The sequence below is a fragment of the Pseudophryne corroboree genome, chromosome 9, assembly GCF_028390025.1.
Source record: "Pseudophryne corroboree isolate aPseCor3 chromosome 9, aPseCor3.hap2, whole genome shotgun sequence".
Taxonomy (NCBI): Eukaryota; Metazoa; Chordata; class Amphibia; order Anura; family Myobatrachidae; genus Pseudophryne; species Pseudophryne corroboree.
Genome location: NC_086452.1, coordinates 231,629,791 through 231,918,148, shown reverse-complemented (window position 1 = coordinate 231,918,148; position 288,358 = coordinate 231,629,791). Strand labels below are relative to the sequence as shown.

Here is a 288,358-nt window from a genome sequence, read left to right as displayed (position 1 = left end):
CGAGCCTGATGGTGTTGTAGATTTTTTACCCTTTCCTCGCCCTCTTCCTGCGAAGAAGGGGGTACCCTTTGCCTTTTTGGACTTGTTGGGCTGAAAGGATTGCATTGTATGAGAATGAAATCTTTTCCTAGGTGGAGCAGCTGCGGAAGGCAGAAATGCTGACTTGCCTGATGTAGTTGTTAAAATCATGGAATCCAGCTTGTCCCCAAAGAGGGCTTCTCCATTGTAAGGAATGTTCCTACAATGTTCTTTGTTGATTCCGCATCAGCATTCCATTGGCGGATCCACAGCGCCCTGCGGGCTGAAATTGCCATAGCGGAGGATCTTGAACTCAGCAACCCAATATCCTTCATAGCTTCAACTAAGTAACCTGCAGCATCTTTGATATGGCAGAGAGTTAGGACTATTTCATCCCTGTCAACTGTGTCTATGTTAACAAGCAAGTTGTCAGACCATTTTTCCACAGCATTACCCACCCACGCACAAGCAATGGTGGGCCTGAGCACTGTTCCGTTAGCCGTATATATGGATTTTAGGGTTGTTTCTAATTTACGGTCAGCTGGATCTTTTAATGAGGCTGAACCAGGGGCAGGCAAAACAATTTCTTAGACAGTCGAGTGTAACAACTGAGGGCTGGTTTTGGTAGCGGGATGCCTCAGTTGTAGGGGCTGATGGGTACCTGAACTTAGGAGGTGAGATGGGACTCCTAGACATGCGCAGGAGCAGCAGTATCAAAGCCTGATAAATCCTTTTCTCGTAGTACGTAGAGGCTGCTGGGGTCCATTTTAGTACCATGGGGTATAGACGGTTCCGCAGGAGCTTTCAGCACTTTAAGACTTTTCAACAGTGTGAACTGGCTCCTCCCTCTATGCCCCTCCTCCAGACCTCAGTATAGGAACTGTGCCCGAGGAGATGGACAACTTTGAGAGAAGAATTTACACTAAACTAGTGGCGAGATTCACACCAGCTCACACCATACAAAACATGCCGCCTAACATGGCTTTCAACATAACCCATACTAACGTGCATGCATAACGTAACAGCAACAGCTGTGAACATCTAAACACGAGAACCTGTGTAAAAAGATAAAACGTAATTCTTCCGGAAAAATGAGCACTGGGCGGGCTCCCAACCATCTTCTACGGACTATGAGAAAAGGATTTACCAGTAGGTAATTAAAATCCTATTTTCTCTTACGTCCTAGAGGATGATGGGGTCCATTTTAGTACCATGGGGATGTACCAAAGCTCCCAGTACGGGCGGGAAGGTGCTAATGTTCCTGTAGGACTGACTGACCAAACTGAAGGTCGTCAGCAGCCAAGGTGTCAAACCTGTAAAACTTAGCAAACGTGTTTGCCCCTGACCAAGTAGCTGCTCTGCAAATTTGCAACGCCGAGACACCATGGGCAGCCGCCCAGGAAGAACCCACTTTCCTTGTAGAGTGGGCCTTTACCGAACTAGGTAACGGCAATCCTGCCGTGGAATAAGCGTGCTGAATGGTACCTCTGATCCAGCGTGCAATAGTCTGCTTAGAAGCAGGACCCACAATCTTGTTGGGGTCATAGAGGACAAACAAAGATTCTATTTTCCTTATCCGAGCCGTTCTTGCAACATAAGTCCTCAACGCTCTGACAACATCCAAGGACTTTTGAAATGGCTGAAGTGTCAGAAGCCACTGGCACCACCACAGGTTGGTTGATATGGAAATAAGACACAACCTTTGGAAGAAAATGCTGACGCGTCCGCAGTTCAGCTCTATCTTCATGAAAAATCAAATAAGGACTCTTGTGTGACAGAGCCCCTAATTCAAACACTCGTCTGCCTGAGGCCAAGGCCAACAGCATAACCACTTTCCAAGTGAGAAACTTCAACTCTACCTCTTGTAGAGGCTCAAACCGGTACGAATTAAGGAACTGCAACACCACATTAAGATCCCATGGCGCCGCAGGAGGCACAAAGGGAGGTTGGATGCGCAGAACCCCCTTCACGAACGTCTGGACCTCAGGAAGGGAAGCCAACTGTTTCTGAAAGAAAATGGACAAGGCCAAAATTTGGACCTTGATAGACCCTATTCTCAAGCCAGCATCCACACCCGCCTGTAGAAATAGGAGAGGATGTCCTAATTTAAACTCCACCGCAGGAGACTTCTTGGATTCACACCAAGATACATATTTTCTCCAAATACGATGCTAATGTTTGGACGTTACCCCTTTCCTGGCCAGAATAAGTATGGGAATGACTTCATTGGGAATACCCTTACAGGCTAGGATCTAGCGCTCAACAGCCATGCCGTCAAATGTAGCCGCGGTAAGTCTTGATAAACAAATGGCCCCTGCTGAAGTAGGTCCTCGCGAAGAGGAAGAGGCTGAGGATCTTCCAGTAATAACTCCTGAAGATCTGGATACCAAGCCCTCCTTGGCCAGTCTGGAGCAATGAGAATTGCTTGAACCCTTGTTCTTCTGATGATCTTGAGAACTTTTGGTATTAGTGGAAGTGGAGGGAACAGATACACCGACTGAAACACCCACTGGTTCACCAGTGCAACCACTGCTATTGCTTGTGGGTCTCTTAACCTGGAACAATATTTCTGAAGCTTCTTGTTGAGATGTGAGGCCATCATATCTACTTGAGGAACGCCCCAACGATCTGCTACCTCTGCAAAGACTTCTGGGTGGAGGCCCCATTCTCCTGGATGGAGATCGTGTCTGCTGAGGAAGTCTGCTTCCCAGTTGTCCACTCCCGGAATGAAAATTGCCGACATAGATTTTGCATGTCTTTCTGCCTAGAGGATTATCTTTGTCACCTCTGCCATTGCGGCTCTGCTTTTTGTTCCGCCCTGGCGGTTTATGTAAGCTACTGCCGTTACATTGTCTGACTGGATCTGTATGGGACGACCTTGAAGAAGGTGTGCCGCTTGATGAAGGTTGTTGTACACAGCTCTCAATTCTAGAATGTTTATGTGAAGGAGTACTTATTGAATTGACCATCGTCCATGGAAGCTTTCCCCTCGCGTAACTGCTCCCTAGCCTCGGATGCTTGCATCTGTGGTCACCAGGATCCAAGTCTGAATCCCAAAACTGCGTCCCTCCAGGAGGTGAGAACTTTGAAGCCACCACAAGAGTGAAATTTTGGCTTTTGTTGACAGGTTTATTCTCCAGTGCATGTGTAGGTGCGATCCGGACCACTTGTCCAGTAGGTCCCATTGGAACACCCTGGCGTGGAATCGGCCAAATTGTAGAGCCTTGTAGGCCGCTACCAACTTCTCCAGCAGGCGGATGCACTGACGAATCGATACATGTGCTGGTTTTAAGACTTGCTTGACCGTCCTCTGAATCTCCAGAGCCTTTTCCACTGGTAGGAATACTTTCTGTGCTTCTGTGACCAATATCATTCCCAGAAATGATGACCTCATTGTGGGTTCCAATTGTGATTTTGAAAGGTTTATGATCCAACCATGCTGTTGGAAGCACCATCAGGGAAAGTGCAATGTTCTGCACTAGTTTCTCCCTGTATCTCGTTTTATGAGGAGATCCTCCAAGTATGGGATGACTTTGACTCCTTTCTTGCGAAGAAGAACCATCATCTCCGCCATCACCTTGGTGAATATTCTCGGAGCCGTCGAGAGCCCGAAAGGCAATGTTTGGAACTTGTAGAGGCAGTTCTGCACCGCAAACCTCACGTATGCCTTATGCGGCGGATAGATTGGAACATGTAAATAAGCATCTTTAATGTCCATCGATACCAGAAATTCCTTTTCCTCCAACCTGGAGATCACCACTCTCAGGGATTCCATCTTGAATTTGAACCTTTTCAAATAAAGGTTCAGAGTCTTTAGATTTAATATTGGTCTGACTGAGCCATCCGGTTTCGGCACTACAAACAGGCTTGAATAAAACCCTTTTCCTGTTGTGACACAGTAACTAAGGAAATGACATTGTCTTGACATAATTTCTGTATTGCGTTCAGCACTTTTGCTTTGTCCTGAACAGAAGCTGGTAAGGCTGATTTGAGAAATTGGCATGGGGGAAGGTCCTGAAATTCTAATTTGTACCCTTGGGATACTATCTGAGTGAACCCAGACCTGGCTGAAAGACAGTAGACGTGCCCCCACCCACCCGATCGTATTCCCACAGAGGAGCCCCAGCGTCATGCTGAGGTTTTAGCAGAAGTAGCTGTTGACTTCTTCTCCTGTGACCCTGATGGTGTTGTAGATTTTTTACCCTTTCCTCACCCTCTTCCTGCGAAGAAAGGAGTACCCATTGCCTTTTTGGACTTGTTGGGCCAAAAGGATTGCATCGTATGAGAATTAAATCCTTTCCTAGGTGGAGCAGCTGCGGAAGGCAGAAATGCTGACTTGCTTGATGTAGTTGTTGAAATCATGATATCCAGCTTGTCTCCAAAGAGGGCTTCTCTATTGTAAGGACGGGCCTCAATGTTCTTTTTTGAATTCCGCATCAGCATTCCATTGGTGGATCCACAGCGCCCTGCGGGCTGAAATCGCCATAGCGAAGGATCTTGAACTCAGCAACCCAATATCCTTCATAGCTTCCACTAAGTAACCTGCAGCATCTTTGATATGGCAGAGAGTTAGGACTATTTCATCCCAGTCAACTGTGTCTATGTTAACAAGCAAGTTGTCAGACAATTTTTCCACAGCGTTACCCACCCACGCAAAGCAATGGTAGGCCTGAGCACTGTTCCGTAAGCCGTATATATGGATTTCAGTGTTGTTTCTAATTTACGGTCAGCTGGATCTTTTAATGAGGCTGAATCAGGGGCAGGCAAAACAATTTTCTTAGACAGCCGAGTGTCACAACTGAGGGCTGGTGTTGGTAGCGGGAAGCCTCAGTTGTAGGGGCTGACAGGTACCTGAACTTAGGAGGTGAGATGGGACTCCTAGACATGCGCAGGAGCTGCAGTACCAAAGCCCGAAGGCGTGACCATGACAACTGGAGGTAACTTTAAGGTTTTTATTAAATAATAAACGTCATAGAAGGTGCAACAAAACAATAACCTTCAAAGGAAGTCTCTGAGTTCCTACTGGTTTGAGACCAGTAACTAGGGGTTGGCTTAAAGTGCTTTATGATGCTAGATATCGTAGGTAAAGCATTTAAGTGATGCTAGGGATCGTAGGTAAAGCATTTAAGTGATGCTAGGGATCGTAGAAATAGCACTTGACTGTAATAGCGGATTCCTGAAAACAGTGAGAGCAAAGTACCGCTGGAGAAAAGCTGCTGGAAGCCGAGGCATACACTCTGCCCACACAGGGTGCAATAGCAAGAGAGTCAGGCTGCACAACAGAGTGTAATCACAGGAGAGTCAGGCTACACCGCAGAGTATAATCACAGGAGAGTCAGGCTGTACCGCAGAGTGTAACCACAGGGAAGTCTCTAGTGAAGCTGAAGACTGGAATCACTTGGAAGACAATTGAAGCACTGACAATTTCCTGGGTGCTGGGACAGGATATTTATACCTGCTGGAGAGCAGGCATTGGCTAATTATTACACACAGGCACCAGCAGCACTTCAGATTGGTGAGAAGAGTGACATGTCATTTCATCCATGACAGAGTTTGAAGAAGAAAGATGATCTGAAGAACCATCTGCCAAACAGCAATGGCGGGGGTGACCGCAGCAGCAGAAGACTCCAGGCTCTCCCACACACGCACAGCGGCCACAGGGATGGCGGCAGCGGCACACAGAGGATGCCACACTCAGCTTCCATGTGGAAAGATCACGGGCACGGCGGTGACGGCCGCGGCGGGACTGAGAGCGCCATTCTAAAGATAAGTGAAAACGCTGAGAAGGCCGCTGAGCCAGCGCTGCAGTTAAAACCAAATTAAATGTGAAACAAAACATAGTTATGACCCGGCCCTGGCACACTGAGCCTATCTCAGGAGACACCTAACTGGTAGAAAATGGCGTCCAGTTACCCAGATTGTGACACCGAGAAACTGAGGTGTCTATCATTGGGGGAGTCTCCCATTTGTGCCTGTCTTCCTCAGGGAAAGGGTACGCTACACGTATCCTTCTGGGATACGCATTCAAATCCTTTGAAGGAGGAAAAGTCACAACCTGCTTTTTATTTAATTTAAAATAATCCTTTTCCTCAGGGACCAGTGTTGTTTCAGGAAACTCCAACACTTCCTTTATAACAACAATCATACATTGTATGCTTTTGGCTAATTTGGGGTCTACCCCTCTCAAATCCCCAGTGTCGACGTCAGAGTCGGAATCTGTGTCTGTGTCCCCTTGCATTATCTGGGCCAGAGACCTTTTCTAGGAACTGGATGGGACCCGAGTGGATGATATGGAGGGGTCAGTAAACAGTGCATCCTCCACAGACTGCCTGCAATATTTAGTCTGTTGTTCAGACTCAGAGAATTTTTTTGCAAGCATTGACACTCTTTTGCAACATTCTCACCCACTCCGGCTCCTTCTGAGAGGGAAGGGCCACCACATTACCCTCTTGTGTTTCTAAAATGGGTTATTCCTGGGAAGAACCCTCCCCAATGTCTGACATGTTACACACTTGTACACACACACACACACACACACGCGCGCACACACACACACACACACACACACACACAGACACACCCCTATCACACAGGGGAGCTATTGGGGACAGACCCACACTAAAGTCTGTCAGAGAGACACAGAGGGATTTGCCAGTCCACACACTGCGCCTTATTGTGAAATGTGGAAATATTACCCACTTACAGCGCATATACCAATAATAGGTCCACAAACCTAATTATAATGAACACTCTCTGCCCCTTCTATAACACCCTGTACTTGTATCAGCATTGTCATGAGGAGAAACAGCGTTCAGGAGCTTCACACTGGAGTTTCTGCAGGAGAAAATGGCACCCAGTGAGTGTTCTGGCAAGTCTGAGGAGAAGCCCCACCCTTCAGCCTCAGCAATGTAATATTTATATTGGCTGGGGATGGCACATCAGCGGCTGTACATGTATGTACCCTTTTGCCAGTGAGAGTAAGGTTTTAAAACATGCCCTCAGAGCGCGCCACCCCGCGCTCTGCACCCTTGTGCTGAGAGACTTGGTGCGCAGCGTGCCCGTGTACCTGTATGCCACCAACGATGACCGGAGGATCCCCTCTCTGCAGGACTCCGGTAATATACTCACCAGCCTTCTGACTTCTGGCTCTGTTAGGGGGTGGTGGCAGTGCTATGGGAGTGAACGCTGGCCAGGCTTGGGCTGTGTTCAGTACCCTTCAGGAGCTAATGGTGTCCTGTCAGCGGAAGCAGAACCATTAACTAATTGAGAAGTTGGTTCCTACTCCCCCTTAAGTCCCACGAAGCAGGGAAGCTGCTGCCAGCAGCTTCCCTGTAAAATAAAAAACCTAAGAAAGTATTTTTCCAGCAAAGCTCTGTAGAGCTCCACTAGTGTGCATCCAGTCTCCTGGGCACATTTTCTAAACTGAGGTCTGGAGGAGGGGCATAGAGGGAGGAGCCAGTTCACACTGTTGAAAAGTCTTAAAGTGCCGAAGGCTCCTGCGGAACCGTCTATACCTAATGGTACTAAAATGGACCCCAGCATCCTCTAGGACGTAAGAGAAACACGCATCTAAATAGATCCTTATACTAGTATAAGTGCCTCGTCGACAGGGCCAGATGTGATTGGACAGTGGATCCAGGGCTGGTCCAATCACCCAGACGCTGAAACGTGAGTGCTCACCTCCCTCTTATCCAGGCGATGTAATCCCGTACCAGAAGCGGCCGGTTCCTGGTCACCCAGACCTGCCGCATGTTCCCCCTCTTGTGTGGTTCTCTCCCCGCGCCGATGCTCAGAAGAGACGCTAGCAGACCTGCTCCCTCCAGCAAGAGAAGGAGCAGCTGTAGGTCGATTGCTGCAGCTTTCTCCGAGGTTCGTGTTCTCTCTCTCTCTCTCTCTCTTTTTCCCCCTCCAGTGGATTACTGTAGAAACAAAGTTTATAAGTTTCATTTTTACAGGGACCCCTATTGGATTCTACGTGGACAAGTGGGCGTGATCGGCTTGGGATGTAGGTAAGTAATCTCTCTCTCATTTTTAGGGTACCCCTATTAGATTCTACATGGACAAGTGGACGTGATCGGTGTGGGATGTAGTTAAGTGTGTGTGTGTGTGTGTGTGTGTGTGTGTGTGTGTGTGTGTGTGTGTAAGTGTGTTTTAATAAATTTTTACTTTCAAGGTGTGTGTGTTGTGTTTTTATTTGGGTATTTTTTTTATTGTAGAACTACAAGTACCAGCGGGCCTGTTTTTTCCATGCATGCTGGTACTTGAGGTTCTCCAAGTACCAGCAAGCGGGGGAGGTTTACTGGTACTTGTAGTTCCACAACAAAAAACAATATTCTGTTTTTTTAACACACTTATGGCTATCAGCCCGGCACCCACTGCCCAGGGGTGCTGGGGACAGCCTTGGGCTTCACCCCTGGCCCTTGGGTGCATGGAGGGGGGGATCCCTTGATTTAACTGGGTCCCCACTCCTCCAGGGAACCCCGGACAGGGGTGACTAGTTGGGGGGGTAATGCCACGGCCGCAGGGACCTACATAAATGTGTGTCCCCCGGCTGTGGCATTATGTCCCTGGCTAGTGGAGTAGTGGCCATTGGCTCGGCGGCGGTAGGGGTTATCGGCAGGATTTGGTGGACATTATCATCGTAGTGCCTCACCAGACACTGACCTCACCACACGCCACTGCTCCAGGGGTGCTGTCATCTGGTTTATCTGACAGCAAGGGGTGATCACATCTGTCCATATACATCCAGGGGCTCTGCCCCAGTGTTAAAAAATTAGATTTATGGTAAGAACTTACCTTTGTTAAATCTCTTTCTGCGAGGTACACTGGGCTCCACAAGGATAGACATAGGGGTGTAGAGTAGGATCTTGATCCGAGGCACCAACAGGCTGAAAAGCTTTGACTGTTCCCAGAATGCATAGCGCCGCCTCCTCCATAACCCCGCCTCTGTGCACAGGAGCTCAGTTTTTAGTTAACCAGCCCAATGCAGTAGCAGGAAAAGAGACGACAACGGTTAGTAGCCACATACACCACACTCTCATGACAGGAGAAGTGTCAGCGGCTAATGCCATACCAACCCAAAGAAGCTAAGTGCATCAGGGTGGGCGCCTTGTGGAGCCCAGTGTACCTCGCAGAAAGAGATTTAACAAAGGTAAGCTCTTACCATAAATCTCATTTTCTGCTGCGGGGTACACTGGGCTCCACAAGGATAGACATAGGGGATGTCCTACAGCAGTTCCTTATGAAACGGGACACACTGTAGCGGGCACAAGAACCCGGCGTCCAAAGGAAGCATCCTGGGAAGCAGCAGTATCGAAGGCATAGAACCTTATGAATGTGTTCACTGAGGACCACGTAGCCGCCTTGCACAATTGTTCAAGGGCCGCACCATGGTGGGCTGCCCATGAAGGTCCAACAGACCGAGTAGAATGGGCCGTAATGTGAGCAGGCGCTGATAGACCAGCCCTCACATAAGCATGTGCAATCACCATTCTAATCCATCTGGCCAAAGTTTGCTTGTGAGCAGTCCAGCCCCGTTTGTGAAATCCAAACAGCACAAAGAGAGAATCAGATTTCCTAATAGAAGCAGTTCTCTTCACATCCAAAGACCGCTCTTTGGGAGACAGATCAGGAGAAACAAGTGCCGAAACCACAATCTCCTGGTTAAGGTGGAACGAAGAAACCACCTTAGGTAAATAACCGGGGCGAGTCCTAAGAACCGCCCGGTCATGGTGAAATATCAGATATGGGGAACTAATAGACAAGGCACCCAAATCCGACACTCTTCAAGCTGAAGCAATAGCCAGCAGAAACACCACCTTAAGGGAAAGCCACTAAAGATCAGCTGAACCAAGAGGTTTAAACAGAGACTCTTGTAATGCCTCCAAAACCACGACAAGTCCCACGGAGCCACAGGCGGGACATAGGGAGGTTGGATACGCAACACACCCTGAGTAAAGGTATGTACATCAGGTAAGGTCACAATCTTTCTCTGAAACCACACCGACAAGGCAGATATTTGAACCTTGAGGGAGGCCAGACGCAGGCCTAAGTCCAGGCCCTGCTGAAGAAAAGCCAACAGCTTGGCTATACTAAACTTGGAAGCGTCATAATCGCTAGATGCGCACCAAACAAAGTAAGAATGCCAGACCCTATAGTAAATCCGAGCCGAAGCCGGTTTCCGGGCCCGCAACACAGATTGAATGACCGCCTCAGAAAACCCTTTAGCCATTAAGACGGAAGCTTCAAGAGCCACGCCGTCAAAGACAGACGTGCTAGGTCCTGGTAGACACAGGGGCCCTGAACGAGGAGGTCTGGGCGTTGTGGAAGTAGAATTGGACACTCTGACAATAGGCCTTGCAGGTCTGAGAACCAATGCCGTCTGGGCCACGCCGGAGCTATGAAAAGCAGATTTCCTTTTTCTTGCTTGAACTTCCGAATTACCCTGGGCAGGAGTGACACCGGAGGAAACACGTACGGCAGCCGAAAACTCCACGGAACCGCCAGCGCATTGTAAAAGTCGAAAAATATTGTAGTACACACATCACGTACAAACTACACACAGATGGCATCCGTGAGTGTACTTGTTCTGCCGTGCGTGCGCATATTAGCAATTTGCGTATGGTCGCTCCCGCGGTCCTGCGCATTAGCACGTGGTATGAGTATTAACAGTAGAGTTCGTGGATGCATGGAAAAGCTATCAAAACACATTACATATTTAATCCAAATAGTGCACAATGTACACATAGTCTCCCTGCACCACACCAGCAAGTTACAACAGTTTAAATGGTATCAGAACAAAGGGATTCACCTTTACAGGATAGGAGTGGACAGAACAAGGTTATAAGGTGGTGTTTGGTATCCAGCTGTAGGGTATTTTAAGGGTAATATTCGGGTGTTGGTTTGCAGCAGATCGCATGTTCCTGCGAATAGTTATGTGCAGGAGCAGAATATAGATATAAACTGTATTTACTGTACATTAGGTATGCAGCGGGAACCCAGAGGAGACCACCCACAAGTGCATCTGGAGCAGACATCGCCCACCTATTCAAACCAACCTATGACCTCTCCTGTACTGTAAATGACCATCCCTGTGTCCAATGGACAAAGAGATTACAGTATCCATTGTGTTAAGTTTTGGAAGATTGTATAAAAGGAGCCAGCTGCAGGCCTGGTCACACAAGACTCTAAAAGTTATCTATCTAGATGACCGAGGACCAGACTGGGTAGCGCGGCGAAAACCAAACACGTATGTACCATTGACTGTAGCCATTATTCTTTTGTATTGTATTGCTTTGTTATTGTAACCCCCTTTCAGTAATAATATGTTGTGGTGCCAGAACCCGGCATTTTAAATACAATCTGGTGTCGTGTTTTCCTTTCCCTGCTAAGGTTTAAAGTGTATTACTGTCGCATGCATAGCTGTTAAGGGTTCACGGTGTATCTTTGGGTGTGTACGCGCTGAGTGTACTTTGTACAGCCAGCGCGGCGTTTGTACGCAAAGTATGTACACGGTACGGGGCTCTGTACGCTAATGGTGTAATAAGTACGTAGGTTGAGGATTAAGTATAGCGGCCGCAGCGGCTCCATTTAAAGTGTATGAAATGTCTTTTTAAAGTGTTGCTTTTAGTCCTGTATGTAAATCAAAATTTACAATTGGGAGCATTTCCATATACTCACAGCCTAACAGGTCATAGCAGACTTAATCTATCAGCAAAGGGCGGAAAGAAGGTATCCTACGTAACCTTTTCTTGGTCGATGGATACACTGAAAACCCTACTTGTGTGCTGATTAGATGGCGTCTGCTCTGTATGGTTTGCAGAGGTGCTGGTAGAACCCGTAAAACACAGGAAAAAAGCTATTTAAAAATCTGTAAAAAATTTTTGGCTCCAAAAAGCGTACACAAAGGACACCCATACTTTGCATACCCTCTCACATTGTTGCCGCAAGATTCAGATTGCTAGATTCATTTAGATCTGTGTGAAACCGGATACATTTGTTGCTATATAGTTAAAACTGAAATAACTGTTTTTTTTTTTTTTTAAATACAATTTTTATTGTTCAAAGATAAAAGGGTATACAGACAAAGGATATATTGTCATATACATGTAGAACAGGTATCCAAGAGTACAAGAATTATGTTACAGAAAACAATTCCAAGCGCTGTGTCTTGATTTGAGAAGAAACAGCGATATAAACAGTGCAGATTGGATTACAAGTTGAGGATCCCGTTATGTTTGTCCATACAATACAATGACGATTACGAAAATAGAACGGAAGAAGACAGTGTAAGAGAGGGGGAGGGATGGAAGGGGTAGGGGAAGAGGGGGGGGGGAAGGTGGATCTAATCTTTAATATCGGGAGAAGTTTGAAACGGTTAATAATCATCTAAACAGTATTAGTTAGTAGACCAATGTTGAGTGGAATTAGGAATTAGCAATAACACGTAAATGATGCCAGTCCATGTTTTCAAAAACTTTCATAATTCTGTCTTGGGTAGATAAGTCTAAAGACTGTATGAATGGGGACCATTTGTCATAAAATCGACCAACATGTTTATCCATATCTGGAAAGGTATTATTTCTATCAAAGTAAAGTAGTTGGAGTTGGAGGAGTTTCAACTTCAATTCTTGCAGGGAAGGAGAGGAGGAGGAGATCCAATGAGTGAGAATAATTTTCTTTGCAAGTGTCACAATGGTGGTTGTCAGCGGAATATGGGGGGAGAGATCTCTGTTGGCAGGCTAATGGGTCAGGGAAAACATGTGTGGAAAACAAAGAGTTCAGGAACACAATTATTTTGTTCCAGAAGCGCCTTATCTTCCCACATTCCCAAAAACAGTGGAAAAAGTTAGCGTGAGAGCAATGACATTTAAGACATGAACCTGATGTATCTGAAATCATGTGACTCCTTAGAGCAGGGGAAATGTAAGCCCTATGTAAAGTTCTCCAGTGAACCTCCTGAAGGTATGAGGATTTCAGATATTTCAGGGTTTTAGCGCTATGTTCAATAAGCTTCGAAGGGGAATCAATGTCAGGGATATCGATTCGCCAGGTTGATGTCAGTGACTGCCATGATTTCATGTTGGAGATCGGTAATAATAGAGTGTAAATAAATTTTATACGGAAGGGGGAAGAATAAGTTAGGCTTAGCAAGGAATTAATGGGATCAATTGAATTTTGATGTCTTCTTTTTGGATCCAGTGAGAGGACGTAGTGTCGTGTTTGTAAATACATGAAGAAGTTAGAGGTGTGTAAAGAGAACTGAGTTTGAAGAGTAGAGAAAGACAGAATTTGACCTCCAGGATCAAAAACCTGGGAGGTAAGCAAAAGACCTTTATCTTTCCTTGTGTGGAAAAGTGGATTGGATAGTGAGGGATAGAATGAGGGATTGCCCCAAAGTGTATTATAGGGAGAGGAAGACGGGTTTCTTGTTAGTTTTTTATTAATAGTGATCCAGGATGAATAATATGGTGTAAAATATTGGATGGAATTTCGGACTTTTTAGAGTGAAGAAGGGCACTGGGAGAGTATGGGCTGAAAAGAGCTGTGTCTAAAGGAGTGGAAGTATAGGTAGATTTATGAAGAAGCCAGTCCGAAATATATCTGAAATGAGTAGCTAGAGTATTCAGTTTTAGATTCGGTAGGGACATACCTCCGTGGGATTTGTGAGTTTGTAATTTGTGGAAGGCAATTCGAGGGCGTTTATTTTGCCATATGAATCGTGAGGTAATCTGATCAAAGCGTTTCATATCAGAAACAGAGAGACCAATTGGGAGCATTTGAAGTAAGTAAAAGATTTTTGGAAAAATTATGCTTTTAACTACCGCTATTCTCCCAATGATAGATAATGGAAGATTCAGCCACGAGTCATATAGTGAGGAAATTTTGGCGAGACACAGTGAAAAGTTTAGTTTATATAAAGAGGATAGATCTGTGGGGATACGTAAGCCTAGATATTTAATGTCTGTTTTGAGTATAGAGGAGAAGAGGGGGTTTGTGAGATTTTGAGTGAGAGTGTTGGGACCTTCTAATTGTAAGATTTCTGATTTAGTCTTGTTTATCTTAAATCCTGCTTGGGCGCCAAAACTAGCTATCAATGAAAATAAATTAGGTAGAGAAGTAGAGGGGTTAGACAGAAAAAGAAGTAGGTCATCTGCATACAAGGCAATTTTGAATGGGATATTTCCTACTTGAATACCACAAATGTTAGGGGAGTTTCTGATAGAGATTGCCAGAGGTTCAATAGCGATAGCGAAGAGTAGTGGAGAAAGGGGACAACCTTGACGGGTACCTCGGGAAACTGTAAAGGAAGTAGATAGGTGACCATTGCAGTAGAGCTGTGAGAACAGAGAGGAGTAAAGGGTCTGAATAATAGAAATGAAGGATGAGGGATAACCAAAGAGTTGCAAGGATCTAAATAGATGTGGCCATTCCAAGAGATCAAATGCCTTTTCTGCGTCTAAGGCTAATACAATATTACATGATGAGGTAGGATGGATTTTTAAATGTTGGATTACAGAAATAACTTTGCGGATATTAGTTACTGAGTGGCGGTCGCAAATAAACCCAGATTGGTCTGGATGAATTATGTGTGGGAGAGAAAATTTTAGGCGATCGGCTAGAATTTTTGCTAAAATTTTATAATCTGTATTTAATAGAGAAATTGGGCGGTAGGAACTTGGGAGGGAGGGGTCTCGACCTGGTTTCAAAAGGACTTTGATTATAGCACTATTAAAATATAGGGGTATGGATTTTGAAAGAATTATTGAGTTAAACAGATCCAAAAGGTGTTTATCGATTTTGTCAATTAATAGTTTGTAAAACTCATTAGAAAAGCCGTCTGGACCCGGAGCTTTATTAGGTTTCAGGTGACTGATAGCTGAACGAACTTCTTCTAGTGTGATGGGATTTTCTAGGGAAACACGAAATTCAGAGGGAATTTGTGGTAAAAGGGGAAAAAACCAAGGTTGGGGTAGCTCTTCAGAGGGGGGGGATGGACCTGAATATAATGTCTCATAAAATGACTTCAAGATAGAAGCAATGGTTTGGGGGTCATTAGTTAAGGATCCATCAGGAAGCTTCAGTGGGTGAACTAACAAGGGAGGAGAAGTGCCTTTCAAAATGTTTGTAAGAAGCTTACCTGTTTTATTTCCAAATTTGTGGAACCGGTAATCAACTTTAAATTTATATTTGTCACCCATCAGGGAGAGAAATTCGTTAAACTGGAGTTTTAGTGTTAGGTATGAAGATTTATTAGACGGGGAGGGGTGGGATTTGAAAACTTGAAAGGCTGTGGAAAGAGCACATTGCAGCTCTAAGTAAGATTTAGCATTTTTTTTTTTAATGCCGAGGAGTATGAAATAATATTGCCCCTAAGGACCGATTTGGCAGATTGCCAAAATATAGAGGGATTTAAGTTAGAGTGTTGTTCATTTGAGAAATAAAAGGAGTCCCAGGACGCCTGCAAGGAGTCACAAAATTTTGTGGAGTTAGAAAGATGAGAAGGAAATCTCCATTGGGGAGTTAGGGAGTGAGCGGGATGTAAAATAAAAGAAAACCAGATTAAGGCGTGATCAGAGATGATAATGGGCTCAATGGCTGAATCTGTAACTGAGGGGAAAAGCTGTTGGGAAATAAACACATAATCGATTCTTGAAAACGAATCGTGGGCGGAGGAATGGCAAGAGAACTCTCTTTCAATTGGGTTGAGTGCACGCCAAATATCAATTAGTTGTAAGGTCTCAGAAAATGCAGGTATACCTAGTTTAGGGAGGTGTTGGGGGTTCCTAGTTGTGTTGGAGCGGTCTAAGTAATTGGATGAAACTAAATTGAAATCGCCACAAACAATGAGATTATCGTTAGAAAATGGAGTTAATTTAGCTAGTAGCATCTGAAAAAAGGATTTATTGTATGTAGTGGGAGCGTAAATATTGCAGAGAACGAATACGCGTGAATCAATAGAGAGATTGACGATTAGATATCGACCGCTGGGGTCTATGTCAGAGGACAGTATTGTGATGTTAAGGTTACGTTTAGCTAAGAGAACAACACCTCTAGATTTAGAGTTGAATGGGGCTGCCGCTATGAGGGACCAGTGTGACATTTGCAATTTCAAGGATTCCTGAAGAGATAAGTGAGTTTCTTGAAGGAATGCAATATTAATATTCATCTTGGATAGATACACGAGGATTTACGACGTTTAGCCGGGGAATTAATTCCACCAACATTCAGAGTGCCAATTTTTAAGTCAGGCATTTAAATAACCATGAGAGGAAGAAAAATACAAAGATCAACCGTATATCAAATGATCGGATCCGAAAGAGGGAATGGGATATGAGGATAGGGGGGGGAGGGACATGGGGAGAATGCGAAAACAAACAAGAAAATTTGGTTAATGTTTGACAAGCAAACAGACTTCCGGGCCAAACATTCAAAATAAGAACTGAGATTATTCTAATCATTACTTCTAATCCGGAGCAGTGCTCCTGATGATTTCCTGACAACGGCATCTGGGGAAAGTTATACTATATAATATAGAGTAGCTAAATTAAGAAATATAACAGTAGATAAAGGACCTAATAAGAAATATGTTAACTTTAAATAAGAAATAACCATATACCGAAATGTTGTGAAAATCGCATATGAGCTATAAGATAGTCTGAAAACAGTAGTCGATTTTGGGAACATCCTCACGTATATATGGTACGTAGGAGAACGGTATGGAACCTGAGTTAAGTATGACAATGACTATCACGCTGAGGATTATCACAAGATTTAGAGCACGTTAAAACATAACTAGTTCACATGAGTTAAACAAGAACAAATGGGGGAGGGGAAACCCTCAACGTTACGGAATTAGGAGGTAGTCCTGAAGATCAGGTGTCAGGGGTAGGGGCGGCATCTGCGATGTCAGCAAGGTCTTCCGTGGGGTCCCCTTGGAGGTAGGACGCTGCATCTTCTGGAGTAGAAAAGTCCAGGTGCTTGTCTCCATTGTAGATTCTAAGTTTCGCTGGATAAAGTAAGGAAAACTTACGCTTGGCAGTCACCAGCCTTGAACAAATTGGGTTAAAGGCCTTCCTAGCTCTCGATAATTCGGCAGAAAAGTCTTGGAATATGAGCAAACGGTTGTTCTCCCATTGAAGGGACCGAATCCTTCTAGACACTGAACATATGGCAACTTTGTGAAGATAATTGAGGCATCTGAATAGAGTGACCCTAGGGCGGCCTTCGACAGAGCGAGGCATAGGACCAACACGGTGCACGCGCTCAATTACTAGGTCCTTGCAAGAGTCAGCAATACCAAGGAGGGAAGGGAGTGTCACCTGGACAAAACGAGAGAGCTCCTCTCCCTTTACCGATTCTGGAAGGCCTACCAGCCTTATATTATTTCTCCTGGACCTGTTTTCTGCGTCGTCTAGCTTCATCCACAACTGGTAGTTCTCTTTTTCAAGACGTTTGACACAGCCTTGAACATCGGCCATATCATGACAAAGACCTCCAATTCTGTTTTCGTTTACAGAGACTTTATGCGAAAGATGTTGCAATTGGAGTGAGATGTCTGAGACTGCTTTTGATAACAGTGGGGATACAGCTTGGGTTATGGCCTCCGTAATGTCCGCATATGTGATAGGTGAATCAGAAGATCGGTTAGTTGGAGTGGAACGTGAGGGGGATTGTGATGCAATTAATTTTTGGGGGGCTGGGGATGAAGGGGGAGTAGTAATGCCAGGAGCCATGGTAGAGTTGGCTCTCCTTTTCTCTTGTCTAACAGGGAGGGAGGAAGGCGATGCTGAAGCTGCAGGATTGGGGGAAAGAAAACGGTCCATTGACGAAGGGAGGAGAAAAAGATACAGTTTATAATACTCCTTGATTGTGTGATGATAGGACGTTAGGTGGCGTTTGGAGAAAGTTTATTTGTAGAAACTAAAATGAAGCGTCTGGAAACATCAGAAACTATACTTGTATCATGGGTTATCTCTAGGTTAGGCTGGAAGTTGGTCAGAGAAGGGGTGTTTTGTCAAGCAGACCGTGCCTTATTCTATCCGTGGTGATGATTGTATATGTCAGTGATATAGTAAAAGCTTGCAGACAGGAGGACTCCAGAATAAGATGCTCAGTCTATGCTGTATAAAGTGTGCACTGATATGGTCAGTTAATTGACTGAGGGAGCCCAGCGGCAGTGAGGAGAGGCAGCATGTAAACAATCGTCTTGCTGTGGTTGCTGTGGATACCGTACCTGTACGTGAGGCGTCTGTATGATGTGTCTGTCCTCGGGGTGAACCACCGGCGCCGTTTAACGAGGGTGTAGGGAGCGCTACAGACCGTGGCGTTCGGCCTGAAACGCTGGGCGCCCTGTGACGAGCACTGCAAAGACGCGCCGACTGACGGGAGCTTCGCGCCGCGGTGTCTTGCGGGACGAGTCCGCTGGGGCTGTGGAGAAGTTATCGGCTCCTGGAGACTGTGGAACAGTCGATATAACGGTGCCGAGGTCGGGAGTCACCGGAGCTCAGCTGTGGAGCGTCCTCACAGCATGAGGCCGGAACCGGAAGTCCTGAAATAACAGTGTTTAAGGAAGTAAATATAAAGCACAACATGCAAGTCTGGCCCGGTCGTTAAAGGTTTATACAGAAAAAACTGGGTGTTGTGTTAAGTGAGCGATTATAGTTAGTATTGCTCACATTTATAGAGACTGTGTGGTTTGTTGAATTGCGGACGTACGGTTTTGTACACATGTCTCGGACAAAGTACAGGACTGCGCACGCAGCGTAAAAGACACGCACGGTCGCGTGTTTATGCAAAGTGCGTAAGAGTGCGGGCGCTAAGTACAAATTACACAACAGTGTCGTTTAGTTAAAAGGTGGTACAGTAGCCATGCTACAATAGCACAAATCTACCCGGTTTCTAAAGCAGATTAGTATAAAACTTTTGTTTAAACTGTATTGCCTCTGGGGGTAAAGCTGCCAATCTGAACGAGTGAAAATTTTCTGTACATAAAAACAAAGCGTATTTTAGTGAGTGAAAGCGGAGTGAGTGGAGCTGAACCCAGGAACTAAGTGTTCTAAGTGGTATAAGTGGCTGGAGTGGTAACACTGGGTTAGTAGAGTCCCGGTGGCGTAGGGTACGCTACCTTGCGTGACTAAGTGGTCATAGCGGACTAAGTGGTCTAAGTGATCCCATACAACTAAGTGGTCTGGAGTGGTCTAGGCTAAGTGGTCTACAGCAATCGTAGGGCATACAGATAACTAGTCTCTAAAGGCTGTGCTACTGCATCGCATGTCCGTGTGTTCTACACAGCACAACATGATACCATTGTGTCATATGCGCTGTGGAAAAGCACACGCAGACGTGATTGTATAGACAAAGGGGTTTTTCTTTGATAACATCAGGAAATCTCCCTGGTGGACTTCACTGGAAAGGGTGAAGGATAGTTATCTAATTTCTCTGTTTTTCACCCTAAAACAATTCCAGTTGAAAGATACCGAAAAGGAATTCTTCGCTGCCTCTCTCAGGAAAATATTCCAACAGAACTTCCACCACAAGAAATTACAGTGCTGTAAGGTCTGAAAGGAGCCCTAAGTTGGGTACTTCGCCTTCGCTATCGACAGTGTATGGTAGTACCGGCCAACGTGGGGCGCTCGGAGATACTTCCACCGTCTGCTTACATTGAGTATTTTGATGTTTGTGGGAATTTCTTTTAGTTATTAAAAAGAAAAAAATGTACTAACGCTAACCCTTGCCAGCTGTATCCCATTTTAAATTTCCCTCAGGATTGTGAGCAGAAAGATGATCCCAGCACGATATCGGCACTCTCTCTAGCAGCCACCATACAGGATACTCAGGTGGGCACGGCCCAACCATCAAGAGTTGTAGCAAGGCCCCCTAGCGGAGGGATATGTGAGGTCGTGTCCACAGGTAAGTACGGTACCATACATTATGCAGAAACTATAGCGCCCCACATTATAGAATCAAACCAGAAGGATGTAACTGAATTAAATCCTGTCAGGGTAATTGCAGTTCCCAACGGAAAAACTGACAATCAGGGAGTGACTCCCATCAGGAACATTGACATGCATTGTCCCTGGTCCCGAGCAGAGTTAAGGTCATTTATGTCTGAATTTCCCGATCCCAGAAAAGATCTAGTCGGATGCCAGAGATTCATTTAAGAGTTAGGTAACGCCCATGAGCCTACAAATAAAGATTGGCGAACAGTGCTACGAGTGTGTTTACCCTCAAATATTGACACCACGAAATTCATAGCAGACAGTAAGTTAGATGCAGAAGTACCTCTCACTGATGAATACAATCAGGAGAACGTAAAGCAAATCAATCTGCAACTAGGAGTGTATTTCCCTACTGTTGTCAAGTGGAATAAAATCTTCTCCATAAGACAAAAGGAAGGTGAAACGGCATCCGAATATTTCCATCGGGCACTGCAGGAAATGTCTAGATACACTGGGATCGAGGACATTAAAGATAATGCACATCACAGGGAGGTAGCTGTTACTGTATTAATGGACGGGTTAAAGGAGGCATTAAGAACAAGGGTACAGACCTCTCTACCTAACTGGTGAGGAATTTCGGTGGCTGCATTGAGAGAGACCGCTGTCGAGCACGATAGGAATATCAGTAAACACAGGGAGTTACAGGGGGATAAGCTGATGACGGTAAGTATACAGGCTCTTACAGCAAAACCCCATTAGCCGAAAACCCAGACCCCTGCTGTTGGGAAAAGACCTAGAACATGCTACATTTGTAAAAAGGAAGGACATTTTGCCCAGGATTGTAGGAATAAAGGTACACATAACGTATACCGACTCCCTAGACCAGAATACGAACCACACTACAATTCACATAATTGGGATCAGGGACCACATAGGAGAAATTACGAGCCACATGCAGGGGAAACAAGGAGGTACCCACCAAGGAGAGATTGGCAGACCTCCAAAAATTCTCAGTTACCCCCCTCACATATTGTAGCTGCCAATGCGCTGCGGGAGGGTCCCAATATACAATAGGGGCTGGGCCACACCTGTAGTCTGCAGCCAGTGAAATTGTTTGCATGCCTTGGTAGCGAACCTGAGGTCACGGTTGATGTAGCTGGTGTACCATTACCATTTCTTGTAGATACAGGGGCGGCCAGGTCAGTGTTGAATTCCACATTAGGTATAGAGACCACGGGAAAAATTATTTCGGCAATGGGAGTAACAGAAACTGTGCGACTATACCCTTTGAGTAGACCTGCAGAGATTACGATAGGGCCCTTGCAAACCAAACATTCTTTTCTGTTGGCTGCATCGGCTCCGACTAATCTACTTGGTAGAGACTTATTGTGCAAAATGCGGTGTGTCATATATTGTACTCCTGAGGGTGTCTTCTTGGATATACCTGAGAACCACGCTCAAGAAGTGTAAGATATATTAGACACCCCTCAAAGGCTAATGTCACATTCTACTGTTATAGACAAGTGTCCATCAAAGGTAGAGGAAATGATCTCACAAATACCGGGTTCCATTTGGACCAAAGATGGACAAGACACTGGATTGATGGCGAATGTAGCTCCAGTTGTAGTACAAGTAAAAGATGGTAAAATAGCTCCAAAAATCCCTCAGTATCCTCTGAAGCCAGAGGTAGAATTAGGAGTGTAACCCATCATAGAGTGGCTGCTGCAGCAGGGCATCCTAGTCAGGACGTCCAGCACCGCCAATAGTCCCATCTTCCCTGTGAAAAAGAGTGGGGAGAGGGGTTACAGGCTAGTGCAGGATCTAAGGGGGATAAACAAGATAGTTGAGAGTCAATTCCCCATAGTGCCCAATCCAGCTGTCATCCTCATGCAAATTCCCTCTACTGCAAAATTCTTCACTGTCATTGACCTCTGTTCTGCTTTCTTTTCTGTCCCTCTTCACCCTGGCAGCCAGTACCTTTTTGCCTTTACAAACAGGGGAGTACAATACACCTGGACTCGTCTTCCCCAAGGTTTCATTGACAGCCCAAGTATTTTCTCCCAGGCTTTGCATGACTGTTTACAATCCTTTCAACCTGAGAGTGGATCGGTACTAATACAGTATGTTGATGACTTATTGTTGTGTTCTGACTCACTCGAATCGTCCTTGAAAGACACAAAACAGCTTCTGTTTCATCTTTCCCAAATGGGACACAAGGTTGCAAAGGATAAGTTGCAGTTGTGCCGGACCAGGGTAAAATATTTGGGACATTGCTTGACTCAAGGACTTAGACACCTCACTGCTGATAGAATACAGGCGATTCGCGACATGACTCTGCCACAAACTCAGCAACAGATCTGCACTTTCCTTGGAATGTGTGGGTACTGTCGAAACTGGATTCCGGGGTTCTCTATACTGGCTTTACCTTTGCAAGAAATGGTCTCTTCGAACAAACTAGAACAGATCTCTCACACAGATGAGTCCGAACTGGCGTTTGAAAGACTCAAACAGTGCCTATCACAGGCACCTGCATTAGGTATGCCAGATTATGACAAGCCCTTTGAATTGTACAGTACAGAAAGTGCGGGGTGCGCGGCAGGGGTTTTAACTCAGAGACATGGTGATGCCAGCAGACTGGTAGCTTACTACAGTGCACAGTTGGACACTGTAGCGCGGTCTCTCCCCACTTGCTTGCGAAGTGTTGCAGCGATAGCTTTACTGGTAAGTAAAAGCGAGGACGTAGTGTTAGGACATGACCTGACCATTCATCCACCTCATGCAGTATCAGCCTTACTAAACTCAGCCCAAACCAGACATGTCTCATCTGCTCGGTTTACAAAGTGGGAATTATCACTGATGGCCCTGGTAAACATCACCATTAATGGATGCAGCTCACTAAATCCTGCAACTTACTTGCCAAGTGTGCCTGGACAGACACAAAGGGTGGAGGATGAGAATGTTGGTGAAGGAGGATTTAGTGCAGACACTGATACGCATGATTGTATGGAATACCTGAATCAGACTTTCACAGCGAGACCTGACATCAGTGACAACCCACTGGAAGGAGTAGACTTTACCTTCTACACTGACGGTAGTTGCCACAGACAGACAGAATCGGGAGACTTGTGCACTGGATATGCAGTTGTAGATGACGAAGGTATCATAGAAGCTGAACCCTTGGGACCACCGCACTCAGCGCAAGTTGCTGAGTTGGTCGCCCTAACCAGAGCGTGTGAATTGGCCAAGGGTAAGTCAGCTAATATATACACAGATTCTAGGTACGCCTTTGGAGTGGTGCATGATTTTGGGGCCCTATGGCGCCTCAGAAATTTCATGACGGCAGCTGGCACACCTGTAGCGCATGCATCCCACATCAAAAGGCTTTTGACAGCAATACAGGAACCAGACAGAGTGGCTGTTATCAAGTGCAAAGCACACACTTACAACCAAGACCCAATTTAACATGGTAACAGCCGGGCAGATGAAGCTGCTAAATCAGCAGCAAGCACCCCCATACAAACGAACATCACATCACTGATGACATTTAACACGATAAACATACAACAATTAATCGAAATGTAAAATTTGGGTTCCCTACAGGAAAAGGCAATCTGGAGTGCAAAGGGGTATGGCCAGGAGTCCTCAGGACTGTGGACAGGTGGACACAGTAAGCCGGTGGCCCCCAGAACATATCTTCCAAGCCTAGCTGAGGCGGCACACAGTCTGACTCATCTGGGCAAAGAGGGTATGTGCAAGTTGGTAAGAGCCTACTGGTGTGCACCAGGATTCTCTTCTCATGCAGGTAAGAGAGCAATGACATGTTTTAATTGCTTGAGGAAGAATATTGGAAAGACAATACCAACAGAGCCATCCCATATCCCTCCTACAGACGGACCTTTTCAGGTAATACAAATCGATTTCATACAGTTACCACCCTGCAGGAATTTGAAATATGTGTTAGTTTGTATTGATGTATTTTCCAACTGGGTAGAAGCGTTCCCTGCTGCCACAAATACTGCTACGTTCACTGCAAAGAAAATTGTGCAGGAATTTGTGTGTAGATATGGTATCCCTAGAATAATTGAAAGTGACAGGGGTACCCATTTTACAGGTGAAGTCTTTCAGGTCATGTGCAAACTGATGGGAATTAATAGCAAGCTGCATACTCCGTACCATCCACAGGCGAGTGCAAAGGTAGAGAGAGTGAACAGCACTATTAAGAACAAGCTGAGCAAATTAATGGCTGAAACTGGATTGTTGTGGGCAGAAGCTTTGCCACTAGAGTTGTACAGCATCAGAACCACTCCCAGGTCTCCACTTAACTTATCACCCTTTGAAATTCTTTTTGGTCGACAACCTCATGTAATGATAGACCCCCATGATGATTTGAAATGTAATAATGAAGTGACTGAAATATTTGGTTGGGATGAGCCAGCAGCTGAGAAATCAACAAAGAAATTTAAAGCTGGTGATTCCTGACCTACCGAACAGTAATTGTCATGACATTGAGCCTGGGGATTATGTGATGATTTGAAATTTCTTACGCTCAGGTTGCCTCATAGACAGGTGGGAAGGACCATACCAAGTCTTGTTAACCAGCACGACAGCATTGAAGGTCGCCAAAAGAGAGACTTGGGTCCACTCGTCCCACTGCAAGAAGGTCGCTGACCCGGAGAGAACTCGTGACAAAGAGCAGAGTATAGAGAATCTCGTATTACTGGAGTGTTTGTTCCGGGAAAGTTGAGAGGCAGGACTGTTGAAGGGCATCTGAGCACAGAGAGCAACAAGATCTAGAACGGTTGTTGCACCATTTTCTTTTTTCACCTACCCCATAATTTTCCTTTCTTTTCTCTTTCTTATTTTCCTCCTTTCCCCTAACGAAATGGATCGATCACAAGAGACTGCGTTTTAGGTTCTGTTAGTAATTCTAGTTTTGATTAGGACAGTTTGTTTTGGTGAGGGTCCCAGAGAGGTCGAGCAGGGATCTGGAATGGGTTCTGATGACGAGTATGAATTTGTAGGATCTTAGGAGCAGCACATCACTCTAGTAAAGGCTGGCATCAATAAGCGCTCTGGTAGTCATGGAGCTCAGAGGCACTGTGAAGGGTTATTGTCTGATGAATATTGTATTTGTAGGAATTGTGAGAATATAGTAGAGGATGGGTGCATCCAGAGATGTCAGTCCAACCTTAATATCGACATGGACCGCCATCCGTTGAGTGATTACCACTCACTAGTGGGTAAGGTCTTAAACCAGACAGAATGCTGGGTGTGCTCACAAGTACCTCAAGGTCAGAGTAAGTCAGGATTAGTACCATACCCTTTAGCAATAGATGAGGTACTCGAATTGCGTGGTGGGAGACCGGTGGACAAGAAATTCAATATCTCTAGGCCCCCTAGTTTGAAGCTCCACCAGTATCATGTAGACAGGTCCTTATTACCGAAAACCGGGAAATTGGGAAGTGACGTGGAATAACCAGACAATGACCTTTTCACACAGAGCTGACAGGATACCCATAGACTCTGAACTTGTACGCCAAATAGCCAACAGTGGGAGGTATTTTCGGTATAGGTATACCCGTGGAAGCAAGACCATGTGGGTTGGAAAAGTATCGTCAGGGTATTGTGCTCATATCATCCAGCCCGATACTTGTGCTGAGCAGATGGGAGAACTAGGGATTGGTTTCTTTACTTGGAAAATTTGTAATATGGTGATGTTATATTTTGTCCCCTATGTTCTCCCAGATGATGCCTATTTCATATGTGGGAGGAAGGCGTACAAGTGGCTTGCCCCGAGCTCAGAGGGATTGTGTTATATTGGGAGAGTACTACCGGAGGTCATGACCATAACCCATGATAAAATGAAAGACGTTCACTGCAGTGCTCAGGCTCCTTATACTCATACTCACTATGAACACGTCATCAAGAGACACCTCATAGCCAGGGCAGAGCACGCAGCCTCTGATTTGATCCACAAATCCACCGGGATTCAGTTCCTTCTCGCATTAGACATTACCCGTACTGCCAGAGGAACTATAAATTATAGGTATATCCATGCGCTAGCGAACTTGATAGATAATATCACTGAGATGTATGACGACACCTTCAGGTATACGGGAAGGGAGTTACAAGCTTACAAGAAGGAACTGATTCAGCACAGGATGGTCCTTAATTATGTCACAGCCGTGAAAGGTGGGTACTGTGTTACTCTGGCAACTCAATATGGTGTGAAGTGCTGTACATATATTACAAACAGCACTGACGACCCAACGGAGATCATCGATCAAAAGATGGACGATATCTTGCAGTTGAAGTGGGAGTTCAGGAGGAAGCAGTACCTTACCTTAGCGACTGTGAGTAATGAACTGACCGGCTGGGTCTCATGGTTGAACCCACGCAAATGGTTCTCAGGTTTAGGAGAGTGGGCTCAAAATGTCATTATGAGTGTGGGGAAGTTTTTCCTTTGTATCCTGGGAGTCGTCATAATTATTGGTTCGATATTTAGGTGTGTTCAAATTCTAATGCGGCGCAAGCACGGCACAAATTTGATGAGTCTAAGGAGCGAGGGTGCTCTTATAGCAGCAGATTTAATTTATGACCCATCCATAGAGACAGTGTTATGATAAGGATTGCAAATGAATTTCATGGCCTGTTTCTTTCACCCGTTTTTCTTTGTCTCCCCCTCTGCCCAGATACATCCAACCGGAAAAGACGTCAGCCCTACCCAAAATGTTTATGTGAATGTATTTTTATATATGTGTCTTATCTTCATCTCTGCAACCTCCAGCTAATGGCACACATAGTCGACAGGTGATATCCAAATATACTAGCACTCACATATGTTTCCCCCTCCATGTATCATCAACTAAATGTGCACCCCATTTGTTGGAACAAGAAGACGAAAAGAGCTTGGTAGTGTTTGTTGGCCCATTTACAGACCCTTAATATGGGATGAGAAGGATTTAATGTATACTTCGCAATACCTCGAAGCTTATTTAGAACATATATGGCATGATGATACATGCCCCTCAGACATGGATTCATACATACATGCTTTTACTATCCCACTAGGTCATACATTTCCCACCTACAACTCTCCCCCGACCATCCAAGCTTATGTAGATATTGTATAGATATTTTTCTGTTTATTGATTAGATAGTGGCAGTTATTGGTGACTGCCAAAGGGTTGACTGTCAAAGTCGAAAAATATTGCAGTACACACATCACATACAAACTACACACAGATGGCCTCCGTGCATGTACTTGTTCTGCCGTGAATGCGCATATTCGCAATTTGCGTATGGTCGCTCCCGCGGTCCTGCGCATTAGCGCGTGGTATGAGTATTTATGGTAGAGTTTGTGGACGCATGGAAAAGCTATCAAAACACATTACATATTTAATCCAAATAGTGCACAATGTACACATAGTCTCCCTGCACCACACCAGCAAGTTACAACAGTTTAAATGGTATCAGAACAAAGGGATTCACCTTTACAGGATAGGAGGGGACAGAACAAGGTTATAATAAGATTTTACTTACCGGTAAATCTATTTCTCGTAGTCCGTAGAGGATGCTGGGACTCCGTAAGGACCATGGGGAATAGACGGGCTCCGCAGGAGATAGGGCACTTTAAGAAAGCTTTGGATTCTGGGTGTGCACTGGCTCCTCCCTCTATGCCCCTCCTCCAGACCTCAGTTAGGGAAACTGTGCCCAGAGAAGATGGATAGTACGAGGAAGGATTTTTGTAAATCTAAGGGCGAGATCCATACCAGCCACACCAATCACACCGTATAACTTGTGATAAACTACCCAGTTAACAGTATGAACAACAACATAGCCTCGGTTCAACCGATAAACTATAACATAACCCTTATGTAAGCAATAACTATATACAAGCCTTGCAGAAGAAGTCTGCACTTGGGACGGGCGCCCAGCATCCTCTACGGACTACGAGAAATAGATTTACCGGTAAGTAAAATCTTATTTTCTCTAACGTCCTTGAGGATGCTGGGACTCCGTAAGGACCATGGGGATTATACCAAAGCTCCCAAACGGGCGGGAGAGTGCGGATAACTCTGCAGCACCGAATTGAGCAAACAGAAGGTCCTCCTCAGTCAGGGTATCAAACTTACAGAACTTTGCAAAGGTATTTGACCCCGAACAAGTAGCAGCTCGGCACCGCTGTAGTGCCGAGACCCCTCGGGCAGCCGCCCAAGAAGAGCCCACCTTCCTAGTGGAATGGGCCTAAACCGATTTAGGTAACGGCAATCCTGCCGTAGAATGCGCCAGCTGAATCGTGTTACAGATCCAGCGATCAATAGTCTACATTGAAGCAGGGCCGCCAACCTTGTTGGCTGTATACAGGACAAACAGTGCTTCTGTTTAGCAGATCCTTGCCGTTCTGGCCACGTAAATTTTCAAAGCCCTGACCACATCAAGGGACTCGGAATCCTCCAAGTCACGCGTAGCCACAGGCACGACAATAGGTTGGTTCATATGAAAGGATGAGACCACCTTTGGCAGGAATTGAGGACGGGTCCGCAATTTCGCTCTATCCATATTGACAATCAGATAGAAAAGCCTCTAATTCCGAAACTCGCCTAGCCGAAGCTAAGGCTAACAACATGACCACCTTCCAGGTGAAATATTTCAACAACACTGACTTAAGTGGTTCAAACCAATGAGACTTAAGGAACCGTAACACCACGTTAAGGTCCCAAGGCACCACCGGCGGTACAAAAGGAGGCAAAAAATGCAGTACTCCCTACACAAACGTTTGTACTTCAGGAAGAGAAGCCAAATCTTTTTGGAAGAAAATGGATAAGGCCGAAATTTGAACCTTTATCGATCCTAATTTTAGGCCCAAGTTCACTCCAGTTTGAAGGAAGTGAAGCAGACGTCCCAAAAGGAATTCCTCCGTAGGAGCATTCCTGGCCTCACATCAGGAAACATATTTTCGCCATATTCGGTGATAATGTTTCAATGTCACTTCCTTCCTAGCCTTAATTAGGGTAGGAATGACCTCCTCCGGAATACCCATTACCGCAAGGATCCTGCGTTGATCCGCCATGCCATCAAACGCAGCCGCGGTAAGTCTGGGAACAGACAGGGCCTCTGCTGCAGCAGGTCCTGTCTTAGACAAAGAGGCCACGGATTCTCTGTGAGCATTTCCTGCAGATCTGGATACCAGGTCCTCCGTGTCCAATCTGGAACAATGAGAATTGGTCTCACTCCTCTTTTTCTTATTATCCTCAACACCATGGGTATGAGAGGAAGAGGAGTAAACACAGAAACTGACTGGAACACCCACGGTGTCACTAAGGCGTCCACAGCTTACTGCCTGAGGGTCTCCTGACCTGGCGCAATAATTCTGCGGCTTTGTGTTGAGGCGGGACGCCATCATGTCTATCAGTGGCAGTCTCCACCGAATTGCAATCTGTGCTAAGACTTCCTGATGAAGTCCCCACTCTCCAGGACGTAGGTCGTGTCCGCTGAGGAAATCTGCTTCCCAGTCGTCCACTCCCGGGATGAACACTGCTGATAGTGCGCTTACATGATTCTCCGACCAGCAAAGATTTCTGGTGGCTTCCGCCATCGCCACTCTGCTCCTTGTGCCGCCTTGTCGGTTTACATAAGCTACTGTGGTGACGTTGTCAGAACCGGTTGGTCGCGAAGTAAGGTCTCCGCCTGATGTAGGGCGTTGTATATGGCCCTTAGTTCCAAGAAGTGAAGCCAAGTCTCTTGACTTTACCAAAGGCCTTGGACATTTTATTTTTCCCTGTGTGACTGCTCCCCAACCTCAGAGGCTTGCGTTCCGTGGTCACCAGGATCCAGTCCTGAATGCCGAACCTGTGGCCCTATAGAAGGTGAGCATCATGCAGCCACCACAGGAGAGATACCCTGGCCTTGGGGGAGAGGGTGATCAACTGATGAATCTGTAGATGTGACCCGGACCACTTGTCCAGTAGGTCCCATTTGAAAGACCTCGCATGAAACCTGCCGAAGGGAATGATTTTCCCCGGACTCGGGTGCAGCGATGCCGACACCTGTCTTGGTTTCAAAAAGTTCCTGACCAGAGTCATGAGTTCCTGGGCCTTCTCTATCTGAAGGTAAACCCCTTTCTGGTCCGTATCCAGAATCACACCCAAGAAGGGCAGACTAGTCATAGGAACCAACTGTGACTTCCAGATATTGAGAAACTAGCAGTGTTGCTGTGACACCTTCAGCGAAAGTGACATGCTGTTTAACAACTGCTCTTTTGATCTCGCCTCATAGGAGATCGTCCAAGTATGGGATAACTGTGACTCCTTGCTTGCGTAGGAGCACCATCATTTCTGCCAATTACCCTGAAATTGGTAATGACAATACTGTACTGCAATTGTCAGGTACGCCTGATGGGGTGGATAAATGGGAACATGAAGGTATGCAGCCTTTATGTCTAGATACACCATCAAATCCCCCCTTTCCAGGCTGGCCATGATTGCTCTGAGCGATTCCACTTTAATTTTGAACCTTTTCTAGTATAGGTTCAGAGGTTTTAATTTTAAATAGGTCTGACCAAACCGTACGTATTCGCAACTACAGCCAAGGTTGAGTAATAGCCCCTTCCTTGTTGCAGGAGGAGAACCTTGAGCACCACCTGTTGGAGATACAATGGGGTATATTTACTAAGGTCCCGATTTTGACCGAGATGCCGTTTTTTCTTCAAAGTGTCATCTCGGTAATTTACTAAGCAAAAATCACGGCAGTGATGAGGGCATTCGTAATATTTTGGAAGTCCTAGGAAAAAAATCACGAATCAATACACCATCGGTCAAATACGCCTGCAATTTGGTAGAAATCGGTCATTTACTAAAAAGTGCAAAACACAAACACTGCCGACAATAGCCAAACACTGCCGTGCTAAAATACAAATCGTGAAAAAGTGCTAAAAAAAACCAGACCTGCTTTTTATCCCGTGTTTGTATAGGCATGCACGGATCCATGAGATCCGTGCATGTTTTTCAGTGGTAAGGGGTGGGAAATGTTATAATTAAAAAAAAAAAACCGCGTGGGGTCCCCCCTCCTAAACCAAACCAGCCTCGGGCTCTTTGAGCCGGCCCTGGTTGCAAAAATATGGGGAAAAAATTGACAGGGTTTCCCCCATATTTAAGCAACCAGCACCGGGCTCTGCGCCTGGTCCTGGTTCCAAAAATACGGGGGGAAAAAGCGTAGGGGTCCCCCGTATTTTTGAAACGAGCACCGGGCTCCACTAGCTGGACAGATAATGCCACAGCCGGGGGTCACTTTTATACAGTGCCTTGCGGCCGTGGCATCAAATATCCAACTAGTCACCCCTGGCCGGGGTACCATGGGGGAGTGGGGACCCCTTCAAACAAGGGGTCCCCCCCCTCCAGCCACCCAAGGGCCAGGGGTGAAGCCCGAGGCTGTCCCCCCCATCCAATGGGCTGCGGATGGGGGGCTGATAGCCTTTGTTGAAAGTAATGAATATTGTTTTTAGTAGCAGTACTACAAGTCCCAGCAAGCCTCCCCCGCAAGCTGGTACTTGGAGAACCACAAGTACCAGCATGCGGCAGAAAACCGGGCCCGCTGGTACCTGTAGTACTACTACTAAAAAAATACCCCAATAAAGACATTACACACACACCTTGAAAGTATAACTTTAATACATACATACACACCACCATATACACATACTTACCTTATGTTCACACGAGGGTCGGTCCCCTTCTCCAGTAGAATCCATGGTGTACCTGTTGAAAAAATCCTACTCACCAAATCCAGTGTAGAGGGCTCCTTGGATAATCCATTTGTAATCCACGTACTTGTAAAAATAAAAAAACGGGACACGGCGAGGGGGAGTCGCCTCGAACTCCAGCCTGTATCCCTGTGATACTATTTGCAGAACCTAGAGATCCACCTGTGGGCAAGCCCACTGGTCCCTGAAGTTCCCGAGACGCGCCCCTACCGCACCTGTCTCCACCTGTGGAGCCCCAGCGTCATGCGGTGGACTCAGAGGAAGCGGGGGAAGATTTTTGATCCTGGTAACTGGCTGCTGGTGCAGCTTTTTTCCTTCTTCCCTTGTCTCTGTGCAGAAAGGAAGCGCCTTTGACCCGCTTGCTTTTCTGAAGCCGAAAGGACTGTACCTGAAAATACGGTGCTTTCTTAGGCTGTGAGGAAACCTGAGGTAAAAAAATTTCTTCCCAGCTGTTGCTGTGGATTCGAGGTCCCAGAGACCATCCCCAAACAATTCCTCACCCTTATAAGGCAGAATCTCCATGTGCCTTTTACAGGCAGCATCACCTGTCCACTGCCGGGTTTCTAATACCCTCCTGGCAGAATGGACATTGCATTAATTCTGGATGCCAGCCGGCAAATATCCCTCTGTGCATCCTTTATATATAAGACAACGTCTTAAATATGCTCAATGTTAGCAAAATATTATCCCTGTCTTAGCGTATCAGACCACGCTGCAGCAGCCCTATTTATGCTGAGGCAATTGCAGGTCTCAGTATATAACCTGAGTGTGTAAATACAGACTTCAGGATCGCCTCCTGCTTTTTATCAGCAGGTTCCTTCAAGGTGGCCGTATCCTAAGACGGCAGTACCACCTTTTGACAAACGTGTGAGCGCCTTATCCACCCTAAGGGATATCTCCCAATCCTCTGGCGGGAAAGGGTACGCCATCAGTAACTTTTTAGAAATTACCAGTTTCTTATCGGGGGAAACCACGCTTCTTTACACACTTCATTCATTCATCTGATGGGGGAACAAAACACTGGCTGCTTTTTCTCTCCAAAAATAAAACCCCTTTTATGTGGTACTTGGGTTCATGTCAGAAAATGCGTAACACATTTTTCATTGCCGAGATCATGTAACGGATGTTCCTAGTGGATTGTGTATATGTCTCAACCTCGTCGCCACTGGAGTCAGACTCCGTGTCGACATCTGTGTCTGCCATCTGAGGTAACGGGCGTTTTTTTTTTGAGCCCCTGATGGCCTTTGAGACGCCTGGGCAGGCGCGGGCTGAGAAGCCGGCTGTCCCACAGCTGTTACGTCATCCAGCCTTTTATGTAAGGAGTTGACACTGTCGGTTAATACCTTCCACCTATCCATCCACTCTGGTGTCGGCCCCACAGGGGGCGACATCACATTTATCGGCCTCTGCTCCGCCTCCGCGTAACCTTCCTCATCCAACATGTCGACACAGCCGTACCGACACACCGCACACACACAGGGAATGCTCTGACTGAGGATAGGACCCCACAAAGTCCATTGGGGAGACAGAGAGAGAGTATGCCAGCACACACCAGAGCGCTATATAATGCAGGGATTAACACTATAACTGAGTGATTTTTCCCCAAATAGCTGCTTGTATACATATATTGCGTCTAAATTTAGTGCCCCCCCTCTCGTTTTAACCCTTTGAGCCTGAAAACTACAGGGGAGAGCCTGGGGAGCTGTCTTCCAGCTGCACTGTGAAGAGAAAATGGCGCCAGTGTGCTGAGGGAGAAGCCCCGCCCCTTTTTCAACTGACTTTCTCCCGCTTTTTCTGGAATACTGGCAGGGGTAATTTTACATCTATATAGCCTCTAGGACTATATATGATGTAGATTTGCCTGCCAAGGTGTCATATATTGCCCTCAGGGCGCCCCCCCCAGCGCCCTGCACCCATCAGTGACCGGAGTGTGAGGTGTACATGAGGAGCAATGGTGCACAGCTGCAGTGCTGTGCGCTACCTTGGTGAAGACCGAAGTCTTCTGCCGCCGATTTTCCGGACTCTTCATGCTTCTGGCTCTGTAAGGGGGACGGCGGCGCGGCTCCGGGAACGAACACCAAGGTCGGGTCCTGCGGTCGATCCCTCTGGAGCTAATGGTGTCCAGTAGCCTAAGAAGCCCAAACTACCACCTGTTAGGTAGGTTCGCTTCTTCTCCCCTTAGTCCCTCGCTGCAGTGAGTCTGTTGCCAGCAGATCTCACTGTAAAATAAAAAACCTAAATATACTTTCTTTCTAGGAGCTCAGGAGAGCCCCTAGTGTGCATCCAGCTCAGCCGGGCACAAGAATCTAACTGAGGTCTGGAGGAGGGTCTTAGTGGGAGGAGCCAGTGCACACCAGGTAGTCCTAAAGCTTTCTTTAGTTGTGCCCAGTCTCCTGCGGAGCCGCTAATCCCCATGGTCCTTACGGAGTCCCATCATCCACTTAGGACGTCAGAGAAATACGGGGGACCCCTACGCTTTTTGTCCCCCGTATTTTTGGAACCAGGACCAGGCGCAGAGCCCGGTGCTGGTTGCTTAAATATGGGGGAACCCCTGTCAATTTTTTTCCCATATTTTTGCAACCAGGGCCGGCTCAAAGAGCCCGAAGCTGGTTTGGCTTAGGAGGGGGGACCCCACGCAATTTTTTTTTTTAAGTTTAAACATTTTTTATTTTTTTTACAAGGTGCACAATGAAGCCCTGCACGGATCTCTCAGATCCGGCCGAGATTCATTGTATTAAAGTCGGCAGTGTTTTACAAGTCACTCACGTAAAACACTGCCTAAAAAAACGAATGACATCGACATCGGAAAAAACGAAAATGCAGAATACGGCAGCTTAGTAAATTAGTCGTAATCAATTCAAAAAGTTGCATATTTACACTTTCGATGTCATTCGTGATTGAACTTTGACCTCAAACGGAAAAATACGATTCTTAGTAAATTTACCCCCATGTGTGAATTGTATTTAATATAACTCCCCTTCTGGGGGAGAAGACGGTAGGTCCGATAAGGAAAAACCGGCGAGGAGGCACCTTTCGAATTCCTTTGTAACCCTGAGAACAATTTTTATTGCCCCGGGATCCACCTGTGAGTGAACTCAGATGTGGCTGAAGAGTCGAAGACGTGCTCCCCCTGGGACGGACTCCCTTAGCGGAGCTCCCGCATCCTGCGGTGGATGTAGTAGAGGCCGGGGAGGACTTCTGTTCCTGGGAACTAGCTGTGCCCTGTGCCCTACCTCTGGTAAGAAAGGACGCTCCTCATACTTTTTTGTTATTCTGCGACCAAAAGGACTGCATTTGATACTGTCGTGTTTTCTTAGTCTGGGAGGGAATATAAGGCAAAAGATCAGAATTACCAGCTGTAGCTGTGGAGACTAGGTCCGAGAGCCCTTCTCCACACCATTCCTCAGCCTTGTGAGGTAAACCCTCCATATGCCTCTTTTAGTCAGCATCACCTGTCCATTGCATGTTCCACAGGACAAGTCTAGCAGAAATCGACATAGCGTTGACTCTTTAACCCAGTAGACTAACGTCTCTTTGGGCATGTCTTTTATATATATATATAAGCCAAAATCTTTTACATATAAATATATATATATATATATATATATATACTAGGGACAATAATATGTCATCCTTATCTAGGGTTTCAACCACCGCTGATAAGGTGTCTGACTACGCTGCTAAAGCGCTATAAACCCATGCCGACACAATCGCCGGACTGAGCAGTGTACCAGAATGTGTGTAAATGGACTTCAAAGTACTTTTACTGAATGCTATCTGCAGGATCCCTGAGGATAGCTGTTAAGTCAGCGCTACCTTTTTGGTTAAACGTGTCAATGTCTTGTACACCCTAGGGGAAGATTCCCATCGTATCCTGGCCCCATTAGGGAAAGGATACTCCCTGCGAATTCTTTTTGGGAAGCTGCAGCTTCTTGTCTGGAGATTCACGCTCTTTTTCTTCATGAGAGGAGGGAAATTTACCTCAGCTTTCTTCCCCTTAAACATGTGTACCCTCATGTCAGGGACAGATGAGTCATCAGTGATATGCAAAACATCTTTTATTACAATAATCATATATTGAATACTTTTCTGCCAGTCTTGGCTGTACTTTGCATTAACGTAGTCGACACTGGAGTCAGACTCCGTGTCGATGTCTATTATTTTGGATAGTGAGCGTTGTGAGACTCTGAAGGTCTCTGTGACATAGGGGCAGACATGGGTAGATTCCCTGTCTGTTCTCTAATCTTTTGTAATAAGTTCATCTTAGCACTTAATTTCACATATCCAATCAGGTGTCGGCGTACACCACGCACCCACACAGATTTGCTCCATCTCTTCCTTAGGAAAGCCTTTTACCGCAGACATGTCGACACACACGTACCGACACACTCCACACACACAGGGAATCTCTTATCTGAAGACAGGTTCCCCCCCAGGCCCTTTGGAGAGACAGAGAGAGAGAATGCCAGCACACACCCCAGCGCTATATAACCCAGGAAAAAACACAGAATGTTTACCCAGTAGCGCTGCTGTAATGTATAATCACCAAATATGTGCCCCCCCTCTACTTTATAACCCTCTTCACCGTGTGTCAAGCAGGGGAGAGTCCGGGGAGCTTCCTCTCAGCGGTGCTGTGGAGAGAAAATGGCGCTGGAGAGTGCTGAGGGAGAAGCCCCGCCCCCTCGGCGGCGGGCTTCTGTCCCGCTCAAACTTACTAAAATATGGCGGGGGCTCTTTTATATACATGTACAGTGCCCACCTGTACATGTATATAAACTTTTTGCCATAAGAGATGTGTTATATTGCTGCCCATGGCGCCCCCCCCTGCGCCCTGCACCCTTACAGTGAACGGAGTATGTGAGGTGTATGGGAGCAATGATGCACAGCTGCGGTGCTGTGCATTAGCTCAGTGAAGCTCTGAAGGCTTCTGCCGCCTGAGACGTCTTCTGACTTCGTTTCTTCTGGCTCTGTGAGGAGAACGGCGGCGCGGCTCTGGGGGTGGACGCCCAGTAAGAACCTGTGTTCACCCCCTCTGGAGCTAATGGTGTCCAGTAGCCGAGGAAGCAGAGCCAATCTTAGACAAGAAGGTCTGCCCCTCTCTCCTCAGTCCCTCGATGCAGGGAGCCTGTTGCCAGCAGTGCTCCCTGTAAAAATGTAGAAATAATCCAAACAAAAATGCTTTCTACGCAGAGAACTCTCGCTCTGGGCACAGTGTAAAAACTGAGGTCTGGAGGAGGGGCATAGAGGGAGGAGCCAGTGCACACCCAGAATCCAAAGCTTTCTTAAAGTGCACTATCTCCTGCGGAGCCCGTCTATTCCCCATGGTCCTTACGGAGTCCCAGCATCCTCAAGGACGTTAGAGAAAAGGTGGTGTTTGGTATCCAGCTGTAGAGTATTTTAAGGGTAATATTCCGGTGTTGGTTTGCAGCAGATCGCACGTTTCTGCGAATAGTTATGTGTAGGAGCAGAATATAGATATAAACTGTATTTACTGTACATTAGGTATGCGGCGGGAACCCAGAGGAGACCACCCACAAGTGCATCTGGAACAGACATCGCCCACCTATTCAAACCAACCTATGACCTCTCCTGTACTGTTATTGACCATCCCTGTGTCCAATGGACAAAGAGATTACAGTATCCATTGTGTTAAGTTTTGGAAGATTGTATAAAAGGAGCCAGCTGCAGGCCTTGTCACACAAGACTCTAAAAGTTATCTACTTAGATGACCGAGGACCAGACTGGGTAGCGTGGCAAAAACCAAACACGTATGTACCATTGACTCTAGCGATTATTCTTTTGTATTGTATTGCTTTGTTATTGTAACCCCCTTTCAGTATTAATATGTTGTGGTGTCGGAACCCGGCATTTTAAATACAATCTGGTGTCGTGTTTTCCTTTCCCTGCTAAGGTTTAAAGTGTATTACTATCGCATGCATAGCTGTTAAGGGTTCACGGTGTATCTTTGGGTGTGTACGCGCTGAGTGTACTTTATACAGCCAGCGCGGCGTTTGTACGCAAAGTACGTACACGGTATGGGGTTCTGTACGCTAATGGTGTAATAAGTACGTAGGTTGAGGATTAAGTATAACGGCCGCAGCGGCTCCATTTAAAGTGTATGAAATGTCTTTTTAAAGTGTTGCTTTTAGTCCTGTATGTAAATCAGCATGTACACATCCACAAATGCTGCTTGAGGATCCCTTGTTCTTGCTCCGAAGACCGGAACCTTGTGATTGTGTCGAGACGCCATCAGATCTACGTCTGGAAGGCCCCACTTTTCCACTAGGAGTTGAAACACTTCTGGATGGAGGCCCCACTCGCCGGCATGTACGTCCTGACGACTGAGAAAGTCCGCTTCCCAATTCAGGACTCCCGGAATGAATATTGCCGATATGGCCGGTAGATGGCGTTCCGCCCAATGTAGTATCCGTGAGACTTCCTTCCTTGCCAAATGGCTTCGAGTGCCGACTTGATGATTTATGTAAGCCACTGTGGTGGCGTTGTCCGACTGTACTTGAACAGGACGGTTCTGAATTAAATGCTGGGCCAGGTTCAATGCATTGAAGACCGCCCGCAATTCCAGAATGTTGATCGAGAGGAGGGATTCCTCCTTGGTCCACCGACCCTGAAGGGAGTGTTGCTCCAGCACCATGCCCAAACTCTTAGACTGGCATCTGTCGTCAACAGGACCCAGTTGCATATCCAGAGGGGACGGCCCCTGCACAATTGTCGGTCCTGGAACCAGCAGAGCCGCGACAGACGGACCTCCGGAGTCAATGAGATCATGTGAGACCTGATCCGGTGAGGCAGGCCGTCCCACTTGGCTAGAATCAGCTTCTAGAGGGGGCGAGAATGGAATTGAGCATACTCCACCATGTCGAAAGCTGATACCATGAGGCTCAGCACCTGCATCGCCGAATGTATCGACACTTGCGGACGAGAAAGGAAGCAACGAATCCTGTCCTGAAGCTTCAGGACTTTCTCCTGAGACAAGTACAACCTCTGGTTGTGAGTGTCCAATACTGCTCCCAGGTGCACCATGCTCTGAGCCGGGACCAGGGAGGATTTCTTCCAGTTGATGAGCCACCCGTGGGCTTGTAGAAACTGGAAAGTCATATCCAGATGACGTAGGAGAAGTTCTGGGGAATTTGCCAGGATTAACAAGTCATCCAGAAAAGGCAGTATCCTGACCCCTTGACGGCGGAGTACCACCGTCATCAACGCCATAACTTTGGTGAAGACTCGCGGAGCCATAGTTAATCCAAAAGGTAATGGCCAAAACTGGTAATGGAGGTTGCCAATCGCAAACCTCAGGTATTGCTGATGTGACGCTGCTATAGGAATATGCAGGTAAGCATCCTGTATGTCCAGGGAGACCATGTAGTCCCCAGGTTCCAAGGCCAGAACTATAGAGCGAAGGGTTTCCATATGGAACTTGGAAACCTTCACAAACCTGTTCAATGCCTTGAGGTTGAGAATGGGCCGGGAGGACCCATTCGGTTTCGGGACTAGAAACAGTGGAGAATAGTACCCCCGGCCCCTCTGCGCAAGAGGCACCTGTACTACGACTCCTGTATCCAGGAGGGTCTGTACCACCGAATGTGGAGAATGTTTGCCTTTGTCTGGTCCAACGGGACGTCTGTCCGGCAAAATCGATGAGGGGGTCGGTTTTTGAAGGCTATGGCGCAACCTCGAGTGACGACTTCCCGTACCCAGGCATCTGAAGTGGTCTTAAACCATTCCTGGGTATATCCTAGAAGCCGGCCCCCCACCCTGGCTTACCAGGTTTGGAAGTGCGGGCCTGCTTGTTGTATGCCTGACCTTTTGCTTTACCTGAAGGACGAAAGGGGCGAAAGGAAGTACCTTTAGCCTTCGACACAGAAGGAGTGGTACTTGGCAGACAGGCAGTTTTTGCAGTAGCCAAGTCAGCCACAATCTTATTTAAGTCCTCCCCAGCTGATGTACAAGAGAGAAAGACAACTCCTTTTTATGGGGCACTCTTATTAGTAATCTAAAACGTAACTTTTATTGAAATCGGACTCACATTGACATACGACATAAAACACTTATTCTGTAAGGATATTTTATGGTATAACTGGCTGGGCCTCTTACCTTAACTCCATATGTTATAATTCTAGTTAATAGATATAATTGTCCCCTTTTGGTAATTTATAACTCCCTTGGTATGACCAACCACACCCTATCGTACCCCTAGTCAGAGTACGTGATGTGGTAATAGTTCAATGTCAAAGGATGGTGTGTGTCTAATATGTAACTGAACTAGATTAGAAATGTATGTAGAACATTTCTTGCATAACTAAGAGGGAGAGTAGGAGAAAAGAAAAAGGTCAGAAGGAAGAAGGGGAGGAATGGGTGGCTAAATGCCTGGTTTCTGCTTTTGGAGATCTGCTTGAAAAGCATCGAATCTCCAATGAGAGAACCAACTGGAGCATATGCACCCCTCCCAAGACCTGTATCTGCTGTTAACTTCACCTGCCCAAACTAGGGCAAAGTTAATGAGAGTGCAGGGGAGAGGTCCCTAGCCAGTATTTTAATACCTGTAATGCTGACTACTTACAAGCCCTTGATTATTTATCAAAAACAACGTTTGCTTGAGATATCACATTGTTGTATACATTCACAATAAATTGTGTGACATTCTGTGAAAAAACACTCAAAAGAGAGAGAAACAAAATTGTTTATATATCTATAACTAACAATACTCTTAAAAATAATTTCTATGAAATACAGCTCTCATATGCAGTGACAACCAGGATGTCTACTGTCCCCAATCTTGTCTATTGACATCGAATTGAGGATGAGAGAGTCCTATTAGGTGTAAGTGCAATATGAAAATAGTGTGCTTCTGCTGTCGTTATCTCAATAAATGAGTTAAGCCGATGAGAGAGCACTGAAATAAAGAAAGGAAAATAAACGAAAATTTATTTTTATGTTTCAAGTGATACTGTTAATGGAATGTATTCTTATGAGTGTGTTCACTGCAAATCCCAGATGTATAGGGATTTAGCTCAATATCTAACAAATTTCTCCTTCCCATATGATTTCCATTTCAAAATAATTGTACAACGGGTAAATATTCTCAATAAGATATGGGTTAATCAATTAGAAACACAAATTATGTGACATAGTGATAATATCAAGGTTGTGTCCAATATAAACGAAATTGCATTATATTTGCATTTATCACAGAATTGCATCTTATTTGCAAAACGGCATTATGCATATGGATGTAACCCAAACAGCACATCTACAGTAAGGAATCAGCCCTACTAATTCATCTAGAATAAATGATATTATGCTGTTTGAAAATTAATTCCTAAATTGATGTGCAAAATATAGCCAGCAGAGGATCAATTAAAGTAAGGAATATTACTTATCTGCTGTGTATTCTTGTCAAACTCTCCCTGCTGCTGACAATGTGCGGCTCATCATGAATCACTTGTCTCTGAAACCGTATTGCCGGGCAGTATGAAAAAATGTTGTTAAGGACGTACGCCTCCCTTCAGGATAACCTAAGTCCAAGACGTCCTCGGGATGTCCAGTCTCAATCAAATGCCTGGCGTCTGAGACCGCTGCGGGCGGCGCGCGGCCCGTCGTTGCCGTCAGTGTAAAATAGCAGCAGAGGTAGTTTGGGTGACATCCATATGCACCGTTAACCCAACGTGCACGTTTCACCTGGGCGGCTTCGTCAGGGGTAGTGAAGCTCTACCTGCTGGTCATCCTATTTACCTGGATCGGTGTAGCTCATTTAGCCAATCATAGTGGACATACGGTCTGTTACAATGTGAATTGAATTAAATTAAATTAACTTAACCAGGCTGCATTATGGGATATGTAGTTTAAACCACCATCCATGTTTTGTAATTCCTATAAGCATAGGTATACTACCTGGTCCAAGCAGCTCAATTAAGCGTAGATTAGAATATAAAGAAGTTTGTGATATGGCAAAATGATAGTAATAAAGGTAACGTGACATAAAGTATATAAATATACTAGCATCTACAATGAATAATATTTGAAAAAAATATATTCTATACATATACACATGAGAGAAATTATAAGAGCACAAAATATAAAATATAAAAAATATAAAAAATATATATATAAAGAACAGAACGAACAATTACAGAGTAAAATTAAATTTAATAAGAAAAACCCGAGTTAACCACAAAAGATTATTAATAATTAATGAATATATGTTTATATTTATTTGGAACTAATTAATTACACACATACGTATACAAACAAGTGCACACGTTTATACACATATTTTTTAAAAGCATTTTTAATGTGTATATATAAATAAATTTGCATGCTAATCACATGTACCTGGGGGACCGGTCTACAGTACTTGAATGAAGGTAACACAATTATCATATGACCAATGATTCGTAATTACATTAAGTATTCCGCTCAAGTACTAGAATCTCTGTTTTCAGTCACCCCATTCAGTATGTAGGTCGCATCTAAGATTGCACATTTTAACATGGTAGCATCATTCATAATTGCAATATATGCACTCCCAGATGGTATTAGTATTTGCAGACCAATTGAACTTAAGTGTTTGATGCATTAGTATTCTGCATACGTATAATATCACGCTATATCCACTTATTAGATAATCGCCCATATAGAGTTAAGGATATTACTTGGTAGGTTGGCGATAAATAAAAAATGAATAAAATAAAAAAACACATACAAGACGGATATGCAGAAGAAATATACATGCATAGTGCACAGAAAAAGCATATACGTATGAATAATTATGAATATATATAAATATCAATAATTACAGATTCTCCCATATAGACGCCCATCTGCATACACATGCATATATAAGCATGTGTATATCCACCTATAAATGAAGGTAATGATTATCATAGAAAGGGGGCGTGGACAGGGAGAAAAGAAAAAGAAAGAGAAAGAAAAAATCCAGTAAATGTATATTTAAATGTATATTTAAAGAAAGGCTCCAAAGTTTTGACTCTCATTGAGCCCATCCGGACTTAAAGTTCCCAGTCTAAATATCCATTTGCTCTCCTGCTGTAGAAGAATCCTATTGAGATTTCCTCCCCTAATACCCAAATGGATTTTTTCTAGACCAAAGACTTTCAGATTTTTGCTACAGTCTCCATGTTTATTATGCATATGTCTCGCTACCGGAGAAAGTTTTTTCATCTTGTTTAGGTCAGAGGTTATGTTCCTTATATTGCCAATATGTTCCAAGACTCTCTGCTTAAGTGCTCTTGATGTCATTCCAACATACTTCATTCCACATTCACATTGTAAGCAGTATATGACTCCCATGGCATTACAATTGATGAAAGATCTAATTTCCACCTTATTCCCTTGCCTGTCATAGGTATACTTCGTCTTGGCCATATATTGGCATGCCTTACAACTTCCACATGGGAAGGACCCATTGATTATAGATGTTTTTCTCGATGTTCTTTCAAAATGGCTATCTACCAAAATATCTCTCAAATTTTGAGACCTCCTCCAGCTCATAACTGGTTTTGAGGCAAGTTTTTTACTCAGGTCTCTATCCGTGTGTAGAACTGACCAATGTTGTTGTGTGATATTCACTATCTCTTGCCATTCGTGGCAAAAGTCACCTACAAATCTAACCTGGTTTGTTATACCAGGTTTAGCTTTATTCTTGGGGAAGATTAGCTCCTCTCTTGGGATTTTAGAAGTTATATATATATTGCCTTTTTTATACTTCTGTTGCTATATCCCCTTTCTCTTAGGCGCATACCCAGTTCTTTGCTCCTACTCTTAAATGTTTCCTTACTAGAACAGTTTCGGCGTAGCCTCAAAAATTCACCTTTCGGTAGATTTTTGATCGTTGGTGGAAAATGACTACTATTCCTATGAAGAACACTATTTGTTGCTGTGGTCTTTCTATAAAGGTCCGTAGTCAATTCTCCTTCTTCATTTCTGTTAATCTTTAAATCCAAAAATGTGATTGAATCCTTGCTAATGTCCGATGTTAATCTCAGGTTCAACTGGTTATTGTTGAGATGTCCAATGAATTCTCTCAACAATACCTCTGTATTATTCCAAATCATCAGGACATCATCAATGTACCTGAGCCAGACTATAATGAATTGCGTGTACTTTTCATTATTTTCTGTGATCACGACCTCACGTTCCCACCATCCTAAATAGATGTTCGCATACGTGGGTGCGCAAGCCGCACCCATCGCAGTTCCACGGGTTTGTAAATAAAAGGCATCTGCGAAGGTAAAGTAGTTTTTTGTAAGGACGAATCTCAGCAGGTCAATCAGAAAAGTATTGAAGTCCTCCGTATCCTTCATCTCCAGAAAATATTGTACTGCCGCCAAACCGTCCTGATGGTTAATACTCGTATATAACGACTCTACGTCAAGGGAAACTAGGAGGTGTCCCTGTTCCACTCTAATGCCTTGTATCTTGCGTAGGACATCCGATGTATCTTGAACATAGGATGGTAGGCTTACCACGTGTTCTCTTAGATGGAGATCCAAAAAGACACTCGCTTGTTCACCCAGTCCGCCTATCCCAGATACTATAGGTCGACCTGATGGAAGGTCCCTGTTCTTATGGATCTTAGGGAGCATATAAAATGTTGGAACTTTTGGGTTTTCAACGGTTAAGAAGATATGTTCTTGTTTAGTAATTGTGCCTTCTTTTAAAGCTTTTTCAATCATTCTCTTGTAGAAATAGAGATAGTTATCAGTGGGATTGAAAGTAAGACGCGTATAGCATGAGGTGTCCTGTAGTTGTCTCAGAGCCTCTTTGATATATTTATCCTTAGACCAGAGAACTACGTTTCCTCCCTTATCAGATTGTTTTATTATCGTATCATCCCAAGTTCGTATGTCCCTGAGCGCTTCTTTCTCTCTTCTAGTAAGATTATCCCCCAGCATGGGTCTTGTTTTCTGTGACAAATCCAAGTCATCCAAATCCTTGGATACCATTTCTCTGAAGATCTTGACGGCTGGGCATAAGGTCTCTTGTGGGTAAAAGGTCGATTTCTTTTTACAGGTCGGGCGACTTTTGCTACCTTCCTGCGCATCATCTGCCAGCATCTGGTCCACAGGATCGGACAATTCCTCCAGATCTGACAATGCCCTTAATTCCAAGTCAGTCCATTCACACAAATCTTCTTCCCCTGTGGCCGGAGACAGCATCTCCTGGTCTGGGTTTTTTCTCTGTTCATGAAACTTAATTAATAAAAGCTTTCTACAGAACAGATTAAGATCCTTTTCCCATTTGAATCTATTCATTCTGGACACAGGGGAGAAGGAGAGTCCTTTACTCAGGACTGACTTGTGATCCTCAGTTAAAATCCTATCAGTCAAATTTATGACTTGGAGAGAGTCACAAGCACTACAGGGACTTATTTCCTGAATCTCGGGGATTGTCTCTGTGGGAGTGATGTTCCCCAGTTGTCTTGGTTTCTTCCTCTTCTTTTTACTTCTCCTCGTCCTCCTCCTTGTTTTTTGTACCGACCCCTTTCCGTCCTTGGAAATTCTAAAAAATGCGCTTCTGAGACATTCATCTGGGAATAGGGGGTTCCTGTTTTCTGATAACGCTCTGAATACTCCTCTGTACCAGAAGAGTCTGCTTCAGATGAAGAGTATTGATAGCTACCTGCCCTCTGATGTTCCTTTGGGTATGGCTTTTTCCATTTAAAGATGTTGCCTGTAGCATAATCCCTCTTATCCCTGATGAATTTGTTCTTTTTTCTATCCATTATCATTTGTTCATAGCTATCAAGATCCTTTTTATTTTTCTCAAAACATTGCTGGAAATGCACATCTTTTTCCCACACTTCCAAGTTCTTACCTAAGGCATCAATTTCCTTATCAATTTCTTCCAGGATTAGAAGGTTGTGTTTTAGTAAAATGTGGAGGAGTTCTGTAGAGCATTTGTGTAATGTTTGTTCCCACTCAGATTTTAAAGTGGGTGTGGCCAGTTCAAAAGTTGGAAAAATCCTTGGTCTAAGTCCTCTAGGGGAAATTTTATGTTTTATATACTGTTCAATTGTCGTTTGATCCCATGTTGTTCTTTTCTGTTTTTGTAACAATTTTTTGAGGCTAGTAAAATCTTTTTCCCAACTAGTTAGCCCCGTTATATCGGAGATTGTATTGGGAAAGATATTACTATAGTCCTCATTTGTCCTCCGTTTATTGACCAGTTCATTCTTTAAGCTAAATGTACTCATTTCTGTAGTATACAAATATTTTTGCTCTCAGAGCACTTAATATAACTCTTACTCGTAAATTGGCTTCCAATCACAAACCCAGCAGGTAAAGATTAATAACACATAAACCATATAGGTAAGAATTAATATTTATTCTAATAATCTACAAGATTGCGTATGAACAAGCCTAAGCCCGAAATCAAACAGAAGAAATAATCAGACTTGTTAAACTAAAAGCCTAAGCGAAGGCTTATATCAGTAATGCTCGTGCTGCCCCCCCAGAAAACTGGGATTCAACCCAGGAACTTACAAGCGAGACTGGATTTGTTGTGGGGGAAATAGCGCACTGAGCTACCTGTCTAGTGGTATATCAAGTACAGGAACCGGAATACAAAAGATTTTTTACTTTTATTAATATTTAATGTTGTCCATTACATATTAAAATTATGACTTATCAAATTAACAAACACCCGGCGGTGCTCCCTTGAGTTGTAAAGAACAAGTCAGCTGATGTACAAGAGAGAAAGACAACTCCTTTTTATGGGGCACTCTTATTAGTAATCTAAAACGTAACTTTTATTGAAATCGGACTCACATTGACATACGACATAAAACACTTATTCTGTAAGGATATTTTATGGTATAACTGGCTGGGCCTCTTACCTTAACTCCATATGTTATAATTCTAGTTAATAGATATAATTGTCCCCTTTTGGTAATTTATTACTCCCTTGGTATGACCAACCACACCCTATCGTACCCCTAGTCAGAGTACGTGATGTGGTAATAGTTCAAGGTCAAAGGATGGTGTGTGTCTAATATGTAACTGAACTAGATTAGAAATGTATGTAGAACATTTCTTGCATAACTAAGAGGGAGAGTAGGAGAAAAGAAAAAGGTCAGAAGGAAGAAGGGGAGGAATGGGTGGCTAAATGCCTGGTTTCTGCTTTTGGAGATCTGCTTGAAAAACATCGAATCTCCAATGAGAGAACCAACTGGAGCATATGCACCCCTCCCAAGACCTGTATCTGCTGTTAACTTCACCTGCCCAAACTAGGGCAAAGTTAATGAGAGTGCAGGGGAGAGGTCCCTAGCCAGTATTTTAATACCTGTAATTCTGACTACTTACAAGCCCTTGATTATTTATCAAAAACAGCGTTTGCTTGAGATATCACATTGTTGTATACATTCACAATAAATTGTGTGACATTCTGTGAAAAAACACTCAAAAGAGAGAGAAACAAAATTGTTTATATATCTATAACTATCAATACTCTTAAAAATAATTTCTATGAAATACAGCTCTCATATGCAGTGACAACCAGGATGTCTACTGTCCCCAATCTTGTCTATTGACATCGAATTGAGGATGAGAGAGTCCTATTAGGTGTAAGTGCAATATGAAAATAGTGTGCTTCTGCTGTCGTTATCTCAATAAATGAGTTAAGCCGATGAGAGAGCACTGAAATAAAGAAAGGAAAATAAAGGAAAATTTCTTTTTATGTTTAAGTGATACTGTTAATGGAATGTATTCTTATGAGTGTGTTCACTGCAAATCCCAGATGTATAGGGATTTAGCTAAATATCTAACAAATTTCTCCTTCCCATATGATTTCCATTTCAAAATAATTGTACAACGGGTAAATATTCTCAATAAGATATGGGTTAATCAATTAGAAACACAAATTATGTGACATAGTGATAATATCAAGGTTGTGTCCAATATAAACGAAATTGCATTATATTTGCATTAATCACAGAATTGCATCTTATTTGCAAAACGGCATTATGCATATGGATGTAACCCAAACAGCACATCTACAGTAAGGAATCAGCCCTACTAATTCATCTAGAATAAATGATATTATGCTGTTTGAAAATTAATTCCTAAATTGATGTGCAAAATATAGCCAGCAGAGGATCAATTAAAGTAAGGAATATTACTTATCTGCTGTGTATTCTTGTCAAACTCTCCCTGCTGCTGACAATGTGCGGCTCATCATGAATCACTTGTCTCTGAAACCGTATTGCCGGGCAGTATGAAAAAATGTTGTTAAGGACGTACGCCTCCCTTCAGGATAACCTAAGTCCAAGACGTCCTCGGGATGTCCAGTCTCAATCAAATGCCTGGCGTCTGAGACCGCTGCGGGCGGCGCGCGGCCCGTCGTTGCCGTCAGTGTAAAATAGCAGCAGAGGTAGTTTGGGTGACATCCATATGCACCGTTAACCCAACGTGCACGTTTCACCTGGGCGGCTTCGTCAGGGGTAGTGAAGCTCTACCTGCTGGTCATCCTATTTACCTGGATCGGTGTAGCTCATTTAGCCAATCATAGTGGACATACGGTCTGTTACAATGTGAATTGAATTAAATTAACTTAACCAGGCTGCATTATGGGATATGTAGTTTAAACCACCATCCATGTTTTGTAATTCCTATAAGCATAGGTATACTACCTGGTCCAAGCAGCTCAATTAAGCGTAGATTAGAATATAAAGAAGTTTGTGATATGGCAAAATGATAGTAATAAAGGTAACGTGACATAAAGTATATAAATATACTAGCATCTACAATGAATAATATTTGAAAAAAATATATTCTATACATATGCACATGAGAGAAATTATAAGAGCACAAAATATAAAATATAAAAAATATAAAAAATATATATATAAAGAACAGAACGAACAATTACAGAGTAAAATTAAATTTAATAAGAAAAACCCGAGTTAACCACAAAAGATTATTAATAATTAATGAATATATGTTTATATTTATTTGGAACTAATTAATTACACACATACGTATACAAACAAGTGCACACGTTTATACACATATTTTTTAAAAGCATTTTTAATGTGTATATATAAATAAATTTGCATGCTAATCACATGTACCTGGGGGACCGGTCTACAGTACTTGAATGAAGGTAACACAATTATCATATGACCAATGATTCGTAATTACATTAAGTATTCCGCTCAACCTTCTGACCTTTTTCTTTTCTCCTACTCTCCCTCTTAGTTATGCAAGAAATGTTCTACATACATTTCTAATCTAGTTCAGTTACATATTAGACACACACCATCCTTTGACCTTGAACTATTACCACATCACGTACTCTGACTAGGGGTACGATAGGGTGTGGTTGGTCATACCAAGGGAGTAATAAATTACCAAAAGGGGACAATTATATCTATTAACTAGAATTATAACATATGGAGTTAAGGTAAGAGGCCCAGCCAGTTATACCATAAAATATCCTTACAGAATAAGTGTTTTATGTCGTATGTCAATGTGAGTCCGATTTCAATAAAAGTTACGTTTTAGATTACTAATAAGAGTGCCCCATAAAAAGGAGTTGTCTTTCTCTCTTGTACATCAGCTGACTTGTTCTTTACAACTCAAGGGAGCACCGCCGGGTGTTTGTTAATTTGATAAGTCATAATTTTAATATGTAATGGACAACATTAAATATTAATAAAAGTAAAAAATCTTTTGTATTCCGGTTCCTGTACTTGATATACCACTAGACAGGTAGCTCAGTGCGCTATTTCCCCCACAACAAATCCAGTCTCGCTTGTAAGTTACTGGGTTGAATCCCAGTTTTCTGGGGGGGCAGCACGAGCATTACTGATATAAGCCTTCGCTTAGGCTTTTAGTTTAACAAGTCTGATTATTTCTTCTGTTTGATTTCGGGCTTAGGCTTGTTCATACGCAATCTTGTAGATTATTAGAATAAATATTAATTCTTACCTATATGGTTTATGTGTTATTAATCTTTACCTGCTGGGTTTGTGATTGGAAGCCAATTTACGAGTAAGAGTTATATTAAGTGCTCTGAGAGCAAAAATATTTGTATACTACAGAAATGAGTACATTTAGCTTAAAGAATGAACTGGTCAATAAACGGAGGACAAATGAGGACTATAGTAATATCTTTCCCAATACAATCTCCGATATAACGGGGCTAACTAGTTGGGAAAAAGATTTTACTAGCCTCAAAAAATTGTTACAAAAACAGAAAAGAACAACATGGGATCAAACGACAATTGAACAGTATATAAAACATAAAATTTCCCCTAGAGGACTTAGACCAAGGATTTTTCCAACTTTTGAACTGGCCACACCCACTTTAAAATCTGAGTGGGAACAAACATTACACAAATGCTCTACAGAACTCCTCCACATTTTACTAAAACACAACCTTCTAATCCTGGAAGAAATTGATAAGGAAATTGATGCCTTAGGTAAGAACTTGGAAGTGTGGGAAAAAGATGTGCATTTCCAGCAATGTTTTGAGAAAAATAAAAAGGATCTTGATAGCTATGAACAAATGATAATGGATAGAAAAAAGAACAAATTAATCAGGGATAAGAGGGATTATGCTACAGGCAACATCTTTAAATGGAAAAAGCCATACCCAAAGGAACATCAGAGGGCAGGTAGCTATCAATACTCTTCATCTGAAGCAGACTCTTCTGGTACAGAGGAGTATTCAGAGCGTTATCAGAAAACAGGAACCCCCTATTCCCAGATGAATGTCTCAGAAGCGCATTTTTTAGAATTTCCAAGGACGGAAAGGGGTCGGTACAAAAAACAAGGAGGAGGACGAGGAGAAGTAAAAAGAAGAGGAAGAAACCAAGACAACTGGGGAACATCACTCCCACAGAGACAATCCCCGAGATTCAGGAAATAAGTCCCTGTAGTGCTTGTGACTCTCTCCAAGTCATAAATTTGACTGATAGGATTTTAACTGAGGATCACAAGTCAGTCCTGAGTAAAGGACTCTCCTTCTCCCCTGTGTCCAGAATGAATAGATTCAAATGGGAAAAGGATCTTAATCTGTTCTGTAGAAAGCTTTTATTAATTAAGTTTCATGAACAGAGAAAAAACCCAGACCAGGAGATGCTGTCTCCGGCCACAGGGGAAGAAGATTTGTGTGAATGGACTGACTTGGAATTAAGGGCATTGTCAGATCTGGAGGAATTGTCAGATCCTGTGGACCAGATGCTGGCAGATGATGCGCAGGAAGGTAGCAAAAGTCGCCCGACCTGTAAAAAGAAATCGACCTTTTACCCACAAGAGACCTTATGCCCAGCCGTCAAGATCTTCAGAGAAATGGTATCCAAGGATTTGGATGACTTGGATTTGTCACAGAAAACAAGACCCATGCTGGGGGATAATCATACTAGAAGAGAGAAAGAAGCGCTCAGGGACATACGAACTTGGGATGATACGATAATAAAACAATCTGATAAGGGAGGAAACGTAGTTCTCTGGTCTAAGGATAAATATATCAAAGAGGCTCTGAGACAACTACAGGACACCTCATGCTATACGCGTCTTACTTTCAATCCCACTGATAACTATCTCTATTTCTACAAGAGAATGATTGAAAAAGCTTTAAAAGAAGGCACTATTACTAAACAAGAACATATCTTCTTAACCGTTGAAAACCCAAAAGTTCCAACATTTTATATGCTCCCTAAGATCCATAAGAACAGGGACCTTCCATCAGGTCGACCTATAGTATCTGGGATAGGCGGACTGGGTGAACAAGCGAGTGTCTTTTTGGATCTCCATCTAAGAGAACACGTGGTAAGCCTACCATCCTATGTTCAAGATACATCGGATGTCCTACGCAAGATACAAGGCATTAGAGTGGAACAGGGACACCTCCTAGTTTCCCTTGACGTAGAGTCGTTATATACGAGTATTAACCATCAGGACGGTTTGGCGGCAGTACAATATTTTCTGGAGATGAAGGATACGGAGGACTTCAATACTTTTCTGATTGACCTGCTGAGATTCGTCCTTACAAAAAACTACTTTACCTTCGCAGATGCCTTTTATTTACAAACCCGTGGAACTGCGATGGGTGCGGCTTGCGCACCCACGTATGCGAACATCTATTTAGGATGGTGGGAACGTGAGGTCGTGTTCACAGAAAATAATGAAAAGTACACGCAATTCATTATAGTCTGGCTCAGGTACATTGATGATGTCCTGATGATTTGGAATAATACAGAGGTATTGTTGAGAGAATTCATTGGACATCTCAACAATAACCAGTTGAACCTGAGATTAACATCGGACATTAGCAAGGATTCAATCACATTTTTGGATTTAAAGATTAACAGAAATGAAGAAGGAGAATTGACTACGGACCTTTATAGAAAGACCACAGCAACAAATAGTGTTCTTCATAGGAATAGTAGTCATTTTCCACCAACGATCAAAAATCTACCGAAAGGTGAATTTTTGAGGCTACGCCGAAACTGTTCTAGTAAGGAAACATTTAAGAGTAGGAGCAAAGAACTGGGTATGCGCCTAAGAGAAAGGGGATATAGCAACAGAAGTATAAAAAAGGCAATATATATATAACTTCTAAAATCCCAAGAGAGGAGCTAATCTTCCCCAAGAATAAAGCTAAACCTGGTATAACAAACCAGGTTAGATTTGTAGGTGACTTTTGCCACGAATGGCAAGAGATAGTGAATATCACACAACAACATTGGTCAGTTCTACACACGGATAGAGACCTGAGTAAAAAACTTGCCTCAAAACCAGTTATGAGCTGGAGGAGGTCTCAAAATTTGAGAGATATTTTGGTAGATAGCCATTTTGAAAGAACATCGAGAAAAACATCTATAATCAATGGGTCCTTCCCATGTGGAAGTTGTAAGGCATGCCAATATATGGCCAAGACGAAGTATACCTATGACAGGCAAGGGAATAAGGTGGAAATTAGATCTTTCATCAATTGTAATGCCATGGGAGTCATATACTGCTTACAATGTGAATGTGGAATGAAGTATGTTGGAATGACATCAAGAGCACTTAAGCAGAGAGTCTTGGAACATATTGGCAATATAAGGAACATAACCTCTGACCTAAACAAGATGAAAAAACTTTCTCCGGTAGTGAGACATATGCATAATAAACATGGAGACTGTAGCAAAAATCTGAAAGTCTTTGGTCTAGAAAAAATCCATTTGGGTATTAGGGGAGGAAATCTCAATAGGATTCTTCTACAGCAGGAGAGCAAATGGATATTTAGACTGGGAACTTTAAGTCCGGATGGGCTCAATGAGAGTCAAAACTTTGGAGCCTTTCTTTAAATATACATTTAAATATACATTTACTGGATTTTTTCTTTCTCTTTCTTTTTCTTTTCTCCCTGTCCACGCCCCCTTTCTATGATAATCATTACCTTCATTTATAGGTGGATATACACATGCTTATATATGCATGTGTATGCAGATGGGCGTCTATATGGGAGAATCTGTAATTATTGATATTTATATATATTCATAATTATTCATACGTATATGCTTTTTCTGTGCACTATGCATGTATATTTCTTCTGCATATCCGTCTTGTATGTGTTTTTTTATTTTATTCATTTTTTATTTATCGCCAACCTACCAAGTAATATCCTTAACTCTATATGGGCGATTATCTAATAAGTGGATATAGCGTGATATTATACGTATGCAGAATACTAATGCATCAAACACTTAAGTTCAATTGGTCTGCAAATACTAATACCATCTGGGAGTGCATATATTGCAATTATGAATGATGCTACCATGTTAAAATGTGCAATCTTAGATGCGACCTACATACTGAATGGGGTGACTGAAAACAGAGATTCTAGTACTTGAGCGGAATACTTAATGTAATTACTAATCATTGGTCATATGATAATTGTGTTACCTTCATTCAAGTACTGTAGACCGGTCCCCCAGGTACATGTGATTAGCATGCAAATTTATTTATATATACACATTAAAAATGCTTTTAAAAAATATGTGTATAAACGTGTGCACTTGTTTGTATACGTATGTGTGTAATTAATTAGTTCCAAATAAATATAAACATATATTCATTAATTATTAATAATCTTTTGTGGTTAACTCGGGATTTTCTTATTAAATTTAATTTTACTCTGTAATTGTTCGTTCTGTTCTTTATATATATATTTTTTATATTTTTTATATTTTATATTTTGTGCTCTTATAATTTCTCTCATGTGTATATGTATAGAATATATTTTTTTCAAATATTATTCATTGTAGATGCTAGTATATTTATATACTTTATGTCACGTTACCTTTATTACTATCATTTTGCCATATCACAAACTTCTTTATATTCTAATCTACGCTTAATTGAGCTGCTTGGACCAGGTAGTATACCTATGCTTATAGGAATTACAAAACATGGATGGTGGTTTAAACTACATATCCCATAATGCAGCCTGGTTAAGTTAATTTAATTTAATTCAATTCACATTGTAACAGACCGTATGTCCACTATGATTGGCTAAATGAGCTACACCGATCCAGGTAAATAGGATGACCAGCAGGTAGAGCTTCACTACCCCTGACGAAGCCGCCCAGGTGAAACGTGCACGTTGGGTTAACGGTGCATATGGATGTCACCCAAACTACCTCTGCTGCTATTTTACACTGACGGCAACGACGGGCCGCGCGCCGCCCGCAGCGGTCTCAGACGCCAGGCATTTGATTGAGACTGGACATCCCGAGGACGTCTTGGACTTAGGTTATCCTGAAGGGAGGCGTACGTCCTTAACAACATTTTTTCATACTGCCCGGCAATACGGTTTCAGAGACAAGTGATTCATGATGAGCCGCACATTGTCAGCAGCAGGGAGAGTTTGACAAGAATACACAGCAGATAAGTAATATTCCTTACTTTAATTGATCCTCTGCTGGCTATATTTTGCACATCAATTTAGGAATTAATTTTCAAACAGCATAATATCATTTATTCTAGATGAATTAGTAGGGCTGATTCCTTACTGTAGATGTGCTGTTTGGGTTACATCCATATGCATAATGCCGTTTTGCAAATAAGATGCAATTCTGTGATAAATGCAAATATAATGCAATTTCGTTTATATTGGACACAACCTTGATATTATCACTATGTCACATAATTTGTGTTTCTAATTGATTAACCCATATCTTATTGAGAATATTTACCCGTTGTACAATTATTTTGAAATGGAAATCATATGGGAAGGAGAAATTTGTTAGATATTGAGCTAAATCCCTATACATCTGGGATTTGCAGTGAACACACTCATAAGAATACATTCCATTAACAGTATCACTTGAAACATAAAAATAAATTTTCGTTTATTTTCCTTTCTTTATTTCAGTGCTCTCTCATCGGCTTAACTCATTTATTGAGATAACGACAGCAGAAGCACACTATTTTCATATTGCACTTACACCTAATAGGACTCTCTCATCCTCAATTCGATGTCAATAGACAAGATTGGGGACAGTAGACATCCTGGTTGTCACTGCATATGAGAGCTGTATTTCATAGAAATTATTTTTAAGAGTATTGTTAGTTATAGATATATAAACAATTTTGTTTCTCTCTCTTTTGAGTGTTTTTTCACAGAATGTCACACAATTTATTGTGAATGTATACAACAATGTGATATCTCAAGCAAACGCTGTTTTTGATAAATAATCAAGGGCTTGTAAGTAGTCAGCATTACAGGTATTAAAATACTGGCTAGGGACCTCTCCCCTGCACTCTCATTAACTTTGCCCTAGTTTGGGCAGGTGAAGTTAACAGCAGATACAGGTCTTGGGAGGGGTGCATATGCTCCAGTTGGTTCTCTCATTGGAGATTCGATGCTTTTCAAGCAGATCTCCAAAAGCAGAAACCAGGCATTTAGCCACCCATTCCTCCCCTTCTTCCTTCTGACCTTTTTCTTTTCTCCTACTCTCCCTCTTAGTTATGCAAGAAATGTTCTACATACATTTCTAATCTAGTTCAGTTACATATTAGACACACACCATCCTTTGACCTTGAACTATTACCACATCACGTACTCTGACTAGGGGTACGATAGGGTGTGGTTGGTCATACCAAGGGAGTAATAAATTACCAAAAGGGGACAATTATATCTATTAACTAGAATTATAACATATGGAGTTAAGGTAAGAGGCCCAGCCAGTTATACCATAAAATATCCTTACAGAATAAGTGTTTTATGTCGTATGTCAATGTGAGTCCGATTTCAATAAAAGTTACGTTTTAGATTACTAATAAGAGTGCCCCATAAAAAGGAGTTGTCTTTCTCTCTTGTACATCAGCTGACTTGTTCTTTACAACTCAAGGGAGCACCGCCGGGTGTTTGTTAATTTGATAAGTCATAATTTTAATATGTAATGGACAACATTAAATATTAATAAAAGTAAAAAATCTTTTGTATTCCGGTTCCTGTACTTGATATACCACTAGACAGGTAGCTCAGTGCTCTATTTCCCCCACAACAAATCCAGTCTCGCTTTTAAGTCCTCCCCAAACAGAATATCTCCCTTGAAAGGGAGTACCTCCGGGGTTTTTCTAGAGTCCAGATCCACTGACCAGGATCTCAGCCACAATATCCGGCGAGCCAGGACTGATGTAGTAGAGGCCTTGGCTGCTAGGATACCGGCATCAGAAGCTGACTCTTTAATATAGTGAGAAGCTGTGACAATATATAACAAACATTGGGGTAAATTTACTAAGGTGGGAGATATTTAGAACTGGTGATGTTGCCCATAGCAACCAATCAGATTATATCTATTATCTGCTAGAAGCAGCTAGATAAATGGTAAGTAGAATCTGATTGGTTGCCATGGGCAACATCACCAGTTCTAAAAATCTCCCACCTTAGTAAATTTACCCCATTGTCTAGCATGGTCAGAAGAGAGTTCCGCTTCAAACTCCAAGGCCCATGCTTCAATAGCCTCTGCAGCCCATGTCGCTGCAATAGTGGGCCTTTGTGCAGCACCCGTGAGGGTGTAAATCGCTTTCAGACAACCCTCCACACGTTTATCCGTAGGCTTTTTTAGAGACGTGACGGTAGTGACAGGTAGAGCTGAGGAAACCACCATCCTAGCCACATGTAAGTCCACTGGAGGAGGCGTTTCCCAATTTTTAGACAGCTCTGGCGTGAGGGGATAGCGAGCCAGCATCTTCTTTTGAGGCACAAACTTCTTACCCGGGTTTTCCCAGGGTTCCTGACGTATATCCACTAGGTGGTCAGAGTGAGGTAAAACTTGTTTAACCACCTTCTGTCGCTTGAACCTATCTGGTTTCTTAGGAGGGACGGATGGCTCGGGATCATCCGTAATCTGTAAAATCAATTTAATAGCCTCCAAAAGATCAGGAACATCCACATGTGAACTACCCTCCCCATCAGCAGTATCTGTATCGGACTCTGTGGGGTCAGTGTAAGTGCCATCTTCATCAGATGAGGTGTCAGTGACAGCAGTGGATTGTGAGGAGATAAGAGCTCGCTTAGAGGACCCCTTGGGCTTGGGCGAGCGAGAGTCAGTCTTTTTAGTAGTCAGGGACTGGTTCAACTTCTTCAGTTGAGCAGATAAATTGTCCGCCCACGTCGGGTTAGCTGCAGGGACCACATACGGTTGCACCGGCATAGGGGGTTCAATAGGGGGTGTTAGTTTATGAACTAGCGTTTGCAGAAGCGTGGAAAAAGCAGCCCACGGTGGGTCATTATGTACCTCCATTGCTACAGTCCCACTGGGGGGGGGGCAAGGAGCCCCCAGAACCAGAACCCACAGCTGCTATATTCTCCTCATATGGATCTGTGGCTTCAGCAACACCTGCAGTGTGTTCCGCCCCAGAACCGTTACCTTCAGACACAGTACAATTGGCAGCAGCACAATACCTCTTACCCAAACCCCTGCGCAGTGTAGTCAGCACAAGTAGAGATATAGGAGAGATATGGTGACTAAAATCACAGAGAAAAATACATATTAAAGTATATCTTGTAAAAATCCTATATAAAATCTGACGCACCAAGCCCCCTCAGGTTAAAGAATATAGGGATAGCAAGTTGAGTGAGAGACACGAAATGGAAACCACTCAGCAAGCTAATGCACACACGTATAGTCACAGTTATACAATGCAGAGGTTATTACCAACAATAATACTGCACTGGACCAGCTTATATAGCTATATAATCAATAGATATAACACTGCACAGTAAGAACTGGATGTATATCACAGGGTAATTGTACTAGAAAACCCTGACTAAATGCACTCTTTCTTAACTAACACTGTCTAAAAGGCAGGTAGAATACTAAAGTGTCATGTAAAGTCACAGCGCTGACAACCAGGCGGCTTTACACAGGAGGATTTGCCCAAGAAGTGCCAGGAACAGTGTAGCTGAGAGAAATGGCGCCCAGACACTGACAGGGAGTTAGGGAGAGACAGATATGCAGCTCCAGGGCGGGAACATTTGCAGGAAATGGTGCCCTGGGGCTGTGGGAGGGGCTCCAGGTCTAAGCCTTAGCCAAGAAATATATGTATATATATAAATTACCCAGTGCCAGCTGATAATATTTAAATACCTGCCGCCTCTCAAGTGGGTAAGCTCTTCCCACTAATGATAGAACGAGAAACAAAATTTTCCCCACAAAGTGGAGAAGGTAGAGGTGCTGATATTAAAATATTATAAATTAATAATTAATATACAACGTATATCAATATAAACAATTAATATTTATTAAATCAATATATAATGAGTTACCGGCCAGTAAGAATAATAAAATATGCCCCACTATTTAAAACAAACACATTAAATACGTTCAAAGAGAACTACAATGTAGGTGTCCTTTATAAGGGTTTTAAAGTGTCCAAATGCTGATAATTTGTTTCACCTGAAAAAAAGCCCAATCATGATTTTATATACAGTCCTCCCGGCCGCTGGTAGCTGTTCCTTTATATGCGGACATATCCAGAGGAAGCTGCCGACTGGACCCTAAGGCGGGGAAATGCGTAAACCAGCATCTATACGTTACTAGCCGGCTTCTATCCATTCCCCCTTATTGGGGAGAGGAACCTGACTCAGTTGCCCTGCAAATAAACGAGGTGTCCGAGGAGGGGATAGTACCTGCTGTGTGGTCTGTGTGCGGCGTGCACTCCGACACGGAGAGCGGTTGAACACTCACCGCTACATTGTGTTTTACCTGGAACATTGCTGCTAAAAAAGCTTCTATACTGCCAACAACTAGCCCGTGATCAGAGAGAGGAGACTGGAGGCTCTTATGTGATATGCCGATTGAGATACATCTAACAGTAGCAGAGTGCAAATTCACACCATCGGTGAGTTATTACTATCCTTTACCATCTCTCATCAGCTATAAATAAAAGACTCTTATTATACCTCTGGATATGTCCGCATATAAAGGAACAGCTACCAGTGGCCGGGAGGACTGTATATAAAATCATGATCGGGCTTTTTTTCAGGAGAAACAAATTATCAGCATTTGGACACTTTAAAACCCTTATAAAGGACACCTACATTGTAGTTCTCTTTGAACGTATTTAATGTGTTTGTTTTAAATAGTGGGGCATATTTTATTCTTCTTACTGGCCGGTAACTCATTATATATTGATTTAATAAATATTAATTGTTTATATTGATATACGTTGTATTTTAATTATTAATTTATAATATTATAATATCAGCGTCTCTACCTTCTCCACTTTGTGGGGAAAATTTTGTTTCTAAGCCTTATCCCCCTGCTGGCAAAACCACTGGGTACTGTGGGCTACTAATAAAATGGTTTTAAGGGAAAACCTGACCTGCACCCATGCCCTGGTGATCTAGTGGGATCGCCTGTACTGCCACAGTGTCCTCCACCAGCGCGCGCGGCCCGCCTCCAACCGACCGTGCCGGATCGCGATAAAGACCGGGTCCCGCAAGCGGGACCCACTCACCACCTCCCGAAGCGCGTCCACGCGATCCCGGAGAGACCCCGTCGTGTGTGCCTGACCAAGGAAGAAAACCGGAGCCTCCTGCTGTAGTTACCCGGCAACCAGGGCTCGGGAGAGTACAGCGCCGCTGGGGAGAGCTGGAGCTGCAGCAGTGAATGTCTCCTGACATTTACACACCGCTGCTGCCCTTGTAGTCTTCACTTTTTCTTCAAAAAAGCTCTTCTTAGGGCTGCCTGGAGCAGCCCCTCTGTTATGTGCCTGCTATCTGCGGCACCAACTACAAAACTGAGCTCCTGTGCAGGGAGGCGGGGCTATGCATTCTGGGAACAGTCAAAGCTTTTCAGCCTGTTGGTGCCTCGGATCAAGATCCTACTCTACACCCCTATGTCTATCCTTGTGGAGCCCAGTGTACCCCGCAGCAGAAAGCCCTGTATACTGTGTGTACATAAAGGGGCTGGTGTGTCTCCAGGGGTGCTGTCGTCTGGTGTATCTGACAACAAGGGGTGATCTCATCGGTCTATATGAGATGTAGATACACTGCCAGCAGTCGGGATCCCAGCGGTCAGGATATCGATGCCAGAATCCCAACCACTGACAATGCCACCAGCCAGAATCCCGGCTAACAGGAGCTATTCCACGACACCCATAGAGTGGATATAGGTGTTGCCAGTGACATAAGCATGATGTAGCTATCCATGCTGTATACAGGCAGGGGCATAGGGAGGAGGAGCGCAAGCGCAAGCTCCAGGCGCCGGAAACTTCAGAGGGCGCCGGGCAGCCACTAGCGCACGCAAGGGGGGTTTCTGAGTACCTAGAAACCCCCCTGCTAACTCGATTTGCTACTGCAACGCTCCGATTCAACCCCCTCTGATACACACATGTTGGCCAGGCACATGTGTTTGGTGCTTGGCTCAGTGAGGAGCGACTGGAGGAGGGTTGAGTGCTTTGGGCCAGCGGAGTGCAACGCAGAGAGAGCGGCTCCCCCCCCCCTCCCCACCCCAAGTTCATGCAGCCCATCAACAGCAGCCGAGCTACCGGAGAAGAAGCAGGAGGTGCAAGTGAGGACAAGTCTCCCCGCCGGCAGTGTCCGGCTCCGCTGCAGCTACTGTCGGGAGATCGGGTGCAGGAGTGGTGCACGAGCCGGTGGCATGGAAGGGGCGTCCAGGGCAGCACGTGCAGTCCGAGTGGTGGGTGAGGGGGGCTGTCAGTCTGTGTGCACGTGCTTGTGTGTGTCTGTAAGGGGGTGGGCAGTCTGTGTGTGTTTCATGTTGGCAATACACCTGTAAAAAGGCATGTGGGTGTTAATTTTATATATATATATATATATATAATATATTGATATATTGCATTATAGGCAGCACGTACACCAATATAGTTTACAGCCCTGGTGCCCTCTCTAGGTAACCCCAGCCTGGGTCCAACAATGTGCAGAAAGTCCGGCGGCACTCAAGTACTCATAAAGCTCTGGTCATATCAACGTTTCACTAGTTTATTGTACCGTCATCAGGGCATCATATGACCTGAGCTTTATGAGAATTGTTTATTACCTGGGTGCCACCGGACTTTCTATATGTACACACACATGTGCGCGTGGAAACCCCCCTCAGAAATCCTGCATTTGCCCCTGAACAGCGACGGCGCTGCAGAGACCTTACCCGCGGCACATGTCCTTTTGTAGCCAGCACCAGCTTTTCCCAGAAGCGGCCCGGGATGGCAGCAGCAGGGGGCATAAGTATGGTAATGGGAGAGGGGGCTGAGTATGGTGATGGGGCAGGGGGCTGAGTATGGTGATGGGGCACAGGGCTGAAGAAGGTGATACGGCTAAAAATGGTGATGGGGGCTCTGGGTGAGGGCGATGTTGAGGGACTGAGGGCGGTGTTGAGGGACTAAGGGTGGTGTGGAGGCTATTGTGGTTTTTCCCTGTTAGGGGTCAATGCTTTTTTCCATGTCAGGAACTATGTGTGTGTATATGAGTGGTGTGGGGGTGGGGATTTGGGGGTGGGGGGGCGCCATGATGTGTGCTTGCTCCGAGTGCCATTGCTCCACGCTACTCCTCTGCATACAGGTGATGCTAGGCTGCTTGTTGTACATGATTTGACTTTCTGAATGAAGCACTTCAATTTGCTGAAAATATTGTAACAGGTAAGAGGTGTCTATATGGTTAATATCTCTACCTCAATGTACTTTGGTCCCACAAAGGCTATAAATGGCTTGAGTGCATTGTCTGGGTTGAGATAAAAATAGTTCCACATGGAAGAGATGTCTACTTTTTGTCCTTTGTACAGACATGACAGTTGGCAACAAGCAACATTACCCTCATATTGTTCAATGGCAGCACAGTTTTCATGATCTTCATTATTGACAGATCCACTATGATCCACCTTTTCCTGGTGCACATTACAAACTTCTACAGCAGCATTTTACAATTGCTGTGTCTAACTCTAGATAATCAGCATGCCTAGTCACCATCACATTTACAAATGGTTTATACATTTTGGAAGTAAGAAGCTGTATTAATACAGTTTCACATTCAGAAATGTCAGGTGTCAGGCTGATGCAGTATATTATATACTTCCAATGGACACCATTATAATCTACTCAGAATTCTGTGGAGGCCCAATTAGTTCTTCTTCAGCCTCTATGTTCTTTTCATGAACTGATTTTGCAGATGAAGCTACACTCAGAGCTTGTGAATTTACCGAAGATGCGTGATCATTCTGGGTACTGGCTGTTGCACTTGTGGGCATTCTTCTAGTACATGTATCAGCAGTAGCAGGACAGTTACTACCAAAACATAGAAATGGGCATTTTTCTTGGACAAAGGATTTGGGGCCTAATTAAGACCTGATCGTAGATGTGCTAAATTTAGCACATCTACGATCAGTCTTCAGAAATGCGTGGGGACGCCCGGCATGGGGCTAGTCTGCCCAGCATGTCAGGCCCAACTCCCCCCCCCCCCCCTCACAAGTACAAAAGCATCGCACAGCGGAGATGCTTTTGTACTGGAACAGTAGCTCCCAGCCAGCGCAGCTCCTGCGCTCTGGCAGGGAGCTACTCGTCGCTGCCTGGGATGCAGCGGCTGCGTGTGACGTCATGCAGCCGCCGCGGACCGCCCCCCACAATGGTCCGAGAATGCCTGCGTTGCCCGTACCATGCCCCCTAAACGGAGGACAAACACCGCCGGCCCACCCCATCCCACCCAGCAGCCACCTCTTTCTGTCAATCAGGCAGAGGCGATCGCAGGGCTGAGAAAGCCATCGGCTATTTGGCATGCACCGGCGCACTGCGGCGCCGGCACATGCCCAGTTCAGACCTGAACGCTGCTGTGTGAACATAAGCCAAGGCCTTAGCCTTTCCTTGCCACGTCATGTCGTGAATGGCATATTGCCAATTTAACGTTTCTCATCAGATAATTTCTTTTTTTTCCTGATTATTAATTTTTGCTTATTGGATTTTACATGCCCTCTATGACATTGGTCATGTGCCTTAGCAGACGACGTTGATGAAATTGCATCGTCAATGTCGTGACTGGTGGCAGCAGCAGCTTCAGCACTAGTACTAGAAACTGGAAGTGGTTCCTCATCTTTCACAATTTTTTCTTCCAAATTCTTGTTCTCCATTTCACAGGACAGCATCCCTTTATTATTACAGCACACAGAACAGCATCCCTTTATTTTCACAGCACCCTGTATTTGAACAACACCCCTGTAATTTTACAGTATACAAGACAGGGCCAGTGTAATTTTATTTTAACAACAGCACCCCTGTATTTGGGCCAGTGTACTTTCATTTTAACAACAGCACCCCTGTATTTTTACAGCATACAGGACAGGGCCAGCACCCCTGTATTTGAACAACACCCCTGTAATTTTACAGTATCCAAGACAGGGCTAGTGTAATTTTATTTTAACAACGGAACCCCTTTATTTGGACCAGTGTACTTTTATTTTAACAACAGCACCCCTGTATTTTTACAGCATACAAGACAGGGCCAGTGTACTTTTATTTTAACAACAGCACCTCTGTATTTTTACAGCATACAGGACAGGGCCAGCACCCCTGTATTTTAACAAAACCCCTGTAATTTTACAGCATACAAGACAGGGCCAGTGTACATTTATTTTCACAGAACCCCAGAACTTTTGCAGCATACAGGACTGGGCCAGCACCCCTGTAATTTTACAGCATAGAAGACAGGGCTAGTGTACATTTATTTTCACAGCACCCCTACATTTTTTATTTGATGGGTGAAGTGGGGCAGGGACTATTCTACAAAACAGGAGTATGTCATCCCCATTTTGTAGGCATGCCTTGGCCGGGATCTGTGTCTTCTGACAGAAATTTCCTGGTCCAGGCAGAGGAAAAACACTGGCTATCCTGCGTAATCTGAGGGTTATTCAGGTGGCTGATCTTTTCACAGATGACCCAACACAACAGTGGATCATAGAAGTACAGATGGTGTAATAGTTACCATTACTGCCTCTCAGCACTGAGGACATGGGTTCGATCCCCACCATGGCCTAATCTGTGTGGAGTTTGTATATCCTTCGCATGCTTGCATGGGTTTCTTCGGGGTACTCTGGTTTCCTCCCACAAACTAAAAATATACTGGTAGGTTAATTGGCTCCCAACAAAAATTAACCCTAGCATGAACGTGTGTGCGCGTACATATGGTAGGGATTAAAGACTGTAAGCTCTACTGGGGCAGGGACTGATGTAAATGGACAAACATTGGGGTCTATTTACTAAGCCTCGGATGGAGGTAAAGTACCAGCCAGTCAGCTCCTAACTGTCATTTTTCAAACCCAGCCTGTAGCATGACAGTTAGGAGCTGATTGGCAAGTAATTTATCTGTCCCTACTTTATCTCCAGCCAAGGCTTAGTAAATAGGTGGTAACAAAACATACTTAAATAATAGAAGTATGCAGTGAGCATCTATTACCACTAGATACCTTCTGCATCATTTGCATATTTACACACAGCAGCTACGTCCAAAGACACAGCTGCTGTGTGTACTGCATCCATCGACCCTGAGATGCTGGCAGACGGCATCTTTTTCCTTAAGATGCCACCATCCAAAGAGACAGCTGCTGTGCAAAAGCATCCATCTTTATCTCATGCTCAATGTCCGCTTATCCATCTAGGTGGCTTTATGTCTATAATACTATGTCTTCCCACTCTGTTTTCCATTCATTCTTTTTCAGTACTTAATTTTTTCGCTCCTCTTTCATTTACTTCACTGTTAAAATAGTTTATGTTAGAAGCACATAAAGTTACTCCACAAATAAGGGCATAAATTCTAGCAATACATCAAATGCTGGTACTATATTACTCTGTAACTGCAATGTGTAACAAATGAAAATTAATCTATAATTTTAAAAATATATTTGGGACCCAACAGAATTTTTACATTTTTGACACTTGAAAAATCATTTTTGCAAAGGTTAAGAAGGTCGCACAGGCACCTAAATCATTTTTATTCAGCTCTAGACCCTTACTGTATGGCTATACTTGTATATGTGGTCCATTGATGTATGTTCCAACTGTACTCTTGCAATACTGGCAACATGATGAATTCTGCTTTTCTTTTCCCTGTGGGAAGTGTACAGTTGGCATAGCAATTCAGTATATTGCATAATCTTACGTTTTTTTATAGTACAAGGAAAATTTGAAAACAGGAAGTCATACTTTCCACATTAGCTCATACAAAGGGTTTACTGTTAACAGTTTAATAGGTTAATCCCAGAAAATAAAAAAAAACATAAAAAACAAGCTTTTAGTTACAGAAAGCAGGAACAACTATGAAACAAAACAAACCCTCTTTATAACCTATTTATTATCCTACATTCAGTATTGCCAAATCAACGAATAAAGAGGAAGTTGTAACAAATATTAAAAGTCAGAATTAGTCATTGGTTTTAGATTTGATAGTGAAGCGACAGAGGAGCAGGGGAAAGGGACCTTTTCAGTTAGAATAGTGTTAAGATGCCTGTGTTGGAGTTTATTTTTGGTATTGTACCATTTGTTTTATGCTGTTATGCTGCACCAGCCAACGATAAAGGTAGGTAATACTGTAATATGTGTTTGCTATGCTTACAAATTCTGCATATTGTTTGTAACAAAATATTGCTTTTGTGGCTATCCATTTGTTTTATTATACTGCTTTATTTAAAAGGCATTGCTCATGTCATGTGATGATAGTATCCACACTTTGTGCATGTATTGTATTTTTAGATACTAAATACAGTAGCTGTGCTCTATTACTTTCTATGTACAATATTCTTTACAATCTTTTGTGTCCATGTCATTGATCTAAGTTTTTTAAGAATTCATTGTGAGGCAAAAGAAAGTGACCACTTCAGTTAATGTTGTGCCGAGATCCCTGTACTAGAGATAATTTTTGGTACTGTATTTAATTTGTATTGTATCAATATATATAGATTTTTTATTTTGTATTTGCAGCTTCATATAAAAGGTATGCTCATGTCATGTGATGAAAGCATAAATATTAGGTGCATGTATGATTAGATACAAAATTATTTGCATGAATGAGTAATTAGTGAAGGAAAATAAATTAACGTAGGAATTAGCAATCACTGTTATGTTAAAGTCAAAAGGATGAATTTTTTATTTATTTATATGTATATTTATGTAGTTCTTTCGCAAAATTAGGTTGTTTTGAAATAAGAGGCTTCAGGATGCTGTCCAAAAACCCAGAAATGGGATGATACAGTGATTGATGGGCAGATATAATGGGTCTGCCAGGAGGGCAGGTCAGGCTCTTGTGGATTTTAGGAGAAAGGAATAATCCAAAGTTCTCGGGCGCTTAGATATGGGGTGCTCTGTCAAGCAGCAACCATAAAAACGGGAAGTCACTCCCAATAGAGATATACAAAAAAAGCAATTAAGGCTGCGCTAGATTGTTTACATATAACAACAATAATATCTGATAATTCAATATTTGGTTAAAAATTAGTATATTTAATATAGGAATATAAACCATCAATGGTAGTTCCAGATAATAACATTAAAAAGTACACATGATAGAATCAATAAAACCAGGGTTACCCATAGGCCAGGAGTTTAGATGGTATTGAATTAGGAAAGTCAGTTCCAAATTTGTTCCCCTAATGGTTAATATGTCCAGCAACTACAGATTTTAGGAGGTGTATATATCCAAAATTATGGCTTTTACCGCTAGAGGATGTGTTGCTCCAAGATGGTAAGTGGTGAGCTCCTCATGCAATGCGGTAGACGAAGTTCGACAGTTCAGCCAAATAGCAGACACCTTCCGGTATGGATCTTTGTGCTGGAATGTGGTAGGGGATGGTCCGGACGTATTAGGCAAAGTTCCTGGCGTGGGTCCCTGTAGCCTGACGCGTTTCGCTGCACTAGGGTGGCAGCTTTTTCAAAGGTGTTCATAGGTAAGACATGTGGGGTTTATATACCCATTTCAATATGGTGGCTAATTAGCACCTGGAACTATTGTGGCAACATTTATCAGATAATGGACAAATAATAAAACATATTTATAAAGAAGACAGACCTACCTACCTCATAGTGGGGAAACACAGGTTTAAGTTGTATTTTTAATCACAGTTTATAAGGTTTTAAAAATTACATCTAATTATAATCACTGAGAAAACCAGGAAGTACAAAGATTGGTAACCAATCAGGGACTTTGTTGAGGCTTAAATTACTATGGAAACCTTTCTTTAGACACTCTGATTGGGTGGGGACAGTATAGGGAACACACATGATTTTCCCTATCAAAGATATGTGTGTCAAAGCCCGGTCATGTGACTAACATCATGTCACATGATCGGAGCTGTAGCCAATGTAATGTCCCGTAATAGGGACCAATATCATATGTGATAAGTGAATGATGAGGAGTCCGGTCACGTGACCTCGATCATATCACGTGATCGACTGTGTCTATCATGAAGAACGGGGCGGGTGCCGGGGCGGGTCACTTCCGCCCTTTAGCGCACGTCACTTCCGCCCTTAGTGTGTACACGAAAACTTAAGGGAATCAGACCGGACCGATCACGTGGAATGCGTCCCGTCACGTGAGCAGCGTTTTTCATCACCAGACTATAGATAAACATAGAAGGAGTCACTTCCGCCCTCAGTACGTTTTTCGTTGTCCATAGATCGATGTTTGCCTCCTAGCCAATATCCTTATCTGTGTTCATTTGTTTGGATGGCGTGTCCCATATATATTTTTTACACATTTGTTATTTGCACACAATAGCACTGCACTTATTGTTGTTTGCCCACACAGCCTTGTCCTACGTCTATCCGACTCCTGGTTACCAGGAAGCACCGGTTGCTATGGCCGCCGAGTGAGTTCCGGTATCCAGGAAGCCACGGCTGATGACGCCTGGACACGCTGACGTCACTGTGGCCAGAGGAGTACGGGGCGGAGATTGCTCCCACCCCCTTCCCCCGGCATGTGTCCCATTCGCGGGTCTTCTTTTACATAAAAGGTATGTCATTTTCACTTTTTACTTGTATCACCTTGACAAAGGCATGCATGCAAGCTACTAATTGACTGAAAAGTCTAACTGGCCAGCGCTGATATTTATTTTAATTTATTTTAATGTGATTTTCACTGTGATGTTCTTTTTGGTAATGTCTATTATGGTACATTGTTCTTAATAAATAAAGGATCATTTTTATTAAACCAGCAGCTTTTATTAAGTAAAAAAAACTATAACTATTTGTGCGCTCACACTTTAAATACAAATTTTCTAGGTGTAGTGTCCCCTTATTCCGGAGGATATCCAGATCCTACTTGTGTGAGCAGCCATTTACCAATATATTATATACTTGATTTATTAACTTTTAGCGCCCACTTTTTATTTAGATCTATTGATTGTAGACCGTTTTAGCTTAGATCTAATAATCCACACCCCTAGCCACAATTTATATATATATATATATATATAACTTCCACACACATGGTTGCAGTTGAAAAATCCTCTGGATACAACTGTGAGTACTTCTGGGAAGTTAAATAACAATTATTGATCTTTTTCCTGGATATACCTTTTGATACATCTTTGTACAATTTAAAAAATCTAATCCAGTACCATCTTTTAGTACAATAAATCATTCTACATGTTCAGGTGGATCTAAAATTAAAGATGGAAAGGCTTCTATCTTTCTAATAAGGTCTGAATAAGAAGCCATTCTTAGGGATTATTCCTTTTTAATACCTGATGAGCCCATTTACATACAAAGGTTGTTCATAAGATCTCTTTTGCAGAATTTCTGATGTAATATTTGTTCCTACTATTTTTGTTACCCCTGATGAAGTCGAATAGACGAAACGCGTTGGGTTTAACAGCCAGGAGTCAGTGATCTAGTCTGTGAAGACACTCCCCTTTTTGAGCTCACACCTAGTTAAGGTGAGGGAGTTTTTATACCAACATCACTTACTGGACACTTTTTCATTGAACTAGCAAAAAATTTTACGTACAACATCATTGTAAGATCTTATGTAAAAGGCTTTTTTATGGATATGTTGCTATTTTGACATTAAATCAATATTTTATTCTAATTGGCCTTGGGCCATTTGTTTGGGTGACTTTTTGGTGAGGGGTTATACATTGCAGGAACCCAGGAAATTCCGTCTTCCATTGTGTAAGACACATCCATTTGGAAGGACTTCTGTTAAATCTATACAATCAATACAGCACACTCAGGAATTGTCTTTTTGTGATATATATATATATATATATATATATACTAGGTGATTCATCGCGCCCTATGGGCACTCTTCACACCGTCGTTTGGGGCTATGCCCCGTTAACCCCTGCACACCTTTGGACATACGCAGGCCGGTAGATAACAGAATCAGAAATGCAGGGCAGTATAGAGGGCATACAGAAATGGTGTCCGGTTGAGAAAAGATAGAGAGGCATAAGGGGGGGGGTGGAATGTACAGAAACGCTGTGCGATCGGTAAAGGATAGGGAGAGGCAGGGTGGTAGGGAGAGGATAAAGAGAGGCAAGGTGTTAGACAGAAAATACCGTTGCAAGAGGCTACGACCCGTTAACCCCTGCACGGGCTTCAGCTGTGCTATAATTGTTATTATATGGAGTTTTACCTGCAAAAAAGTTTATGCTATTGGGTAAATATTGCAAGGGGGAAGGGCATGCGATTGTCAAGGGGGCGTAGCCCTTTGTGAGGGTGTAAAGAGTGGGTGCAGGGCACAATGAATAACATAGTGTAGTATATACTGCTAGTGTATGCAGCGCAGCTGATACACACAGTGGCCCCAGGTATCAGAGCCGCATATACACACAATGGACACAGGTAGCTGAGCTGCTTATACACACAATGGCCACAGGTAACGGAGCCACGTATCCACACAGTGGCCAGAGGTAGCAGGGCAGCTTATACACACAATACCCACAGGTAGCAGAGCCACTTATACACACAATACCCACAGGTAGCAGAGCCGCTTATACACACAGTGGACACAGGAATCAGAGCCACGTATCCACACAGTGGCCAGAGGTAGCAGGGCAGCTTATACACACAATACCCACAGATAGCAGAGCCGCTTATACACACAGTGCCCACAGGTAGCAGAGCCGCTTATACACACAGTGCCCACAGGTAGCAGAGCCGCTGATACACACAGTGCCCACAGGTAGCAGAGACGTTGATACACACAGTGCCCACAGGTAGCAGAGACGTTGATACACACAGTGCCCACAGGTAGCAGAGACGTTGATACACAACGTACCCACAGGTAGCAAAGCAGTTTATACACACAATGACCACAGGTAGCAGTGTTGCTTATACACACAATGGACCCCGGTAGCAGTGCCACTTCTACACACAATTCCCATAGGTAACAGAGGCACTTATACACACAGTGGCCACAGGTAGCTGAGCCGCTTATACACACAATGGCCACAGGTAGCAGCACCACTTATACACACAATGGCCACTTTTAGCAGCACCGCTTATACACACAATGGCCACTGGTAGCAGTGTCACTTATACACACAATGGCAACATGTAGCAGCACCACTTATACACACAATGGGCACAGGTAGCAGTGGCACTTAAACACACAATGGCCACAGGTAGCAGTGTCACTTATACACACAATGGCCACTGGTACCAGAGCCGCGTATACACACAGTGGCCACAGGGAGCTGTGCCACTTATACACAATGGCCACAGGTAGCAATGTCGCTTAGACACATAATGGCCACAGTATTACTTTTTTTTTATTAATCCAATGTCCATTGGTAGCAACTATACTCACAGAAGTTCAGTGTGTGTGGGGGGGTTTGGAAAGAGGGTGGGTTCAGTGAGGTGGAGGTGCCTATCCATGCCGCTGATCACCCCTATTCAGGAAATCACTTGTAGTGGCTGCGGATGGTGTCCGAGGTGCTATGTGTGGTGGAGGGGTGGGTGCGGGAGGGGGTCCAGAGGTGTTGCGGGTGGTGGAGGGGTGGGTGCAGTGGCACGGATGGCGGAAAGTGTGCAGAGGTGCTTTGGGGGCGGGAGGCGTAGGTGTGGAGGGGGCGCAGATGGGGGAGGGGGTCTAGAGGTGCTGCGGGTGGGGGAGGTGTGGGTGCGGAAGGGGAGTGTAGATGCTGTTGGTGGGGGAGGGGTGGGTGCGGGGGGGGGGGTGTCTGGAGGTGGTGTGTATGGGGGAGGGGCGATGTAGTGGGGGGTGTTTGGGGAGGTGGGGTTGCAGGGGGGGTGAGGTTGGGTGATAGGTTCTAGAAGTGCTGCGGGTTGAGGGGTGGCTGCAGGGGAGCCGTGGATAGGGTCCGGAGGTGCTGCGGGTGGGGGAGGTGTGGTAGGTCCACGAATGGGGGAAGGTGTCTATAAATAGTGTGGGTGGGGGAGGGGGCCGGCGGTGCTGTGGTTTGTGGAGTGGTGGCTGCGGTGGTGTGTTGGGGGTCCGGATGCGCTGTGGGCAGGGGACGGGGCGGGGGGTGTTGCGGGTGTGGGTGCTACGGGTGGGAGAGAAAGTGGGAGTGCCGTGGGTGGGAGGGGGATGTGGTGGATGCTGTGGGTGGGAGGGGGGGGCATGTGCAGCGGTTGGGGGGCAGATGTGGTGGATGCTGTTGGTGCGGTGGGTGGAGTGGAGGATGCGTGGGTGTAGCGGGGGGAGAGGTGGGCATGGGGGTGCAGGGGTGCCACAGGTGGGGGAGGGGTGGTGGGTGCTACGGGAGGGGGGAGGGGCGTGTGCCGCGGGTGGGGGCGGATGTGGTGGATGCTGTGTGTGCCGCGGGGGGGAGGTGCGCAGGGGGGAGAGGTGGGTATGGGGGCGGGTTGGGGGAGGGTGAGAGGTGGGGGAGGTGCGGGGGTACTGCGGGTGGGGTGGGGCGGGGGGTTTGCGGGTTGTGGGTGATACGGGTTGGGAAGGGGGCGGGAGTGCCACGGGTGGGGGAGGGGTATGTGCGGCGGACGGATGTGGTGGGTGGCGTGGGTGGAGGAGGGGCGGGGGGTACGGCGGGTGGAGGCGGGTGGAGGCGGGAGTGCCGTGGGTGTGGGAGGGGTGGGGGGTGCTGCGGGTGCTACGGGTGGGGTAGGGGGTGCGGGTGTGGGTGCTACGGGTGGGAGAGAAAGTGGGAGTGCCGTGGGTGGGAGGGGGATGTGGTGGATGCTGTGGGTGGGAGGGGGGCATGTGCAGCGGTTGGGGGGCAGATGTGGTGGATGCTGTTGGTGCGGTGGGTGGAGTGGAGGATGCAAGGGTGTAGCGGGGGGGAGAGGTGGGTATGGGGGTGCGGGGGTGCCGCGGGTGGGGGAGGGGTGGTGGGTGCTACGGGTGGGGGAGGGGCGTGTGCCGCGGGTGGGGGCGGATGTGGTGGATGCTGTGTGTGCCGCGGGGGGAGAGGTGGGTATGGGGGCGGGTTGGGGGAGGGGAGGGTGCGGGGGGAGAGGTGGGGGAGGTGTGGGGGTACTGCGGGTGGGGCGAGGGGGTTTGCAGGTTGAGGGTGATATGGGTTGGGAAGGGGGCGGGAGTGCCGCGGGTGGGGGAGGGATATGTGCGGCGGACGGATGTGGTGGGTGCCGTGGGTGGAGGAGGGGCGGGGGGTGCTGCGGGTGGAGGCGGGAGTGCCGTGGGTGTGGGAGGGGTGGGGGGTGCTGCGGGTGCTACGGGTGGGGTAGGGAGTGCGAGGTGGATGTCGCGGGTAGAGGGCGGATGTGGTGGATACTGTGGGTGCCGTGGGTGGGGGAGGGGCGGGCGGGTTTTATGGTGCGGGGGTGTAGCGGGGGGGAGTGGTGGGAGTGCCGTGGATGGGGGAGGGGCAGGGGGTGCCGCGGGTTGTGGGTGCTGCGGGTGGGGGAGGGGCGTGTGCTGTGGGGGATGGATGTGGTAGGTGCCGCGGGTGGGGTGGAGGTGTGAGGGTGTAGCGGGAGGGGAGAGGTGGGTATGGGGGTGGGGTGGGGGAGGTGCGAAGGTGCTGCGGGTGGGGGAGAGGGCAGGAGTGCAGCACGCGGGGGAGGGGCGTGTGCCGCGGGTGGGGGCGGATGTGGTGGATGCTGTGGGTGCTGCGGGTGGGGGAGGTGCGGGTGGGGTGGAGAGTGCGGGGGAGAGGTGGGTATGGGGGTGGGAGAGGTGCAGCTGCGGGGGTGTGGTGGGGTCTGGATGCGCTGCGGGCAGGGGAGGGGGTGCTGCGGGTGGGGGCAGGAGTACCGCGGGAGGGGGGCGAATTTGGTGGATGCTGTGGGTGCCGCGGGTGGAGGAGGGGCGGGGTAGGAAGGGTGGAGGGAGCGGTGGTGTATGGGGGAGAGGTGGGTATGGGGGTGCCGCAGGTGGTGGAGGGGTGGTATTAGCTACGGGTGGGGGAGAGGCATGTGCCGCGGGTGGGGGGGATGTGGTGGATGCTGTGGGTGCAGCGGGTGGGGGAGGGGCGGGTGGGGTGGTGGGTGCGGGGGTGTAGCGGGGGGGAGAGGTGGGTATTGGGGTGGGATGGGGGAGGTGCGGGGGTGCTGCGGGTGGGGGAGGGGCAGTGACAAATGCAGGATTTCCATGGGGGGGTTTCCAGAACTGGGTGGAGCCAATCACGGGGGTGGGGACTGAGGTGACCCAGTATATTCTGGGTCCATAAAACTAGTGTGTCTGTGTGTGTATATATATATGTGTGTATATATATATATATATATATATATATACACATACATACATATCTACACATATACACATACATATACACATATACATAGCATATTAAACATGCATATATATATATATATATATATATATACATACATACATACATACAGTACACGTATATATACACACATGTATATATATCATACATGTGTGTGTTTGTTTGTATGTATGTATGTATATACCTGTGTATATATGTATGCACATGGATATATATGTACTATAATTAAAATAAAGTAAACTTTTATTAAGCACTTACAAGTGCCACCAGGAAGACAGCAGGCTGCAGAGGATGCTAGACAGCCATTAATAATACTCATGCAGAAAAAAAAAAAAAAAAAATTTTTGGTGGAGGGGGGTTTCTGGGTGCTCGGAAACCCCCCCTGGGTGCGCCACTGAGGGGGTGCTATGGGTGGGGGAGGGAGTGCAGCGGGCAGAGGCGTGTGCCGCGAGTGGGGGGCAGATGTGGTGGATGCTGTGGGTGCCGTGGGTGGGGAAGGTGCGGGGGGGGGAGAGGTGGGTATGGGTATGGGGTGGGGGAGGTGCGGGGGTGTAGGGGGGGAGAGGTGGGTACGGGGGTGGGGGAGGGGCGGGGGTGCCACGGGTGGGAGAGGAGGGGGGCGGCACGGTTTGTGGGTGCTACGGGTGGGGGAGGAGGCGGGAGTGGTGTGGGTGGGGGATGGGCGTGTACCGTGGGTGCGGGACAGATGTGGTGGGTGCTGTGTGTGCCGCAGGGTGGGGGAGGGTGCGGGAGTGCGGCGGGTGGTGCTGTAGGTGTGGGTACTACGGGTGGGGGAGGGGGTGGTAGTGCCGTGGGTGGGGGAGGGGCGTGTGCTGCTGGTGGGGGAGGGGCGGGAATGCCGTGGGTGGGGGAGGGTCATCTGCTGCTGGTGGGGGAGGGGTGGGAGTGCTGCGGGTAGGGGAGGGTGGGGGGTGCTGCAGATGTGGGTGCTATGGGTGGGGGGAGGGGGTGGGAGTGTCGCGGGTGGGGGAGGGGCGGGAGTGCCACGGGTGGGGGATGCTGCAGATGTGGGTGCTATGGGTGGGGGGAGGGGGTGGGAGTGCCGCGGGTGGGGGAGTTGCGGGATTGCCGCAGGTGGGGGAGGGGCGGGGGGGTGTGCTGCTGCCGATGTGGCTGCTATGGGTGGGGGAGGGGGCGGTAGTGCAGCGGGTGGGGGAGGGGCGGTAGTGCCGCGGGTGGGGGAATGGCGGGGGTGCTGCAGATGTGGGTGCTATGGGTGGGGGAGGGGCGGGAGGGCCGCGGGTGGGGGGAGGTCGAGAGTGCCGCGGATGGGGGAGGGGCGGGACTGCCGCGGGTGGGGGAGGGGTGGGGGGTGCTGCAGATGTGGCTGCTATGGGTGGGGGAGGGGGCGGTAGTGCCGCGGGTGGGAGGGGGGCGGGGGCGGTAGTCAGTAGTCGTCCGCGGCATTCTCCTCCGGAGTGTGCGGCAGCTGAGCAGTCACCGGCCGGCTGCAGTGTCACCAGGGTGCAGGGAGTGTATGGGGAGGGGGGAGAGAGGGGAGTGGGCGGAGATTGGGAGGGGACTAGGCGGGGATGGGCGGACCGAGGGAGGGGACTGTTCCTGGCCTGCATCCAGCCACCCAGATCCCAGATCTGTGACTGTGACTCCGCCCAGCGTTAGCAAATGAGTCACAAAGTCACAGCTCTGGGCTATTATATAGGAGATTTATATATATATATATATATATATATATAGGTAGCGGTTGTGGTTCGGCACTCTCTAGTAGGGGTGTAGTTACTTGCTGCGGTGCCCTCTGAGGATCAAAGGCAAGATCCGATATAGTGGAAGGGAAATCAGCGGCACTCAGCAGACTGTTGTAAAGTAAAAAAGTCTTTAATCCGGTCCTACGCCGTTTCGGGGACTGCGCCCCGTCTTCAGGGACAAATGGTACACAAATACATTGCACTTAAAACACACTTATATACCCGCCCAAGTAGGTACTCAGTACCTGGATTAGACTCACCTGTCCCGCGCTGCCGCCCGCGCCCCGTCCGACAGACCGAAAGCACTCGTCTCGGAACGATGACGTCAGTAGGCTGCGTCGGGCAGGGAGCCAATCCAAGGAAGTGTGGTCAGCGTTGCTTGGTAACCGCTGTAATCAAAACAACCCAGGGGTTAGTCACGCACGCTGTGCTGAAAGCTTAAAATCACTGAAGGACATAACACTGATCACACTTAACAAATCTAATACATATATACATCAATTAAAAAACACGGTGCTAACAGTTGAACTGAACGGTTCCCAACATCACAGATAATAACTAGATCCATATATATTAAATTAGGTAGTTAAACATATCTATTGTTAGCTTTTCCTATAGATTATATTGTCATGATATACTACCTAAGATTTTTAGAAATTAATTCACTGCTGTTAGGGAAATATGTCATTCAACTGAAATGCTATATCTAGTCATTAATTATAGGAAACATTGCAAACCTAATGTTTCATTTAGTCCCCTCGGTGACAGGGTACCTAGGACATATATCCACCTACTTTCACGCTGCATGAGAATTTTGTTACGATCCCCACCCCGATGTGAGAGAGGGACGTGGTCGATTATGATCGCTCTCATGCTGGCTATCGTGTGCCTTGCCACCAAGCAATGTCGGGCAATGGGCTGTTCACTCGCACCCTTCTCTAACGCTTGTTTTATGGCACTGCGGTGCAGTGCCATCCTTTCTCTGAACTGTCTCTGTGTCTTGCCTGCATAGGCAAGCCCACAGGGACATTTCAGCATGTAAATTACATGCGTTGTGGTGCAAGTGACTCTGTGGTGAATCTTATATTGTTTCCCTGTGGTAGGGTGACTGAATGTTGAACCTGTCATTAGTGTGTTACAAGTCGAGCACCCCAGACAGCGAAAGCAACCCACTTTAGGGCGCAAAAAATGGGATGATATTTGTTTAGTTAATGGAAATACATCCAATTTAACCACTTTGTCTGAAATGCTTTGTCCCTTGGTGTAACTGGGAAGTAATCGGGTACCGTATAGGGCTGGTAATGTTTGGTCAGTATTAACCAATGGCCACAATCTCTTGGCCTGACTGACTACAGTGGTGGTAGCTGTGGTGTATCTATTGACCCACGGGATTTTAGGGGCCTCATGTGTTGTGGCTGTCAAGGGTGCTGATGCAGAAGTCAATAAAGACTCCCTAGTAAGTCGCATGACTTTGAATTTATTGGCCAAGAGTTCCTCTCGTGGATACCCTCTTATTTGAAATTTATCCACCATCTGTTCTAATGCCTCATCTAATTGCTGTGGATCAGAAATGATGCGTCTGGCCCTCAGCATTTGTGAATATGGCAAACCCTTGCGTGTAGAATATGGATGAAAACTGGCGTGATGTAGTGCCGAATTCCTGTCAGTAGGTTTGACATATAGATTAGTTTGTATTTGCCCTGATACTAACTGGATAGCCACATCTAAGAAATGAATCTGAGTCTCAGACATCTGATACGTAAGTTTAACAGCCACATCAGTGGCATTATGTTTATCTAGTAATGCCGATAAAGATTCAGCACTACCCCTCCAAAAAATCAGTAAATCATCTATGTACCTCTTGTAGAAATACATAGATGATTGTTCAATAGAACCAAACAGGACAATCTCCACAGAATACATATATGCATTTGCATACGATGGGGCCACTGGGGACCCCATCGCACAACCGGCTAGTTGTAAATACATACGCCCATTAAATGTAAAATAATTACGGGTCAATACTAAAGTTAATAACTGCAAAAAGACATCTATTGCTGGACCTGTATATAATGGGTTGTCAGTAATGAGATGCCGTACAGCCTCCACACCCGCATCATGTGGGATGCAGGTGTAGAGGCTGGTGACATCTGCACTACATAACGTCAATTGATCAGCTGGTAACACCATTTGTTGTAGATGAATTAACAAGGTGGTGGTATCCTTCAAGTATGATGGAACCGCTTGAATGCACGGATTTAAATATGCGTCCAGAAAGATCGCCACTGGGTGGTATAGGGAATTTCTGGCCGATACAATCGGACGTCCGGGGGGATTAGTCAATGACTTATGCACTTTTGGGACGGTGTAGAATAATGGCACAGTCGGACAGTTGACAGTCATGGCTTGTGCTTGTTCTGGGCTCAAAGAGCCTATCGACGTTGCTTGTAACAGGAATGTGTCCAATTCCTTTTTGTACTTTGTAGTAGGATCAAAGGCCAATACTTTATATGTGGCCGCATCTGATAGTTGTCGATTGTTTTCTGTCAGATAGTCTGTCAGGTCCTGTATGACAACAGCACCACCTTTATCAGCATCCCTTATTATTAGATCGGTCCTAGTAGACAAGTCCTTCAGGGCATTCCTCTCTTCAGGACTAAGATTTGGATAACTGGAAATATTGGATGCTTGTTGATAAGACTGTTCCATCATACGTGAAAAGGTGCGTATCGATGGATTGTTCGTGCTTGGGTCAAACTTAGAGCGGGGTGCTACTCTCCTTAAATTTTCTGGAATGATGGATGCCTGTATAGGTGCTTTATTCATCCCAAAGTGGTCCTTCAGGCGTAGTGTCCTATTAAATTTATAATTTTCCACCTGTGCCGAAAAGGCGTCCGGTTTGACTGTTGGTACGAATGACAGGCCTCTGGACAATACTTTAAGCTCAGCGGAAGTAAGAGGGGTGGATGACAGGTTAATTACTAATTCTGTCAGCGGCGTGGGGGTCGCCTTGTGCTGTAACCTCTTGTTCTGCCCCGACCGCCTCGTCCTCGTCCGGGAGTGGGGCGATTGCCCGACCGTGTCGCCACCCCTAAAGGGTAGGTCGCTTGATTGGAGGTAGATGGGGTGCTCACTTGTTCTCCATCTGTTACAGAAGTACTGGAATCCGAATAATCATAACGTTGTTGTCGTTGACGGTAACTCCTATGTGATTGTGAGCGGTCATAGGAGGAAGTGGTGTTACTAAGCCATGCATAGACTTTACGTTGTTGGTAATCCTGTTGTACCTTGTGGAGTTTTTCTTTTTTGTATTTGATCAAATTACTCCTGTATTCCTCCATTTGGACCTGTATCTTTTCCACCCAATTAGTGGTCTTATCTGCTGCTAATGTGGCTTTGTGTGCTGCCTCAAAAACTGTTAGTTGCTCTTTAATGAGTGTTAATTCACGTGTGGATTCCTCCACTACCAGGAGCATCAAATCAGTGGAGCACTTGTTTAGAATGGCCACCCAGCGTCGGCAGAAAGGTATACTGTAACGACCAATGGTGGGGGTATTCTTGATCCTAAAGCCCCTGGGTATCTGGTTGTTCCTGTAATAGTCCGACAGGGTAATGCCGTGGTAAGTGAAGTCACATTCTCGCTGTTTTAATTTTTGCCATTGACGGTAAAGCTCTTGTACAGTGGATGTGGGTAAATCATCGTCTAATTTGTGCTTGATTAAAATTGCTTGAGCCTCCACATCCGAGTAGCTGTAGCGTTCTTTAGCATCAAGCTGTGCTAATTCCCATGCGGCCTCGACATCCGAGTCAACCGCCGACATATTTCATGAAAAAAGGTTTCGTCTGTGGTGGTACTACGGTAAGTTGCTGACTGCTCCCGTGTTGATTAAAAACAAAAGTGTAATAACACTGAGTAACTGTCCCGGGAAAATATGTGTAACAACAAGGTATAAGATCCCTGTGGTGCCTTAACCGGAAAGTCCCATACTCCACACCAATCCCTTGGTGGTGAGTGGAACTTCCAATACAGGTAGCGGTTGTGGTTCGGCACTCTCTAGTAGGGGTGTAGTTACTTGCTGCGGTGCCCTCTGAGGATCAAAGGCAAGATCCGATATAGTGGAAGGGAAATCAGCGGCACTCAGCAGACTGTTGTAAAGTAAAAAAGTCTTTAATCCGGTCCTACGCCGTTTCGGGGACTGCGCCCCGTCTTCAGGGACAAATGGTACACAAATACATTGCACTTAAAACACACTTATATACCCGCCCAAGTAGGTACTCAGTACCTGGATTAGACTCACCTGTCCCGCGCTGCCGCCCGCGCCCCGTCCGACAGACCGAATGCACTCGTCTCGGAACGATGACGTCAGTAGGCTGCGTCGGGCAGGGAGCCAATCCAAGGAAGTGTGGTCAGCGTTGCTTGGTAACCGCTGTAATCAAAACAACCCAGGGGTTAGTCACGCACGCTGTGCTGAAAGCTTAAAATCACTGAAGGACATAACACTGATCACACTTAACAAATCAAATACATATATACATCAATTAAAAAACACGGTGCTAACAGTTGAACTGAACGGTTCCCAACATCACAGATAATAACTAGATCCATATATATTAAATTAGGTAGTTAAACATATCTATTGTTAGCTTTTCCTATAGATTATATTGTCATGATATACTACCTAAGATTTTTAGAAATTAATTCACTGCTGTTAGGGAAATATGTCATTCAACTGAAATGCTATATCTAGTCATTAATTATAGGAAACATTGCAAACCTAATGTTTCATTTAGTCCCCTCGGTGACAGGGTACCTAGGACATATATCCACCTACTTTCACGCTGCATGAGAATTTTGTTACGATCCCCACCCCGATGTGAGAGAGGGATGTGGTCGATTATGATCGCTCTCATGCTGGCTATCGTGTGCCTTGCCACCAAGCAATGTCGGGCAATGGGCTGTTCACTCGCACCCTTCTCTAACGCTTGTTTTATGGCACTGCGGTACAGTGCCATCCTTTCTCTGAACTGTCTCTGTGTCTTGCCTGCATAGGCAAGCCCACAGGGACATTTCAGCATGTAAATTACATGCGTTGTGGTGCAAGTGACTCTGTGGTGAATCTTATATTGTTTCCCTGTGGTAGGGTGACTGAATGTTGAACCTGTCATTAGTGTGTTACAAGTCGAGCACCCCAGACAGCGAAAGCAACCCACTTTAGGGCGCAAAAAATGGGATGATATTTGTTTAGTTAATGGAAATACATCCAATTTAACCACTTTGTCTGAAATGCTTTGTCCCTTGGTGTAACTGGGAAGTAATCGGGTACCGTATAGGGCTGGTAATGTTTGGTCAGTATTAACCAATGGCCACAATCTCTTGGCCTGACTGACTACAGTGGTGGTAGCTGTGGTGTATCTATTGACCCACGGGATTTTAGGGGCCTCATGTGTTGTGGCTGTCAAGGGTGCTGATGCAGAAGTCAATAAAGACTCCCTAGTAAGTCGCATGACTTTGAATTTATTGGCCAAGAGTTCCTCTCGTGGATACCCTCTTATTTGAAATTTATCCACCATCTGTTCTAATGCCTCATCTAATTGCTGTGTGATATATATATATATATATATATATATATATATATCACATGTATACTGTATATCAAACATACTTTACACATACATTTACCTGCAGGTTGGGGTTCAGGACCACACTCCCTCATAACAAAATGCATGATTCACATGTCTATCAGGTCAGGCCGGAACAAAATTATGTTACTATAATGGAATCGGTCATACCAGTCTTTCCCATTAACCAGCGGATTGCAGGCATTGGCTGGTACCCATTGTGAAAAAATCATCAGAGGGCTTTCTGGGTAATCAGAACCTCCGCCCCCTATTTGTGACAGAGGAAAACAGGGTTAACCATAAGATCTGGTCAAACATACACGGCTTCCTATGCTAACCTCAGACTCAAAAGCTATTTTTTCAGACAAAAGGTGACTATTTTTGTTTATCGTCATTTTATTTGCAATGCTTATGTATGTAACATGTTTGTACCAATTTCCTTGCAATTTTATGTGTAAAGTATTTCACATATTTTTAGTTAATACTTTTACTTTATTAATTAGACATTTTTAGATATTTATACATTCTCCCTGGCATTTTGCTAACCAAATCAGAGATATAGGGGTATATTTACTATATATAGCAAGGTGACAGCACTCTATGTCTAAAGTCAAAAGATAGTTGGTGCAAGGTCCTAATAATCAATATACACACTCACTTTTCCCATAGCTGAAAAAAGAATTAGACCAGCACTCACGTTTTAGTTGAAGAAAAAAAGGGGTTTTTTAATCCTGAAAAGACATCAAGGATACATCAAGGATACACCCCACTGTTTACAGTACGCCCAACAGCCGTTTCAACACATGGTGGTCTTCATCAGGGGCAGCTGTCACTCTGTCAGGAGCTATCTTAAATAGCGGAGAAGGCGCCAGAATATCCGAACGGGACGGCCGGAAGCAGCGCGTCATAGCTGCTATCTGATTGGCTCCTGCCCGCACGTGATGCGTTGCTAGGGTACACAAACCCGGCTCTCTCCTTAGTGACCGGCTCCAGCAGCGTAACAGTAGTGTAGCGTGGGACGATCTGTATAGTAAGTACAGCGGCATGCAAATAGAAATGCTGCTGCCTGTAATCCCGGACACAGTCACATCTGCAGAGTTTTTAACCCCACAGTGCGCCAGCGGCACGGAACCACAGACAGCTCAATAATGAAATGTAATTACATGTACACATATAGGGCAATTAGACCAAACAATATCAACCTGCGTGGCAATGGTGATAACCAGCTAAGAGCAATATTGATTTAAGCATACCACCACATTAGCATGATATAAAGGACGGCTCGGATGACATGTCGCTCAGGGGTTATGAATGCAATATTTACACTCTGCAGCACAACCTGCACAGCAATAATAATAAGCAGCTCAGAGCATTGTTGATGGTAGCATACCACCACTAAAGCATAATATAAGAGAAGTGTCAGAAAAGATGGCAAAGATGACATGTCACTCAGCGGTAATAGATGCAAATTTTTACACTCCACCATAACGGAGTCAATAAATCATGGCTAAAAGGATCAATTGAATCCAACAGGTATAGTACCACATGACAGTGTCCTCAAAAGAGGACTTCCATTCTCACAGTTGCTTAGGGTGATACGCATTACCTCTGACCCACTAGCAATACCACCGGCTCTACAATCAATGAGTCAACGTTTCCTTGATCGTGGATACTCTAAGGAGGAGATTGATTTGGCACTCAAAAAAATTGGCCAAATAAAAAGGAATGAACTCCTATCTAAAAAAGACGCCTCTACTGTCAAAGACAATGATAGGTTTAACTTTGTCAGCATGTATACGACTGCTTCTCGATTTATCCGTAATAAGATACAGGAACATTGGCACCTTATTGATACGGATCCGGAATTATCAAAAGCCATTCCGCAACCGCCTCGGTTCGCATATAAACGAGGACCCAATCTGAAAGATATGTTGGTTGTGACAGATTTCTCTAAGAGAAGGAAGAGCACAGCCTCTAATTGGTTAACTACCAAAACAGGGGTTTTCAAGTGCACGGGCTGTCCAAACTGTTCATTCCTGCTACTCGGCAATCGGTTCACTAACCCTCAGGACAAGAAGTCCTACACAATCAGACAGAGACTTGACTGCAATAGCAAATTTGTAGTCTATGTGTTGAAATGTCCATGCAATCTGCTATATGTTGGGAAGACTAGCAGGATGCTGAAAGAACGTCTAAGTCAACATCGTTCTACAATCAAAAAGAGCATTACACAGGGTGGAATTTCAAGTGACTTTTCAACCTTACCTGTTGCAAGACATTTTATGGAGGCTAAACATTCCATTAATCAACTCAAGTGTTGTATCTTGGATCAGATCCCACCACTACAAAGGGGTGGTGATCGCAACAAAATCCTTTTGCAAAGAGAACACCAATGGATTGATAGATTGCAATCATTGGCCCCGAATGGGCTTAATGAGGAATTCCGTTTAGGATGCTTCCTGTGACTCGGCAGAAGTATATACTGAGTCAATTGTTCTGGTTTAATTTTCTTAGACACCGCCGTGTGTCATGTTAATCATTTTACACCTGTCAATGCTCTCTGATTTAGTCTCTCACTCACTGGGCCAATTGGACTCTTAATTGTGTAATGGACACATAACTGCACACCGTATTGATTGATACTACCATACCACACTGGACCTCATCCGATCCCGTCCGATCTTGGCAATTAAGCAGTGATGGGCCTAGTAAGTACCACATTTGGAGACAAGGTGGGAATACTAGGTGTTGTATTAAAATTATCGGTGGACGGTTCTTCTTGTGGTCATATTTACATTATCACACAGGTTGTGACACAGGTGATGATACTCACGCCATATAATACGGATAGATATGGACACGAATATCGGATACCATCTTACCACGCTGGAAATCATCCAATCTCGTCCGATCTTGGCAATTAAGCAGCGTTGGGCCCAGTCAGTACCATACTTGGAAAGGGTATGAGAATACTGGGTACGGTACCCTGAGACATGATTGTCCTATACTGATCATTTTGTATCCCCGCTGCATGCTAGACATCATCTGGTTTCCACACTGTCATGTGGTACTATACCTGTTGGATTCAATTGATCCTTTTAGCCATGATTTATTGACTCCGTTATGGTGGAGTGTAAAAATTTGCATCTATTACCGCTGAGTGACATGTCATCTTTGCCATCTTTTCTGACACTTCTCTTATATTATGCTTTAGTGGTGGTATGCTACCATCAACAATGCTCTGAGCTGCTTATTATTATTGCTGTGCAGGTTGTGCTGCAGAGTGTAAATATTGCATTCATAACCCCTGAGCGACATGTCATCCGAGCCGTCCTTTATATCATGCTAATGTGGTGGTATGCTTAAATCAATATTGCTCTTAGCTGGTTATCACCATTGCCACGCAGGTTGATATTGTTTGGTCTAATTGCCCTATATGTGTACATGTAATTACATTTCATTATTGAGCTGTCTGTGGTTCCGTGCCGCTGGCGCACTGTGGGGTTAAAAACTCTGCAGATGTGACTGTGTCCGGGATTACAGGCAGCAGCATTTCTATTTGCATGCCGCTGTACTTACTATACAGATCGTCCCACGCTACACTACTGTTACGCTGCTGGAGCCGGTCACTAAGGAGAGAGCCGGGTTTGTGTACCCTAGCAACGCATCACGTGCGGGCAGGAGCCAATCAGATAGCAGCTATGACGCGCTGCTTCCGGCCGTCCCGTTCGGATATTCTGGCGCCTTCTCCGCTATTTAAGATAGCTCCTGACAGAGTGACAGCTGCCCCTGATGAAGACCACCATGTGTTGAAACGGCTGTTGGGCGTACTGTAAACAGTGGGGTGTATCCTTGATGTATCCTTGATGTCTTTTCAGGATTAAAAAACCCCTTTTTTTCTTCAACTAAAACGTGAGTGCTGGTCTAATTCTTTTTTCAGCTATGGGAAAAGTGAGGGGGTATATTTACTAAAATTCGTATTTTCCCGAATGAGGTTAAAGTTCAATCACGAATGACATCGAAAGTGTAAAGTTGCAACTTTTTGAATTTATTACGACTAATTTACTAAGCTGTCGTATTCTGCATTTTCGTATATACCGATGTCGATGTCATTCGTGTTTTTTTGCAGTGTTTTACGTGAGTGAATTGTAAAACACTGCCGACTTTAACACAATGAATCTCGACCGAATCTGTGAGATCCGTGCTGGGCTTCATTGTGCACATTTCGAAAAAAAGAAAACATTGTTAAAATCTGGGGGGAAAAATGCGTGGGGTCCCCCCTCCTAAGCAAAACCAGCTTCGGGCTCTTTGAGCCGGTCCTGGTTGTAAAAATATGGGGGAAAAAGTGACAGGGGTTCCCCCATATTTAAACAACCAGCACCTGGTCCTGGTTCCAAAAATACGGGGGACAAAAAGCGTAAGGGTCCCCCGTATTTCTGAAACCAGCACCGGGCTCCACTAGCCAGATACATAATGCCACAGCCGGGGGACACTTTTATATTGGTCCCTGAGGCCCTGGCATTACATACCCAACTAGTCACCCCTGGCCGGGGTACCCTGGAGGAGTGGGGACCCCTTCAATCAAGGGGTCCCCCCGCTCCAGCCACCCAAGGGCCAGGGGTGAAGCCCGAGGCTGTCCCCCCCATCCAAGGGCTGCGGATGGGGGGCTGATAGCCTTTTTGTTAAAATTTGAATATTGTTTTTAGTAGCAGTACTACAAGTCCCAGCAAGCCTCCCCCGCAAGCTGGTACTTGGAGAACCACAAGTACCAGCATGCGGTGAAAAACCGGGCCCACTGGTACCTGTAGTACTACTACTAAAAAAAATACCCCAATAAAAACAGAAGACACACACCTTGAAAGAAAAAGTTTAATACATACATCCACACCTCCATACACACATACTTACCTGTGTTCACACGAGGGTCGGTCCTCTTCTCCATGTAGAATCCATGGGATACCTGTTGAAAAAATGATACAATGTAGCAATATTCAAATTTTGACAAAAAGGCTATCAGCCCCCCATCCGCAGCCCTTGGATGGGGGGGGACAGCCTCGGGCTTCACCCCTGGCCCTTGGGTGGCTGGAGGGGGGGGACCCCTTGATTGAAGGGGTCCCCACTCCTCCAGGGTACCCTGGCCAGGGCTGACTAGTTGGGTATGTAATGCCAGGGCCGCAGGGACCAATATAAAAGTGTCCCCCGGCTGTGGCATTATGTATCTGGCTAGTGGAGCCCGGTGCTGGTTTCAGAAATACGGGGGACCCCTACGCTTTTTGTCCCCCGTATTTTTGGAACCAGGACCAGGCGCAGAGCCCGGTGCTGGTTGTTTAAATATGGGGGAACCCCTGTCACTTTTTCCCCCATATTTTTTCAACCAGGACCGGCTCAAAGAGCCCGAAGCTGGTTTTGCTTAGGAGGGGGGACCCTACGCATTTAAAAAAAAAAAAAATTAACACTTTCCCACCCCTTCCCACTGAAAAACATGCACGGATCTCATGGATCCCTGCATGCCTATCCGAACACGGTAAAAAAAAGCAGGTCTGTTTTATTTTAGCACTTTTTCACGATTTGTATTTTTTCACGGCAGTGTTTGGCTATTGTTGGCAGTGTTTGTGAATTGCACTTTTTAGTAAATGACCGATTTCTACCAAATTCCAGGCGTATTTAACCGATGGTGTATTCATTCGTATTTTTTTCCTAGGACTTCCAAAAAAATACGAATGCCCTCATCACTGCCGTGATTTGAGTTTAGTAAATTCCCGAGATGACACTTTGAAGAAAAAACACCATCTCGGACAAAATCGGGACCTTAGTAAATATACCCCATAGTTTATTGTCCATCTATGCTCATTATTACTTTATTTTTTTATTTTTACAATTAATAAAATACAGCCTCATGTTTTTACTAAATTGTTTCACAAAGGGCCTTATTCAGAGGTGGACGCTAGGGCTGTGAAAATAAGATTTTACTTACCGGTAAATCTATTTCTCGTAGTCCGTAGTGGATGCTGGGGACTCCGTAAGGACCATGGGGATAGACAGGCTCCGCAGGAGACATGGGCACTTTAAGAAAGAATTTAGGTTCTGGTGTGCACTGGCTCCTCCCTCTATGCCCCTCCTCCAGACCTCAGTTAGAGAAACTGTGCCCAGAAGAGCTGACAGTACAAGGAAAGGATTTTGGTAATCCAGGGCAAGATTCATACCAGCCACACCAATCACACCGTATAACATGTGATAACAACCAGTTAACAGTATGACAAATAACAGAGCATCAGGTCAAACCCTGATGCAACCATAACTTAACCCTTATTGAAGCAATAACTATATACAAGTATTGCAGAAGAAGTCCGCACTTGGGACGGGCGCCCAGCATCTACTACGGACTACGAGAAATAGATTTACCGGTAAGTAAAATCTTATTTTCTCCAACGTCCTAGTGGATGCTGGGAACCCCGTAAGGACCATGGGGATTATACCAAAGCTCCCAAACGGGCGGGAAAGTGCGGATGACTCTGCAGCACCGATTGAGCAAACAAGAGGTCATCCTCAGCCAGGGTATCAAACTTGTAGAACTTTGCAAAAGTGTTTGGACCTGACCAAGTAGCCGATCGGCAAAGTTGTAATGCCGAGACCCCTCGGGCAGCCGCCCAAGAAGAGCCCACCTTCCTAGTGGAATAGGCCTTAACTGATTTTGGCAGCGGCAATCCAGCCGCAGAATGAGCCTGCTGAATCGTGTTACAGATCCAGCGAGCAATAGTTTGCTTTGAAGCAGGAGCACCAAGCTTGTTGGATGCATACAGGATAAACAACGACTCTGTTTTCCTGACCCTAGCCGTTCTGGCTACATAAACCTTCAAAGCCCTGACCACATCAAGCAACTCGGAATCCTCCAAGTCACGAGTAGCCACAGGCACCACAATAGGTTGGTTCATATGAAAAGATGAAACCACTTTCGGCAGAAATTGTGGACGGGTCCGCAATTCTGCTCTATCCATATGGAAAACCAGATAGGGGCTTTTATGTGACAAAGCCGCTAATTCTGACACACGTCTAGCCGAAGCCAAGGCTAATAACATGACCACTTTCCATGTGAGATATTTTAACTCCGCCGTTCTAAGTGGTTCAAACCAGTGTGACTTTAGGAAACTTAACACCACGTTAAGATCCCAAGGTGCCACCGGAGGCACAAAAAGAGGCTGAATACTCAGCACTCCTTTTACAAACGTCTGAACTTCTGGTAGAGAAGCCAACTCTTTTTGAAAGAAAATGGATAGGGCCGAAATCTGAACCTTAATGGAGCCTAAGTTTTAGGCCCAAATTCACTCCAGTTTGTAGGAAGTGAAGGAAACGGCTCCGATGGAATTCTTCCGTAGGAGCATTCCTGGCCTCACACCAAGAAACATATTTTCGCCAGATACGGTGATAATGTTAAGATGTCACATCCTTCCTAGCCTTCATCAGCGTAGGAATGACCTCATCCGGAATGCTTTTTTCCGCTAGGATCTGGCGTTCAACCGCCATGCCGTCAAACGCAGCCGCGGTAAGTCTTGGAACAGACATGGGCCCTGTTGCAACAGGTCCTGCCTTAGAGGAAGAGGCCACGGATTTTCTGTAAGCATTTTCTGCAGATCCGGATACCAGATCCTTCGTGGCCAATCTGGAACAATGAGGATTGTTCTCACTCCTCCTTTTTCTTATTATTCTCAACCGTTGGGTATGAGAGGAAGAGGAGGAAATACATAGACTGACTGGAACACCCACGGTGTCACTAGGGCATCTACCGCTACTGCCTGAGGGTCTCTTGACCAGGCGCAATAACTCTGCAGCTTTTTGTTGAGGCGGGACGCCATCCTGTCTATCTGTGGCAGTCCCCACCGAACTGCAATCTGTGCGAAGACTTCCTGAGGAAGTCTCCACTCTCCAGGACGTATGTCTGGTGAGGAAGTCTGCTTCCCAGTTGTTCACTTCCGGAATGAACACTGTTGACAGTGCTGTTACATGATTCTCCGCCCAGCGAAGCATTCTGGTGGCTTTCGCCATCGCCACTCTGCTCCTTGTGCCGCCTTGGCGGTTTACATGAGCTACTGCGGTGACGTTGTCTGACTGGATCAGAACCGGTTGATCACGAAGAAAGGTCTCCGCTTGACTTAGGGCGTTGTATATGGCCCTTAGTTCCAATATGTTGATGTGAAGACAAGTCTCTTGACTTGACCAAAGACCTTGGAAATTTCTTCCCTGTGTGACTGCTCCGCAGCCTCGGAGGCTCGCGTCCGTGGTCACCAGGATCTAGTCCTGAATGCCGAATCTGCGGCCCTCTAGAAGGTGAGCACTCTGCAGCCACCACAGGAGAGATACCCTGCCCCTGGGGGATACGGTGATCAACTGATGAATCTGTAGATGTGACCCGGACCACTTGTCCAGTAGGTCCCATTGGAAAGTCCTCACATAGAACCTGCTGAAGGGAATGTTTTTCCCAGGACTCGAGTTCAGTGATGCACTGACGCCTGTCTTGGTTTCAATAGGTCCCTGACCAGAGTCATGAGTTCCTGGGCCTTCTCTATCTGAAGGTAAACCCATTTCTGGTCTGTATCCAGAAACATACCCAAGAAGGGCAGACGAGTTATAGGAACCAACTGTGACCTCGGGAAATTGAGAATCAAGCCGTGTTGCTGTGACACCTTCAGCGAAAGTGACACGCTGTTCAACAACTGCTCTTTTGATCTCGCCCTTATTAGGAGATCGTCCAAGTATGGGACAACTGTGACTCCTTGCTTGCGTAGGAGCACCATTATTTCCGCCAATTACCCTGAAATTGGTAATGACAATCCTGTACCGCAATTGTCAGGTACGCCTGATGGGGTGGATAAATGGGAACATGAAGGTATGCAGCCTTTATGTTTAGATACACCATCAAATCCCCCCCTTCCAGACTGGTGATGATCGCTCTGGGCGATTCCACTTTAAATTTGAACCTTTTCCCGTATAGGTTCAGAGATTTTAATTTTTAAAAATAGGTCTGACCGAACCGGACGGTTTCGGGACTACAGCCAAGGTTGAGTCATATCGCCTTCCTTGTTGCAGGAGGGGAACCTTGAGCACCACCTGTTGGAGATACAATGTGTGAATTGTATTTAATATTATCTCCCTTCCTTCCTAGGTCCGATAAGGAAAAACCGGCGAGGAGGCACCTTTCTAATCCAGCTTGTAACCCTGAGAAACAATTTTTTATTGCCCCGGGAACCACCTGTGAGTGAACTCAGATGTGGCTGAAGAGTCGAAGACGTGCTCTCACTGGGGCGGACTCCCTTAGCGGAGCTCCAGCGTCATGCGTTGGATGTAGTAGAGGCCGGGGAGGACTACTGTTCCTGGGAACTAGCTGTACCCTGTACCCTTACCTCTGGTAAGAAAGGACGCTCCTCGTACTTTCTTGTTATTCTGCGACCGAAAGGACTGCATTTGATAATGTCATGCTTTCTTAGGCTGTGAGGGAATATAAGGCAAAAGATCAGAATTACCAGCTATAGCTGTGGAGACCAGGTCCGAGAGCCCTTCTCCACACAATTCCTCAGCCTTGTAAGGTAAACCTTCCATATGCCTCTTTTAGTCGGCATCACCTGTCCATTGCATATTCCACAGGACACTTCTAGCAGAAATCGACATAGCGTTGACTCTAGAACCCAGTAGACTAATGTCTCTTTGGGCATGTTTTTATATATAAGACAGCATCTTTTATATATATATATATATATATATATATACAAAATAGAGAATTCAGCACTCACCATAGCAAGCTCACTTGTCCTCACAACATCAATAAATAAATGATGGGGGTTTAGTTGGTGGATTGGCCAATGCACGGAAGCCTAGTATGCCTTTAAAAGCCACTAGATATGTGGCAGGCATACATTAAACCTAGTGGGCATATTTGCAGTTATATTATATGTGATACAGTTGCCAGGTTTTAATTCTTTAGGCTTTGTGATAGTGTAGGACCTGCATGAAGGTGGGGTACCTTGAAAATCGGTATGCAGGCTTCCGTGCATTGGCCAATCCACCAACTAAACCCCCATCATTTATTTATTGATGTTGTGAGGACAAGTGAGCTTGCTATGGTGAGTGCTGAATTCTCTATTTTGTATGTATTTGGGTAGGTGGCCATGGGCTGCATGCACCCCACCCTATGAGTGGTGAGTGCAGACACTGCACCCCGCTTCTGGGGTGGCGAGTGCTGTGGTTTTCTATATTTGTTTGTATATATATATATATATATATATATATATATATTACATACATATACTAGGATCAATACCATGGTATCCTTATCTAGGGTTTCAATCTCCGCTGATAAGGTATCTGTCCACGCTGCTACAGCGCTATAAACCCATGCCGACACAATCGCCGGTCTGAGTAGTGTACCAGCATGTAAATGGACATCAAAGTACTTTTACTGCAAGCTATCTGCAGGATCCCTGAGGATAGCTGTTAAGTCAGCGCTACCTTTTGGGTAAACGTGACAAGGCTTTGTCCACCCTAGGGGAAGATTCCCCTCGTATCCTGGCCCTAGTAGGGAAAGGATACTCCCTGAGAATTCTTTTTGGGAAGCTGCAGCTTCTTGTCTGGAGATTCCCGCTCTTTTTCTTCATGAGAGGAGGGAAATTTACCTCAGCTTTCTTCCCCTTAAACATGTGTACCCTCGTGTCAGGGACAGATGAGTCATCAGTGATATGCAAAACAACTATTATTACAATAATCATATATTGAATACTTTTCTGCCAATTTGGCTGTAACTTTGCATTATCGTAGTCGACACTGGAGTCAGACTCCGTGTCAATATCAGTGTCTATTATTTTGGATAGTGAGCATTGTGAGACTCTGAAGGTCTCTGCAACATAGGGACAGACCCAGGGCCGTAACTACGTGTGTGCCAAGTGGGCTTGGCACACAGTGCAGTTGCCCTGAGGGCGCACGGCCAGCGGCATGTAATGAGTCAAATTGACTCATTACATGCCGCCTCTGAAGTCTGCGCCGTGCGCCGCCGCACTGGGGAGGAGGGCAGCGCTGGGCAGCGGAGAAGGAGGAGGAGGGAGGGGGACTTGAGCCGTAGCAGCGCTATTTCATTGGTAGTAAGCGCCACTACAGCTGTCCCCTCTTCTTCCGTATTGGCTGCCTGGCGCTGCTGTGGATGCTGGGATGCGGTTCCTCTATCCCAGCATCCACAGCAGCGCCAGGCAGCCAATACGGAAGAAGAGGGGACAGCTGTAGCGGCGCTTACTACCAATGAAATAGCGCTGCTGCGGCTCCAGTCCCCCTCCCTCCTCCTCACCTGCCTGCACCGAGGGAGCTGCACGAGGAGCCTGACTGCCAGATGGTAAGTATCTTTCTTTCTCTCTCCTCTCTCTCTCTCTCTCTCTCTCTCTCTCTCTCTCGGGGACACCGTCTGCCATAATGTGTAAAAAGGGGGCCTGGCTGCCGCAATGTGTAAAAAGGGGGACTGGCTGCCGCAATGTGTAAAAAGGGGGACTGCTTGCCGCAATGTGTAAAAAGGGGGAATCTGCCTGCCGTAATGTGTAAAAAGGGGGAATCTGCCTGCCGTAATGTGTAAAAAGGGGGACTGGCTAACGCAATATGTAAAAAGGGGGACTGGCTGCCACAATGTGTAAAAAGGGGGACTGGCTGCCGCAATGTGTAAAAAGGGGGACTGGCTGCCGCAATGTGTAAAAAGGGGGACTGCTTGCCGCAATGTGTAAAAAGGGGGAATCTGCCTGCCGTAATGTGTAAAAAGGAGGACTGCCTGCCGCAATGTGTAAAAAGGGGAACTGGCTGCCGTAATGTGTAAAAAGGGGGACTGGCTGCCGCAATGTGTAAAAAGGGGGACTAGCTGCCGCAATGTGTAAAAAGGGGGATTGGCTGCCACAATGTGTAAAAAGGGGGACTGGCCGCCGCAATGTGTAATAAGGGGGACTGCTTGCCGCAATGTGTAAAAAGGGGAAATCTGCCTGCCGTAATGTGTAAAAAGGGGGACTGGCTGCCGCAATGTGTAAAAAGGGGGACTGTCTTGCTGTAATGTGTAAAAAGGGGGCCTGGCTGCCGCAATGTGTAAAAAGGGGGACTGTCTGCTGTAATGTGTAAAAAGGGGGCCTGGCTGCCGCAATGTGTTTAAAGGGGGACTGTCTGCCATAATGTGTAAAAAGGGGGACTGGCTGCTGCCATGTGTAAAAAGGGGGACTGGCTGCCGCAATGTGTAAAAAGGGGGACTGTCTGCTGTAATGTGTAAAAAGGGGGATGCTGTCTGCTGTAATGTATAAAAGGGGCTCTACCTGGTGTAGTGGCGCTACTGTGCTGCGTCATTTGAATAATGGAGACTACTGTGCACCGTTGTATGAATTGCTATTATTTTGTGACCACACCCCTTCCCCATGAAGCCACGCCCCTATATATTTTTGGCGCGCCTACGGTGCGCACTGCCCCTATCTTACATGGGGGGGGGCGCCAATGTCATTTCTTGCACACAGCGCTAAAATGCCTAGTTACGGCACTGGACAGACCTGTGTAGATTCACTGTCTGTTCTCTAATCTTTTGTGCAATAAATTTACCTCAGCACTTAATTTCACATATCCAATCAGGTGTCGGTGTTGTCGACGGAGACGCCACTCACAGACACATTTGCTCCATCTCCTCCTTAGGAGAGCCTTTTACCTCAGACATGTCGACACACACGTACAGACACACCACACACTCAGGGAATGCTCATCTGAAGATAATTCCCCCACAAGGCCCTTTGGAGAGACAGAGAGAGAGTATGCCAGCACACACCCCAGCGCTATATGACCCAGGAAAAACACAGCAATTTAATGTTTACCCAGTAGCGCTGTTATTATCTGCGCCGAATTATGTGCCCCCCCCTCTTCTTTAAAACCCTCTCTTCTACCGTGGTATAAGCAGGGGAGAGTCCGGGGAGCTTCCTCTCAGCGGTGCTGTGGAGAAAAACATGGCACTGGTGAGTGCTGAGGGAGAAGCCCCGCCCCCTTGACGGCGGGCTTCTGTCCCGCTAAAAGTGTAAAATTGGCGGGGGCTCATGCAAATACAGTGTCCAGCTGTATATATGCTCCTTTTGCCAAATAAGAGGTTTATATTGCTGCCCAGGGCGTCCCCCCCCCCCCCCGCGCCCTGAACACTTACAGTGATCGGAGTATGTGAGGTGTGTGGGAGCAATGGCGCACAGCTGCAGTGCTGTGCGTTACCTCAGTGAAGATCATGAAGTCTTCTGCCACCTCTGAAATCTTCTTTACTACTCATACTCACCCGGCTTCTATCTTCCGGCTCTGCGAGGGGGACGGCAGCGCGGCTCCGGGACGGTCGGCGAGGGTGAGATCCTGCATACCAATCCCTCTGGAGCTAATGGTGTCCAGTAGCCTAAGAAGCAGGACCTAGCTTCAGAGAGTAGGGCTGCTTCTCTCCCCTCAGTCCCACGATGCAGGTAGTCTGTTGCCAGCAGAGCTCCCTGAAAATAAAAAACCTAACAAAATACTTTCTATCAGTAAACTCAGGAGAGCTCACTGAAAAGCACCCAGCTCGTCTGGGCACAGTATCAAACTGAGGTCTGGAGGAGGGGCATAGAGGGAGGAGCCAGTGCACACCAGAACCTAAATTCTTTCTTAAAGTGCCCATGTCTCCTGCGGAGCCCGTCTATCCCCATGGTCCTTACGGAGTCCCCAGCATCCACTAGGACGTTAGAGAAAACACAGATCGGACAATTTTGGACATATGTGCATGCGCAGTGTGTGCAGTGCGCATGCGCAGGCATTCACATTGCGATCAATTTGAATGACATGCGGCAGGCATTCGGGGATGGCAAGTTAGGGGGGAGTGAAGCAGGTAACACAGGCGTGTCATGGCCATTTTCCTGCAGAGGGTCAACCTCTATTTGGGCTACTGTGATGCAATCGCAATGCAGGGCAGAGCCATACATGCTGGGTGGCCTTGTCCTGTGCTGGGCGGCCTCCAGCTTGCGATTTGATACTTAGCAGTTTTTGCTAATTTAGCTAAAACTGTTAAGGACTGTGAATAACTTCCAAAATACACTAATTTGATCTTACATCATGAGTGACACTGAGTCAGTCACTGCCTTATATATTGTTTAATTTTTATGGTACATTTACAGTACATTTACAAACCCCTTCTGTCTATGCACCTTATGCTGTAAAACTGAACCCTCCACACCGTGAAGACCCGAGCATTTATCCCAGCGCCACTGCAGGATTAACTGTGTGTTAAAAAGACTTTAAAAATAGACTTGTGATACAACTTTTATGCGGGACGCCGCATTGAGAAAGAGTGACTTTGAGACACGTTCTATGGACATTTATTGAAGGACATAAGTATTTGAGAAATAAAAAAGCTTAGGCCCTCATTCCGAGTTGTTCGCTCAGTAAAAATCTTCGCATCGCAGCGATTTTCCGCTTAATGCGCATGCGCAATTTCCGCACTGCGACTGCGCCAAGTAAATTTGCTATGCAGTTAGGATTTTTACTCACGGCTTTTTCATCGTTCTGGCGATCGTAATGTGATTGACAGGAAATGGGTGTTACTGAGCAGAAACAGGCCGTTTTATGGGCGTGTGGGAAAAAACGCTACCGTTTCCGGAAAAAACGCGGGAGTGGCTGGAGAAACGGAGGAGTGTCTGGGCGAACGCTGGGTGTGTTTGTGACGTCAAACCAGGAACGATAAGCACTGAACTGATCGCAGATGCCGAGTAAGTCTGAAGCTACTCTGAAACTGCTACGAGATGTGTAATCGCAATATTGCGAATCTTTCGTTCGCAATTTTAAGAAGCTAAGATTCACTCCCAGTAGGCGGCGGCTTAGCGTGTGCAATACTGCTAAAATCGCCTTGCGAGCGAACAACTCGGAATGAGGGCCTTAGTGCTTAAAGTAACTACATTTGCCATCATTTTATTATTTCAATACCTATCCAGTTCACCAGTACTACACTATATTGTATATTCTATACAGAACATCTGCAAAGGATACAGTTTAATTTCATATTTGCCTATTGCCTATTGAAAAGTTATATTATACTTACAATGATTCAAACAATGAGTGTTTATTTAATTAATTAAGTTCTTAGCCCATTACAATCACCATCAGGATTGAGCGCAGCACAATTTTCTATATTTTGTGTATTCTGTGAGGTTGGTCACCTTAAAGTGCAGCAGCTTATTCGAGTCAAAAGGGACTCAGTGCGCAGTTAAGCATATACTTTCCTAATTCTGCAGTGTGCAAATTATGAGTGGTGCAACTTCATCTAAAATGCCTGCAGACAAATGTCCTTCAACTCTTTCTTCTAAACTAATATGCAGCATCACAACATTGTTACATCACATCAACAATGATGAGTGGGACGCATAATACATAAGGTGATGTGTATCTGCACTCCCACAATTAATTTAATAGAAGTGTAGTAAGTCCTAAACACTCATTTTGAAGTGGTACCCATATAACAATGTTTATCATTTTCATCAATATTTGGGGTGCTACCAATTACAGCAAGTGACATAGTCTGAACAAAGAAAGAGCTGTATTGTCAGTACACAAAGAGAAAAATATTTAAAAATTAACTTTTAATTTTATTCACGTTAAAATAATGTGAGGACAATTAACGGGTGGTCTTCAGTATGCCGAATGTCGGGATTCCGGCGCACAGTATACCGGCGTCGGGATCCCGACACCCGGCATACAGACAGCTATTCTCCCTCGCTCGCCACACTGTCGGTATGCCGGCGGTGGGCTCCCGGCGCCGGGATGCTGGTCGCCGGGAGCCCAGCCGCCGGCATACCATACTACACCCCAATCAACATACTGGTCATAGACCACAGCGAAACATTGAGGTTAAAATGACAAAGAGGAAACATACATTAATGTGCAAAAAGAGTAATAAATGTGTATTTAAAGATTAAAATTTGTGTCCATGTGTCATTATTGTCCATTGATGTAAAATGCTTATAACCTTGCAATTTGTCCACTTATCTCTTAGAGAAAATATCCTTATGAAAAACTCAGGCTTGGAAATATATCCATGACACTAATTAGTAAGGACTATGGGGGTCATTCAGAGTTGATTGCTCACTAGGTACTTTTTGCAGCCGTGCGAACGCATAATTGCCACCCACTGGGGAGTGTGCAAGGGTTCGATCGCATGTGCAAGGGCTGTGCAAGGGTTCGATCGCATGTGCAGCCGAGCAGTACAAAAATAGCTCAGAACTTACGTAGCCCTTGCGATCACTTCAGCCTGTCCGGTCCCGGAATTGACGTCAGACACCTGCCCTGCAAATGCTTGGACATGCCTGCGTTTTTCCAAACACGCCTAGAAAATGGTCAGTTGAAACCCACAAATGCCCTCTTCCTGTCAATCTCCTAGCGATCGGCTGTGCGAATGGATTCTTTGTTAAATCCATCGCTCAGCAACGATCCGCTTTGAACCAGTACGATGCGTCTGCGCATTGCGGTGCTTACGCATGCGCAGTAGTGACCTGATTGCTGCGCTGCAAAATATGGCAGCATCCGATCAGGTCAGAATGACCCCCTATGTTAGTATCCCTGGATGCACTAGGTCTGGAACCAAAATTTGCCAAAGATAGGGAATAATACTGCTACCTTAATTCCCCTGTCACGTCAGGGATTCATTGGTTATGGTGCACCTTTGTAAGTTTGATGTTCATAGGATATTCCCTAGAAGGAAAGCACCTTCATTATTATGGATTGATGACACAAACTAAGGTAACCACATTAATTCCTTTCAATATTATCATGGGGGAGAGTATATGAATTTATTTTTCTCAATAACCCCACATTAATATGTGAATATTGGCATCCTAGACCAATTAGGTATGCATCCTATTATGGGCGTCCATACATTCCTTTTTATCTATGCGTGGACTCTACTGGTTATTCCCAATGTATAGTATTTCACCATCAGTATTATCAATTATTCATATGACAGGGTATGTGGAAGACATTAATCATGTCAATAGTGTCTTTGACACATCATTAATCATAACATCCTTTAACTACAACATTGACCCATAGCCTTTTTTATATAAATGGCTGTTGTGTGCTTTTTAAGTCAATGCTGTGTTCTCTCAGATAAAGAAATATTGATCTCAATATCTTAATATACACTACACTTATAAGCCCCAGTAATTGTTATGCCAGCTAGAAGTTATAGTGATCAGTGATTGTAGTAAAAAAAAAATCAGTCTGACACTGTAAGGCAGAGATTTTCAACCTTTTACAACTCGCGGCACACTGAACAAGATTTAAATATTGCCAAGGCACATTAAAATATTATGGTGATGCATGGCGCAGTTGCGCGTCCTAGGATGTCATGTCGCAGCTTCTCCATAGGTAACGCCTGAGCCACATCTGAGAAAGCCAGAAGAGCCCAACACTGCCCGGGCCCAAAATTAGAACTGGCTGTGCAACCACTAAACCTACCAGTATTGATCGTTCCAGGGCCTCAGTAGCGGCAAAGCACTGATGGGCCTGGCTGTGCTTCTATGGCGGCACACCTGGAGACTGCTCAGGACACACTAGTGTGCCACTTCACAGTGGTTGAAAAACAATGCTGTAAGGGCTTCCTATTAACTTCTCAGGAAGCTTATGAAACAATTGCTACAATGTATTGCTCGAATGCAAGATGTATCAATTTACTGTAACCAGTTATATACGTATAACAGTGTCACATTCCAAGCAGGGTTATAAGCATTAGTAAATAAAAACAAATACCGGGCACTGACTAATCCTGGGATGATCTATATTTTAAGATTTAATCAATCCTGGTGTACTGCTGCTTCATAAGGAGATCACTGTATCTCCACACTACCAAAAAAGGAAAAAATACAACTAATGAAGCTCTGTATTACCAGGATCTTTTTGTTTAAAATTCAATTTATTAATCCCACCATATCCTATAACAAAAAATACATAAAAACAACACAAAAAAAAACCCACACATGGCCGGTGTCAATATTTCATTAAAACATTTAAATAAAACACCACAATGAATCATTGGTCATTTCATTAGATGATTCAACCACCTTCTCATAGGAAGCAATTAATTAATGCTCAGCTGGGAAAATAAAATTCCCCCCAACACAATAAATGAATAAAAGATACAATCTCAATAACCAATGTTCATTACAACAATTTCAATTCTCTCATCCTTAGTTTAGCCCTCAAACATGATTAATATCAGGCAATAAATTCAGAAGTAATCAATACTTGCGTTCCTACTGATCAAATTGAACCCTTAAAACAATGATTAGCCTGAAATTAGCACTGAATTATTTATCTCTGCTGTTTCTTATAATCATCCGTTTAGTTAGTCAGGCAGTCTCTTAGCTAGAGCTCATTTGATTCAAGTTAGTATATTAGTGTACACTTTATCCAATGTTCACATTTACATAAGATTATAATTAGTAGCTGAAATCCTCTAGTAAGTCCATCAGTCTTCTCCAGCTATCCTTTTGATTAGAAACACAGTCTCTTAATTAGAGCACCATCAGCTCTGGCTGGTATATTAATATACACTTTTTGCACAGCTATCACTCAAATAGAATAATAGTTGTTAGTTAGCCTCATCTCATGAGTCCAGCAGTTGTTAATATATCAGTGATCAGAGTCCAGCAAGCATTAGTATGTTAATAATCAGTGCAGTCTGTCACTTCAGGCAGTTAGTATTCACAGTAATTGTTAATTAGGTCACAAGCATAAGGTCACCTCTCAGATGAAAATATGGGACACAGTTGATATATGGACATAATATCCTTGCTGATGCAGTTAGAGTCTCCAAATGGAACTGGTTGCTCTCACCGTGATACGTTCCCTCCTTGGAGACCCAATATATACGTGCCGCAAGTCAGTCCACAGTGTTCCCTCCAAGCCTTAGCTATCGGATCCGGACCCGTGTGTCACCTCTCAACGCGTTTCTCCGCCTGTATTATCGGCGGCTTCCTCAGGAGTATACTAGACCTCTTAATTTGAGCCTTTCAAATAGCGCTATCTGTGTGCGCTTCCTGGCGCCACTACGGCGCGCTCACGTGATCACTGCATTCCACCTATCCTCCACTTTCGGATGTCACCATGGTAACTCGGCGCACCATGATGATCTGTGCGTTCCATTTCCTCAAACAACCTAAACGTCATTAAGTGGCGTCCAAAATATCTCCTCTTTTCTCTCAATAATCATCACCATGGAGATATAAATACACAGTAGTCATGGAAATATTTTACCATAGAGATATATATCATAGAGAGGGCTCCATTATCACGGATATTTTACCATAGGAAAATATATCATAGAGAGGGCCCCATTGTCACAAAAATGTATACAAAGAGCTCTAGCTTCTTCATATTCACATGACTCAAGTCTATATATTGTTAAATATTAATAATGTCAGGATAAATTTCTTAATCTCATATCATTATATTCTCTTATTCAAATTTCCATGATATCCATCTCTATTTAAAATTCACAGATAATATAAAAGGTCTTTCTATTTTTATTACCTAGTAAATATTCAATAATTACATAATAGCTATAGTACATGACATAATGAAATGACCAATGATTCATTGTGGTGTTTTATTTAAATGTTTTAATGAAATATTAACACCGGCCGTGAGTGTGTTTTTGTGTGTGTTGGTTTTATGTATTTTTTGTTATAGGATATGGTGGGATTAATAAATTTAATTTTAAACAAAAAGATCCTGGTAATACAGCGCTTCATTAGTTGCATTATACATTTAATGATCCTGAATTTGATTATTCATTGGGGATACAGCATAATTTCACACCTAACATGTGAAACAGTGGGGTAAATTTACTAAGCTCCCGATTTTGACCGAGATGCCGTTTTTTCATCAAAGTGTCATCTCGGTAATTTACTAAGCAATAATCACGGCAGTGATGAGGGCATTCGTAATATTTTGAAGTCCTAGGAAAAAAATCACGAATGAATACACCATCGGTCAAAACGCGGCTGTTTAAGTATGAATCTCGGTCATTTACTAAGAAGTGCAAAGCAAAAAAAAAACAAACACTGCCGTGAAAAATTACAACTCGTAAAAAAGTGCTAAAAAAAACCAGACCTTTTTTTTTTATTCGTGATTGGATAGGCATGCACGGATCCATGAGATCCGTGCATGTATATCAGTGGGAAGGGGTGGGAAAGTGCTTATTTTTCAATTATTGTTCAATTTTTTTTTTTTTTTTTAATTAAACACTGTAAAATTTATTAAAAAAATTGCGTGGGGTCCCCCCTCCTAAGCATAACCAGCCTCGGGCTCTTTGAGCCGATCCTGGTTGCAGAAATATGGGGAAAAAATTCACAGGGGTTCCCTCATATTTAAGCAACCAACATCGGGCTCTGCGCCTGGTCCTGGTTCCAAAAATACGGGGGACAAAAAGAGTAGGGGTCCCCCGTATTTTTAAAACCAGCACCGGGCTCCACTAGCTGGACAGATAATGCCACAGCCGGGGGTCACTTTTATATAGTGCCCTGCGGCCGTGGCATCAAAAATCCAACTAGTCACCCCTGGCCGGGGTACCCTGGGGGAGTGGGGACCCCTTCAATCAAGGGGTCCCCCCCCCCAGCCACCCAAGGGCCAGGGGTGAAGCCCGAGGCTGTCCCCCCCCATCCAATGGGCTGCGGATGGGGGGGCTGATAGCCTTTGTTGTAAAAGAAAAGATATTGTTTTTAGTAGCAGTACTACAAGTCCCAGCAAGCCTCCCCCGCATGCTGGTACTTGGAGAACCACAAGTACCAGCATGCGGCGGAAAAACGGGCCCGCTGGTACCTGTAGTACTACCACTAAAAAAATACCCAAAAAAACACAAGACACACACACCGTGAAAGTATAATTTTATTACATACATACACACATACATACATACATACATACATACTTACCTTATGTTCCCACGCAGGTCGGTCCTCTTCTCCAGTAGAATCCAAGGGGTACCTGTTGAAGAAATTATACTCACGAGATCCAGGGGTCCAGGGTCCTCGGGGAATCCAGGTGTAATCCACGTACTTGAAAAAAATAACAAAACGGACACCCGAGCCACGCACTAAAAGGGGACCCATGTTTGCACATGGATCCCCTTTTCCCGACTGCCAGAAACCCACTCTGACTGATGTCTAAGTGGGTTTCTTCAGCCAATCAGGGAGTGCCACGTTGTAGCACTCTCCTGATCGGCTGTGTGCTCCTGTACTGAGTGACAGGCGGCACACGGCAGTGTTACAATGTAGCGCCTATGCGCTCCATTGTAACCAATGCTGGGAACTTTCTGCTCAGCGGTGACGTCACTTTAGGTCAACCGCAGGGCAGAAAGTTCCCAGCATTGGTTACAATGTAGCGCATAGGCGCTACATTGTAACACTGCCGTGTGCTGCCTGTCAGTTAGGACAGGAGCACACAGCCGATCAGGAGAGTGCTACAACGTGGCGCTCCCTGATTGGCTGAAGAAACCCACTTAGACATCAGTCAGAGTGGGTTTCTGGCATTCGGGGAAAGGTGACCCATGTGAAAACATGGGTCCCTTTTCAGTTCGTGGCTCGGCTCTGCGTTTTGTTTTTTTATTCAAGTACCTGGATTATAAATGGATGCGACGAGGACCCTGGGCCCCTGGATCTCGTGAGTATAATTTATTCAACAGGTACCCTTGGATTCTACTGGACAAGTGGACCGACCTGCGTGGGAACATAGGTAAGTATGTATGTATGTTTGTGTGTATGTATGTAATAAAATTATACTTTCAAGGTGTGTGTGTCTTGTGTTTTTTGGGGTATTTTTTTAGTGGTAGTACTACAGGTACCAGCGGGCCCGTTTTTCCGCCGCATGCTGGTACTTGTGGTTCTCCAAGTACCAGCATGCGGGGGAGGCTTGCTGGGACTTGTAGTACTGCTACTAAAAACAATATCTTTTCATTTACATCAAAGGCTATCAGCCCCCCCATCCGCAGCCCATTGGATGGGGGGGGACAGCCTCGGGCTTCACCCCTGGCCCTTGGGTGGCTGGGGGGGGGGACCCCTTGATTGAAGGGGTCCCCACTCCCCCAGGGTACCCCGGCCAGGGGTGACTAGTTGGATTTTTGATGCCACGGCCGCAGGGCACTATATAAAAGTGACCCCCGGCTGTGGCATTATCTGTCCAGCTAGTGAAGCCCGGTGCTGGTTTTAAAAATACGGGGGACCCCTACTCTTTTTGTCCCCCGTATTTTTGGAACCAGGACCAGGCGCAGAGCCCGATGCTGGTTGCTTAAATATGGGGGAACCCCTGTCATTTTTTTTCCCATATTTCGGCAACCAGGATCGGCTCAAAGAGCCCGAGGCTGGTTATGCTTAGGAGGGGGGACCCCACGCAATTTTTTTTTTACATTTTACAGTGTTTAATTAAAAAAAAAATAGAACCCCAGCACGGATCACACAGATCCGGCCGAGATTAATTGTAAAAAAGTCGGCAGTGTTTTGCTAATCACTGCCGTAAAAAACACAAAAAAAACACGAATGACATCGACATCGGAAGAAAAGAAAAACCCGAATACGACAGCTTAGTAAATCCATCGTAACAAATTCAAAAAGTTGCAGTTTTACACTTTCGATGTCATTCGTGATTGAACTTTGACCTGAAACGGGAAAATACGAATCTTAGTAAATTTACCCCCTTGTCTCCTGTGCTTATCCCAACCTTAACTAAAATCTGTAATCTCTCTTTCTCTCTACTGGTATCTTTCCCTCTCTGTTTAAACATGCAGTGATTACTCCCATTCTAAAAAAACACAACTCTGACCCAAACACACTCTCTAACTACCGTCCCATTTCTCAGCTACCCAGTCCCTCCAAGCCACTTGAGAGACTTGCCTACACTCGCCTTACACACTTTCTTAACTCCCACAACTTATTGGACCCACTTCAGTCAGGCTTTCGTGCCCAACACTCCACAGAGACAGCACTGACCAAAGTAGTGAATGATCTAGTCACTGCTAGATCAAAAGGCCATTTCACACTACTTATTCTTCTAGATCTCTCTGCTGCTTTTGACACTGTTGACCACTCTCTTCTCATACAAACACTACAATCCCTAGGTCTTCAGGACACAGCCCTTACTTGGTTCTCATCCTACCCATCTAATCGCTCTTTCAGTGTTCACTTCTCTGATTCTACCTCCTCTTCTCTACCTCTATCAGTTGGAGTACCGCAAGGCTCAGTCTTAGGTCCTCTGCTTTTCTCAATCTATACCTCCTCTCTTGGTAAACTAATCAGCTCCTTTGGATTTCAGTATCATTTGTATTTTGATGATACTCAAATCTAACTATCCTCCCCAGATTTATCACCATCTGTATTGGCTCGTGTCACTGGGATGCCTGTCTGCCATTCCATCTTGGATGTCATCTCGCCACCTCAAACTCAACATTTCCAAAACAGAATTAATTATTTTCCCACCAGTTAAGAGTAGTTACCAACCTGATATCTCCATAACTGTTGACAATGCAACTATCCACCCTACCCCACAAGTACGCTGCTTAGGTGTCACCCTTGACTCTGAACTGTCCTTTGTTCCACACATTCAATCTGTCTCTAAATCATGTTACATGCACCTTAAAAACATATCCAAAATACGCCCTTATCTTACACAAGACACTGAAAAACTCTAATCCATGCACTCATCATCTCCCGCATTGATTACTGTAATAGTCTCCTTACTGGTCTTCCCAAACATAGGCTCTCACCACTTCAATCCATTTTAAATGCAGCTGCAAGGCTAATCTTCCTCGCCAGACGTTCTTCATCTGCTGATCCGCTCTGTCAGTCCCTCCATTGGTTACCAGTATTCTACCGGTCAAATATAAAATACTTTTACTTACATACAAGGCTATTAACCAAATTGCACCATCATACATCTCCTCACTCATCTCAAAATATCTCCTTACCAGACCTCTCCGCTCTGCACAAGATCTGTGTCTCGCATCCACATGTATTACCTGTTCCAACTCAAAATTACAGGACTATACTCGGGCTTCAGCGACTCTGTGGAATGCCCTCCCGCACACAATAAGACTCTCCTCTAGTCTCCAAACATTTAAACGTTCCCTGAAAACTCATCTCTTCAGACAAGCCTACCAAATACCAGACCCACACACATAACCTTCAATGCTTCCCTATCCAGTTACATCCCCTCTGTACAGTCCACATAACCTCACATTTTGTCTTCCAACATTGCTTGGTAATCATATCATAGTACAATCCATTAAGAACCTAGCAATCTGGGGAACCATTATGTAACAGGTAGCATCTATCCTTGTGTATCAATGCCTATTTCTCCAACGTCCTTGAGGATGCTGGGACTCCGTAAGGACCATGGGGATAGACGGGCTCCGCAGGAGATAGGGCACTTTAAGAAAGCTTTGGATTCTGGGTGTGCACTGGCTCCTCCCACTATGCCCCTCCTCCAGACCTCAGTTTTACACTGTGCCCAGAGAGAAATGGGTGCACTGCAGGGAGCACCCCTGAGTTCTATGCCTAGAAAGCATTTTTGTTTGGATTTTTTCTATATTTTTACAGGGAGCACTTCTGGCAACAGGCTCCCTGCAACGAGGGACTGAGGAGAGAGGGGCAGACCTTCTTAAATGATAGGCTCTGCTTCCTCGGCTACTGGACACCATTAGCTCCAGAGGAGGTGAACACAGGTTCGTCCTGGGCGTTCACTCCCAGAGTCGCGACACCGTTCTCCTCACAGAGCCAGAAGAAACGAAGTCAGAAGACGTCTCAGGCGGCAGAAGCCTTCAGAGCTTCACTGAGGTAACGCACAGCACTGCAGCTGTGTGTCATTGCTCCCATACACCTCACACACTCCGGTCACTGTAAGGGTGCAGGGCGCAGAGGGGGTGCCCTGGGCAGCAATATAACACCTCTCTTATGGCAAAAGACAATATACATGTACAGGTGGGCACTGTACATGTATATAAAAGAGACCCCGCCATTTTTTAATAACTTTGAGCGGGACAGAAGCCCGCCGCCAAGGGGGCGGGGCTTCTCCCTCAGCACTCACCAGCGCCATTTTCTCTCCACAGCACCGCTAAGAGGAAGCTCCCCGGACTCTCCACTGCTTTACACACGGTGAAAGGGGGTTTGAAGGAGAGGGGGGATCATAATTGCCGTTTTATTACTACTCAGCGCTTCTGGAAAAGGGCATTCTGTGTTTTTTTTTCCAGGGGTATAGCGCTGGGATGTGTGCTGGCATACTCTCTCTCTGTCTCTCCAAAGGCCTTAAAGGGGATACTGTCTTCAGAAAAGAGAGTTTCCGTGTGTGTGTGTGAAGTGTGTCAGTACGCGTGTGTCGACATGTTTGACGAGGAAGGCTCCATTAATGTGGAGGGGGAGTGCTTGAATGTCATGTCGCCGTCGGCAACGCCGACACCGGAATGGGTGGATATGCTGAATGTCTTAAATGCAAATGTCAATCTATTGCATAAAAGGTTAGGCAAGGCTGAAGCTAGGGATCAGTCAGGTAGCCAGACCATGCCTGTCCCTGTGGCGCCAGGACCTTCGGGGTCTCAGAAGCGCACCATATCCCAGATCGATTACACAGATACCGACACGGATACTGACTCTAGTGTTGACTATGAAGATGCAAAATTACAGCCGAGGGTGGCAAAAGGTATTCGGTACATGATTATTGCCATTAAAAAGGTTTTGCATATTACTGAGGAACCCCTGTCCCTGACACGAGGGTACACATGTATAAAGGGAAAAAGCCTGAGGTCACCTTTCCTCATTTGAGCTGAGCGAATTGTGCGAAAAGGCTTGGGAATCTCCAGATAGGAGACCACAAGTTCCCAAAAGGATTCTTATGGCGTATCCTTTTCCACAAGCGGATAGGATACGATGGGAATCTTCGCCTAAAGTAGACAAGGCGCTGTCACGCTTATCCAAAAAGGTGGCACTGTCTTCTCAGGATACGGCTTCCCTCAAGGATCCTGCTGATCGCAGGCAGGAAATTACCATGAAGCACATTTACACTCATTCAGGTACTATTGTTAGACCGGCTATGGCGTCAGCCTGGGTTTGTAGTGCTGTTGTGGCATGGGCAGATTCCTTATCTACGGAGATTGACACCTTAGATAGGGATGCCATTTTAATGACCATAGAGCATATCAGAGATGCTGCCTTGTATATGAGAGATGCTCAAAGAGACATTTGTTTATTAAGCTCCAGAATAAACGCTATGTCTATTTCCGCTAGGCGGCTCTTGTGGACCCGACAGTGGACGGGAGACGCCGATTCAAAACGGCATATGGAGTCCTTGCCTTACAAAGGGGAGGAGTTGTTTGGAGACGGCCTCTCGGACCTTGTCTCTACTGCTACGGCTGGTAAGTCGAATTTCTTACCATATGTCCCCCCGCAGCATACAAAAAAAGACACCTCATTATCAAATGCAGTCCTTTTGTTCCAATAAGAGCAAGAAGGTACGGGGAACGTCCTTTGTTGCCAGAGGAAAAGGCAAGGGAATAAAGCTGCACACAGCTAGTTCCCAGGAGCAGAAGTCCTCCCCTGCATCTGCAAAGTCCACCGCATGACGCTGGGGCTTCCCAGGGGGAGGCAGATCTAGTGGGGGCTCGTCTTCGGTTTTTCAGCCACGTCTGGGTTCGCTCGCAGGTGGATCCCTGGGCATTAGAGATTGTTTCTCAGGGATACAGGCTGGAATTCGAAGACTTGCCTCCTCGACGGTTTTTCAAATCGGCTCTGCCGGCTTCCCCGTCAGAGAGGGAGCTAGTGTTGGCAGCAATCCGAAAATTGTATATTCAACAGGTGATTGTCACAGTTCCTCATCTCCAGCAAGGAGAGGGATATTACTCAACCCTGTTTGTGGTCCCGAAACCAGGCAGTTCGGTCAGACCCATTTTAAACCTAAAATCCCTGAACCTGTACTGGAAGAGGTTCAAGTTCAAAATGGAATCACTCAGGGCGGTCATCGCCAGCCTGGAGGGGGGGGATTGGATGGTGTCCCTGGACATAAAAGATGCTTACCTTCATGTTCCGATATTCCCCCCTCACCAGGCGTTCCTGAGATTTGCAGTGCAGGACTGTCACTACCAATTTCAGATGTTGCCGTTTGGGCTTTCCACGGCCCCGAGAATTTTCACCAAGGTAATGGCGGAAATGATGGTGCTCCTGCACAGGCAGGGTGTCACAATTATCCCATACTTGGACGATCTCCTCATAAAGGCGAGATCTCGGGAGAAGTTGCTGGACAGCGTGTCTCTGTCCATGAAGACATTGCAGTTACACGGCAGGATTCTCAATATACCGAAGTCCCAGCTAGTCCCTACAACGCGTCTGACCTTTTTGGGCCTGATTCTAGACACAGACCAGAAAAAGATTTTTCTTCAGATCAAAAAAGGTTCAGGAGCTCATAGCCCTGGTCAGGAACCTATTAAAGCCAAAAAAGGTTTCAGTGCATCATTGCACACGGGTTCTGGGAAAGATGGTGGCTTCATACGAGGCCATCCCCTTCGGCAGGTTCCATGCGAGGACTTTTCAATGGGACCTCTTGGACAAGTGGTCCGGGTCCCATTTACAAATGCATCAAAGGATCACCCTGTCTCCCAGGACCAGGGTATCTCTCCTGTGGTGGCTGCACAGTGCTCACCTACTAGAGGGTCGCAGGTTCGGCTTTCAGGACTGGGTCCTGGTGACCACGGACGCAAGCCTCCGAGGCTGGGAAGCAGTCACACTGGGAAGAAATTTCCAAGGTCTCTGGTCAAATCTAGAGACTTGTCTCCACATCAACGTCCTGGAGTTGAGGGCCATATACAACGCCCTGCGTCAAGCGGAGGAATTGCTTCGGGGAAAACCGCTTCTGATTCAGTCAGACAATGTCACGGCAGTGGCTCATATAAACCGCCAAGGCGGAACAAGGAGCAGAGTGGCCATGGCAGAAGCGACCAGGATTCTACGCTGGGCGGAAGGCCATGTAAGCGCACTATCAGCAGTGTTCATCCCGGGGGTGGACAACTGGGAGGGGACTTCCTCAGCAGGCACGACCTGCATCCGGGAGAGTGGGGCTTCATCAAGAAGTCTTCGCACAGATCACGGGTCGGTGGGGACTGCCTCAAATAGACATGATGGCATCCCGTCTCAACAAAAAGCTAAAGCGGTATTGCGCCAGGTCAAGGGACTCTCAGATGGTAGCGGTAGACGCTCTGGTGACACCTTGGGTGTTCAGATCGGTGTATGTGTTTCCTCCTCTTCCTCTCATACCCAAGGTGTTGAGAATAATAAGAATAAGCATGGTCAGAACAATCCTCATTGTTCCAGATTGGCCACGGATGACTTGGTATCCGGAGCTGCAAGAGTTGCTCACAGAAGATCCGTGGCCTCTTCCTCTAAGGCAGGACCTGCTGCAGCAGGTGCCCTGTCTGTTCCAAGACTTACCGCAGCTGCGTTTGACGGCATGGTGGTTGAACGCCGGATCCTAGCGGAAAAAGGGATTCCTCCGGAGGTCATTCCTACCCTGATCAAGGCTAGGAAAGACGTGACGTTGAAACATTATCACCGTATATGGCGAAAATATGTTTCTTGGTGTGAGGTCAGAGCTGCTCCTACGGAGGAGTTCCATTTGGGCCGTCTACTTCACTTCCTTCAAACAGGGGTGAATTTGGGCCTAAAATTAGGGTCCATAAAGGTCCAAATTTCGGCCTTATCCATATTCTTTCAAAGAGAATTGGCCTCTCTTCCTGAAGTACAGACTTTTGTGAAGGGAGTGCTGCATATTCAGCCTCCCTTTGTACCTCCGGTGGCGCCTTGGGATCTTAACGTGGTGTTACGTTTCCTCAAGTCACCTTGGTTTGAACCACTCAAAACAGTGGAGTTGAAATACCTCACGTGGTAAGTGGTCATGTTGTTGGCATTTGCTTCGGCATGGCGTGTTTCAGAATTGGCGGCTTTATCACATAAAAGTCCATACTTGGTTTTTCACGTGGATAGGGCAGAGTTGAGGACTCGTCCTCAATTTCTGCCACAAGTGGTCTCATCTTTTCATGTGAACCAACCTATTGTCGTGCCTGTGGCTACACGGGACTTGGAGGATTCCGAGTCCCTGGATGTGGTCAGGGCTTTGAAGATATATGTGACCAGAATGGATAGGATCAGGAAGACTGAAGCTCTGTTTGTTCTGTATGCGGCCAACAAGGTTGGCGCTCCTGCTTCAAAGCAGACTATTGCTTGCTGGATCTGTAACACGATTCAGCAGGAGCATTTTACGGCAGGATTACCATTGCCTAAATCGGTTAAGGCCCATTCCACTAGGAAGGTGGGCTCTTCTTGGGTGGCTGCCCGAGGGGTCTCGGCATTACAGTTGTGACGAGCAGCTACTTGGTCGGGGTCAAACACCTTTGCAAAGTTCTATAAGTTTGATACCCTGGCTGAGGAGGACCTCCTGTTTGCTCAATCGGTGCTGCAGTCATCCGCACTCTCCCGCCCGTTTGGGAGCTTTGGTATAATCCCCATGGTCCTTACGGAGTCCCAGCATCCTCAAGGACGTTAGAGAAAATAAGATTTTACTTACCGGTAAATCTATTTTCGTAGTCCGTAGAGGATGCTGGGCGCCCGTCCTATATGCGGACTTCTTCTGCAAGACTTGTTTATAGTTATTGCTTACATAAGGGTTATGTTATAGTTTATCGGTTGACCCAAGGCCATGTTGTTGTTCATACTGTTAACTGGGTAGTTTATCACAAGTTATACGGTGTGATTGGTGTGGCTGGTATGGATCTCGCCCTTAGGTTTACAAAAATCCTTCCTCGTACTGTCCATCTCCTCTGGGCACAGTTTCCCTAACTGAGGTCTGGAGAAGGGTCAAAGAGGGAGGAGCCAGTGCACACCCAGAATCCAAAGCTTTCTTAAAGTGCCCTATCTCCTGAGGAGCCCGTCTATCCCCATGGTCCTTACGGAGTCCCAGCATCCTCTACGGACTATGAGAAATAGATTTACAGGTAAGTAAAATCTTATTTTCCCTATAGATTGTAAGCTTCCGAGCAGGGCCTTCCTACCTCTATGTCTGTCTGTCTTTGCCAGTTTTGTTCTATAACTGTTGTTCTAATTGTAAAGTGCAACGGAATATGCTGCGCTATATAAGAAACTGCTAATAAATAAATAAAAATATATATATATTGGTCAAAAACATGCGTGTAAGAGTATGTAATTTCTATTTTATAAAAACAGAACACACAACAGTGGTGTATATGGCTCAGCAGGATCCGTATAATTTGCTGGCCATCGGGATCCCAGCGGTCAGGATACCGACGCCAGAACCCAGCCAGCCGGCAATGCCGCCAGCCAGAATACCGAAGCTACAGGACTATTCCCACTCATGGGTGTCCAGGACACCCATAGAGTGGGAATAGATCCTGTGGCGAGTGCAGCAAGCCACCAAGCCCACAGCGTGGCGAACGCAGCAAGTCCATAAGGGGACTCTTTGCGCTCGTCCCGCTGTCGGCATACTGGCGGCTGGGAGGCCACTGTCGGTATATTGGGGGTAATTCTGAGTTGATCGCAGCCTCAAGTTTGTTAGCAATTGGGCAAAACCATGTGCACAGCAGGGGGGGGGGGAGATATAACATTTGCAGAGAGAGTTAGATTTGGGTGGGTTATTTTGTTTCTGTGCAGGGTAAATACTGGCTGCTTTATTTTTACACTGCAATTTAGATTTCAGTTTGAATACACCCCATCCAAATCTAACTCTCTCTGCACATGTTATATCTGCCTCCCCTGCTGTGCACATGGTTTTGTCCAATTGCTAACAAACTTGAGGCTGCGATCAACTCAGAATTAGGCCCATTGACATACTGAATCCTTCGGCTCAGCTTATGGGTGTAAATATAATATTATTGCACAAATTTAAACCCTTTAGCTTGATTTTCTCCTAACTGAAAATACGTCCCTGGGCCAGTGACATACAGTCTTAACAATGGATGCTGTTACATTGCACACTGGGCGCTAAGTCACGGGGAACCCTGCATCTAATATCTGCTTGAGGAGAAAGAGTCCTCCTATGCTGGGACTTGATCTACAGATCAAGTCCCAGCAGCATAGGGGCAGGTAGGGGAATTAAAAGGCTTTTCAGGGCAGGTTTATTTGCTGTTTGAATATTATATTTGCTCATTTAATACCAAGTTCTTACAATTATTTCAGATAATTAATTATTTGCTTTTACATTACTATTATATTGTTTTACATTTTGTTGTCATTTGTAATGAATATGCAATGAAAGGGACATAATATTGCGAAATATCAAACACAAATGTAATGTAACATACAAAATAATACAATTAATAAACATTTTCCTATTTCTTTTCAAGGTCTAGCTCCATGTGCAAAACCACCACAGATGAAAAATGCTGGGCTGTCGGATGACTGGAATGATGAAACATATCGTCCTGGCACAGTCGCAAATTATCAGTGCCACCCTGGATATATTATTGCACCTAAAATGGTTTGCTCAGGAGGAAAATGGGAAATTTTAAGAAGAGGAGAATGTAGAAGTAAGCATAATATATAGTCTAAAGTATCCATAACATGTAAGCATTGCTCATTTGCTATTGGATGTAGAGACTATGAAGTCTATTTACGAAGCCTTGGACGGAGATAAAGTGGATGGATATTAATTACCTGCCAACCAGTTCCTGACTGTAATTTTCTACCTTATGGCCTGATTCAAGGTTGATTGCAAAACAACATTTTCCTCTAATGGCAAAAACCATGTGCACTGCAGGTGGGGCAGATATAACATGTGCAGAAAGAGTTAGATTTGGGTGGGGTGTGTTCAAACTGAAATCTAAATTGTAGTGTAAAAATAAAGCAGCCAGTATTTACCCTGCACAGAAACAACATAACCCACCCAAATCTAACTCTCTCTGCACATGTTACATCTGCCCCACCTGCAGTGCACATGGTTTTTGCAAATTAGAAGAAAATGTTGTTTTGCAATCAAACTTGAATTAGGCCCTTAGGGCGGGATCTACTAAGCAGTAACTCAGCGGTAAAACCTGTTGCCGGCCCGTTGTCTTTTCCCATATGTTTTATCCTCAGCCTGTCACTCTGTCAGTTGCTTCCGCATCCTCTGTTACATGGCCACCTATAAGAGAAGGTACTGTGCCGAAGAAGTCATGTGTAACAGGAGATGCAGAAGTAACTGACAGCGTGGCAGGCTGAGGATGGAACATATGGGAAAAGACAATGGGCTGGTAACAGGTTTTACCGCTGTGTTACTGCTTAGTGCATCCCGCCCATAGCCTGTAACATGGCATTTAGGAGTTGACTGGCTGGTACTTTATCTCCACCCACTTTATGTCCACCCAAGGCTTAGTAAATACACCCCAATGGGCCTGATTCAGAGGTGAGTGCAATGTCCATATACGCAGTAGTCTCACTGTCACTTGATATGGCTGTCATAGAGAGAATTTATGTGCAAAGTTATTGACAGCCAGGGACTGTTTGTGAGTGGCAACGGGGGTGACTACTAAACTGCAGGCATGTCACAAACGTTTTGGGGGCAAGTCTGAATCAGCAACTGCGATCTTGTAAACAGTAAATATAATTCCTCAACTTCCTGTGACCATACTGCGTAACCCTAGGGTTTATTAGTAGTTGGATGATCAACCAACGTGTGTCCGATGGTTTTGTATTCCTGCTAAAAAGTGGTGGATCTCAGACACCTCCAATGAGTATCTCAATATAAATTCTGGCAGCTGTGACACTTGCGTACATTTTCGACCCTATGTACTGTTTCAGACTTTTACGATTTGTTATAGCCCTGCTATAACAGCCATTGTGTATTGCTGATGTAGCTATGGTTATTTACCCTGTACTTGTCCTAATTGTCTTCAACTGTAAGTCACTGTTTTCTTGTTTTGATTATTCGATTATGTACTCTGTAATTGGGAGCGGCAGATCCCTTGTGATGCCATAGAAATAAAGGATAATACTGTAATAATAATTTCAGCATATGTGTTTAGCATATGTTCAGATTCAGTTATACATTTGAAGTCACTCACAAAGATCTGATACCTCCCCACGCAGTCAAAACCTAAGCTCGTACTTTGTGAAGGGGTGATCATCATTGTGGCTGAGCAGATCTATGTAGTGTGTGGCTGCAAGGGATTGGATGTGTGGCTGTACACTGGATGGATCTCGATTATGGTGCTTGCTATTTTTTTACAGGGTACAGGTAGGTTCATATAGTTTCAAGTGGCTCGGTGGGTGTGGTGTTTGGCTGGGATGCAGCAGGTTGTGGGGTTGAGTCCTCGGTGTGTCATTATATTGAAATTTGGTTTTATTCAATTAGGGGTATTTAATGAGGGGTATTGTGGCTGAATGGCGGCAAGCTCTCGGGTTGAGTGTAGGATTTTTGTCCACAACCATTTTCTTGCCGTGTCCTATAAATGTGTGTATAATAAATATATATATATATATATATTATACACACATTTGTAGTATATACAGGTTGAGTATCCCATATCCAAATATTCCGAAATACGGAATATTCCGAATTACGGAACTTTTTTCGTGAGAGTGAGATAGTGAAACCTTTGTTTTCTGAAGCTCAATGTCCACAAACTTTGTTTAATACACAAAGTCATTAAACATATTGTATTAAATGACCTTCAGGCTGTGTGTACAAGGTGTATATGAAACATAAATGAATTGTGTGAATGTACACACACTTTGTTTAATGCACAAAGTTATTAAAAATATTGGCTAAAATGACCTTCAGGCTGTTTGTATAAGGTGTATATGAAACATAAATGCATTCTGTGCTTAGACTTGGGTCCCATCGCCATGATATCTCATTATGGTATGCAATTATTCCAAAATACGGAAAAATCCGATATCCAAAATTCTTCCGGTCCCAAGCATTTTGGATAAGGGATACTCAACCTGTATATATATATATAACCTATGAATGGCTTCTACTTTTCGATTTACTTAAAAATCGTCATCAGGAGTACAGACATAAAAAATGTCTTACCTTATATACACCAACTATCCACCAGTGCGCCGCGTGTCAAACCACACTGTCTTCCAGTTCCGCTGACGTCACACGCAGCAGCTGCCGCTATGACAACCAGCCCCGGTTGGGAGGAAGTGAAACCCATCACCTAGACAACTACTACAAACAGTTACATGGTCACATGACCTGTCAGAAAAAACACACATATTCAGTAATGGTAATACATCATGCACCATATCCGATTACATTTCTTTAGAAACAGAATACATAAAAGTATTTAGTTAACTATATGGTGATCTGCACATATTTATAGGAAACTATTAAATGATAAATATTCATTCAAGCCATATAGCTGGACTGTATTTAATTTAAAAATCCAACAAGATTCTCTTTGTAAGAGAGCTCTATCACGATCTCCCCTCCGTTTAGAGTCGGGGACCTGATCAATCATTTTATAGCGCGATTTGCGCCAGCATATGTTTACATTGTTTGAAATGCCTGGCTACAGGCTGATCAATGTTCTTCCCATCTAAAGCATAGTGTATTGCACTTCTGTGTTGAGCCATCCGTTCCTTAAAGGGACGGATGGATTTACCCACATATAAAAAGCCATGCGGGCAACAAATGAAATACACAGTATATTTACTGGTGCAAGTAATCACTTCTCTAATAGGAATACGTTTCCCAGTATGTGGGTGTGCAAATGTATCACCAGGCTCCAAATAAGAACATGTGGTGTATCCCAGGCAACAAAATACTCTAAGTCAAAACTTAGAGCATTTGGTAATCATCATCATGCTTTCTGTGTATGGCTGATGTTCTCAGCTTGTATACTAGTATACCATTGGATAGAGGTATTGATGCTGTAAGAGATTTGCTTATTGATAATCTTCATTATACTGGTCCTGAATTATTCTTTTTTTGAATCTGTTACATATGGCCTTGAGTAGTAACTATTTTCTTTTTGATGACAGGTTCTTCATGCAAACGTTGGGGTGCGCGATGGGGAGTTGCATGGCCCCTAAGTTTGCAAACTCATTTATGTTTGGGGTTGAGAAATCGATGTTCTCTGGGAGACAGTTTTCAGGGAATATTTATTTTTACTCCCGTTTCATAGACAACGTGTTCATGCTCTGGCATATGATGAGCATTGTAAATTCTGAAGACACAAATATAAAATTTACTTACAGTATCCAAGAAATATCAATACATTTTCTTGACATTTTGGTAACACTAGAGGGCAATCGGTTAAAAACATCTATCTACACCAAACCAACAGATTGTAACACTAAGTTGGAGGCAAGCAGTTTCCATCCAGTTCCTTTAAAAAGAGGCTTGCCTTACTCGCAATTTTTGCGAGTGCATAAGATCTGTAGTGAGGTGGAAGATGAGATGATGCATTTACACAAGATGTGGATTATATTTCTTCAGCGTGGATATTCTATTAAAGATCTACCTAGTGCCATGCAGAAAGCATTAGAAGCTCCCAAAATCCCAGAGTCTAACGGTAGGATTGATAAAGTCACTAATTTTTTAATCTGGGTTAGTAACTTTACTAATGCAAGTCCAGCCATAACACAAGAGGCAAGTGGTACCTCTGGCCAGTGGTACAAGATCCACATTTCAGTTCAATTAAAAATAAAGGGATTTTACTGTGCTTTAGGAGAGGCAGAAACGTTGAAGATAGTATTGTTTGTAATGATGTTTGTAGACTTAAATCGCAGGTTAGTCATTTTTTAACAAGGAAACCAGGAGTATATTGTTGCCTGGGTTGCACCACATGTTCTTATTTGGAGCATGGGGATACATTTGCACACCCACATACTGGGAAACGTATTCCTATTAGACAAGTGCTTACTTGCACCAGTAAATATACCCTGTATTTCATTCGTTGCCCGCGTGGCTTTTTATATGTGGGTAAATCCATCCGTCTCTTTAAGGAACAGATGGCTCAACACAGAATTGCAATACACCAGGCTTTAGATGGGAAGAACATTGATCCGCCTGTAGCCAGGCATTTCCAACAATGTAAACATTCGCTGGCGCAATCGCGCTATAAAATGATTGATCAGGTCCCTGAGTCTAAATGGGAGGGGGGGGGGGGATTGTGATAGAGCTCTCTTACAAAGAGAATCTCGTTGGATTTTTAAAATAAATACAGACTAGCTATATGGCTTTTAAATATGTGCAGATCACCATATAGTTAACTAAATACTTTTATGTACTCTGTTTCTAGAGAAATGTAATCAGATAAGGTGCATGATGTATTACCATTACTGTGACCATATAACTGTTTGTAGTAGTTGTCTTGGTGATGGGTTTCACTTCCTGCCAGCCGGGGCTGGTTGTCATAGTGGCGGCTGCTGCGTGCGATGTCAGTGGAACCGGAAGACAGTGTGGTGTGACACGCGGCGCAATGGTGGATAGTTGGTGTATATAAGGTAAGAAATTTTTATATGTCTGTATTCCTGATGACGATTTTTAAGTAAATCAAAATGTAGAAGCCAGTCAGACTTCTGTTTTATTATCTGTGAGTGCCGCCAACTGTGGAGGTTTTATGCTATTACTATGGAAGGCACCCAGTACCAGTGACCTGTGGAGGGGTGAGCAGTTAGTGCCAAGCGCAGCCATATATATATATATATATATATATATATATATATATATATATATATATAGAGAGAGAGAGAGAGAGAGAGAGAGAGAGAGAGAGAGGGACAAAAAGAGGGTGCCCTTAGTGCAAATCAATTTGTTTCACTTAAAAACAGTTTTTGTAAAACACCACAATACAAATTGCAGCCTTGAACAAAGTATCTCACTGCTGTGGGCTGGATTCTAGAAGATGTGAAACAGAAAGCCACGGCAATACTGGAACACTTCACTGGGGAAAGGAGTCAGGACCATACACCATATCCACTGTTCACCATAGGATCCATCTGGACACTGCTCACCACCAGCATAAAGGACAATATTCCAGGCACACACCTATGCATTTTGTGTAATCATTTCATCAGAGGGCTGCCGTGTGTGTGTGTTTGTGTTTGTGTGTGTGTGTGTGTGTGTGTGTGTGTGACACATTGTGTGACACTGTGTGTGTGTGTGTGTGTGTGTGTGTGTGTGTGTGTGTGTGTGTGTGTGTGTGTGTGTGTGTGTGTGTGTGTGTGTAGGGCATCATAGCATGGGCTTTCTCTGGTATTAATTTTGTCCCCGCGAAGCATGCGCCTTATGTCCCCATTAGAAAAATGTGGGGGCGTAGGCAATTCTCTTTCAGGCACAGGGCACCAAAATGTCTAGTGACGGCTCTGATCTGGACACTCTCATGGCAATGTAAATTGGTTATTAATAAAAAATGGTACGTTTTGCAGCTAGAAATTGGGTAGAATATTGTGAGGCTTATTCAAAACAAGACTAGTTTAATATTTAATAAATCATTTAAACAGATTTTCTCCAACTTTGGGAAAGTGCTGTCGATAATAATAATTATGTATAGTATTAAGTCAGACCATTTTGAAAAGAAATAATAATTTAGATGTTGACATTTCCAAATCCGAACTGATCTCCTTCAGAACATCTGAACAGAAGGGTGGATGGAAAAGACAGCTGTTCTTATTCAGATCTGGAAGATGCTGTGAAAGTGTAAGTATGATACCTAGAGGGGGTCTCCAGAACTCATCTATAGCCTAAGAATGTGTTTCAAAATTCACTATTAAAACCAACTGTGAAATTCTGACTCTTGATGTATTTTTATTACATTATGCTCTTGATATATAACTACTGCATTAATATATGTCATTTTTAGATGATATGTTACTATTTTTCATTTTTTATTTAGTCATACAAAATTGGGCATGATAGATTAAAAGCACAGATCTAAGTAACATTAACGTTCAAATCAAATGTCAAATACCTGGTACATAACATATAATCACTTAAGGTGCATACACACTTGCCGATAAAGTTAATGACGGTGCTCATTTTCACCCTTCCTGAGCGAAAAGCGATCACTTTCTCGACATCGTCTAGTGTGTACCCACCTTAAGTTACATTTTGTTATGTCTGGTTGTTTATTTGTTGTCTCACTACCAGGGGTCACCAGACATTTCTGGATTGCAGTTCCACTCCCTGCCAGAAGTGCTGCTCTTTGGACATTGTTGCAGATCAGGTGCCTGGTGAGTGATCGCTTAATCAGCAAAGTCTGGACACCTGTCATCTGGCTTTTAAAGTCTGTTTGAGGCCAACACCCTTTGCTGGTCATTATGTTTCCTGGTCCTATGTAAGGAGGTTTCGGATCTGGAGCTGTCCTTGTTATACCTGTTTGCCTGTCTGCTAAACACCCTGCAAAGGCCAAGCTGTGGTTATTCTTGGATTCCTGGCCTGCCTACATCCTGCAATGTCTGCCATAGCTGTTTATACCTGTAATTCTATTATCTGCAAAATATTCTGTTTACTAGATTCTATTAATTTATGCATATACCTGGATAATCCATTTACCAGCATTACCCGAGTCTGCAAGTATCCAGTGTTCTACTGTAGTTTTTGTCATTTCTGCATGTATACCTGGACTATTTACTACCTGCTTTGCCTCAGTTTTGCAAATACTCTGTTTTTATTATTCTTTCAATAAACACCCTGAATTACCAGCAACCCTTTGTTCTTTTGGATTCCTGATTAACTCTGGGAAAGTAAGCGTAACACATTTATATTTTTATTTTTTTGATAATTATAATTTTTATAGTAACATGTCATGATACTTAGGATGAATAGACTTGGAGACACAATTAAATCACTTTATTTCTGTATAAAAGTGCAATGTGACATAAGTTTTTCATTTGTGATGGCAGCAATTGCATAGGTGCACCCAAAAACATCTCCAACTTCTTTACTAACAGAATTTTTCTACCTAGTCTCAGTATGTTGGATTAGTTTGTCAGAGCGCTTAAGATTACATTTCCGTAGTTCGCTAGTTTGAACAAACATAATACATAGTTCAGTGGTGCCAGAGACAATGACAGAGGTCAGCCTCCTTCTGGGGTGAATTGGGAAGGAAAACCAGCCAAATTTCTGTAACAGCCCTAAATTGGGGATGGGGGGTTGGGAATAGGAGACCCCTTCTTTAGGCACAAGAGTTTATTTGAAAATTAAAACAAAGTTTGCTTTCCTGGCACCAAGAATTGGTACTCGGTCTCCTAACCTGCTCTGGCTTCTTATCTGATCATATGGGGTAATACAGGGGCGTAAGTTATTATAAGACGCCCGGAGGCGAAAAAGATTATATTGCCCCCCCGCGGCCCAGTCCAGGTATACACTCACAGCCACATATACACGCACTCACATATATACAAATACACACCCAACTACATATACACACAGCATATATACACACACATTATACCACTTATACACACATAGCCACATATATACACACACATAGCCACATATCTACATACTCACCGTCACAAACACATCTATACAAATACACACATACATATACACACACACACCCACACACACACATTGACACACACACTGTCCCCCACCCTGACACTTTCCTCCATAAGATACCTCTTCTCACTTGCCTCAGTGTAAGCATGTAGGAGGAGCTGGGCAGCGGCGTTGTGCGTCAGGAGCTGAAGCCGGGAAGCTCTGCTGTAGTGGTGCAGGAGCTGGGTAGCGGCACTGTGGGGCGGGAGCCGGCCAGCCGTGATGTCATCAGGCTGGCCGGGTAGCTGCGCTATGGGGGGCGGGAGCTGAAGCGTCGTATCATCATCCTGGCGCCGGGCGGGAGCCGGGGTGTCATTCGGGAGACGGGAGCCACAGCCGGACAACCACACTGTCGGAGGCAATGGAGAAGGTGCCCCCTTCATTGCTGGAGCCCGGGGCATCCGACTCCATTGCCTCCCAGACTTCCGCCACTGGGGTAATAGCAAAGCTGGATTAAGACTTCACAGTTCCTGGGGCACTTAAGACAAGGAGGCAACCTATGGTCTAAAATGAATAACATAGTTTCAGCAAATAGATAGATAGGATGGAATGATTCTGACTGCACTGTTCTAGATGGTAATATGCTCTGCTGCCTCAGTCCTTTTGGAAGGATCGCCCCTTTATACAGTTGTATCCACATACACCTTTTCTATTTTGCTCAATTTGGCACGCCATGCATAGCACAGCAAAGCTTTTTTCTATAAATAGCAAGTGGATGAATTTTGCCATAAGAGACGCTGAGAGTGAGCTGGAACCGGAAGCGACGAACGGGAGCAGGAGTGCGCGCACGCAGGAAGCAACAGGACGGAGTGGCTGCACCAACTGTAAGGTGCAAGTGCCGCTAGCCGTTCTGTGCAGGGAGCTGGGGGAGCAGTGCGGTTGTGCAGAGTGAACCGGAGAGAGAGAGCCGGGGAGCTGTGAAAGCTGAACGCTGAGCAGGGAGCCGTGCAAGGAGCTGAGTCACTGAGCCACTGCAGATTGCTGATCAGAAGAGAAAGGAGCAGATAAGTATTAACTTTTTTGTATAACCAATTGTCTCCCTTTGTCAATTTACTTAATTTATCGTATACTGGCCCTCATTCCGAGTTGTTCGCTCGCTAGCTGCTTTTAGCAGCATTGCAAACACTAGGCCGCCGCCCTCTGGGAGTGTATCTTAGCTTAGCAGAATAGTGAACGAAAGATTAGCAGAACTGCTACTAAATATTTTCTTGCAGTTTCTGAGTAGCTCCAGACCTACTCCTAGATTGCGATCACCTCAGTCCGTTTAGTTCCTGGTTTGACGTCACAAACACGCCCTGCGTTCGGCCAGCCACTCCCCCGTTTCTAAAGACACTCCCGCGTTTTTCCCTGACACACCTGCGTTTTTTAGCATTCTCCCGGAAAACGCTCAGTTACCACCCAGAAATGCCCCTTTCCTGTCAATCATTCACCGATCAGCAGTGCGACTGAAAAGCGTCGCACGAACACCAGCAAATCTACTAAGTTTTGTGTTAAATAACTTAGCGCATGCGCTCTGCGTACCATGCGCATGCGCATTTAGCAACAAATCGCAGCATTGCGAAAACCGGCAACGAGCGAACAACTCGGAATGACCACCATTTATCCTTTATTGTCCTTTTGGTCCCTTATAGATTGTCCCTCTTGTTTTAATTTTCCCTTGTACCTTGTCCCTTACTTCATTTGTACTTAATTTATCCTATAAATGATCCTATAATTGTCCTTTGTTTATTTATTGTCCTTTGTCCCTTTATATATTGTCCTTATATGTAGATTGTCCCTCTCTCTTTAATTTTTCAGAGGGTAACAGAGAGTTAGCACATATTAAATATGGGTGGGGCCGCGATTGATGATCTCACTCAGTGCATGTCATGCATGAAGTATACGCACCTGGTACAACAGTCCGAGTGTGGGTACATCTGTGCGAGATGTGAGCGTAGGGCCGCCCTGGAAGCCCAGGTAACTGATATAGAGCGAACCATTAAGCGACTGAGGGACATTCACAATCTCGAGCAAAGTTTAGATAGAATGGTGGAGGAGTTGCAGGGGGATCACTGATAGATGAGGATGGTCAAGCCGACAGCTGGGTCACAGTTAGAAGGAAGAAGAAGAGGAGGAGACAGGGCATCTACAATCTGCCAAACCCCAATAAATTTGCCCGATTGGACAAAGATTCTGAGGATGGCAGTGTGGAAATGATGGAACTGGAGGAGACTGTTCCCTCTAGCAACCAGAGGAACGGTCTCCCCGGTACTGATGGGGGAAAAAGATAGTGAGGTACCTAGTCAGATTGTGGTGGTGGTGGACTCTATTATTAGGAGGACAGACAGAGCAATCTGCTACTGGGATCGTGATCGCCGTACAGTCTGATGTCTTCCGGGTGCTCAGGTACGGCATATTGCGGACCGGGTAGATAGATTGTTTGGAGGGGCTGGTAAAGCCCCGGCGGTCTTGGTGTATGTTGGCACCAATGACAAAGTTAGTGGTAGGTGGGATGTCCTTAAGAAAGACTATAGGGAATTAGGCAAGAAACTTAAGGCAAGGACATCTAGGGTAATATTCTCCAAAATAATACCAGTGCCACGCGCTAGCCCAGGGAGGCAGAGGGAGATTAGAGAGGTAAATGTGTTGCTTAGAGACTGGTGTAGGAAGGAGGGGTTTGTGTTCTTGGAACACTGGGCGGAAGTCTCAGTCAGGTGCCATCTTTTTTGTCATGATGGATTGCACCTGAATGAGGAGGGGGCTGCGGTGCTGGGTTGTAGGGTGGTTAGAATGTTGGAGGAGCTTTTAAACTTGGAGCTTGGGGGGAGGGTTTAGCTAGAAGCTATGGGACAAACAGAGAGAACAGTAAAGATGGGGTAGTGAACAATTTGGGGAGGAGAAGGGGGGAGTGAAAGATCAGCCGGCAAGGCCAAGGGTATCTGCATGGGTATTGACACCGGAATTACTGACACGGGTATTGCCCAAGATATTCCAAATTTATTACCTACTGATGATTATTGTACAACAATACGGTATATAGAAAATGGTGTCCATAGCATAAGGGAAGTTACTAACATCAGGAGGAGGGGTATAGATAGCAGTGAGGAAGGCTGTAATAAGTATGATGGGGGGAAAGGGAGGGAGGAGATTAACAGTTGGTAAGAGTAATTCTAGAAAGGAACTTGTAAATATAGATAAGATACCATTAAAACAAATGGGCATGGGAGATGCTAAGCTAAGATGTATGCTTGCAAACACAACAAGCCTATCGGGTAAAAAGGTGGGAATTGGAATGGCTTGCATCAAAGTCTCAGTATGATATTATAGGTACTACAGAAACATGGTGGGATGACTCTCACGACTGTGTTGCGAATTTGGAGGGATATTCTCTTTTCAGGAGGGACAGGGCTACCAAAAGGGGAGGAAGGGTATGTCTCTTTGTTAAACCATCTCTTAAACCAAACTTAATAGAGGGTATTTTTGAGGGGGCAGGAGATAACGTGGAGTTGCTATGGGTTGAGATTACAAGTGGGGGCACTGAGGCAAAGAAACTAGTCATTGACACATGCTACAAGCAACCGGATATTAGCGTACACGACGAGGAACAACTCTTACACAAAATTGAAAAAGTAGCAAGAATGGGGGACATCCTAGTGTTAGGGGACTTTAACTATCCTGATATAAATTGGAGTAACGATTCATGTGTAAAATCTAGGAGCAGCAGGTTTTTAAATACATTGAAGGATCAATTCTTGACTCAATTAATTGAGGACTCAACTAGAGGTAAAACTATTCTGGACCTAGTTATTACCAATAATGTGGACATTATATAAAACACTAAAGTTGGGGATACCTTTGGAAACAGTGATCACTATTTGATCACATTCGACATCAGTTTCAAGAAACATAGCTATAAGGGAGCGAACAAAACATTTAACTTTAGAAGAGCTAACTTCATTATGCTGAGACAGGCACTAGACGACATTGACTGGGAAGTTTTGTTTCAAGGCAAGGACACATCAGAAATGTGGGATGCTTTAAAAGGGTTGCTTGATAGCAATATTCACAAATTCATCCCATGAGCAGTGAACGCAGGAGTACTAAACACAAACCAATGTGGCTTAATAAGGAGGTCAAGGAAGCAATGGCTAATAAGAGGTGTTCTTTCAAAACATTTAAATCTAATGGAGGGGAGAAGTAATTCCGGTATTACAAGGAATGCAATAAAAGATGTAAAAAAGTAATAAGGGCAGCTAAAATTATAAATGAAAAGAAAATCGCTATAGAGTGTAAAACCAATCCCAAAAATGTTTTATAAATATATAAACAGTAAAAGGTTAAAGAAGGAGAATGTAGGCCCATTAAAGGATGAATTAGGAGCTTTGATAAATGATGACAAAGTAAAATTCGGAAATATTGAACAATTTTTTTCCCTCAGTATTCACCAGGGAGGGTGAGCCGGTGCCATTAGCGCATAACGACAGTGAAGGTAATGACTCTTGGCTTGATGCTTGTTTAAGTGAGGAAGTAGTCCTGGAGAGACTAAGTAATGTGAATATTAATAAATCACCAGGCCCAGACGGTTTTCATCCAAGGGTTATTATGGAGCTTAAGTTACAGCTAGCAAAACCCCTATACTTGATTTTCCATAGTTCAGTTAGATCAGGCATGGTACCAAGGGATTTGCGCATAGCTGAGGTAGTGCCTTTATTTAAAAAGGGAAATAAAAATAATCCTGGAAACTATAGACCAGTTAGTTTAACCTCTATAGTGGGTAAAATATTGGAAGGCATTTTGAGGGATAGCATAGGGGATCACCTTCAGGCTACAAAGTTTATTAGCAAAAGTCAGCATGGGTTTGTAAGGGACAGGTCATGCCAAACCAACTTAATTCTACGAGGAAGTGAGCAAGAATCTTGATCACGGAAAAGCAGTGGACATGGTGTACTTAGATTTTGCAAAAGCCTTTGATACAGTGCCTCATAGGAGATTGATCAACAAATTAAGGTAACTCGGTCTAGGATATACTATTTGTACATGGATAAGTAATTGGCTGGATAACAGAGTGCAACGAGTAGTGGTCAATGGGATGTTCTCCACTTGGGCACCAGTACTCAGCGGAATACCACAAGGGTCCATTCTTGGCCCACTGCTGTTCACTATATTTATCACTGATCTAGGAATAGGCCTGGAAAGCACAGTGTCAATCTTTGCAGACTATACTAAACTGTGTAAGGTAATTAATTCTGAAGGCGATGTGGACTCTCTACAGCAGGCATTCCCAACCGCGGTCCTCAAGGCACACCAACAGTACAGGTTTTAGTGATATCCAGGCTTCAGCACAGATGGTTAAATCAAAATAACTGAGCTACTAATTAAGTCACCTGTGCTAAAGCCTGGATATCACTAAAACCTGCACTGTTGGTGTGCCTTGAGGACCGTGGTTGGGAAACACTGCTCTACAGAATGACTTAGTTAAACTGGAAACCTGGGCGTCTAAATGGATAGGTTTAATATAGAAAAATGCAAAGTTATGCATTTTGGGATAAAAAAAAAACACACATGCATCATATACTCTAGATGGGGAAAATATAGGGGTTACAATGGTGGAAAAAGATTTGGGGGCTCATAGATAATAAGCTTAATAACAGTACACAAAGTCAAAGTGCAGCAAATAAGTCAAGTAAAGTGCTTTGTGCATTAAATGGGGCCTAGAGACAAGGGACGAGGATGTAATCCTGCCACTGTACAAATCATTGGTACGCCCGCACCTGGAATATTGGGGGTCATTCCGAGTTGTTCGCTCGTTATTTTTTTCTCGCAACGGAGCGATTAGTCGCTAATGCGCATGCGCAATGTCCGCAGTGCGACAGCGCCAAGTAAATTTGCTATGCAGTTAGGTATTTTACTCACGGCATTACGAGGTTTTTTATTCGTTCTGGTGATCGTAATGTGATTGACAGGAAGTGGGTGTTTCTGAGCGGAAACTGGCCGTTTTATGGGTGTGTGTGAAAAAACGCTACCGTTTCTGGGAAAAAAGCGGGGGTGGCTGGAGAAACGGAGGAGTGTCTGGGCGAACGCTGGGTGTGTTTGTGACGTCAAACCAGGAACGACACTGACTGAACTGATCGCAGATGCCGAGTAAGTGTGGAGCTACTCAGAAACTGCTAAGAAGTGTCTATTCGCAATTCTGCTAATCTTTCGTTCGCAATTTTGATAAGCTAAGATTCACTCCCAGTAGGCGGCGGCTTAGCGTGTGCAAAGCTGCTAAAAGCAGCTTGCGAGCGAACAACTCGGAATGACCCCCATTGTGTTCAATTCTGGGCTCCATATTATAAAAAAGATATTTGGCAAACTAGAAAGAGTTCAAAGAAGAGCTACTAAACTGATTAAAGCGTTAGAGTCACTGGAGTACGAGGAAAGTCTTACTAGGTTAAATATGTACACACTAGAAAAGAGGAGTCTAAGAGGAGACATTATTAATATCTTCAAATATGTAAAGGGTCATTACAAGGAGCTAGCAGCAATGCGTGGGCACTCGTTTAGGCTAGAGGAGAGGAAATTCCGTACACAACGTAGGAAAGGGCTCTTCACGATAAGGGAAATAAAAATTTGGAACTCCCTGCCAGAGAAGGTAATAATTAGAGATGTGCACCGGAAATTTTTGTGTTTTGGTTTTGGATTCGGTTCCGCGGCCGTGTTTTGGATTCGGACGCGTTTTGGCATAACCTCCCTGAAAATTTTTTGTCGGATTCGGGTGTGTTTTGGGTTCGGGTGGTTTTTCTTTAAAAAAAAAACCCTCAAAAACAGCATAAATCATAGAATGTGGGGGTCATTTTGATCCAATAGTATTAGTAACCTCAATAACCATAATTTCCACTAATTTCCAGTCTATTCTGAACACGTCACACCTCACAATATTATTTTTAGTCCTAAAATTTGCACCGAGGTCGCTGGATGACAAAGCTGAGCGACCCAAGTGGACGGCACAAACACCTGGCCCATCTAGGAGTGGCACTGCAGTGTCAGACAGGATGGCACTTAAAAAAATTAGCCCCAAACATCACATGATGCAGAGATAAATAAAAAAAAAGAGGTGCAAGATGGAATTGTCCTTGGGCCCTCCCACCCACCCTTATGTTGTATAAACAGGACATGCACACTTTAACAAACCCATCATTTCAGCCACATGGTCTGCCACATGACTGTGGCTGAAATGACTGGTTGGTTTGGGCCCCCACCAAAAAAGAAGCAATCAATCTCTCCTTGCACAAACTGGCTCTACAGAGGCAAGATGTCCACCTCCTCCTCATCGTCCGATTCATCACCCCTTTCACTGTGTACATCCCCCTCCTCACAGAGTATTATTAATTCGTCCCCACTGGAATCCACCATCTCAGGTCCCTGTGTACTTTCTGGAGGCAATTGCTGGTGAATGACTCCACGGAGGAATTGATCATAATTCATTTTGATGAACCATCATCTTCTCCACATTTTCTGGAAGTAACCTCGTACGCCGATCGCTGACAAGGTGACCGGCTGCACTAAACACTCTTTCGGAGTACACACTGGAGGGGGGGCAACTTAGGTAATATAAAGCAAGTTTGTGCAAGGTCCTCCAAATTGCCTCTTTTTCCTGCCAGTATACGTACGGACTGTCTGACATGCCTACTTGGATGCGGTCACTCATATAATCCTCCACCAGTCTTTCAATGGTGACAGTAGACGACATGTCAGTAATCGTTGGCAGGTCCTTCAGTCCGGACCAGATGTCAGCTATCGCTCCAGACTGCCCTGCATGACCGCCAGCGGGTGGGCTCGGAATTCTTAGCCTTTTCCTCTCAGCCCCAGTTGCGGGAGAATGTTAAGGAGGAGCTGTTGACGGGTCACGTTCCGCTTAACTTGACAAGTGGCTTACCAGCAGGTCTTTGAACATCTGCAGACTTGTGTCTGCTGGAAAGAGAGATACAACATAGGCTTTAAACCTAGGATCGAGCACGGTGGCCAAAATGTAGTGCTCTGATTTCAACAGATTGACCACCCGTGAATCCTAGTTAAGCGAATTAAGGGCTCCATCTACAAGTCCCACATGCCTAGTGGAATCGCTCCATTTTAGCTCCTCCTTCAATCTCTCCAGCTGCTTCTGCAAAAGCCTGATGAGGGGAATGACCTGACTCAGGCTGGCAGTGTCTGAACTGAATTCACGTGTGGCAAGTTCAAAGGGTTGCAGAACCTTGCACAACGTTGAAATCATTCTCCACTGCGCTTGAGTCAGGTGCATTCCCCCTCCTTTGCCTATATCGTAGGCAGATGAATAGGCTTGAATGGCCTTTTGCTGCTCCTCCATCCTCTGAAGCATATAGAGGGTTGAATTCCACCTCGTTACCACTTCTTGCTTCAGATGATGGCGGGGCAGGTTCAGGAGTGTTTGCTGGTGCTCCAGTCTTCAGCACGCGGTGGCTGAATGCCGAAAGTGGCCCGCAATTCTTCGGGCCACCGACAGCATCTCTTGCACGCCCCTGTCGTTTTAAAAAAAATTCTGCACCACCAAATACAATGTATGTGCAAAACATGGGACATGCTGGAATTTGCCCACATGTAATGCACGCACAATATTAATGGCATTGTCCGATGTCACAAATCCCCAGGAGAGTCCAATTGGGATAAGCCATTCTGCGATGATGTTCCTCAGTTTCCGTAAGAGGTTGTCAGCTGTGTGCCTCTTATGGAAAGCGGTGATACAAAGCGTAGCCTGCCTAGGAACGAGTTGGCGTTTGCGAGATGCTGCTACTGGTGCCGCCGCTGCTGTTCTTGCTGCGGGAGGCAATACATCTACCCAGTGGGCTGTCACAGTCATATAGTCCTGAGTCTGCCCTGCTCCACTTGTCCACATGTCCGTGGTTAAGTGGACATTGGGTACAACTGCATTTTTTAGGACACTGGTGACTCTTTTTTTGACGTCTGTGTACATTCTCGGTATCGCCTGCCTAGAGAAGTGGAGCCTAGATGGTATTTGGTACCGGGGACACAGTACCTCAAGCAATTCTCTAATTCCCTGTGAATTAACGGTGGATACCGGACACGCGTTTAACACCAACCTGATTAATCTTCTTTGCAGCAGGATGTCTGCTGTGATATTTCATCTTCCTCGCAAAGGACTGTTGGACAGTCAATTGCTTACTGGAAGTAGTACAAGTGGTCTTCCGACTTCCCCTCTGGGATGACGATCGACTCCCAGCAGCAACAACAGCAGCGCCAGCAGCAGTAGGTGTTACACTCAAGGATCCATCAGAGGAATCCCAGTTAGGAGAGGACTCGTCAGACTTGCCAGTGACATGGCCTGCAGGACTATTGGCATTCCTGTCTAAGGAGGAAATTGACACTGAGGGAGTTGGTGGTGTGGTTTGCAGGAGCTTGGGTACAAGAGGAAGGGATTTAGTTGTCAGTGGACTGCTTCCGCTGTCACCCAAAGTTTTTGAACTTGTCAATGACTTCTGATGATTGCGCTCCAGGTGACGTATAAGGGAGGATGTTCCTAGGTGGTTAACGTCCTTACCCCTACTTATTACAGCTTGACAAAGGCAACACACGGCTTGACACCTGTTGTCCAAATTTCTGTTAAAATAATTCCACACTGAAGAGGTGATTTTTTTTTTTGTAATTTGACCAGGCATGTCATCCCACGGACAACAGGTGTCTCCCCGGGTGCCTGACTTAAACAAACCACCTCACCATCAGAATCCTCCTTGTCAATTTCCTCCTCAGCGCCAGCAACACCCATATCCTCATCCTGGTGTACTTCAACAGTGACATCTTCAATTTGACTATCAGGAACTCGACTGTGGGTGCTCCTTCCAGCACTTGCAGGGGGGGTGCAAATGGTGGAAGGCACCACCTCTTCCTGTCCAGTGTTGGGAAGGTCAGGCATAGCAACCGACACAATTGGACTCTCCTTGGGGATTTGTGATTTAGAAGAACGCACAGTTCTTTGCTGTGCTTTTGCCATCTTAACTCTTTTCAGTTTTCTAGCGGGAGGATGAGTGCTTTCATCCTCATGTGAAGCTGAACCACTAGCCATGAACATAGGCCAGGGCCTCAGCCGTTCCATGCCACTCCGTGTCGTAAATGGCATATTGGCAAGTTTACACTTCTCCTCAGACGCTTTTCATTTAGATTTTTGGGTCATTTTACTGAACTTTAGTTTTTTGGATTTCACATGCTCTCTACTATGACATTGGGCATCGGCCTTGGCAGACGACGTTGATGGCATTTCATAGTCTCGGCCATGACTAGTGGCAGCAGCTTCAGCACGAGGTGGAAGTGGATCTTGATCTTTCCCTATTTTACCCTCCACATTTTTGTTCTCCATTTTTTAATGTGTGGAATTATATGCCAGTAATATATCAATAGCAATGGCCTACTGTACTATATATGTATACTGTTGGTCACCAAAATGCTGCACTGTAATACTATATATACTGCTCACAAAAATGCAGCACAGATATGGAATGGATACTTGCAGTGACACAGAGCTGCAAGATACAGCAATGGCCTACTGTACACAACTATATACTGTTGGGTCACCAAAATGCTGCACTGTAATACTATATATACTGCTCACAAAAATACTGCACAGATATGGAATGGATACTTGCAGTGACACAGAGCTGCAAGATACAGCAATGGCCTACTGTACACAACTATATACTGTTGGGTCACCAAAATGCTGCACTGTAATACTAAATATACTGCTCACAAAAATGCAGCACAGATATGGAATGGATACTTGCAGTGACACAGAGCTGCAAGATACAGCAATGGCCTACTGTACACAACTATATACTGTTGGATCACCAAAATGCTGCACTGTAATACTATATATACTGCTCACAAAAATGCAGCACAGATATGGAATGGATATTAGCAGTGACACAGAGCTGCAAGATACAGCAATGGCCTACTGTACACAACTATATACTGTTGGGTCACCAAAATGCTGCACTGTAATACTATATATACTGCTCACAAAAATGCTGCACAGCTATGGAATGGATACTTGCAGTGACACAGAGCTGCAAGATACAGCAATGGCCTACTGTACTATACTACTATAAGTATAATTATATACTGGTGGTCCCCAGTCCCCACAATAAAGCACACTGAGCACAGATATTTGCAGCACACTGAGCACAGATATGGAGCATTTTCAGGCAGAGAACGTAGATATTTTCAGCACACTGAGCACAGATATTTGCAGCACACTGAGCACTGATATTTGCAGCACACTGAGCACAGATTACGGAGCTTTTCAGGGAGAGAACGCAGCCACGTCCTCTCCGTTCAATCTCCAATGCACGAGTGAAAATGGAGGCGATGCGCGGCTCTTTATATAGAATACGAATCTTGCGAGAATCCGACAGCGGGATGATGACGTTCGGGCGTGTTCTGTTTAACCGAGCAAGGCGGGAAGATCCGAGGCTGCCTCGAACCCGTGTAAAATGGGTGAAGTTCGGGGGGTTCGGATCTCGGAGAACCGAACACGCTCATCTATAGTAATAATGGCAGACTCTGTAAATGTATTTAAAAGCAGATTGGACAAATTCCTAACTGGAAAATGTATCCAGGGCTATAGCATTTAACATATTGACATTAAATTATCTGGGAGTGGTAGGAATCATTGTTGTCAATTGGTACTAAGCCATTACTTCAGCAGGCACATTATAATATGAACAGCTTAACACAGGTTGAACCTGATGGGCAGTTTGCCTCTTTTCAACCTCACTGACTATGTAACTATGTATAACGTAGCATATAAAAGAAGCAAATTAAGAAAAATCACAAAGCATGGCTAAATCACTGAGTATATTGCATGCCAAGCAGTGCGATACATGTGGCCACATCTGTTTGCTGTATAATACAGACAACAAAAACGATTGACAGCACTGGGTAAATAAATAATAGATGTGTATGTGAAGTGATACATGTAAAATAGTAAACTAAGGGCAAACGTACAGATAATAGAATATAAAGATTAGTGATGAGCGGGTTCGGTTCCTCGGGATCCGAACCCCCCCCGAACTTCACCCATTTTACACGGTTCCGAGGCAGCCTCGGATCTTCCCGCCTTGCTCGTTTAACCCAAGCATGCCCGAACATCATCCCGCTGTCGGATTCTCGCGAGATTCGTATTCTATATAAGGAGCAGCGCGTCGTCACCATTTTCACTCGTGCTTTGGAGATGATAGCGAGAGGACGTGGCTGCGTTCTCTCAGTTTCTGTGTTCAGTGTGCTGCAAATATCTGCTCAGTGTGCTGCAAATATCTGTGCTCAGTGTGCTTGCAAATAGCTGTGCTCAGTGTGCTGAAAATATCTACGTTCTCTGCCTGAAAAACGCTCCATATCTGTGCTGCATTGTAGTATATAGTAGGAGGACAGTGCAGAATGTTGCTGTGACCACCAGTATATATATAGCAGTACGGTACAGTAGTCCACTGCTCTACCTCTGTGTCGTCAAGTATACTATGCATCCATACCTGTGCTGCATTTTAGTTGTGCGCAGTATATAGTTGGAGGGGACAGTGCAGAATGTTGCTATGACCACCAGTATATATATAGCAGTACGGAACAGTAGTTCACTGCTCTACCTCTGTGTCGTCAAGTATACTGTGCATCCATACCTGTGCTGCATTTTAGTTGTGTGCAGTATATAGTAGGAGGGGACAGTGCAGAATGTTGCTGTGACCACCAGTATATATATAGCAGTACGGTACAGTAGTCCACTGCTCTACCTCTGTGTCATCAAGTATACTATGCATCCATACCTGTGCTGTATTTTAGTTGTGCGCAGTATATAGTAGGAGGGGACAGTGCAGAATGTTGCTGTGTCCACCAGTATATATATAGCAGTAGGGTACAGTAGTCTATTGCTCTACCTCTGTGTCAAGTATACTACAAAAGTTCAGTAAAATGACCCAAAAATCAAAAGCGTCTGACTTGCCAATATGCCATTTACAACACGGAGTGGCAAGGAACGGCTGAGGCCCTGGCCTATGTGCATGGCTAGTGGTTCAGATTCACATGAGGATGGAAGCACTCATCCTCTCGCTAGAAAACTGCAGTGCCACTCCTAGATGGGCCAGGTGTTTGTGTCGGCTACTTGGGTCGCTTAGCTTAGCCACACAGCTACCTCATTGCACCTCTTTTTTTCTTTGCATCATGTGCTGTTTGGGGACTATTTTTTAAATCTGCCATCCTGACACTGCAGTACCACTCCTAGATGGGCCAGGTGTTTGTGTCGGCCACTTGGGTCGCTTAGCTTAGCCATCCAGCGACCTCGGTGCAAATTTTAGGACTAAAAATAATATTGTGAGGTGTGAGGTGTTCAGAATAGACTGGAAATGAGTGGAAATTATGGTTATTGAGGTTAATAATACTATGGGATCAAAATGACCCCCAAATTCTATGATTTAAGCTGTTTTTGAGGGGGTTTTGTAAAAAAACACATCCGAATCCAAAACACACCCGAATCCGACAAAAAAATTTCAGGCAGGTTTTGCCAAAACGAGTCCGAATACAAAACACGGCCGTGGAATCGAATCCAAAACCAAAACACAAAACCCGAAAAATTTCCGGTGCACATCACTAATAAAGATACAGATCAATGGAAGCAGGCAGTGCCTGTTGGGGTTCCAGCAAGTTACTGGGTCCAAGTGCCTAGTGGCTGTCTGGTTCCCCTCCTGCAGGGTTGTGGCGATTCATAGATGCAGCTGGGAGAAGCGGAAAGGGAAGGAGGAAGACTGGAGAGGAGAGATGCCTGTTGTAGAGTTTGACAGGCACAGTGGCGGACAGTAGCACCACTAGTCACCACAGACAGTAGCAGGGTAGGTGTATATTCTAAATGTGAAGGGGGTATACATGTATGATCACTAGACCTTAGATATTAAACAAGTAGATACCGTGGTGTTGTATGTGAATGGGTTTATATTGGAGCACAACTTTTTATTGAGAAATGAAAATCAAATAAAGAAGATGGATATAGTGTTATTTGCAAATAGGTATGAAAATGACAAATTAATTCATATGCCCAATCTCGTCCGATTTTGAAAAGCTATACAGTATAGCTCGTGGCAATTAGTATTTAACCATTTTGCCTTTACCCACAGAGAATGACATGAGTTATCACCTAGTGTGGTCTGTGATATTTCTTTGATTCTCATGACCCATATGATGTTTACATGTGTCTGTCCAGGTTGCTCAGAATAAGCATCCAGAGGTTGCAGTCATGCTTCAGATTTGTGACTGGATTTGTGACTGGGTGACTAGTAAACTGGATTTAGTACTGCATTCTTCACAGGGAGATAGGTGTGCTGAACAATTAGGACCACAATTACAGTACCATCATTGCCGCTATCCCTGCCGCACAAATTTACACACTGTTATTGATCAGTTTATTATATATTTTTATCACTTTCAAAGTGACTATATTTTAATCACTCAAATAAAAGTTACGTTTTATATTCTCAAAACATTACCAACTCATACGAATTTAGCTTATTACTTCTCAAGAGTGCGCCAAACAAGAAAGTCCTCTTTTCTCGTTGTTTGTAAACGAGGTCATATAGATGTTCCATATCTCAGGTTCCAACATAATGATGCTGTATGACCTCATCAAGACTCATCTTGAGCCAGACACTGCACAGTCACATGTCATATCAGGCCTGCACAAGATGCTGTGTGTGCTTTGTATTTCTCTGCTACTGTCTCCTTTCAGTCAGTTTCAGGTAGAGTGCTAGGTATTTCCCAGCCTAACTTTAGCAGGCACCTGACGCAAATAATGCGGGCAGTGCCAGATTAATGTATTCGGGGGCCTGGAGCTGAAATTTATGAAGGACCTATTGTGTGTCCAGTACTGTGGGTGTGGCTATCTCTATGGAGGGCATAGCTGCTGCATACCTTCAACCACTTTATAGTATAGCTACAGTATACCAAGAAAAAGTTTTAATTTTATTTTGTGAAAGGGTAAGAACTGTATTGTCTGCCCTTCCTTGAGTGCTAGAATAGTTTAAGCTAATTAAAAAAAAGTAAAATCTAAAATTGTTCACTAATTATTGCCATATTTATGTAAGCATTCATCTCACATTTCTCGCCACTGCAGTAATTAATAAGTTAACTACCTTTTTTAACTGTTTACTTTATAGAAAAATAAAGAGCTGCAATGGCAATACTGGACCAGAGCGGTTAGGGTTAACTTACTGCATTGTAGATGTCCATGAGCGAGTCGGTTTGGGCTCTCCGTTTAAAAAAAACATTTAAGATGATAAAAAAATCTTGTAAAAATTCTTTATATATAAAAATATATATAAAAAACAAACAAACAAATAAATGCAAATGTAAACTGTTATTGCCATCCTAATATAGCACTAACAGAACAGGTAATGTGGTAGTTCAAGTCAGGGCCGGCGCTTCAATTAGGCAGCTTTAGGCAGCTGCCTATGGGCAGGGGACCTGAAGGGGCGGCGATTCATACTGACTCATTACATTTGGTCACGGGCCCTAAAGAAAAAGGAGGAGGTGGTCCGGCTGGAGAGGAGTATGGGGAGCACGATCACTCCACTTCCCTACCATGCTCCTCTATACTGGATCTGTCCCCAAAGCATAGTACAGTGGTGAGCTGTCAGGCGACAGCCCACTGGATCTCCTACAAGCCCAGCGCCGCACTGGCCCGTTCTCCCCTGAAGGCGATGCGCGATGTCCTCTCTGCCCGCCCCCTTCCTCAGTCCCCCCCTCCTGCTAATCAGTTTGCACGGCCGATTACGTTTCTCCGGGAGGGGGGGGGGGGGGTTGGGGTGCGCACAAGCACCTCTTAATATGTATGGTCCCCCTCGTACATGCCTGCTGCTGGCGATCATGCTTCCCCCCCCCCCCCCCACCCAGGCTGTGTCTGGATCCGCAGGACTGCCATGCCATGTTGACACCCGACTGCAGGAGGTGAGTGACTGGAGAGTCCTGTACCCTCCTGCCCCCCCACCCCCACATGTGGCCCCTGTACCCCCTGCCTCAGTGTGTGTGTGTGTGTGTGTGTGTGTGTGTGTGTGTGTGTGTGTGTGTGTGTGTGTGTGTGTACCCCTCTACTCCCCCTGACCATGTTGTGTGGCCCCCTGTGCCTCCCTGCCCCTGTGTGTGTGACACCTTGTGCCCCCCTGCCCTTCCCCCTCGTGTTTGACACCCTGTGCCTGCTGCCTTTGTGTGTGTGTGTGTGTCACCCAGTGCCCCCCATCCCCTGTTTTGCCCTGCCCCTGTGTGTGTGACACCCTGTGCGCCCCTGCCTCCATGTATGGTACACTGTACACCCCCTGCCACCCATGTGTGATTCACTTTGCACGCCCTGTGCCCCCTATCCCCTCCCCCCTGTGGGACACACTGTGCACCCTCTGCCTCTATGTGTGACGCCCTGTACCGAACCCAGGGGTGAGTGTGTTTCTGATCTGTGGGAGGGGTTAAATTGGCATTTTTGTTGTATTTTTTTTCCTGCCCTTCATCTCCCCACTCGTGTCCCACGTCCCTGGCTCCCAGTCAGCATCCGCCGGTTCCTCTGTGCCCTGGTCACAGCCCATCACCCCACACCCTTTGCCTCCCCAGTCAGGGCCTGTCAGCTCAAAGCCTCTGCCTCGCAGCCCGACACCCATGATCAGGAATGTGCTCACCTCTGTCCCCCGGTCACAGCCCTTCGCCCTGGGGCCTCTGCCTCATGGTCACAGCCTGTACCCACACACCTTCTGCCACTGCTCACGTGCTGTTGCCTCGCACAGTGTGCCACCCGCTCACAACAACTGCCCACTGATTGCGGTCCATAGGGGTCATTCCGAGTTGATCGCACGCTGCCGATTTTGGCTGCGCTGCGATCAGGTCTCTACTGCGCATACATATGCACCGCAATGCGCACGCGTGTCGTACGGGTACAATGCGGATCGTTGCTGAGCTATGGCTTTAACGAAGAATCCATACGCACAGCCGATCGCAAGAAGATTGACAGGAAGAAGGCGTTTATGGGTGTCAACTGACCGTTTTCTAGGAGTGGTAGGGAAAACGCAGGCGTGTCAGGGCGTTTGGAGGGCGGGTGTGTGACGTCAATTCCGGCACCAAAAAGACTGAAGTGATCACAAGGGCTGAGTAAGTCCAGACCTACTCAGAAACTGCACAAAATGTTTTTGCAGAGCTCGGCTGCACAGGCGTTCGCACACTTGCAAAGCGAAAATACACTCCCCTGTGGGCGGGGACTATGCGTTTGCACAGCTGCTAAAAATGGCTAGCGAGCGAACAACTCGGAATGAGGGCCCATGACCTTAGTACCACGGCATCTGTCCACCAACCTGTTGCCACATTGTCTCTGATGTTTTTAGATGTATTTCTATGTGGATCTGTTTTTTTGTTTGTGTATTTTCAGTTGATCTGGATTTTTTGGTGTATTTTTGTGGATCTGGCTTTTTTGTGTGTTTTTGGTGGATCTGACTTTGTTGTGGTCTATTGTGTGGATCTGGCATCGTGGATCTGGCTATTTTCAACATGTCTTTATGTGGATCAGACATTTTTTATGTATTTTTATGTGGAACTGAATTTTCTTAGATTTATTTTTATATGGATCTAGATTTTTTCAATGTGGTTTTGTGTGAATCTGTTGTTTTCAATATATTTTTATGTGGATCTGGAATTTTATTTATTTTTAGTGGATATGGCTTTTTTCAATGTATTATGTAGATCTGGCTTTTTCAATTTGCTTATGGGTATGGCATTTTCAATGTATATTTGTTTGGATCTGGCTTCTTTAATGTGAGCCAGAATTTCACATACTCCACCATCCAGTCCTGGTTTGGGGATGGCCATTCTTGAGCATAGGTGACTTAGTTAGTAGCCATGCTTGAGCACAGGTGACTTAGTGCCTCACTTTGATTTAGCTATCTGGACTCAAGCATGGATATCCTGGGGGCCTGGACTGTAATGGCAGAGTTTGGGGATCCGTGGTGGCGGTGTCGTCAGTTCATCATTCATCTCTTCCAGTGACTGCCTGCCCGTAGTCACAGTGGTGAGCTGAATGCTCGCTGGCTTACTTGTATCTCAGCTGTAGATTGTAAGTTTGCGAGCATAGCTTCCCTACCCCTCTATTACCCAGTTGTGTTTTATTAGTGTTGTTTCCAATTGTAAAGCGCAACGGATTTTGCTGCGCTATGTAAGAAACTGTTACTAGATAAAATAATATTGTGTACTGAGACTTGTTACCTGTGCTCTATTTTTAGTTACTGCAATGTTAAGTTCTGTGTATCCTGTATTGTTCTGGGGTGTGCCGTATGTACGGTGCTGCAAAACACTTGTAACGCCTTAGAAAGAATATGTAATAATATAATGTTATGGGGGCGGGGGGGGGGGGGGGGCAGTGGGCTGAAGTTTTGCCTAGGGTGTCGAGAAACCTTGCACCGGCCCTGGTTCAAGTACCACTACAGTACTAGTTAAATAGGCTTCCCCATGCAAAGATTGTGGGAAATGGTAACTTTCATGTTTATAGAAAAAGTCACTGACCAGGATTTTTGTGTATATTATTATTATTATTATTATTATTACTACTACTACTACTACTACTACTACTACTACTACTACTACTGATAACGAAAAAAAAATGTATTACCTTTTATGTTTACGGTAGAGCCTGTAGCGGCTCTTGCCACGGGCAAGCAGGCTTTTTGGCTGGTGCTCCGCTGTTCTGAGGGAGCTGCCGCTGCTGACGTGGCAAGAGCTACTACTGGTGCCGCGCGGTGCGCCTGACGTCATCGCGCACTGCACAGCATTGTGGAAGTGGCCGCGGATGCTAGAGGTCATAATTTACCTCTAGTGTCTGTGCAGTGTGCGGCGCTATGGGAGAGGGGCTGGTGAGTATTTTTTTTTATTTTTTATTTTTTGTACGTGCCGCTTCTAGGGGCACATCTACAGGGGGCAAAACTACAGGAGGCACAGCTACTGAGGGCAAAACTACAGGGGGCACAACTACTGAGGGCACGGCTATAGGGGGCAAATCTACTGGGGGCACCGCTACAAGGGGCAAAACTACAGGGGGCACAGGTACTGAGGGCAAAACTACAGGGGGCACAACTACTGAGGGTACAGCTGCAGGGGGGCAAAACTACTGGGGGGCACAGCTACAGGGGGCAAAACTACAGGGGGCACAGCTACTGAGGGCAAAACTACAGGGGGCACAACTACTGAGGGCACAGCTGCAGGGGGGCAAAACTACTGAGGGCACAGCTACAGGGGGCAAAACTACAGGGGGCACAGCTACTGAGGGCAAAACTACAGGGGGCACAACTACTGAGGGCACATCTACAGGGGGAAAATCTACTGGGGGCAAAACTACAGGGGGCACAGCTACTGAGGGCAAAACTACAGGGGGCACAACTACTGAGGGCACGGCTACAGGGGGCAAATCTACTGGGGGCACCGCTACAAGGGGCAAAACTACAGGGGGCACAGGTACTGAGGGCAAAACTACAGGGGGCACAACTACTGAGGGTACAGCTGCAGGGGGGCAAAACTACTGGGGGGCACAGCTACAGGGGGCAAAACTACAGGGGGCACAGCTACTGAGGGCAAAACTACAGGGGGCACAACTTCTGAGGGCACAGCTGCAGGGGGCAAAACTACTGAGGGCACAGCTACAGGGGGCAAAACTACAGGGGGCACAGCTACTGAGGGCAAAACTACAGGGGGCACAACTACTGAGGGCACATCTACAGGGGGAAAATCTACTGGGGGCAAAACTACAGGGGGCACAGCTACTGAGGGCAAATCTACAGTGGTAAATCTACTGGGGGCACAACTACAGGGGCACAACTGTGGTCATGCCTCTTCCCTTTGACCTATGAATCCATGCCCCTATTTTTTGGAGAGCGCGCCTACAGCGTACACTAACCCTGTTTTGTCTATTGGGGGCGCCAATGTAAACTTTTGCCCTGGGTGCCACAAGATCTAGAACCGGCCCTGGGTAGAGCGAAACTACGCCTTTGAAAAATCAACCCCTTATACCTTGAAATTGCACTCTCTGAAAATGATATTAATTTTCAACCTTTGTATGATTAAGTGTTTAATATCATGCATATAATATAGAGAGCATCGCAGTGACCACCATACAATACAGAGAGCATTAGTGACCAAGATATAAACCAGACATCGCAGCATTGCAGTGATCACCATTTAATAGAGAGCATCGCAGCAAGTGCCATATAATAGAGAGAGTATCAGTGACCATCATATAATACAGAGAGTGTCAATGACCACCATATAATACAGAGAGCATCATAGTGAGTGCTTTATAATACAGAGAATATCAGTGACCACAATATAATACAATATAATAATTCTTACACAACAAAATATTGAATTTTTGTGTTTTATTGTGTATGAATCACTATTGTCTTTTTATTATTAAAAATATGTGTTAATAGGGAGCAAACACTTATGTACTTATGTAAATACAGAGACATCAAGCGCAGAGAGCATTAGTGACCACCAAATAATACAGAGAGCATATGATTCAGAGAACTCAAATGATCACCACAAAACACACACGACATCACAGCCCAGAGCCGACCCTAGGCATAGGCAAACTAGGCAAATGCCTAGGGCATTTGGTATGCCTAGGGGCACCAGTAGCTTCTGCTGATTAAAATGATATGTGGCATGCCTATATTCTGTGTGTAGCATTTTCTATGCAGATACACCCACAGTCAAACATAGTATATAGGCATGCCGCATATCATTTTAATCAGCAGAAGCTGCTTGTGCATCTTAGCCACAGAGCAATGCAAATAAGATGCATTTTCATAAAAAAAGGTGCCTGACGTTAGCAGTGGTGCCAGCTGACTCACGCCAGGCATCTCCTTCTGCATGGCGCATTGAGGCAAGATATATGAGGACACATCTGTATCATCCAAGCAGAGGCGGAGGTCACAGTGTTAGTGGCTGTGTGAGTGCTGTGTGTGAGTGGGCTGGTTGTGCAATAGTGTACAGCATATGTGTAAGGGGCATTATGGGTGTCATGTGTATAAATGCATTAATAATGTGCAGCAAATGTATAAGGGGCACTGTGTGTCATTATGTGTATAAGGGCATTAATAATGTGTGTCATATGTGTAAGGGGCATTACTGTGTGGTATTATGTGTATAAATGCATTACTGATGTGGCATTATGTGTATAAAGTGCTCTACTGTGCGGAGTTACGTACAGAAAGGGCACTACTGTGTAGTCTAATGTGAATAAAGAACAATATGGTGTGGTGTAATGTGAATAAGGGGCAATTCAGTGTGATGCAATGTGAATAAGGGGCACTACTGTGAGGAGTAACGTATATAAGGTAAAGTGGTACTACTGTGTTATATAATGTGAATTAGGGACACTATTGCATGATAAAATGTGAATAAAGTTGTAGTACTGTGTGGCGTAATTTGAATTGGGTGTACTATTGTGTGGCCATGCCCCTTGTCAGTAAAAACACACCCCTTTTTGGGCTGTGTGCTGAATGTGCACACTGTTCCTATTTAAAATGTATGGGGTAGGAGTACCAAAATAAGGACTGCTATGGGTGAGGGGTAATGGTGCTGGGAGAGGGATGCAGGGTCATATATGGAACTAGAGGTGGTGCTAGGGGGCACCAGGCAAAATCTTGCCTAGGGCAACATATTGGCTAGGGCCGGCTCTGTCACAGCCACACGCTATGTATGGCCCCTGGAGGGGTTCGGTATGAGATCCCAGTGGACGGGATACCGCCTGTCACTATACCATCAGCGCCATTCTGTCAGCCGGAATACCGGCGGCGAGGCAGCGACCCCCCCTTGCAGGCCAGCTGCACTTGCCACGCTTCGGGCTCGGTAGCAAGCTTTGCTCGTCACACTATTATTTTCCCCCTCGCGCGGTGGCGTGGACCCACCACCCAAGTGGGAATACAGGGCTGCAGTCAGGATTCCAACTGCTGGCATTTACACGCCTGTCAGGATTCCGGCGTCAGGATCCTGAACGCCTGGATCCCATCAGGCAGTATATTGACCACATCCCCCCTGGAGTAGGATAAAACAAACAGCAAGCTGCAGTCAAATTTATATATAAAGGGAGATACCAAGGAGCACTGTTACCTCTAACACATAGAGACATATCAATATTACCAGTGTTAGCATAACTAATACCCCTTTCACACTGCCAATGTCGGATCCCACCCGGGAATTGGAAACGGGTCCTTCCTGGGTGGGATCCGGCATTGGTCGCTGCCGCTGGCTTCCCTGACCTAGCAATATGCTGGGCAGGTTGCCATAGCGTCGGGGGCAGAGCAGGCAGAGGGGGTGGAGGCGGCGCTGGGAGATAAGATCATCTCCGCGCCGGTTCTCCGTTGTAGTGAACGGGTCTCGGGTCGCATCGACCCGGGAGCCCGTTTACGCTGCCATTGACCCAGTATTCAACCAGGGAATAACAACGCTTTATTCCCGGGTCGAATTGCTGAGTCAGGCGACCCGGGATTTTGGCTATGCCTCTTTCACACCGCACGCTGACCCGTGTCGACCCTGCAATATGCCAGGTCGATACCGGGTTATTTGTGCGGTGTAAAAGGGGTATTAGGAACCACCAAACAATTTGCACAGGCTACAGATAACTTTTTCACAGATGTGCTTATTATAGGAGCACCGTTCATTACACTCCAAAAGTATGGCCACTGGCCAGGGACGGTGCTAGGGTGCATGGTGCACGGTGCCCCCCCCCCCACACTCCCCTGCAAACAATACATTTGTGCCCTCACTTCCATATGTAATAAAGGGAAAGCGTTACGCCAAAAAAGGGGTGTAGTCTCAAAAGGAAGGTGCATGGCCACACAATAGTATCCCCCAATTCAAATTATGCCGCACAATCTTATTCACATTATACCGCACGTAGTGCCCATGGTTTATATATTGCACCACATAGTAGTGTATCTTATTCACATTATGGCACACAGTAGTGCCCCTAATTCACGTTACGCCAAAAAGTAGTGCTTCTTATACACGTTACCCTACACAGTAGTACTTCTTACACACAATGCCCACAGTAGTGTCCCTTACACACTTAGGGGGATATTCAATTACCCGCACTGACTGTCGGGTGTAAAAATAGGATTTTGATAACCTACTGGTAAATCCTTTTCTCCTAGTCCGTAGAGGATGCTGGGGAAGACATCAAGACCATGGGGGTATAGACGGGATCTGCAGGAGACATGGGCACTCTAAAGACTTTTCATTGGGTGAGAACTGGCTCCTCCCTCTATGCCCCTCCTCCAGACCTCAGTTGTAGGAACTGTGCCCAGGGAGACTGACATTTCGAGGAAAGGAATTACTTAACTAGCGGTGAGATATCTACCAACTCACACACTCAACCATGCCGCACACATGGCATTCAACATGACACACGCCAACAGGCATGAACTAATTGCAGCAACATGCTGAAACCAAGATAACACAACTTGTGTAACTGTAATAACTAAACTGCAGGTAAAGTACGCACTGGGACGGGCGCCCAGCATCCTCTACGGATTAGGAGAAAAGGATTTACCGGTAGGTTATCAAAATCCTATTTTTTCATACGTCCTAGAGGATGCTGGGGACGACATCAAGACCATGGGGTCTATACCAAAGCTCCAGTACGGGCGGGAGAGTGCGGATGACCCTGCAGCACCGATTGACCAAACTTTAGGTCCTCATCAGCCAAGGTGTCAAACTTGTAGAATTTTGCAAATGTGTTTGACCCTGACCAAGTAGCTGCTCGGCAAAGTTGTAATGCCGAGACCCCCCGGGCAGCCGCCCAGGAGGAGCCCACCTTCCTAGTAGAATGGGGCTTCACCGACATCGGTAAAGGCAATCCAGCCGTAGAATGAGCTTGCTGAATCGTACCTCTGATCCAGCGCGCAATAGTCTGCTTGGAAGCAGGACACCCAATGTTGTTGGGAGCATACAGGACAAACAAAACCTCTGTTTTTCGTATTCGAGCTGTTCTAGCGACATAAATCTTCAAAGCTCTAACCACATCTAGAGACTTTGACTCAGCGAACGTGTCAGTAGCAACTGGCACCACAATAGGTTGGTTTATGTGTAAAGAGGAAACCACCTTTGGAAGAAAATGTTGACGAGTTCTCAACTCTGCCCTATCTTCATGGAAGATCAGGTAAGGGCTCTTGTGGGACAAGGCCCCCAATTCAGACCCCCACCTTGCGGATGCCAACGCCAAAAGCATCACTACTTTCCAAGTGAGAAACTTCAACTCTATTTCTTGTAGAGGCTCAAACCAACCCGATTGAAGGAACTGCAACACCACATTAAGGTACCATGGTGCCACTGGAGGCCCAAATGGAGGCTGGATGTGCAGAACCCCTTTCACGAACGTCTGAACTTCTGGAAAGGAGGCCAATTGTTTTTGAAAGAAAACTTATAAGGCCAAAATCTGGACCTTGATTGACCCCAATCTAAGGCCCGCATCCACACCAGCCTGCAGAAAATGGAGAAAACGTCCCAACTCAAACTCTTCCGTAGGAGCCTTCTTGGATTCACACCAAGACACATATTTTCTCCAAATACGGTGGTAATGTTTAGACGTTACTCCTTTCCTGGCCTGAATAAGAGTGGGGATGACTTCCTTGGGAATACCCTTTCGGGCTAGGATCCAACTCTCAACAGCCATGCCGTCAAACGTAGCCGCGGTAAGTCTTGATACACACACGGCCCCTGCTGTAGTAGGTCCTCTCGAGGAGGAAGAAGCCGAGGATCTTCTATGAGCAACTCCTGAAGATCTGGATACCAAGCCCTCCTTGGCCAGTCTGGGGCAATGAAGATTGCTCAAACTCTTGTTCTTATTATTATTTTGAGAACTTTTGGAATCAGTGGAAGTGGAGGGAAAACATATACCGACCGAAACACCCACTGGGTCACCAGTGTATCCACTGCTATTGCTTGAGGGTCTCTCGACCTGAACAATATCTCTGAAGCTTCTTGTTTAGACGAGATGCCATCATGTCTACTTGAGGAACTCCCCAAAGACTCGTCACCTCTGCGAAGACTTCTTGGTGGAGGCCCCACTCTCCTGGATGGAGATCGTGTCTGCTGAGGAAGTCTTCTTCCCAGTTGTCCACTCCCGGAATGAAAATTGCTGACAGAGCTCTAACATGTCTTTCTGCCCAGAGGAGAATCCTTGTCACCTCTGCCATTGCCGCTCTGCTTTTCGTTCCGCCTTGCCTGTTTATGTACGCGACTGCTGTTACATTGTCCGACTGGATCTGCACGGGATCTTGAAGAAGATGAGGCCGTTGTAAATGGCTCTCAATTCCAGAATGTTTATGTGAAGGCAGGCTTCCTGACTTGACCATTATCTTTGGAAGCTTTCCCCCTGTGTGACAGCTCTCCAGCCTCGGAGACTTGCATCCGTGGTTATTAAGACCCAGTCGTGAATCTCATACCTGCATCCCTCTAGTAGGTAGCCACCATGGGAGCGAAATCCTGGCTTTGGGGGACAGGATTATTTTCTGGAGTATGTGTAGGTGGCATCCGGACCACTTGTCCAACAAGTCCCACTGGAATACTCTGGCATGAAATCGGCCAAACTGTATGGCCTCGTAGGCCGCTACCATTTTCCCCAACAACCAAATGCATTGATGGATCAAGTAGGATCAACACGCTTGTTGGTTTCAATATTTGTTTCACCATTTTCTGGATTTCCAGAGCCTTTTCCACTGGAAGAAATACTCTCTGTACTTCTGTGTCCAGAATCATCCCTAAAAAGGACAATCTTGTCGTCGGTTCCAACTGCGACTTTGGACAATTCATGATCCAACCGTGTTGTTGGAGTATTGACAGGGAGAGTGCGATGTTCTGCACCAACTGTTCCCTGGATCTCTCTTTTATCAGGAGATCGTCCAGATAAGGAATTATATTGACTCCTTTTTAACGAAGGAGGACCATCATCTCCTTCATCACCTTGGTGAATACCCTCGGTGCCGTGTAGAGTCCGAATGGCAACGTCTGAAACTGGTAATGGTAATCCTGTACTGCGAATCTCAGATAAATTTGGTGAGTAGGATAAATGGGAACATGCAAGTAAGCATCTTTTATGTCTACTGATACCATGAAGTCCCCCTCTTCCAGACTGGAAATCACTACCCTTAGGGATTCCATCTTGAACTTGAACCTTTTCAGGTAGAGATTCAGATTTTCAGGTTTAAAATCGGTCTGACCGAGCTGTCCGGCTTCGGAACTACGAAGAGGCTTGAATAAAAAAACCTTCTCCTTACTGTGCCAAGGGTACCAGGACAATGACCGGAGCCTGACATAATTTTTGAATTGCCGTTGTTACTGCCTCTCTTCCCGGAAGAGAAGCTGGCAAGGTCGATTTGAAAAATCGGCATGGGGGGACGTCTTTTAACTCTAGTTTGTACCCATGGGACACTATTTGTAAGACCCATTGGTCCAGGCCAGATTGAATCCAGATTTGGCTGAAAAGTTTCAGACGTGCTCCCACCCGAGCGGACTCCCGCAAGGGAGCCCCAGCATTATGCTGCAGATTTGGCAGAAGCAGGTGTGGACTTCTGCTCCTGCGATCCCGGAGACGCTGCGGATTTCTTTCCTTTTCCCCTTCCCGTACCTGCAAAAAAAGGGGAGACCTTTGGCCTTTTTGTATATGTTGGGCCGAAAGGACTGTATGTGAGAGTGATGTGTCTTTTTCGCCGGTGTAGGAGCATAAGGCAAGAATGTCGACTTACCTGCGGTAGCCGCCGAGACTAACGCATCCAGCCCATCACCAAACAAGGCCTCACCTTTATACGGGAGAGCCTCCATATTTTATTTTGGAATCTACATCAGCATTCCACTGGCGAATCCACAACGCCCTCCGAGCCGATACTGCCATGGTAGCGGTTCTTGATCCCAAGAAACCAATATATTTCATGGGTTCTAGTACGTACGCACAGCGTCTTTGATATGACCTAACGTTAGGAGTATCTCGTCTCCATCTATTGTGTCAATGTCTAATGACAAGTTTACTGACCCCTTTTCAATAGCACTACTCACCCACTCACAGGCAATGGTAGGCCTGAGTAGTGTCCCATTGGCCACATCAATAAATCACCTCACTCACTTGCGGTCTGTCGGCTCCTTAAGTGAAGCCATTCCAGGCTCAGGGAGAAACACCTTTTCTCTTTTATGACAGGGCCCTGTCTAAAATGAGGGGTGACTCCCACCTTTTTTGGAAAAAGGTAAGCTGCAGAATTCCTTTTGGGAATCTGAAATTTATTTTCAGGTTAAATCAGACCTGAGGTGGAGGGAAAATCACTTCTTTACTAAAGTAAACCCTCTCCTTGTGATAAAAGAGGGGGCTTCGTAACGTCTAACACCTCCTTTATAGCTAAAACATGTTTTGAATATTTTTTTTTTTTGCTAACTTAGGACCTATTCCCCTGGAATCACTAGTGTCGACACAGGAATCAGAGTCCGTGTCGGTATCAGTTTGTACTACTTGTGCAAATTTGTTTGTGACCCAGAAAGGTCCCTGTGGATTAAAGGCAGAACTATTAAAAATCACATCTTCAACAGATTATTTTCATTTTCTGTATGAGATTCAGTCCAACCTCTTACTGATATGATTCACACTATCATTTAACCTTTCACCCAGTCAGGCTCTTGGTGTCATATTACACCTGTGTCCCTAACATGTCTCCACAGAGTTCCCTGCCACAGACATGTCACACACGTGCAGAACCACACCACAGACACTCCGGGACTTATAGGGGGACAGACCCACAGTAAAATCTGTCAGAGGGACACAGATGGGATTTGCCAGTTCACAACCCAGCGCCAGTAACACAATGTCTGTGAACACAAAATGCCCACTGACATTCAGCGCTTTTATAATGTTAATCACACATTTATATAGCACCAAATTCACTGTGCCCCCCCCCCCCCTGTTTTGCACCCAGATACTTGTTTAGTAGTGGAGGAGGACCAGCCTTGTCTCTGCAGCCTGAGGAGAGAGAGAAAATGGCACTGAGCAGTGTGCTGGCTGACTGAGGGGGAAGCTCCACTCTTGCATGGTGTGTTTCTCCTCAGCTTTTATGAGGTAATTTTTTTATACTAGTGGGGATAGGACTGTGCCTCAGCAACTTATGCCCCTTATTTATGCCAGTTTCCATAGGTTTCATGCTGCCCAAGGCGCCCCCCCCCCCCCCCCCCCCGCGCGCCCTGCACCCTGCAGTGCCTGTGTATGTGTGGGCAACATGGTGCGGTGCGCTCCCGCCAGCCGTGCGGTACCTTTAGCCGTCACTTACTTGATTGAAGATCATTCTTCTCATACTCACCTGTCTTCTGACTTCTGGCTCTGTGAGAGGGGTGACGGCGTGCTGTGGGAGTGAGCATCTAGACACGGCTAGCGTTCAGTTCCCTTCAGGAGCTAATGGCGTCCTGTCAGCCAGAAGCAGAGCCATGAAACTCTGAGGAAGTTGGTTCCTACTTCTGCCCCCTCAGTCCCATGAAGCAGGGAGTCTGATGCCAGCAGATCTCCCTGAAAATAAAAAGCCTAACATAAGTCTTTTCAGAGAAACTCGGTAGAGTTCCTCAGAGTGCATCCAGTCGACCTGGGCACATTTCTAAAACTGAGGTCTGGAGGAGAGGCATAGAGAGAGGAGCCAGTTCACATCCAATGAAAAGTCTATAGAGTGCCCATGTCTCTTGCGGATCCCGTCTATACCCCATGGTCTTGATGTCGTCCCCAGCATCCTCTAGGACGTATGAGAAAGTATTGCCGGGGTGGGGGTGGGCTATTAAATAAGCCCCGAAAAGCCGGCGCGTGCCACAGTTTATCGAGGATTTGTTCCAGGCAGTGGCGCTGAGAGGGGGGGGGGGGGGTACAAATTACCTGGGCCCAGGTCTGATGAAGGGGCCCAGTGGGGGCCCAGGTCCATGCCTCCTGTGATTAGGCCTCGCCCCCTGAAAAGTACCTGAGCCCAGCCAGGCTCTCTACTTCCCTGGCTGGGAGGCATGCCATGCTCCTGTGAGTGAGTGCTTCTCATGCGCTAGACATGGCCCCAAAGAGGTGTGGCTATGCCCCCAGCATGCTGTGGTCACACCCCCTCCAAGGGGAGCAGGGGGGCCCAGGAAGTTGTTGTGCCGGGGCCCAGGATTTCTCTTGGCAGCCCTGCCGGCAGGCGCAACAAAATCCCCAAAGACAGCTCTGTTTTTGACTGAAAACGGGGCTGTGTCCACTGAAAACACACAAGTTTCACTGAACCTGTGTGCTTTCAGGTTAAAAAGTACTTTTTTTCGGGTGTTCATATTGAAATCAAAGAAACATCAGGAGTTTTCACTCTCTTTGGCGGTAATTGAATATCCCTCATAATGTCCACAGTAGTAGTGCCACACATAATGCCCACAGACGTAGTGCTTCTTACACATATATACACAGGAGGGGAGAGAGGAGGAGTGTGTGACACTTACACGGGAGCCTAGCTTGAAGCTGCCAGCACCGCTGCTTGTCATAGAGCGCGACAGGTGCAGCAGGGAGAAGGGAGCAGGAGGGACCTGACACTGAGAGCCATGCTTGCCGCTGCCTGTCACATAGTGTGACAGGCAGCAACAGCAGAGTAGCAGAGAGGGCCTCCTCAGCCTGGCTTTGTTGCCAGGATCCGAGCTCCGTGTGGATTTAGACGCTGGGCGTATGGTGTCGTTTGGGATTCCAGCATCTGTATTTTGAACGCCGGGGTTCCATATGGCGGCATTTAAACTACATCCCTCAGTTACACATAATGCCTCAGTATAGTGCCAGTTACACATAATGTCCCCATTGCACCCCCATCCCCTGTGGAGTATGCCCCAGAGACTTACATTAGCAGGATGCTCCTTCGTGGACATGCTGCTTCAGGGGTCAGGACTCCGGCTTGAAGGGCTCTGTCAGTCAGGGCTGCAGCTGTTAGGGTTCTGTGGCTCCCTGCTGGCTACTTCACACCGCCGTTGGCAATGTCACTGTGGGTGGATGGAGGTGAAATGCCGGGTTTGCAGTTCCGCGCCGTTCTGACCCTAATTAACCACTAACAACTGGCCACAAAAGGAACCCTGCCCATGGGCCACAAAAGAAGGCATACCACAGTACTGCTTGGTAGCATATTTACATTTCTGCAAGCACAAGACTGGCAGCAGCTGAATGGACAGGACTTCAAATGAAAGGACATAGCTGCTGACCGACCAGGAGGCGGAGCTTATCACAATCTGTGGGCAGAGCTTTAGGTGACCCCGGGTGTGCGGGGTAACTCAGTGCATAATGAGTGGAACAGCGGACGGAGCTTATAGTGGTCTGGGGACAGAAGGTTCAAATGGCAAGTGAGCATGGTTTCAGGCAGTCTGGGGTGTACAATTGCAGACCAACCAGGGGGTGGTGCTTATCACGATCCAGGGGTAGAGCTTAGTACAGCCTGAGGTCGGTGCGTTTGTATGACATGAGGGGAGGGAGCTGGTTGAGCATGGCTACGGTCGGCCTGGAGAGTATAGGCGGAGCTTTTGCCTGGAGGGAGGCGATTTGGGGGGAATGGTTTTGGTGAGTGAAGACACTGACAGAATAAATGTTTTGTGCCTATCAGCACTGGCTTCTCTCTGCATGGGACTCTGTGGGCCTATAGTCAATGGGAGGCCTGGAGCTGCAGCTCCATCCGCCCCATTGTTAATCCGGCCCTGAATACGGGCACTGATCCCCCTGTGCAACACTTACACCTGCTTTCCCAGCCAGGAGTCAGGCATGCCTAATGTTCTTGAAGCCAGAGGTGCCGATTTATGTTTTTGCTGGTGGGTGCTCAGCCTGCTCACGGCACGCAGTACAAACCAGTATACAAGTGCAGTAATTAAATATATGCAGTAACTGCATCAGTTATTATCTGGCAATCACAGCATAGATCCTGCCTATTCTATTTGCCAGCGTGTTAGAATTAAACGTGATTTGAAGTAAAATTCCAAGTTAGCTAAATAGCATCACGGCTCTGTTTATATGGAAACATTCTTTCTGGGTACAGCGATCTGGATTACTACAGCAAGAATAGCGTGCATATAAATTTGCATCAGCAGCCTAACCTATGTACATATATTTCATGCAATAGCCAGTCGTCCTCCTTCTTTGGAAAAAATCTGTGAAGGACGGTCCCATATAAACAGAGCTGTGATACGATTTAATTAACTTTGATACAAACCACACTTGGTTTAATTTTAACACGTTCCCAAATACAATGAGCTGAGGATCTGTGTTGTAATTGCCAAATAATAACCGGTGCAGTTATTACATATAGAATAATTATTTACATACATAATCTCATATGTATATATATATTTTTCTTATTATTTTTTGCCAATGAATGAATGGCTGATAAAGGTCATCCTCACCTCAGTAATGCCAGCCAGGTGCACATTTCCAGTGGGAATTTCCTACTGTCTTGTGGGCCACTGATCCAGTTATTCCCAGAACTGCCCTTACTGATTTATGGCTCCCTCAGCTAAACTGCCGCAGAACTCTTCTGCGTGTGTGTCTTCAGGCCGCGGGCAGGAGGACAGCGCAGGGCGGGCGGCCGGGAGAGAGCATGGTGTGCTGTCAGCATGTCACACCGTGGGCAGGAGGGCAGCGCAGGGCATGCAGCTGGGAGGGAGCGCGGTGATGTCACATCGCGAGCCGACCGTTGCTGGATGGACCTGGTGGGTGCTTAATATTTTCCGTGGGTGCTCGGGCCCGGGAGCACCCACGGAATTGATACCCATGCTTGGAGTTATAGATTGCACACACATTGTAATGAGACCACCCAGGAATACTGCACGTCTGTGTATATCTCTGAATGTTACAAAAAAATATTTTGCTTACTTGCAAAACCTTAGCTAATTACGCCATATGCTCCTAGGGGTAAATTTACTAAACTTCTAAAAGTAAAAAGAGGTGATGTTGCCCATGGCAACCAATCAGATTCTGTCTATCATTTTCTAGGATGCAATAGAGAAATGATTGACAGAATCAGATTTTGTTGCTATGGGCAATATCACCTCTTTTCACTTTTAGAAGCTTTAGTAAATTTACCCCCTAGAGTCTATACGATTCCTATTTCTTATTTTACGTCTTTATCTTTTATTATCTGTATGTTTACCCTTAGATCTGAGTGTACGTGAATAGTGCAAAAATATGCAACAGTAAGATGGAACCTGATATGCAACTCTGCATATTATTTAATTGTGTCCATAAGTGGTAGTGCGTTTAGATTGTAACTGCTGCAGCAGCAGCCTCTCTCCGCAGCTCAGCACACATGCTCTCTCCTTGATGTGCAGGTGGTGATCGATCGCCGGCCGAGGGTGGTAACCCCCCCCCCCCCCCGCATGCCACCCACTCACCTGCCCCCCTTTCAAGCACATACGGCCGCACATTAAATAATATTTGTAATATTTCAGAAGGAAGGGGGCTGGCCACACCTCCCTGCATTGACCATGCCCTCTCCCATTACCTGGGCCCGACACAGTTGTCAGAGCCCCTGCCTACTTTACCTGGAAGTCGCCATGCCCATACTTGTTACTCATTACTAATCCCTTTCCTTTCACCACTCCCTCTATATTGCCTTATTCCCCTCCTCACTATTATTATCTGCCTGTATTGCTTTCCTCCTCCATCTACACCAGCCTCCATATCTTTACTTACTCTCTCTTTTCCTATGTCATCCCCTTGCCAGTCCTCCTTTACCTGAACCTACTCTTCCTCTCCAATTATTATCACCACTCTTCTTTAACTGCCTCATCTGCCTACTCCCATCCAGCCCCACTAGGTTTAACTCTCCCCCCATGTTCCTGCCTCATTTCCTTCATCCATTTTACCCCTCCAATTCCTCAGGCACAATCTTCCCTCCTCCTGATGGAATAAGGAGGAGGAATGATAATGATAAGAATGAGGACTAATGATGAGGAGGAATGAGGAGGGGCTTCACTGTGTCTTAATGATTCTAAGGGGCTATACTATCGTGCATTGTCTATAAGGAGCTCTGTTGCCTGGAGTGTAGTGTAATGTGAATAACGGATACTACTGTGCAGTGTAATGTGACTAATAGACACTACTGTGCTGTGTAATGTGACTAATGGACACTACTGTGCACTGTAATAAGAATAATGGAGACTAATGTGCTGTGTAATGTGAATAATGGAGACTACTGTGTGGTGTAATGTGACTAATAGACACTACTGTGCTGTGTAATGTGACTAATGGACACTACTGTGCGCTGTAATAAGAATAATGGAGACTACTGTGCTGTGTAATGTGAATAATGTAGACTACTGTGTGGTGTAATGTGAATAACAGACATTACTGTGCAGTGTAATGTGACTAATAGACACTACTGTGCTGTGTAATGTGACTAATGGACAGTACTGTGCGCTGTAATAAGAATAATGGACACTACTGTGCTGTGTAATGTGAATAATAGAGACTACTGTGCTGTGTAATGTGACTAATAGACACTACTGTGCTGTGTAATGTGAATAATGGAGACTACTGTGCTGTGTAATGTGACTAATGGACAGTACTGTGCGCTGTAATAAGAATAATGGACACTACTGTGCTGTGTAATGTGAATAATGGAGACTACTGTGCGGTGTAATGTGAATAATAGAGACTACTGTGCTGTGTAATGTGACTAATAGACACTACTGTGCTGTGTAATGTGAATAATGGAGACTACTGTGCTGTGTAATGTGAATAATGGAGACTACTGTGCGGTGTAATGTGACTAATAGACACTACTGTGCTGTGTAATGTGAATAATGGAGACAACTGTGCTGTGTAATGTGAATAATGGAGACTACTGTGCTGTGTAATGTGACTAATAGACACTACTGTGCTGTGTAATGTGAATAATGGAGACTACTGTGCTGTGTAAAGTGAATAATGGAGACTACTGTGCTGTGTAATGTGACTAATGGACACTACTGTGCTGTGTAATGTGAATAATGGAGACTACTGTGCTGTGTAATGTGCATAATGGAGACTACTGTGCTGTGTAATGTGACTAATGGACAGTACTGTGCGCTGTAATAAGAATAATGGACACTACTGTGCTGTGTAATGTGAATAATGGAGACTACTGTGCTGTGTAATGTGAATAATGGAGACTACTGTGCTGTGTAAAGTGAATAATGTAGACTACTGTGCTGTGTAATGTGAATAATGGAGACTACTGTGCTGTGTAATGTGAATAATGGAGACTACTGTGCTGTGTAATGTGACTAATAGACACTACTGTGCTGTGTAATGTGAATAATAGAGACTACTGTGCTGTGTAATGTGACTAATAGACACTACTGTGCTGTGTAATGTGAATAATGGACACTACTGTGCTGTGTAATGTGACTAATGGACACTACTGTGCTGTGTAATGTGAATAATGGAGACTACTGTGCTGTGTAATGTGAATAATGGAGACTACTGTGCTGTGTAAAGTGAATAATGTAGACTACTGTGCTGTGTAATGTGAATAATGGAGACTACTGTGCTGTGTAATGTGACTAATAGACACTACTGTGCTGTGTAATGTGAATAATAGAGACTACTGTGCAGTGTAATGTGACTAATAGACACTACTGTGCTGTGTAATGTGAATAATGGACACTACTGTGCTGTGTAATGTGACTAATGGACACTACTGTGCTGTGTAATGTGAATAATAGAGACTACTGTGCTGTGTAATGTGACTAATAGACACTACTGTGCTGTGTAATGTGAATAATGGAGACTACTGTGCTGTGTAATGTAAATAATGGAGACTACTGTGCTGTGTAATGTGAATAATGGAGACTACTGTGCTGTGTAATGTGAATAATGGAGACTACTGTGCTGTGTAATGTGAATAATGGACACTACTGTGCTGTGTAATGTGAATAATGGAGACTACTGTGCTGTGTAGTGTGAATAATGGAGACTACTGTGCTGTGTAGTGTGAATAATGGAGACTACTGTGCAATGTAAAGTGAATAATGGGGACTACTGTGCTGTGTAATGTGAATAATGGAGACTACTGTGCTGTGTAAAGTGAATAATGGAGACTACTGTGCTTTGTAATGTGAATAATGGAGACTACTTTGCAGTGTAATGTGACTAATAGACACTACTGTGCTGTGTAATGTGACTAATGGACAATACTGTGCTGTGTAATGTGACTAATAGACACTACTGTGCTGTGTAATGTGACTAATGGACACTACTGTGCTGTGTAATGTGAATAATGGAGACTACTGTGCTGTGTAATGTGACTAATGGACACTACTGTGCTGTGTAATGTGAATAATGGAGACTACTGTGCTGTGTAATGTGACTAATGGACACTACTGTGCAGTGTAATGTGAATAATGGAGACTACTGTGCTGTGTAATGTGAATAATGGAGACACTGTGCAGTGTAATGTGAATAATGGAGACTACTGTGCTGTGTAATGTGAATAATGGACACTACTGTGCAGTGTAATGTGACTAATGGAGACACTGTGCTGTGTAATGTGAATAATGGAGACTACTGTGCAATGTAATGTGAATAATGGAGACAACTGTGCTGTGTAATGTGAATAATGGACACTACTGTGCGGTGTAATGTGACTAATGGAGACACTGTGCTGTGTAATGTGAATAATGGAGACTACTGTGCTGTGTAATGTGACTAATGGACACTACTGTGCAGTGTAATGTGAATAATGGAGACTACTGTGCTCTGTAATGTGCCTAATAGACACTACTGTGCTGTGTAATGTGAATAATGGACACTACTGTGCGCTATAATAAGAATAATGGACACTACTGTGCTGTGTAATGTGAATAATGGAGACTACTGTGCTGTGTAATGTGACTAATAGACACTACTGTGCTGTGTAATGTGAATAATAGACACTACTGTGCTGTGTAATGTGACTAATGGAGACTACTGTGCTGTGTAATGTGACTAATAGACACTACTGTGCTGTGTAATGTGACTAATGGTCACTACTGTGCTGTGTAATGTGACTAATAGACACTACTGTGCTGTGTAATGTGAATAATGGACACTACTGTGCTGTGTAATGTGAATAATGAAGACTACTGTGCTGTGTAATGTGAATAATGGAGACTACTGTGCTGTGCAAAGTGAATAATGTAGACTACTGTGCTGTGTAATGTGAATAATGGAGACTACTGTGCTGTGTAATGTGACTAATAGACACTACTGTGCTGTGTAATGTGAATAATAGAGACTACTGTGCTGTGTAATGTGACTAATAGACACTACTGTGCTGTGTAATGTGAATAATGGACACTACTGTGCTGTGTAATGTGACTAATGGACACTACTGTGCTGTGTAATGTGAATAATAGAGACTACTGTGCTGTGTAATGTGACTAATAGACACTACTGTGCTGTGTAATGTGAATAATGGAGACTACTGTGCTGTGTAATGTGAATAATGGAGACTACTGTGCTGTGTAATGTGAATAATGGAGACTACTGTGCTGTGTAATGTGAATAATGGAGACTACTGTGCTGTGTAATGTGAATAATGGAGACTACTGTGCTGTGTAATGTGAATAATGGAGACTACTGTGCTGTGTAGTGTGAATAATGGAGACTACTGTGCTGTGTAGTGTGAATAATGGAGACTACTGTGCAATGTAAAGTGAATAATGGGGACTACTGTGCTGTGTAATGTGAATAATGGAGACTACTGTGCTGTGTAAAGTGAATAATGGAGACTACTGTGCTTTGTAATGTGAATAATGGAGACTACTTTGCAGTGTAATGTGACTAATAGACACTAATGTGCTGTGTAATGTGACTAATGGACACTACTGTGCTGCGTAATGTGACTAATAGACACTACTGTGCTGTGTAATGTGACTAATGGACACTACTGTGCTGTGTAATGTGAATAATGGAGACTACTGTGCTGTGTAATGTGACTAATGGACACTACTGTGCTGTGTAATGTGAATAATGGAGACTACTGTGCTGTGTAATGTGACTAATGGACACTACTGTGCAGTGTAATGTGAATAATGGAGACTACTGTGCTGTGTAATGTGAATAATGGAGACACTGTGCAGTGTAATGTGAATAATGGAGACTACTGTGCTGTGTAATGTGAATAATGGACACTACTGTGCGGTGTAATGTGACTAATGGAGACAATGTGCTGTGTAATGTGAATAATGGAGACTACTGTGCTGTGTAATGTGCCTAATAGACACTACTGTGCTGTGTAATGTGAATAATGGACACTACTGTGCGCTGTAATAAGAATAATGGACACTTCTGTGCTGTGTAATGTGAATATTGGAGACTACTGTGCTATGTAATGTGAATAATAGACACTACTGTGCTGTGTAATGTGACTAATGGACACTACTGTGCTGTGTAATGTGACTAATGGAGACTACTGTGCTGTGTAATGTGACTAATAGACACTACTGTGTTGTGTAATGTGACTAATGGTCACTACTGTGCTGTGTAATGTGAATAATGGAGACTACTGTGCTGTGTAATGTGAATAATGGACACTACTGTGCTGTGTAATGTGAATAATGGAGACTACTGTGCTGTGTAATGTGACTAATAGACACTACTGTGCAGTGTAATGTGACTAATGGTCACTACTGTGCTGTGTAATGTGACTAATAGACACTACTGTGCTGTGTAATGTGAATAATAGACACTACTGTGCTGTGTAATGTGACTAATGGAGACTACTGTGCTGTGTAATGTGACTAATAGACACTACTGTGCTGTGTAATGTGACTAATGGTCACTACTGTGCTGTGTAATGTGAATAATGGAGACTACTGTGCTGTGTAATGTGAATAATGGACACTACAGTGCAATGTAATGTGAATAATGGAGACTACTGTGCTGTGTAATGTGAATAATGGACACTACTGTGCGGTGTAATGTGACTAATGGAGACACTGTGCTGTGTAATGTGAATAATGGAGACTACTGTGCTGTGTAATGTGACTAATGGACACTACTGTGCAGTGTAATGTGAATAATGGAGACTACTGTGCTCTGTAATGTGCCTAATAGACACTACTGTGCTGTGTAATGTGAATAATGGACACTACTGTGCGCTGTAATAAGAATAATGGACACTACTGTGCTGTGTAATGTGAATAATGGAGACTACTGTGCTGTGTAATGTGACTAATAGACACTACTGTGCTGTGTAATGTGAATAATAGACACTACTGTGCTGTGTAATGTGACTAATGGAGACTACTGTGCTGTGTAATGTGACTAATAGACACTACTGTGCTGTGTAATGTGACTAATGGTCACTACTGTGCTGTGCAATGTGACTAATAGACACTACTGTGCTGTGTAATGTGAATAATGGACACTACTGTGCTGTGTAATGTGAATAATGAAGACTACTGTGCTGTGTAATGTGAATAATGGAGACTACTGTGCTGTGTAATGTGACTAATGGACACTACTGTGCAGTGTAATGTGAATAATGGAGACTACTGTGCTGTGTAATGTGAATAATGGAGACACTGTGCAGTGTAATGTGAATAATGGAGACTACTGTGCTGTGTAATGTGAATAATGGACACTACTGTGCGGTGTAATGTGACTAATGGAGACAATGTGCTGTGTAATGTGAATAATGGAGACTACTGTGCTCTGTAATGTGCCTAATAGACACTACTGTGCTGTGTAATGTGAATAATGGACACTACTGTGCGCTGTAATAAGAATAATGGACACTACTGTGCTGTGTAATGTGAATATTGGAGACTACTGTGCTATGTAATGTGAATAATAGACACTACTGTGCTGTGTAATGTGACTAATGGACACTACTGTGCTGTGTAATGTGACTAATGGAGACTACTGTGCTGTGTAATGTGACTAATAGACACTACTGTGTTGTGTAATGTGACTAATGGTCACTACTGTGCTGTGTAATGTGAATAATGGAGACTACTGTGCTGTGTAATGTGAATAATGGACACTACTGTGCTGTGTAATGTGAATAATGGAGACTACTGTGCTGTGTAATGTGACTAATAGACACTACTGTGCAGTGTAATGTGACTAATGGTCACTACTGTGCTGTGTAATGTGACTAATAGACACTACTGTGCTGTGTAATGTGAATAATAGACACTACTGTGCTGTGTAATGTGACTAATGGAGACTACTGTGCTGTGTAATGTGACTAATAGACACTACTGTGCTGTGTAATGTGACTAATGGTCACTACTGTGCTGTGTAATGTGAATAATGGAGACTACTGTGCTGTGTAATGTGAATAATGGACACTACAGTGCAATGTAATGTGAATAATGGAGACTACTGTGCTGTGTAATGTGAATAATGGACACTACTGTGCGGTGTAATGTGACTAATGGAGACACTGTGCTGTGTAATGTGAATAATGGAGACTACTGTGCTGTGTAATGTGACTAATGGACACTACTGTGCAGTGTAATGTGAATAATGGAGACTACTGTGCTCTGTAATGTGCCTAATAGACACTACTGTGCTGTGTAATGTGAATAATGGACACTACTGTGCGCTGTAATAAGAATAATGGACACTACTGTGCTGTGTAATGTGAATAATGGAGACTACTGTGCTGTGTAATGTGACTAATAGACACTACTGTGCTGTGTAATGTGAATAATAGACACTACTGTGCTGTGTAATGTGACTAATGGAGACTACTGTGCTGTGTAATGTGACTAATAGACACTACTGTGCTGTGTAATGTGACTAATGGTCACTACTGTGCTGTGCAATGTGACTAATAGACACTACTGTGCTGTGTAATGTGAATAATGGACACTACTGTGCTGTGTAATGTGAATAATGAAGACTACTGTGCTGTGTAATGTGAATAATGGAGACTACTGTGCTGTGTAATGTGAATAATGGACACTACAGTGCAATGTAATGTGAATAATGGAGACTACTGTGCGCTGTAATGTGAATAATTGAGACTACTGTGCTGTGTAATGTGACTAATAGACACTACTGTGCTGTGTAATGTGACTAATGGTCACTACTGTGCTGTGTAATGTGAATAATGGAGACTACTGTGCTGTGTAATGTGAATAATGGACACTACAGTGCAATGTAATGTGAATAATGGAGACTACTGTGCTGTGTAATGTGAATAATGGACACTACACTGCGGTGTAATGTGACTAATGGAGACACTGTGCTGTGTAATGTGAATAATGGAGACTACTGTGCTGTGTAATGTGACTAATGGACACTACTGTGCAGTGTAATGTGAATAATGGAGACTACTGTGCTGTGTAATGTGAATAATGGAGACTACTGTGCAGTGTAATGTGAATAATGGAGACTACTGAGCTCTGTAATGTGCCTAATAGACACTACTGTGCTGTGTAATGTGAATAATGGACACTACTGTGCGCTGTAATAAGAATAATGGACACTACTGTGCTGTGTAATGTGAATAATGGAGACTACTGTGCTGTGTAATGTGACTAATAGACACTACTGTGCAGTGTAATGTGACTAATGGAGACTACTGTGCTATGTAATGTGACTAATAGACACTACTGTGCTGTGTAATGTGACTAATGGTCACTACTGTGCTGTGTAATGTGACTAATAGACACTACTGTGCTGTGTAATGTGAATAATGGACACTACTGTGCTGTGTAATGTGAATAATGAAGACTACTGTGCTGTGTAATGTGAATAATGGAGACTACTGTGCTGTGTAATGTGAATAATGGACACTACTGTGCTGTGTAATGTGACTAATGGAGACTACTGTGCTGTGTAATGTGACTAATGGACACTACTGTGCAGTGTAATGTGAATAATGGAGACTACTGTGCTATGTAATGTGACTAATAGACACTACTGTGCTGTGTAATGTGAATAATGGACACTACTGTGCTGTGTAATGTGAATAATGAAGACTACTGTGCTGTGTAATGTGAATAATGGAGACTACTGTGCTGTGTAATGTGAATAATGGACACTACAGTGCAATGTAATGTGAATAATGGAGACTACTGTGCGCTGTAATGTGAATAATGGACACTTCCCCACGAAGTTACAGCCCTTTATTTATGCCACGTGCATGCAGCATGCACTCTCCCTATTTCGAATATGGGGGGGGCACCAATTTTCTATCTGGCACAGGGCACCAAAATGTCTAGTTATGGTACTGGTTATAAATACAAATAACACCTTTACTAGTCTGGCTTGCATGGATATACAGTACACAAAGCTACAAAAAAACACTGGTTGCTGGATTTCTGCACTGTCCAGAGAAATGTACTATGTAGCTAGGTCACCCTAGGCAAGTGCCTAGGTCACCTAGGCCCAGGGCCCTGCTCCTAGGTGTCCAGGTTGTTTAGAAATAGTAACAAGAAGGATGTACAGTACCATAAACTCTGATACTATCAATACATTGCATCGCTTATCTTGAGCTTTTTGAGTTAAGCAAAAGATGCCTGTAGGTCATACTGAGTCTGTAGCTAAGGGCATGAAGTTTGCAGAGTTGGAAGTCTAATGGGATATCTGGGTATGTGTTCCTACTCCTAATCCAATTCACTATAAACCAGAAAGAGCATGCTGTAGTATAATGCCTAAGATTTATGAATGATTGTGTTTCATCTCATGATCTTTTTTTATGCAAATATTGCTAGCTGTATATGAGAGACGGCAATTTGTTGAATATGAGAGACGGCAATAGTGTAATATTATACCTCCACCTCATGAGGTTAATGAGAAAACATCTGTGTAGGCATATAAGTGTCAAAAGATAATAATATTAGTGTAATTTCAAGTATTATCAACTGCGTATAAAAGAAAACTATAATCTTAAAATTATATCTTTATATAGTGGCAATATGTACATAAATGGCAGTAGTGAGCCATGGATTCTGTGTGGGTCTGAGGGAATCCACCTACACAGAAGAAAAAGCAGGTGTTACTACACCTACACCTAAAAGCTGCAGAGTGTCAGGTGAGGCTGCAGGCTGTGTAAACAGCCCAGGTGGGGTTGTGAAAGTTAGTAAGGCTTCTGTGGCAACAGAAGAGCGTAGTGTGCCAGGAAGCCAGTGTGGCTGTGATTATGTTGCTGAGAAGAAGCCAAGCCAGTGGGCATTGAGTCTGAGAAGGCTAGAGGTCCATGTCTAAATCTGCCAGAGGTAGGAAGGACTTTGAGAAAGTGAACGGGATGCCTTACCTGTAAGAAACAGGACTGAGACTTTTAAGTGAGACTTTGCATGCAGACTAGCTGCTCATTATAGAGAGGGGTCAAGCTAGTACCCTCAGTGAGGGATGGTCTTCAGTTTGCCGGCTGTCGGGATCCCAGCGCAAAGTATACCGGCGCCGGAATCCAGACAGCCGGCATACCAACACCTTTTCTCCCTCCCCCCCCCCCCCCCTGGAGGGAGAATAGATAGCGTGGTGCACGTAGCACGCCACCGTACCCACAGCGTGGCAAGCGCAGCGAGCCCACAAAGGGCTCATTTGCGCTCGCCCAGCTGTCAGTATGCCGGCGGTCGGGATTCCGGTACAAGTATGCTGGCCGCCGAGAGCCCGGCCGCCGTCATACCCTACTACACCCTCAGTGAGGGCTAGGTTGTTTGTTATTTTTCATTTATATTAAATGCTGCCAGAAAAGGTTAAAAAAAAATTAATTTACCTGAAAAGCTGTGTGTGATTATTTTAAGCACCCAAAACACTGCACCACTAAGCCCTCTACCAAGCTAATTTCTCCAGAATTGTCAATATATATCTTCATCAATATTCAGCTGGAAACCAGCAGACCAAATTGTAGTAAAAGAGGCACTTTATTTTACATCACAGAATAAAAGATTACTCGTGTGAACCAGCTCATACTATAGTGGTGCGGAACCTGACAGCAGCTATTTTCGGTGCTATTACTGTAATAAGTTACAGTGTCAAAATACACACATCATTATTTAAGGGAACTTAATTGTTTTGATGCAAATTCAAATTGACATCATATATGACCATGTACATAACTGCTTTCTTTTTCCTTCATACACTTTCTTAACATAGAAGTACAGTAAGTGCCTTTTAAGCTTGGATATTCTTAAAACGTGGATTGTAATCATGGTACTACAGAATTTGACTTCTATAGAATTTCTACCACACTTAGGAGATTGATATTCATTTCATAATAATAGCTATATTTTGTAATACAAATTAAATTTAAAGGAACGCTCCACACTAGAGCCTTCTTCTTCTCTTAGTTGCTTTGTGTGTATTGCATATGAAGACCAATTTCCCAGCTCAAAAGTCATATTTGATTTAAAAATAAAGTTGATATTTATTATAGTAATGTATTGTTAGAAATTCTTAATGTATTCTCTTAACAGAAAGACCATGTGGTAATCCTGGTGATATTCTTTTTGGCAAATTTGAGCTAATAAATGAAGAGGCATTTGTATTTGGAGCTGTTGTGGAATACTCTTGTAATGAAGGGTGAGTCTACTGTAGATAAATGTTGTAAACAAATAAAGATGAAGAGTTTGACAAGTACAAATAATTTTCTCAAACCTCATACAGAAAATGTTTGTTTTAATTATTCTTTGCAAATGCTAACAGGAAGTATATCATTCTAAAGGTGCGTACACACTGTTCACCAGAGTGTATGCACATCGATGATCGCTGACATCGCTGGGCTGAAAAGCGCTCAGCGCATATACACTGAGCGCTTTTCCCCCCTGCCCAGCGATGTCAGCGGGGGTGAATGGCTTACCATAGCAGGACCTAATGGAAAGCCGTTCACCCCGCCGCTCATCTACTGGTAATACCAGTAGATGAATGGCGCCCGCCAGCGATGAAGCGGGAGCACACATCAGCACTCACCACTCATCGCTTGTGCATACACACTGGGCGGCTTTGAGCTGAAAGCAGCTCAACAAACCAAAAGTGACCTGCTTTTAGCTCAAAATCACCCAGTGTGTATGGGCCTTAAGGAGGGAATTCAATTACCCTCGCTCAGTGGGGATCATTCCGAGTTGATGGCTCGCTGCTGCTTTTCGCAGCACAGCGAACAGGTCACTACTGTGCATGCGTATCCACCACAATGCGCACGCGCGTCGTACAAAGCAAATCATTGCTGGGCGATGGATTTAATGAAGAATCCATTCGCACAGCCGATCGCAAGGAGATTGACAGGAAGAAGGCATTTATGGGTGTCAACTGACTGTTTTCTGTGAGTGTTTGGAAAAACGAATGCATGTCCAAGCATTTGCTGGGCGGGTGTCTGACGTCAGTTCCGGGACCGGACAGGCTGAAGTGATCGCAAGGGCTGAGTAAGTCCAGAGCTACTCAGAAACTGCAAAAAACTTTTGCACACCGCTCGGCTGCACACGCATTCGCACACTTGCAAAGCGAAAATACACTCCCCCGTGGGCGGCGACTATGCGTTTGCACGGCTGCTAAAAGTAGCTAGCGAGCAATCAACTCGGAATGACCCCCAGTGTCCCGTGATAGGTCGGTGTGGGGGGGGGGGGGGGCGGGGGGAGTAGGGAAGCCCCCTTCACATGCTGCTCTAATTAGCAGACCATGTGATGAACAGAGGTCGTGGCATCTCTTCACTGGGGAGAGGGACTGGGGCATTCCCAGCAGCTCTCATAGCCGAAGGCGCACGCAAAGTATTGATTAATTCCTCAATACAGTTGGGAGGTATCCTTTAGTATATATGTGCAGTATTCCCTATATATAACTTAGTATGAAGTATGGTGGACCCTGTCTTGAAAATGTTGAAATTATTTTCTGGTATGACCACAGGGATGTGTATTTTATGATTGGCAAGCTGTTAAGTAGAAGACAAAAGTTACATTTGAAATGGACATGTTCAGCTTTCAGTTAAAAATGTTAAGTACTGTACAGTAAACTGTTCCAGTCTACATGGAAAATTATACAATATTTTTAACATTTTGTTAATGTACGGACTGTAAATATTACCGATGAGTTGCACGCAAGACGGCCACAGTTACCCTGATACTGGAATTAAATGCACATATTCCTTGCATATCGAGTTGCCTGCACCTATGTGACAAACCTGCCTCTAGCCATACACTTGTTCAAATAGCCATATTTGGTGCAAGAGATGTGACTAAAATCAGATGGATATATAAATTAACTACAATACTGTAACGAGTGACTATGATGTGAGACAATCCTGACATTCCTCATGGTTCCCCTCCCCTTAGCAATCCCACTTAGAGAAACATTAATAGTGGATCCGCATTAATAGCCCACATCTGCCTACAGTACATGTCATTGTGTCACAACTGAGGGTTTAGGCTGACGGGAGGAAGCCTCAGTTGTAGGGGCTGGAACGAAGTTAAACTTAGATGGTTTAATCAGACCCCTGGACATGTAAGTGTGGAAGGAAACCCGAAGGTGTGACCATGACAAGCAGGTTAAAAGTCAAATGAAAGTTTATTAAACAGACTCCGTATAATCACAACAGCGTTCACAGTCAGAATTAGCAGTGGCAGATAATACAGTTCCTGGATCACTAAACCATAAAAGGTATCACAGGGCACTGGTAGGTTGCAGAACAGGTGTTATAGTCCTTTGGTAGAATAACCTTACCAGGCCAGGCTGTAGTAGTGGAGACAACCGAGGAACACGCCAGTAGGTGTATGAGATGATGCTGGTAACTGGAATGCACTGTAGGAGTCACTGGACGGAACCAGCCAGATGGTGGAGACACGGAGTTAAAACTGAAAGATGCTAGGGTGCGTGGAAACAGATGAAATGAAGAGTGGTTACCGGTGGTAGTGGATACTGCTGGTAAGTAGAAATCCACTGGGAGAACACTGGCTCTTTAAGGAGGCTGAATTCTGTTGGAAGCAGGTTGCTGGAAACAGATGGGTTAATAGCTGCAAGCTTGGAAGCTGGAAGCAAACGAGGTAATAGCTGAAAGCTGGATCAGTCACAGAGGATTGCAAAGTCAGGCTGCACCGCAGGATGGAAAGCAGGTGCGGGTCTCTTTGTGGATGCTGGAGACAGGAACTGGAACCTGGAGAAACAAGCCACAGGAGAGAGAGACTGGAACAAGGTATGACATTCAAAGCACTGACATCTATCTGGCCTAGACACAGGATACTTATACCTGCTGCTATGCAGGCATTGGCTAGGCAATTATGCAGATTCCAGCAACGGTGGATTGGAGGAATTGGAGCATGTGATCAAATCCAACATGGCTGCGCCCATGCTGGAACCTGGAGGGAAAACTGGTTTGAAATGAAATGTGCTAACATAATGATAATGGCGGCGCCGGCCGCGGAGGACAGGAGACGCCAGATGACAATTATATGCTGAGACACTTGGAGGGCAGCAGAGGCCGCGGCAGGCATGATACATGATTCTGAGAACCTGCAGCAATAACACAGTAATGGCGGCGGAGGCCGCGGAGGACGGGAGACGCCATGTTGGATTCAAACATGGCGCCGCTGTGGTAGTGTCTCAGAATGACAGGAGGGATGTGCAGAGTGTTGACACAGATGAGATCCGGATTTGGAACGCTGGGCCAGTCTCAGAAGACACCTAAACGGCAGGTAATGGCGTCCAGATACCCGGATCGTGACAGCACCCCCCCCTTTAGGAGTGGCCCCAGGACACTTCTTAGGCTTTAAAGGAACCTTTGAGTGGAAATTTCGGACCAAGGCAGGAGCATGGACGTCTGAGGCATTGGTCCAGGAGCGTTCTTCAGGACCATAGCCCTTCCAGTCAATGAGATACTGTAGCTGACCGTAACGGAAACGTGAGTCCAAAATCTTGGCCACCTCGTACTCGACTCCCCGTTGAGTCTGAACTTTGGGAGCTGGAGGAAGTGCGGAATGAAACCGATTTAGGATCAGCGGTTTCAACAAGGAAACATGAAATGTCCTGGGTATTTTCAAGAAGGGTGGTAACTGTAATCTGTAGGCAACAGGATTGATGACTTGTTCAATCTTGAAGGGACCGATGTAGCGAGGTGCAAATTTCATGCTGGGAACTCTCAACCTCAAATTCTTCGTGGACAACCACACACGATCACCCACCTTGAGAGCAGGAACCGCTCTACGCTTCCTATCGGCAAACTTCTTATACCTGGATGAGGCTTTAAGCAGGGCTGCGCGGACGTTCCTCCAGTTATTTGAAAACTGACGCAAGGTGACATCCACTGCTGGAACAGAAGTTGCGGGAAGCGGTTGGAATTCTGGGACTTTAGGGTGGAATCCATAATTAATGAAGAATGGTGTAGAAGAAGATGAGGAATGGTATTGATTGTTGTGGCTGAACTCGGCCCAAGGAAGGAGTTGAACCCAGTCATCGTGAGAGGAAGACACATATATACGGAGGAAGGCCTCCAAGTCCTGATTCACCCTCTCGGTTTGACCATTGGTCTGAGGATGGTAAGCCGTGGAAAACTTTAACTTGACTTGGAGGGCTTGACACAAACTTCGCCAAAATTTGGCTACAAATTGTACTCCACGATCCGAGATGATCTCTTCAGGAAGACCGTGAAGTCGGAAGATCTCTTGTATAAATACTTGAGCCAACTTGGAAGCTGACGGAAGACCGGTGAGAGGGATGAAATGTGCCATCTTGGTGAACCGGTCAACTACCACCCAGATGGTATTAAACTTGTTGCAGATAGGTAGATCGGAAACAAAGTCCATCGACAAATGGGTCCATGGTCGACGGGGAACAGATAATGGAACCAGTTGCCCCGCAGGCGACTGGCGGGAGACTTTGTGTTGGGCACACTTTGGGCAGGAGGCAATAAATTCCATAACGTCCTTCTTCAGAGTTGGCCACCAGTAGGACCTAGAAATAAATTCAAGGGTTTTTTGAATGCCTGTATGTCCAGCAAAACGGGAAGCATGGGCCCAATGCATGAGCTTCTTCCTTAGAACTGGCTTAACAAAACTTTTCCCTGGTGGAGGCGTAGAGTCCATCCCTACCGTGGAGAATGCCAACGGATTAATAATAGGATGCTTGTCTGCAGACTCGGACTCATTTTCTTGCTCCCATGAGCGGGAAAGGGCATCGGCCTTACGATTCTGAGAACCCGGACAGAACTGGAGTTTAAAGTCAAACCTAGAAAAGAAAAGTGCCCATCTGGCCTGACAAGGATTAAGACATTGTGCGCCTTTGAGATATAAAAGATTTTTGTGGTCGGTAAGTATGGTGATTGAGTGGGAAGCTCCCTCCAACAGGTATCTCCACTCCTCCAGAGCGAGCTTGATGGCCAGCAACTCCTGATCGCCAATGGCATAGTTGCGCTCAGCTGGGGAGAACTTCCGGGAGAAGAAACTGCAAGGATGTAGATGTCCATCTTTGGCCCTCTGGGATAACACTGCTCCTACTCCAACGGAGGAGGCATCTACCTCTAAGATAAAAGGAGAGTCAGTGTCGGGCTGTTTCAGAACTGGTGCAGAGATGAACCGTTGCTTCAGAAGGTGAAAGGCCTGCGTAGCTTCCTCGGACCACTTGGACGGATTAGCACCTTTCTTGGTTAATGCAGTGATAGGCACCACAATGGTGGAAAAGTCTCGTATAAATTTTCTATAATAATTGGCGAACCCTAAGAACCTCTGGACCCCTTTGAGGGTTAAGGGTATAGGCCAATTCTGGATTGCTTGGAGTTTCTCAGGATCCATCTCTAGTCCGGAACCGGACACAATGTAACCTAGAAACGGAATGGTTTTAACTTCAAACACACACTTCTCCAATTTACAATAGAGGTGATTGACACGGAGACGGGAAAGAACCTCTTTTACCCAGAAACGATGATCTTCGAGATTATTAGCAAAGATGAGGATGTCATCTAGATAAACCACGACATGGCGGTACAAGATGTCCCTGAAGATCTCATTCACGAAGTGCTGGAAGACTGCTGGAGCGTTGCTCAATCCGAAGGGCATGACGAGGTACTCATAATGTCCGTCACGGGTGTTAAAGGCGGTCTTCCACTCGTCACCCTCACGGATTCGGATGAGATTGTAGGCACCCCTCAAGTCCAGCTTTGTAAAAATGGTTGCACCACTAACTCTATCAAAGAGCTCGGTAATCAGGGGTAAAGGGTATCGGTTCTTGACGGTAATGTCGTTCAGACCTCTGTAGTCGATGCACGGACGCAGACCACCGTCTTTCTTCTTAACGAAGAAGAAGCCTGCGCCGGCTGGAGAAGAAGATGGTCGTATGAAACCCTTCGCCAGGTTCTCTTTGATGTACTCTTCCATGGAGTGTGTCTCAGGCAGAGACAACGGATAAGTTCGGCCTCGCGGTGGAACCTTCCCTGGAATGAGGTCGATTGGGCAGTCCCATTCTCTATGAGGAGGAAGGATATCAGCAGAGGCTTTACTAAACACGTCCATGAAGTCTTGATATGGAGGAGGCGGAACATCAGATGACCTGGGGAAGGAAGAACAAACAGGAAGAACTTTGGCTAAACAAGTCTCAGCACAGGAGGGACCCCATGCCAGTATTTGCGTAGTCGTCCAGTCAATCGATGGGTTGTGGAGACGGAGCCATGGAAGGCCTAAAACCACTGGATGTGTGGCTCTTGGAATCACTAGAAAAGAAATATACTCAGTATGAAGAACTCCCACTCTCAGACGAACTGGAAGAGTCCTTAAGGAAATGACTGCGTCAAAAATCTTGCTGCCATCCACGGCAGTCAAAGAGATGGACGAGGACAGTCTCTCGGTGGGTAGGGACCACCGTTTAACATAAGCTTCGGTTATGAAATTCCCAGCTGCTCCAGAATCAAGGAGGGCAATGACGTTCCTGTAACATTGAGCAATTTGGAGTGACACTGGGAGGTTACAATCATGAGGAGATGGAGAGGAGATCATTACTCCTAGCCGGCCCTCTCCTTGGCGAGCTAGGATCTGGAGTCCCGAACGTTTGGGACAAGCGTTGATAGTGTGCGACGGAGCTGCACAGTAGAGACATAGAGACTCGGAGAGGCGTCTTCGGCGCTCAGCGGGAGATAGACGGGAACGACCAATTTGCATAGGCTCATCCTTGGATGGAGATGGTTGACGAGGGGGAGGAGCAGAAGATTTAGGAACGGATGATCTTCCTCGCTCGGTTGCTCTCTCTCTGAACCGTAGATCAACCTTCGTGCATAGTGAAATTAGCTCATCCAACTTAGAAGGCAAGTCTCTGGTAGCTAACTCATCTTTAATGCGTTCTGACAAGCCATGCCAGAATGCAGCATACAGGGCCTCGTCGTTCCAGGCCAGTTCAGATGCCAGGATTTTGAACTGTATAAGATACTGTCCCACAGTACGTGTTCCCTGGCGTAGACGGAGAATCTCAGATGAAGCAGAGGAAACCCGGCCCGGCTCGTCGAAGATGCGCCTGAATGATGCTACAAAGTCAGTATAGGAGGACAGCAGGGGATCAGACTTCTCCCATAACGGTGATGCCCAATCAAGGGCTGAGCCACTGAGGAGAGAAATAATATAAGCAACTTTGGTACGGTCACTGGGGAAGTTGCCAGATTGAAGCTCAAAATGGATTTCGCATTGGTTAAGAAATCCCCTGCAGAACCTTGGAGATCCGTCAAATTTTGCTGGCGTTGGAAGATGAAGACGTGGTATGGAAATGGGCAAGGTGGGTGGGGTTACAGCTGGAGTCACTGTGGTGGACGCACCAGACGTGCCAGGTCCACGGAGGGTCGTCTGAATCCCATCCAGCCGAGTAGAGAGATCCTGGAGACAGCGGATGATGTGACCTTGTGCAGCCTCCTGATGTTCGAGTCTGGCTGCCAGTTCTTGCATAGGTCTAGCCGCTTGATCCTGGTCTCCGGCTGGATTCATATGGTCAGTGCTTACTGTCACAACTGAGGGTTTAGGCTGACAGGAGGAAGCCTCAGTTGTAGGGGCTGGAACAAAGTTAAACTTAGATGGTTTAATCAGACCCCTGGACATGTAAGTGTGGAAGGAAACCCGAAGGTGTGACCATGACAAGCAGGTTAAAAGTCAAATGAAAGTTTATTAAACAGACTCTGTATAATCACAACAGCGTTCACAGTCAGAATTAGCAGTGGCAGATAATACAGTTCCTGGATCACTAAACCATAAAAGGTATCACAGGGCACTGGTAGGTTGCAGAACAGGTGTTATAGTCCTTTGGTAGAATAACCTTACCAGGCCAGGCTGTAGTAGTGGAGACAACCGAGGAACACGCCAGTAGGTGTATGAGATGATGCTGGTAACTGGAATGCACTGTAGGAGTCACTGGACGGAACCAGCCAGATGGTGGAGACACGGAGTTAAAACTGAAAGATGCTAGGGTGCGTGGAAACAGATGAAATGAAGAGTGGTTACCGGTGGTAGTGGATACTGCTGGTAAGTAGAAATCCGCTGGGAGAACACTGGCTCTTTAAGGAGGCTGAATTCTGTTGGAAGCAGGTTGCTGGAAACAGATGGGTTAATAGCTGCAAGCTTGGAAGCTGGAAGCAAACGAGGTAATAGCTGAAAGCTGGATCAGTCACAGAGGATTGCAAAGTCAGGCTGCACCGCAGGATGGAAAGCAGGTGCGGGTCTCTTTGTGGATGCTGGAGACAGGAACTGGAACCTGGAGAAACAAGCCACAGGAGAGAGAGACTGGAACAAGGTATGACATTCAAAGCACTGACATCTATCTGGCCTAGACACAGGATACTTATACCTGCTGCTATGCAGGCATTGGCTAGGCAATTATGCAGATTCCAGCAACGGTGGATTGGAGGAATTGGAGCATGTGATCAAATCCAACATGGCGGCGCCGGCCGCGGAGGACAGGAGACGCCAGATGACAATTATATGCTGAGACACTTGGAGGGCAGCAGAGGCCGCGGCAGGCATGATACATGATTCTGAGAACCTGCAGCAATAACACAGTAATGGCGGCGGAGGCCGCGGAGGACGGGAGACGCCATGTTGGATTCAAACATGGCGCCGCTGTGGTAGTGTCTCAGAATGACAGGAGGGATGTGCAGAGTGTTGACACAGATGAGATCCGGATTTGGAACGCTGGGCCAGTCTCAGAAGACACCTAAACGGCAGGTAATGGCGTCCAGATACCCGAATCGTGACACATTGAAATGTCCTCATTCAAATTATCCTAAGTGCAAGTGCCCTGTTGCTGCTCAGTTATGCCCATTCAAGTGTAAGTGGAGTTGTAACTAAGATGCATACTACTGGGAATACCCTGTAATCTAAAAACGACAAGATCAATCTGAAAATGTACTTCCATGCAGCTTTACAGAGACTCATTGGGGCTGATTCTCAGCTGGAAGCAAAGCAAGAAACCGTGTATACCTTTGCACTTAGACAAACATTTTCTGCAAAGCAAGGGGTGCATATAATTATTTTTTGCATGCTGGGTAAATACTGGACACATTGTTTTCAAATTAATTTTCACCATTAACATGGAAAAAATCAATACAATTTTCAGTAATCACTGAAGTTTGATCATATTTGAACTTATTCTTTCAAAATGGCTTGATGTGACCTATTCTGATTGTTCACATTTTTAATCTATCTAAAATGCAAGGATTTCTATGTCATTTTCAAACCAGTTAGTTGAACATGAATAAGAAACACTTTAAAACAATTCCATACCTCCCAACATGACCCTCTCTAGGAGGGACAGAATGCTCTGCTCCTGGACTTCTCTCTTAATTTATGATTGCCATCACCTGTGCTGAAACACCTTTCTTATCCATTAACCTGTTAAACACAGGTGTAGACAATCATAAATTAAGAAAAAAGTCCAGAAGCAGAGCAATCTGTCCCTCCTGGAGAGGGAATTGTTGGGAGGTATGCAATTCTGAGCATCACTAGTGTGGCAAAGCAAAACATTAAACCTGTGATTTGCAAAGAAATTCCTGCACATCACTTTGCTTATCAGATTCTGGGCCTCATTCAGGGGTGGGCACTATGGTGTCTGCAGTAACACTCTTTGCCGGAGTCGTGGGAGCAACAATGGGGGTAATTCCAAGTTGATCGTAGCAGGAAATTTTTTAGCAGTTGGGCAAAACCATGTTCACTGCAGGGGAGGCAGATATAACATGTGCAGAGAGAGATAGATGTGGGTGTGGTGAGTTCAATCTGCAATCTAAATTGCAGTCTAAAAATAAAGCAGCCAGTATTTACCCTGCACAGAAACAAAATAACCCACCCAAATCTAACTCTTTCTGCAAATGTTATATCTGCCCCCCCCCCCCCCCCTGCAGTGCACATGGTTTTGCCCAACTGCTAAAAAATTTCCTGCTGTGATCAACTTGGAATTACCCCCAATATGCAAATACTAGCATCGGAGACTGCAAGCCCTGAGATGCCCACGTTCATTGCCTGTGCACAATGTAATTCAGACAATGGTGGTCATTCCGAGTTGTTCGCTCGCTGCCAATTTTCGCAGCGCAGCGATCAAGTGAAAAAACGGCAATTATGCGCATGCACATGGGCCCTCATTCCGAGTCGTTCGCTCGGTAATTTTCATCGCATCGCAGTGAAATTCCGCTTAGTACGCATGCGCAATAATCGCACTGCGACTGCGCCAAGTAATTTTACAATGAAGATAGTATTTTTACTCACGGCTTTTTCTTCGCTCCGGCGATCGTAGTGTGATTGACAGGAAATGGGTGTTACTGGGCGGAAACACGGCGTTTTAGGGGCGTGTGGATAAAAACGCTACCGTTTCCGGAAAAAACGCAGGAGTGGCCGGAGAAACGGGGGAGTGTCTGGGCGAACGCTGGGTGTGTTTATGACGTCAAACCAGGAACGACAAGCACTGAACTGATCGCAGATACCGAGTAAGTCTGAAGCTACTCTGAAACTGCTAAGTAGTTTGTAATCGCAATATTGCGAATACATCGGTCGCAATTTTAAGAAGCTAAGATACACTCCCAGTAGGCGTAGGCTTAGCGTGAGCAACTCTGCTAAATTCGCCTTGCGAGCGATCAACTCGGAATGAGGGCCATGGTACGCAGAGCGCATGCGCTAAGTACTTTCACACAAAACTTTGTAGTTTTACCCAAGCTGGAGCAATGTTTTTCAGTCGCTCGAGTGATCGTAGTATGATTGACAAGAAGTGGGTGTTTCTGGGCGGCAACTCTGCGTTTTCAGGGAGTGTGCTAAAAAAACGCAGGTGTGCTAGGCAAAAATTCAGGAGTGGCTGGAGAAACGGGGGAGTGGCTGGCCGAACGCAGGGCATGTTTGTGACGTCAGACCAGGAACTAAACTGACTGCAGTCATCGCAAGATAGAAGTAGGTCTGGAGCTACTCAGAAACAGCATGAAATTTTTTAGTAGCAAGTCTGCTAATCTTTCGTTCGCAATTCTGCTAAGCTAAGATACACTCCCAGAGGGTGGCGGCCTAGCGTGTGGAATGCTGCTAAAAGCAGCTAGCGAGCGATCAACTCGGAATGACCCCCGATGGCTCTAGGCAAGTAGTGCTAAGCGGGTTGGGTGCTCTTTACCCTGTTCCTGCTGCCCTGCCCATTCCCCATTATAGACAGCGGCGCTTGGAGTGAGGAGAGACAGGAGCTGCTGTGTGCTGTGCTGGGAGAGAGGCAGCTGCAGAAGCAGCCACCTCTCTTTTCCTGTGTAATGTGTGGGAGGAAAAGAGGGTGATTGATCGCACATCAGCCCTCCTTCCCTCACCTATCTGTGCGGCAAAGGCATATTTTTTATATATCCTAAAAAGGGGGACTGGCCACACCTCCCTGCATTGGCCATGGCCCCTCCCAGTACCCTGATCTGGAAAGCCCACCATCGGCGCACCATCATGACCACCTTTGACACTTGCACCAGCCTATGGCAGGCACAGTGTCTCCGTCTGTACATGGCCTCTGCGCAAGTGGCTGTGCATCTGAGAATGCAGGCCATTTCCAGACACTCACTACACTCCCATAATATGGCCACATGGTAGAGGTTTTTCTGTGTTCTTTGGGGCCCCTCCCTGTCACTGCCCAGGAACGCCCATCGCTCGATTATTTGATTTGTGATACCAGTGACCCTGTGCGTAATAGAACAGTGAGGTTATCATGTGCCATGGGGTTTTCCAGGAAAATGTGTGCATGTGCAGTAGCAAATAATGGCTCAGCTGCGCCAACAGCAGTATTGCGCACACTTTACGTCTAACTTTAATCGGGCCCTCTGAATCTATCACTCAGTCTATTCATCAGATGACAACTATAGTTCTTACCTGACTGTGTGTAAATACCATACCTTCATTTTAATATAAAAGCATAGTGACTTTTTAATAAATACATTTGCATTAAAATCTTAATATTAATTTGATACTCCCTAAATCATTTCAAATCTAAAAAACTTTAATAAATCATTCACTTACTTTTAACTGATGTCAAATTAAGCTAATTAATTATGCTTAGGACATAGCAGCTTGTAATATTTTTTGATATTTGGTTGTCAAGTAAATTAATTTTGTCACCATTCGTTAATATTCAGAACAAGCTAAATATTAAAGTCAGTGCCGGATTAAACCCTGTGGAGGCCCCTAGGCAGTCCAAATCTTGGGGCCTACTTTGCAAATTATCTCCTAATACATTTTTAATTTTACCAACCAACAGTCTAAAATCTGGAAACTGTAATGTGTATCTGATGTCTATGGTCTATGTTCTTTAAGTTGTTAATGGGACCATTACATTAAACAGTATTTTCTCTATAGCAGAGGTTCCCAAACTGTGTGCCGTGGCTCCCTGGGGTGCCTCGGGACACTTGCAGGGGTGCCCTGGGTTGGTGGTCCAGGACCAATTCAAATTATTCATGGTCAGTATAATAGGCAAAGCCAGTGCTGGTGGCTGCCAGTCATAAAATATGTGGTCAAACAGAAGCAAATCTTGTCCCTCACCACACAACTGACCCTAAAGATGACATATAAACGCGATCTACTTAATGTAATATTTCTTTCTAAATTTCTCAATAAGAAATTTTTGGCCTAGGGGTGCCGTGAAAAAAATTCTGATATTCTAGGGCGCCATGATTCAAAAAAGTTTGGAAACCACTGCTCTATAGAGTCTATAATGTAAAGTTTTCATTTCTTTGGGGTATATTTACTAAAGCTTCTAAAATTCAAAGTGGTGATGTTGCCCTTAGAAACCAATCATTTTCTAGGATGCAATAAAGAAATGATAGACAGAATATGATTGGTTGCTATAGGCAACATCACCACTTTTCATTTTTAGAAGTTTTAATAAATTTACCCTTTTGAGTTGATTCATTTTTTCTATCTTTTGGAGACAATTTAAGAAAGCTTGATTGTAACTTTCATTCAAGATCAAATCAATATTATTTTGAGTCGTTGTCGCAGGGCCCCTGAAAGGCGCGGGGCCCATAGGCTGGTGCCTACTATGCCTATTTGGTAATATGGCACTAATTAAAGTACATATCTTACTTTACATTGATTTTATGTTTTTATAATCTAGATATCAGATGATTACAAAACACAGAAAGCGAGAATGCACAGCAACGGGATGGACAAATGAGCGTCCACACTGTGAAGGTAACTGTGGACCCACCATAACACAGCATGACACATTGGGGGATACTGTGATGGTAACTGTGACCCACCATCACACAGCATGACACATTGGGGGATACTGTGAAGGTAACTGTGACCTTCCATCACACAGCATGACACGTTGGGGGATACTGTGATGGTAACTGTGACCCACCATCACACAGCATGACACGTTGGGGGGTACTGTGATGGTAACTGTGACCCACCATCACACAGCATGACACATTGGGGGATACTGTGAAGGTAACTGTGACCCACCATCACACAGCATGACACATTGGGGGATACTGTGAAGGTAACTGTGACCCACCATCACACAGCATGACACATTGGGGGATACTGTGATGGTAACTGTGACCCACCATCACACAGCATGACACATTGGGGGATACTGTGAAGGTAACTGTGACCCACCATCACACAGCATGACACATTGGGGGATACTGTGAAGGTAACTGTGACCCACCATCACACAGCATGACACGTTGGGGGATACTGTGATGGTAACTGTGACCCACCATCACACAGCATGACACGTTGGGGGATACTGTGATTGTAACTGTGACCCACCATCACACAGCATGACACATTGGGGGATACTGTGATGGTAACTGTGACCCACCATCACACAGCATGACACGTTGGGGGATACTGTGATGGTAACTGTGACCCACCATCACACAGCATGACACGTTGGGGGATACTGTGATGGTAACTGTGACCCACCATCACACAGCATGACACATCCGGGGATACTGTGATGGTAACTGTGACCCACCATCACACAGCATGACACGTTGGGGGATACTGTGATGGTAACTGTGATCCACCATCACACAGCATGACACGTTGGGGGATACTGTGATGGTAACTGTGACCCACCATCACACAGCATGACACATTGAAGGATACTGTGATGGTAACTGTGACCCACCATCACACAGCATGACACATTGGGGGATACTGTGATGGTAACTGTGACCCACCATCACACAGCATGACACATTGGGGGATACTGTGATGGTAACTGTGACCCACCATCACACAGCATGACACATTGGGGGATACTGTGATGGTAACTGTGACCCACCATCACACAGCATGACACATTGAAGGATACTGTGAAGGTAACTGTGACCCACCATCACACAGCATGACACATTGGGGGATACTGTGAAGGTAACTGTGACCCACCATCACACAGCATGACACATTGGGGGATACTGTGAAGGTAACTGTGACCCACCATCACACAGCATGACACGTTGGGGGATACTGTGATGGTAACTGTGATCCACCATCACACAGCATGACACATCCGGGGATACTGTGATGGTAACTGTGACCCACCATCACACAGCATGACACATTGGGGGATACTGTGAAGGTAACTGTGACCCACCATCACACAGCATGACACATCCGGGGATACTGTGATGGTAACTGTGACCCACCATCACACAGCATGACACGTTGGGGGATACTGTGATGGTAACTGTGACCCACCATCACACAGCATGACACGTTGGGGGATACTGTGATGGTAACTGTGACCCACCATCACACAGCATGACACGTTGGGGGATACTGTGATGGTAACTGTGATCCACCATCACACAGCATGACACATTGGGGGATACTGTGATGGTAACTGTGACCCACCATCACACAGCATGACACATTGAAGGATACTGTGATGGTAACTGTGACCCACCATAACACAGCATGACACATTGAAGGATACTGTGAAGGTAACTGTGACCCACCATCACACAGCATGACACATTGAAGGATACTGTGAAGGTAACTGTGACCCACCATCACACAGCATGACACATTGAAGGATACTGTGAAGGTAACTGTGACCCACCATCACACAGCATGACACGTTGGGGGATACTGTGATGGTAACTGTGACCCACCATCACACAGCATGACACATTGGGGGATACTGTGAAGGTAACTGTGACCCACCATCACACAGCATGACACGTTGGGGGATACTGTGATGGTAACTGTGACCCACCATCACACAGCATGACACGTTGGGGGATACTGTGATGGTAACTGTGACCCACCATCACACAGCATGACACACTGGGGGATAGTTTTACTAACGCTTCTAAAACAGACAAGTGGTGATGTTGCCCATAGCAATCAATCAATCAATCAATCAATCAATCAATCAGATTTTAACCATCATTTTCTATAATACAACAGACAAATGATATCTATAATCTAATTTGTTGCTATTGGCAACAGCTACCTTTTCTATATCAACCTTTTGACCCTGTCGACCTAATGCATGTCTACCATTAGTGGTAGACCTACTGACTGTAGACCTTTTTAGTGTAGAGCTAATAATCCACACCCATCTGAGTCACTGCTCCTTGCAACTAAGATTTCATGTGTGAATATGAAACACCTCCTACTGTTAATGTTTCACAGCGTTTGAGACACAGTAGTTGGAGCAGCTTGAGAAGAAAAGTGACTGCACACAGCTCAGCATTACCTGTTGTGCAAATCAAAGCAGTCTGGTATAGTTTTTTTTTTGTAGCCAGGCAGTTGATGAGGACAATATATGAGTGAGCTCCAGATACTATTGGTCTCTCAAAAATCTCTGAGTAGCGCAAATGTTCCCTCTTTAGCTGAATTTTCACCTGACTACAAGTGAGGCCCTATGTGAATAAGGTATTTACAGTGAGGATGAGATTTATCAAAGACTGGAGAGAGATAAAGTATTAATCAATCTGCCCTATCATTTTACAGACTGTCGATGGGATGCAATGGAGTCCGAGATCGCTGGAGGTGCAGGATGCGGCGATCTCTGACTTTCTTTTATGAAGAGGCAAACACTTACAAGGCAAAACCATGCCTTGTAAGTGACTGTCCTTTAAAAAAAAGTCTGAGATCGTCCAGTATCCAGCATCTTCGGTGATCTCGGACTCCACTACATCCTGCCGTGTATTCGAAAAATGTCATTTAGGAGCTGATTGGTTGGCACATTCACTTGAATAGAGAGCGTCTCCATTCGTACGGGCAGGCGCGCGTGCCTAGACAGAGATGCTTACAATGGGAAGCGGCTCCGTGCACTCCCGGTGTGACTAGGCGGACGGATCGCTTAGTCACGGACGGATCGCTTAGTCACGCTGGGAGTGCACGTCTGCGCCTCAGCCAGCAAAGATAACGCTGGCTCCATCTGTATCATCAGCCAGGAGCTACCTTCTGTAACTCTGCCAATGCAATCACCTCACGCCACAAATTCCTATACTTATTAGGCTGAAATCTAGTGATTCATAAGGTACACTTCCTAGTAAATACAGTATATACTTTTATATTCAGTACAATTATTTTTGTAGCATTTGAAAGAGGGGTTGCCATGGTGACATTTCACACAGGGAAGTAGTATAGCACCACCCTGACTTGACACCTTTCTCTGCTAACAGTGGTCTCTTTTCAAGCACACATTTCCTCACTTGCTTAACAAAACTTCAGTTATTCCCTCCAGCAAATGTATTCCTTCAGACTTATCTTTTATGCTAAATTACCTTAAACTAAATGATCTACCTTTGCATTTTCTTTAAGTTTACTTTATCTCTTAATCCATATTTTCTTTTTTTCATTTATAACAGTTCGCCTATGCCCCCCAGTGATGGATGACAGCCTAACAGTTTTGACTACTGTGTTTGATGGTGAATTTTCTGTAGGCCATGTAATACAATTGAAATGCAAGAATCCAATGAATGAGCTTAATGGGCCATCTGAAATTTTCTGCACCACAAATGGAACATGGAATATTGACCCTCCTACTTGTAAAGGTGAGGTGATGTTAATTTAAGAATTTCCAAAGGGTTAGTAACTTTTTCTTATTCGCAGTGGTGTAAGCCTAGTGACTAATAATTGTGACCTTTTATCATCATAGTTCTTTGGATGCTATTTGAGCTCCTGGCTGGACCCAGGATCCCGTGTGCACTGCACATTCTACACCCACTATTTATACGCCAATGTGCTGTACATATATTTCACATAGTATGCTATGTTATACATATACAGGTTGAGTCTCCCTTATCCAAAATGCTTGGGACCAGAGGTATTTTGGATATGGGATTTTTCCGTATTTTGGAATAATTGCATACCATAATGAGATATCATGGTGATAGGACCCAAGTCTAAGCACAGAATACATTTATGTTTCATATACACCTTATACACACAGCCTGAAGGTAATTTTAGCCAATATTTTTAATAATTTTGTGTATTAAGCAAAGTGTGTCTACATTCACACAATTCATTTATGTTTCATATACACCTTATATACACAGCCTGAAGGTCATTTAATACAATATATTTAATAATTTTGTGTTTTAAACAAAGTTTGTGTACATTGAGCCATCAAAAAACAAAGGTTTCACTATCTCACTCTCACTCAAAAAAGTCCGTATTTCGGAATATTCCGTATTTCGGAATATTTGGATATGGGATACTCAACCTGTATTAAGATACAGTACATGCAGCTTTGCATACACAAGTAAATGCATTTTTTATGCAGTTCATATCTGCATTTCATACATAAAATATGTACAGGCCTGCATGAGCTACTGGATGTGTATCTAGAAATCAGATGTTGTACCTAAATATATTGCTGAAAGTAATAAGCTTCATGTTTTCCAAAACACTAAAATCTGAGTTATTACTGCCTAGATCAGTAGTTCCCACACTTTTTTTGAGTCACGACCTAGAGTATCACAGCACCCCTAGGCCAAACATTCTTATTGAGAAATTCAGAAATAAATATTAAATGAAGTAAATTGTGTTTATATGTCATTCCTAGGGTCAGTAATGTGGTAAGGGACAGGATTCACTTCTATTTGTCCACATGTTCTGTTTTATGCTGGGACACCACAAGCACTGGTTTTGCCAGTTACAGTAAATCTAAATAATTGGAATTGGTCTTGGACTACCAATCCAGGGTACCCCTGCAAGGGCCCGAGGCACCCAGTTTGGGAACCACTGGTCTAGATAATTATTGAAAAACCTATGGAAATTAATGGACTAAGGGGAAGAGGTATGAAAGTGCACTGTGGTTTTAATCAGCCACAGGGCACGCTAAGCCTGTTTTTTCAGGAAGTCTGTAATTTAACAGCGTGTTTACGTTGTGTGCAATGTCGGTTGTGCCTCTCCCTGCCGCTTACTTCTTCCCTGCTGTTCACAATGAGAGACAAAGGGCAGAGGCAATGTATGATCCAGTGTAGCTGTAAAGTAAGTGGTGCTGTGTTGTGCAGACCAGTCCAGTGTAGAGATGAGCGGGTTCGGTTCGTTGAGATCCGAACCCCCCCCCCCCCCCCCCCAACTTTACGTGGTTTACACGGTCCAAGGCAGCCTCGGTTCTTCCCGTCTTACACGCAAAACCCGAATAGGGGAAAATGTCATCATCCCGCTGTCGGATTCTCGCGAGATTCGGATTACATATAAAGAGCCGCGCGTCGCCACCATTTTCACTCGTGGATTGTCGAGATAGAGAGAGGACGTGGCTACGTTCTCTGCCCGAATAGCCCAATATCAGCAAATCTCAGCTCAATATCTCATTATATTATCATTGCTGCATTGTGGTGACCACTGACCAGTATATAGTAGTACAGTACAGTAGTCCATTGCTGTATTTTGCTGCCTAGTGTCAGTTCTATTATCCTGAATAGTGCTCAGTATCTGTGCTCATTATTATTATCAGTGCTGCATTGTGTTGACCACTGACCAGTATATAGTAGTACAGTACAGTAGTCCATTGCTGTATTTTGCTGCATAGTGTCAGTTCTATTATTCTGAATAGTGCTCAGTATCTGTGCTCATTATTATCAGTGCTGCATTGTGGTGACTAAAAGTCCAGTGTCTTGTGCTGCATCTTGCTGCTGTAGGATGCTGTGGTAGTATCCTGTCACTGTGCATAAGTCATCATCTTTCCAGTCACAGTGGTATCTGGTATCTATCTAGTGGTATCTAATTCCAGACATTACTGCCGTCTAATTCCAGATATATTATTGGCATATAATTCCACACATTAAAAAATGGAGAACAAAAATGTGGAGGGTAAAATAGGGAAAGATCAAGATCTACTTCCACCTAGTGCTGAAGCTGCTGCCACTAGTCATGGCAGAGACGATGAAATGCCATCAACGTCGTCTGCCAAGGCCGATGCCCAATGTCATAGTGGAGAGCATGTAAAATCCAAAAAACAAAAGTTCAGTAAAATGACCCAAAAATCTAAATTAAAAGCGTCTGAGGAGAAGCGTAAACTTGCCAATATGCCATTTACGTCACGGAGTGGCAAGGAACGGCTAAGGCCCTCTCTTATGTTCCTCATGACTAGTGGGTCAGCTTCACATGAGGATGGAAGCACTCGTCCTCGCGCTAGAAAAATGAAAAGAGTTAAGCTGGCAAAAGCACAGCAAAGAACTGTGCTTTCTTCTAAATCACAAATCCCCAAGGAGAGTCCAATTGTGTCGGTTGCGATGCCTGACCTTCCCAACACTGGACGGGAAGAGGTGGCTCCTTCCACCATTTGCACACCCCCTGCAAGTGCTGGAAGGAGCACCCACAGTCCAGTTCCTGATATTCAAATTGAAGATGTCACTGTTGAAGTACACCAGGATGAGGATATGGGTGTTGCTGGCGCTGAGGAAGAAATTGACCAGGAGGATTCTGATGGAGAGGTGGTTTGTTTAAGTCAGGCACCCGGGGAGACATCTGTTGTCCGTGGGATGAAAAAGGCCATTGATATGCCTTGTCAAAATACCAAAAAAAGTCACCTCTTCAGTGTGGAATTATTTCAACAGAAATGCAGACAACTGGTGTCAAGCCGTGTGTTGCCTTTGTCAAGCTGTAATAAGTAGGGGTAAGGATGTTAACCACCTAGGAACATCCTTCCTTATACGTCACCTGGAGCGCATTCATCAGAAGTCATTGACAAGTTCAAAAACTTTGGGTGACAGCAGAAGCAGTCCACTGACAGTGACAACTAAATCCCATCTTCCTCTTGTACCCAAGCTCCTGCAAACCACACCACCAACTCCCTCAGTGTCAATTTCCTCCTTAGACAGGAACGCCAATAGTCCTGCAGGCCATGTCACTGCCAAGTCTGAGAGTCCTCTCCTAACTGGGATTCCTCCGATGAATCCTTGAGTGTAACGCCTACTGCTGCTGGCGCTGCTGTTGTTGCTGCTGGGAGTCGATCATCATCCCAGAGGGGAAGTCGGAAGACCACTTGTACTACTTCCAGTAAGCAATTGACTGTCCAACAGTCCTTTGCGAGGAAGATGAAATATCACAGCAGTCATCCTGTTGCAAAGCAGATAACTCAGGCCTTGACAACTATGTTGGTGTTAGATGTGCATCCGGTATCCGCCGTAAGTCCACAGGGACTTAGAGAATTTCTTGAGGTACTGTGTCCCCGGTACCAAATACCATCTAGGTTCCACTTCTCTAGGCAGGCGATACCGAGAATGTACACAGACGTCAGAAAAAGAGTCACCAGTGTCCTAAAAAATGCAGTTGTACCCACTGTCCACTTAACCACGGACATGTGGACAAGTGGATCAGGGCAGACTAAGGACTATATGATTGTGACAGCCCACTGGGTAGATGTATTGCCTCCCGCAGCAACAGCAGCAGCGGCGGCACCAGTAGCAGCAGCTCGCAAACGCCAACTCGTTCCTAGGCAGGCTACGCTTTGTATCCCCGCTTTCCATAAGAGGTACACAGCTGACAACGTCTTACGAAAACTGAGGAACATCATCGCAGATTAATTTACCCCAGTTGGACTCTCCTGGGGATTTGTGACATCGGACAACGCCACCAATATTGTGCGTGCATTACATGTGGGCAAATTCAAGCACGTCCCATGTTTTGCACATACAATGAATTTGGTGGTGCAGAATTTTTTTAAAAAAAACGACAGGGGCGTGCAAGAGATGCTATCGGTGGCCCGAAGAATTGCGGGCCACTTTCGGCATTCAGCCACTGCGTGCCGAAGACTGGAGCACCAGCAAACACTCCTGAACATGCCCCGCCATCAGCTGAAGCAAGAGGTGGTAATGAGGTGGAATTCAACCCTCTATATGCTTCAGAGGATGGAGGAGCAGCAAAATGCATTCAAGCCTATACATCTGCCTATGATATAGGCAAAGGAGAGGGAATGCACCTGACTCAAGCGCAGTGGAGAATGATTTCAACGTTGTGCAAGGTTCTGCAACCCTTTGAACTTGCCACACGTGAAGTCAGTTCAGACACTGCCAGCCTGAGTCACGTCATTCCCCTCATCAGGCTTTTGCAGAAGCAGCTGGAGAGATTGAAGCAGGAGCTAAAACGGAGCGATTCCGCTAGGCATGTGGGACTTGTGGATGGAGCCCTTCATTTGCTTAACCAGGATTCATGGGTGGTCAATCTGTTGAAATCAGAGCACTACATTTTGGCCACTGTACTCGATCCTAGGTTTAAAGCCTACGTTGTAGCTCTCTTTCCGGCAGACACAAGCCTGCAGAGGTTCAAAGACCTGCTGGTGAGACACTTGTCAAGTCAATCGGAACGTGACCCGCCAACAGCTCCTCCTTCATTTTCTACCACCACTGGAGCTGCCAGGAAAAGGATCAAATTTCCAAAACCACACGCTGGGGGTGAAGCAGGGCAGCCTGGAGCGATAGCTGACATCTGGTCCGGACTGAAGGACCTGCCAACGATTACTGACATGTCGTCTACTGTCACTGCATATGATTCTGTCACCATTGAAAGAATAGTGGAGGATTATATGAGTGACAGCATCCAAGTAGGCATGTCAGACAGTCAGTACGTATACTGGCAGGAAAAAGAGGCAATTTGGAGGCCCTTGCACAAACTGGCTTTATTTTACCTAAGTTGCCCCCCCTCCAGTGTGTACTCCGAAAGAGTGTTTAGTGCAGCCGGTCACCTTGTCAGCGATCGGCGTACGAGGTTACTTCCACAAAATGTGGAGAAGATGATGTTCATCGAAATGAATTATGATCAATTCCTCTGTGGAGACATTTACCAGCAATTGCCTCCAGAAAGTACACAGTGACCTGTGATGGTGGATCCCAGTGGGGACGAATTAATACTCTGTGAGGAGGGGGATGTACACAGTGAAAGGGGTGAGGAATCGGACGATGAGGTGGAGGTGGACATCTTACCTCTGTAGAGCCAGTTTGTGCAAGGAGAGATTGATTGCTTCTTTTTTGGTGGGGGCCCAAACCAACCAGTCGCTGAAATGATGGGTTTGTTAAAGTGTTTAACAGTGTCCTGTTTATACAACATAAGGGTGGGTGGGAGGGCCCAAGGACAATTCCATCTTGCACCTCTTTTTTATTTATTTATTTATCTTTGCATCATGTGATGTGTCAGGAATCGACTCACCACAGTTACATCTGTCCATCGGTGCGGACTCCGTCCGGGGTCCCTACGTTTTGCTGTCACCCGACTCCCTGTTGCCGGACGTCATCCTAGGCCTGGGAGCACTCCTGTTGTCAGCAGGCGTGAGAGCACGCTGCGTTCCCGCCGGGCCGCGGCATGGGCGCCGCCATGACAGTCTCCATCAGCCTGAGTACGGCGGCCAATCCGGAGCTTGGCCGCACCTCCTTGTTCCACTCCAGCCAATGTCTGCACACCAGGTGGTATATCAGGAGCTGCAGGATGAGCCTGTGGTTGTCCTGAACTTTGTGTCACTCCTGCGACCCATGTGCCTGGATCCTCCGTGTTCCTGGTTACCTTCCTGGATCCTCCGTGTTCCTGGTTACCTTCCTGTTCCTCCGTGTTCCTGGTTACCTCCCTACATCTCCGTGGAACTACAAGCATCAGCAACCCCTGCATCTGTATTTGGCTCCACACCAAACTACAACCACAGTGTGCTTCAACCTCTGCAGTAGAGACTCTCTCCAGGTGCATTCCATCACCTCACCTGTGAAGCAGCTTGCTAGCTGCCTGTGCTTAACGAACTGCACTGCGGACTTCCACCTGAGTCTCCTGCATCTGCTACCAGGTTTGCTACACATATATCACCATCTCTGCTGGCTCCACGTTTTAAACCACTCTGGTTCTCACACCAGTGAACTTATCCATCATTACCATTTCCTCCATAGACTCTCAGCTTCCAAGCTGCACCATTTCCATTGCATACTTTTTATTGTTTATTCCTGCACGTTTTTCTGCTGCCTTATTGTGTGAACGTTTATGTTAATAAAACACCATTGCGCTGATGCGCAGAAACCCAATCCAGCCTCCTCACTTCTTCCATCCTACCTCCACTGACCCACTAGCGCCCCCTCCGGGGACACAAGCAAAACCAAACCTGACAGTAAGTTCAGGACCGATGGACTCGGACGGTGGTCAGAGTGTGGGGTCAGGGGCCTTACAAAATCTGGTCTTCCGCTTGGATGGTCATGAGGCTGTGCAGCAGCAGATGTTTCAGTTCCTGCAAGGAATGTCCTCCCGGATTGATACACTGCAACAATCCCTGCCTAGTGTACCTGCTTCTCCAGTTCCAGTTACCCCAGCACCTGCAAGTGCTGTGAGCTCTTCTATGTCGGCTGCATCAGCTCCAGAGTCACGCTTGCACCTGCCCGTGCCCAGCAAATATGATGGCAGTCCGAAGCTATGTCGCGGGTTCCTTAACCAATGTGAAATCCAGTTTGAATTATTATCACACAATTTCCCCACGCCAAGATCCAAGGTTGCCTACATTATCTCACTGCTCTCTGGTTCTGCCTTGAGTTGGGTGTCTCCTCTGTGGGAACGTGCTGACCCTCTGATGAACAACTACGCTGAATTCGTTACAACCTTCAGACGCATCTTTGACGAACCGGGTCGTGCAACATCAGCCTCTGCAGATCTTATTCAGCTTCGTCAAGGTACCCGGAGTATGGGCCAATATGTCATCCAGTTCCAGACATTAGCCGCAGAGATCCAGTGGAATAACCAAGCCCTGGTAGCAGCCTTCTGGCATGGACTTTCGGATCGGATCAAGGATGAACTGGCAACCCGTGATATCCCTGAGCAATTGTCTGAACTAATCTCTCTGTGCATCAAGTTGGACTCTCGCATTCGCGAACGCAACAGTGAGCGTGCTCGTAGTGAGCCTCGCAAGTCAAGAATGGTACCATCAGTACAATTTCAGCCTCCACCTTCTGATGAGCCTATGCAAATTAATAGGTCCCGCTTAACTCCTGAGGAGCGGTCAAGAAGACTCCGTGAGAGACTGTGTCTTTATTGTGCGGCTACAGGTCACCAGATTAATTCCTGTACAGTGCATTCGGGAAACGCCAGATCCTGACTTGTAAAGGAGGAGTCAAGTTGGGATCTTCTAGACAAGCTCCTTCAAATCAAGACCTTATTATTCCTGTGACTTTAGAGACTACGGCTGGACTCCAATCTGCAACTGCGTTGGTGGACTGTGGAGCCGCGGGAAACTTTATCACTCAGGCTGCAGTAGATAAGTTTCATTTGCCTGTCTGCAAACTCTCATATCCAATCTACATTACTGCAGTGGATGGTAGCCGAATTTCCAAGGGCTATATCTCTCACCAGACCAAGCCAGTGGTACTGGGAGTCGGGTTCCTGCATTCTGAATTAATAAAGTTTTTAGTTATTCCTCAGGCAACCCAGGAGATTGTGTTGGGTATGCCCTGGCTCCAACTACATAATCCGCGGATTGATTGGTCCACGTTACAACTCACTTCCTGGGGTTCACATTGCCATCTGTCCTGCTTAGCTCAAGTTTACCCTATAAGGTCTTCTGAAGTCAAGTCCCAGTCAAGTCTTCCAGTGGCCTACCAAGATTTCTCTGACGTCTTCAGTGAAAAGGCTGCTGATGTTCTGCCGCCCCATAGAGAGTGGGATTGCCCCATAGACCTCATTCCTTGCAAAAAACCACCTAGGGGGCGTACGTATCCGTTATCTGTTCCTGAAACCGAGGCGATGAGCGATTACATCAGGGAGAACTTACAGAAGGGATTCATCCGCCCCTCATCTTCACCCGCTGGTGCGGGCTTTTTCTTTGTTAAAAAGAAGGATGGAGGATTACGTCCATGCATCGACTACCGGGGTCTCAATGACATTACCATCAAAAATAGCTATCCATTACCCCTCATCACTGAGTTGTTTGATAGAGTCAAGGGAGCCCGCATCTTCACCAAGTTAGATCTCCGCGGTGCCTATAATCTCATCAGAATCCGTAGTGGTAACGAATGGAAGACAGCTTTTAATACTCGAGATGGTCATTACGAGTACCTGGTAATGCCATTCGGGTTGAGCAATGCCCCAGCAGTATTCCAGCACTTCGTTAACGAAATCTTCCGTGACGTTCTGTATAAGTATCTTGTAGTTCACCTGGATGATATCCTCATCTTCTCCCAAGATATCTCTTCTCATCGTCTACAAGTCCGTGAGGTCCTCCGACGTCTTCGTGAGAACCGTCTCTACGGCAAGTTGTCCAAGTGTACTTTTGAAGTCTCTTCCATACCCTTCCTGGGGTATATAATTTCCGGATCGGATCTCCAGATGGACCCGACAAAGTTGGAAGCTATTGCCAATTGGTCCATTCCGAATACTCTCAAGTCCATTCAGCGATTCCTGGGATTCGCTAATTATTATAGGAAGTTCATCCGAGGATTCTCAATTCTCATCGCTCCTATTACCAGCTTAACTCGGAAGGGGGCAGATCATTCCAACTGGTCAGAAGAAGCTTTAGCCGCATTTCAAAAAATCAAGCTGGCTTTCATGTCTGCTCCAGTTCTGTCTCAACCAGATGTTAACAAGCCATTCGAGTTGGAGGTGGATGCTTCCACAGTAGGAGTTGGAGCTGTTCTCTCCCAGAAGGGAACTGATGGGAAGATTCACCCTTGTGGATTTTATTCTCGTAAATTCCTTCCTGCAGAAGCTAACTATTCCATTGGTGACCAAGAACCACTGGCGATCAAGCTGGCCCTTGAGGAATGGAGGTATCTCCTGGAAGGGGCCAAATTTCCATTCAACATCTATACGGATCATAAAAATCTGCTTTACTTAAAGGCAGCCCAGTGTCTTAATCCTCGCCAGTCCCGGTGGGCTATGTTCTTTTCTCGTTTTAAATTTAAGCTTTATTTCCGTCCAGGTTCCCAGAATATCAAAGCAGACGCTTTGTCCCGATCTATGGAGTCCAAAGAAGGGACGTCCGATCCAGTTCCGCATTCCATCCTGAATCGTATTTGCTTCATCTCAAGTTTCTCCTGCTCCGCCTCCTGGTAAGACTTTTGTTTCCCCAGAACTGCGTCCCAAGTTGCTGTCTTGGGCTCATCAGTCCAAATTCACTGGGCATCCTGGTGTCCTAAAGACCTTCAAGTTTCTCTCCGAGACATACTGGTGGCCGAAGATGAAAGTCGACATCAAAGACTTTGTGGCATCCTGTCCTAAGTGTGCGCAGCACAAGACTCCTCGTCAGTCTCCAGCAGGTCAGTTACAGCCATTATCTATTCCCAGCCATCCCTGGTCACACCTGTCCATGGATTTCATCTCCGACCTTCCCTCTTCTCAAGGATATAATACCATCTGGGTTGTGGTTGACAGGTTTACCAAAATGGCTCATTTTGTTCCTCTCCAGGGTCTCCCTTCTGCCCCAAAACTTGCTCAAATCTTCCTACGGGAGATTTTCCGTTTACATGGACTGCCCACTGAAATTATATCTGACCGTGGAGTTCAGTTCGTGGCAAGGTTTTGGAGAGCCCTTTGTTCTGCCATGCAAGTCAGTCTCAAGTTTTCGTCGGCTTACCACCCTCAGACAAATGGGCAGACAGAGAGGGTAAACCAAGAGTTGGAAACCTTTTTAAGACTTTATGTTTCATCTTCTCAGGATGACTGGTTGGATCTGCTTCCGTGGGCCGAATTTGCCCACAACTTCCGCTACCATACTGCTACAGAAACAACTCCATTCTTTGCTGTATATGGACAACATCCTCGTGTTCCGGATTTTCAAGACCTTCCTAACATCGATGTTCCTGCCGCCACTGTTGTTTTGGGTCAGTTCTCTTCAACCTGGAAGAAGATTCATGCTTCTCTCAAGAAAGCTTCCAGTCATTATAAGTTCTTTGCTGACCGGAAAAGACGCGCAGTTCCTAGCCTGAAGCCTGGTGACAAGGTTTGGCTCTCCACTCGGAACCTCCGTCTTAGAGTGCCATCGATGAAGTTCGCACCACGCTTCATCGGTCCCTTCACCATCGAAAAAGTCATCAGTCCTGTGGCTTACAAACTCAAATTGTCTCCTTCATTACGAATTCCTAATGCCTTTCATATCTCTCTCCTCAGACCGTTAGTCCTGAATCGCTTCCAAAGAGCTCTTCCAGTTGGTCACAGAATACGAACCCAGCGGGGCGTAGAGTTTGAAATAGAGAAGATTCTGGATTCTCGTTGCCGGTACGGTCGTTTGCAATACCTCATCAACTGGTCCGGTTATGGTCCTGAGGAGAGAAGCTGGGTGAATTCTTCTGACGTCCATGCTCCAAGGTTGGTCCGTATCTTCCACAGAACTCACCCTTCCAAGCCACGTGGGTGTTCGGTGCCCACCCATAAAGGAGGGGGTACTGTCAGGAATCGACTCACCACAGTTACATCTGTCCGTCGGTGCGGACTCCGTCCGGGGTCCCTACGTTTTGCTGTCACCCGACTCCCTGTTGCCGGACGTCATCCTAGGCCTGGGAGCACTCCTGTTGTCAGCAGGCGTGAGAGCACGCCGCGTTCCCGCCGGGCCGCGGCATGGGCGCCGCCATGACAGTCTCCATCAGCCTGAGTACGGCGGCCAATCCGGAGCTTGGCCGCACCTCCTTGTTCCACTCCAGCCAATGTCTGCACACCAGGGGGTATATCAGGAGCTGCAGGATGAGCCTGTGGTTGTCCTGAACTTTGTGTCACTCCTGCGACCCATGTGCCTGGATCCTCCGTGTTCCTGGTTACCTTCCTGGATCCTCCGTGTTCCTGGTTACCTTCCTGATCCTCCGTGTTCCTGGTTACCTCCCTACATCTCCGTGGAACTACAAGCATCAGCAACCCCTGCATCTGTATTTGGCTCCACACCAAACTACAACCACAGTGTGCTTCAGCCTCTGCAGTAGAGACTCTCTCCAGGTGCATTCCATCACCTCACCTGTGAAGCAGCTTGCTAGCTGCCTGTGCTTAACGAACTGCACTGCGGACTTCCACCTGAGTCTCCTGCATCTGCTACCAGGTTTGCTACACATATATCACCATCTCTGCTGGCTCCACGTTTTAAACCACTCTGGTTCTCACACCAGTGAACTTATCCATCATTACCATTTCCTCCATAGACTCTCAGCTTCCAAGCTGCACCATTTCCATTGCATACTTTTTATTGTTTATTCCTGCACGTTATTCTGCTGCCTTATTGTGTGAACTTTTATGTTAATAAAACACCATTGCGCTGATGCGCAGAAACCCAATCCAGCCTCCTCACTTCTTCCATCCTACCTCCACTGACCCACTAGCGCCCCCTCCGGGGACACAAGCAAAACCAAACCTGACATGATGTTTGGGGCCATCCTGTCTGACATTGCAGTGCCACTGCTAGATGGGCCATGTGTTTGTGCTGGCCACTTGGGTCGCTTAGCTTTGTCACCCAGCGACCTCGGTGCACATTTTAGGACTAAAAATAATATTGTGAGATGTGAGGTGTTCAGAATAGACTGGAAATGAGTAGAAATGAATGTTATTGGGGTTAATAATACAGTAGGAGCAAAATTACCAGGGTCGGCATTGAGCCTGCCAGGCTTCCGAATAGCGGTATTTTAACCGCTTCGATAGAAAGGCATGTAATTAGGAAGCAGCTCCTGGCTAATAATAATAATAATAATAATACCTTTATTGTCATTGATATTCACAAGTAACAATCAGCAAAATTTTAAACATGACCAGGAAATATGGAAAAGAAGACAAGTTAAAGGACATCAGAGATAAAAAAAAAAACATATACTGCACAGCCAGATAAATTAAATATTAGAGGTGAGCGGGTTCGGTTCCTCGGAATCCGAACCCGCCCGAACTTCATGTTTTTTTACACGGGTCCGAGCGACTCGGATCTTCCCGCCTTGCTCGGTTAACCCGAGCGCGCCCGAACGTCATCATCCCGCTGTCGGATTCTCGCGAGGCTCGGATTCTATCGCGAGACTCGGATTCTATATAAGGAGCCGCGCGTCGCCGCCATTTTCACACGTGCATTGAGATTGATAGGGAGAGGACGTGGCTGGCGTCCTCTCCGTTTATAGAGAGTGAGACTAGAGTAGAGAGAGACACAGTAGTAATTTTGGGGAGCATTAGGAGGAGTACTTTAGGAGGAGTACTACTACTTGCTTGTGATAGATAGATAGTGTGACTGTATAATGTATATCTGACTTGTGGGGGAGACACTGACAGTGGGGAGCAGTTAGAGTCTGAGAGCAGGACTCAGGAGTACATATAACGTACAGTGCACACTTTTGCTGCCAGAGTGCCACACTGCCATTGTGACCACACTGACCACCAGTATAATATATATTGTGATTGTCTGCTTAGGAGTACTACTTGCAAGTTGCTGATAGTGTGACCAGTGACCTGACCACCAGTTTATAATAATCACCACCAGTTTAATATATATAATATATATAATTGTATATAATATATATATAATATTGTATACCACCTACCCGTGGTTTTTTTTTTTTCTTTCTTCTTGATACATACTACTATAGTAGCTTACTGTAGCAGTCTGCGGTGCTGCTGAGCTGACAGTGTCCAGCAGGTCCGTCATCAGTCATTAGTACATAATAAATATATATTATATACCTGTCCGGCTGCAGTACTAGTGTGATATTATATATATATATATTGATTTCATCTCATTATCATCCAGTCTATATTAGCAGCAGACACAGTACGGTAGTCCACGGCTGTAGCTACCTCTGTGTCGGCAGTCGCTGGTCCATCCATAATTGTATACAACCTACCCGTGTTTTTTTTTTTTCTTTCTTCTTGATACATACTACTATAGTAGCTTACTGTAGCAGTCTGCGGTGCTGCTGAGCTGACAGTGTCCAGCAGGTCCGTCATCAGTCATTAGTACATAATAAATATATATTATATACCTGTCCGGCTGCAGTACTAGTGTGATATTATATATATATATATATATATATATATATTGATTTCATCTCATTATCATCCAGTCTATATTAGCAGCAGACACAGTACGGTAGTCCACGGCTGTAGCTACCTCTGTGTCGGCAGTCGCTGGTCCATCCATAATTGTATACCACCTACCCGTGTTTTTTTTTTTTTCTTTCTTCTTGATACATACTACTATAGTAGCTTACTGTAGCAGTCTGCGGTGCTGCTGAGCTGACAGTGTCCAGCAGGTCCGTCATCAGTCATTAGTACATAATAAATATATATTATATACCTGTCCGGCTGCAGTACTAGTGTGATATTATATATATATATATTGATTTCATCTCATTATCATCCAGTCTATATTAGCAGCAGACACAGTACGGTAGTCCACGGCTGTAGCTACCTCTGTGTCGGCAGTCGCTGGTCCATCCATAATTGTATACAACCTACCCGTGTTTTTTTTTTTTCTTTCTTCTTGATACATACTACTATAGTAGCTTACTGTAGCAGTCTGCGGTGCTGCTGAGCTGACAGTGTCCAGCAGGTCCGTCATCAGTCATTAGTACATAATAAATATATATTATATACCTGTCCGGCTGCAGTACTAGTGTGATATTATATATATATATATATATATATATTGATTTCATCTCATTATCATCCAGTCTATATTAGCAGCAGACACAGTACGGTAGTCCACGGCTGTAGCTACCTCTGTGTCGGCAGTCGCTGGTCCATCCATAATTGTATACCACCTACCCGTGGTTTTTTTTTTCTTTCTTCTTGATACATACTACTATAGTAGCTTACTGTAGCAGTCTGCGGTGCTGCTGAGCTGACAGTGTCCAGCAGGTCCGTCATCAGTCATTAGTACATAATAAATATATATTATATACCTGTCCGGCTGCAGTACTAGTGTGATATTATATATATATATATTGATTTCATCTCATTATCATCCAGTCTATATTAGCAGCAGACACAGTACGGTAGTCCACGGCTGTAGCTACCTCTGTGTCGGCAGTCGCTGGTCCATCCATAATTGTATACCACCTACCCGTGGTTTTTTTTTTCTTTCTTCTTGATACATACTACTATAGTAGCTTACTGTAGCAGTCTGCGGTGCTGCTGAGCTGACAGTGTCCAGCAGGTCCGTCATCAGTCATTAGTACATAATAAATATATATTATATACCTGTCCGGCTGCAGTACTAGTGATATTATATATATATATATATTGATTTCATCTCATTATCATCCAGTCTATATTAGCAGCAGACACAGTACGGTAGTCCACGGCTGTAGCTACCTCTGTGTCTTTTAGTTGTGCCTATTAAAATATGGAGAACAAAAATGTTGAGGTTCCAAAATTAGGGAAAGATCAAGATCCACTTCCACCTCGTGCTGAAGCTACTGCCACTAGTCATGGCCGAGACGATGAAATGCCAGCAACATCGTCTGCCAAGGCCGATGCCCAATGTCATAGTACAGAGCATGTAAAATCCAAAACACCAAATATCAGTAAAAAAAGGACTCCAAAATCTAAAATAAAATTGTCGGAGGAGAAGCGTAAACTTGCCAATATGCCATTTACCACACGGAGTGGCAAGGAACGGCTGAGGCCCTGGCCTATGTTCATGGCTAGTGGTTCAGCTTCACATGAGGATGGAAGCACTCAGCCTCTCGCTAGAAAACTGAAAAGACTCAAGCTGGCAAAAGCACCGCAAAGAACTGTGCGTTCTTCCAAATCCCAAATCCACAAGGAGAGTCCAATTGTGTCGGTTGCGATGCCTGACCTTCCCAACACTGGACGTGAAGAGCATGCGCCTTCCACCATTTGCACGCCCCCTGCAAGTGCTGGAAGGAGCACCCGCAGTCCAGTTCCTGATAGTCAGATTGAAGATGTCAGTGTTGAAGTACACCAGGATGAGGAGGATATGGGTGTTGCTGGCGCTGGGGAGGAAATTGACAAGGAGGATTCTGATGGTGAGGTGGTTTGTTTAAGTCAGGCACCCGGGGAGACACCTGTTGTCCGTGGGAGGAATAGGGCCGTTGACATGCCTGGTGAAAATACCAAAAAAATCAGCTCTTCGGTGTGGAAGTATTTCACCAGAAATGCGGACAACATTTGTCAAGCCGTGTGTTGCCTTTGTCAAGCTGTAATAAGTAGGGGTAAGGACGTTAACCACCTCGGAACATCCTCCCTTATACGTCACCTGCAGCGCATTCATCATAAGTCAGTGACAAGTTCAAAAACTTTGGGCGACAGCGGAAGCAGTCCACTGACCAGTAAATCCCTTCCTCTTGTAACCAAGCTCACGCAAACCACCCCACCAACTCCCTCAGTGTCAATTTCCTCCTTCCCCAGGAATGCCAATAGTCCTGCAGGCCATGTCACTGGCAATTCTGACGAGTCCTCTCCTGCCTGGGATTCCTCCGATGCATCCTTGCGTGTAACGCCTACTGCTGCTGGCGCTGCTGTTGTTGCTGCTGGGAGTCGATGGTCATCCCAGAGGGGAAGTCGTACTCGTAAGACCACTTTTACTACTTCCACCAAGCAATTGACTGTCCAACAGTCCTTTGCGAGGAAGATGAAATATCACAGCAGTCATCCTGCTGCAAAGCGGATAACTGAGGCCTTGGCATCCTGGGTGGTGAGAAACGTGGTTCCGGTATCCATCATTACTGCAGAGCCAACTAGAGACTTGTTGGAGGTACTGTGTCCCCGGTACCAAATACCATCTAGGTTCCATTTCTCTAGGCAGGCGATACCGAAAATGTACACAGACCTCAGAAAAAGAGTCACCAGTGTCCTAAAAAATGCAGCTGTACCCAATGTCCACTTAACCACGGACATGTGGACAAGTGGAGCAGGGCAGGGTCAGGACTATATGACTGTGACAGCCCACTGGGTAGATGTATGGACTCCCGCCGCAAGAACAGCAGCGGCGGCACCAGTAGCAGCATCTCGCAAACGCCAACTCTTTCCTAGGCAGGCTACGCTTTGTATCACCGGTTTCCAGAATACGCACACAGCTGAAAACCTCTTACGGCAACTAAGGAAGATCATCGCGGAATGGCTTACCCCAATTGGACTCTCCTGTGGATTTGTGGCATCGGACAACGCCAGCAATATTGTGTGTGCATTAAATATGGGCAAATTCCAGCACGTCCCATGTTTTGCACATACCTTGAATTTGGTGGTGCAGAATTTTTTAAAAAACGAGAGGGGCGTGCAAGAGATGCTGTCGGTGGCCAGAAGAATTGCGGGACACTTTCGGCGTACAGGCACCACGTACAGAAAACTGGAGCACCACCAAAAATGCCTGAACCTGCCCTGCCATCATCTGAAGCAAGAAGTGGTAACGAGGTGGAATTCAACCCTCTATATGCTTCAGAGGTTGGAGGAGCAGCAAAAGGCCATTCAAGCCTATACAATTGAGCACGATATAGGAGGTGGAATGTACCTGTCTCAAGCGCAGTGGAGAATGATTTCAACGTTGTGCAAGGTTCTGCAACCTTTTGAACTTGCCACACGTGAAGTCAGTTCAGACACTGCCAGCCTGAGTCAGGTCATTCCCCTCATCAGGCTTTTGCAGAAGAAGCTGGAGGCATTGAAGGAGGAGCTAAAAGGGAGCGATTCCGCTAGGCATGTGGGACTTGTGGATGCAGCCCTTAATTCGCTTAACAAGGATTCACGGGTGGTCAATCTGTTGAAATCAGAGCACTACATTTTGGCCACCGTGCTCGATCCTAGATTTAAAACCTACCTTGGATCTCTCTTTCCGGCAGACACAAGTCTGCTGGGGTTCAAAGACCTGCTGGTGACAAAATTGTCAAGTCAAGCGGAACGCGACCTGTCAACATCTCCTCCTTCACATTCTCCCGCAACTGGGGGTGCGAGGAAAAGGCTCAGAATTCCGAGCCCACCCGCTGGCGGTGATGCAGGGCAGTCAGGAGCGACTGCTGATGCTGACATCTGGTCCGGACTGAAGGACCTGACAGCGATTACGGACATGTCGTCTACTGTCACTGCATATGATTCTCTCACCATTGAAAGAATGGTGGAGGATTATATGAGTGACCGCATCCAAGTAGGCACGTCAGACAGTCCGTACTTATACTGGCAGGAAAAAGAGGCAATTTGGAGGCCCTTGCACAAACTGGCTTTATTCTACCTAAGTTGCCCTCCCACAAGTGTGTACTCCGAAAGAGTGTTTAGTGCCGCCGCTCACCTTGTCAGCAATCGGCGTACGAGGTTACTTCCAGAAAATGTGGAGAAGATGATGTTCATTAAAATGAATTATAATCAATTCCTCCGTGGAGACATTGACCAGCAGCAATTGCCTCCACAAAGTACACAGGGAGCTGAGATGGTGGATTCCAGTGGGGACGAATTGATAATCTGTGAGGAGCGGGATGTACACGGTGATATATCGGAGGATGATGATGAGGTGGACATCTTGCCTCTGTAGAGCCAGTTTGTGCAAGGAGAGATTAATTGCTTGTTTTTCGGTGGGGGTCCAAACCAACCCGTCATTTCAGTCACAGTCGTGTGGCAGACCCTGTCACTGAAATGATGGGTTGGTTAAAGTGTGCATGTCCTGTTTATACAACATAAGGGTGGGTGGGAGGGCCCAAGGACAATTCCATCTTGCACCTCTTTTTTCTTTCATTTTTATTTGCGTCATGTGCTGTTTGGGGAGTGTTTTTTGGAAGGGCCATCCTGCGTGACACTGCAGTGCCACTCCTAGATGGGCCCGGTGTTTGTGTCGGCCACTAGGGTCGCTTATCTTACTCACACAGCTACCTCATTGCGCCTCTTTTTTTCTTCTTTGCGTCATGTGCTGTTTGGGGAGTGTTTTTTGGAAGGGCCATCCTGCGTGACACTGCAGTGCCACTCCTAGATGGGCCAGGTGTTTGTGTCGGCCACTAGGGTCGCTTAGCTTACTCACACAGCTACCTCATTGCGCCACTTTTTTTCTTTGCGTCATGTGCTGTTTGGGGAGTGTTTTTTGGAAGGGCCATCCTGCGTGACACTGCAGTGCCACTCCTAGATGGGCCCGGTGTTTGTGTCGGCCACTAGGGTCGTTTATCTTACTCACACAGCTACCTCATTGCGCCTCTTTTTTTCTTTGCGTCATGTGCTGTTTGGGGAGTGTTTTTTGGAAGGGCCATCCTGCATGACACTGCAGTGCCACTCCTAGATGGGCCCGGTGTTTGTGTCGGCCACTAGGGTCGCTTAGCTTAGTCATCCAGCGACCTCGGTGCAAATTTTAGGACTAAAAATAATATTGTGAGGTGTGAGGTGTTCAGAATAGACTGAAAATGAGTGGAAATTATGGATTTTGAGGTTAATAATACTTTGGGATCAAAATGACCCCCAAATTCTATGATTTAAGCTGTTTTTTAGTGTTTTTTGAAAAAAACACCCGAATCCAAAACACACCCGAATCCGACAAAAAAAATTCGGTGAGGTTTTGCCAAAACGCGGTCGAACCCAAAACACGGCCGCGGAACCGAACCCAAAACCAAAACCCGAAAAATTTCAAGTGCACATCTCTATTAAATATCAATATATTTCACCAATTTAAATAACATTGTTACTATTTAGGACACTTATCGCCTTTGGAAAGAAACTTCCTCTAGAGAGACTGGTCCCACACAGGATGGATGGATGGATACCTCCTTTTTTATGGCAGCATAGAAAACATCCCGCAACTCAGGTGCAAAGGATCTCTCAAAATACTTTTCACCTTAGAAAAAAGCCTCTTTTCCTACACATCATTTATACTAGGCAAGCTAACACCAAAAATTTTACTCGCAGATGATATAACTCTGGAGAGATATGTGCTCAGCAACAGAGCAAGTGCCGAACCAGACCAGAATGCCAAAAGTAAGAACACACTCGATAATACAAGAATAAAATTTTACTACTATCTCCTTGCACATACCAGAAATACGTAATTTTCTCAAGGAAAACATACGTTGATTGTCCTTTTTTATAACACCTTAAGTGTGCACATTCCAGGACATGTCCTTCGAAATGTTTATGCCTAAAAATGTAAAATACTCAATCACCTTTACCTCCAGACCATTTAAAACTAAGGGACAAAATACTTTGTTGTGTAGTTTCCTGAAGTCCACAACCATTTCTTTGGTCTTATCAACATTTAAAACTAAACTATTTTCCCAACTCCAATTCTCCAATTTAGATACCTCGAATCTGTACTCTGACATCATTATCACCAATAAGACCAATTATGGCAATGTCGTCAGCAAACTATATTATATAAACTGAATCCGAGCTTGAGGAACAGTCATAGGTAAACAGAGTACAACAGTAGGCTCAAGACATACCCCTGAGCTACTCCTGTACTCGCCACCAGTTCGCCAGATAACCGATTCTGTAATCTGACAACCTGAGGTCTATTTGTCGAAAAATCCAGGATTCACTGACAAATAAAATTACTCAGACCCAAGTTTGATAATTTGCTCACCTGTGAAGATGGAACAACTGTATTAAATGCAGAGCTATAATCTACATATAAAATGTGTGCATAAGAACATTTTGATTCTAAATGAGAGAGAACTCTATGCAATAAAAGCAGAGGAGCATCATCGGTGGATCTGTTAGCCTTGTAGGCAAACTGAAAAGGGTCAAAACCAGGTGGGATACTGTACTGAATGTGCTCCAATACTAATCTTTCAAAGGCTTTCATTAGCAAAGATGTTAACGCAATTGGGTGATAATCATTCTGCCCATGGGCCTTGCCTTTTTTAGGGACTTGGACAATGATAGATGATTTAAAACATTTAGGCACACAGATTGTGGCAAGGAACAGATAAAAAATTCCAGATAATTGATTTGCACATTCTTTTAAAACTTTCCCCTGGATTCCAGTCTGGGGACTTCCCTGGCTTGGTCCTAGCAAAGCACCATCTCACAGACCATTCCTCCAACACCAAGGGCCCTTCTTCCGCTGGGTTTTCCGCCCAGGTGACCTGGGGAGCAACCGTTCCATCAAAACGGGCATAAAATACATTTAATAATTCCCCTATAGAACTAATCATTTCTTGAGTGGAGAAACTCCTATTTCCTTTATAATGCAAGATATTCTGAATACCTTTCCACATACCTCTGGCATCATCCTGGAAAAACTTATTTCCCATTCTAACCGAGAAGGCCTTTTTTGCCTCTATAATACTCTTTTTCGATCTTATTCGGGCACTCCTGAAGGCATCCAGAGCACCCGATCTGAACGCTTTATCCCTCTCCGCTAATATGATGCGAATCTCACCATTTACCCATGGTTTATCATTAGCAAATGACCGGGATGTAGTTATGTGACCGGAGACCTCCCCCTACATCCCACCCCCTCACAATCCCACCGGTCGGCATGCCGACCAACAGGGACTATTCCCACTCGCACTGCCAGGATACCGGCGTTGGTATGCTGACTGGTGGTCTCCTGACCGCCGGTCTTGCATACCACACCCCAAATGACCTGGTTTGCTTCCTGACAGTGACGCTTTCAATACTACAGTTCAGGTAACCTAATACCATGGTAGCAAGAGAATCAACATTCACAGTGTTTTCAGTTTCCAGGGATTCCTCAATAAATAGACCCCAGTCAGTAAACTCCAACAGGTCCCGAAGATTAAGCATAGCACCCTCTGGCCAAACTGTAAGAACAGAAGTCGTTTGCCTAACTGCTGAGCCAGGGAGGTATATGCAGGAACTACAAATAAAGAAACCTGATCAGTGAGCTAGCTGTTCAACTAAGTAGCTGTTCTACTAACTAGTTGTCAGTCAACTGTTCTACCCATTCTTCGCACAAGAGTTTCTAATTTTCACGGTTGTAAATATAAATGAGTGTTGACATTTGGTAAACCTGTAGAGATGTAAATTTGAGACATTTTAATGAAAGTAAATATTAATCCATGGTTCTTGGTGTTACCTGAGGAGCACCCATAACAGATATGGTAAAAAGTGACAAGACGATTTGTGTAGTTTATTAAATTCTACACACTGGAGATGCAATCCAAATTTTGATCCGGTTGTCCATTTGGGCACTATCGTTCATGCAACGCAAGCCACGCATTGCTGATGACATCATTATGTCAACCCCCTTATCATCCACTTAGGGGAGTTTTATTAAAATTCTAATTATGTAGTTTTCCTATCTCCCACCTGAAGAATACCTGTGTTAACTTTCAGTTTTCTAATATATTGGGAAGTAATAGAATTAGTGATGGATCAGTCAGTGAGTTAGAGATACGGTAAAAAGTGACAGGACCATTTTTGTAGTTTATTAAATTCTACACACTGGAGATGCAATCCAAATTTTGATCCAATTGTCCGTTTGGGTCTTATCGTTCACGCGACGTAAGCCACGCATCGGTAATGATGTCATTATGTCAACCCCCTTTTCATTCCCTTAGGGTAGGTTAATTAAAATTCTAATTAAGTGGTTTTCCTGTTTCCCACCTGAAGAATACCTATGTTAGATTTCAGCATCCTAACATATCGGGAAGTGAGTGAGTGAGTGCTTTCACATGTATATATATAGATAAGGTAGATCGTTATTCTACAATACTTTGGTTGTTGATTGATATCTTGGCAATAAGACGCTACCCCAGAGCGTTATATGTGCTGAGTATTCCAATAAGGTATGGGTGCCGAACAGCGGCGGCTCCTATCTTCGTGGAGGAGGGGGGCTGCCGCTGGTTGTGCTGACGGCTCCCTTGTCTCTGCTCCCTTGTACCCGCCGCCGGCCATGTCCTGGCATCTGCAGTGTACAATGTCGTTCACAAATGCCGGGACCGGTGCATGCACAGTAGCGGTGACGGTACTGCGCATGCGCAAACTCGCAGCTTCTATGGGCTGCATTGGCTGCAGCCCATAAAAGTTCCCAATTGGAGGTGTCTACCTTCTGTGTGTCTGGGCAGGTGCATGAAGTCTTATCCCAACTGAAGAAAAATAAGGCTTATGGCAGAGGTCTGTCATGGAAGTCTGTGCAACAGACCCAAGTAGTTCCCAATTAGTTTCCAAACTGCAAGAAAGTGCTGCATCTATAATTAAATTGATTGAATATTTGAGACATAATTGATTGAATATTTGAGACACTAATACTTTTTTATGGAAAACTTTGTGCAGTCAAGCTTTAGCCCTTCTTTTTTGTATCAAACATTTTTGCAGGCTACCAAGTCAGCTGCATTGGTCTCACCTGTAGATTACCGTATGTGTAGACTACAGAATGTCTTTTTACTCAGCATAACTGAGCACAAACTGAAAAGACAAATAGGCACCAACAGACCTAATGAACCAGTATGATACAACTTCTGCCAACCACTGAATCATACATCCATATCACTGCTTTTAAGCAAGAGCATACATAACAAGTGTGTGGGTGTAAGACAGTGTAACATAAGTGTTGAATATGGAAGAGTGGGATAAACATAATGAACTTGCACAAAACTGTTTGCAAATGGGGATGGAACTATGTGACAAAGGCTTTAAATTAAAGATGTGTGGGTTCGGATTCACCCGGATTTATTTGGATTTACCCAGATCTCAAAACAGCATCTTATTGGCTCTTAAATGTTACGTGTTTTGGATAGCCAATAAGAAAAATCTGGATATATCTGAACTCACGTTAATTTTGTTGTTGAGAACTGAGTTAATCTGAACCCACACATCTATACTTGAAATGTAAGATTAGGTTTGGAAACTCATCCAGACCTTGTAATAAAAAAGGGAATGAATGGGGTTTTGTCATCCTGAGATAAGGAGGGAGCTGTGTCCTGAATCTGGTAAGTGCATCCTGTATGTAAGTATCAACATGTGCTGTTTAGGCTTAACCCATAGAGGTATACTTGATGTCCCAAATCTTGATTAAGTCCATTAATGTCACAAATTTTGATTAAGTCCATTGCTCTTGAAATGCATGGCATTATCCACAGGAGCTGTTGTGGATGTCATGCACGTTGAAGAGCCTAATTGAGTTGTTGATGACTGCTGAGCTGGTTATGTTAGGCAAGTCATCAATTTTAAACTATCTTGAGTACAAATCTATCAACTCAATGTACTTCATTCCCCCTCCAATTAAAGGTGTCAGGCACAACAATGGATAAGAGAAGGTAAAGTCTTTTGGCATGATGAACCCATAGGTCATTGCATGGGGCACAAGCAGCGACCACACGTTCAATGTCACTAGTCATGGAAGTACAATACAGAGCCTCACAACCAGGGTGTCCTTTATGGACCTGTTGGGCGTAGAAACCATGGGGTGAATGAGCAATGATAAACCACTGGCCATCCAATAGTGTGAGATCATCATGAAAGGCAAAGAAGTTAGTGATGACAAATTTCTGGAGCAGAATAACTTGGGGTAGACACAGACAAATATCATCCTTGAGAGTGGCCTCTCAAAGCTCCTCTGAACACCTTCAGACAACACATCAAATTCCATGACATCCAATCCAATATCATTGTCTGCATCATCAGACTGGGGTAAATGAGCTTGGGAGAGTACATAAGCCACATGGATCCCTTTCCCATGCTTGTACGCCACATATGATACCTTTGCAACTGGAGCATGAAATGTCTGCATAAAGATGCAGTGTGCAGAGGCTTTTGCATGTTAGAGATGAATGGTTTATGATCTGTCTCAATGACCACAGCTCAGCCATAGATGAATTCATGAAATTTCCTACAAAATGGATGGTATAGGGACCCTAGCGCTTGGGATGCCAGTGGTCAGAATACCAATAGCGGCATCCTGACGCACAGAATTCCGTCACCAGGTAGGTAAGTGGTCTAACCCTCCCCGTCTACCCCACTAACCGGCATTGAGATCCATGTTAGGATCCCGACATCGGTCTTCTCACCAGTATCGGGATTATGCTGACTGGATTCCTTACATACCAGTGCCAGTAATTTTTTTCTCAGTCTGAGCATATCAGGTTCAAGTTTCAGTCAGGGTTATAGAGGCAAAAGCAAAAGGTTTGTTGTGCTACATGCAAATAGCAAAATAGAGACTATGCTGGGAAGCACCTGCAGAAAGCAACACTAGAAAATGTTATTTCAGTAACAGGAGCACAGAATTTCAGCATGAATTTCAGTGAGGAGACTGCAGAATCATAATGCTCTGTCCAGCATCACTCAGTATCCATATGAGAAAAACTTGTGGAGTGGAGCAGTCATTTTACTGTATCAGAGCAGGAAGTTAGTCCTACACAGGAACTACTGCAAAGTAAACTTGTCGATGACATTGGGCATCGGCCTTGGCAGACAACGTTGATGGCATTTCATTGTCTCGGCCATGACTAGTGGCAGCAGCTTCAGCACGAGGTGGAAGTGGATCTTGATCTTTCCCTATTTTAACCTCCAGATTTTTGTTCTCCATTTTTTAATGTGTGGAATTATATGCCAGTATCAATAGCAATGGCCTACTACTATATATACTGCGCACAACTGAAATGCACCACAGGTATGGATGGATAGTATACTTGACGAATGATGACACAGAGGTAGGTAGAGCAGTGGCCTACTGTACCGTAATGCTATATATTATATACTGGTGGTCAGCAAACTGTGCAAAACTTAAATGCACCACAGGTATGGATGGATAGTATACTTGACGACACAGAGGTAGGTACAGCAGTGGCCTACTGTACCGTACTGCTATATATTATATACTGGTGGTCAGCAAAATTATGCACTGTCCTCCTACTATATAATATACTGGTGGTCCCCAGTCCCCACAATTAAGCAGTGTGAGCACAGATATATGCAGCACACTGAGCACAGATATGGAGTGTTTTTCAGGCAGACAACGTATACTGGTGGTCACTGTCAGCAAAACTCTGCACTGTACTCCTATATAATACAGCTGCTCCCCAGTCCCCACAATTAAGCAGTGTGAGCACAGATATATGCAGCACACTGAGCACAGATATGGAGTGTTTTTCAGGCAGACAACGTATACTGGTGGTCACTGTCAGCTAAACTCTGCACTGTACTCCTCCTATATAATACAGCTGCTCCCCAGTCCCCACAATTAAGCAGTGTGAGCACAGATATATGCAGCACACTGAGCACAGATATGGAGTGTTTTTCAGGCAGACAACGTATACTGGTGGTCACTGTCAGCAAAACTCTGCACTGTACTCCTCCTATATAATATACTGGTGGTCCCCAGTCCCCACAATAAAGCAGTGTGAGCACAGATATATGCAGCACACTGAGCACAGATAAGGAGCGTTTTTTTTCAGGCAGAGAACGGATAAAACTAGTGGTCACTGATCAGCAAAACTCTGCACTGTACTCCTCCTATATTATTAATATACAGCTGCTCCCCAGTCCCCACAATTAAGCAATAAGCAAGCACAAATATTTGCATCAACAATACACGGAGAGGACGCCAGCCACATCCTCTCCCTAACATTTCCAATGCACGAGTGAAAATGGCGGCGACGCGCGGCTGCTTATATAGAATCCGAATCTCGCGAGAATCCGACAGCGGGATGATGACGTTCGGGCGCGCTCGGATTAACCGAGCCATACGGGAGAATCCGAGTATGCCTCAGACCCATGTAAAATGGGTGAAGTTCGGGGGGGTTCGGTTTCCGAGGAACCGAACCCGCTCATCACTAGTGTTCATACACACACACACTAACACACACCTTATTCCCTCTTTGTTTTTTAAGGGTGGGGCACCAAACTCCAATTTGCCTCCTATTGACTGGGATGAATTTACGCCCCTGCATTAATCTAAGTAGCATTTACAGTAATTCAGATTTGGACCTTTCCTGTAGTCTGTCTGTCTGTCTGTCTGTGGGAATCGAACCCATGACCTCAGTGCTGTGAGGCAGTAATGCTAACCATTACACCATCCGTACTGCCCAAATCTCATCCACTAATCCATGCACATAGCCATACCAACTTGCTTAACGCACAAATATATGTAGGTGCATGACTTTGTGAAAGAGGAAGAAACAGTTGTATTGCAAAACTATCATTTGTTTTTTTCATTGTATTTTACAGATCAGTAGTGTTTATGTCTATTATGTGATGCGATAAAATCTGAGTAGGCTTGTACTGTGCAAATACACTACTCTGCATAGGGATCATTGAATAAATTATATAGCATAGCAATACATAAATAATACCATTTTTCCACAGATACGTCAGAGCCATGTCTCCTAAATAATATTCAGCTTGGAGAAAACAATGTGAGGCTTGTAAAGAAATATGAAAATACAGTGTACGCCAAGCATGGTGATGTATTGGAACTTGAGTGTTTACCGGAGCATGAAATCTCAGATCCCAGCCTACTAAGAATAACGTGTACTAGAGGAGTTATGCTTTACCCCAAATGTGTCAGAAAGGGTAAGTATGATACACTCCAATGTAATATATTGGACCTGATTCAGAGGAGCCCGGAAACCACACACAATACCAGTATTCCTGTAGTGGAGCGATTGTTTGCTATTGTGCAATCGTGAAAAATTCAGAAAACCTTACGGCACATGCATTACACAAAAGGTGCTGTTGTGATCAGGTCAGATAGTATCAAATATAGAGCTGCAAAGTGATAGGGGTTCCTGGACAGTGACAGGGAGGTGACCGGAAGTGAACCCCAAAAAAGTCTGTCTTGTGGATATGTGATGGTAGCGTATCGGGTGTGGTAGTGTTTTGGGTGTGATAGTGTATTGAAAAGCTGCAATCTCAGATGCACAGTTACTTCCATTGAGGCTATGGGGGTAATTCTGAGTTGATCGCAGCAGCAAGTTTGTTAGCAATTGGGCAAAACCATGTCCACTGCAGGGGGGGGGGGGGGAATATAACATTTGCAGAGAGAGTTAGATTTGGGTGGGTTATTTTGTTTCTGTGCAGGGTAAATACTGCCTGCTTTATTTTTACATTGCAATTTAGATTTCAGTTTGATTACACCCCACCCAAATCTAACTCTCTCAGCACATGTTATATCTGCCTCCCCTGCAGTGCACATGGTTTTGCCCAACTGCTAAAAATATTCCTGCTGCGATCAACTTGGAATTACCCCCCATGTGCACTGCAGGGAGGCAGATATAACATGTGCAGAGGGAGTTAGATTTGGGTGGGTTATTTTGTTTCTGTGCAGGGTAAATACTGGCTGCTTTATTTTTACACTGTAATTTAGATTGCAGACTGAACACACCACACCCAAATCTAACTCTCTCTGCACATGTTATATCTGCCTCCCCTGCAGCACACATGGTTTTGCCCAACTGCTAACAAAATTGCTGCTGCGATCAACTCAGAATTAGGCCCAATGTGCAGATGGAGAAACTGCACCTGCTATAGCACATGTGCAAGTGTGGCTGGTGAGTGCAATGGTGCACCGAAGGTGGCAGGTCAGGATCACTAGTGGTGTTACAGTGTGCAGAGATACAGAAAGTGGGTGTGTCAGTGCTAGCACATTCAGGCTCACACTTCTACATCAGGGAAGGGCTGAAACTAGCATTTGCATATTATCGCTCCCACAATGCCTCCAACAGAAGCAAGAGTGAATGCAGCAGCATTCACTTCTGAATCAGGCCCATTGTCTGCTAATAGTGATAATTTGTGTTCCTTTTCATACTTATTTATAGATAATTCTAAAGGGAACACAAATGCATACCTCCCAACTTTTAGTTCAGCAGGAGCGGCTGCCTGAAAAAGGACGTGGCTTTGTTAAAATGGGCGTGGCTTTGCAGGAATACCGCAACCGCCTGCCATGCCTCCCATTTACCTCACATTGGGGGCATGGCCAGTACTCTATGAGCTGCTGGCATGCCCCCAGTCCCTTTGTATCCTGTGAGCAGATGCTGTGCGCTCTATTCAGTGGTGACTGACAAGAGCCTTCCAACTGCTCCCCCCCCCCCCACACACACACACACACACACACCACCACCACCAAGGGACACTGCGACCCACGGGTGGGACAGTCCCAAAAAAAGGGACTGTACCAAAAAAATCGGTACAGTTGGGAGGTATCAATCCTTTCTAATGGCACCTGCGGTGCTTGTTTCAGCATATCCAAATTCACCTTTCTTCTGCTGATTTCTCTACCTATGGCCTCTACTGTGTCACCTTCCGTTTGTCAGCCATATCCTCAACGGGTAAGACAGCCCTTTCTAAAACGCATTTTACCTCACTGCTGATAACATCGCTCTCCTCTGTTCCCTATACTCAGTGTCTGGATGTTAATCTTGACTCTGCCTATTCCAACTCCTACACTTTTCAAATCCTTCTATTTCCACCTCTGCAGTATTTACAGAATTAGACCTCTCCTGACCTTACGCAAGTATCATTTCTCACCTTCAGATATCTCTGAACTTCTCTTCTGATGATATTCAACACTGGTCCATTCTCTTCCAAGACCCCCTCTCTGCTCTTCTGAGCATTTGATTCCGGTTAGAGTCCTCCAGGGTAGGACCAACCACAAAATACAATTGTCAGGAACCTTGTAGGCAATTACAGATCTGCTAAGAAGGACTCATTTACTAACATGGCACTGTTTAGTGCAAAACGGAGAAAAAAAGCAATTGATTGATTGCGATATCTTAGTGGACCTAAATGCAACATTACTTAAGTGAACTAGGGTCTGATTATATTTTGTCTTTATCTATAATTATTTTATTTTTACCTTATAGATCAGTTGTGTTTCTATTATGTTGATAATTATATGACAGAGGTTTCCATTGATTTTACAGAGTCATATTTAAATATTAATGATCAACTTGGAGGGAAGAATGTGCAACTATCAGGTAATAAAGTAAAAGAGTCTGCAAAGAATGGTGAGTATTTGGAATTTAAGTGTTTACCAGAGTATGAGATATTAGATCTTAAACTGCTAAGAAAATGTATACTAGAGATGTTCTGATTTACCCCAGTTGTGTCAGAATGGGTAATAATAGGATCCTGATTAAATTTGTCATGATTATTACTACCCCTACTGAATACTCACTGACCTCTCTGCAGGGGTCTCCAGGAGAGTTCAGGGGAAGCAGCAGCCAGGCGGGTAGTATGAGGTCAAGGCACCCCTTCACCTACTATACAGAGTCACGGAAAAGCAATGGAGGGGCCAGAATGATGCGGATTGCGTCATCAAATTGTACAGAATGCCCACTTCACTTGTGAAGTGGTTGTCAGTGTGCAGCAGTGCCAGATTCCAGGAAACTCGCATGCTCTTCCCAGAGTCTGGGAGAACCACCTGAGATTTGGGAGTCTCCAGAAATTTCCGAAGAGTAGGTAGGTTTGTTCCAGAGAAAGCCCTAGGCATAAGCAGGTTAAGCAAATGCCTGGGGCATGCAAGCCTGACTGCAGGTTCTCATTCTGGAAGGGAGTAAGGGACAGTCTGCAAACTATTTGATACTTTACAAACACTGTTGATTAAACTTGTATACACTATTAATTAGCATGACTTATGAGACCTCGAGACAGAGAAAGCAGAGAAGGGAGCAAGTAGCAGCATTATTTTGCTATACTGTAATATTAGTAATACTTTTTTTTTCTAGTATGTAATTCTTGGACCTTACTGCGAGTTTAGCTTGCTGGGCAGTTTGATAGTTTTTGATCATTGTTCCATGTTCAATTCAAAACAACGATAATTTCATATGATACCACATGTGTATTTTGGCTGCTCCAAATAATACTCACATCACTTATACTGCTTAAAGTGTGCACATGGGGAAGTGGGACCCTGCCATACTCTGTGTCCCTTATACCTGTGCAAATCCTAGGTGTCTGCAGGGACATAATATGTGCAGTGTTCTCCCCACACTTTATTTCATAGTCAGTCCACGCTGTAAAAGTACCGTGCCACCCAGTACTGTAATGTGGCCAGTAAGTTGGGTTGCACTATTTCTATATGAATTATCAGTGCAGTGCGACTTTTGGATGCGTTAGACTGGAAGGCAGAGCATATCCCTCCCACAGCATAAAATAAAAGACATGCAGTTGTCGGGAGCAACAGACACCAGCAAACACGCTGAACAGTGAAGAGAGCAGACAGTGCTTACATGTTTGTTACTGGTCTTTTTGTGTAACCAGCAAGTATGGCAGTATCTGGACATTGCTGCCATCTGTGTCCAACCAGCAAGTGCACAGTATCTGGCCAAATATATTTGCATCCACAAAGTGAAAATAAGGGGTGAGGCTTGCAAAGAACGGCATACCCTGTTAGGGCTGTAACACACTGGCCGGTTTCTCCCGGATGGCAAAAAGCCGGACAAACTTTGTCCGGCTTTTTGCCATCCGGGAGAAACCGGCAGAGTCTCGCACACAGGACGGCTTTGAGCCGTGTGTAATGCTTTGCGCATACGCAGCATCAGACACGGCTTCAGAAAAAAACGTTGTGTGTGAAAGCTCCCCTTCACACACACGGTTCACTGGCTGCAAAGACGGCCCGGCGGCCGCCCGGACGCCGGACCTTCCAGTGGTGAGACCCGGCTGCAACCCGCAGCCGGGCCGGGGCCGTGCAGTGTGTGAAGGGACCCTAGCCCTCACACTGTTAACTACAATGCCGGCACGGGAAAAGCCGGGTAGTGTGTTTTAGCCCTAAGGCCATATGCCTTGTAGCAAGGAAATGACCCTTTTTCCAGTCTCATCCTGAGAATAACACAAGTTGCATGCCGTGAAGCACATCTGTATCAAAGCTGACCACTCCCTCTTCCTCCTGTAATTTTCTTCTGGATCTGCCCCTGGGGGGAGGTTTTGCTTTGGGTTCACTACTGCAATCGTAGCTCTTAGCTCTGATCAGGCTGCTCAGCATGGAGCAGGCAGCAGTGGGAGCTAACAGGCCAGATACAGTCATTGAGGGCAGTGGGGAGCATCAAAAATGGCTGCACTAGGAGGGATGCTGCACATGACCAGCAGCAGCAACTCTTCCTCCCATGGGCCTGTCTCCCTACAGCCATGGCACCACCCAGTCTCCCAACTCCACCTCACAAAGCACAGTCAGGGATTCAGGGATCTGCAGGGGCGGACACACTGACTGCCAGCAAGCAAAAGTAAGTTTTATTAAAAAAAAGCTACTAACATTACTAATGTGGGTCATATGTGTATGGTGCATTATTGTGTGGAATTGTGTGTATTATGGGCATTACTAATGTGGGTCATATGTGTATGGTGCATTATTGTGTGGAATTGTGTGTATTATGGGCATTACTAATGTGGGTCATATGTGTATGGTGCATTATTGTGTGGAATTGTGTGTATTATGGGCATTACTAATGTGGGTCATATGTGTATGGTGCATTATTGTGTGGAATTGTGTGTATTATGGGCATTACTAATGTGGGTCATATGTGTATGGTGCATTATTGTGTGGAATTGTGTGTATTATGGGCATTACTAATGTGGGGGATATGTGTAAGGCGCATTACTGTGTGGTATTATGCAGAGTTGGGCTGGTCCACAGCGGAACAGGATGCCCATCCCCCCCCCCACCGGTGGGCCCCACTGCTGAGGGCCCACCCCCTCCTCTGGGGATCAGGTTCCAGACTGTGGACTTGAAAAATACATTATACATACCGTATATACTCGAGTATAAGTCGACCCGAATATAAGCCGAGATACCTAATTTTACCACAAAAAAATGGGAAAAATGACTGACTCGAGTATAAGCCTAGGGTGGGAAATGTACGGTGCCAGGGGTGTTCATGCTCAGGGTGTCATGCTCGTTGCCAGGGGTTTCATGCGGTAGGTGTTATGCTTGTTGCCAGGGGGTAATGCTTGTTGCTAGGGTTGTGCCCCCAGTGCCACATATACCCCCAGTAACAGATATCCCCCCACAGTGCCAGATAAAAACATGCTGCCGTTGCTTTGCCCCCAGTAGTTATGCCCCTTCTTTGCCCCCAGTAGTTGTGCCCCTCTTTCTTTGCCCCCAGTAGTTGTGCCCCCTTTCATTGCCCCCAGTAGTTGTGCCCCCTTTCATTGCCCCCAGTAGTTGTGCCTCCTTCTTTCTTTGCCCCCTGTTGCAGTGCCCCCTTCTTTCTTTGCCCCCTGTTGCAGTGCCCCCTTCTTTCTTTGCCCCCTGTTGCAGTGCCCCCTTCTTTCTTTGCCCCCTGTTGCAGTGCCCCCGTCGCCGCTTACAAACACACAAACACACACAAAAACAATACTTACCACTGCCCCGCTCCTGCTTCCCGACCGCTTCTTCTGCTGCTGCGCTGCTCCGCTCCGTCCGTCCGCTCGCTCCATCCGGCCGCACGCTCCGTCCGGCCGCCGCTCTGTGCGGCCGCCCGCTCCCCGGCACCCGATCATCTCTATGGGAGAGACGTCATGACGTCTCTCCCATAGCAACGCGCACAGACACTAGAGGTCAATAATGACCTCTAGTGTCCGTCCTGGAGCCGGCTGCAGCGGACGCCCACACAGCCCACGGCGTCTGCTGCAGCCATTGACTCGAGTATAAGCCGAGGGGGGCTTTTTCAGCACAGAAAAATGTGCTGAAAAAGTCGGCTTATACTCGAGTATATACGGTATGTCACCTTATACTGCACAGGACTATGGTGTATTTTCTACAGTGCATTGCAGTTATTAGTCTAGTTCATTATTATGCATACATTAGTAGCATAAACTGTATATATGGGGTCCAGACCATGCCCTAATGGTTAGCCAAGCCTCTAAGCATGGGTCAATACCACTGCATTTCCCTGGTGGACCCTTCCTGCTCCAGTCCAACACTGCCATTATGAGCATAAGGACATTACTAATGTGGGGCATATGTGTAAGAGGCATTAATGTGTGGCATTATGTGTATAAGCTGTGCTATTACTGTGTGGCATAATGTGTATAAAGGGCACTACTGAGTGGTGTAATGTGAACAAGGAGCGATACATTGTGGTATAACGTAAATAAGGAGCACTAATTTAAGGCGCACTGTGAATAAGGGGCATATCGTGTGACGTAACATGAATGAAGGACACTATTGTGTGATATAATGAGAATAATGTTGCACTAGTATGTGGCTAAATTTAAATTTGGGGTACTATTGTGTGGCCATGCCCTTTCCAAGCAAGAACATGCCCCTTTTCTGCCAGCACGCCTTCGGCATGCACTGTCCCTATTTCAAATAAGGGGTCGATAGCGTCAATGCTCTTGCTGGCATAGGGCACCAAAATGAGGATTGACATTGGTGAAAGGTGAGGGGTGATGGCTGTTGCTGGCTGTTGCTGTGATCTGTGTTGCTTACTGATGGGTGCTGTGCTGGGAGAGGCGTGCTGGGTCAGAGGCGGTACAAGCGGTGGTGTTTGGGAGCGCCAGACAAAATCTTGCCTTGGGCATCAAATTGGCTAGGGACGGCTCTGGTTTGATGCATGGCTATATTAATATTTGGCTATTTTGGAAAGACAGCAGATGCTGATAAAAAGAGGATTCATCCAAAATATACTCTGTTTGTATTTGAATACGCATAAAACCAGCTTCATTCCTGGAGCTCTAATGAAAGCCCTCATTCTCCCACATCTAGTCAATTTCTCATTCATACAGTAAGTATAAAGCATTGTCTCCAGTTGCAGATGATACCATTTTGCTGCACTAATCCATGCATGCATCCATTCCAACATGAACAACTCCTGACCCAGGAGAGGGTTAATTTAGTAATAAATTGGTACATCCAGTTCAGAAAGAAGCATCCCAATTATTTTATTTCAACTTCATCCTACACCATGGGCCTGATTCTGATTTGGAAATAAAGCAAAAAAAAAAGCAAGTAACTGCATCTGGGCAACACCATGTTGCACTGTAAGTGGGGCAGATGTAAAATGTGCTGAGAGGTTTAGATTTGAATGGAGTGTGTCCAAACTGAAATCTAAATTGCAGTGTATAAATAAAACTGTCTAACATTTGTGGGCTACATGCAAAAGCAGCCATGTATTTGCCCTGCACAGAAAAATATATAAATGTATTTGCTCCCCTTGCATTACAACTTGCTTTGTTCCAGATACAAAGTTACTTGCTTTTTTTTTTTGCTTTACTTCCAAAAACATGTCATTCAAACAAATCAGTAATTATATGTTTTATAAATAATAATCAACTTGGAGCAAACTAGTTGTACATTTACAGAGGAGAAGGTCCTAACAGAACTCTCAAAGCTGAAAGTGGACAAATCTATGGGGCCAGATGGGATACATCCAAGGACACTAAAAGAACTTAAAGAGGTGCTGGTAGCACCATTGACAGAATTATTCAACCAGTAATTAGCTACAGGAGTAATTCCAGAGGACTGGAAAAGAGCAAATGTAGTCCCACTGCACAAAAGTGGAAGCAAGGAAGAGGCAAACAACTACAGACCAGTGAGTCTTACATCAGTAATAGGGAAATTGATGGAAACACTCTTAAAAGAAAGAGTTGTAGATTATCTCAAATCCGGCAATTCACTGGGGGGAGATCATGTCAAACAAATCTTATTGACTTTTTTGACTGTGTGACTAAAGTGATGGATAAAGGTGGAGCCATGGATATAGCTTATCTAGACTTTAGTAAGGCTTTTGACACTGTTCCACATCGCAGACTGCTAAACAAACTTGAAAGTTTGGGATTGGATATTAGGATTATTGAATGGATAAGATCTTGGTTGAAGGATAGAAAACAGAGAGTTGTGGTAAATGGAGTGCATTCACAGGAGGGAAATGTTACCAGTGGAGTACCCCAGGGATCTGTACTTGGACCAGTGCTTTTTAATATCTTTATTGGTGACATTGCAAATGGCATTAAAGGGAAAGTATGCCTGTTTGCAGATGACACAAAGGTATGCAACAGGGTAGACACACCAGGTGGGGTAAAACAAATGATTGAGGATCTAGGTAGACTAGAGGAATGGTCAAGAGTGTGGCAATTACAGTTTAATGCCAAAAAATGCAAAATCATGCAATTGGGTCTCAAAAATCCAAAGGCTAAATATAGTATTAATGGCACTATACTGGAAACTACTGAGGAGGAAAGGGATCTAGGAGTCACTATTTCAGATGACTTAAAGGCAGGTAAGCAATGTAATAAAGCAATGAGGAAGGCTAGTCAGATGCTTGGCTGCATTGGGAGAGGAATCAGCAGCAGAAAGAAAGAAGTAATAATGCCACTGTATAGGTCATTGGTACGGCCTCATGTAGAATACTGTGTTCAATTCTGGAGGCCATATCTTCAAAAGGATATTAATACATTAGAAACTGTACAAAGAAGGGCAACTAAAATGGTGCATGGACTACATCACAAAACATACCCAGAAAGACTAAGAAATCTCAATATGTATAGTTTGGAGCAGAGAAGGGAAAGGGGGGGACATGATAGAAACTTTCAAATATATCAAGGGTTTTAACAAAGTCCAGGAGGGAAACATTCTCCAAATGAAGAGAAGCAATAGGACACGAGGACATGCACTGAGACTGGGGGGGGGGAGGTTCAGGGGAAATTTGCGGAAAAATTACTTCACAGAAAGGGTAGTGGACAAGTGGAATAGCCTCCCACCGGAGGTGGTAGAGGCTAAGACAGTAGAGAAATTTAAACATGCATGGGATAGACATAAGGATATCCTTACAAAGAAATAAGGATCAATTAAGGTTAGAGATTAAAAAAAAAAAAAAAAAAGGGGGCAGACTAGATGGGCCAAGTGGTTCTTATCTGCCGACAAATTCTATGTTTCTATGTTAAACTGTTATACAGGTTGAGTATCCCATATCCAAATATTCCGAAATACGGAATATTCCGAAATACGGAATTTTTGGAGTAAGACTGAGATAGTGAAACCTTTGTTTTCTGATGGCTCACTGTACACAAACTTTGTTAAATACACAGTTATTAAAAATATTGTATTATAAGACCCTCAGGCTGTGTGTATAAGGTGTATATGAAACATAAATGAATTGTGTGACTGTACACACACTTTGTTTAATGCACAAAGTTATAAAAAAATATTGGCTAAAATGACCTTCAGGCTGTGTGTATAAGGTATATATGAAACATAAATACATTCTGTGCTTAGACCTAGGTCCCATCACCATGATATCTCATTATGGTATGCAATTATTCCAAAATACGGAAAAATCCGATATCCAAAATATTTCTGGTCCCAAGCATTTTGGATAATGGATACTCAACCTGTACTAACAAAGAAATATGAAAATACAGTGTAGGCAATGCATAATGAGAGATTGGAATTTGAAGGCTTAATACAGTAAGCTGCGTTGTATGAGATATTAGATGCTAGACTGTTAAGAATAATCTGTATATATTAGAGATGAGCGGGTTCGGTTCTCAGAGAACCGAACCCTACCGGAAATTACCATTCGAGCCCGGATCCAAGTCAGGCTCGGGTTTTCCTGCCTGACTCAGAAACCAGAACAAGGCAAAACGTCATCATCCCGCTGTCGGATTCTCACGGGGTTTGGATTCCATATAAGAAGCCGCGCGTCGCCGCCATTTTCACTCCGGCATTGGAGAGTGTAGAGAGAGGACGTGTCTCCATTCTCTCAGAGTCCGTGTCTTGTGCTGTATTTGTCCAGTCACAGTGGTTGTTCCCTCTTGCTGCCATATGTCCAGTGCAGCTGTATAAGTCTGGTCCAATGGTGCTGTGGTTTTCCGCATCAGTTCAGTGGTGGTGTATTGTGCAGCATCAGTCCAGTGGTAGTGTTGGGTGGATCAGCCATCAGTCATTCCAGTGACCAGACAGTCACAGTGGTATACTCTGCTGCAATATGTCCAGTGCTGCTGTATAATAATTAATAACAAGTCCCTTACAGTGTTTCTGTGTTGTCCTGCATCAGACCAGTGGTAGTGTCCTGTGCATCAGCCATCAGTCATTCCAGTGACCAGGCAGTCACAGTGGTATACTCTGCTGCTATATGTCCAGTGCTGCTGTATAATAATTAATAACAAGTCCCTTACAGTGTTGCTGTGTTGTCCTGCATCAGACCAGTGGTAGTGTCCTGTGCATCAGCCATCAGTCATTCCAGTGACCAGACAGTCACAGTGGTATACTCTGCTGCCATATGTCCAGTGCTGCTGTATTATAATTAATAACAAGTCACTTACAGTGTTGCTGTGTTGTCCTGCATCAGACCAGTGGTAGTGTCCTGTGCATCAGCCATCAGTCATTCCAGTGACCAGACAGTCACAGTGGTATACTCTGCTGCCATATGTCCAGTGCTGCTGTATAATAATTAATAACTAGTCACTTACAGTGTTGCTGTGTTGTCCTGCATCAGACCAGTGGTAGTGTCCTGTGCATCAGCCATCAGTCATTCCAGTAACCAGTCACAGTGGTATACTCTGCTGCTATATGTCCAGTGCTGCTGTATAATAATTAATAACAAGTCCCTTACAGTCAGAGTTGCTGTGTTGTCCTGCATCAGACCAGTGGTAGTGTCCTGTGCATCAGCCATCAGTCATTCCAGTGACCAGACAGTCACAGTGGTATACTCTGCTGCCATATGTCCAGTGCTGCTGTATAATAAATAATAATTAATAACAAGTCCCTTACAGTGTTGCTGTGTTGTCCTGCATCAGACCAGTGGTAGTGTCCTGTGCATCAGCCGTCAGTCTTTCCAGTGACCAGTCACAGTGATATACTCTGCTGCTATATGTCCAGTGCTGCTGTGTAATAATTAATAACAAGTCACTTATAGTGTTGCTGTGTTGTCCTGCATCAGACCAGTGGTAGTGTCCTGTGCATCAGCCATCAGTCATTCCAGTAACCAGTCACAGTGGTATACTCTGCTGTTATATGTCCAGTGCTGCTGTATAATAATTAATAACAAGTCCCTTACAGTCAGAGTTGCTGTGTTGTCCTGCATCAGACCAGTGGTAGTGTCCTATGCATCAGCCATCAGTCATTCCAGTGACCAGGCAGTCACAGTGGTATACCCTGCTGCCATATGTCCAGTGCTGCTGTATAACAAATAATAAGTAATAACAAGTACCTTACAGTGTTGCTGTGTTGTCCTGCATCAGACTAGTGGTAGTGTCCTGTGCATCAGCCATCAACCATTCCTGTGCCGCATATTGTGTTATATAACTTCAGAAAAGTAATGGAGAACAAAAATTTGGAGGATAAAATAGGGAAAGATCAAGAACCACTTCCTCCTAGTACTGAAGCTGCTGCCACTAGTCATGACATAGACAATGAAATGCCATCAATGTCGTCTGCCAAGGCCGATGCCCAATGTGATAGTAGAGGGCATGTAAAATCCAAAAAGCCAAAGTTCAGTAAAAAGACCCCAAAAAAGAAATTTTAATTGTCTGAGGAGAAATGTAAACTTGCTAATATGCCATTTACAACACGGAGTGGCAAGGAACTGCTAAGGCCCTGGCCTATGTTCATGACTAGTGGTTCAGCTCCACATGACGATGGAAGCCCTCATCCTCCCACTAGAAAAATGAAAAGAGTTCAGCTGAAAAAAGCACAGAAAAAGAACTGTGCGTTCTAAGATGGTATCACAAATTCCCAAGGAGAGTCCAAGTGTGTCGGCGGTTACGATGCCTGACCTTCCCAACTCTGGCCGGGAAGAGGTGGCTCCTTCCACCATATGCACGCCCCCTGCAAGTGCTGGAAGGAGCACCCACAGTCCAGTTCCTGATATGGAAATTGAAGATGTCACTGTTGAAGTACACCAGGATGAGGATATGGGTGTTGCTGGCGCTGAGGAGGAAGTTGACGATGAGGATTCTAATGGTCATGTGGTTTGTTTAAGTCAGGCACTGGGGGAGACACCTGTTGTCCGTGGGATGAAGAAGCCCATTGTGATGCCTGGGCAAAATACCAAAAAAAAACACATCTTCGGTGTGGAATTATTTCTCCACAAATCCAGACAACTGGTGTCAAGCCATCTGTTGCCTCTGTCAATCTGTAATAAGTAGGGGTAAGGATGTTAACCACCTAGGAACATCCTCCCTTATACGTCACATAAGAAAAACCAAAATACTGCTATCAGCGCCTAAAAAGAATTAATAAATTTATATAGGTAAATGAAGAAAGCTCCTGAGAGACTGCGCTGCCGTACACTGTTTGTGGACGTGATAGATTGAGAATAAAGAGCAAAAAAACGGCTGCGCTGTGTCTCAGGAGGAAGAGTAAAATAAATAAACGGATGAGAGCCGTTATAAACAATGTAAGTTTATTTAACCATAAAATAAGTTAAAAAATGACTAGATTTAGATAAACATTCAAGTAATCTATAGACACACCTTGATGGTCTCTATAAGGAAGTCTCTCTTTCAACATATAAGAACAATCTTTAATAAAAGTCCACAGTCACTGAATGATGGTAATAATAATGGCTGATAGGTAATTACAGCCATCCCAGAGATTTCAATTGGTCAGTCTCACCGTGTTCAATAAAGGTGCAGTTTTTACCTCTCTGTGTGGGCTGGTATTGGAACCGAGCGTCCTCGGCCAAAGTCCTGCAATGCCCACGAACGCTAAGCAGCGGGAGGAGAGCGGAGAAGCAAAGCCGCTGGTATCGATGTCTAGCCGGGAGCGGCACAAAGCACCACCGTTGACAGTGGAAATGAGCACGTCAGGTGAAGATCAGATGGATCAGTGCGTGTGGACACGACGGGAGACCTCGGCAGGTGTGTTAGAGGTAGAATTCTAACGCGTTTCGTCACGCTCCACGTGACTTTGTCAAAGGTGTATATGATTATACGTCACCTGCAGCGCATTCATCAGAAGTCAGTGTCAAGTTGTGAAACTTTGGGTAAGAGTGTAAGCAGTCCACTGACACCTAAATTCCTTCTTCCTCTTGTACCCAAGCTCCTGCAAGCCACACCACCAACTCCCTCAACGTCAACTTCCTCCTCAGCCATGAAAGTCAGTAGTCCTGCAGGCCATGTCCCTGGCAAGACTGAGGAGTCATCTACTAACCGGGATTCCTCTGGAGGATCCTTGAGTGGTACGCCTGCTGTTGCTGCCACTGCTGTTGTTGCTGCTGGGAGTCAATTGTCATCCCAGAGGTGAAGTCGGAAGACCACTTGTACTACTTCAACTAAGCAATTGACTGTCCAACAGTCCTTTGTGAGGAAGATGAAATATGACAACAGTGATCCTGTTGCAAAGTGGATAACTGAGCCCTTGACCCTTATGTTGGTGTTAGACGTGCATACGGTATCTGCCATTAGTGCAATGGGATTTAGACAATTGATGGAGGTATTGTGTCTCCAGTACCAAATCCCATCTAGATTCCACTTCACTAGGCAGGCGATACCGAGAATGTACAGAGATGTCAGAAAAAGTGTCACCAGTGTCCTAAAAAATGCGGTTGTATCCAGTGTCCACTTAACCACGAACATGTGGACAAGCAGAACAGGGCAGACTAAGGACTATATGACTGTGACAGTCCACTGGGTAGATGTATTGCCTCCAGCATCAACAACAGCAGCAGCGGCACCAGTAGCAGCATCTCGCAAATCCAAACTCGTTTCTAGGCAGGCTACGCTGTGTATCACCGCTTTCTGTAAGAGGCACACCGCTGAAAACCTCTTACGGACACTGAGGGACATCATCGCGCATTGGCTTAGACTCTACTGGGGATTTGTGAGATCGGACAACACCACCAATATTGTGCGTGCATTACAACTGGGCAAATTCTAGCAAAAAAACTGCGGGCCACTTTCGACATTCTGCCACTTCGTGCCGAAGACTGGAGCACCAGCAAACACTCCTGAACCCGCTCTGCCATCAACTGAAGCAAGAGGTGGTAACGAGGTGGAATTCAACACTCTGTATGCTTCAGAGGATGGAGGAGCAGCAAAAGGCCATTCAAGCCTATACATCCACCTATGATATAGGCAAAGGAGGGGGAATGCACCTGACTCAAGCGCAGTGGAGAATGATTTCCGTCTTGTGCAAGGTTCTCCAACCCTTTGAACTTGCCACACGTGAAGTCAGTTCAGACACTGCCAGCTTGAGTCAGGTCATTCCCCTCAGCAGACTTTTGCAGAAGCAGCTGTAGAAATTAAAGGAGGAGCTAAGAAGGAGTGATTCCGCTAAGTATGTGAGACTTGTGGATGGAGCCCTTCATTCGCTTTGCCAGGATTCAAGGGTGGTCAAGCTGTTGAAATCAGAGCACTACATTTTGGCCACCATGTTCAATCCTAGGTTTAAAGCCTACATTGTATCTCTCTTTCCGGCAGACACAAGTGTGCAGAGGTAAAAAAAGACCTGCTGGTGAGTAAATTGTCAACTCAAGCGGAATGTGACCCGTCAACAGCTGCTCCTTCAATTTCTCCCACCACTGGGGCTACAAGGAAAATGAAAAGATTTCCTAGCCCACCCGCTGGCGGTGATGCAGGGCAGTCAGGAGCGAAAGCTGACATCTGGTTCGGGCTGAAGAACCAGCCAACATTTACTGACATGTCTACTGTCACTGCATATGATTCTGTCACATTGAAAGAATGTTGGAGGATTATATGAGTGACAGCATCCAAGTAGGCATGTCAGACAGTCCGTATGTATACTAGCAGGAAAAAGAGGCAATTTGGATGCCCTTGCATAAACTGGCTTTATTTTACCTAAGTTTCCCCCCTCCAATGTGTACTCCGAAAGAGTGTTTAGTGCAGCTGGTAACCTTGTCAGCGATCGGCGTAGGAGGTTACTTCCACAAAATGTGGAGATGATGTTCATCAAAATGAATTATAAATTCCTCCAGGAAGACCTTGACCAGCAATTGTCTCCGGAAAGTACACAGGGACCCAGGGCCGGCTCTACCATTAGGCAACTTTAGGCGGCTGCCTAGGGGCGCCGGGCCCTGGAGGGCGCCACTGAATTCATCTAGCAAAAAATTAAAACTGTATGCGGCCTCCTCTTTTTACACTGCACTGGCTGCTGCTGCCGGTCTAATCAGGTGCAGACGTCACTATCAGGCTGTACCACATAGTGCCTCAGTGCATCCTTCATGCCGATACATGTAACATCAAGTCATGTGAAGGTACATTAGAGGCAGATGCATCTATGACTCCCGAGGGGCGCCCACACAGCCGCTCCTCATAGGCCTGATTCACCTCCTCTAGACCTCTGGATCCAGGATCTCCAGCAGCAAGCAACACCTGACTACATGTCTGGAACCAGCAGCGTCGTTGTAATGCTGCTGTCATCCTCAAAGGGGAATACTGCCAATGCTGAAGGTAAACAAGAAAACAACTTAAGGTAAGTAAGCCATGGGGGTTTTGGGGGTCCGCAGACAGTACAGATCTTACAGCCCGATGGGTGGTTTGCATTTGTAAACAAGGGTTGGGGCTGGGAGACCTGGCGCTCGCTTAAGTTGGTCGGCATTCCAAACCCAACCCCAATTAAATATCCCCAGACCCCATATACAGTATATATATATATAGAATATACATATTCAAAAAATTTGAAATTGGCCTCATTGTTCTATATTAGGGGTGGCCAACCCGCGGCTTTTTCATCCGCCGCATGCGGCTCAGCCGGCTCCTGGCCCCCCCTTCCCCCGTGCTGCTGCTGTCTGTGAGGGGAGGAGAGCGCAGCGTGCGCCTCTCCTGCACCTCACTCTCCGGCGGCGGTCCATGAGCCAATCAGAGCTCGCGGACCCGCAGCTAAGGCTGCCGGACCGCGAGCTTTGATTGGCTCACGGACCGGCGCCTAATTGAAGAGAGAGACAGCCGCCGGAGAGTGAGGGGCAGGAGACGCGCACGCTGCGCTCTCCTCCCCTCACAGACAGCAGCAACGCGGTGAGCAGCACAGGGGAAGGGAGGGGGGTCATGTATATCTGGCACTGGGGACACATGTATATCTGGCACTGTGGGGACACTGGCATTGGGGGCATAGCTGGCACTGTGGGGACATATATATCTGGCACTTGGGGGACATGTATATCTGGCACTGGTGGGTATAGCTGGCACTGTGGGGACATATATATCTGGCACTTGGGGGACATGCATATCTGGCACTGGGGGGCATACCTAGCACTGTGGGGACATATATATCTGGCACTAGGAGCATAGCTGGCACTGTGGGGACATATATATCTGGCACTAGGAGCATAGCTGGCACTGTAAGGGCATATATATATGGCACTAGGAGCATAGCTGGCACTGTGGGGGCATATATATCTGGCACTTGGGGACATGTATATCTGGCACTGGTGGGCATAGCTGGCACTGTGGGGACATATATATCTGGCACGGGGGCATAGCTGGCACTGGGGGAAATGTATATGTATATCTGGCACTGGGGGGCATATCTGGCACTGTGGGGACATGTATATCTGGCACTGGGGGGCATATCTGGCACTGTGGGGACATGTATATCTGGCACTGGGGGCATATCTGGCACGGGGGCATAGCTGGCACTGGGGGGAAATGTATATCTGGCACTGGGGGACATGTATATCTGGCACTGGTGGGCATAGCAGGCACTCTGTGGACATATATATCTGGCACGGGGGCATAGCTGGCACTGGGGGAAATGTATATCTGGCACTGGAGGGCATATCTGGCACTGTGGGGACATGTATATCTGGCACTGGGGGGCATATCTGGCACTGTGGGGACATGTATATCTGGCACTGGGGGCATATCTGGCACGGGGGCATAGCTGGCACTGGGGGGAAAATAAGAATTTACTTACCGATAATTCTATTTCTCGTAGTCCGTAGTGGATGCTGGGAACTCCGTAAGGACCATGGGGAATAGCGGCTCCGCAGGAGACTGGGCACAAAAGTAAAGCTTTAGGACTACCTGGTGTGCACTGGCTCCTCCCCCTATGACCCTCCTCCAAGCCTCAGTTAGGATACTGTGCCCGGACGAGCGTACACAATAAGGAAGGATTTTGAATCCCGGGTAAGACTCATACCAGCCACACCAATCACACCGTACAACTTGTGATCTGAACCCAGTTAACAGCATGATAACAGCGGAGCCTCTGAAAAGATGGCTCACAACAACAAAAACCCGATTTTTGTAACAGCAACTATGTACAAGTATTGCAGACAATCCGCACTTGGGATGGGCGCCCAGCATCCACTACGGACTACGAGAAATAGAATTATCGGTAAGTAAATTCTTATTTTCTCTGACGTCCTAGTGGATGCTGGGAACTCCGTAAGGACCATGGAGATTATACCAAAGCTCCCAAACGGGCTGGAGAGTGCGGATGACTCTGCAGCACCGAATGAGAGAACTCCAGGTCCTCCTCAGCCAGGGTATCAAATTTGTAGAATTTAGCAAACGTGTTTGCCCCTGACCAAGTAGCTGCTCGGCAAAGTTGTAAAGCCGAGACCCCTCGGGCAGCCGCCCAAGATGAGCCCACCTTCCTTGTGGAATGGGCTTTTACAGATTTAGGCTGTGGCAGGCCTGCCACAGAATGTGCAAGCTGAATTGTACTACAAATCCAACGAGCAATAGTCTGCTTAGAAGCAGGAGCACCCAGCTTGTTGGGTGCATACAGGATAAACAGCGAGTCAGATTTTCTGACTCCAGCCGTCCTGGAAACATATATTTTCAGGGCCCTGACTACATCCAGCAACTTGGAGTCCTCCAAGTCCCTAGTAGCCGCAGGTACCACAATAGGCTGGTTCAGGTGAAACGCTGAAACAACCTTAGGGAGAAATTGAGGACGAGTCCTCAATTCTGCCCTATCCATATGGAAACTCATATAAGGGCTTTTACATGACAAAGCCGCCAATTCTGACACACGCCTGGCCGAAGCCAAGGCCAATAACATGACCACTTTCCACGTGAGATATTTCAAATCCACAGTTTTAAGTGGCTCAAACCAATGTGATTTCAGGAAACTCAACACCACGTTGAGATCCCAAGGTGCCACAGGAGGCACAAAAGGGGGCTGAACATGTAGCACTCCCTTTACAAATGTCTGAACTTCAGGCAGTGAAGCCAGTTCTTAATGGAAACCAATTTTAGGCCCATAGTCACTCCCGACTGTAGGAAGTGCAGAAAACGACCCAGCTGAAATTCCTCAGTAGGGGCCTTCCTGGCCTCACATCACGCAACATATTTTCACCAAATACGGTGATAATGGTTTGCGGTTACTTCTTTCCTAGCTTTTGTCAGCGTAGGAATGACTTCCTCCGGAATGCCCTTTTCCTTTAGGATCCGGAATTCAACCGCCATGCCGTCAAACGCAGCCGCGGTAAGTCTTGGAACAGACAGGGCCCCTGCTGTAGCAGATCCTGTCTGAGCGGTAGAGGCCATGGGTCCTCTGATATCATTTCTTGAAGTTCTGGGTACCAAGCTCTTCTTGGCCAATCCGGAACCACGAGTATCGTTCTTACTCCTCGCCTTCTTATTATTCTCAGTACCTTTGGTATGAGAGGCAGAGGAGGGAACACATAAACCGACTGGTACACCCACGGTGTCACTAGAGCGTCCACAGCTATCGCCTGAGGGTCCCGTGACCTGGCGCAATATCTCTTTAGCTTTTTGTTGAGGCGGAACGCCATCATGTCCACCTGTGGCCTTTCCCAACGGTTTACCAACAGTTGGAAGACTTCTGGACGAAGTCCCCACTCTCCCGGGTGTAGGTCGCGTCTGCTGAGGAAGTCTGCTTCCCAGTTGTCCACTCCCGGAATGAACACTGCTGACAGTGCTAAGACGTGATTTTCCGCCCATCGGAGAATCCTTGTGGCTTCTGCCATCGCCATCCTGCTTCTTGTGCCGCCCTGTCGGTTTACATGGGCGACTGCCGTGATGTTGTCTGATTGGATCAGTACCGGCTGGTTTTGAAGCAGGGGCCTTGCCTGACTTAGGGCATTGTAAATGGCCCTCAGTTCCAGAATATTTATGTGTAGGGACGACTCCTGACTTGACCAAAGTCCTTGGAAATTTCTTCCCTGTGTGACTGCCCCCCAGCCTCGAAGGCTGGCATCCGTGGTCACCAGGACCCAGTCCTGTATGCCGAATCTGCGGCCCTCTCGAAGAAGAGCACTCTGCAGCCACCACAGCAGAGACACCCTGGTCCTTGGAGACAGGGTTATCAGCCGATGCATCTGAAGATGCGATCCCGACCACTTGTCCAAGAGGTCCCACTGAAAGGTTCTTGCATGGAACCTGCCGAATGGAATTGCTTCGTATGAAGCTACCATTTTTCCGAGGATTCGTGTGCAGTGATGCACCGATACCTGTTTTGGTTTCAGGAGGTCTCTGACTAGAGATGACAGCTCCTTGGCTTTCTCCTGCGGGAGAAACACTTTTTTCTGTTCTGTGTCCAGAACCATCCCCAGGAACAGTAGGCGTGTGGAAGGAACCAGCTGTGGAATGTTTAGAATCCATCCGTGCTGTTGTAGCACTTCCCGAGATAGTGCTATTCCGACCAACAACTGCTCCTTGGACCTCGCCCTTATAAGGAGAACGTCCAAGTACGGGATAATTAAAAACTCCCTTTTTACGAAGGAGTATCATCATTTCTGCCATTACCTTGGTAAACACCCTCGGTGCCGTGGACAGTCCAAACGGCAGTGTCTGGAATTGGTAATGGCAATCCTGTACCACAAATCAGAGGTACTCCTGGTGAGGATGGTAAATGGGGACATGCAGGTAAGCATCCTTGATGTCCAGGGATACCATGTAATCCCCCTCGTCCAGGCTTGCAATAACCGCCCTGAGCGATTCCATCTTGAACTTGAATTTTTTTATGTATGTGTTCAAGGATTTCAAATTTAAAATGGGTCTCACCGAACCGTCCGGTTTCGGTACCACAAACAGTGTGGAATAGTAACCCCCTCCTTGTTGAAGTAGGGGCACCTTGACTATCACCTGCTGGGAATACAGCGTGTGAATTGCCTCTAGCACAGCCTCCCTGCCCGAGGGAGTTGTCGGCAAGGCAGATTTGAGGAAAACAGCGGGGGTGAGACATCTCGAATTCCAGCTTGTACCCCTGAGATACTACTTGAAGGATCCAGGGATCCTGTGAGCGAGCCCACTGATCGCTGAAATTTTTGAGGCGGCCCCCCACCGTACTTGGCTACGCCTGTGGAGCCCCCGCGTCATGCGGTGGGCTCAGAGGAAGCGGGGGAAGAATTTTGATTCTGGGAACTGGCTGACTGGAGCAGCTGTTTCCCTCTTCCCTTGTCTCTGTGCAGAAAGGAAGCGCCTTTGACCCGCTTGCTTTTCTGAAGCCGAAAGGACTGTACCTGATAATACAGTGCTTTCTTAGGCTGTGAGGAAACCTGAGGTAAAAAAATTTCTTCCCAGCTGTTGCTGTGGATACGAGGTCCCAGAGACCATCCCCAAACAATTCCTCACCCTTATAAGGCAGATCTATGTGCCTTTTAAGTCAGCATCACCTGTCCAGTGTCGGGTCTCTAATACCCTCCTGACAGAATGGACATTACATTAATTCTGGATGCCAGCCGGTAAAATATCCCTCTGTGCATCCTTCATATATAAGACGACGTCTTTAATATGCTCTTATGTTAGCCAACTAGTATCCCTGTTTGACAGGGTCACAGACCACGCTGCAGCAGCAATATCTGCAGGTCTCAGTCTAGTACCTGAGTGTGTAAATACAGACTTCAGGATAGCCTCCTGCTTTTTATCAACAGGTACCTTCAAAGTGGCCGTATCCTAAGACGGCAGTGCCACCTTTTTTGACAAACGTGTGAGCGCCTTATCCACCCTAGGGGATATCTCCCAGCGTAACTTATCCTCTGGCGGGAAAGGGTACGCCAACAGTAACTTTTTAGAAATTACCAGTTTCTTATCGGGGGAACCCACGCTTTTTCACACACTTCATTCACTCATCTAATGGGGGAACAAAACACTGCCTGCTTTTTCTCCCCAAACATAAAACCCTTTTTTAGTGGTACTTAGGTTAATGTCAGAAATGTGTAACACATTTTTTATTGCCAGGATCAAGTCACGGATGTTCCTAGTGGATTGTGTATATGTCTCAACCTCGTCGACACTGGAGTCAGACTCCGTGTCGACATCTGTGTCTGCCATCTGAGGGAGCGGGCGTTTTTGAGCCCCTGATGGCCTTTGAGACGTCTGGGCAGGCGCTGGCTGAAAAGCCGGCTGTCCCATAGCTGTTACGTCATCCAGCCTTTTATGTAAGGAGTTGACACTGTCGGTTAATACCTTCCACCTATCCATCCACTCTGGTGTCGGCCCCACAGGGGGCGACATCACATTTATCGGCATCTGCTCCGTCACCACATAAGCCTCCTCATCAAAACATGTCGACACAGCCGTACCGACACACCGCACACACACAGGGAATGCTCTGACTGAGGACAGGACCCCACAAAGCCCTTTGGGGAGACAGAGAGAGAGTATGCCAGCACACACCAGAGCGCTATATAATGTGGGGATTAACACTATAACTGAGTGAATTTTCCCCAATAGCTGCTTGTATATACAATATTGCGCCTAAATTTAGTGCCCCCCCCTCTCTTTTTAACCCTTTGAGCCTGATAACTACAGGGGAGACCCTGGGGAGCTGTCTTCCAGCTGCACTGTGAAGAGAAAATGGCGCCAGTGTGCTGAGGGAGATAGCTCCGCCCCTTTTTCGCAGACTTTTCTCCCGCTTTTTTATGGATTCTGGCAGGGGTATTTATCACATATATAGCCTCTGGGGCTATATATTGTGATAATTTTGCCAGCCAATGTGTTTATATTGCCCTCAGGGCGCCCCCCAGCGCCCTGCACCCATCAGTGACCGGAGTGTGAGGTGTACATGAGGAGCAATGGCGCACAGCTGCAGAGCTGTGCGCTACCTTGGTGAAGACTGAAGTCTTCTGCCGCCGATTTTCCGGACCATCTTCATGCTTCTGGCTCTGTAAGGGGGACGGCGGCGCGGCTCCGGAACGAACACCAAGGACGGGTCCTGCGGTCGATCCCTCTGGAGCTAATGGTGTCCAGTAGCCTAAGAAGCCCAAGCTAGCTGCAAGCAGGTAGGTTCGCTTCTTCTCCCCTTAGTCCCTCGTTGCAGTGAGCCTGTTGCCAGCAGGTCTCACTGTAAAATAAAAAACCTAAAATATACTTTCTTTCTAGGAGCTCAGGAGAGCCCCTAGTGTGCATCCAGCTCGGCCGGGCACAGAAATCTAACTGAGGTCTGGAGGAGGGGCATAGAGGGAGGAGCCAGTGCACACCAGATAGTACCTAATCTTTCTTTTAGAGTGCCCAGTCTCCTGCGGAGCCCGTCTATTCCCCATGGTCCTTACGGAGTTCCCAGCATCCACTAGGACGTCAGAGAAAACAAAAATAGTCATTGTGTCTCTCCCAGCACCACAAATTTGCAGGTCCTATTGAATGACTATGTGCAATCAAAATTTTAATGCTGCATTAATATTATCTGTGCAGTGTTCACTGTACGTTTAATTTCTGCAAGTATATATTTGTTATTGAAGGAGGTGTTGTTTACTATATTCATGAAATCTGGATAATATGAAATGACAGTATTTGTATTTTTCAGGAAGAAAACCTTGTGGCCAACCACCCCCAATAAAGTTTGGAGAAATCACAAGTAAAACAACATATATATCACGTACATATCCTTCAGGCTCATCTGTGACGTATCAGTGTCCACAAATGTATAAAGTTGAAGGTCATAAACTTATCAGATGCCGGAATGGAGTTTGGGATGATCCACCTGTTTGTCTTGGTAAATGCATCCACCTGTTCCTTTTTGTAGTTCTTGCTTAACTGTTGCTAATGTGACCAACTATTTGCAAAATAATCTCTTAATTTTATAATTTTTACAGAACAGTAAAAAAAAAATATAACACTATCTTTACAACTAGTATTTTTGACATGTGATTCTCTGGGTCTCTAGCTAGGGGTGGTCTTCAGTTTGCCAGCTGTCGGGGTCCCGGTGCACAGTATACCAGCGCCGGAATCCTGACAGGCGGCATACCGACACCGTTTCTACCTCTTGGGGGTCCACGAGCCCCTGGAGGGAGAATAGATAGCGTGGCGCGCGTAGCCCGCAAGTGGCTCATTTGTGCTTGCCATGCTGTCGGTATGCCAGTGGACGGGATTCTGGCGCCGGTATGCTGTGCGCCGGGACCCTGACAGCCGGCATACCATACTACACCCATAGCTAGTGTTGATGCCATATAGCCTCATTCTCTGAATGTCCTTCCATCCACATTCCTTAATATTCTTCGCAGCCTCAAGCCCATCCTGTGTCTGTCGAGCCTCATCACCTTGCATCTCTCAAGCCTCATGCCCCTCTGTGTCTGTCCAGCCCACCTCTCCAGACCCTCTGTGTCTTTCCACACTTAAGGGCCCCATAGACTACAACGATTTTGCACGATTTCATGCAATTTTGACCTTTTGGGCTGATATATCTTATGAAAAGTGTCAAATTGTATATGTTTTACATCCAATCCGATCCAGTGCGCGGTCCCGTGAGCATCGGATCAGAGCCCCTAGGTCCTTGGTGCTGCACTATTGATATATCGGAATTGTATGGAATCGGATGGAAAAAGTGTGTTTTTTGTGCATGTGATATATATCGCATGTGATGTATCACAGGGAAGTTTGACTGGCATTCTCAGGACACTCCTAGCCCTCTAGCCCTCTAATTCAGCCCATCAGATATATATTATGGTGCAATTGTATGCCATCCGATATATATCACATGGGATTTATAGCAGCTTCATCAATTGCATGAGATATATCTTATGCAAAAATAGAACAAAAGTACCAAATTGTATGTAATCACTCCCGGGAAGGTCAAGGGGGAGTTCAAGGAAAATTGCATCCGACTTCAGCCTCAGACATATCGTTGTAGTGTATGGGGCCCTTAAGACCACCCATGACTCCCTCTTTTGGTAACCAGTGTCACTCTCATCTCTTCCCCTCCCAACTTCCTCACTCTCTGAACACTTTCCCTCTCTCAATGCTGCAGATAGGTGGGCAGCAGAGGTTGTGAGTGAAAGGACGAGAGAAGGCAGACAGTGACAGCTGTCAGGAGAGGAGACATAGCCTCCCTGCAACTCCCTAATCTGCAGTTGCTAGACACATTCCTTACAGCACAATATAGACCATTTCTCTTGTGCTCTAGAAAGCTTTTATCGTCTCCATTCATTTGTATTGGGTGTGACAGTAGACACTCTAGGGATGTACAGGGTCTTTTCATGCATGTTTATCATTCACATTTGCAATTATCCCCACATATTTTATAGGCATGGTGCAGGTTCACAGAGGGCCTTTTTCAGAGATACAGAGAAAAAGTCCACAACTGCGGCCACTTTCCATGCTTGGAAATAAATGTGCATATCTGTCTATGCAACCTACTGCAATGACCTATACAATTGTGAAAGTAGCCATTATTACATCAGCGCTAATCTGCATCAGCCCAGTCCCTGGTGTAAGAGACCACTCTGACATCAGGCGTATCTCGGCATACACATAAGTGGAGAGGAACCTAAGATTGTGTACATCACTGAATTGCTCATAAATGCTCAAATTTGCAACACACACGCAGATGTTAAAAATCTCAACCACAAATGGACTTGCATGAAACTCTGAATCAGGCCCAGAATGGCGACTTTGTTGGCAGATAAAGTTTAGGTTAGGTTACAGGTAGAGATGTGTTGTTTGGTGCTTCAGAAATCTGAACCTACCTGAATTTTGTGGATGATGGTGAGTGTGGTTGATGACTTATACCTAGAAATAGAGTACTTCTGCTGCCCAGTGAGTTTGCACAGGTTCTCTGTTACTTGAGCATTGCAGTGAATAAAATTACTGGCAACTGAATGAGAGAGTACTGAAATCAGATTGGCACATAAAGAATGTATACGCCTCTTCCAACCAGTACATCTTAGAGTAGCTGTCATTTACCGCCCCCCTGGCACTGCTTCCAAATTCATCGACAACTTTGCTTCCTGGCTTCCTCACTTCATCTCTTCTGACATTCCCTCCATTATCCTAGGTGATTTCAACATCCCTATTGACATCCCCACACAATCCCCTGCCTCTAAACTCCTTAACCTCACCTCTTCACTTGGTCTCTCCCAGTGGACCTCCTCACCCTCCCATGTGAATGGGAGCTCACTGGATCTGGTCTTCACTCACCGCTGTGATATTTCTGATTTTTCCAACTCCCCATTTCCCCTCTCTGACCACCACCTGCTCTTCTTTAACCTATCTCTCTCGACTTCCCCAACTCTACCTCATAAGGCTACCATCACTAAGCGTAACATTGAAGCTATTGACACCACATTCCTTTCCTCCTTGTTTGACTCACTTCTCTCTCCTATTCTCTCTCTCTCATGCCCTGAACAAGCCACTTCCACATACAATGCATCCGTTACTTCTGCTCCTGACTCGGTTGCTCCACCAACCACTATTCACCCTCGCAAATTAACACCTCAACCCTGGCTCACCAAATGCACCAGATATCTGCAAAAATGCTCCCGTACTGCTGAGCGACACTGGAGGAAATCACGCTCTAAGGCAGACTTTCTCCATTTCAAACTTATGCTCTCATCCTTCAGTGCTGCCCTTTCTCTTGCTAAACAGTCATTCTTCAAGAACCTCATCTCCTCCCAGTCTTCCAACCCCCGGCGCCTCTTTGCCACTCTCAACTCACTCCTCTGCCCACCTCCACCTCGTCTCCCTTCCTCACTCTCTGCTCTTGACTTTGCCACTTACTTCACATCCAAAATTGACTCCATACGTCAGGACATCACATCACACCAGACCATCAGTAACCAGCCTTCTCCCATCCCTTACCAACCCTCCCCATCCCTCGCACCAACTCTGACATCTTTCTCCCATGCATATGGAGAGGAAGTCATGGCCCTCATTTGTTCCTGTCCCCTCACCACCTCCCCACTTGACCCTATCCCCTCCCACCTCCTCCGCTACCTCTCTCCTTCTGTTTGTTCCCATCTTTCCCACCTTCTCAATCTCTCCCTCTCATCAGGCACTGTCCCCTCTGCCTTCAAGCATGCACTCATCTCTCCTATTCTTAAAAAAACCTACCCTTGATCCAAACACTCTCTCCAACTACCGACCCATCTCTCTCCTCCCTTTTGCTCCAAACTCCTTGAGCGTATTGTCTACAACCGCCTTACTTCCTTTCTTTCCTCACACTCACTGCTTGACACATTCCAGTCTGGCTTCCGTCCTCTCCACTCCACTGAAACTGCCCTTACAAAAGTATGCAATGACCTCCATGCTGCTAAATCTAAGGGACACTACTCTCTACTTATTCTACTGGATCTCTCTGCTGCTTTTAACACTGTGGACCATCCTCTCCTACTGCAAATCCTTCACTCCATTGGTCTGCGTGACACTGCCCTTTCTTAGCTGTCCTCCTACCTTTCTGACCGTTCATTCTCTGTCTCCTCTTATGATTCTGCCTCCCCCTCACTTCCACTAACTGTAGGGGTACGCCAAGGTTCTGTCCTTGGTCCTCTACTCTTCTCTCTCTCCACGTCCTCACTAGGTAAGCTCATTAGTTCTTTTGGTTTCCAATATCATCTCTATGCTGATGACACTCAAATCTATCTTTCCTCTCCAGACCTCTCCCCTGCTCTCCTCACTCATATCTCCAACTGTCTCTCTACTACCTCTTCCTGGATGTCCCAGCGCTTTCTTAAACTTAACATGTCTAAGACCGAGCTGATCATCTTCCCTCCCTCCCGCATAACCTCACCTCCTACAATCTCATTATCTATATCTAGCCCCCAAGTGCGCTGTCTTGAAGTAATCCTTGACTCCTCCCTCTCCTTCAAACCACACATTCAGCACCTCTCACAAACCTGCCGTTTTCATCTAAAAAATAATTCCAGGATCAGACCCTTTCTGACCCAGGATGCTACTAAGACTCTTATCCACTCACTGGTCATCTCCAGACTGGACTACTGTAATCTCCTCCTGACTGGCATTCCTGACAAATACCTCTCTCCACTCCAATCTATACTCAATGCTGCTGCCCGGCTCATCTTCCTCACCAAACGCACTACGTCCACCTCTCCTCTCTTACTAGACCTTCACTGGCTCCCCTTCCCTTTCAGAATCCATTTCAAACTTCTCACACTTGCTTACAAAGCCCTCACCCACTCTTCTCCCATCTACATCTCTGACCTTATCTCCCTTTACACTCCTACATGTCCTCTTCGCTCTGCTAATGCACGTCGACTCTCCTGCCTACGGATTACTTCCTCCCACTCCTACCTCCAAGATTTTTCACGTGTTGCACCACTTCTCTGGAATTCCCTACCTCTCCCCCTCAGACTCTCCACCTCTCTACAAAACTTCAAACGGGCTCTCAAGACCCACTTCTTCACCAAACCCAGCCAAATCTCATCCTAAACCTCTGTTCCACGCTCTCTATGTACCCCATCTGTCTCACCCCTGTCTGTCTACCCTCCCCTTTAGAATGTAAGCTCTCACGAGCAGAGCTCTCTTCCCTCATGTGCTTATCCTTTTCTTACTTTAATAATATTCAACTGCACCAAATCCAGCAGTCTTCTGCCACCTGTACTTATTCCAGTGTCATCTGCTGATGTAGCTATGTTTATTTACCCTGTGTCACAATCCGGGTATCTGGACGCCATTTCTTACCTATCAGATGCCTCCTAAGGCTGGCTCAGCGCTCCAGGACCGGATCCCATCTGTTATCCTGATGTGCACATTCCCGCATCCTCTCCTGTCTCTCTGGACGCAGTCACAGTAACGCCTTATACATCTGGCATGGCGTCTCCCGCGGCCTCCGCCACCGTCCCTGAGCTTCTGCATTCAGAGTGGCGATTACGTCAGCCGCGGCCTCCGCTGTGTCCGCGTGGTCGGATGTGCATCTGTCAGCCTGGCGTCTCCTGTCTCCGGTGGCCGGCGCCGCCATTACTGTTTTCCAGACCACATGGATTACAATCCAAACTTCCCTCCAAGTGTCTGCATGGGCGCAGCCATCTTGGATTCTGTCAGCTGATCATTCCTACCAATCCGTTGTCAGTATTATTAATTTGCATAATTGCCTAGCCAATGCCTTCCTTGCTGCAGGTATAAATAGGTTGTGCCTGAGCAAGGAAGGCGTCAGTGCTTTGGTTGTCAAACCTAGTTCCAGTTTGTCTCTCTTCTGTGAATGTCTTCCAGGTTCCAGCTCCTGTCTCCAGACTTCTGCTATAGAGACCCGCACCAGCATTCCATCTGCGGTGTAGCCTGACTCTCCGATCCATTCTGGACTCACCTGTTTCCAGCTACAACATCACCTGCTTCCAGCTCAGCTTCCAGCAGTGTACAGCTTCTCTTAAAGGGCCGGTGTCCTTTCTGCAGTTTACCACTCTCCACCGGTATTATTATTTCTCCGCTCTCAAATTCTACATTTCATCTACATTGCATCGCTCTCAAGCTTTATTTATTATTTAACTGGTTCCAGCCAGTATCCACTCCGTGCCAACACCTGTCTGGTTCTAACCAGTACCCACAGCAGCATTTTATCTACAGCAGTCCAGCTTTCCCTGGAACACCAGCTGGTACGACCCTGGGCTTTCCTCATTGCTACAGTTGAGCCTGGTAAGGACTTTCCAACTTGCAGATAATAAGAACTGTCTCATACCACCAGAGCTCTGTGGCCCCTGCCACCCTGTAGTACCCAGGAACTGTATTATTATTTCTCTGCTGATTTTTATGTTACTTTTTACTGCTACTGTGATGCATGGAGTTTGTCATAAATAAATATCATTGACTTTTACTCAAGTTGTCGTGGTCACGCCTTCGGGCGGTTTCTCTTCATGTTAATTACATGTCCAGGGGTCTGATACAACCTCCCAGGTTCCGGTACATCTCAGCCCCTACAACTGAGGCTGCCTTCCATCAGCTCAGGCCCTCAGTTGTGACAGTAAGCACTGACCAAATGAATCCAGCCGGAGACCAGGATCAAGCGGCCAGGCCGATGCAAGAACTGGCAGCCCGACTTGAACATCAGGAGGCTGCACAGGGCCACATCATCCGCTGTCTCCAGGATTTCTCTACTCGGCTGGATGGGATTCAGACAACTCTCCGTGGATCAGGCGCATCTGGGGCGTCAACCACAGTGACTCCAACTATAACCCCACCCACCTTACCCGTTTCTGCTCCACGTCTTCATCTTCCAACGCCAGCAAAATTTGACGGATCTCCAAGATTCTGCAGGGGATTTCTCAACCAGTGTGAGATTCAGTTTGAGCTACAACCTGGCAATTTTCCCAGTGACCGTACAAAAATTGCCTACATCATCTCACTTCTCAGTGGCTCAGCCCTTGACTGGGCATCACCGTTATGGGAGAGGTCCGACACCCTGCTATCTTCTTACACTGCATTCGTGTCAACATTCAGGTGCATCTTCGACGAGCCAGGCCGGGTAACTTCAGCTTCGTCTGAGATTCTCCGTTTACGCCAGGGATCACATACTGTAGGACAATATCTTATACAGTTCCAGATCCTGGCATCTGAACTGGCATGGAACGACGAGGCCCTGTATGCTGCATTCTGGCATGGTTTATCCGAGCGTATTAAAGATTAGTTAGCTACCAGAGACTTACCCTCCAAGTTAGATGAGCTAATCTCACTTTGTACAAAAGTTGACTTACGTTTCAGAGAGAGAGCAACTGAGCGTGGAAGATCATCTGCTCCAAAATCTTCTGCTCCTCCTCCTCGCCAACTGTCACCAACTAAAGATGAGCCCATGCAAATTGGCCGTTCCCGTTTAACTCCTGCTGAGCGCCGAAGACGTCTCTCCGAGTCTCTCTGTCTGTATTGTGCAGCTCCGTCTCACACTATTAATGCCTGTCCCAAACGTCCGGGAAACTCCAAATCCTAGCTCGCCAAGGAGAGGGCCGGCTAGGAGTAATGATCTCCTCTCCATCTCCTCAAGATTGTAATCTCCCAGTCTCGCTTCAAGTTGCTCAACGTTATCAGAACGTCATTGCCCTCCTGGATTCCGGAGCAGCTGGGAACTTTATTACCGAAGCCTATGTTAAACGGTGGTCCCTACCCACCGAGAGACTTCCTTCCTCCTTTTCCTTAACTGCCGTGGATGGCAGTAAAATTTTTGATACAGTTATTGCTCTAAGGACTCTACCAGTTTGTCTGAGAGTGGGAGTTCTTCATTCCGAACTTATTTCACTTTTAGTGATTCCAAGAGCCACACATCCTGTGGTCCTGGGCCTTCCATGGCTCCGTCTTCACAATCCTACAATTGATTGGACGACTACGCAAATCCTGGCATGGGGTCCCTCCTGTGCTGAGACATGTTTGTTTAAAGTGTTGCCTGTCTGTTCTACCTCCCCCAGGTCGTCTGATGTTCCACCTCCTCCATATCAAGATTTCACGGATGTGTTCAGTAAAGCTTCTGCTGATATCCTTCCTCCTCATAGAGAATGGGACTGCCCGATTGATCTCGTTCCAGGGAAGGTTCCACCTCGAGGCCGAACTTATCCGTTGTCTCTGCCCGAGACGCATTCTATGGAGGAATACATTAAAGAGAACCTAACAAAGGGGTTCATTCGACCTTCTTCTTCTCCAGCCGGCGCAGGCTTCTTTTTTGTAAAAAAGAAAGATGGTGGTCTGCGGCCGTGCATCGACTACAGAGGTTTGAACGACATTACCATCAAGAACCGCTATCCTTTACCCCTGATTACTGAGCTCTTTGACAGAGTTAGCGGAGCTACCATCTTTACAAAGCTGGACTTGAGAGGTGCATACAATCTCATCCGGATCCGTGAGGGTGACGAGTGGAAGACCGCATTTAACACCCGTGACGGACATTATGAGTACCTCGTCATGCCCTTCGGATTGAGCAATGCTCCAGCTGTCTTCCAGCATTTCGTCAATGAGATCTTCAGAGACATTCTATACCGTCATGTCGTGGTCTATCTAGATGATATCCTCATTTTTGCCAACAATTTAGAGGAACATCGTTTTTGAGTAAAGGAGGTTCTGTCCCGTCTCCGTGTCAATCATCTCTATTGCAAATTAGAGAAATGCGTCTTTGAAGTCAAGTCCATTCCGTTTCTAGGGTACATTGTGTCCGGTTCCGGACTAGAGATGGATCCTGAGAAACTACAAGCAATCCAGAATTGGCCGGTACCCTTAACCCTCAAAGGGGTCCAGAGGTTCTTAGGGTTCGCCAATTATTACCGAAAGTTTATACGAGACTTTTCCACCATTGTGGCGCCTATTACTGCTTTCACCAAGAAGGGTGCTAACCCGTCCAAGTGGTCTGAAGAAGCCATGCAAGCTTTTCATCTTTTAAAACAGAGGTTCATCTCTGCGCCTGTCCTGAAACAGCCTGACATCGACTCTCCTTTCATCCTAGAGGTGGATGCCTCCTCCGTTGGAGTAGGAGCGGTGTTATCTCAGAGGGCTAAAGATGGCCATTTACATCCTTGCAGTTTCTTCTCACGGAAGTTCTCCCCAGCGGAGCGCAACTATGCCATTGGCGACCAGGAGTTGCTAGCCATCAAGCTCGCTCTAGAGGAGTGGAGATATCTGTTGGAGGGAGCTTCTCATTCAATCACCATCCTTACAGACCACAAGAACCTTCTATATCTGAAAGGCGCACAATGTCTCAACCCTCGTCAGGCCAGATGGGCACTTTTCTTTTCCAGGTTCGACTTTAAACTTCAGTTCTGTCCGGGCTCTCAGAATCGCAAGGCCGATGCCCTTTCCCGCTCATGGGAGCAAGAAAATGAGTCAGAGTCTTCAGACAAGCATCCTATTATAAGTCCGTTGGCATTCTCCACGGTAGGGATGGACTCTACGCCCCCATCAGGGAAAAGTTTTGTGAAGCCGACACTAAGGAAGAAGCTCATGCATTGGGCCCATGCTTCCCGCTTTGCCGGACATACAGGTATCCAAAAAACCCTGGAGTTTATCTCTAGGTCCTATTGGTGGCCAACTCTGAAAAAGGACGTTTTGGAGTTTATTGCATCTTGCCCAAAGTGTGCTCAACATAAAGTATCCCGCCAGTCGCCTGCGGGGCAACTGGTTCCACTATCTGTTCCCCGTCGACCATGGACCCATTTGTCGATGGATTTTATTACAGATTTGCCCATGTGCAACAAGTTTAATACCATCTGGGTGGTAGTTGACCGGTTCACCAAGATGGCACACTTCATTCCTCTCACCGGTCTTCTGTCAGCTTCCAAGTTGGCTCAAGTATTCATACAAGAGATCTTTCGACTCCACGGTCTTCCAGAAGAAATTATCTCAGATCGAGGAGTTCAATTCACAGCCAAATTCTGGCGAAGTTTATGTCAAGCCCTCCAAGTCAAGCTAAAGTTTTCCACGGCTTACCATCCTCAGACCAATGGTCAAACTGAGAGGGTGAATCAGGACTTGGAGTCCTTCCTCCGCATCTATGTGTCCTCCTCTCAAGATGACTGGGTTCAATTACTTCCCTGGGCCGAGTTCTGTCATAACAACCAGTATCATTCTTCATCTTCTTCAACACCATTCTTCACCAACTTTGGATTCCACCCTAAAGTCCCTGAGTTCCAACCGCTTCCAGCAACTTCTGTTCCCGCAGTGGATATCACCTTGCATCAGTTTGCCAATATCTGGAAGAGCGTACGATCAGCTCTGCTCAAGGCATCGTTCAGGTACAAGAAGTTTGCGGATAAGAAGCGTCGAGCAGTTCCTGCTCTCAAGGTGGGTGATCGGGTATGGTTATCCACGAAGAATTTGAGGTTAAGAGTTCCCAGTATGAAGTTTGCACCTCGCTACATCGGTCCTTTTAAAATTGATCAAGTCATCAATCCTGTTGCTTACAGACTCCAGTTGCCTCCCTTCTTAAAGATACCCAGGACATTCCATGTTTCCCTGTTGAAACCGCTAATCTTGAATCGGTTTCATTCCTCACTTCCTCCAACTCCGAAAGTCCAAACTCAACGAGGCGTTGAGTATGAAGTAGCCAAGATCCTGGACTCACGTCACCGTTACGGTCAACTTCAGTATCTTATTGACTGGAAGGGTTATGGCCCTGAGGAACGTTCATGGACCAATGCTTCTGATGTCCATGCTCCTGCCTTGGTCCGGAGATTCCATTCCAAGTTTCCTCAAAAGCCAAAGAAGTGTCCTGGGGCCACTCCTAAAGGGGGGGGTGCTGTCACGATCCGGGTATCTGGATGCCATTTCTTACCTATCAGATGCCTCCTAAGGCTGGCTCAGCGCTCCAGGACCGGATCCCATCTGTTATCCTGATGTGCACATTCCCGCATCCTCTCCTGTCTCTCTGGACGCAGTCACAGTAACGCCTTATACATCTGGCATGGCGTCTCCCGCGGCCTCCGCCGCCGTCCCTGAGCTTCTGCATTCAGAGTGGCGATTACGTCAGCCGCGGCCTCCGCTGTGTCCGCGTGGTCGGATGTGCATCTGCCAGCCTGGCGTCTCCTGTCTCCGGTGGCCGGCGCCGCCATTACTGTTTTCCAGACCACATGGATTACAATCCAAACTTCCCTCCAAGTGTCTGCATGGGCGCAGCCATCTTGGATTCTGTCAGCTGATCATTCCTACCAATCCGTTGTCAGTATTATTAATTTGCATAATTGCCTAGCCAATGCCTTCCTTGCTGCAGGTATAAATAGGTTGTGCCTGAGCAAGGAAGGCGTCAGTGCTTTGGTTGTCAAACCTAGTTCCAGTTTGTCTCTCTTCTGTGAATGTCTTCCAGGTTCCAGCTCCTGTCTCCAGACTTCTGCTATAGAGACCCGCACCAGCATTCCATCTGCGGTGTAGCCTGACTCTCCGATCCATTCTGGACTCACCTGTTTCCAGCTACAACATCACCTGCTTCCAGCTCAGCTTCCAGCAGTGTACAGCTTCTCTTAAAGGGCCGGTGTCCTTTCTGCAGTTTACCACTCTCCACCGGTATTATTATTTCTCCGCTCTCAAATTCTACATTTCATCTACATTGCATCGCTCTCAAGCTTTATTTATTATTTAACTGGTTCCAGCCAGTATCCACTCCGTGCCAACACCTGTCTGGTTCTAACCAGTACCCACAGCAGCATTTTATCTACAGCAGTCCAGCTTTCCCTGGAACACCAGCTGGTACGACCCTGGGCTTTCCTCATTGCTACAGTTGAGCCTGGTAAGGACTTTCCAACTTGCAGATAATAAGAACTGTCTCATACCACCAGAGCTCTGTGGCCCCTGCCACCCTGTAGTACCCAGGAACTGTATTATTATTTCTCTGCTGATTTTTATGTTACTTTTTACTGCTACTGTGATGCATGGAGTTTGTCATAAATAAATATCATTAACTTTTACTCAAGTTGTCGTGGTCACGCCTTTGGGCGGTTTCTCTTCATGTTACTTACATGTCCAGGGGTCTGATACAACCTCCCAGGTTCCGGTACATCTCAGCCCCTACAACTGAGGCTGCCTTCCATCAGCTCAGGCCCTCAGTTGTGACACCCTGTACTTGTCCTATATTGTCAACTGTAAGTTGCTGTTTTCCTGCTTGATTATTTGTTTATGTACTCTGTAATTGGGTGCTGCGGAACCCTTGTGGCGCCATATAAATAAAGGATAATAATAATAATAATGTGCAAACTCACTGGACAGCAGAAGTACTCTATTTCTAGGTATAAGCCATCAACCACACTCTCTCATTTGTTCTATTTTTACTGCCATATTTCACTGGTCACGCCCGATCTCATCTGATCTTGGAAGCTAAGCCGTGATAAGCCTGATTAGTACCTAGATGGGAGACCTTTAGGGAATATCAGGTGCAGTAAGTACAACTCCTTAATCTGATACAAACAGCAGAAGTGGCGGTGAAACCTTTGACCTCTATACCATTACTCCATCAGGATATTTCACTGGTCACGCCCGATCTCATCTGATCTTGGAAGCTAAGCCGTGATAAGCCTGATTAGTACCTAGATGGGAGACCTTTAGGGAATATCAGGTGCAGTAAGTACAACTCCTTAATCTGATACAAACAGCAGAAGTGGCGGTGAAACCTTTTACCTCTATACCATTACTCCATCAGGATTACTCTATTTCTCTAATTTATAGTAATTGTGCAGCCATTTAACTCGTACCAGGAGACCCTTAAAAAACATAAGGCACTTTATATTGGATAAATATTGTAATTGTGACTATTTTTACTATGTCTGTGGTTTTCATTTTTTCTGGACATCCACTAAGATTCCAGTTTTAAATATTTTCACCTCAGGTGCATCCAACATATTCCAATTATATGAACTTTGTAAGTAATTTTGATATCACTAAACATCTCACTTCATTGGTTGTGGAGGCGCCATATATAATTGTGTTTTAAATATGTTTGTGTACTTCAATGTATCAATAATTTTATGTAGTATATCATTAAAAGTTAAGTTTTAATGTTTTCTAATTTCCAGCTTGCCCCAACACAGAGACTTTCTTTTCCTCTCCTTCCATAAACAGCATACACTATTGACTCTGGAAGCACCACCAACTCGAAATACTGATACCCATTTCAGGGATCTTATGTAAAATATATTGTTGGTATTGCTGGGGCAATATAGAATCAAGCCCCTTTAACAAATTATAAAATCCAGTGCGAGACCAAACAAACCCCTTTCAGCAACCCTATGGATGCTCAGAAGGACCATCGGAACTTAGATGTCAGAACCAGTACAAATGCAAATGAATTAGCACTCACTACCTGGGACACCCCCCCCCCCCAAAAAAAAACAAAACCCAAACAAACAGGATTGTAATACCTACCGGTAAATCCTTTTCTCCTAGTCCGTAGAGGATGCTGGGGTCCACTTCAGTACCATGGGGTATAGATGGTTCCGTAGGAGCCATGGGCACTTTAAGACTTTTCAAGAGTGTGAACTGTTTCCTCCCGACAGACCTCAGTATAGGAACTGTGCCCAGGGAGACGGACATTTCGAGGAAAGGATTTACTTTTAAATTAATGGTGAGATTCATACCAGCTCACACCTCAACCATGCCGCACAACATGGCATTCAACACAACACATGCCAACGGGCATGAACAATTTTTGCAGCAACATGTTGAAAATAACCGTAACACAACACTTGTGTAACTACAAACTAATAACTGCAGGTAAAGTACGCACTGGGTCGGGCGCCCTGCATCCTCTACGGACTAGGAGAAAAGGATTTACCGGTAGGTATTAAAATCCTGTTTTCTCATTCGTCCTAGAGGATGCTGGGGTCCACTTCAGTACCATGGGGTTATACCAAAGCTCCAGTACGGGCGGGAGAGTGCGGATGACCCTGCAGCACTGATTGACCAAACTTGAGGTCCTCATCGGCCAAGGTGTCAAACTTGTAAAACTTTGCAAACGTGTTTGCCCCTGACCAAGTAGCTGCTCGACAAAGTTGTAACGCCGAGACCCCCTGGGCAGCCGCCCAGGATGAGCCCACCTTTCTAGTAGAATGGGCATTTACCGACTTCGGTATCGGCAATCCTGCCATGGAATGAGCGTGCTGAATCGTCCCTCTGATCCAGCGTGCAATGGTCTTAGAAGCAGGACACCCAATCTTGTTGGGAGCATACAGGATAAAAAGAGCCTCAGTTTTCCGTATCCTAGCTGTTCTTGCGACATAAATCTTCAAAGCTCTAACCACATCAAGAGACTTTGATGCAGAGAAGGTGTCAGTAGCCACTGGCACCACAATAGGCTGTTTATATGGAAAGACGAAATCACCTTCGGAAGAAATTGTTGGCTAGTTCTCAACTCCGCCCTATCTTCATGGAAGATCAGGTAAGGACTCTTGTGAGACAAGGCCCCCAACTCAGACACCCGCCTTGCAGATGCCAAGGCCAAGAGCATCACCACTTTCCAAATGATTAACTTCAATTATATCTCCTGCAGAGGTTCAAACCAATCTAATTGAATGAACTGAAACACTACATTAAGGTCCCATGGTGCCACCGGAGGCACAAATGGAGGTTGGATGTGCAGCACCCCTTTCACGAACATCTGAACTTCTGGAAAGGAGGCCAATTGTTTTTGAAAGAAAACTGACAAGGCCGAAATCTGAACCTTGATTGAACCCAATCTTAGGCCCGCATCCACACCTGCCTGCAGAAAATGGAGAAAACGTCCCAACTGAAACTCTTCTGTAGGAGCTTTCTTTGATTCACACCAAGACACATATTTTCTCCAAATACGGTCGTAATGTTTAGACGTTACTACTTTCCTGGCCTGAACAAGAGTGGGAATGACTTCCTTGGGAATCCCCTTTTCGGGCTAGGATCCGGTGCTCAACAGCCATGCCGTCAAACGTAGCCGCGGTAAGTCTTGATACACGCACGGCCCCTGCTGCAGCAGGTCCTCGCGAGGAGGAAAAGGCCGAGGATCTTCCATGAGCAACTCCTGAAGATCTGGATACCAAGCCCTCTTTGGCCAGTTTGGGGCAATGAGGATTGCTCGAACCCTTGTTCTTCTTATTATTTTGAGAACTTTTGGTATTAGTGGAAGAAGAGGGAAGACATATACTGACCGAAACACCCACTGGGTCACCAGTGCATCCACTGCTACTGCTTGAGGGTCTCTCGACTTGGAACAATATCTCTGAAGCTTCTTGTTGAGAAGAGATGCCATCATGTCTACTTGAGGAACTCCCCAAAGACTTGTCACATCTGCGCAGACTTCTTGGTGGAGTCCCCACTCTCCTGGATGGAGATCATGTCTGCTGAGGAAGTCTGCTTCCCAGTAGTCCACTCCCGGAATGAAAGTTACCGACAGAGCTCTTGCATGTCTTTCTGCCCAGAGGAGGATCTTTGTCACCTCTGCCATTGCCGCTCTGCTTTTTGTTCCGCCCTGACGGTTTATGTATGCGACTGCTGTTACATTGTCCGACTGGATCTGCACTGGTTGATCTTGTAGAAGATGCACCGCTTGTAGAAGGCCGTTGTAAATGGCTCTCATTTCCAGAACGTTTATGTGAAGACAGGATTCCTGACTTGACCATTTTCCTTGGAAACTTTTTCCTTGTGTGACCGCTCCCCAGCCTTGGAGACTTGCATCTGTGGTTACTAGGACCCAGTCCTGAATCCCGAACCTGCGTCCCTCTAATAGGTGAGAACTGTGCAGCCACCACAGGAGCGAAATCCTGGCTTTGGAGGACAGGATTATCCTCTGGTGCATGTTTAGGTGGGATCCGGACCACTTGTCCAACAGATCCCACTGGAATACTCTGGCATGGAATCTGCCAAACTGTATGGCCTCATAGGCCGCTACCATCTTTCCCAACAACCGAATGATGTATCGACACCCTCGTCGGTTTCAAAACTTGTTTGACCATTTTCTGGATCTCCAGAGCTTTTTCTACTGGAAGAAATACCCTCTGAACTTCTGTGTCCAGTATTAACCCCAGAAAAGACAATATTGTCGTTGGTTCTGCGACTTTGGAAAATTCAAAATCCAACCGTGTTGTTGGAGCACTGACAGGGAGAGTGCAATGTTCTGCACCAACCGTTCCTTGGATCTCGCTTTTATCAGGAGATCATCCAGGTAAGGAATTATATTGACTCCTTGTTGTCGATGGAGGACCATCATCTCTGCCATCACCTTGGTGAACACCCTCGGTGCCATGGAGAGTCCGAACGGCAATGTCTGGAACTGGCAATGGCAATCCTGTATTGCGAACCTCAAATAAGCCTGATGTGGAGGATAAATGGGAACATGTAAGTAGGCATCTTTTATGTCTACCGACACCATGACATCTCCTTCCTCCAGACTGGAAATCACTGCCCTCAGAGATTCCATCTTGAACTTGGACCTTTTCAGGTAGAGATTCAGAGATTTCAGGTTTAGAATTGTTCTGACCGAGCCGTCCGGCTTCAGAACTACGAAGAGGCTTGAATAAAAACCTCCTCCCTGCTGTGACAAGGGTACCAGGACCACGACTTGATCCTGACATCATTTCTAAATTGCAGCCTTTACTACTTCTCTGTCTGGAAGAGAAGCTGGTAAGGTCAATTTGAAAAATCGGCATGGGGGGACGTCTTGAAACTCCAGCTTGTATCCATGGGACACTATTTGCAAAACCCATGGGTCCTGTTAGGCGCCGGGGTCCGCTTGTCTGCGCGGACCGGCGCCTAGCAACTAGAGATGCCGTGCACGTACAGCTGCCGGCTCCCTAGCAACGCTAGACACCGGGCGCGCTGAGCCGCACGGACCCTAGCAACGGGGACGCCACTGGCGGACCGCGTTCCCCGTTGCTGGGTTTTTTGTAGTAATAGGTTCACCTGCTCTCTGACCGTGCAGCAAGGCAGCTGCATGGCATTTATTATAATCAGTCCTTGTTGCAGCTGATTGGAGGACTCCTGGTTAAATACACTCCCAGGGCTTCTCACAGACGCCGGTAATAGCTTCCTGCATGCTGCCTTTGTTTGCTGAGAGTCTGTTTCCAGTCCTGCTGTATCCGGTCATTCCAGTCCTCTGAAGTCCTGTACTCGGGAGTTATCATCTCGTCCCTGGAGTCCTGACTGATCACCGTTTAACATCCAGTGGTGTTCGTGAGTCGCGGCTCTGCCGTGTGTAGCGGCTCGGCCGCTTTACCCTTTATAATTTGTGTTTGGAGCATTTTGCGGAGGGTTCCGCTTCCACAGGTCCACTCTGGTATTCGGCGGTGCCGGGTAGGAGTATTGGACAAGTGGATTTTGGTTGTCCTTTTCCCTGGCGGTTTTTCTGCACATACTTTAGGTTTTTTAGTTAGCTCGTAGCCCCTGGCCTGTTTGTTAGTTAGAGGGCCTGTTTGTTATCATCCTGCCTCGGATTTCCCTTTGTCTCTCATTAAGACCGGGGGGCATCGGAGTTGGGCAGACATAATCCGCCCTTCAAACGCGGCTGCCAAGGGCTCAAGAAACCATAGTCTCGCAAGGGATTTCTGACAGCACGGGTGAGACAATAGAGTTAGGGCGCCAGGGGCTATTATTCTTTTCTGCTCCCGTCCCCAGCATTCCATTCCAGTGCTCCGGTCCTTGTCATAAGATCTCCTCTGACCAGGAGTGCTGGAATCATAACATTATTACCGGCCTTACCAAAACTTAAAATTAAACGGGGTTTAATTTTTTCTCATTCAGTTTTGTGAGAGTTTATCGGCCTCATGAATCCAACAGGTTTAGGGCCAAATCCTGGTCAGCTCTTAGTCAGCCAGATTCAAGAACTTACTCAGATGGTTCAGGATCTTTCTCTTCGGGTGAAGTCGCAGGAAGATCTTTTGCGAGCTTCCCCGAAGGTAGTCCCTGAACCAAAGATGCATTTGCCTGACCATTTTTCTGGTGATAGGAAAGAGTTTTTTAATTTTAAAGAATCCTGTAAACTTTATTTTCGTTTAAAACCGACTTGCTCGGGTACTGAATCTCAGCGGGTCGGGATTATTATTTCTTTGCTCCAGGGGAATACTCAGACCTGGGCATTTGGTTTAAAAGCAGAGGACCCGGCATTATTGTCAGGTGACGCTTTTTTTGGGTCTTTAGGGCTCTTGTATGATGACCCTGATAGAGAGGCGTCCGCTGAAAGTCAGTTGCGCGCTCTCAGACAGGGTAGGAATCCTGCGGAGGTTTATTGTACGGAGTTTCGCCGTTGGTCGAACGACTGTGGCTGGAATGACCCAGCCCTGCGCAGTCAGTTTCGCCTCGGCTTATCAGAGTCTATAAAAGACAGTCTCCTTCAGTACCCCGCTCCTGAGACTCTCGATAAGCTCATGGAGCTTTCTATTAAGATTGATCGTCGTCTCAGAGAGCGGAGGGCTGAAAAAGGAGCACCTGTAAGGTCAAGTCCGTGTGTATATTCCCTTCCTGAAGACATAGAGGAGCCCATGCAGATGGGTCTCTCCCGGCTGTCTCCTGAAGAAAGAGCCAGAAGGCAAAATTCTGGTCTTTGTCTGTACTGTGGGGGTAAGGGACATTTTGCTCGTAATTGTCCGAACAAGTCGGGAAACGCCTTGACCAGGTGAATTGTGAGGGGGTTCACCTAGGTCTGCAGCTTATCTCCTCGAATAACTCCCTTTTAGTTCCAGTTAAAGTTTCCTTTGGCAGCCTCAGTTCTTTGGTGTCGGCTTTTGTTGACAGTGGAGCTGCAGGAAACTTTATGGATTTAACTTGGGCTAAGGCCTTAGGCATTCCTCAGTTACCTTTGGGTAGGTGTGTCACCATGCATGGCTTAGATGGGAGTCCACTGTCCAATGGGGTTATTTCTCTCCGTACACCCCCTGTATTACTTACAGTAGGAGCTCTACATTCTGAAAAAATCAAGTTCTTTCTTACTCATTGCCCAGCAGTTCCAGTTGTTCTGGGTCACCCTTGGCTGGCCTTTCATAATCCCACCATTGATTGGCGGTCAGGGGAGATTTCACAGTGGGGTACTTTTTGTGCTGAGGAATGTATTACGTTTCCAGTCAGAGTAGCAGCTGTCATTCCAGAACTCATTCCTGTGGAATACCAGGAGTTTGCTGATGTCTTTTCCAAAGGCAATGCGGACATTCTGCCTCCCCATCGGCCTTATGATTGTGCTATTGAGCTAATTCCTGGTGCCGCTTTGCCAAAGGGAAGACTATATGCATTATCCGGGCCAGAAACTGCGGCCATGAATGATTATGTTAAGGAGAGCCTAGAGAAAGGATTTATTAGACCATCAAAATCTCCTTTAAGTGCAGGCTTCTTCTTTGTGGAGAAAAAGGATGGCTCGCTTAGACCTTGCATTGACTTTAGAGCCCTAAATAAGATCTCAGTTAAAAACACTTATCCTTTGCCGCTGATTTCTGTACTCTTTGATCAGTTACGTTCGGCTGTGATTTTTTTCTAAAATTGACCTCAGAGGAGCGTACAACCTCATCCGAATTAAATCTGGAGATGAGTGGAAGACGGCCTTCAGTACTCAGTCGGGTCACTACGAGTACCTGGTGATGCCGTTCGGCTTGTCTAATGCTCCAGCAGTTTTTCAAGACCTCATTAACGATGTGCTCCGTGACTTCCTAGGGAAATTCGTGGTCGTTTACTTAGACGACATCCTGATTTATTCTGAATCAATGGAACAACATGTTACCCAGGTGCGTCTGGTTCTTCAAAAGTTACGTGAGAATCATTTATATGCCAAGCTGGAGAAGTGTGAGTTTCATGTCACGGAAGTATCTTTTTTAGGGTACATTATTTCCCCTCGGGGATTTTCCATGGAACCAAAGAAGCTCCAGGCCATCCTTAGTTGGGCGCAACCCACCAATTTAAAAGCAATTCAGCGCTTTTTAGGGTTTGCGAATTATTATAGGAGGTTCATTCATTCTTTTTCTGACCTGGTTGCTCCCATTGTAGCTCTGACAAAGAAAGGAGCGGATCCTACCAACTGGTCGCGTGAAGCTGAGTTGTCCTTCCGGGCCTTGAAACAAGCCTTTGTCTCGGCTCCAGTCCTCAGACATCCCAATCCAGAATTGCCCTTTGTTGTGGAGGTTGATGCCTCGGAGGTTGGAGTGGGGGCTGTCCTTTCTCAAAAAGATCCGGAGTCTCTGGAGTTACATCCTTGTGCCTTTATGTCCAGGAAATTCTCCTCCGCTGAATCCAACTATGACGTTGGTAATCGGGAGTTACTGGCGGTAAAGTGGGCTTTCGAGGAGTGGAGGCATTGGCTGGAGGGAGCAAAACATACTATTTCAGTATTGACTGACCATAAAAACCTGCAATACATCGAATCGGCTAAACGGCTTAATGCCCGGCAGGCACGTTGGGCTTTATTTTTTACTCGTTTCAAATTTATAATCACTTTCAGGCCTGGTTCCAAGAATACTAAGGCTGATGCCCTGTCATGCAGCTTTCTTCCGGTTCACAATAACATTCCTGTTACTCCCATACTTCCATCCTCTGTCATCTGGGCAGGCCTCACACAAGATTTATTTACCCAGTTAAAACAGCTTCAACACCAAGCTCCTGGAAATACTCCTGCTGGTCGTCTTTACGTCCCTGAGTTTTTGAGAGCTACTGTTTTAACGGAATTCCATGATAACAAAGTTCCCGGGCATCCGGGAATCTCTAAGACTTTGGAGTTAGTCTCTCGCTCAGTATGGCGGCCTGGTCTTTCTAAAGACGTAAAGGAGTTTGTTTATTCATGTCAGGTCTGTGCACAGCATAAGGTTCCCCGTTCCTTGCCTATCGGGCAACTTATGCCCTTAAATGTTCCGCTCAGGCCATGGTCTCATATTTCCATGGATTTTGTGGTTGACCTTCCCCTTTCAGCCGGATTCCGAGTCATATGGGTGGTAGTGGACCGTTTTAGCAAGATGTCTCATTTTATTGCTCTTCTCCGATTGCCTTCTGCCCAAGGGTTGGCAGTTTTGTTTCTCCGCCATGTTTTCAGACTTCATGGGTTGCCTACTGATATTGTTTCTGATCGGGGTCCACAATTCATCGCACAATTCTGGAAATGTTTTTGTGCCTCATTAAAGATGAAATTGTCATTAACATCCGGTTACCACCCACAATCCAACGGGCAAACCGAGCGAGTTAACCAATCATTGAAACAGTATTTGCGCTTGTATTCTGCCAAACTCCAGAATGATTGGTCCGAGTTCCTTCCGTTGGCGGAGTTTGCTTACAATAATTCTTGTCATTCCTCCACTAAAGAGTCTCCATTCTTTTCAGTTTTTGGTTTTCACCCCAGAGCTAATTCTTTTTTTTATCATTCCTCAGTCTCCTCGCTACCCTTAACCTCCCATCTCAGAGCCATTTGGAAAAAAGTGCACCTTGCTCTCAGAAAAGCGGCCTTTCGAGAGAAGAAATTTTCTGACAGGCTCCGACGTCCTTGCACTTTTAAGGTGGGAGATAGGGTATGGTTGTCGACTCGTAACATCAGGCTTCGACAATCCTCGGCGAGATTGGGACCCAAATTTATTGGGCCATTTCTTATTATTAAAAGAGTCAATCCAGTTGCCTTTCGGTTACGTTTACCAAGATCATTCAGGATTGGAAATACGTTTCATTGTTCCCTGTTGAAACAATACGTTTCTTCCAGTAGATTTGCTCGGAAGATCTCTCAGGGTAGATCTCCAGTGGATGTACAGGGACAACAGGAGTTCTTGGTAGAGAAGGTTCTCGATTCCAAATTGTCCCGGAATCGGCTGTATTTTCTAGTTCACTGGAGAGGCTATGGTCCGGAGGAAAGGTCTTGGGTCCTGGATAAGGATCTTCATGCCCCGAGGCTCAAGAGGGCATTTTTTCGGGAATTTCCTCAGAAACCTGGCTTTAGGGGTTCCTTGACCCCTCCTCAAGGGGGGGTACTGTTAGGCGCCGGGGTCCGCTTGTCTGCGCGGACCGGCGCCTAGCAACTAGAGACGCCGTGCGCGTACAGCCGCCGTCTCCCTAGCAACGCTAGACGCCGGGCGCGCTGAGCCGCACGGACCCTAGCAACGGGGACGCCACTGGCGGACCGCGTTCCCCGTTGCTGGGTTTTTTGTAGTAATAGGTTCACCTGCTCTCTGACCGTGCAGCAAGGCAGCTGCACGGCATTTATTATAATCAGTCCTTGTTGCAGCTGATTGGAGGACTCCTGGTTAAATACACTCCCAGGGCTTCTCACAGACGCCGGTAATAGCTTCCTGCATGCTGCCTTTGTTTGCTGAGAGTCTGTTTCCAGTCCTGCTGTATCCGGTCATTCCAGTCCTCTGAAGTCCTGTACTCGGGAGTTATCATCTCGTCCCTGGAGTCCTGACTGATCCCCGTTTAACATCCAGTGGTGTTCGTGAGTCGCGGCTCTGCCGTGTGTAGCGGCTGGGCCGCTTTACCCTATATAATTTGTATTTGGAGCATTTTGCGGAGGGTTCCGCTTCCACAGGTCCACTCTGGTATTCGGCGGTGCCGGGTAGGAGTATTGGACAAGTGGATTTTGGTTGTCCTTTTCCCTGGCGGTTTTTCCGCACATACTTTAGGTTTTTTAGTTAGCTCGTAGCCCCTGGCCTGTTTGTTAGTTAGAGGGCCTCTTGTTATCATCCTGCCTCGGATTTCCCTTTGTCTCTCATTAAGACCGGGGGGCATCGCAGTTGGGCAGACATAATCCGCCCTTCAAACGCGGCTGCCAAGGGCTCAAGAAACCATAGTCTCGCAAGGGATTTCTGACAGCACGGGTGAGACAACAGAGTTAGGGCGCCAGGGGCTATTATTCTTTTCTGCTCCCGTCCCCAGCATTCCATTCCAGTGCTCCGATCCTTGTCATAAGATCTCCTCTGACCAGGAGTGCTGGAATCATAACAGGTCCAGGCCAGATTGAGCCCAGATCTGACTGAAAAGTTTCAGACGTGCTTCCACCCGAGCAAACTCCCGCAAGGGAGCCCCAGCATCATGCTGCAGATTTGGCAGAAGCAGGGGTGGACTTCTGCTCCTGCGATCCAGGAGACGCTGTGGACTTTTCTCCTCTTCCTCTCCCAGTACCTGCAAAGAAGGGGGAACCTTTGGCCTTTTTGTATTTGTTGGGCCGAAAGGACTGCATCTGAGAGTCATGTGTCTTTTTCGCCGATGCAGGAGCATAAGGCAAGAATGTCGACTTACCTGCGGTAGCCGCAGAGACAAACGCATCCAGCCCATCTCCAAACAAGGCCTCACCTTTATATGGGAGAGCCTCCATATTTCTTTTGGAATCTGCCTCAGCATTCCACTGGCGATCCACAACGCCCTCAGAGCCGAGACCGCCATGGTAGCGGCTTTTGAACCTAAAAGCCTAATATCCTTCATGGCTTCTAGCATGTATGCAGCAGCGTCTTTGATATGACCTAACTTTAGGAGAATCTTGTCTCTATCTATCGTGTCAATTTCAGATGACAAGTTATCTGACCATTTTTCGATAGCACTACTCACCCTCGCACAAGCAATGGTGGGCCTGAGTAGCGTACCACTGGCCACATAAATAGATTTTAACGTAGTCTCCAACTTGCGGTCTGCCGGCTCCTTTAGTGAAGCCGTCTCAGGTGCAGGGAGAATAACCAGGGCACTGTCTAAAACTGGGGGTGACTCCCACCTTTTCCCGTCCTCTGCCGGGAAAGGATAAGCAACCTGAATCCTTTTGGGAATCTGAAATTTCTTTTCAGGGTTTACCCAAATTCCCTCAAAGAGAGTATTTAGCTCGTGAGAAGGAGGGAAAGTTACATTAATTTTCTTTTCTTTATAAAAATAAGCCTTCTCCTGAGGTACAGGAGGGGCTTCCGTAACTTCCAAAACCTCCCTTATAGCAACAATCATGTATTGAATGCTTTTTGCCAATTTAGGATCTATTCCCCTGGAATCACTGTGTCAACACAGGAATCAGAGTCCGTGTCGGTATCAGTTTGTACTATTTGTGCAAATGATCTTTTATGTGACCCAGAGGGCAGTGGAGGAACTAGCGAGTGGTGGGCCCAGGTGCGACAAAATGCTTTGGGCCCCCCACATCCCATCCAAGTCCACCCCCTCACCCCTGGAGAGGATCTGGTGAGGGGGACCTGCTCAGGGCCAGAGAAATGGATACCAAGCAACAGTGCCGTAACTAGACATTTTAGCACTGTGTGCAAGAAACGGCATCGGAGCCCCCATGCAAAACAGGGGCAGTGCGTGCCGTAGGCGCGCGCAAAAATACATAGTGGCGTGGCTTCGTGGGGTGCACAGTAGTCTCCATTCTTCAAATTACGCCGCACAGTAGCACCACTACACCAGGTAGAGACCCTTTTACACCTTACCTCGGACAGATTCCTCTTTTTACACATTACGGCAGACAGCGTCCCCTTTTTACACATTACGGCAGACAGCGTCCCCCTTTTTACACATTACGGCAGACAGCGTCCCCCTTTTTACACATTACGGCAGACAGCGTGCACTTTACACATAATGGCAGACAGCGTCCCCTTTTTACACATAACCGCAGACAGTGTGCCCTTGTTACACATAGCGGCAGACAGCGTACACTTTTAACACATAACGGCAGACAGCGTGCCCTTGTTAAACATAGCGGCAGACAGCGTGCCCTTTTTACACATAACGGCAGACAGCGTTCCCTTTTTACACATTACGGCAGACAGCGTGCCCTTTTTACACATTACGGCAGACAGCGTCCCCCTTTTTACACATTACGGCAGACAGCGTCCCCCTTTTTACACATTACGGCAGACAGCGTGCCCTTTTTACACATAACGGCAGACAGCGTCCCCTTTTTACACATAACGGCAGACAGCGTGCCCTTGTTACACATAGCGGCAGACAGCGTACACTTTTTACACATAACGGCAGACAGCGTGCCCTTGTTAAACATAGCGGCAGACAGCGTGCCCTTTTTACACATAACGGCAGACAGCGTCTCCTTTTTACACATTACGGCAGACAGCGTGCCCTTGTTACACATTACGGCAGACAGCGTCCCCCTTTTTACACATTACGGCAGGCAGATTCCCCCTTTTTACACATTGCGGCAGGCAGATTCCCCCTTTTTACACATTGCGGCAGGCAGTCCCCCGTTTTTACACATTGTGGCAGGCAGATTCCCCATTTTTACACATTGCGGCAGGCAGTCCCCCGTTTTTACACATTGCGGCAGGCAGTCCCCCATTTTTACACATTGCGGCAGGCAGATTCCCCATTTTTACACACTGCGGCAGGCAGATTCCCCCTTTTTACACATTGCGGCAGGCAGCCCCCCATTTTTACACATTGCGGCAGGCAGATTCCCCATTTTTACACATTGCGGCAGGCAGATTCCCCCTTTTTACACATAACGGCAGGCAGTCCCCCATTTTTACACATAGCGGCAAGCAGTCCCAACAAAGAAGGAAAGAAAGAGACAGAAAGAAAGAAGAATTATACTTACCCTCTCCGCTGGCTCAGGCTCCTCGGTGCAGTGTCAGACGATTCCCGGGCTGGAGAGAAGGAGGAGGAGGGAGGTAGAGGAGGGAGCCGCAGCAGCGCTGTGTTATTGGTGGAGGCGCTGCTACTGCTGCCCCTCTGCTTCACTATAGACTGTTCTCGGAAGACAGCCTATAGTGAAGCAGAGGGGCAGCAGCAGCAGCGCCTCCACCAGTAGTAAAGCGCTGCTGCGGCTCCCTCCTTCACCTCCCTCCTCCTCCTTCCCCCGTACCGCTGCTCCTCTCCTCTCTCCGGGCGGCTGTGCGCTGCGGGCAGCGGTTGCCCGCTGCGCACAGCGGCATGTAATGAGTCAGTTTGACTCATTACATGCTTTGGGCCCCTGGACAGAGGTGGGCCCCAGTGCAACGCACTGGTTGCACTGGCGGTAGTTTCGCCTCTGCCAGAGGGGTCGCCTGTGGATGAAAAAGCAGAACCACTAAAAATCACATCTTCCACTGATTTTCTCCAGTTTTCTTCATGAGACTCAGACTTATCTAATCTCTTACTGATATGATTCACACTATCACGTAATTCTTTCACCCATTCAGGCTCATGGTGTGCCGGCAGTGCCACCAGATTACAACTCTGTGTCCCTAAAATGGCTCCCTCAGGGGAAGAGCTCCCTGTCTCAGACATGTCACACACGTGCACAACCACACCAGACACTCCGGGACTTATAGGGGACAGACCCACAGTAAAATCTGTCAGAAGGACACAGATAGGATTTGCCAGTTCACAACCCAGCGCCAGTGATAAATATTCCCTGAAACACAATATGCCCACAGACCTGTAGCGCTTTTATAACAATAATTTCACACTATAGCACCAAATTACACTGTGCCCCCCCTGTTTTACACCCTGATACTTGGTTCAGAAGTGGAGGAGGACCAGCGTTCTTCTCTGCAGCTTGGAATGAGAGAAAATGGCGCTGAGCAGTGTGCTGGCTGCCTGAGGAGGAAGCCTCGCCCCCGTAATGGCGCGTTTCCCCTCAGATTTTTCAATAGTAATATTTATACTGGTGGGGGTAGGATTGTGCCTCAGCAACTTATGTCCCTGTGTCTGCCAGTTATTAGTAGGTTTCATGCTGCCCAGGGCGCCCCCCCCGCGCCCTGCACCCTGCTGTGCCTGTGTTATCGGGTAGCATGGCGCTCAGCGTTACCGCCCGCTCCTCGGTACCTTTCAGCCGTCACAATGAAGATCCTTCATCTTAAACACTCACCTGTCTTTTGACTTCTGGCTCTGTAAGGGGGGTGACGGCGGGCTGTGGGAGTGAGCACATAGCCGCAGCTAGCGTTCAGTATCCTTCAGGAGCTAATGTCCTGTCAGCCAGAAGCAGAGCCATGGAACTACTCAGGAAGTTGGTTCCTACTTCTGCCCCCACGAAGCAGGGAGACTGTTGCCAGCAGTTCTCCCTGAAAATAAAAAACCTAATATAAAGTCTTTCAGAGAAACTCAGTAGAGCTCCCCTGGAGTGCATCCAGTCAGCCTGGGCACATTTTCTAAACTGAGGTCTGGAGAAGGGGCATAGAGGGAGGAGCTAGTTCACACCCTTGAAAAGTCTTAAAGTGCCCATGGCTCTTGCGGAACCGTCTATACCCCATAGTACTGAAGTGGACCCCAGCATCCTCTAGGACGTATGAGAAATAAAAAAATCGGGACATGCCAGCATTTGACAAGTCACCCCCATTCCTCCCTCAATTGCTTAGTGTCTCATGCACATATCCTCACTGCTTTAGCTATTGCTAATCAATCACTGCATATGCACAGTGCGATTCTGATGTGTGCAGTACAAAACAATAGCTCATCTGCGCAAACATTGACACTGCTGCCACATCTGCATCAGGTCCTAAATCTTGATGGTGACAGTTGGGCTAATTCAGACCTGATCGCTGCTGTGCATTTTTGCACAGCAGGCGATCAGGTCTGAACTGTGCATGCGAATGCACCGCAATGTGCAGGCACGATTGTCCTCAGCGTAGGGGAGCGCCAGGAAGTGACAGGATGGTGCGAAAAATCCGATCGCACTGGCAAACTCAAGAAAATTGACAGGAAGAGGGTGTTTGTGGGTGGCAACTGACCGTTTTCAGGAAGTGTCCGAAAAAATGCAGGAGCGACCCAGCGTTTTGTGGGAGGAATCGTGACGTCAGCTCCAGTCCCGATCATCGCAGTGGCTGAGTAAGTCCTAAGCTGTGCAGAGACTGCACAAACTTCCGTTTGTGCAGTCTCTGCACATGTGATCACAAACCTGCACAGCGAATTCCCCCTCCCCCTGTAGGCGGCGACTACCTGATCGCAGGGATGCAAAAAATGCACCCTAACGATCAGGTCTGATCAGTGAGCACAATACCTCTGCAAGAAAGATCACAGAGTGTACATTTATTGTACCATAAACTATGACATCATACAACCCTGATGGATTAAACAAAATAAATCAGAATATTCATTTACATTATTTCCTTTTATCACTATGTTGTAGTTCTAAATTGTATGCCAAATATTTAGAAGAAATTTGACAAATTTGTTTGTCTCTCAGAGCCATGCACAACAAATGAGAATACCATGGATGAAAACCATATTGTGCTGAGGTGGAGAGGCAACAGTAAGTTCTGCAACAGAAATGAGCAGAATGACCAACTAGCTAAAAAGTGCTATGTTCCACATGGCAATACAATTAGATTTACTTGTTTGTCTGGATATGAAATACCAAATCCCAATGATTTAAAAAGCAAATGCAACAGAGGAGTTCTTCAATATCCAACATGTTTTAAGAGAGGTGAGAACAATATGAGCCTAAAGCAATGTTATTTCTTTTCATTCACAATTAAGAACAATAGAGCATGTCGTATGTTTAATAAGTAAACGTGATATATGGATATTGGGTTTAATAATATTCTCCTGGTGACCTACAGTAAGTGCTCCCTGTTTTTGCAAACATTTGTAAGAGTCCCTCTCAATTAAGCATGATGACTAGTATGATAACCAGGTTGGGTACGAAATCCCAACATTGAGAATCCAGGATACAGACAGGAACTAACCCTAACCGTCCCTTCCTGCAGCCTAACCCTAACCTCCCACACCCACGCAGCCTAGACCCAACTCCTCCTCCTTCAGTGCCTAGCTTTAACCCTGGGTTGGGTATGCGTGACTGGCGGTCACCATACCGACGCTGGGATCACGGCACCGAGATAGCCGGCATGGATGGGGGGGGAGGGGGGGGAGCGCAACAAGCCCCTCCACTCGCCGCAGGTTCTATTCCCACTCTATGGGTGCTGTGGACGCCCACGATTGGGAATAGTCCCTGCTGGTCGGCATTATAAGGGGACTGGATGTAGGGGAAGTTATTGTGACCGGCGGTCTCCTGACCACTGGTCACATAAATACACCCCTCACTTAACCCTAACCTCCCCCCCCCCCCCCCCTCCGTACTTACTAGCGGGATCCAATGGGACTTTATCAGTATTCAGTTTCTGACTGTTGGAATCCCATCTGTTGGGATCCTGACCACATACCTGTTAACCAGCCCTCCATATACACTATCTTTTTATTGTCCACCATATTACTTATAAGATTCTAAAAACTCTGAGTGGTAAATGTAATATTCTGAAAGTTGCAGGCAGCCGCTAAATTTCAGGTATTTAGCTGCTTGATTTAAAGCAGCAATAATATAATAGCTCAAACTAGGGGGTTGTAAAACCTGACTCTTCCAAACATATTTTTGCACAATATTTAAAAGAGTGTTGCTTGTAACATAGCTTGAATTAAACACACTAAGAAGAATTGAGTTTTAAGACCTGACACAGTAAATAAACACCTAGGAGTCAAGGTGCATACACACAGTGAGATTTTGACTAAGGGGGTAATTCAGAGCTGATCGCAGCAGCAAATTTGTTAGCAGTTGGGCAAAACCATGGGGGTAATTCCAAATTGATCGCAGCAGGACATTTTTTAGCAGTTGGGCAAAATCATGTGCACTGCAGGGGGGCAGATATAACATGTGCAGAGAGAGAAAGATGTGGGTGTGGTGAGTTCAATCTGCAATATAACTTGCAGTGTAAAAATAAAACAGCCAGTATTTACCCTGCACAGAAACAAAATAACCCACCCTAATCTAACTCTCTCTGCAAATGTTATATCTGTCCCTCCCTGCAGTGCACATGGTGTTGCCCTACTGCTAAAAAAAATTCTGCTGCGATCAACTTGGAATTACCCCCCATGTGCACTGCAGGGGAGGCAGATTTAACATGTGCAGAGAGAGATAGATTTGGGTGGGGTGTGTTCAATCTGCAATCTAATTTGCAGTGTAAAAATAAAGCAGCCAGTATTTACCCCGCACAGAAATAAAATAACCCACCCAAATCTAACTCTTTCTGCACATGTTATATCTGCCTCCCCTGCAGTGCACATGGTTTTGCCCAACTGCTAAAAAAATTCCTGCTGCGATCAACTTGGAATTACCCCAATGTGCACTGCAGGTGGGGCAGATATAACATTTGCAGAGAGAGTTAGATTTGGGCGGGTTATATTGTTTCTGTGCAGGGTAAATAGAGGCTGCTTTATTTTTACACTGCAATTTAGATTTCAGTTCGAACACACCCCACCCAAATCTAACTCTCTCTGCACATGTTATATCTGCCCCCCCCCCCCCCCCCCCCTGCAGTGCACATGGGGGGTAATTCCAAGTTGATCGCAGCAGGAAATTTTTTAGCAGTTGGGCAATACCATGTACACTGCAGGGGGGCGGGGGCAGATATAACATTTGCAGAGAGAGTTAGATAGAGTTAGATTTGGATGGGTTATTTTGTTTCTGTGCAGGGTAAATACTGGCTGCTTTATTTTTGCACTGCAATTTAGATTGCAGATTGAACTCACCACACACAAATCTATCTCTCTCTGCACATGTTATATCTGCCCCCCCCTGCAGTGCACATGGTTTTGCCCAACTGCTAAAAATTTTCCTGCTGCGATCAACTTGGAATTACCCCCATGGTTTTGCCCAACTACTAACAAATTTGCTGCTGCAATCAACTCTGAATTAGGCCGTAGGTGCCAAATTTGCCTATGCGAACCACCAATTTTGACTATATTTACTTGTGATTTTGACTATATACAATTTAGACTATACTAGATTGTACATAACATAGTCAAAATTGCCTTTCCTGCACAGTCTATTTTTACTTGCGATACCGACCCGGCGGGAGCGCGTATCGGTATCACAAGCTGTATACACATGGGCCCTCATTCCGAGTTGATCGCTCGCTAGCTGCTTTTAACAGCATTGCACACGCTAAGCCTCCGCCCTCTGGGAGTGTATCTTATCTTAGCAGAAGTGCGAACGAAAGATTAGCAGAACTGCTCATAAAAAATTTCATGCCGTTTCTGAGTAGCTCCAGAGCTACTCCTTCCTTGCGATGACTGCAGTCTGTTTACTTCCTGGTTTGACGTCACAAACACGCCCTGCGTTCGGCCAGCCACTCCCCCGTTTCTCCAGCCACTCCTGCGTTTTAACCTGGCACGCCTGCATTTTTTAGCACACTCCCTTAAAACGCCAAGTTACCTCCCAGAAACACCCACTTCCTGTCAATCGTACTACGAACACCCGAGCGACTGAAAAACATCGCTCGCGCTTGGGTAAAACTACAAACTTTTGTGTGAAAGTACTTAGCGCATACGCGCTGCGTACCATGCGCATAAATGCCAATTTTTCACCTGATCGCTGCGCTGCGAAAAACAGCAGCGAGCGATCAACTCGGAATGAGGGCCATGGTGCGATATGTACTATCTTTTGTTACGATTTTGACTATATAGTCAAGATAGCAAGCACATATCGCACCGTGTGTATGCATCTTTACTTCATCCAGGTATCCTGCCTGTTATACAGTATGAAACTGGTTTTCTAACCTTTGACTAGTTATGTGAAATCACTGGTAGATGGTAAGAAACTGAGTTGGGCTTCTTTTCATTGATTAGTTATGAATAATTTTTCATATATAGAACGATTTTAGTCCCTGGGGGAATAAGTACTGAAAAGATCATTATCATGAAATGCAAACTTTACTACCACAATTGATCCTGTATAATGTTTCTTACAAATGAAGAGCCTAATTCAGACGGGATCGCTGCAGCGGTAGTGATCGCAGTCTGAAGCCCTTTGAGGAGTGCCCCGGGATTGATAGGCAGAGACTGTCGCGGGGCGGGAGAGGGCGTACAAATGGCATTAAAACACTGTTGGTGGGGCGCAATCCGGACAACGCAGGTGTATCCGGACAATTGCGGGGGCGGGCCGCGGCGGCTGCATCGCAGCAGCAAATTTGTTAGCATGTGACGTCACATGCAGCCGCTGCGACCCGGAACGTTTTGTGTAGCTGCCTGCCAGCGCAGCTTTGCGGGAAGGGGGGGGGGGGGGCAGGGCCTGACATGTGGGGCGGACTAGCCCTGTGATGGGCGTCCACCCGCATGTCAGAGTAACTGATCGTAGAAGTGCTAAATATAAATGAGTAAAAATACCTTACCTAAAACTCTTTATTGACCACATTATTGTTAAAATATTCTGTCATAGTACAATGCATATCTCTTCCATATTTAGGAGCAGATTTAACAACAAGTGATATTCTTGTTATCACTCATTACAAATGTTAAACGGTGCTCCAGTCAATCAGCTCCTGTCATATGTTTGAAAAATGACAGTTAGGAGCTGATTGATTGGTAACGAGTGATAACACGAATATCAAAATTAAAATTAAATCTGCCCCTTATTTTTTCATTATAAAAAAGAGAGTTGGCAAGACTGTAAACCAGTGACTAAACATCTACAACACACTTTATTATTCTGGCAAACTAATGTGACTAATGACTGAAAAATACAATAAAATGTGGTATGAATGGAACGGAAACTATGGCAATGGATGAGAAACAGTTAATAGATTCCCAGTCCATAATTTAACTCCTTTAACACAAATTCCCGAAATACTGTAATCTGGTTGTAAGATTGCACTAACCACCATCAGTTCTCCTTACATATCAGCTGCAATATCTGGTGAACAGTGTCAATAAATGTTTAACCTAAGGTTTTCCCATTTTGTCTTCCAGCAAAAAAGCGAGTACTACCAAGCACTCAATGATTCCTAAAATGATCAGTTAAGCAGTTGTATGAAGATATTGCTATGGCTTTATGTAGTGGCTGGTAAAATAGCTTTGCAGTACAGTATGTAATCATATATATATATATATATATATATATATAGCTGAATAACCCGGCACTCACCCGCTCACCAACGGTATTTCACTTTGCTCCCGTGCCTTCCAGAATCGGGGTGTGAAGCCCGCAATATAGTTTCCCAAACAGGCGGCACTTGGAGTCTTTCAAAGGTGCATAAAGTGCTTTATTGCAGTGCTGTCATCATATCAACAGTTTCGGGGTCGCAGCCCCTTCATCAGGATAACCATACAAACAAAAATTGAGTGTTTAAATACCTTAAACCCACACCAGCCCTCCTCGCTGCCTCCAATCACGCCGCCCGGTTTCCGGTCATGTCCATCAGGAAGTGACACGTACCTTGATCCGACCAGCTAACGTGTTGGGGCTGAAAGAGAGGTTACCATAGAAACCACTCTGTTACTAACATACAAAATGTAAACAAACTACATGTGCAATACTTTATAGGAGCAAATATAACAACGCTGTTTCCAACATTTCTAATAAGGGTTATACACAGAATCACACATATATGACTGGTTACTAACAATATTCTTATAAACCTAGTAGCGATCTAACATTAGAATAGGTCCCATACAGCAGGGCTAATTCTTCTATCTCCTGTTAAGACTATGCATCATTGTGTAACAAAACGTAACAGATCATAGCTCAAGTTGGCTTAAATTGTTACAAATGTAACACAGAGTCTAGACACCCTGTATCACAAAAAGCATATAAGGCTGAGAGACTCATTTAAACCCTTCGGGGATTGCGTGTTTAGTTTAAATATCCACATCGCCTCTTTCTGTAGTAATTTCTTCGATCTGTCTCCTCCCCTCAAACTTCCTGGGACCTGATCGATAATTTTATAGCGCAAGGTTGCCATGCTGTGTTTTACCAATAAGAAGTGTCTGGCCACAGGTTGATCACTCTGGCCCAACTTATAAGCTTCCCTAATGGCATACCGATGCTGTGCCATTCTGATCTTAAATTCACAATCAGTTTTTCCCACGTATGTCATACCGCAGGGGCAGGTAATCCGGTAAACTACGAATTTAGAATCACATGATAAAGGGTAACGTATAAAATATTTTTTCCCGGTATGTGGGTGTTGAAATGTATCACCTGTGCTTAAATAGCTACAGGTTACACACCCACTACAACGGAAACAACCATTTTTACGTGATAAAAAGTGTGTTTTGGATGCTTTAAATTTAGATAAATCAGTCTTCACAACCATATCCCATATACTCTTGTTTTTAGAATAGCCAAACAATAATTTAGACCGGTAAGCTTCACCCAACTCTTTATCAGTGGATACAATAGGCCAGAGCTTTTTAACATTTCTGGCTATTTGAGGACTGTTGGAATTATATTGTGTAGCCCAGGGATATCTCCCTTTGCATTGCTTCTTAAGCCCAGGTTCCAGGAGTCTCTCACGTGGTTTGCTTAAAGCTTTTGACCTAGCCTTTCTTAATTCCTCCACAGGATAGCCTCTCTGGATAAACTTCTGAAACATCTGCTCAAGCTGCAGATCCCTTTCTTCACAGTTACTATTAATCCAGCATACACGCAAAAACTGCGAATATGGGAGACCTTGTACTGTGGACCTAGGGTGGAAACTATCATACTTTAACAGATTGTTCCTATCAGTAGGTTTTGAAAACACACTAGTTGTAATCTTACCTTCCTTAATTGTTATACTCACATCCAGAAAATTGATCTGGGTAAAGTCACTCACCATGGTCAACTTGATAGGACTATCTGTTAAATTATGTTGTTCAATGATGGTTATAAGGGAAATTTCACCATCTTTCCACAATATCAACACATCATCTATGTATCTTTGGTATAACAAAATCTGAGATGTTACCTCCACATCCTGAAAAAACAGTTCCCTCTCCACTCCCCACATGTAAGTATTGCGAAGGCCGGCGCGACCGCCGACCCCATCGCGCAACCAGTGCGCTGAATGAAAAAACTTTTTTCAAACAAAAAATAATTGTGGGTGAGTGTGAATTCTAGTAAACTAAGAAAGAAACTGATGTCCGGGCCCTTATATCGTGGGTTATTAGTAATCAGATGTTTCACCGCTAAAAGGCCTGCCCCATGGGGAATGCATGTATACAAGCTAGTTACGTCAATTGACGCTAACATGATATTCTCAGGTACAGCCTCAAGCATCGCTAACCTACGTAATAGTGTAGAAGTGTCAAGTAAATGAGTCGGGGTGTCTTGAATACAAGGTTGCAAAAAACAGTCACAGTAAATTGACAAAACCTCACACAATGACCCCCTGGCAGAAATAATTGGTCTGCCAGGTGGGTTAAGAGGATCCTTATGTAATTTCGGGATCATATAAAATACAGGAACCACAGGAAATTCAACCAACAATGCTTTGCGTACTGCCACTGAAATAATTCCATCTTTAACAGCCTGAGACAATAGACAATCTAATTCTGATTTAAAAATTTTTGTTGGATCTGCAGGCAGATGTCTATATGTCTCGGCATCGGACAGTAATCTTGTACACTCCAATTTATATTTGTCAGTGTCCAAGATCACTATGGCTCCCCCCTTATCTGCGCTCCTGATTATTATATCCTCACGCTAACCCAGACTTTTTAGTGCACCAAACTCCTCTCTCGATAAATTCGGGTAAGGGCTAGTATAACACTTGTTTGGTACAACCTCCAACAATCTACTAAACGTCTTAATTGACGAATTAACAGAATTTGGTTCAAAGCTGGATTTAGAATATTTTCTCACCTTAGGGGGTAAGCTAGTGCCATCAGCATCTACTGGAACTGAACCTTGTTTACAAAAAAACTCTTTGATCTTAAGTGACCTTGTAACCTTATAAGTGTCCACTTTCTAAATAAAGGAGTCCAAAGAACTGGTCGGGACAAAAGAAAGGCCTCGACTTAACACTTTGTTTTCCAATGTCGATAAGGGTTTAGATGAAAGATTGTAAATTAGTTGTTTCTCATCCGTGGTGGTCTCGAGCCTCTTTTTCCTCCTTGCTGCCACCTCGTTTGACCCCCTCGCCTCGTCGGGGGACCTGTCTTCCTGCTATGATAGCCCTGGTCCGGACTCCTAAAGGGATATCCCGGTCCGGTGGCGGATTAGCCAGTCTGGTATCCTCCTGCTCGCTGGCTGACGTACTCGAATAGTGGTGTCTCGGATTACGTCTCCTAAACTGTGTTACCCTGCCGGGTTGATTTTGGTTAACAGGATTACTGAGCCAACTATATACTTTATGCTGCTCATAATCCTGTTGGACCCGAATCCGTTTTTGTTTTTTGAACTTAATCAAGTTCAACTTGTACGTCTCCACTTCCTCAGCCATTTTGCCCATCCAGTCAGGTAAAGCCTCCATAATGATGCCATGCTCTTGTTGGAATAAGTTGATCTTTTCTATAGTATTCTTGTGCTCCCTCGTTGATTCCTCAATGACGAGGAGCATCAAGTCCATAGAGCATTTATTGAGGACTGAGATCCACTTTTTACAGAAACCAGCATCGAAGCGTCCAATTGTCGGCATGTTATGTACTCGGAAGCCTCGTGGAATCTGCTTAGCTCTGTGGTAATCTGACAATGTCATTGCATGATATAAGAAATCAATCTCTTTCTTGCGTAGTTTTAATAGATCTCTATAAATGTCCTCATTGGTGGAAACAGCCTCTGTGTCAAATAGTGGTTCCTTATGTAGAATATTTTCAGCTTCTGCCTCAGAGAAGCTAAGCGTATCTTATTAGAAATGTTGGAAACAGCGTTGTTATATTTGCTCCTATAAAGTATTGCACATGTAGTTTGTTTACATTGTGTATGTTAGTAACGGAGTGGTTTCTATGGTAACCTCTCTTTCAGCCCCAACACGTTAGCTGGTCGGATCAAGGTACGTGTCACTTCCTGGTGGACATGACCGGAAACCGGGCGGCGTGATTGGAGGCAGCGTGGAGGACTGGTGTGGGTTTAAGGTATTTAAACACTCAATTTTTGTTTGTATGGTTATCCTGATGAAGGGGCTGCGACCCCGAAACTGTTGATATGATGACACATATGCCACACCCTCTCCTAGCTACAGGTAGAAACCATGCATTAAATCAAGGTACAATTACAGTTATTTGTCTTGTGTTAAATCCACGCTTGGATGTGATTTAATAAAAAGCTGCTCTACGAGCTAGTTTCAATATAGTTGGTTTGAATACAATTGCATTTTGAAATCTCCAAACCAAGTTTATTTCAGTGGATAAGCATTGAATGGGTTACATCTAATAATCTGTCTAATTGATATCCCATGTGGTGAAATCTAGTTCGATACCACTTTTAAGTGTTTTAATTACCTTTTGAAGACACGCTAAGTTGCTTGTCCATATTGTGATCCTTTGATTATAATAAACCCCTGATGAAGTCTGTAAGACGAAACGCATTGGGTTAAGACAGCGATTTTGTAATTCCTTCAAGGAGGATCAATCACCATGTCGATATGTGACTGAAATTAATTGTTACCAACACAAATATCTGTACGAAACATCGTTTATTGTCACTTTGGATACATTGTGATACAGCTTATTTTACTGTATTTTATAAAATAAATAAGTCTATTTCTCATGACCGTTTTATTGTATAAGTGAAAACGTTTGATATACCAAAGAATATCACCAGCTCCCTGGGGAAACCTTTCCTTTGTTGTTCATAACCATTGTACCGCGTCTAACAGGGGGTACTTTCCCTAAGGTGTAGCTTTATATATCATTAGCGCGAGAAAGGTCTTATACTTCTTCTACAATATATATATATATATATATATATATATATATATAAGGCTAGGTAGGCAGGAGGCACTCCGGAGTCTCCTGAAAATGCTCGTGATTTATTGAAGTAAAGGATTTACTTCAAATCACAAGCAATTTGTAAATCACAAGCATTTTCAAGAGACTCCTGAGTGCCACCTGCCTACATATCCATATACCATTGGGCCACCATACCCAAGGAGGGCACCGGAGCAGTATACTGTACATGTTAACAGGCTGAGTGCCGGGATTTCACCTATTCACATATATATATATATATATATATATATATTTATTTATTTCTCTTACGTCCTGGAGGATGCTGGGGTCAACATTAGTACCATGGGGTAGAGACAGCTCCACCAGGAGCCATTGGCACTTTAAGAGTTTGAGAATGTGGGCTGATTCCTCCCTCTATGCCCCTCCTACCTGACTCAGTTTAGAAAATGTGCCCAGAGGTGCCATTCACAGCTAGGGGAGCTCTACAGAGCTTCTTTAGTAAAAGTTTATTTTAGAGTTTATTATTTTACAGGGAGGCTGCTGGCAACAGCCTCCCTGCTTCGTGGGACTAAAGGGGGGAGTAGTGTCCGCCCTGCGGGGTCTGAGCCACTATCTCTGCTGACAGGACACTGAGCTCCCTGCCACAGGGGATCGCTCACCTCAGCAGCATGCCGACACTCCCTTACAGAGCCAGAAGATTGGTGGTGAGTGAGTCACTGACCCCCCTAGCAAGCGGGGAGCCGGTGTGAAGATGGCGGCAACAGGGTATAGAGCGCAGTACTAACTGCGCTCCGGGGCTCAGCGGTACATAGTGCGGCACTGTGATGGGCACCCTGAGCCAGCGCCTACACCCTACACTGGTCCCACAGCCTGTCGGGGTCCTGGGATCTCACCCAGCATAATTCCTCAGGCCAGTATAATCCTATGAAGTGCGGGAAGACAGCTCCATTTTGGGGGCGGAGCAAGTCCCTCCAGAACAACTCCAGCTATCTCTCACGGTACCATGGGGTTGTAGAAGGGGGAGAGGCTGTATTCAGGCTTTGTAACCTATTAAGGTGCACAGTCAGCGCTGGTTGGGGCTCTCCCTTTACCTAAAAAGCGCTGTGTGTGGGTTGGCTCCAATCTCTGTGTCTCTCTTGCCATTCTTGGGGGTGAAAATCTGTCTGCCCTCCCCTGTGTGTGTGGAGTGTCTGTGGTCTCCATTAAGCTATGTCCAGGGACTCTGTGTCATATGCTGCAGAGGATATGTCCTCTCAGGATGATCCCATTCCATGTAATCAAGATTGCACTGTTTTAGCACAGATACCAGCAAGGGAACCTGAGTGGTTATCCTCTATCAAATCTATGATTTCTCATATTTCTACTAGGGTTGCACAGAATGAGTCTGCAACTCAGGCTTTACAGAGCTCTACGGCAGTCTGGCCCAGTTCTGTTACCTCAGGTCCCCCCACTGTATATTCCCAAAAACGTGCTCTTGCACAAATTATGCAAGATGACACGGATACCGATTCTGACACAGAGGACGGTGATGGGAATGTATTGAGGGGGGCAGCAACTCTTGCAAAAGGTGTGCAGTTGTTGATAGATGCCATTAGGGATGTGTTGAATATTACTAATACAACACCTGTGCATGTTGAGGTGGCTTACTTTACTGAAAATAAGAAAACCTCGCTAACCTTCCCTGCGTCAAAAGAATTAAATGCTATTTTTGAAAAAGCATGGGAAAACCCTGAGAAAAAAATCCAGATCCCTAAAAGAGTCCTGGTGGCGTTTTCTTTCCCTGTGGAGGATAAAAAAAAAAATGGGAAAACCCGCCCATTGTTGACGCATCTGTATCCAGACTCTCAAAAAAGGTGGTTTTACCTGTTCCAGGATCCACCACCTTGAAAGAGCCGGCTGATCGTAAAATTGATAATACGCTGAAATCCATGTACACTGCTTCAGGGGCTATATTGTGTCCTACTATTGCCAGTGCTTGGATTGCCAAAGCTATAGTAAAGTGGTCAGGCACATTACTTGAAGATTTGGATACTATGGATAAATCTGGAAGCCGGCCTGCCGATAAACATTCTAGAACTAAGAGCCATCTACAACGGTCTTCTCCAAGCAGCCCATCTTCTGAGAAATCAGGCCATTCAAGTGCAGTCAGACAATATAACGACAGTGGCTTACGTCAACTGACAGGGCGGAATGAAGAGCAGGGCTGCAATGTCAGAGGTAACAAGAATCATCCTCTGGGCAGAAAAACACGCGTTGGTGCTGTCATCAATCTTCATTCCGGGAGTAGACAACTGGGAAGCGGACTTCCTCAGCAGAAACGATCTCCATCCAGGAGAGTGGGGACTCAATCCGGAGGTGTTCACGGAGATGACAAATCTTTGGGGTATACCTCAAATAGACATGATGGTCTCAACAAGAAGCTTCGGCTGTATTGTTCCAGGTTGAGGAACTCACAAGCCGCGGCAGTGGACGCCCTAGTGACTCCGTGGGTGTTCCAGTCGGTGTACGTGTTTCCTCCACTTCCACTCATTCCTAGAGTGCTAAAGCTCATAAGGAGAACAAGGGTTCATGCGATCCTCATTGCTTCAGACTGGCCAAAAGGACTTAGTACGCGAATCTTCTGGATCTACTGCTAGCTAAGCCGCGACTTCTTCCTCTTTGGGAGGACCTGCTGCAGCAGGGGCCGTTCACCTATCAAGACTTACCACGGCTGCGTTTGGCGGCATGGAGGTTGAACGCCTGATACTAGCTCGGAAAGGGCATTCCGAACAAGGTTATTCCTACCCTGTTACAGGCTAGGAAAGGCGTTACGTCTAAACATTACCATCGTATTTGGAAAAAATATGTCTCTTGGTGTGAGTCCAAGAAGTTTCCTACGGTGGAGTTTCAACTGGGACGTTTTCTCCCTTTCCTGCAAGCAGGTGTTGATACGGGCCTGAGGTTGGGATCCGTAAAGGTCTAAATTTCATCCCTATCCATTTTCTTCCAGAAAGAGTTGGCTGCCCTCCCTGAGGTTCAGACTTTTTTGAAGGGAGTTCTGCACATCCAACCTCCCTTTGTGCCGCTACGGCACCCTGGGATCTTAACGTGGTGTTGCAGTTCCTCCAGTCGGACTGGTTTGAGCTTCTACAGGAGGTTGAGGTCAAGTTTCTCACATGGAAGGCTGTCACTTTGTTTACCTTAGCTTCTGCTAGACGTGTGTCGGAGTTGGGGGCTTTGTCCTGTAGAAGCCCGTACTTGATCTTCCATGTAAATAGGGCTGAGCTTCGGACATGTCAGCAGTTTCTTCTGAAGGTTGTATCGGCATTTCATATCAACCAATCTATTGTGGTGCCAGTTGCTACTGACTCCTCATTTTCATCAAAGTCCTTGGATGTTGTAAGGGCTCTGAAAATCTATGTGAAGAGGACTGCTTGTCACAGAAAATCGGACTCTCTGTTTTTCCTGTATAATAATCCCAAGAAACTTGGGTGTCCTGCTTCTAAGCAGACAATCTCTCGCTGGATCAGGTTCACTATCCAGCATCCGTATTCTACTGCAGGACTGCCGTGTCCTACGTCTGTTAAGGCTAACTCTTCTCGTAAGGTGGATTCTTCCTGGGCGGCTGCCCGGGGTGTCTCGGCTTTACATCTTTGCCGAGCGGCTACTTGGTCTGGGTCGAACACGTTTGCAAAGTTCTACAAGTTCGATACTTTGGCCGCTGAGGACCTGAAATTTGGTCAATCAGTTCTGCAGGAGCCTCCGCACTCTCCCTCCCTTTCTGGGAGCTTTGGTACATCCCCATGGTACTAATGTGGACCCCAGCATCCTCTAGGACGTAAGAGAAAATAGGATTTTGGTTACCTACCGGTAAATCCTTTTCTCGTAGTCCATAAAGGATGCTGGGCGCTCGCCCAGCGCTTCGTTTTTCTGCTGTCGTTATTTGGTTCAGTACAACTTCATTTTAGTTGAGTACTGCATTGTTACTTGGTAAGTAATGTTTCAGCGGTTGCTGCGTTTCAAGCTAGTTAGCTTGATGCGCCTTGTATGTGTGAGCTGGTGTGAATCTCGCCACTATCTGTGTAAAATCCTTCTCTCAAAGATGTCCGTCTCCTCGGGCACAGTTTCTAGACTGAGTCTGGTAGGAGGGGCATAGAGGGAGGAGCCAGCCCACACTCTCAAACTCTTAAAGTTTCAATGGCTCCTGATGGACCCGTCTATACCCCATGGTACTAATGTGTACCCCAGCATCCTCTACGGACTACGAGAAAAGAAGGATTTACCGGTAGGTAACCAAAATCCTATTATCCACCAAAGAAAATCAGAGGGCGCTAGAATAACTTTTTAGCATTTAAACCAGCATTTCATACAAATGACCAATTGTATTTATACACAATTTATTAAAAACATATTTTTTGCTAACAGAAAAGAGGCAAACCCTTTACATATACATATCAAAAAGGAGAAGCTTTTCTTGACAAAGAATATCTGTCGATGTGGTTATCAATAGGGTATTGCGCTCCTCAATCCTGATGCGTTTCATCCTAAAAAGGACTTATAAGGTCATTCCAAACATGATCTTTTGATTATGATAACCAATCATTAAAATGATTTGTGGCACAACTTTAAAAATGCAGCGAACATCGGCAGCTAGCGATCAACTCGGAATGACCCCCCCATTATGACATAAATTACAATATTGGGGGTACATGAAAGCACTTGATGGATGTTAAGAATCTTATTGTAAATAGAATAATACATAGGGGTATATTTACTAAGGTCCCGATTTTGACCGAGATGCCGTTTTTTCATCAAAGTGTCATCTCGGTAATTTACTAAGCAATAATCACGGCAGTGATGAGGGCATTCGTAATTTTTTGGAAGTCCAACAAAAAAAATACGAATGAATACACCATCGGTCAAAACGCGGCTGTTTAAGTATGAATCTCGGTAATTTACTAAGAAGTGCAAAGCAAAAAAAAACAAAACACTGCCGTGAAAAATTACAACTCGTAAAAAAGTGCTAAAAAAAAACAGACCTGCTTTTTTAATCCGTGATTGTATAGACATGCAGGGATCCATGAGATCTGTGCATGTATATCAGTGGGAAGGGGTGGGAAAGTGGTTATTTTCTTAAAAAAAATTGCGTGGGGTCCCCCCTCCTAAGCATAACCAGCCTCGGGCTCTTTGAGCCGATCCTGGTTGCAGAAATATGGGGGGAAAATTGACAGGGGTTCCCCCATATTTAAGCAACCAGCATCAGGCTCTGCGCCTGGTCCTGGTTCCAAAAATACGGGGGACAAAAAGAGTAGGGGTCCCCCGTATTTTTAAAACCAGCACCGGGCTCCACTAGCTGGACAGATAATGCCACAGCCGGGGGTCACTTTTATATAGTGCCCTGCGGCCGTGGCATCAAAAATCCAACTAGTCACCCCTGGCCGGGGTACCCTGGGGGAGTGGGGACCCCTTCAATCAAGGGGTCCCCCCCCCCAGCCACCCAAGGGCCAGGGGTGAAGCCCGAGGCTGCCCCCCCCCCCATCCAATTGGCTGCGGATGGGGGGCTGATAGCCTTTTTGTGAAAATGAAAAGATATTGTTTTTAGTAGCAGTACTACAAGGCCCAGCAAGCCTCCCCCGCATGCTGGTACTTGGAGAACCACAAGTACCAGCATGCGACGGAAAAACGGGCCCGCTGGTACCTGTAGTACTACTACTAAAAAAATACCCAAAAAAAAACAAGACACACACACCTTGAAAGTAAAGATTTATTACATACATCCACACAAACATACATACATACTTACCTTATGTTCACACGAGGGTCGGTCCTCTTCTCCAGTAGAATCCAAGGGGTACCTGTTGAATAAATTATACTCACCAGCTCCAGGGTCCCAGGCTCCTCGTAGCATCCATTTGTAATCCACGTACTTGAATAAAATAAAAAAACTGAGAGCCGAGCCACGCACTGAAAGGGGACCCATGTTTGCACATTGGCCCCCTTTCCCCGAATGCCAGAAACCCACTCTGACTGATGTCTAAGTGGGTTTCTTCAGCCAATCAGGGAGCGCCACGTTGTAGCACCCTCCTGATCGGCTGTGTGCTCCTGTACTGTCTGACAGGCGGCACACGGCAGTGTTACAATGTAGCGCCTATGCGCTCCATTGTAACCAATGGTGGGAACTTTCTGCCCTGCGGTTGACCGAAAGTGACCTCACAGCTGAGCAGAAAGTTCCCACCATTGGTTACAATGGAGCGCATAGGCGCTACATTGTAACACTGCCGTGTGCCGCCTGTCAGACAGTACAGGAGCACACAGCCGATCAGGAGGGTGCTACAACGTAGCGCTCCCTGATTGGCTGAAGAAACCCACTTAGACATCAGTCAGAGTGGGTTTCTGGCATTCGGGGAAAGGGGGCCCATGTGCAAACATGGGTCCCCTTTCAGTGCGTGGCTCGGCTCTCCGTTTTTTTATTTTATTCAAGTACGTGGATTACAAATGGATGCTACGAGGAGCCTGGGACCCTGGATCTGGTGAGTAGAATTTATTCAACAGGTACCCCATGGATTCTACTGGAGAAGAGGACCGACCCTCGTGTGAACATAAGGTAAGTATGTATGTATGTTTGTGTGGATGCATGTAATAAAACTTTACTTTCAAGGTGTGTGTGTATTGTCTTTTTTTGGGTATTTTTTTAGTAGTAGTACTACAGGTACCAGCGGGCCCGTTTTTCCGCCGCATGCTGGTACTTGTGGTTCTCCAAGTACCAGCATGCGGGGGAGGCTTGCTGGGCCTTGTAGTACTGCTACTAAAAACAATATCTTTTCATTTTCACAAAAGGCTATCAGCCCCCCATCCGCAGCCAATTGGATGGGGGGGACAGCCTCGGGCTTCACCCCTGGCCCTTGGGTAGCTGGGGGGGGGGACCCCTTGATTGAAGGGGTCCCCACTCCCCCAGGGTACCCCGGCCAGGGGTGACTAGTTGGATTTTTGATGCCACGGCCGCAGGGCACTATATAAAAGTGACCCCCGGCTGTGGCATTATCTGTCCAGCTAGTGGAGCCCGGTGCTGGTTTTAGAAATACGGGGGACCTTTACTCTTTTTGTCCCCCGTATTTTTGGAACCAGGACCAGGCGCAGAGCCCGATGCTGGTTGCTTAAATATGGGGGAACCCCTGTCATTTTTCCCCCCATATTTCTGCAACCAGGGTCGGCTCAAAGAGCCCGAGGCTGGTTATGCTTAGGAGGGGGGACACCATGCATTTTTTTTCTCCGTTTTACAGTGTTTATTTAAAAAAAAAAAAAATGAACCCCAGCACGGATCACACAGATCCGGCCGAGATTCATTGTGATAAAGTCGGCAGTGTTTTGCTAATCACTGCCGCAAAAAACGGGAAAAAAACACGAATGACATCGACATCGGAACAAATAAAAAATCCAAATACGACAGCTTAGTAAATAAGGCGTAATAAATTCAAAAAGTTGCAGTTTTACACTTTAGATGTCATTCGTGATTGAACTTTGACCTTTTTCCGAAAATTACGAATGTTAGTAAATATACCCCATAGTCTGTAATATATATATATATATATATATATATATATATATATATAAAACACAATAATGTACAAAATGCTAACAGTCCAGTGTTTCCAGTTTTCCATCATTTTCCGTGTGTACTTATTTACCTGCTTCATAGATAAATTAAATGTTTTTACATGTTGTTGTAAATGTAACAGTGTATGCAACTTATTAAATATATATGTAAAACAGCAAGAAGATTGACACTACTCAGAACAATAAAGAGAACTATCATTCACATTTCTATTCGCTGTAATTACACAAGTTCTGTAGAACTACAAGTCCCGGCCACAACAGAATAGGATTTTGTCACATAAGATGGAATGCCACAGTGCATTGATATATTTAGATTTAAATTAGAAAAAGTGCTGAGTGGGGCAATAATATCCAGCCACACAGCTATGCTGATTTGTGAGACAAAGGACTATTTCAGTATAGATAGAGAATTTATGTAACTTCCCTAGGATTTTGTACACATTTATTGCACCTCTTTGTGGGGGTTATTCCGACCTGATCGAACGCTGCACTTCTTCGCAGCGGTGCGATCGAGTCGGAACTGCGCATGCGCGGCCTTGCCCGGCGACGACCACGACGCCGGGAACGAGAATCGACCGCAAGAAGATTGACAGGAGTAAGGCATGTCGGGGCGTCAACTGACCGTTTTCCAGGAGGGATCCAGCGAACGCAGGCGTGTCCAGGTGTTTTGAGGGCGGACTTCTGACGTCAAATCCGGGACCTGCATCACTGGATCCATCGCAAATGGTAAGTAGGTACAGGGCTGGTCTTGTTTTACGTGAAACTTTTTTAGCATAGCAGGGCTGCACAAGCGTTCACAGCCCTGCTATGCTAAAATACACTCCCCCATAGGCGGCATCAGGTTGATCGCACGAGCAGAAAAAAAGTTGCTATGTGTGATCAACTCGGAATGACCCCCAGTGTTCCTATGTAAGTAGAAGTATTTTATATTGGACTCAAAATGCCATGCACCAAAAGTAGAAGCAGAGGGAAGCTGCAGTTGAAAAATACTATTTGCAGAAAATAGGTCTAGCTGCGGTATTTATGTATTGTAGGGGTAAATGTTAGAGGGAAACCAGTAATAAGAGAATTGCACTAGTCAATGCTGGAGTTTATGGATCTTACTCTGCGTCACATGCAAAGCAGTCACAAGTAAGGAAGTTCATGGCGGCCGGAATTACTACCTTACGCTAATAGGAGTATCTGGTCATGTAAGCAAGTATCTATCCATCTTCATGTATATGGTCGCACCACCCAAAGTTTCTCTAAATGCATTTGTCATCGTTAGTAGCTCCACTTATACCCACCCCATGCTGAGTTCAAAATATCTGTCTGAAACTGGCATCCATCCACTAGACAAACATGGAAGTCAGACCACACAACTTATCTGTTATGTGCATCTACATGGTAACCACATTCTGCTCAGAAGGGCCTAATAATACAGAGAGTCTATCCCCCATCAGCAGCATAACTTCTCCAGGCTACTCCCAGAGTCTGCCCCTTCAGCAGCACCTCCTCACCAGGCTACTCCCAGAGTCTGTCCCCATCAGCAGCATCTCCTATCCAGGCTACTCCCAGAGTCTGTCCCCATCAGCAGCATCTCCTATCCAGGCTACTTCCAGGGTCTGTCCCCCATCAATAGCTTCTCCCCTATAGCCTACTCCCAGAGTCTGTCCCCCATCAGCAGCATCTCCTCTCTAGAATACTCCCAGAGTCTGTGCCCCTTCAGCAGCATCTCCTCTCCAGGCTACTTCTGGAGTCTGTCCCCCATCAGCAGCATCTCTCCAGGCTACTCACAAAGGGGGTAATTCTGAGTTGATCGCAGCAGGAACTTTGTTAGCAGTTGGGCAAAACCATGTGCACTGTAGGGGAGGCAGATTTAACATGTGCAGAAAGAGTTTGATTTGGGTGGGTTATTTTGTTTCTGTGCAGGGTAAATACTGGCTGCTTTGTTTTTACACTGCATTTTAGATTTCAGTTTGAACACACCCCACCCAAATCTAACTCTCTCTGCACATGTTATATCTGCCTCCCCTGCAGTGCACATGGTTTTGCCCAATTGCTAAAAAATGTCCTGCTGCGATCAACTTGGAATTACCCCCAAAGTCTGTCCCCCATCAGCGAAATCTCATATAAGTGCTACTCGCAGAGTCTGTCCCCCATCAGCACCATCTCCCCAGGCTACTTCCAGAGTCTGTCCCCCTTCAGCAGCATCTCTCCAGGCTACTCACAAAGCCTGTCCCTCATCAGCAGCATCTCACCAGCCTACTTCCAGAGTCTGTCCTCCATTAAGCTACTCCCAGAATCTAACCCCCATCCGCAGCATCTCCTCTCCAGGCTGCACCCAGAGTCTGCCCCCATCAGCAGCATCTCTCCTGGCTACTCCCAGAGTCTGTCCCCCATCAGCAGAATCTCCTCACCAAACTCCTCCCAGAATCTATTTCCCATCTGCAGCATCTCCTCTCCAGGCTGCACCCAGAGTCTGCCCCCATCAGCAGCATCTCTCCTGGGTACTCCCAGAATCTGTCCCCCATCAGCAGAATCTCCTCACCAAACTCCTCCCAGAATCTGTTTCCCATCCACAGCATCTCCTCTCCAGGGGACTCCCAAATTCTGTACCCCAGTAGCAGCATCTCCTGATCAGGCTTTTCCCTGAGTCTGTTTCCAATCAGCAGCACCTCCTCACCAGGCTACTCCTAGAGTCTGTCCCCTATCAGCAGTATCTCCTCTCCAGGCTAATCCCACAATCTGTCCCCCATCAGCAGCATGTACTCTCCATGCTGCTCCAAGAGTCTGTCCCCTATCATCCACATCTCTCCAGGCTGCTTCCATTGTCCATCTCCCGTGAGTAGCATCTCCTCATCAGGCTACTCCCAGAGTCTGTCCCCCACGAACATCATCTCCTCACCAGGCTACTCCCACAGTCTGTCCCCTACCAACAGCATCCCCTCACCAGGCTACTCCCAGACTCCTTTCCCCATCAGCAGCATCTCCTCTCCAGGCTGCTCCCAGAGTCTGTACTCCATCAGCAACATCTCCTGTCCAGGCTACTCCCAGTCTGCCCCATCAGCAGCATCTCCTCTCCAGGCTGCTCCCAGAGTCTGTACTCCATCAGCAACATCTCCTGTCCAGGCTACTCCCAGTCTGCCCCATCAGCAGCATCTCCTGTCCAGGCTACTCCCAGAGAGAAGAATACAGTTGTAGTGAAAATTTATTAACTACATAGTTATCTTCAATAGGTAGATAACTCCCTACTAAGTAACACACACACACACACACACACACACACACACACACACACACACACACACACACACACATAGAAATATGATAATCTGCATATAGAGCTAGCTATATTTGGCAAAATATCTGGGTTCCTGGTAATAATCAGTATATTAATTGATTACAAATGTTATCCTTGTTATAAGTATATAATCCATCTGACATCCAGATGTAAGAGTAACCTTATAATCATTTTGGCACAATTATCCAATGGCTCCACAAAGGTGACATTAGTATACAGCACCATAGAGAACAACACCACAAGTGTGAAATAGGGCTAATAAGGGAACCCGTACCACATGGAAAAGCTATATCATCTTATCTTATGTCTTTGTAGAGATCCTCCCAATGTCACTGTCAGATAGATGTATTTCACAGGTTTTTAATGGAATGTAAAGTATGGGACTTCCGGTTTCACTTTTAGGGAATTCTTCTTTGCTAATAGCTCCCTTTATGTTACAATTTTTATAATATGGGCATGTACTAACTAGAAGTATGCTCTGGGGATAAAATACACCCTGAAATAAAGACTAGAAGCTCTATTAAAGGAGCATTGGTTCTTTATATATACCATATTCAGGATACAGGATATCCTGTTTCAGCCATTTTTAAGTGAATTATTCATGTATATTACAAGCCCTATATAAACCTAGTTGGTACTGGGTTTATCATTACCCCTGAGGAAGTCCTAAAATGAGGACATAGCTCTACCTGGACAAAACTCGATTGGTACACATGGCATGCTGATTTTCAGATAAGCTATATATTTCCTTCTCTAATGTATGAGCATTCACTTATTATATGAAGCTCTAAGTCTGTAAATTGGTTTACACTATGTGCATTTGTTTTTATGTACTTTAGATTCCATTAAAAACCTGTGAAATAACACAGTCTAATATCCCTTTCAGACAGAAAATAAAATTACCGGGTGAAGCAGTTCCACCCGTTAATTTCATGAAACACACGGGTCCTTTTTCTGTGTGAAAGGGTAAACCCGTGTTATAATAATTCCCGGGACTTCGACCCTGGAATTTACATGGGAATTGTGACACGGGTTGACCCTTTCACACAGACAAAATACCCGTGTTGATCTGCAAATTGCCGGGTTGAAATTCTCAACCCGGTAATTTGCATGTCTGTGTGAAAGGGGAGGTCAGGCAGGTCCCGGCAAAACTACCCGACACTGAAAGGCCGGGTAATTGCCGGGACTTTCAGACATTTCTGTCTGAAAGGGGTATAACAGTGACCCTTGGAGGATCTCTACAAAGACATGAGATAAGCTGATTTATCTTTTATACATGGTATGGGTTCACCTATTAGCCCTATTTCACACTTGTGGTGTTATAATCTATGTTGCTGAACTAGGAGGAGCCCTTGTTCTTTGTTCTTTTTCAGATTCTAGAAGTTGGCGTGCTTAACAACAAGGAGCTTTGGCCGTCCTACACACTTGGATGTCCCACGTGATTGTGAATTTCACTATTTTAGTGTCGGAATTGTTTATTTTTGTTTTTACATGTATATTAGTATTAATAACCATAAAGTACCTGTTATGATTTGAGGTAAAAACCCGGGAAGACTGGCGTGGAGACCTGGGTGACTGATGATGAGTAGGTTGAACCTGGAAAGATGATGGTCTTCTGGATTATAACCCCGGATATTCTGGACAATAACCTCAGACACCTGGGTGTAAGACTTATAGAGTGCACTCAGCCGGTCTTCTTGCCTATAAGGGCTGCTTTTCCCTTAAGACATTATGCACCTACCAATACTGGGATGCCTACCAGGACTTAAGCCACTGTCGACAGTACGAACTTACCCCCGAGATGACCAGAGTTATCTGTCGGTAGAAAAGACAGAGACAGGAAGAGAATGACTGAGACCAAGTATGGGTCAGAGGACAGGCTGACAGCACCGAGATAAAGTATGAAGATGCAAGGGGCCAGGGAAAGACACTGTAGTGGAATGAGATTGTGGTGAAAGAGGCAAGTGTGGTGGTAATGTATGAAGCAGCTGTATGCAATTAACAAAGAAAATGGATGACTAACAGAAAGACAACAGATAAAGGCAGACAAAGAGTAAATATTGTGTGGAAGGGGGAACATGGCTTGGCGGGCATAGGAGCAGGACGTATGCCAGCTGAGCTCCTAAGGCAATAGGTCTAAATAGACCAATTCTATGTGATTGTGGGGTGTATTTGTTGTGCACCTATCATCCCTGCATGTTCTGTAGCACTGGGTGAGATTCCTGTGACCCGGGACCATTCCCAGCCCTCTATACAGACCCCAGCTTACCTGCTCCTCTGAAGCCGAGAGCTAGATTTCCTGGTGTAGTAGGGACAGACTTCTGGGAGCCATGGATCGGAAGTGGAGACCCGGCGGCTGGTGCGGCAGTTCAGCAGCGGCACCCACCTGCGGCGGTGACCAGCGCTGCCCAGCTCCCGATCCCTGGCTGTGGGAGAGAGGTGCCTAGAAGCGGCTGAGTGGAGCTGTGTTCCCCTGAAGGAGCCCCCTGTCTGCTGCTGCAGGTTCCAGCGGCCATCTTGGAGGGGAACTTCTTTTCTGCAATCCCTGGGGGGGAGCCTGCTTGGTGTTTAGAGCAGAGCTGGATAAAGTCACTGGAGGATCTGTGACTTATTTATGCTCTCCCTGCAGCCCCTGTTCCCTCCCAGTGAAATCTGTCGGCTGCTACCCACAAAGGATGGCGAGTTTGTTAATTTACATTGTGTCTGCATCTTCTTATATACCATCCTCAGTGACATCCCATAAAGGAACTGTGTTGCACTGCTAATCACTCCTGTTTAAAAGTGTCTGGACTCCCTTTGCTATATATATATAAACTATATAAAATATATATAGCATTCAATGCACAGGGCCCTGCTAGAGCTGTGATTTCTGTAGCTTCAGAGCTCCCTCACATAGTGCACGCTCGCAACTGGGTCCCTTTCTTCCTTTAATAAAAATCCACTAGCTACCCTACTGGACACCTTGAATACTAGATGTTACGTTCTCAGCTGCGGCTGTGCCACCTTCCTCCTATGACACTGCTCCCACCATGAGCATGATTTAGCCATACCACGTAGAGGGGTATGTGCAGTGTGACCCTACCTTGACTGCGTTCAGTCATTTCTCCCATGTCATTTATGCACGCCTGATACCAGTCCTGATTGTTCCGACACATGATGAAGCGACGTAGCTCAAGGAAAAACACTAGATCCTCGCCCAAACCCTCGCAAAGTTCAGCGTTTTACTCTTGATTCAAGACTCCTGTCAATGATCATAATCCACTTCTGCCTGTGACCCCTACTGCTGCAGTTGCCCAGATGGACGGTGGAGTTGCCAACGACCAGCATCAACCCGCCCCAATGACCACCCCTGGGGCTGACACCACTGACATGGCCGCCATCCTGCCACAATTGCGTTCTCTTCCGACGTGTCAGGATTTTCAGCAAGATTTGCAGTCAATGGAGAAACGTATCCAAGAATCTCTCCAGTCCAGACTTTCAGCGATACAAACTGATTTAACACAGGTTGAAGATAGAGTGGAAACGCTAGAAGGACGTACGGACTGTATTTACTCTAAAATCGCTGATCTGCATGACCTGATATTGCATCACTCCCGCTCTCTTACGGACGCTACACGCAGACTCACGGTTATGGATTATAGAGGTCATTGAAACAATCCAGCAAAGGACCCCCCCCTTCCCCAGGGTGACCTGGACGATTGGTGGGCAGGCCGATATAATTGACAACTATATACCAACAACCTCTTATAACATATTATATTTTATTATACTGTAATGATCGTTTAGTGCATCTGCACCCCCTTTGTCTGTGTATACTACTTTATTCTCAGCAGCATAGCACCTTTCATTACTGGAGGGTGTGCAATTTAGAACCATTTCCCCTACTATATATATATATATATATATATATATATATATGTGTAGAAATATACACCTGAGGTCTGAGAATGCCTCAAATCTAGATTGGCATCCCTCCCCCCACCACCCTCTATGTTTTTAAGCAGGGAAAACAGCATGGACTGCACTGTGACACAGGCATAATTCTAAGTAAGTCCTATTTATTTGTATATAGTGTCAGAAAATTTGGTGTTGGCATTTGGACGTGGGGTCCCCCATGCCTGTTCTGGCTGGGCTCTCTCAGAGCATCACCATTTAAATACACAGTCACTTTTGTATATCATGTTTGTCTATTATTTATGTATGCACATTATTTTCACATACTCTCTACCTTTAAACTCATAGTAGGGACCTACACTTTATATCACTTTACTATCACTATTTTTTAGTGTGATGCCCTGGGGGGTCCTTTGCTGGATCATGTTTCGAGGTTCCCTGCATTCCAGATGATGGCCCCATAGTGTTAGGGACCTGCTCAACAAGAGGTGACCTAGACGATTGGTGGGCAGGCCGATATCATTGGCCAACGATATATCAACAAACTCTTATGACATATTATATTTTATTATACTGTAATGATTGTTTAGTGCATCTGCACCCCCTATGTCTGTGTACCCCCATCATCAGCCCAACCACAGAGGGAGGCCTGGAAGGAGGCGGGCTACTCCTGAAGACGTTCCAGAGTCAACCAGACTGGAGTGTCATGTGAGGATACTTTACTTGCCTAACTTCTCTTTTCACTACATATTCTTATCCGTATGAGCCATAAAGAAGGTTACATGTTTAATAATATGTTTAATGTTCTCTTCCATAATGGTTGGACCACCACATAGGAATCTGGTGGGCGTTCAGAAGGCTAATTCAGTTCTAATAATATGGTTGATTATTTGGCGTACTGGTTAGGTTGCATTAAGCCCCCATTACAACCGTATCCCTATGCCTGTTGAACTGGCTGTGCGACTGTAGTCCACTTATTCTTTTTCTAAGTTCTTACGATATTACGTAGTGGTATTACACTCACCACTCTCCTCTTGCCCCGGCTCTGCTGTAAATTTCCGTGACTGTGGGCTATTTTTAGATGCCCATGGCTCTAAATGCAGAGTGTTCTTGTTTCGTATTAACACTGTTGATATTTTTCCTATACTGCTATACTTTTGCTGATTATAACCGGTCAGATTGTTTGTTCACTTTATCTGTATTATTTGCACACATGTCCAGACCTACATTTGCTTGTTTTTGTTTCCCTTCTGTGTTTTCCTTGTCACCCCCTCTCTCATCTTCTCCATTCAGGTACTGTCATCGATACTACTAGCTATAGGCCCAATATGGGACAGGAGCTATATCCATATACTGATGATACTCGTATTATATGTAGAGATGAGCGGGTTCGGTTTTACTCGGTTTTACTCGGTTCTCAAAACAGCATCTAATTGGCTCACGGATGTCACGTGTTTTGGATAACCAATAAGATTCGGTTTTGAGAACCGAGGAAAACCGAGTAAAACCGAATCCGCTCATCTCTAATTATATGACTATTGCGGGGTTAAACATCTGGTCTAATAATGAAAAGGGTTTGAATATCCCTGAGAAGAGATCACATCTATTGCACACATTACACACAGAGAGAGCAGAAGTGGTGTTTCTGCAAGAAACACATTTTAAGAAGGGGGCGTCGCCAGGTCTTCGCTCCCGTCACTTCCCTGTCGGCTTTTTTAGTGACTACTCAGGCGCAAAAACAAGAGGGACAGCTATCTTATTCTCTAAACATCTTAGGATCAGCGACATAATGGAACGATCAATAGGAGACGGTAGAGGGTTGATGATTGAAGCCACCATAGATCAGCAGGTGTTTACATTTGTTAATCTTTACTTCCCTAACCACAACCAGATACAGTTTTTCAGACGTAGTCTGGAAACTATCAAGGATTGTATAGAGGGTGTCTTGATAGTGGGTGGGGATTTTAATTGGACACTAGAACCAGCGATTGATTCCTCAGCTGGTACATCTAGGACAGGCATGTCCAAACTGCGGCCCTCCAGCTGTTGTGAAACTACATATCCCAGCATGCCCTGACACAGTTTTGCTGTCAGAGAATGCTAAAGTTGTGTCAGGGCATGCTGGGATGCGTAGTTTCTCAACAGCTGGAGGGCCGCAGTTTGGACATGCCTGATCTAGGACCTCGCTGAAACAAGCAAGGCATTTTAGGTCGATCTTACACAATTTCCAATTAGTAGATTCATGGCGTCTCCTCCACCCAGACGACAGAGACTTTACCTTCTATTCGAACCCCCACAACTCATATTGACTATCTCTGCATGAGCTATAGACACTTGGATATGTTATTAGACGCTACCATTGGCCAAATCGTAGGCTCGGACCATTACCCTATCACACTTATGCTATCCTTACATAGTTCGCCACCGGCCCAGTGGCAATGGCGGTTTAATGAGCAGCTCCTCCGGGACCCCAACTGTCGAACCCAACTAGAGACAGAGATAGATGAGTATATTTAGCTAAACACCACAAATGACTGTTCACCAGTAACCTTTTGGGAGGCCCACAAGTGTGTTATAAGGGGTAAGTGCATTCAGATGGGTTCGTATATTAAAAAGAAAAAGAACAAGTGCCATTTAGCTCTGCTAACCAAAATACAGAACTTGGAACAAACACATAAAGCTTCTCTCACTCATGATACACTAGTGGAACTTCAAAAGAAGCGTGCTTTAAATAAATTACTTGATGATGGTACTCGCCGAGCTTTCAGATGGTGCCGTCATAAATATCATAGATGGGATACTAAGCCAGGGAAGCTACTAGCTCGGGAACTCAGAGCACAGAGGTCTCTTACATTTGGAACAAAACTGAAAGACTCTAATGGGAATCTGCATGCCAGAAACAAGGATATAGCGCCCATATTTCATGATTGTTATACAGATTTTTATAACCTGACAAAACAATGTTCACCTGTAGACCTCGCAGCTCATAAAATAGAGCTAGAGAAATTCTTGCACACAGTCTCTTTCCCTAATCTTCTTATGGAAGTGTCCCTGGTGCTAGAAGCCAGAAACGGAGCTGATTATAGCCATAGGGACTACTCCCTCTCTAAAGAGCCTGGGACCAGATGGTTTTTCAATAACTTATTATAAAGCCTTTAAAACAGAAACTTGTACCCCTTCTTCTGCGGGCCTGCAATGCAGTCTCGGTGGAGACCCCTTTCTCTAGCCATTCTCTTGGTGCCCACATTACGGTGCTACCAAAGGAGGGTAAGGACCCCTCACTCCCATCTAGCTACAGACCCATCTCATTATTAAATGTAAACGTCTACGCCAAAATTCAAGCCAACCATCTAGGCCCGCTCCTGCCGGAGATTGTTCGCCCTGACCAAGTCGGCTTTGTGCCATGTAGGGAAGCAAGAGACAACACCATTAGGGTGTTTGACTTAACAGCCCATTCTCAAGCTAATAACTCCCCAATAATGCTTCTCTCTACTGATGCCGAGAAAGCATTTGACCGCGTAGACTGGGCCATTATGGAGGCAATATTACGGAAACTAGGTCTCGGTGACACATTCCTTCCATTCTGATCCAATACAAATTTTCAACAGAACCCGGCAGGGATGTCCGCTCTCGCCCCTGCTATTTGTCTTGGGCATGGAAGCTCTAGCAAGGTTGATCAGACAGAATCCCACTATTTCGAACCTGTAGGTCAGAAATGTAGACCACCGCTTAGCCCTATTTGCGGATGACTTACTCGCAATCCTGACAAACCCGATGGCCTCCCTCCCAAATCTTATAAAAGAATTTGACCAATTTAGTAAACTGTCCAATTTCAAAATCAATTTCTCCAAATCCACGGCCCTAAATATATCCCTCTCGACAGGGGTACCATCAACCCTAAAAGCCTCCTTCCCATTTGAGTGGCACCCATCACATGTCAAATACCTAGCCATCAACCATGACCTCTTACTGCGAAAGATTAAACATGAGATGGCACAATGGCTCACACAGAGATTTTCATGGCTCAGCAGCATGAACATAATTAAAATGAATGTTTTACCCAGACTGTTGTATATCTTCTAGACAGTTCCCCTTAAACTTCCCCATCATTTCTTGTTGGATACTCGTAAAGCAATCAGCCACTTTGTCTGGGGGGGAAGAGACCGAGATTCAAACACAACTACCTATCTAGAAGTAAATCATGAGGGGGTCAACAACTACCCTTGATTTCGGCTTACTACCAGGCCTCCATTCTTTATAGAATTCTAGACTGGACATGCCCAGAATCAAATAGAAAACAGTGAGTAATGCCCGAATCTTCCTCAACACAAAAGAACCTCAGATACATTCCATGGCTCCCCAAAATTGAGAAAATTTTCCACCCCACTGTGGGCCCTACTCCCGATATCTGGAAATCGATTAGATCTAAATATGCCCTTTCAACCAATAAGTTCCCTCTCCGGCCCATCCTAGGTAACCCTACATTCTCTCCAGGGTTGTCAGGGGAGATAGCTACCAGATGGAAAAATATTGGTCTAGAACAGGCACATCAGATGTATAATCAAGGCACAATTAGATCCTTTTCGGATATATGCGATTCAGAAGGCGTGCCCCCCAAGGACTTCTGGTTCTACCTGCAACTCCGCCATTTTGTCCAATCACAGGGAAAGGACATGACTCTCAACAGGGAACTCACCCCTTTTGAGAAACTATGCACATGTAATCTCAAAGGTCTACCAGATCGTCCGTGGTAAATTTCCTGATTCCCCCTCTTTTTGCACTCATTCCGAGTTGATCGCTATCTGCCATTGGTCGCTGCATAGCGATCAGATAAAAAAATGGCTAATCTGTGCATGCGTATGTACCGCAATGTGCACATGCGTCGTATGGGTACAAAGTCCTTTGTGGGTTTGCACTGGTTCTAGCGACGATTCCAATCGCACAGCCGAACGCAAGGAGATTGACAGGAAGTGGGAGTTTCTGGGGTGGCAACTGACCATTTTCTGGGAGTGTTTGGAGAAACGCAGGCGTGGCCGGGCGTTTGCTGGGCGGGTATCTGACGTCATTACCGTGTCACTCGTTGCAGCAATCATCGCACAGAATAAGTAACTACAGGGCTGGTCTTGTTCTGCACAAAAAGTGTTTTCTGCTGCGCGGCTGCACAGGCGTTCACACTTCTGCAAATTGAAAATAGACTCCCCCATGGGTGGCGATTATGCGTTTGCATGGCTGCTAAAAGTAGCTAGCGAGCGATCAACTCGGAATGAGGGCCAATGTACCATGATAACACAATGT

At 45.5% G+C, this 288,358-nt stretch overlaps 1 protein-coding gene, 2 long non-coding RNA genes and 2 pseudogenes across 3 annotated transcripts; 4 read left to right on the top strand and 1 right to left on the bottom strand.

Moving 5' to 3' along the window:
- Positions 1–65,184: 65,184 nt before the first annotated feature.
- Positions 65,185–81,477, bottom strand: LOC134957930 (uncharacterized). Its single transcript, XR_010186804.1, has 4 exons — positions 81,278–81,477; positions 79,896–80,024; positions 75,858–75,986; positions 65,185–65,306 (listed from the first exon to the last, which is right to left on the bottom strand). It is a non-coding gene; the product is annotated as an uncharacterized LOC134957930 (long non-coding RNA).
- On the top strand, positions 65,444–263,735 carry LOC134957928 (complement factor H-like). Its single transcript, XM_063940177.1, has 10 exons — positions 65,444–65,775; positions 112,637–112,819; positions 164,200–164,305; positions 177,275–177,351; positions 181,002–181,187; positions 207,742–207,948; positions 210,297–210,380; positions 230,966–231,154; positions 258,839–259,078; positions 263,392–263,735. Exons 1-10 carry the CDS (start codon positions 65,700–65,702, stop codon positions 263,421–263,423), a joined length of 1,380 nt encoding a protein of 459 aa, XP_063796247.1. The 5' UTR covers positions 65,444–65,699; the 3' UTR covers positions 263,424–263,735.
- LOC134963450 (5S ribosomal RNA) lies at positions 83,854–83,973 on the top strand (annotated as a pseudogene).
- LOC134957929 (uncharacterized) lies at positions 117,637–119,927 on the top strand. The gene is made up of 3 exons (XR_010186803.1): positions 117,637–117,728; positions 118,854–118,923; positions 119,374–119,927. It is a non-coding gene; the product is annotated as an uncharacterized LOC134957929 (long non-coding RNA).
- Positions 243,109–243,227, top strand: LOC134960802 (5S ribosomal RNA; annotated as a pseudogene).
- Positions 263,736–288,358: the final 24,623 nt, after the last annotated feature.

Bases quoted from the DNA above. Each gene is read 5' to 3' on its own strand.
- LOC134957928 (XM_063940177.1), top strand. From the start codon at position 65,700: ATGCCTGTGTTGGAGTTTATTTTTGGTATTGTACCATTTGTTTTATGC. The intron at 164,306-177,274 runs GTGAGTCTACTG...TTTATAATCTAG, and splicing joins GAATACTCTTGTAATGAAGG to ATATCAGATGATTACAAAAC. The intron at 177,352-181,001 runs GTAACTGTGGAC...CATTTATAACAG, and splicing joins TGAGCGTCCACACTGTGAAG to TTCGCCTATGCCCCCCAGTG.